This window comes from Dama dama, chromosome 23 (assembly GCF_033118175.1).
Source record: "Dama dama isolate Ldn47 chromosome 23, ASM3311817v1, whole genome shotgun sequence".
Classification (NCBI taxonomy): domain Eukaryota; kingdom Metazoa; phylum Chordata; class Mammalia; order Artiodactyla; family Cervidae; genus Dama; species Dama dama.
The window spans coordinates 33,998,645-34,287,002 of NC_083703.1; the positions used below are offsets into that span (position 1 = coordinate 33,998,645).

Consider the following 288,358-nt stretch of genomic DNA (forward strand, 5'->3'; position numbering starts at 1 on the left):
ATCTTGCACACCTTTTCCTTATAGGCCTAAAAAAGCGGAGCAAGTTATTTTACAGTGAGTCCAATCTGGCAAAAAATACTGTGAACTATTTTCTCCTATTGATTTGAAGATTCTGCCGTCAGGACACATGTTGTACTCTGATGCCAATAAGTCATGCGCTCGTTCTCAGCTTGCCAATGGTAAAATGGAAAAGCTGTGTGTGTAGTATTTCTCTGCCTTTCATTATTTTTTTTTTAAACTTACTGTGTTTGAGTTCTCCTTTTCCCAGGCTTCAAGGAAAGTTGAATTATTTCCTTGAAGAAGGTTGAATTCTTTCTTCCTTTTGGTTTCTGCCCTCCCAAGGTTGGTCCAGTGGTTTGTGTAAGCTTCACATAGGGTGAGATTTGTGTTGAGTTTTTGTTTGTTTGATTTTCCTCTAATGGGCAAGGCTGTGTGAGGTGGTAATCCTGTCTGCTGATGATTTGGTTTGTATTTTTGTTTTGTTTGTTGTTTAGATGAGGCATCCTGCACAGGGTGCTACTGGTGGTTGGGTGGTGCCAGGTCTTGTATTCAGGTGGTTTCCTTTGAGTGAGTTCTCACTATTTGATACCCCCTAGGGTTAGTTCTCTGGTAGTCTGGGGTCTTGGAGTCAGTGCTCCCACTCCAAAGGCTCAGGGCTTGATCTCTCCCTAGGATGTCCTCCAACACTGTGGTGCTCTCTGGACCTGCTGTGAGGGCAGCTCAGATTCTAATCTGGTGCTACTCCTGTGTGTTCTTGCCTCCAATGTCCCCAACTATCAGAACTAGTTGTTTTCTTTTGTGGAAGCTCTCAATGGCATTTTATATATTCCATAGACAGAGTCTGCCTACTTGATTGTGTGGATTTAATCTGCACCTTTACAGCTGGTGGGAAAGTTTTGGGTCTTCTTCCTTAGTCGCACTGTCCTTGGGTTTCAATTGTGGCTTTGTTTCCACCTCTACATGTGGGTCGTCCACTGGGGTTTGCTCCTGAGGCTGCCCTGGAGGACTTGGGTTTGCCTCTGTGAGGGCCAGGTGTGGAGGTGGTGCAGTTGCTTGGGTCCCAGGGGTTCTGGCAGCACCAGGTACTCAGGGGGGTTGGTGGATAGGGCAGCAGGAAATATGGTGCTCTAGAAGGGTATGGCAACCAGTATTAGCCAATATGCTCCAGTATTCTTGCCTGGAGAACCCCCTCCCTGACAGAGAAGCCGGGCAGACCACAGTCTATGGGGTCGCAAAGAGTCGGATATGACCAAAGCGACCCTGCATGCATAGACGCAAGACATTTTTGCCAGCTCTGCCACTGCGTGTGAATTATAGATACCCTATTACGGTTTCCATTTTGACCTGCTAAATCAGTCAAAGTGCGTTTTGTCCCATTTTATGGTAAATGTTAGTATTTACATTTTGGTGTCATCTAACATTTTTACCGGAGAAGGCAATGGCACCCCACTCCAGTACTCTTGCCTAGAAAATCCCATGGACGGAGGAGCCTGGTAGGCTGCAGTCCATGGGGTTGCTAAGAGTTGGACACGACTGAACGACTTCACTTTCACTTTTCACTTTCACGCATTGGAGAAGGAAATGGCGACCCACTCCAGTGTTCTTGCCTGGATAATCCCAGGGACGCGGGAGCCTGGTGGGCTGCCATCTATGGGGTCGCACAGAGTCGGACACGACTGAAGCGACTTAGCAGCAGCAGCAGCAACATTTTTACAAGTCTACTAAGATTTCAGAGGAATAACTCAAATAAAAGTGCTTTGTAGACATTTGATTTTTCCTTAGGTATAACATAAGTTCACATGGAAACTTGGCAACTATTCTCCATATTTGAGTATTCTATAGACCATGTGTTACACTGACAACTAATATGAAAAATGCATGCTTCCATAAAAATAGAGCCAATTTTGTCTTTGCTTAAGTCAACCAAATATATCAGCATGGTAACTCTTTGCTTTATTTTATTTTTTTCTTCTTCCCTTTAATACATACATCCAAATAACCTTTAGAGTAAAGCCAAGAAGATGAAGAGTTGCCAACAAAAAAAATGTTTAATGCCAGATTCCTCCTACCTAAAGTCTTTGTTTTTACTATTGATTTGAATGAAACACCCCATTTTCCTTCTAGTGGTTTCCTCATTCATCAATAGCTCTTTATCTACATAGCATGAGACCCACCAACTGCAAATGGGCTGAGTACAAACCACCTTTAGAAACTTTGAACAATCACATCCATTTTAATGTTGAATAAAAGGTTTGAAACCTAGTAGGTTCATCTAGCCAACAAGCCATTATACACTATTTTACTGCCAGTTTTCTTTAGTTACCACTCATACATGATATATTTACAGTTCTGGGAAATTACACCCATACATGATATATTTACAGTTCCAGGATCTTGAAAAAGACCATAACTCTTATAAAGATTGTGTTTATACAGCTTTGCCATTGTAAGGTACTTGATCACTTTGTGTATTTGTACAGCTGAATCCCAAAGGTAGGCTACTCTTGCAAAACGCTTAACTGGAATGGACATGTTACACCATGGTTAGGATAAGGATGAGAGAAAGGTCATCTTCCTGAGTTAAAGATGCTCCTACGTTAAGCCTGTCTATGAATGACATGCCTATGATAAAATATCAGATCCTTTGCATGGTAATTATCATACTTCAGGGCCTCCAAAATAAGAGAGAAAATTGCATTACCTTTCCAGATAGGCTCTGTCCTGACTTTTAGTCTTGTCGGGTGACAGTAAAGAACAGAACTGAAAGGCAGGTGGGCAGGAAGTGTCTGAACTCCATGAAGGTATTCACTGAGAATGGATTTCGAGTTGTCTACCTTGCAGTTCTGCTATTCAGAGATTTGGTTTCTGTTGTGTTTTTGATAAAAGAGGAGTGGACAGAAAGGCATAGACTGACCATTCTTACTGTATTTCTTTGCAGAAACAGACAGTATAAAGGCTTCCTAAGTGCACTGCAACATTGGTGTAGTGGATACTGTGATGCGCTATTCAAACTCCCAAGTTTCCCATTTTTGCCTGAGGCTGATGGCAGCTCACCATGTCTGTGGGAACTGCCCTCCACAGGTCAAGCTGCTTCATCTAAGATTAGGTTCTCTCCCCAGGGGCAACCAGTATCCAATGATTGGCCCTTTATCTCAGTTAGGACAACTCCCATGGATGGCTCTAGAGACTGTCATACAAGGTTCAGAAAAACAAATATCGTATATTAATGCACACATGCGGAATCTAGGAAAATGGTACATATGAACTTATTTGCAAGGCAGAAACAGAGACATAGATGTGGAGAACAAATGTATGGACACCAAGGGGGGAGGGGAGGGGGAGGTAGGGTGGATTGGGAGATTGGGATTGACATATATACGCTACCGATACTATGTACAATAAAATAGAGAACTAATGAGAACCTGCTGTAGAGCTCAGGAAACTCTACTCAGTGCTCTGTGGTGACCTAAGTGGGAAGGAAATCTAAGAGGGGATGTAAGTATATGTGTGGTTGATTCACTTTGCTGTACCGCAGAAACTTAACACAACATTGTAAAGCAACTATACGCCAATAATAAATAAATGTGCATGTGTGTGTTAGTTGCTCAGTCATATCCGACTCTTTGCGACCCCATGAATTGTAGCCCACAAGGCTTCTCTGCCCATGGAATTCTCCAGGCAAGAATACTGGAGTGAATTGCCGTTCCCTTCTCCAAAGGATCTTCCCGACCCAGGGATTGAACCCTGGTCTCCTGCATTGCAGGCAGATTCTTTACCATTTGAGCTACAGGAAAGTCCTAATAAATAAATAATTTTTTTTTTTTTTAAAAACACCAACTATGACAGGCCATCCCTGCTCCAGAGCTTTTCCATAAAATCAGTTGAGGCCACTTTTGAGCCAGCATCACAGGTCAACTCTGCTTAAGCCTGCTGTAAGCAATGCTGTTGAGAGTACTCCCCAATTAACCCCCTGCAAGTAAATTTCGCCCTCAGAGACTTTCCCCCCTCAAAGCGGACCTAAGACATAAAGCAAAATTCTTTGGCAGAATTAAAGATGACCATTTTTTATCTCATGGTAGATTATTGCCCAATTAACCTGACTTGAGTGAATGAACTAGCCACAGTTAAATTCCTGCTGGCTTTCCTGTGGATCAGTCTGTGGATCCTTTGGGGGTACAGACTTTGTTGTGTATATGTCCCTTTGAAAAGGAGTAAAAAACATTTAAGCATCATAGAATATATGCAAGTCTGATATTTAAAAAGTAGAGTTAATATTTGTCAAATCACAGTAAATATATGAATGAATAGAAGAGACTCTTTAGTTTCTACTTTCTCAATTATGTATATTTTTCTTATAACACAATACATTGTTAATATTGAGTGATTTTCTGAATAAGAATGAAACTTTGGGCATTGAAGACATGACCAAGATATACCTGGTCCTGTAGCGATGTACATGAACCTAGAGTCAGTCATACAGAGTGAAGTAAGTCAGAAAGAGAAAAACAAATACTGTATATTAACACATATATATGGAATCTAGAAAAATTTTACAGGTGAACCTATCTGCAGGGCAGGAATAGAGATGCTGACATAGAGAACGGACTTTCGGACACAGCAGGGGAAGGAGAGGGTGGGATGAATTGAGAGAGTAGCACTGACATATGTACATTACTGTGCGTAAAAGAGACAGCTAGTGGGAAGCTGCTGTCTAGCACAGGGAGCTCAGCTCAGTGCTCTGTGATGACCTGAGGAGTGAGATGGGGAGAGCAGGAGGAAGACTCAAGAGAGAGGGGACATATATATACTTACAGCTGATTAATGTTGTCATACAGCAGAAACTAATACAACATTGTAAAGCAATTATGTGCTCCGTTGCTCAGTCACGGACTGTAGCCTGCCAGGCTCCTCAGTTGGTGAAATTTTCCAGGCAAGAATACTGGAGCACGTTGCCATTTCCTCCTCTAGGGCATCTTCCCAACCCAGGGACTGACCCGCATCTCCTGTGTCTCCTGCATTGGCAGGCGGATTCTTTACCACTGTGCCACCTGGGAAGCCCAAAGCAATTATACTCCAGTTTAAAAAAAAAGAAAAAAAGAAAAGATAGATCTGGTCAAACCATGGTTTAATCCAGCCCAGTTTTCTGGAAGATTCTGTGAAAGATCTTGACAGTCATTCCTGACAATGACTTCAAAGTGTCAGGAAGTTTACCCCAAATATGTATCCTTTGTGCTGTCATGGCCCTGCTTTTACAAAACCTATTTCTGTGCTGTATACTTATTCTAAATCCCCCACTAGACTAGGACTTCCTCAGTGGGAAATTATTTACATCTGTATCCCTCCCCTCTTAAGCACAGTAATTAATAGGCCCCTATTGAATTCCAGTTTCAATCAGCACAGGATTTATTAGCACTTATGAGATCCTGGGCACCAAGCTAAACATTGTTTGAGAAAATGAGTCACAGTTAACTACCACCCAGGAACTTATTAAATACCTGGGGTTATAACACACTTAAACAGCTAGAGACCATTTGTTGTTGTTGTTTAGTCACTAAGTTGTGTTTGACTCTTTTTCAACCCCAGGGACTGTAGCCCACCAGACTCCTCTGTCCATGGAATTACCAAGGCAAGCATACTGGAGTGAGTTGTCATTTCCTTCCCCAGGGATCAAACACTTGTCTCCTGATTGGCAGGTACATTATTTACCACTGAGCCACTTGGAAGCCCTAGAGACCATTTAATGGTGGCCAGTTAAATACGGAAGGCGAAATATTCACAGTAACACAGTAACAGTACAGAAATACAAAAACCCTAAAGCCACAAATGTAGAGAAAACTTGAAAAAAGATCATCAGCAAACAGGATTTCAGTGAAACACTGGAAGTGTGTAACTGCCTAAAAAGCTGGAAGATGGCTAAAACCTAAGCTAGCAGGGCAGAAAGTCAAGAAGTCAGTCGATTCTCCACATAGAATACTACCAGGAAGCTTGCAGACACAAGGAGGGAGGGTGTAGGGTAGAGCTGAAAACAGGAAAATTTATTTGGCAGTTTATATAGGGATCTGTTAAAATGCAACTCCCCCAACCAAAGGGCCAGAAGATTGCAGCCTTCCCAGCACAACAGAGGAAAGGAAGCTGACTGTGGAGAAGTTGAACCAGAAAATCTGTGCATTCAGGGACCCCAGACTCAACTGAAAAGAGGGGTGAGTCTGACTGAAAACGGAGACAAAATAAAAGTCTACAAACTGAATGTTGACCTCCCTCAAACTTACTCACCTTGATGAAAACTGGCCACCAGACTCATGCTCACCTCATAAGAAATTGGAGAATTCCTCTCTTAGGAAACCAGTCCAAAAGAAATGTCTACATTGGACTTCCCTAGTGCAGTGGATAAGAATCCATCTGCCAATGTAGGGAACACGGGTTTGATCCCTGGTCAGAGAAGATTCCACATGCCACAGAGCAATAAAGCCCTTGCACCACAACTACTGAAGCTCATGCACCCCAACGAGAGAGCAGCCCCTTCTCTCTGCAACTAGAGAAAGACCCAGCAAAGCCGCCCCCCTACCCCCCACAAAAAAAGAAATGTCTACGTAAATGACAACTTAGAATTTTCCTAATGAAATAGGGCCTGCCCAATCCCACAGTGGTGAAACCCATCAATCTCCAAACTCTACTAATGTGTACAGAGCTTCCGAGTGTTTCTCATTCAACATATTAGGACACCAAGGGCTACCACACGTTTGAGAAAATCCTCCAACATGACTGACAGGGACCAAAACAAATCACAGAGAATATTTAGAAAACCAAAAACAAAACAGAGCTTCAGAATAAGAGAAGATACTGTTCTATAAAGCAAGAACTGATTTCACTAAAAAATCAGAAAACTATGTCTATGTACATGTATAACCAACAGAAAAGTTGAAAGTATAGTTGAGAGAATCTCTCAAAAACCAAGGAAATGGAAAATAGGAAAGAAAAGAGAAGTATAGATAAAATGGTACTAAAAACTGCCTGGAAGAAAAATGCATATCATGCGCAAATGATCAGGGCTCAGGAAGAATCAGACTTCACCACAACAAGAGCTAGAAGACAGTGGACAAATGCCTTCAAACTATCAAGAGTAGCTTTATTCTTCCAATGAAGATTTGGAATGCATCATCAGCAAAAAACTGGGGAAAAGTAAGGCAATTATTAACTCCAGGAACAACAAAAAGTTGTACAAGACAGGAAATGTAATAATGGTATACTACATGGCTAAGCTGTGCATAATGATTACTTAGAATGTAAACGTGGCCTACTAATTTTAAAATGGTGACAAATACATTGGAAAGATGAAAAGGAAGAAAATGTGTGTGTTGATTCTGATGAAGGGCAGTGTAAAGGAGTTAGAACTTAATTTAATAATGAAAAATAATAAACCAATAAACAACAGTAAAAGAATGTTATTTAGAAATATGAAGGAATTATCATACAAAGTAAGCCAAAGACAAATATCGTATGATATCGCTTATATGTGGAGTCTTAAAACAAAGATATGAATGAACTTACTTACAAAACAGGAAGAGACTCACAGATATAGAAAACAAACTTAAATTTACCAAAGGGGAAAGGGAGGGAGGAAGGTTAAATTAGGAGTTTGGAATTAACATATACACACTACTATATATAAAATAGATAACCAATAACCAACAAGCATCTACTGTAAACACAGGGTATTACTGAGTACAAAATACTCAATATTTAGCAATACTGTATAAGGGGAAAGAATCTAGTTCCCTGAGCAGGGATTGAACCCAGGCCCCTGCATTGGGAGCATGGAGTCTTAGCCACTGGACCACCAGGGAGGTCCCAGGAATAGGTATGTATTTGTTTCATTAAATATGAAACAAGTTTTCCAGTTGTTGTTCAGTCACTACATCATGTCTGACTCTTTGACACCCCATGGACTACAGCACACCAGCCTTCCCTGTCCTTCACTATCTCCCGGAGCTTGCTCAAACTCATGTCCATTGAGTCAGTGATGCCATCCAACCATCTCATCCTCTGTCGTCCCCTTCTCCTCCTGCCCTCAGTCTTTCCCAGCATCAGGGTCTTTTCCAATGAAACAGTTCTTTGCATCTGGTGGCCAAAGTATTGGAGCTCCAACTTCAGCATCAGTCCTTTCAATGAATATTCAGGACTGATTTTCTTTAGGATTGACTGATTTGATCTCCTTGCTGTCCAAGGAACTCTCAAGAGTCTTCTCCAGCATGTCATAAAGAGTGGTTATATTCTCAGACCCATCCCCCAACTATTTAAAATTAATCTACAATCTAATCCAACCTAAATGCATCTATTATACATAAGTCATATTTTATAGGACTATTTCCAGGAGATAAATTTTAGGTTCCAAGCTGTAGGTAATTACTCCAGTTATCTATTGCTATATAACAAGTCTTTGAAACTGAGTAGCTTAGGGACTTCCCTGGTAGCCAGTGGTTAAGAATCTGACTTCCAGTGCGAGAGACATGGGTTTGATCCCTGGTTACGGAGCCAAGATCTCACATACAGTGGGGCAACTGAGCCCATGTACCGCAACTACTGAGTCTGAGGGCCTCAAAGAAACATCCCACATGATGCAATGAAGATGCAGTACAGCCAAAAATAAATACTTTTTTAAAAAGAAGTTGAGTAGCTTAAACAATAACCATTTTATTACATCTCATGATTTCATGGATCAGGAATTTGGGCAGGCCTCAGTTGGGTGATTCTTCTGCTCCAAGGGTGCCAACTGGGATTACTCACTGGTACTCAACTGTTGAGTGTGTTGGTCTGGACAGTTCAAGGTTCTTCCCTTGTCTGATGCCTGGGAGGGGATGGCTGGAAGGTTGGGATCAGTTGGGTCTATTGACTTTGACATGGTACTCTCACCGTAAGTGGTCTTCTCACATGGCATGTTAAAATTCCTCAAAAGTGTTTCAAGAGACCTAAGTGGAAACTATAAGACTTCTTCTCACCTAGTTTCAGAGAGCATGCAGTATCATACTTCTACCATCTTGTACTAGTTCCAAGTGAGTAAAAAGACCTACCAAGATTCACGAAGAGAGTGGGGACTTCCCTGGTGGTCCAGTGGTTAAGAATCTGCCTTGTAATGCAGGAGACTTGGGTTCAATCCCTGGTCTAGGAACTAAGATCCTGCATGCTGCAGGGCAACTAAGCCCACATGCCGCAACTAGAGAGTCTGTTCACCACAACAAAAGATCCCCATGATGCAACGAAGATCCTGAGTGCTGCCTGTAGACCTGAGGTCCCATGGAGGAGGGCATGGCAACCCACTCCAGTGTTCTTGCCCGAAGAATCCCATGGACAGAGGAGCCTGGTGGGCTACAGTCTATAGGATTGCACAGAGTCAGACATGATGGAACAACTTAGCACACATGCACAGCCAAATGAATAAGTAAATAGATAAAAAAGATTCAAGGAAAATGGCTGCACGAGATACAAGTAGGCATGGTTCACTAGAGCACCAGCTTTGGAGGCTGCCTTCCACAATGGGGATTTAATGCTCTAGATCTGTATACGTGAAATACCAGTCACATTTTCATAAGGAAAAAAATTATTGAGTCTCAAACTGTACTCTCAAGGAAACCTACTGTCTCACTGCTCACATTGAATAATGTTGATCTTTCATATATTTGGAAGAAAAACAGACGAATCATTTTTTAAAAATCAATCTTTTGTTTCCCTATGAAAATATTACTTAAACCCTATTGTTTGATATTCCTCACTTGTGTGACAGAACAATTTTTTGAAATATTTTGTTTTTGGGAATTCCCTGGTGGTCCAGGGATTAAAACGGTGCGTTTACTGCCAAGACCCAGGTTTAGTCCCCTCGAGGAACTATTAATAAGACCCTGCAAGCCACTTGGGGTGGCCATAAAACAAGAAAAAGAAACACTTTGTTTTTCACATAGCCTTTTTCTCCTTCCTGGTTCTGTGCGGAGTTAGGCTCTTGGTGCTCACTCGCCTAGAAGAAGTGTGTGCGTCAGATTCGAAAGCAGAAAGCTCTCACAGATACTTCCCTTTCTGGATTTTGTTTTCATAAAGCTTGAGCTTCCAGAATCTGTCATGCAGCAAGAGGAAAGAGGTGAGAGTTGAAAGGCAACTAAAGGATGCTGAACAGCAGAGCTTCCCAGAGCTTCCCAGCTTAGCCCTTCCACCCACCTCCTTTCTCTCCCCAGACCTGTGAAACCTCCGGAGTCACTTCTTTGTATCCTTTACTCCATGGAGCAGTCTGAAAATCACAGTTCTAGAACAATCATTGCTCAGATCTTCTGAGTTGGGGAACAACTGGGAATGGTGGAATCGAAGTTGAGGAACTTCAGGTACACAGACTCCCATGTTTCTCTTCTGTAGATTTTTTAAAATTAACTTATTTACTTTAATTGGAGCACAGAATTGATGCTTTTGAACTGTGGTGTTGGAGAAGACTCTTGAGAGTCCCTTGGACTACAAGGAGATCCAACAAGTCCATTCTAAAGGAGATCAGTCCTGGGTCTTCATTGGAAGGACTAATGTTGAGGCTGAAACTCCAATGCTTTGGTCACCTCATGCGAAGAGCTGACTCATTGGAAAAGATTCTGATGCTGGGAAAGATTGAGGGCAGGTGGAGAAGGGGACAGAGAATGAGATGGATGGAAGGCATCACTGACTTGGTGGACATGGGTTTGGGTAGACTCCAGGAGTTGGTGATGGACAGGGAGGCCTGGGGTGCTGCGGTTCATGGGGTCGCAAAGAGTTGGAGACGACTGAGCGACTGAACTGAACTGAACTAAATTGGAGGCTAATTACAACATTGTAGTGGTTTTTGCCATACATTGACATGAATCAGCCATGGTGTACATATGTACCCCATCCTGAACCCCCCTCCCACCTCTGAGATGAAGAAAACAGTGGAGTTACAGGTGACTAGAACTGTTTAAGCCTGGAAGTATGGAAGAATGTTGATGCTGATCATCAAAAACGGAGAGCTGAGTAGTTGCACTCAGTATTGGCAGGGAGTAATTTCGTCTTTGGAATACTAATAAATCTGAGGCTAAGGGAAAGCATCCTAAACAAGGTGGCCTGCACACAGCTGGAGAGATGGGAACATCACTCAGGTGAAAAGCTCAGGGCTGTAGAGAAGAGACACCAGCAGTTGTTAAAGAAGTGAGCTCCAACAGCAAAGAGCAGAAGACTGAGGACAGAACCTTAATGAGATCCTGCTACAAGGGCTGAAAACTGGTGACCCACTGGCTACAACAACCTCCTTCTTTGACTATCGCTTTCTTACTGAAAACGTTGTTCTCTAATATCATAGACTGTCAGAAACTGCCACCCAAAGTGACATCAGTAAGAAGAGAACATCTCACTCTTACCTAAGAGTCTAAGACACAGAGAGGTAGCCTCGACTGATTCTCAAGTCAGGTGCAGAGCTGTGGAAAGGGGGGTTTCTGGAGACAATACTCCACATCTATCTTAACTTTGTAGTTCCAAGGAAACAAGCCTTTTTGTGTCCACTTGTAGTCCAGATCTGATATCACACAGCACCGCTTTGTTGGAACCAATCAAAATACAGATTCATTTAAATTTACCTAAATTCCACACTTCCCCCACAGCTCTTTAACAACTCCATCCTTTTCTGTGTTTGGTGAGATGTTCCAAGATGCCTGAGGTTTGAACTCTTCCCCCTTTGCTGTCGATCAATAAACCTGAATCTGTAGACTCCGGATTCATTTCTGCAGGCATCATGATGATCAGGGGAGGACAGAGAACAACTGGAGACTCTCATAGTACACTCCTTTAGGATTGATTAGTTTGATCTCCTTGCTGTCCAGCAGACTCTCAAGAGTCTTCTCCAGTCAATCCTAAAGGAAATCAACCCTTAATATTCATTGGAAGGACTAAAGCTGAAGCTCTAATATTTTGGCCACTTGATGTGAAGAGCTGACTCATTGGAAAAGACCCTGATGCTGGGAGAGATTGAGGGCAGAAGGAGAAGGTAGCGACAGAGGATGAGATGGTTGGACAGCATTACTGATTCATTGCACATCAATTTAAGCAAACTTCAGGAGATAGTGAAGGACAGGGAAGGCTGGTGTGCTTCAGTCTGTGGGGTTGCAAAGCGTCCCACACGACTTAACGACTGAACAACAATAGTACACGCCTCTATTTTTTTTTTTTTAATTTTTTATTTTTGGCCACACTGCAGCAGCATGTTGGGTGGGATCTTAGTTTCTCTACGTGGGATGGAACCCCTGCCCCCCTGCATTGCAAGGCGGATTCTTAACTACCGGACCACTAGGTAAATCCTACACTCTTCTATTTTACAAACAAAAATTGGGGACTAGGTTTAGCGGTCCTAGTTGTCTTTGCAGTTTTTCGGTCTTCACACTCCAGACGTGGAGACTGATGAGTTCCACAGGATTGTTACGGAGTCATTGGGACCGTCAGTTCCCCGGAAGTCTTCTCCCACCTCACCCTACTGTTCCACATTTCTTCAGCACCTTCTAGTCCGCAGACGAAACTTCCTTTTTCTTATTCCTGTCCCCCAACCCCCTCTCTTAGGAATGAGCAACCGTTTGAACCCTAAGCCACGTCCCGCCCTTCATTCAAATCTTCCTTTTTCTGGCAAAGCGCTCTAAAAAGGTGGGCTAGAAATCAATGTATCTCCTGGCAAAGCGCTCTAAAAAGGTGGGCTAGAAATCAATGTATCTCCAGACTAAACAGAAAGGAAACACGTCCTAACAGGAATATAGTTTTTTACTTAAACTACAACGTGAAGCACTTTTAAGAAGGTCCCTTGTCCTCTAGAGAAAAGAACGTTAGGGAACCGGGCAACTCCGTGGAATCCTCGGCAGGGTCGATAGCTCACTCTGCGCTTGCGCGTCCGGTAACTTGGCCCTGCAACCCCGGCGTGGAGCGGCGGCGCCGCCGCGGATTGGTCACCGGGGCGCCGGGTTCTCCGCGCGTGCGCAGTTCACCATCCGTGCCGCCCATCCCGCTGCCCGTCCGCGGCCTTAGGAGTGGTCTGGCTGCAGCCGGCGAGCCGACAGCCGGGCAGGCCGAAGGTGGGCTCGGCCTGCTGTCTTCTAGGAAGAGGGGGCTTGCGTTCTCGGTCTCCGGGATCCCTCAGCCCAGCAACCTGCCCCGCCAGTCAAGGGAGAAGCTGAGGAGCCGCCGCTGTGCCGCCGCCATGGCTGCCATGATGGGTCGGAAGTGAGCCTGTGGGTGACCGTGCCGGCCCGGGCGCTGCCGCCCAGGTCCCGGCCGCCCCGCCGGGGAAACGCGACCCCTCGGACCGCGGGCCCTCGGCCTTCGGCACGCTAGCCCCCTCGGCCCGGTCTACTTCCTCCAAGACTGAGCGGCGGGGAGTGGGTCCCAGCCTCGGGCCCCGGCAGCCGGGAAGATGGCGGACCCGGCTGAGTGCAACATCAAAGTGATGTGTCGCTTCAGACCGCTCAACGAGTCCGAAGTGAACCGCGGCGATAAGTACATCGCCAAGTTTCAGGGAGAAGACACGGTCATGATCGCGGTGAGTGCCCCTGTCCCCACCCAGGCTCCCTCCTTCGGGCCCGGCCGCCCCGGGAGTTGAGAGAAGTGGGGAGTAAGCCTAGAGCGACCTTTGGGGCGCCCCACCTCCCCAGTGGGGTCCGACGACCCAGGGGAGGGACTCGGCGCCTCGTTGGGTGCTCCGGGGTTGCCCCACCCCGGTCTGCAGCGCCGGGGACGGGAGGCACCCGCCCTGGGTCCCGGGCACTCCCCTACCTGGGGCGCGGGTGGAGCCGTTGGGGAACCAGTTGAGTGCCCGTTCGCCGGCTTTCTGTGCGCCTGCAGGTTCTGATGTAGATGCAGTCGGTGTGTCGGGCCCCCTCCCCCTCAGATTTATCATTCATAAAATATGTCAGATCAGAGTTCGGCTGAGAACTTTGGGCTCTGCCTTACCGAACCTTAAATAGTAATGATATTTAGTCTTAAAAGAAGTCTTTAACTGTGCGTTAGACTGTCTTGTTTCCTCCGTGGGAGAAGGAAAACCGTAACAGTCGCAGTTATGCTGGTACCTTCAGTGTTCACCCAACCCGCTTTTGAGTTTACAGTTAGAAATGGCGAATCCAGGGCTGTAAAAAGTAGTTTTCTTTTGAAATGGGAGCGCTCGATTTTGTCTCATCCACCAGCGGATCTCGCCGATGAACGTTGGGTTAAATAAGTGCCCAGAGAGACTCACTGGGTTTTAATGGGTAGCACTCCGGAAGAGTGTTAACTTTTCGTGTGTATATCAAAGTATTATAAAAGCAGACTTTTAAAAAATATATAAAATTTGATCAGTAAACTTGTTAGTATCAGATTCCTACTTCTAGAATTAGAATCTGCCTTGAAAAATGACTGATAATCACAAGGATGTTGAGATAATGTCTTTTGTAATGTGAAGCATAACGTGAAAGGTCTTGAAAATAATTCCCAATTCAAGGAGATTAAAATGGAGAGTAAGATAACTGCCTACAGAACAGTGAACTCTGACAAAAAATTAAATTCATCTTTCTTGCTGCCATCTTTCTACATTGCTATCACGCTCCCCAATTTTAGTGTTAACTTTTTCGTCTTTCCATTTAGCATAAGTTTGAATATCTTAATATAGAAATGGGACAAATATCACAGGAGATGGAACATTGAAGGGTAGAAGCATTGACATGGAAGACAGAACTCAAGTTCCTTAGAATTTTTATGTGAAAGTTTCCAAGTTCAGCTCTAGAAGATCAATGTCATAGCTCCACATTGCTTGGGACGGTTTTGGCAAACAAGTCATTAGGTTCTTAATAACTGCCAGCTCTTACTCTGTGAAGACTGTCAGGCTGGTTCTTTGTTAACAAGTCCACAGAAAAACCTGTGCTATAAATGACATCATGGAGAGGCCAGAAAGTTATGCACGAAACTAATCATCCTTTTCCTCCAGGATGATCTATTTTACATGATTTCAGAAGATGCTCACTAGGCCTGGTTTGTTAGTTGGCCAACACTAGTAGGCTGTTGGTTTCTCATAGAATTGTTGTGATTACTCAGCCTCTGCAGTGGTTGACATAACCAAGCTATTTTCCTTTCAGATTTGTGTTAAGGCTGTCTTATTTCTTCAGATATTTTTTGTATGTGTGGATATTTACCCAAACCTATAGTATTGTCAAGATTTATTTGTTGTAATGGTAAGATTTAGGATTCACAAAATGTTTTACGGTTAGGTTAGAAGACAGCCTTCTGTTGCAGGCCAAATATGACATAAGATAGGAGGAAAGAGTTAAAAGAAAATAAACAATTACCACAGGAAGTACACATTTATTTTAGGTTGTTTCCTTTGGATAAAGTTATTTTAAGTTCTACTTAGGTTTCCTTAGTAATTAATTTAAGTGGTGATATTAAACATCATGGACAAGTAATTGAGTCATAAATCAGTAATGTAAGTTAGTTGGCCTTTAGATAAACTGGTAAGCATTTTAGTCGTTTTGGGTTTTTTGTTTGTTTAAGTACAAGCAGAAGGATATTACAACTGAGTGTGATATAGCTTTAGAAGATGTAAAGCAACATGTTTAGTTCATTATTTTCAGAAACCAATCTTCTGCATATAGAAGTCATTAATTACTCTGAGATTTCTTTAAAAAATTTTTTTAAGTGCATTCTTTAATTTTTTTTTTAAGTTGTCTGAGAATTTAACGGCAGCTAGAAGTGGAAATAGAAAACCTCTAGGTAAAGTCATCTCTTTTTTTTCCTTCATTTTACTGGATACTGACCCTGATTCAAAGTAAATAAATTAAGAAGGAATCGCTGCAGTGCAGCATCTAAAATAATTTGAAAACATTTTGTACTCAGCCTTCTGGTTAAATCAAAATTAAAAAAATAAGTGTTTTAGTTTAGAGTGTTACCAAATTGTAACTATAATCACTGCTCACAAAGAAGATAATTTTTTAGGATTCTGATTTTCATCTAAGTTCAGTTTCCAATATATTGTCCAAACTTTTTTCCTGTTACTCACGTAGTCAGTGATTTTAATGTGGTGTGACCCCATGGCCATGTAATCTTGCAGTGTTTTTCTGTGCTTAGCAGCCTTTGTACAGTTTTTTCTTTTTTTGGTAATTAAATGCTCAGTGAAGTGCTATACGTATCACATATTGAATGAAATAGAAATGCATTATTTTTTGAAGATCTTTGACAGTGATATGGTAAAACTATTTGCTTTAGATAAGCAAACTTGTGATCCACAAAAACTGGGGCACTAAGGAAACGCCTTCTGTAGTTCAAAGGAGCCAGCTGAAAACACCAAATAAAAGAAATCAATGAGAAAAGTTATTATTTGATCTGTTTACGCATCATAAAAGTGGAACATGCATACTTGCATCAAGTATCTTTACTAACTGTCATTTCTTATATAGTATACTGTAGAGGCCGCCAGAACCCAAAACGGACTGTTGTGGTTCATTGAAATTAGACCTAATTCTAACCTCCAGCACAGCACAGTTTCCCCTTTCAAATGAATGATGATTTGGTGTTCAATCCTGATTACCTTATATATGAAAATTGAAAAAAGGAGCCATCATAATATACCTTTACAGTTGGAGAATGTTAGCCCACAGTCAGTGTCTTAACTAAGGAAAATGTAATATGATGTAATCCCATGTGATCTGAAAATCACTATTCAGAATTCCAGAGAAAGACATATTCCTGCCAGAAGTGTGTCCTTTGTAACCAAATTTGGTGTTCAGCCTGGTCTGTGCAAATTCAGATAGGAACCACTCAACTTAAGAAATCTAAGGTAAATAAACATTCCTATTTGGTTTTGTCCCCTTGAAGCCTAAGTTAGATGTGAATACATCTTGTGAGTTGGAGTATCTTTGAAGATACACATTTTTAAAGGCTGCATGATGTATATTTCAAGACCAAGGGCCAAATTTTTTAAGATATGGATATCCAGATCATGAGTGTTTAATTTATTTGAAAGATTATTAGTTATGGGATGTACCTTTGTTATAGGCCATTAGAAATAGTTTTTATGTTTCACAAGTCTCATTTTTCATCCAGGAAGCCAGGATCACGTTTGCTTTATTTAAGAAAATTATAATTCAGTTTTGAAATTAAAGTAAGGCTATTTTGTCAACTTAATACTAAGCACTTCAGGGCTTCCCTGGTGGCTCAGTGGCAAAGAATCTGCCTGCCAATGCAGGAGACACAGTTTCGTTCCCTGGTCTGGGAAGATCCCACATGCTGCAGAGCCACTAAGCCTGTGCGCCGCAACTCTGCTCTAGAGCTGGGGGACCACGACTGCTGAGCCCACGCGCTGCGGCCGGCACTCCAGAGCCTGGGCTCTGAAGTAGGAGAAGCCACCGCGCTGAGAGGCCTGGGCACCACAGCTAGAGAAAAGCCCACGCAGCAGCCAAGACCCAGCACAGCCAAAAATAAAATAAATAATTAAAAAAAAAAAAAATACTAAGCACTTCAGTTAGTTTTGTATTTAACGTATAACTTCAGACACAACTTAGCCACTAAACCACCACTACCAACTTTAAAAAGTCACTCAGCTTTATTATTTTTATGTTTGCATGCTCATATTCTTAATCTAATACAGTGGTAGTTTGCATATTTGGTGTTAGGTGTGATGCCTGAGTAAACAGCTGCATAAAGTATCAGCTTTTGAGGCAGACTTTATATTACCTGTTATTTTTGGCATATCTCTTTCTAAATGTTTATAAGCAATTTTTTTTAGTTTATGTAAAAATGAAGATAGGACTTCAGTGGTGTTTGTTCTTTTTATTGTTTAAATGTTTATGTTAATAAAATATCATTTGCCTTATTTTGGAGGGATGCCGTTGTCATACTGTTACCTAACTTCTACTGATTAACTTGTTTCTTCAAGCAAAATTAGAATTATTCGTGAATTCGCTAATGGTGGAGGCTGTCTCTGTTTAAATTCAGTTAACATTACTGATCACTTATATTCAGTCCTCGTATATAAATGCTTAGCTTAGTGTTCAAGAATTTATCCAGCCTTATCCTCTGTTATTCTTTGTAGCCTACTCTCACACTAATTAAATGTCATTTCTAAAATTGTGTTACCCATATATAATAGCTCATACCATGGCATTGTTTGGTCACTAAGTCATGTCTGACTCTTTGCAGCCCCATGGACTACAGCATGCCAGGATTCCCTGTTCTTCACTATCTGCTGGACTCTTTGCTCAGACTCTTGTCCATTGAATCAGTGATGCCATCCAGCTGTCTCATCCTCTGTTTTCTTCTGCTCCTGCCTTCAATCTTTCCCAACATCAGGGTCTTTTCCAATGAGTTGCTCTTTGCATCAGGTGGCCAGAGTATTGGAGCTTCAGCATCAGTTCTCATACCTTATAGATACTAAATAAATGTTTGCTGAGTAAATGAAGAGAGAAAAATACTTTTTTTTTTTGATAGAACAAAATATAAATATAGTTTATTTCTGTTATTTTATACTTGTGTTTTCAGAATTATCATGAATACATCTTGTGCCATCAGTGAAATAGTAGGTTGTCTTTTATTAGCCACACCTGTAGATTTGAATGTCAGTGTCTTGGAATCTTAGCAGAAGGACACTTTATGTGTGTTGTAGCCAAAGAATAATCAGACATTGAGAAGCCTACATTTAATTGATGCCAAAGTGAGGTCATCTGAGTATATCCTTCAGGAATGCTTTCAGCTGCAGAGAGAAAACAAACTAATGGTGGTTTAAATAAATAAGAGGTTATTTTTCTCACATAGGAAGTCTGCATATGGGCCTTTACTTCTTGCTGATTCTGTTACCCTCTGTCATCCTTAGTTACTGACTTTTCATCCTCATATGTGTCTTGTTTGCAAGATGGATGCTCCAGTTCCAGACATTCATCCCAGAAAGAAGAAAGGGCAGCTTTGGCTGAGGTGATTCTCGGATACCTCCCAGCAGACTGTCACTTCATAGTGTCTAGACCTGGGTCATGTGGCCAGTAGTTACAAGGAGACTTGGGTAGCAAGTGGTTAGCTTCCAGCCTGTCTGGCAGGAGGCCAGAGGGGAATTGGGAATGGCTTTGGCCTTTAGGGGCTGTTTGTGTCATTGTTAGTGTTATTCCAAGCTTTGGGGAGGGGAAATGTGGGGTATAGTTTCTAAAAACTATGATCTTTTTTAGCTAAGACCCTAGGCAGTATTCTACAAGGTTAAGGCTTTTTTCTGGGTCATGATTGTTTATTTTGGGGCCCAGCTCCCTTCCTTTACTTTAGAAGAGACTAGAGAGCTGGCACACACTTACTTTCAGTGCTGAGAACCCTCATGTTCCCTCTCTCGTCTTTAGATGCTTACTTTCTCTCTCAGATTACTAATTGTTCCTGCCAGCTTTTAAACTTGCTCAGATCTTGCCCATCATAAAGCATAGCTTTCTTTGAGCCACAGCTAGATTTCTGTTCAGTTACCTCCTGTTCTTTTTTCACCTCTTTCCAATCTGATCTTTGTCACTGGAGTCTTTTCAATTTTGCCTTGACCTCTCCACTATGTATGAGACAGTCACCTCCTCCTTGAAAATGCTTCCTTGACTTGCATGGATAGTATGCTCTTTGATTTTCATTTCATGCCTCTGGCTCCTTCCCAAGCTGTGTCACCTGTGCTCAAATTGTGTCCTCCAGGTCCTTTAAGGGACCCACAAAATCAAAACTATTAAAAATAATGTTAAACTGTTAGTTGCCTTTTTAACCATGTTGACATTTGATTTGTGCATCCTTGCACTTGAGATTGAACAACATCCTTTGGTTTCTTGATACTCCAAGTTCCTTTCAACCTCAGGATCCTTAAGCGTCTTGTTCCCAATGCCTGGAGTACTTCCCCACACTCACTCTCCCTCATGAGTAAATTGATGAGACTGACAGTTGGTGTTCTCTTTATTCTTCGGTTCGTTAACATCTCTTCTCCAGAGTGATTCTCTGCTGTTCTCCTGTCTTTCCGAGTCTCAGGTTCTCCCCTAAGTGCCGTCATAGCCCTTCTGAAGCACCCTGTTGTGCAGGATGGAATTCCAGTCACTTAATTATTTGTCTGATATCTGCCCCACTCTTATTTCCACTAAAGCAGAGAGTGAATCTGTCATGGTCATCCTTCTAGTGTGATGTCCAGCATAACTGGCATTCCATAAATACTTAAATAAATGTGGTTGAAATGCTGTTGCACTACACTGAAAAGCTGAATGGAATAATGGAAGGAAACCTGAACTGAAAGGAGACTTGAGATTGAATTTTAATTTTGTCGTTTACAACTTTTGGACCTTTCACAATTCTAATTCCTTATCTACAGGATGAGTTAGTGTTGAAAATAGAGTCTGTATCTGCCAGAAAAGATACTCATTAAGTAAAAATCACCCAACAGTATGAGTGCCCACCATAGTAACACTTAATTTCAGTGCTGGGCCTTGGAAATACAACAAGACTAAAACAGACATACTTGGTTTTGTGGAGTTTATTGTAGTGGGTTTGTTCCTGGGCCCTAAGTAAGGACTTTTCCAGAAAGGTTCTAAGTGATGTGTAGTAGGTATCCTATTTTGAAGGTTAAATATATGGTGATGTCTTTAAAGGAGCTTAGAAATGTCTGTTCACATTTAATTTGTGTAGTTGAAACTTTTGTTTCTGTTTTTTAGTCCAAGCCTTATGCATTTGACCGGGTGTTCCAGTCAAATACATCTCAAGAGCAAGTATATAATGACTGTGCAAAGAAGATCGTTAAAGGTAAATATGTTATACCTTCTAAGTCATCCCAGCAGTAAGTCCAATTTTGTTTGTGATCTCTTCCATTTGCTCAGCTTTCTTTTTTTTCATTTTACCTTCCCTTTCTTTTTAGTTAGTTGCAAAAATTCAAATAATAAAAAGGTCAAATATAGTTAAACCCTATTGCTCAAATTTCATGAAATTTATGTGCAATGCTTATTGAAGGGTGTTATGAGAATTACAATGTTGTACACATATCCTTGAAATATGCAGTTCTAGTAAATATTCCCAAGAGAGTTTCTAAGGTAGCTGTTATAGAAATACAGCAGCATGAGAATGAAGACAAAATTACTAGACAAGTTTCTATAAAGTAATAGGAAATGGCAGCCTGTCATTCTCCCGTTCCAGTGTTATTCCTTCCCCGGGGACTTGCCCTGTAGTCAAATGAGAGACCCTTGAGGAATTCACCAGAGGGGGAGAAAAATGTGTACATTCCCATTAATACCATTAACCTATGCTAAGATATTTTCTAAAAACAGAATCTTAGAGCTGAGAGGGTGTTGTGATTACCTGGATTTATTAATACTTCCAGTTAGTGCAGAAAGGTATCAAAAGAATCTGATGATTAAATAACTGTTGCTTTGTGAAGTGATTTCTTTCACGCTTTGACAGCTCTAATTGTTGAAAAATACTTCTCAGAGTGAGGCAGCATCTGTCTTGTATTGTTCACTGAGCTAGTGGGGTTGGAATTCAGTATCAAGTGGTTAGGTTAGGATTAAGTAGGAACACAGACATTTCATCTAGTAACAGGAGGAAACAGACTTTATGGGTAGAAGTAAGTCCATACCTGTCATGGAAGAAAAATGTTCGTTTCATATTAATTCCATTTTGTCTCTGATACAGTGAACAGAATTGTTAACAGAAAGGGGGGATGGGGGAGGAAGTGTGAGGAAAAGGTATGAAGTCATCTAGCAGTGTGGAAGTGAATGGATTAGGGAGATGTGGCAAGATTGCCAGGCAGCATTCAGAGCGCACTTGAGGTTAGCTGCCAGAGAGTTGAGTTTACCCCGTTGTGTTTTGCCAGAAAGTACTCAAGAAGGAGAGGAGGGCAGGAGATGTAGTCAGGAGGGTGATGCTCATGGTGAACTGTGGAATCTAAGCTGGCTGAGTGGGAGAAGGATGCAGGTTGCTAGGGAAGGGGGTGATTTATTATGGGACAGTGAAAAAAGGTGGTGAGATTACTCTGTTATAGTCTCAGAGTTGTCAAAGGTTTGTTGAAATCAGGGTAATAGAAAGAGTAAAAGGAAGTGAATAGTTGATGCTTGGAAGGCAGTGCAATTAGTAATGAAAGGAGTGTGACCATGGACTTGGTGTCTAAAGGAGAAAAGGATAAGATCGTGGAGAAAAGTAGGGTAAGGATCTGAGAGGCCAGGCTGTCATCTAGTACATGGACATCTAGTAATGGGATCACTCACTACTTGTACATGAAACCACCAAGGGTTACAGCAGGAATGGGATCTGTGTGAGATGATAGACAGGAGGGAGAATTAACTGGTGATTCTGTAAACAATTGCAAGAAAGAGGAAAGGGCAGCATCATCTTTTGTTGTAAGCATCAAATAGTTTTTCAGATGGATCTGTCAGGGACGCAGTTATGCTACGTTCTTTGATTTTGGTGTAGTTTTGTCATCAGTACAGCGTAAGATTACTTTAGTTTTTTTAATAATATAAAATTATTGATTCATGAATTCACGGGCAATTTAAATGTATGAATCGTTTTCATATCTGCTCCAGCCAGCATTAGACCCACTTGAGTATTGTAGATTTTAAAATGTGCGTGCAAGCCTTTAAAGTGCAGATTCTATTCTGTCATTTTAGCTCATAATCCTATTTTGAGTTTTGTTTTTACAGTTATCTTACTAGGGATCTAAATTGGCTATCAGCCTATTTTGATAAGTCTGTTACAGTGTCAAAGGTATTGAAGGCATTTTTTTTTTTTTAAGGTCATTAAACACACTGGAGTTTGGAAAGTATTACTGTGAATCATTTAAAAGTGCTTAATGGACCATGGTCCTTAGCTTAATCTTCTAAAAATGGAATATGGCTGTTGGCGGTTATTTAATCACACTGGGTATTTAACCAACTTAAGATTCTCTTACCTGTACATTTGTCTAGTTCTTAGCTTGGCAACATATCCTCAAGAATATGATGGAAATCTTGCATCCTTTTGTGAAATCATGGTGCGTGACTGGTTTTTCCTCATGTACTAGCTGAGTGACCAAACAGTAAGTGAGATTAGTTCAGCCATAGTTTTTCCTTAGTGAAATTTTGGTATATTTGTCTGCGGTTCCCAGAATCCATCGTTTTTCACTTTTTGAAAATGAGTTATCTTCTTTTACCTCCATTCTCTGACTTTTGTGAAATGTTTGTCCTTGGGATGTAATTCTCTTAGAAACTTGAGCTCATTTAAAACCATTCTTTGACCATCCTACCCACCTCCATCCCAAACTCCCTCTTAGAAGTGTTTTTTCTGTTCATTTTGCAGATGATGTTGTAGAAAGTGGTAATACGTCATTTATGACATAATTATCTCTTTTAGGCACTGCAGGTCTACTCATTCATTATTCTTCTGAACATTTAAAAGCTCTCTTTAGGGCCTTAGTTTTTGTTTGTTTAAAATTCGCTTATCCTGGGCTTTACCTTTCTCATATTGTTCTCGTGATTTTATCTCTTTTGTACATTCTCAGTTGTATAGTCTCTTAACAAGAGGCCCATACCTACTTTCTCAGAACTCTGTGGTCTGTTGTCCTGACATCTAGGGTACTTGTTTCTACTACTTTTTACTCTATTTCATTACTATTTACAACTCTAAGATGACTTCATTCTTTTTTTTTTTTTGACTCTGTCCTTTTCCTCAACATTCTGATCCCTTTTACTTTTTACCTTTTACAGAAGATTTCTGCTTTACTGTTTGAAACTGACCGAGTTCTGAGTGGCACTTCCCTTCTTAGCAATGTGATTAAGAGCACAGGCTTTGAAATCAGACAAACTGAGATTGAAGTCTGGGCTTTGCCACTTTTTAGCTTTTTGACTTGTGGCAAGTCACCCAAGCTTTCCAAGTCTTCATTTCCTCCATAATAAGTGTAGTGTAAGGATTTAAAAAGCTAAAGGTCTTCACTCAGGACCTGGTATGAAGTAAATAATATAACAGATAGCAACTGCTGTTCATTTCCTTTATCCTCTAAGAAAGGAAATTACTTTCTTAGTTCACTCAGCCACAACTGAACTTAGGATAATTCATAACCTATATAGATAACTTTCACTCTATAAAATTAGATTTCAAGCAACTGTTAAAATAGAAGGTTTCCGTCTCTCTCTCCCTGTGCCAGCTTTGTAATTTATAGAAAGATATCATGGGGCTGTGACATTTTCCTTTTATCTTCACCCAGAAATTCTACCACTTTGGAGGAGCCTGGTTGTAGTAGCTGGTAGGACTTGTCCTGGACAAGATACAAGTGAGGTGGAATTTCTAATAAATACATAGATTTAAGAAGAGTGACAAGGTAGGGGAGAATGATGAGGTGTGAGGACAGAAAATCAATTAAATCATGGCAGGTTGGACTTGTGACACTCACTGGCACACAGATCAAGTAGAGGGCCATGGTTAGAAACTGGTAGACAGGGATCGACACAATGATGGGTGAGCTGGTGTTTGTCCTAAGATGTGGACTCGAGGAGCAAGCTGCCAGGTGTGAGGTAAGGGCAGCTCGTGTTCTCTGGGTCCCTGAGCGTCCACCAGGGTTGCGTTGTTTCATAAATTTCTGTACCGGTATTTAGCTTACGTATAGGGCTATAACCTTTTCCTTTTTGTAGATTCATTAGATAATTTTTTTTTTCTTTTGAACATGGTTTATTCACTTGTATTCTCTTGAATTCTGAACCTGAATGATGTCTACTAATTGGTTTCCCTGGTGTAAAGTAGTCATTTATTCAGCATTTGCTGTTTGCCAGGCATCTTACCAGGTCTCCTCAGATTCCCTAGTTTCCCACCATAGCTTCCTGCCCTGGACTGTCCGCCACTGTATCCATCTTAATTTTTCCAGATGTAGCCTGCCATGTGTTTATTTTGGTTCTTCTGTTCCTTGAGAATGCAGTGTGGTAGCTAAGAGAGCATGTCTTTGGAGCCAAGACTGTCTGGGATGCCTCCCAGTGCTACCTTATTAGCTGTGGAACTATAGGCTACAGTTTCTCAGTTTTCTCATCTGTAAAATGGGAATAAAATAGTGCCTTGCATAGAGTTTTGTGAGGATTAAATACATTAATAAATGAAAGATTATTAGAGGCTCAGGGCTTCCCTAGTGGCTCAGTGGTAAAGAATCCACCTGCCAATGCAGGAGTTGCAAATTCTGTCCTTGGGGCGGGAAGATGCCCTGGAAGAAGGAAATGGCAACCCACTCCAATATTCTCGGCTGGGAAATCCCACGAACAGAAGCATAGTGGACTACAGTCCATGGGTGGCAAAGAGTTAGGCATGATTTAATGACTGAACAGCATAGAGCCTGACACATAATGCTTTCAAATGTTAGCAGTAATAATTTTATATGATGACTTCTAATTCTCATAGCCTTAGCCTGAGCAGACATTTTTGCTGATGAGAAAGCTGAAGTTCAGAGAAATTAAGTGACTTTTACGAGGTGGTAAGCTATTGCCTGACTTTCTAAGTATGTTTCTCTTGTTTACAAAGTATGAAAGTATTATTTGTCCATAGTTCCACCTCCGTCTATTTCTCATAAGAAAGGCAAAAGTATAGAGGGGCGGGACTCTTTAGAAAGATGAGAGAGATTCTGTGTTTTAGTGTTAATAATAATCATTCAACAAGTATTTGAGTTCATCCTAAGTGCCAGGCACTGTGCTAGGAGTTAAACACAGCCCTGGCCTCAAGGATTTTACAGGCTCATGAGGAAGACAGTGGTCAGTATTATGATAAAATGCAGGTGCTACGGGAACACAGAGGGTGGGACTCTTACCCATATTCGTTTGGAGGTGGCTTGTGGAATTGCATTGGAGGAAGAAGTAAAGCCTAAGCTAGTCTCAAGGGTGCACAGGAATAGGAAGGAGAGTGAGTTGTGCCCTCCAAACAGAGATGCCTGTAGGCTAAGACTGTCCACATGTGGAAAGGATCGCCTGTGTTGAGGGAAGACATCGCCTGTGTTGTGGTATGACTATGATGTTGAACCATCTGAAATTTATCAAATTCAGCCATTTTTACCAATAAAAACAGTGTGAGGGGAAGGATAATGGGAGATAGAGCTGAAAAGGCAAACAAGAGCCAGTTCCAAAGGTGCCTAATTTTATTGCTTATAGATGCATACTCTCTGGGGTTTTCAAAGAGAAGAGTATTATTTATGTTTGTTTGTTCAAGGTCTGTACTTTTAAAATATTCATTGTATGTAAATTTTACCTCTGAAGAACAAAACTGCGAAACATTGAGTTCTAGCCAGTGGTGTACGTGTGCTGGAGTATTTAGATGGAAATGTACTGAAGTCTCTGAAATGCATTTAATAAATGGGTGGATAGATACATGATTAAGACAAACAGTAAAATGATAAAATGTTACTGATAGAATCTTAGTACTGATTAGAGGGTTGTTCACTGTAAAATTCATTGTTTTTCTGTATGTTTACACTTTTTTTATGAAAAACATTGACAAATCACTCTAGAAAGCAAAAGTCAGGAATGAATTTGGAGGTAGGCAAGAAGGGATTATTTTTCTAATTGATAACACTGTTATTACTTTAATGATAGCCTGGTGCCTCTATAAATCAGCTAATCCTGGTTCTATCCCTTGCTCCCAGGACAGAGCCTAGATTATAGTTTGCAGTAAATATTTGAAGATTGACTATTCCATAATCTCTGTTATCATATAAAAATTTTAAGCTTTGCTTAAAGTCCCAAATACAAACATATTGCATAAATTTATTATCCTACAAGCCTTCATGTAATGTGTTTCACCCAACACATGTACTTTTAATATCATATAGACATACGCTGTTTATATGATCTTAGGGAAATCATTTATTCATTCATCTACCAGTATTTATTAAGTAGTTATTGTGGCAGTTGCTAGGTAATTGGATCATAGCATGGATGAACCTTCATGTATAGATCGAATAAAATTTTGGAGTTTATCTTTAGATTTTGTATGATTGATGAAAAAATCTTTTGCAGAGGGTGTGATACTGATATATGGAGATCAGTTATATATAAAAGAAGTAGATTGGAAAGGGTCTAGTGCTTCTTTTTTACCCCAGACGATTTCATCTTCAGAATTACTAACAGAAATACTGCAATCTTAATCTGTTTTAAATGTAATTCCTGAAACTATTTTGCTTCTCTTCATGAAACTGAATGAAAGTTTCAAATGTTTGAGATCTCTTAAAATCTTCCCAGAGAAGTAAGTACTAATACCTTCTTTTTCTTATAAATAAATAGCTCTATAGCAAATCTATTAATCTAGTTAGTCGTGACCAGTGTTGGCACTTTTTTTCCTTTTCTTTTTTCTTTTTATAAATAGTCAACTTAAAAAAAGACAAGAATTTTTGCTTGCTTATTACAAATTTATTTTCCACTGTTACCATCTGCTGTTTCCAGCAGAGCCCTCAGTTTGTACTTTGGCTTCCTCTAAAATAGTACATGATTTTATAGTACCTTTCTTTTTACGAAAACAAGGAAAAACAACTTTAAAAGTCCTCAACAAACTGAATCCCCAAAACTGGAAACCAAAAGTCACCTTGCTCACTCACATTCCACCACCACCCCTTAGCCTAGTAAAAGAAGCTACTTAAATGTTAATGGTAGGTCTTGGGGTACACAAAGGGCTAGAAAAAAATTTGTGTGGTGTTTTTTTTTTTTTTTAATTCCATGGAAACTCTGATAGTTGATTTTGAGATGGGACTGAGTTTGTTATACTTTGTATAAGGAGGAATATTGTGGATTTCTGCTTAACCACCAGTAGGCCACCAATCAGTCTTCCTTCTAAAAGCTAGTTCATATCTGTACATAAACTGGAAGAGCATTTTTTTTCCTTTTAGGTCATGTAAAGCTGTAGAATACTGTTGCATTGACATCTAAGATGTACATTGATTGACAGGAGAGATGATTATAAGCAATGGAATTTAAAATTTGTTTCTTACTGACAACAGACAGTAACTTGGGCTAAAGAGAAAGGAATTCCCTAGGTGAATCCTCAGTGAGAAAATTACTATTATATATTCTTACTAATTTCCTTTAATGGTCTTGCTTAAGGAAAAAAAGCCTCCTGGTGTATTAAATCTTTTATTTTCTCATAGATGTACTTGAAGGCTACAATGGAACTATATTTGCATATGGACAAACATCCTCTGGGAAGACACACACAATGGAGGTAATGTTTTTTAAACAGTATTTGGATGTAGTTTGCAGCACATACAGTGTATTCATTCATTATTTGTGACATTTTATCATGCTTAAACAGCTTTATTTACTCTTTACTGCTTTGTCTCATACAAATTATATACGAAAAACATGGTTAGAATCTAATCAGTTCCTGGCTTTGAATAGAAATTTTATATATGAAATCATATGGAGCTTTGTTTTATCCACATAACAGCAAAATTGTGAATGTCTTAGAATTAAGAATTCTCTGTCACCTTATAATGGGGAATTTTGAAATTTTTAATGTTTGTGTGTTTTCAGTTCTATTTGGAGCACTTAGATTTTTTCCTTCTCTCTTTGGTCATGTCTGTGCATCTGCCTCATTTCCCAACCCCTAGCCAGATACCTAGCCCTCTTCTCTGATAAGAAAGCTCTAAAATTATCAGAGCTGCTACTAATAATGAATGTAAACCTGCTCAAGCTTTGCTTCTAGAAAACAGCCTATAAGCTGCCTCTGCTACAGAGTGTCTGCTTTTATCATTTATCTGAGCATTCTACATATGTAAAGTAAATGACTGCTTATTTTGAAGTCACTCATGTTATTTTCATCATGTTAAAGTCAGGTAACAAAGACATTCTTAGCACTTGGATGAATTTGACTTGAAGTAGATAGAATGATGCAGATTTAAATGGTGAGCAACTCACAAACATTTTCCTGGAATGTGCTCATTCACAAATTGCATCATCTGACTCTAATGATTAAAGAAAAGGCTATGATCAGTTGGTAACTGTATGATTAGCGTACATTATTTATGTGTAACTTACCAAAATATGTAACAGTTGATTGGGGTTTTTTAGGTATTTGTACAGCCACATTTTTTCACCAAAAAAAATAGCAACAATTAGAATTCCTATCCTCTCTTGACTGTGAATTGTAAATTAAAAGTTTTGATTTTTAATTTGTTTGTTACAGTTTATTTAGGAACTCTAGTTTTGTTTTCTGTTTAGGGTAAACTTCATGATCCAGAAGGCATGGGAATTATTCCAAGAATAGTGCAAGATATTTTTAATTATATTTACTCCATGGATGAAAATTTGGAATTTCATATTAAGGTAAAATCACTGGGGAAAGGTGATATTTTATTTTATACCTAGAATAATTTTGTTCAATATTTTTCCTTTAAGAAGTATTTTAAAAATTACTGGCAGGTGTAGTTGAAAGATTGTTAGAATTAGTAAACTCAGACCCTTCCTCTGACATAGTAAAGGAGTAAGCCAAGTCTTTCTTGCCTTAGCTGCCTCCTCTTTAAGATAAAGGAGTTTGTTTTGCTACAAAGCTCAAAAGTTCTGACTAATTAGACCTAATGAGTCTAATTTTAGATGAAGATAATTAGTGGAAAATGCACTTTAGTTACATAAAGAGTTGAGTGATTTTAAGGCTTCCCATTAGAATATGAGCTGTAGCTGACTTGGCACTGGCACTGGTACCTGGCACTCAGGCTGGAATAAATATTTGATGAATAAGTAAATAAATTACTTTGTGATTTTAAGTGGTTGGTTTTATTCCCCCCTTTATTTCTTCTGCCCTTTAGGTTTCATATTTTGAAATTTATTTGGATAAGATAAGGGACCTGTTAGATGGTAAGTTAAATTCTTGCTCTTTGATGTTACTGTTTTTAGTTGTAAATGTGATACCATTTCTTAATAACCTATATGAAACTGACTTGAATTATAGGAAACATTGAAAAATGTTTCTTTCAAAGTTTAATTGAACCCCTGTTGACTTATTTAAAGCATGTATTTGTGGGCACTTCATAGGTAGTAACTAGACGATTGGACGGGAGGTCCAGAGCCTGAGTCCTGTGCTCTTGTCTTCTCTCAGCTGCCAGACACATTGTCCTTGGCAGACCACAGAACCAGTCTGACTTAGTGCTCTTCTTTTCAAAATATGAGCTGCAGAGGCTGGCCTGGAACTAAAATTCCATGTCTCTATATAAGTCTACTTCTATAGGCTTTTGCTTTTGCAGTGATATTTTCATGTTTTTTTAAGTTCATTGTTCTTAGGCTGCATGGGAAGAGAAACAAGAAACAATTGAATTAACTATTTCACAGTCAGTGTTAGCAGTTAGGAAAATGTTAATGCTATTTATTTTTCTTTCTCAGTTTCAAAGACCAATCTTTCAGTTCATGAAGATAAAAATCGAGTTCCTTATGTCAAGGTAGGTATAATTCAGAATGTTTAGAAAAGCCCTATAATATTTTTTAAAGGGTGGTGACATTCTTTAAAATTTATTTTACAGGGATGTACAGAGCGTTTTGTATGTAGTCCAGATGAAGTTATGGACACCATAGATGAAGGAAAATCTAACAGACACGTAGCAGTTACAAGTAAGTGGCATATTTAGTAATACTAGTTAAGGTATAAACTGCTTTTAAAGTTGATTTTTCTTTTTTTTTTCCATTTATTTTTATTAGTTGGAGGCTAATTACTTTACAATATTGTAGGGGTTTTTCTTAGATGAAATAATGCTTTAGAAATTATTAGTAAGGGAAAGCCTTGTTTGTTGATATTTGGTTGTGTGATTTCTTTGTAGATATGAATGAACATAGCTCTAGGAGTCACAGTATATTTCTTATTAATGTAAAACAAGAGAACACGCAAACGGAACAAAAGCTGAGTGGAAAACTTTATCTGGTGGATTTAGCTGGTAGTGAAAAGGTAAAATCTTTATATTCCGATGGAAGCATTTTTAATGAACATAGCTCAGATTTGGGCTTATGTATTTTCATTGTTAAATCTTAAAAAAGTGTATCAAACTGGGTTTGGTAGTATTTTTGAGAGATATAAGCATTTATGCCAGTGTTTCATCATTGCAAATTACTGTCATTTAGGCCATAATCCAATTCTGCCGATAAGTGTTATCCTTGACGTATATGTATGCTTTATGGATAATGTGTTGAATTTATGTCATTAAGAATTTTACTAGGTATCTGTCCTTTTCCCAATTTTTGGTGTCTATTGTATTCACACTGGCAATGGCCTCCCTCTAAAAACTGTCCAGTAGTTACTCCTTTGGATTTCGCTGTACTCCTTTGGGAGGATTGCTGCTGCTGCTAAGTCACGTCAGTCGTGTTTAATTATTGTAGTCCTATACAGTCTGATTCTGATTTTTGTCAAAATCAAAATAAGTTCAGATGTCTTAATACTGACCTGTGTGACCTTTTTTTGTTGTTTGTTCTGCTGATTTTTTTTCTGATTGAAATAACATACCTGCTCCCTTCTACACAAAAATCTTAGACACATCCTTCAAAGTCTCTCTCTAATTTTGCAAATACTGAGAAGCTGCTTCTTTAGGAATCATTGCTGACATATTTGTCTGTTATCTTTAAGTATTTTACATTTTTTTTAATAGAAGCAAGTTTGCTTATATAAAATTGATACATGTAAATTCAGTCTCTCTCTAACCATCACAACATCAACATTGTGCTTTAGTAAACTTTTTAGTTTCATTTTCCCACTGCATCAAAGGGGGTTAACAAATTAGTTAAGCTGTCAATACAAATCTACATGTAAATTGGTTGATTTCATGAGCACACCTAAAAATAAAATTTGGTATCTCCTTAATCCCATTTTTATCATGTAAAAAAGACCAAGGTCTCAGAAAACTCATACTTGATAAATACTGATAGCTTAAAGTAAATACTGGGGCTTCCCTTGTGGCTCAGCTGGTAAAGAATCTGCCTGCAATGTGGGAGACGTAGGTTCAATCCCTGGGTGGGGAAGATCCCCTGGAGAAGGAAAAGGCTACCCACTCCAGTATTCTGGCCTGGAGAATTCCATGGCCTGTATGGCCCATGGGGTTGCAAAGAGTCGGACATGGCTGAGTCACTTTCACTACTACTACTAGAGTAAATACTTGACAAACAAAGTCTTGAAGCTTTCCCTTTTCTTTTTACTAGTTATTGATGATCTCTGAACATTTTAGAAAATTAGAATCACTGAAACATAATTTTGTTTCATTCTTTTGCAATCTTATGTATAGGTTAGTAAAACTGGTGCTGAAGGTGCTGTGCTGGATGAAGCTAAGAACATCAACAAGTCCCTTTCTGCTCTTGGAAATGTCATTTCTGCTTTGGCTGAGGGCAGTGTGAGTACACTTGTTTTCTATTTCCCTGTTATCTAATGGGGAGTTAAACACAGATAACATACATATGTGTAGATGTGAGTGAGAGGGATTCACTGAATGAATAGGTGTGAATAAGTTGTCTTTTAAGGATTTATTTTATAATATTAGTGTGTATATCCTAATTCCCATTTTAATACTACTACATATTTTATTACTGAGAAACCCATTTGTCTTCTTTGGTTTTTTGTTTGTTTTTGTATGTAGACATATGTTCCATATCGCGATAGTAAAATGACGAGAATCCTTCAAGATTCCTTAGGTGGGAACTGTAGAACCACTATTGTAATTTGCTGCTCTCCTTCATCGTACAATGAATCTGAAACAAAATCTACACTCCTGTTTGGTCAGAGGTTTGTTTTTGTTAAGAAAATATAAAGTCTAAATGTAGATAGGCATTTCATTTATTAAATCTAGGAAAGTTTCAGGATAGATATATTCAAATCAGTGTGTATTATTAGTGTGCTAGAAAACATTAAGGTTAAGTGTTAACTTGAGTCAGGTTTATGTGAGAAGCTTCAGTTCAGCATTAAAGAAAACAAAACATTTGAATCAGATAATAAAGCAAAAACCTGAGGGATATGATCATATGTTAAGCCTATTGACATATGTGACCTGTTTAAATAATGGGATAACTGTATATGAGGTGGTTAGCCGAGGAAAATCAATAATGATGACTTGGACTGTCATTGATAATTGCTTTTCTTAATTCTGCCTTACAAATGAATTGGAAAAATAATGGGCCCATTTTTTTTTTCTTATCAGGTTGCTGATTTTTTTTTTTTTAATCTATTCAGAGGTGATGTAACTGACCCAAATATAATGGGTTGTGAATAAACACTATACTAAATACAGCTCCTAGAATTTAGTCAGAGATAACTAGACAAGAATAGTTAAATTACCTAGCCACATATGCTTATATTACAGAGATATAGATATCAATTGAAAATAATTAAGTCACATTCTTCCCCTCTTCCCCCAACTCCTTGTCTTAGGGCCAAAACAATTAAGAACACAGTTTGTGTTAATGTAGAGTTAACTGCAGAACAGTGGAAAAAGAAGTATGAAAGAGAAAAAGAAAAAAATAAGACCCTCCGGAACACCATTCAGTGGCTTGAAAATGAACTCAACCGATGGCGTAATGGTAATAACTTACAAATTTGTTGTTTAGGGTTTGTGGAATAGAGATTCAGAGCTATTTTATAAATTTGAGACTCTGATATAAATGAAAATAACAACATATTAGGGATCATCAAATAAAAATGAATAAAATGTTTTACTTTAAATTCTGATTTTACCTGGAATAATAAATAGAGGCATAAAAGCCAGCTAGCTGGCTATTGAAGTCTCAAGATGGCAAGATGTTTAGCTTAGAATGAAATCAATTAAAAATACAAGATTTGATGACTGGCTTTAGAAGATAAAGGGGAGCATCAAAGATAATTCCAACTTTTCAGATCTCAGGGACTGAGCAGATAAAGTTGATAAGAGCTGCTGAAATTGAATAAAATTAAAATTAATTTTAGACAGGTGGGTTTTGTTCACCATTCTGTTGTCTTTATTTTAGGTGAGACAGTGCCTATTGATGAACAGTTTGACAAAGAGAAAGCCAACTTGGAAGCTTTTGCAGTGGATAAGGATATTACTATTACCAATGATAAGCCAGCAGCCACAATTGGAGTTACTGGAAACTTTACTGATGCTGAAAGAAGAAAGTGTGAAGAAGAAATTGCTAAACTGTACAAACAACTTGATGACAAGGTAAGTATTATTTGTGTTCTCTTTTGTCTTAGAACATTATTGACATATTTGTATTTTCTAATTTCAGTGTTAATGGGTCCTCATGACCTATGTACATACTGCTTGGTTTCTGTAACTTTTTGAAGATCATTGTATTAACAAAAAATATAAAATGACAATTTCTGTTTCTATGCAGAAACTGTGTATGAGGCATACCTTTCTTCCCTTTCTCTTTAAGCTGAGAGAACTTTCAAATTTGACGTGGATTTTTGGAGAGCCTTAATGAAATGACCTTTTAGAATCAGCTCTCTGTGGCGCTAATGATAAAAATGATGCAAGAGATTAGACTGAGGGAACAGAATCAAGTGGAAATACTGTCTTCTACTTTGATGATATCAGTAGTATGAAAAATAGCACAATTATGAACCAAATAAAAGAATGGGAAAAACAACAGTAAAGAGACTAGAAAAAATTATTCTGGTGTTGTCTTTGTTTTTTTCTTAGTAAGTGATGTTTTTAATGTATTTCAAACAGGGATGGTAGGTAGGTTCGAAGTGGCTACATGGCGTTATTTTCAGTAATAGCTTTAAACATGTTTATTATTTTTAGCATTTAAAGTATTTTGTGAATAACTTTCATAACATAAGCTTTTTTTTTAATTGCATGATAAGGATGTTACAATTATTGATAATTGAAAGAAGCTCCATTTGTTTCAACATCTTTCTAAGATAAGCAATTAGAATAAGCTATGTCATATTTGGAGAAAACAACTTTGAAATACTGGAGAATGAGTAGTAATCTTATAGTTTGTGTTAGGAAACAGAACCAGCTTGTGAGCTATTCTGTTAACTTGTAACTGAAAATTCTAGGATGAAGAAATTAATCAACAGAGCCAATTGGTAGAAAAACTGAAGACACAAATGCTGGATCAGGAAGAGGTAAATTGAATACTCCTTCCAGAAAAGCTGTATAGTTTGTCATTGTCCCTTAAAAGATGAAGGCGTCTACAGCGCTCAGTACATACTCCAGTACATTAACAAAATTTTTGAATATGTCCATGCTTCACTGTGGATATCCTATGGGAGTAGTACATCATACAGACAGAAGCAAAGATTGACGACTTCACGCTTTTTGGGGTTGGGTTTTTTTGTTTTTTTTAAGTTTGAGTTAAGTCTAACTGGAGGAGAGAGGATGATTTTCTTTTTTTGCATTTATTCTTTAATATACATCTCCTGGGCATTTCAACTCTGTCTTTTGCTTTCCTTGTACAGTGCTTTGTCTTATTCTCCCCCAAACATTTCTTATTGATCCTTGGACTGGAGTAACCTTAGGTTCCCCCTCCCTTTATGAAAAGTATTTCCACATGGAAATGATGAGGGAAGGAGTATAAAAAACACCTAAACACCGATATATGTCTAAAGGGATTATTAAAGAAAATACTGATTTCTGAATCACATTGGCTTTGTTTTTAGTAATTCATACTTTAGTGTATGACTTTTATCATGGAAATGAGAATATCAGTGAATAAGGTTATTTTTTACTCCACCAATTCTACCCTCCTGTGACCTGTTTTTCATTTCTGTGATCTTCACTTTCATCTTGTTTCTTTCAAGTTCCTCCTCTCTAGTTTGTCACTTTGGACCCTCATTTTACCTTACTTGGTGGTCAGTTCAGTTCAGTAGCTCAGTCAGTTGTGTCTGACTCTGTGACCCCATGAATCGTAGCACACCAGGCCTCCCTGTCCATCACCAACTCCTGGAGTCTACCCAAACCCATGTCCATTGAGCCAGTGATGCCATCCAATCATCTCATTCTCTGTCATCCCCTTCTCCTCCTGTCCTCAATCTTTCCCAGCATCAGGGTCTTTTCCAATGAGTCAGCTCTTCGCATCAGGTGGCCAAAGTATTGGAGTTTCAGCTTCAACATCAGTCCTTCCAGTGAACATCCAGGACTGATCTTTAGGATGGACTGGTTGGATCTCCTTGCAGTCCAAGGGACTCTCAAGAGTCTTCTCCAACACCACATTTCAAAAGCATCAATTCTTCGGCGCTCAGCTTTCTTTTTGGTCCAACTCTCACATCCCTACATGACTACTGTAAAAACCATAGCCTTGACTAGACGGACTTTTGTTGACAAAGTAATGTTTCTGCTTTTTAACATGCTGTCTAGGTTGGTCATAACTTTCCTTCCAAGGAGTAAGCGTCTTTTAATTTCATGGCTGCAGTTGCCATCTGCTATGATCTTGGAGCCCCCAAAAATAAAGTAGCCACTGTTTGCACTGTTTCCCCATCTATTTCCCATGAAGTGATGGGACCAGATGCCATGATCTTAATTTTCTGAACATTGAGCTTTAAGCCAACTTTTTCACTCTCCTCTTTCACTTTCATCAAGAGGCTTTTTAGTTCCTCTTCACTTTCTGCCATAAGGGTGGTATCATCTGCATATCTGAGGTTATTGATATTTCTCCCAGCAGTCTTATTTCCAGCTTGTGCTTCCTCCAGCCCAGCGTTTCTCTTGATGTACTCTGCATATAAGTTAAATAACAGGGTGACAATATACAGCCTTGACGTACTCCTTTCCTAATTTGGAACCAGTCTGTTGTTCCATGTCCAGTTCTAACTCTTGCTTCCTGACCTGCATACAGGTTTCTCAAGAGGCAAGTCAGGTGGTCTGGTATTCCCATCTCCTTGAGAATTTTCCACAGTTTATTGTGATCCACACGGTCAAAGGTTTTGGCATAGTCAGTAAAGTAGAAGTAGATGTTTTTCTGGAACTCTCTTGCTTTTTTGATGATCCAGCGGATGTTGGCAGTTTGATCTCTGGTTCCTCTGCCTTTTCTAAAACCAGTTTGAACATCTGGAAGTTCACGGTTCACATATTCTGAAGCCTGGCTTGGAGAATTTTGAGCATTACTTTGCTAGCGTGTGAGATGAGTGTAATTGTGCGGTAGTTTGAGCATTCTTTGGGATTGCCTTTCTTTGGGATTGGAATGAAAACTGACATTTTCCAGTCCTGTGGCCATTGCTGAGTTTTCCAAATTTGCTGACATACTGAGTGCAGCACTTTCACAGCATCATCTTTTAGGATTTGAAATAGCTCAACTGGAATTCCACCACCTCCACTAGCTTTGTTCGTAGTGATGCTTCCTAAGGCCCACTTGACTTCACATTCCAGGATGTCTGGCTCTAGATGAGTGTGAGTGATCACACCATTGTGATTATCTGGGTCGTGAAGATCTTTTTTGTACAGTTCTTATGTGTATTCTTGCCACCTCTTCTTAATATCTTCTGCCTCTGTTAGATCCATACCATTTCTTTCCATTATTGAGCCCATCTTTGCATGAAATGTTCCTTTGGTATCTCTGATTTTCTTGAAGAGATCTCTAGTCTTTCCTATTCTATTGTTTTCCTCTATTTCTTTGCATTGATCACTGAGGAAGGCTTTCTTATCTCTCCTTGCTATTCTTTGGAACTCTGCATTCAAATGGGTATATCTTTCCTTTTCTCCTTTGCTTTTCGCTTCTCTTCTTTTCACAGCTATTTGTAAGGCCTCCTTAGACAGCCATTTTGCTTTTTTGCATTTCTTTTTCTTGGGGATGGTCTTGACTCCTGTCTCCTGTACAGTGTCACGACCTCCGTCCATAGTTCATCAGGCACTTTGTCTGTCAGATCTAGTCCCTTAACTCTATTTCTCACTTCCACTGTATAGTCATAAGGGATTTGATTTAGGTCATACCTGAATGGTCTAGTGGTTTTCCCTACTTTCTTCAATCCCCTTCAAAAAAGGGGATAATTGAAAAGTGGTCCTTTGAGGTTCGTTCCGGGGAATGGAGCAAAGACTGTATAACTTCAGTAAGAGGTATCTGAGAAGTGAAAGTGTAAGTCAGTCAGTTGTGTCCAACTTTGCAACCCCATGAACTATACAGTCCGTGGAATTCTTAAGGCCTGAATACTGAGGTGGGTAGCCTTTCCCTTCTCCAGGGGATCTTCCCAACCCAGGGATTGAGCCCAAGTCTCCTGCATTGCAGGTGGATTCTTTACCAGCTGAGCTACAAGGAAAGCCCAGGAGATGTCTGCCATCAGTCAGATTAATCCTGGTTGAATTATATTATTTGTTTCAACTCTAGTAACATTGTTTATCAAAGGGGCACTGGTATTATTTGCATAATTCTCCATTTATATTGTTCTGTCCACTTTACAGGACAGTTGGCGTCCCTTGCTCCCACTTCTAAGTGGCATTAACACTCTACCCCATTAGAAAACTCCTACAAATTCCAGATGCCCCTACTTCAAAGCAACTGACCTACATGATGGCAGTATCCTCCTAAGAGTTTATTGGCTTCTTGCAGTTTAGATTTTATTTGCTGATACCATGTTTTCCTCAGACATAGCTCAGATGCCACCCTCTGTTGCCAAAAGAAAACCTAAACTTTTAAAGCATCTTCTGATTTCTTTCTTTTTCTATGCACACTGTTAGGAGCCTTATGTGTCTTTTTCTTTCTGTTAGTGTGCACCTGACAATAATTTTCCTATTCTAGCCTCCTTCTCCTTGAATATCCATCCAGAAATATCTTTGTCATGTCCTGTCTCCATTATGGCTCCATTTCATTTTGTATTGCATTCGTTTGTGTATCTGTCTTCCACTAGATTTTTTCCATCTCCCACAGTGTTAAGCACAGAATGTGCACACAGTAGGTATTCAGTAAACCTGTTGAATGAATAGATGTTACCATATGTAGTAATATCTACATTTCATTCCATTTTTGGCTAGCAAGTGATAAAAGTTTTTTTTTTTTTTTTAAACTTGTTTATGTTTTAAAAACCAGTTACTCAGTGTACTTTGGATAAAATAGATATTTTTATTCCTCCCTACAGCTTCTGGCATCTACCCGAAGAGATCAAGATAATATGCAGACTGAGCTGAATCGCCTTCAGGCAGAAAATGATGCCTCTAAGGAAGAAGTAAAGGAAGTTTTACAAGCCTTGGAAGAACTTGCTGTCAACTATGATCAGAAGTCTCAGGAAGTTGAAGACAAAACTAAGGAATATGAATTACTTAGTGACGAGCTGAATCAGAAATCGGTAGGGTACAGTTTTCTTTCTTAATACTTTAGTAAAGTATTCTTAATTGAAAAGTTACCTAAGTAAATTATTTCTGTAAAAGCTCAAGACTGATAGCATAGATTCTTCCAAGAACTCAAGTGTCAACTTTATTTCCTCCCATATATGAAGCTTTAAGGTAGAGGAAGAGGGTTAGTTTTTTAGTTTCTAAAGGTCTATTAATATGTAATTAAAGTGGTATTTTAATTGGCTACATGTTGACTGCTGCTGCTGCTAAGTCACTTAAGTCATGTCCGACTGTGTGCAACCACATAGATGGCAGCTCACCAGGCTCCCCCGTCCCTAGGATTCTCCAGGCAAGAACACTGGAGTGGGTTGCCATTTCCTTCTCCAATGCATGAAAGTGAAAAGTGAAAGTGAAGACGCTCAATTGTGTCTGACTCTTAGTGACCCCATATACTGCAGCCTACCAGGCTCCTCCGTCCATGGGATTTTCCAGGCAAGAGTACTGGAGTGGGGTGCCATTGCCTTCTCCCACATATTGGCTACTCCAGATAATGTTCTATTGTTAAAAGAAAAAAAAATTGACTAGTTGCCCAGTAAAGTTATTAGCCAACTGTTCAAACTATGATTTTAAAAATGTGCACATAAAGCAAACTAGCAGGATATATGATTTCACGTAACTTATGTTTTGTTCACTGTTAAATTTCCAATACCTGGACCAGTGTCTTCTAGGACAGTGTAATAGCTTCATCATGGTTCCCCAGGGAATGAGGATTTTTGTTTTCATCACTGTAAGGCAAGAATCACTGCCCTCCGGCAGTGATGCCAGAAATCGTATACAACTGGGACTGCTTCTGCGATATTTGGAGCATCACCATGAATGAGCTCTCTTCTTAAAGTTTTGTTGTTAATGCTGGCTTCTTGTTTAGAAATCATATTTAAAGTTGGACACAGGATTAGTGCTCACTAGTTGTTTCCCTGTCATATCAAGTGTTTAAAGGAAAGCAATCAGTGCTATAAAATGACATTTTTAATAGCCTTTCTGCTCCTGGAGAAGTTCCTTTTCCCTTTTTGATCTCCCAAGTTACATTTAGCTTGAAGTTATAATTAATACCATGGAAATCAAAGTACCTTTATAACTCTTAACTGAGTTGCATCATTAGCAAACCTGATTTCTATATGGACAAATGATAGGAGTTTCCTAAAACTCTGTAAACTCTAAGTTGGTCCTTAGCCATTGATTTCAGCCTGTATGACTGTTCTGTTTGTGTTCCAGTTTATATATGAGCACTGTATTGGTAAGGAGTTAGAAACCCCTAAAGTGGTCTGCATCTTTTTATATACTTAAGAATATTGCTGTTCAGTTGTTAGAGATATTATCTGGTAATTTGGATTTGGTAGTATATTGTAGATCAAACTGAGTGAACTCACAATCTGCTAGTTTTCAGACACTTAAGGAGATGATCAGAAGATATGAGCAGCTGAAACCATGGTATCTTTACTAAAAAATACTGATTAAAAGTCAGTAACTTGCATTAAAAATGAAGTATATGATCTGTGACACAACGAACAGTTTTAAAGCAGCCAGATTCAGTTGAATTTTCAGAATTGTGGTGACTTGGTTGCTGGTAAGCCAGCTATTATTTTAAATTTATAATTATAGTAATTAAACTCATATAGTAATGCTACTTCACTGTCTCCTGGATAATTGCATGTATCATAGTACAAAAGTAGTAGTAATTACCAGGTGAATTCTTTTCAGAAACTAAATACTATATAAAAAGCAGATAAAACTTATCAGCCATCTAGAAGACTTATCAGTTCCATACTAACATATTTTCTCAGACTGTTTCCAAAGGTAATAAATGAAAATCAAATCTAGTTAATTTGAAAGTTTTCCATTTCTAGGTACATCCGATCTCAAAACATCCAATCTCAAAAATTTGTGAAGTAATACAAACTGTCTGCTTTTGATGGAGCTACAATATAGCTACTTTACATGGTCCTCTTAGGCCTAAAATACATTTTAAATTTGAGCTGAGAGCTAGCCCAGAACTCAGTAGAGAATTCAAGAAAATGAAAGCGGAAAATAATGGTTTTGTGAGTACTAAATGAAAATACCTGTCAATATTTGAGTTGCTCTTTCATTTAATAGATTTCACTTTTGTGTTTTGTTCTACTAGGCAAGTTTAGCAAGTATAGATGCTGAGCTTCAGAAACTTAAGGAAATGACCAACCACCAGAAAAAAAGAGCAGCAGAGATGATGGCATCTTTACTAAAGGACCTGGCAGAAATAGGAATTGCTGTGGGAAACAACGACGTAAAGGTAACTAACTACCTGAGAGTAAGCACGATTATCTGTATAGAGCTCATGCTTTCATTTTTCACAAAGTTCTTTTCATACCCATCATCTCCTCCTCCAAGACCCATCTGTAGTAGAGGGTATTAGCTTCATTTTAAATAGATGAGGAAGAGGGAGAAGATAAAGGGTGCTCAAGGAGACATGCTCAGCCAATAGCATTTATCTGGACCACATGTTTGGTTTTCTTCTCTATGTAAAGATTTTTGCACTTAGAAATTATTGTTAATAAATTACTACACAGAAAGTGTGTAATTGAAACAATAGCTCCAGGAGTAAACTGTAAGTTAGCTTCTGGTTGCTCTGTTTAAAAAGATAAAAGGTGAGCACTGCTAATTAATTCTTTATATTTTGAAATTTTTCAGACATACAGTAGTAAACAGGACAATATTGTGAACCTTAGAGTTAATCAGTTATCAAAATTTTGCTACATTTTTTCTTTTCTAATAATCTTTTTCAGGGTGCGGATACTCGTTATATTAGCACTAGTGTGTAGTTAAAAAAAATTGCAACCTGGTAGATTTTAAAACTTAGATAAAAAATACAAACTAGACTCTTAACTGAAAAACATGCACATAACATGAAAGGTTTGTATGTTGCAGTTAGATATTTGTATGGACTTCCTTTTTTTAAAATTAAAGTCTAATTATAGTGATAAGGAGAGCAAATTTATGCTTGAGTTTATAGTGAAAGCCAGGTAAGCAGCCCTGTTTAACAAGAGTTGGAAATGAAATAAAAGCTTTCACTGTGGAGCACACTTTCCTTGTGTTGTTATTCTGAGCTGTCGTTTGTTGATGGAGGCAAGGATTCATTCTCATAATTGTGTCCTTTCTTAATGCTGGCTCACCTTACCAGAACAGAAGAGCATTAAACGTTGAATGATGTGACTTGCTCTTCCTTCACTGTCAGTCTGAACATCCTGCCCTGTCTTGTGTGTGGTGAAGTGTGTGAGATTGATCACGCTCTGTTGGAATCTTGCGGGATAAAAAAGTAGATTTCCTTCGTATTCTGAACACTGCAAACATGTTCAAATTTTTCTTTGTAAGTTTGTGGCTTGTTTTTAGAAAAATTCATCCATTTCATTGGAGAAGAAAATGACAACCCACTTCAGTATTCTTGCCTGGAGAAGTCCATGGACAGAGGAGCCTGGCAGGCTACAGTCCTTGGCGTCACAAAAAGTCAGACACAACTCTGTTGTTTTGGACACAACAAAGAGTCAGCAACACTTTTCACTTTTTTCATCCATTTCATGTTCAAATAATTTAAAAGTGAAGAAGTGGTAAAGGTAGAGAAAATAAAGAGTGAGGCTGGCTTATGTCTTGTGGCACAGCCACTGATAACCAGACATCTAAACCACTTTTGTCACTAAACCATTGTAGTATTTTGAAAACAAGTCAGACTTGCAAATAGGTTCTTTTATTTTATTTTATTTTATTTTAAATAGGTTCTTTTAAAAGAAAAAATGGATCCTCAGTATTCTGATGTTTTGCATGTAATTCTTCTCCTGTTAAACATCATCAGTAAGCGCTGCTTGAGTTCTCCTTGTTTTGCATGTTTTGCATTATGTTTCACTCTTTGTGTTGTACAAGTTTCTGGATTTTGATGAATGCATAATATAGATCCACCATTGCAGTATCAAAATCATTTCACTGTCCTAACAACTTGCTTGTTCTTTACCTGCTCATCCCTCTCCCCTGAATCACTAGCAAACATTGATCTTTTTAACTGTCTCTAGTTGTGCGATTTCCAGAATGTCACATAAGTGGAATCATACAGTATTAGCTGTTTCAGATTGGCTTCTTTTACTTAGCAGTGTGCATTTAATGTTTTCCATGTCTTTTAGCTTGATAGCTCATTTCATTTTTGTATGTAGAAGAAAGTGAAAGTGTTAGTTGCTCAGTCGTGTCTGACTCTTTCTGACCCCATGGACTGCCTGCCAGGCTCTGTCCACGGAATTCTCCAGGCAAGAATACTGGAGTGGGTTATCATTCCCTTCTCCCGGGGATCTTCCACACCCAGGGATCGAACCCAGTGTCTGCATTGCAGACAGATTCTTTACCATTTGAGCCACCAGGGAAGCCCTTTTGTATGTAGGTAAGTACCTGTTGAAGGCCACTTTGGTTACCTCCACTTTAAAGCTGCTATAAACAGACATTCATGTGCAGGTTTTTTGAGTGCATAAGTTTTTGATTCAATGGGTTAAAATAACTAAGAGTGTGATTGCTAGATCATAAGTTAAGACTACATTAGCTTAGTAAGAAACTCCCAAACTGTGTTCAAAATTGGCTTGTAGCATTTTTTGCTCCCACCAGCAATAAAATGAAAGTTCTGTTAATTCACATCCTCACCAGGTATTTGATGTCATCATTTTTTTGGTTTGAGCCTTTTTAACAGATATGTGACATTATCACACAGTTTTGGTGTTTTTGTTTTTAATTGAAGGATAATTGGTTTACAACATTGTGTTGATGTCTGCTGTACATCAACATGAATCAGCCGCAGCACACTATTTGAATTTGCGTTTTGGACTCTTGATTTTCTTACCTTGAATTTTAAGAGTTCTGTTTGTGTGTTTTGAATAATAGTCCTTCGTTAGGTATGTGTTTTGCTGATATTTCTCCCAGTCTGGCTTATCTTTTTTTTGGGGGGGGGGGCTTATCTTTTTAATGAAGTCTAGCTTGCCATTCCTTTTCTTCATGGATTGTGGTTTTGGTGTTACACTTTAAAACCTCATCTCCAAACCCACGGTCACCTAGATTTTCTCATTTGTTATCTTCTAGAAGTTTTTTGGTTTTGAATTTACATTTATTGATCCATTGGGAGTTCATTTTTTTCTATGAGGTATTTACATGTGGGTGATTAGTTTTTCCAGCAGTTTACTGAAAAGACTGTCCATTTTCCATAATTCCCTTTGTCCTCTGTCAGAGATTAATTGACTATATTTGTGTATGCTATTCCTAGGCTTTCGATTCTTGTCTAATAACCTATTTGTTCTTTTGTCAGTAGCATGTCATCTTGATAACTGTAGCTTTAGTAAGTCTTGAAGTTGGGTGGTGTCAGTCCTCCAACTTTGTTGTTCTTCTATATTATGTTGGCTGTTTCTTTTAAGTGATAATATGAATGACATCAGAAAGAGGTTTTTAGTTTCAGATTCCCTTGTTTCCTTGTTTTGCTAGTATATTAGAAAGTGATTGACTTTTGTGTAAGTTAATCTTGTATCCTGTAATGTTGCTATAATGGCTTATTAGTTCCAGGAGTTTTTCTTTAAACAATCATGTCATCTGCACACAAAGACAGGTTTACTTCTTTCTTTTCAAGCTCCTTATTTTTAAGTTCAAGTATAGTTGATTTACAATATTGTGTTAATTTCTCCTGTAAACCCGGGTGATTCATTTATACATAGATACACATTCTTTTTCATACTCTTTTTCCATTATGATTTAGCACAGAATATTGAAGGTATATTCCTGCTATACAGTAGGACCTTGTTGTTTATCCATTCTATATATACTGTTTTGCATCTGCTAATCCCAACCTCCCACTGTGCCCCACCCCCCACTCGTTGGCAAATACTAGTTAATGCCCAGAAGTGGGACTGACTGCTGGATTATATGGTAATTCTATTTTTATTTTGAGAAACCTCCATAGTGTTCTTCATAGTGGCTGCACAAGTTTACATTCTCACCAGCAGTATAGGAGGGTTCCCTTTTCTCTACACCCTCTCCGGCATTTGTTAGTTGTAGACTTTTTTTTTTTTTTTTTTTTAATTAGTTGGAGGCTAATTACTTCACAACATTTCAGTGGATTTTGTCATACATTGATATGAATCAGCCATAGATTTACACGTATTCCCCATCCCGATCCCCCCTCCCACCTCCCTCTCCACCCGATTCCTCTGGGTCTTCCCAGTGCACCAGGCCCGAGCACTTGTCTCATGCATCCCAGTTGTAGACTTTTTTAATGTAGGCCGTTCTGACCAATGTTAGATGGTACCTCATTGTATTTTTGATTTGCATTTCTCTAATAATTAGTGGTATTAAGCATCTTTTCATGTGCCTTTTGGCCATCTGTATTTCCTCTTTGGAGAGATGTCTGTTTAAGTCTTCTGCCGCTTATGGGGGCTGGGGGTGTTTGTTTTGTTGTTGAGTTGTATGAGCTGTTTGTATATTTTGGAAATTAAGCCCTTCATGGTCTCATCATTTGCAAATATTTTCTGCCACTCTGTAGGTTGTCTTTTTGTTTTGATTATGGTTTCCTTTTCTTTGCAAAAGCTTGTAAGTTTGATTAGGTCCCATTTGTTTGCTTTTGCTTTTATTTCTGCTGCCTTGGGATACTGAACTTAAGAAAATATTGCTATGATTTATCAGAGAATATTTTGCCTATAATCTCTTCTAGTTTTATGGTGTCATGTCTAAAGTTTAAGTCTTTAAGCCCTTTTGAGTTTATTTTTGTGCATGGTATGAAGGAGTGTCTTAACTCCATTGATTCATCTGGCTGTCCAACTTTCTCAGCACCATTTGCTAAAAGACTTTTTCCTATTGTATGTTCTTGCCTTCTTTGTGAAAGGTTAATTGTCCATAGGTGTGGGTTTATTTCTGGGTTCTCTGAGCCAGTATCGTGCTTTTTTTGCTGACTGTAGCTTTGTAGTATTGTCTGAAGTCTGGGAGGGTTATACCTCCTCCTTTTTCCTTAGGATTGCTTTGGCAATCTTATGGTTCCATATAAATTTTAGGATTATTTAGTTCTGTGATGAATATCATGGGTAATTTGATAGTAATCCCATTAAATCTATAGTTTGCTCTGGGTAATATGGCCATTTTAACAGCATTCTTTCAGCTCAAGAACATGGAATATCTTTCCATTTCTTTAAATAAACATCAGTTTCCTTTATTAATGTTTTGTAGTTTTCAGCATGTAAGTCTTCAGCCTACATGGTTCAGGTTTATTCCTGTTTTATAGGTTTATTGATATGATTTTAAAGGATACTGGGGTTTTTTACATTGCCTTTCTGATACTTGATTGTTAATGTAAAGAAATGCAACCAGTTTCTATATGTTAATTTGTATTCTGCTACCTTGCTGAATTCATTTTATCAATTCTAGGTTTTGTGTGAATTCTTTAGGGTTTTCTATATATAGTATATTATCTACAGATGATAATTTTACCTATTTCCTTTCAATTTGGGTATCTTTTATTTCTTGTCGGATTGATGCGGGTTAGAACTTCCAGTACTATGTTGAATAGAACTGGTGAGGGTAAGCATCCTTGTCTTGTCCCAGATGTTAGTGGGAGGGTCAAGCTCTATTTTTGTTTTTTATTTTTATGTTTTTGGGTTTGGGGTATTTTTTTGGTCATACCGTGTGGCTTGTAGGATCTTGGTTCCCCAACCAGGGATTGAACCTGGGCTCCAGCAGTGAAAGTGAGTCCTAACCACTCAACCACTGGTTGAGCTTCTTATTTTTTGACACTGAATATTGTACTGGAATTTTGTAATGAAACTCATGAAAGTTACTAAGAAATGTGCCCTGACCACAGTTCCTCCTTAGTGAGGAAGTCATTCTTTTCTAGCCACCTAAACGTCATTATTTGTTAAGTTTTGAACTGGACTTACATATAAACCGTAAATTTACTGAGCACCTTTGAGGAAGAAATCCACAAATTGAAAGAGGTAGAGTTCATTAGTTTTGTTTGTTTATATGTTACATTTTTCTTCCCTGTAGACGTGTGTTAAAAATTAAGTTTAGAAGATAAGGCAAAAATTAAGCTCTCCTTTACTTACCCTTTAGTAAAAACAATATTTAATTAAAAAATTCCAAACTTCCTACAAATATTGAGTAATATTAAAAGTATTTAATTTTGTTTAAGATTTTAGAACCTAATTGGGTAAACACACACCAAGAAAGACTTTTTTTATCTTTCATTTCTGTTTCTCCTTTTCTCACAGCAGCCGGAGGGAACTGGCATGATAGATGAAGAATTCACTGTCGCAAGGCTCTACATTAGCAAAATGAAGTCAGAAGTAAAAACCATGGTAAAACGCTGCAAACAGTTAGAAAGCACACAAACTGAGAGCAACAAAAAAATGGAAGAAAATGAAAAGGAGTTAGCAGCATGCCAGCTTCGTATCTCTCAAGTATGTGTTACAAAACAAACCTTCCTCAATTTTTTGAACAGCCACATATAAATTTTATTTATTGTTAAAGTTCTAAGAAAAATGACCTTTTGTAGGTTATTTTGAGTAACAACATTAAGCAGTTAATTCAGCTACTTTTTCCTATTCTAGCTGCAGTGTGATAACATGAATGATTCAACTGGGTTATATTTGGTGACATGTGTATGTTAAGTATAGGAATTTACTAGAAAGCTGTGACTGATGACTATTGAAGAATCTGGAATAATTCTAGCATAAGCAAAACTGCAGGGCCAGTTAGATGGCTTTGGCAACTAAATGGATGAGATCATTTAGCAGGATAGGAATTGGAGGAGAAAGGTAGAGGTTAATGTTAGTTGGAGATAACAGAATATTACCTCAGAAATCAGCCTTCAGTTCAGTCGCTCAGTCGTGTCTGACTCTTTGCGACCCCATGAACCGCAGCACACCAGGCCTCCCTGTCCATCACCAACTCCTGGAGTCCACCCAAACCACTATCCATTGAGTCAGTGATGCCATCAAACCATCTCATCCTCTGTCGTCCACTTTTCCTCCTGCCCTCAATCTTTCCCAGCATCAGGGTCTTTTCAAATGAGTCAGCTTTTCACATCAGTGAAGTATTGGAGTTTTAGCTTCAGCATCAGTCCTTCCAATGAATGTTCAGGACTGATCTCCTTTAGGATGGACTGCTTGGATCTCCTTGCAGTCCAAGGGACTCTCAAGAGTCTTCTCCAACACCACAGTTTAAAAGAGTCAATTCTTCAGCACTCAGCTTTCTTTTTGGTCCAACTGTCACATCCATACATGACCACTGGAAAAACCATAGCCTTGGCTAGATGGACCTTTGTTAACAAAGTAATCAGCCTTTAAAGTGCCTTATTTTGTAAGTGTTAGAAATTGCACAGATGACCATTTCATTGATCAAATTCTTTTATCATTTTAAAAAACTTGCCCCTGAACATTTTGGTCTTAAGTATTTTGTTCTATAAGTTTATTTTATGTTTAATATATTGATAAATCTTGCCTACTTTCAAATACTCTGAACAACTGAGTGTGTATGAGAGGTTTTATTCCACTTCATAACAGTTTATTTTCCTCAAAAGCACGAAGCCAAAATCAAATCATTGACTGAGTATCTTCAAAATGTGGAGCAAAAAAAAAGACAGCTGGAGGAGTCTGTTGATTCCCTCAATGAGGAGCTAGTCCAGCTTCGAGCACAAGGTACCCTCTTCCAGTTATTCATGAGTTACATCTATGTTATAAACTGTTACTGACTTCAGTATGATTGTAGTAAACATATTCACACTGATGGAGAATACACTAGTAAGAATACAAACCAATTGGAATAGTAAATATTACATTCTAGTGTGGCTTTGAAACATATTTTTGAAATTGTTTTTGAATATGGAAGTGTCCAATTTCTAAGTTGTGTGTGTGTGTGCGCGCGCGTGCATGCATGTGTTGTGTGCACGTGTCCTGACACAAGGGACTTAAAGAACTCTCTTCTATTTTCTCTTCCCACCCAAACAGAGAAAGTGCATGAGATGGAAAAGGAGCACTTGAATAAGGTTCAGACGGCAAATGAAGTTAAGGTAAGTTTGGTGTAGCATTGGACTCTAATGGTTTTAATTCATCATTATTAATCATGATTAATCTGACTTAAAATCCTTTTCCTCCAATTATTTTAGCAAGCTGTTGAACAGCAGATCCAAAGCCACAGAGAAACTCATCAAAAACAAATTAGTAGTTTGAGAGATGAAGTCGAGGCAAAAGAAAAACTTATTACTGATCTTCAAGAGTAAGTGTACTTTCCTTTCTTCTGAGGTAATAGAAACTTAAGACTTAACTCTTTAGACAGGAGGACATAAAAGGTCCCTGGTGGGTAATATATCCTTATTTCTAATGTTTCTAACCTGCATTTTTCTTTGAAACAATTTTTGACTTGAAAATAAAGAATCTTCATTTGTGAGTAGAACTTCTAGTCCCAGTGGAAGTTTTTGAAAATTTTTCTTAGGTCTTTTGATATAGATATTCAGTAAAAAGAAAAATACTCCCCAACTTTAACCATTATTTCAGATACACATCACTGTTTTTTCCAGATCCTTTCCTTAACGTTTTTTAAAAATACGCTTTTTAAAAAAATTATTTATTTTAGGCTGCATTGGCTCTTGTTTGGGGCATACAGGCCTCTCTAATTGTGGTGCATGGCTCCAGGGAGTCTGGCCTCTGTAGTCTGTAGCACTCGGGCTCTCTAGTTGAGGCATGAGAGCTCAGTTGCCCCACGGCATGTGGGATCTTAGTTCCCTGACCAAGGATTTGAACCCAAGTTCCTGCATTTGCAAGGAGGATTCTTAACCACTGGACCACCAGGGAATTCCTGAGAAAAACTTTATGAAAATTGTGAGTTTTAGAAATGTTTCTTTTAATAGAAGTGGTTGTCTTAGTTTTTCTAGAACATATTTTTCTTACTTCCACAGCCATACACATATAGCATAGAATTGATAGAAATTTGAGGTCTTTGACCAAATCATGATTTGAGTAGGAGGCAAGGGAGAGTAACAAAAATTGATGACAAAGCTTGGGACATGGAACTTTTTGTTAATGAATTTAGGGAAAGAATTCAGGAGAATGAAACATACAAAATCAAGATATGGTCTCAAACCAAACTGAAAAATATCATATGGCTGAATGTAGCCATATGATATTTCTGCCTCTGTGGATGGCAGCCTAAAAGAGGAGGCCTGGTGTATGTGAATGGTGAGACTACAGAATTTAAGATTTTGAAAATTTTTGATTACAGCATTCAGAAAATGATGATGTTGATCTTGTGAGGTGTTTTTTATTTTGTCAGCCAAAACCAGAAAATGATGTTAGAGCAAGAACGCCTGAGAGTAGAACATGAAAAGTTGAAAGCTACAGATCAGGAAAAGAGCAGAAAACTACATGAACTTACGTGAGTAGACATTTTGATTCAGGTGTAAAAATAAAAAACTAAATTAGAGAATTACAGGCATTGCTCTCAGTTATATTCAGTGGATAAATGTTTCACTTTGTGTAGGCTAAGGGATGTTTTTCTTAAACCCTCTGAGTTGGTTTGATTTATACCTAAAAACATGTAGTTCATTCTTATACTTTAGTGAAAGCAAAGTCTTATATTTCACTGATAATCAAGATTCAGATTACTTCAAGATCCATCATAAAAATAAACCTAAAGCGTGACATTTAGAAGTTTAGATTTCAGGATCTGCCACAAAAACTGAATTTTTGTCAGATTTGATCTTGCATAAAAACACATTCTTTTTTGTCTTCAGTAATTTATAATCTGTAATTTTCCATTAGTCAGAGTTGTTTCTGATATGCTATATGATAATGCATATTCTAAAATTCAGAAAGAGCCATTCCTTATTCCTTAAATTCTGCCACATAGTCTTTCATCTCTCCCATTGCTATATTATGACAGTTCTTTCCTGATAACCTATAGATTTTAGAAGATTATAAGGCATATAAGAATTTCTTTGAAAGACTAAACATTGGTAAATTTTCTCAAAATAAGATCTTTTTCGTATATGAATTTAAGCATTGATCCTGTCATATAAAAATATTTGATTGAATACTTGTGCTAAATAAAACTAGAATTTATGGACTCAAAGTTGAGCCCATATTTATTGTATTTGTATATTATTCTACTCTTCAGGGTTATGCAAGATAGACGAGAACAAGCAAGACAAGACCTGAAAGGTTTGGAAGAGACAGTGGTAAGAAAAACTTGGAAATAAATAGGATTGGGGAATATTAATGGATTCTTCCCCTGGTTTTAGTAAATTTGAAGAGCAGCTTCTAAAAATACTTATTTCTTAATTCAAGGCAAAGGAACTTCAGACTCTACACAACCTGCGGAAGCTCTTTGTTCAGGACCTGGCCACCAGGGTTAAAAAGGTGATAAAATAATACCAGGGTGAATATTTATGTAATGCTGCTTACTGTTTTTGTTGTTCATCGCTAAGTCATATCTGACTCTTTGCAACACCATGGACTGCAGCATACCTCGCTCCTCTGACCTCCTGTCTCCCAGAGGTGGCTCAAATTCATGTCGATTGAGCCAGTGATGCTATCTAACCATCACATCCTCTGCCGCCCCCTCTCCTTTTGCCTTACAGCAGTGCTTTCTGTGTCTAATTGTATTCACAAGTGAAATAACTTTACATTGTCCTAACAGTTTTGGTAGTAGTTAAACTTAGACCTTTTATTTGATCCAGTAATATTTTTTCATAGCATTGATTGATCTTTTTCTAGAGTGCCGAGATTGATTCAGATGACACTGGAGGCAGTGCTGCTCAGAAGCAGAAAATCTCCTTTCTTGAAAATAATCTGGAACAACTCACCAAAGTCCACAAACAGGTAATAAAGAGTCTTCCACTGTCGCTGCAATAAAAACTGAGGAGTGACAAGCATTTGAATCTTAAGAGTCCTAAGGATTTTCATATCCTGAGCCATTCTGTTACTCTGTCATGCAATTATATAAATAAACCACTAGCAATTTTTACGTTAGTTACTGTTTTTAACAGCCTTTTATCAAGAGGCCAGTGAAAGACAGGTCGTTATTTTCCTGGTAGGGCTTCAGGTCTGTCAGTTTCCTTAATTTATTCATGCTCATTTTTAAATCTCTGGGAGACAGTCTTTAAGTTAAAATAAGGTTGGTGTTGGTTTTTTTTGGTCTTCATACATTTAATACCTCAGAGTGTGAAATATATAACAAGGCAGCTAATTTTTTTTTTTTTATAAAGTAGGGACTTCCCTGGCAGTCCAATGGTTAGGACTCTACATTTCTACTATTGGGGGTTCCAGATTTGATCCCTGGTCAGGGAACTTAAGATCCCGCAAGCTATACAGTGTGGCCCCCCAAAAAAGAGGAATACTTACTGTGGGGTTTGTTTGGTTTACTTTTTTCTTTTATTAAGGCTTGATAATGTGATTCAGTTACTTATTTTTTAAGCTCCTGGCATACTTAATTGTTGTATGCCTTTGTTCCTGTAGACCTGGTGTTTGCACTAGAGTGAGATTCAGGAAATGTCAGCCTTTCAGCTCTTATTAAGGACTTGTTAAGGTTACGTTTACTTGTGGGTCTTACTGTATCTAAAAGGATTTTCATGTCCACCAGATGAGTCTCTTAATGAAGAGACATAATGCTATGTTATAACGTATTGTCATGGGGGAAAGAACAGTCTCACCAGCCCCTCAGTATTGAATGAAATTATATTTGGGAGGAGACATGTGAGTATATTTAGAGATATATGTATTATCTGCATATTGCTGCCTAAATTAAACTAGCTGTGGGAAAACCTTAACATAAAATGTAGTGTTTTTTTGGTTTTTTCCCCCAAGAGAAGTTATGAAATGTTTATATTTTTTCAAATCATCAGTAAAGCCAGAATTCTTGCTTTCTGTGTCTACCTTTAGCTGGTACGTGATAATGCAGATCTTCGATGTGAGCTCCCTAAGCTGGAAAAGCGACTCAGAGCTACAGCTGAGAGGGTGAAAGCTTTGGAGTCTGCGCTGAAAGAAGCGAAAGAAAATGCATCTCGCGATCGCAAACGCTATCAGCAGGAAGTAGATCGTATAAAGGAAGCAGTCAGATCAAAGAATATGGCCAGAAGAGGACATTCTGCACAGATTGGTTAGTAGGACACAATAAAACTGTGAAACTTTGCTTTGGTTTGAGTATTTGTATTTACTTGAGAATGAAATCTGATTTGTCTTATGGTATTTGTTACATTTTCTAGTTTACCAGAGGGTGGCACTGTTGGGAGTGAAGAGCGTTGAGGCATAGCACCTTAGCAGGGGAAGGAGCTAAGTCAGAACTAAATGAGCAAGACTGGTCAGGTTTAGAGAAACTAAGAAGAGACTTGCAAGAAAATGTCATCCAGTATCTCGTGCTTTAATTGTAAAGCAGTGATACAGGAATAAGGTTTTTAATAGGTTAGTGAATTTAACCTTTCAACAAGATTTCTAAGGATTGTATAGGTCCTCGACAAAAGGATGTAATTGAAAAGAAAAAGAGAGATGGAAGGATTTGCTGAGAAACAAAAAGCCAAAGAAAAAACATTTGGGAATTTGTTGTAAATAAAGAGAAGAGACTTAGTAAGTCATTGTGGTTGTGTGATATTTATTCTAAAGTAAGCGTTTGCTTTTCATACTAGCTAAACCTATTCGTCCCGGGCAACATCCAGCAGCTTCTCCAACTCATCCAAGTGCGATTCGTGGAGGAGGTGCGTTTGTTCAGAACAGCCAGCCGGTGGCTGTGCGAGGTGGAGGAGGCAAGCCGGTGTAAGCTCCCCACGACACGCACGGGTTTGTGATCTCTGGTTTGTGATCTCTCTCTGGCTTTTGAATCACAACTGTCCATGGGAGGTGTTCAGCCACTGGTGGTTAAATACTTTTTTGGATTCTAACAATTAGTAGCATGATTTCATTTTATATATGGGATTCTGAAAGTAATTTAACCATGGTTTCCTTTAGAGTTTTTTCATAATTCAGATCATAATATCTGCATATTCAAATTTGTGTTCTTACTGTTTTTAACCTAATATTGGGTCATTTTTTTAAAGCTCTCACTTACTATTATCTAGTGTAAATACCATGGTTTTATGGCTATTTTACTGGATATTTAATTATGTTAATTTTTTCATACTTGGAATTTTCCAGTATTGAAATTTTCATTTATGAAATTTGAAGTAATGAAACATGTTTTTATACCTCCTTACTTTCAGATTATTTCCAGAAGATTCCCATAAGTGGAATCACAAGAAAGTGAACATTTGTAAGATTCTTGACACATACTAACACACGGCTGTTCCGAATGAATATGCTAAATTGTATTGTAGCCAAGGACACTGTCTATTTTGTTGCATCTTTGCCAGTATTAATAGTTTTTAAATGTCCAGTTTAGTAGGCTGGAATAAGCATCTCACTGATTTATGAATGAATTTGAATTTTTCATATATTTATTGGCCCATATATATACTTTTTTTTCTGTGTCCTTTGCCGTTTTACTATTGTGAGTGGTTTTTATGACTGATTTATGAGTTCTTTCTTGTTTCTTTTTAAATACAAGTAATAGCTGCACCCTATCAAAGGATAGACGATTATCACAAAGCAAGAAGATAAATATCATCTGGAAATACCACCCAATATTTATATCTTTCTGGAACTTTCTTTAAATTAGGAAGGTTAAAATGTAAATAACTATAACATACTACCAGTATACTATGCTATTCTGAATATGCTGATAGCCTGCTTTTTAAACTTGGCAATATATTGTGAACATTTTCTTAATACAACATGGCTAATTATAGCTGCCTAATATTTTATCAGATTTAATTCTTAGCAAGTCCCAAGTGTGTAGGTGGTTTGGAAACTAAGGAAACTAAAAAATACAATAAAATTATGAGGTAGTTAGCTGGTTTTGTTTCTGACAAACACTGACGTTGTTTTATTTTAATCTTGTTTTTACTTTGTCATTTTTGCACAATATTGGCTTGCAATTTGAGTAGAATATTAAGCAGCATTCTGGAGAATTCACATTTCCATAAATTTAATATAATTTTTTGTCCACATAGTAGAGGTTTCAAAAGAGAGTGATACAGTGAAAGAGTTAATGGATATTGGAGTCCCACCTAAGTTTGAATTCTGATTTTTTTACTTTTATGAACTTGAGCAAGTTACTTTTTTAACAGTTGATTTCTTTTTTGTTTTCACTCCTTTTTAAAAATCCTGAAGCATAAAAGTAAATTATGAAGTTTGTGACGCACTTAATGTATCTCTGAAATAAAACATTTTTCTATATGCCTCAACATTATCACAACTGACAAAATATTTTTAATGTTGTACAAATCTATATTTGGAATCTTCTGATTACTTACTGATTTTTAAGTCTTTTTACAGCTGGTTTGTCTAAACCAGGGAGTAGTCCAGAACCGATGCTTACATTAGGTTATTTGCCTTAAGTCTCTGTTAATCTAGAATAACACCCCACCCTCTTTTTTTTTTTTTTTTTAAATGACGTTGACTTACTAAATAGAAAAGGCCAATTTTCTGGCGCGTATGACACCTCTGGTGTGTTTGGTTGTTTCTAGATGTAGCTGCCGTGTTCCTCTGCTCCCTGTTATTAAAAGCATTTATTGAATTCTTGCACACATTTTTACAGGATTGCATTGTAGGTGGTATGTGTTTAATATTGTGTCACATCAGCAGACATTACAGTGGTTTTCCTGCCTCTGTTTTTCCCCCTTTGGATTAATAACTTGTTGAGCCTCTTTATTAATAAAATGAAAGTCATTCTTGAGAATTATACAAGTTAAGGCATCACTACTTAGTACAGAGCAGATGCTGAGGAGATGCAAGCTGCCTTTTCTGAAATCGGAGGTGGGCAAAAGAATTTTCAAAGGATAAATATAAATAAATACAGGTAAAAGCTTATCTGTTTTGGATATTGTCCTCACATTAAAATTCACATGTGAACTTTGAACTCCTGTCTCATTTGCAGAGAGCATAGTCCATGACCTTTGTTAAGTAAAGCTAGGTTTTAGCAGCAGATTGCTGATCCAGTATAATGACAGCACTTAAGTACTTGAGGGAGTTAACTAACCTACCTGACACAGGTTTTCAAGACTTGGAAGTAACTATAAATTACTATAACTGTGATTACATACAGGTTTGTTTCATTGCTAGTCCAAAGGATAATGGTTATTATTAATTATTAAGAAAGGCATTTCAAAACACTGGATTTATTTTGGGGAGAGATGGCAATGTATGAATGATAGTGATACTCATAGTACCCAGTTTTACGTGGCTGGTTGGTTCTTCTAGTTGCGTGATGCTTTGGACAGGTTGAGGTTTTCTAATAAACACAGAGGTGAATAGGCAGTGGATTACAAGGATGCCTCCAGGTAACTCCTACTGGGATTGTTTACTTTTGTTTTATTTTACTTTTTTTTTTCTTTTGGCCACACCTCACGGCTTTTGGGATTTTAGTTCCCTGACCAGGGATTGAACTCTGGGCCATAGCAGTGAAAGTGCCCAGTCCTGACACTGGACCACAGGGGAAGTCTCTGGGATTGTTTATTTCACTGTTGCTTTCCGTAGCACATGTTCTTCGTGCTTATTGGTACACCCCACCCCTTTTTGTTTTTCACAGCTACCATGTATGTAACATTGCTAGTTAATTAGTGGTCCTTGACTTAATGTCACTGACGACTGTCTACTGGCCGGCATTTTATTGACCATCTTTTTCTTTAAAAAAAAAAAAACAACTCTGTAATTTATATATCAGCTTACTCATAGGTCTTGGGGTAAGTAAAAGCAAATGCAGGGTTGACTTCCTTTCAGTATTGTACTGTCCCTAGAGAGCTCTGCTTAGGAGACAACTAAAAGGAAAAGAAATCAAATCATTCATTGTTGCAGTCTTTTCAGTTTTGGGGGAAGTGGTCAAAGCTGTTGGCTAACTGTTTTTAAACTAATTGGTATATTTTATTTCATTCTTTTCAAACATAGGTTTTGTATAAAAAATATTTTCTCTGTTTTCTTCCATCTTCAGGTGTTAAAAGTAATTGAAGTATGAAGAGGACATAATTCAATGACTGTAGCCTGTATCCCTTGGGAACTCTAGAATTAAAACATTTTTTAGTGTATAAATTGCACCTGGCCTGTACAGCTGTTTCCTACCCACTTTTCTTGTAAACTCTGCTGCTTCCCAACACAACTAGAGTGCAATTTTGGTGTCTTAGGAGGGAAAAACGACAGTTTACAACTGTGGCCCTATTTATTACACAGTTTGTCTTTCATGTCTTAAATTTAGTCTTCACTGTGCCAAGCTAACTGTATCATATAGGACTGTGCTTTTTGTACTTGTTCATGTTTATTTTTTAATCTCAGTTTAAGTTACCTAGCTGCTACTGCTTGTTTTTCTTTTCTTATTATACCTTATTTTAGGGGAAATGGAACTTTTAGATTAAATGTCTTAAATTTTACCATTTATAACACTACATGCCCACAAATTATATCAGGTCAGTACTGTACTTAAAAATCCCTTGAAATGACTTCAGAGTTAAAATTATGTGCGTCATCTCTGAAGTTTGCTTCTGAAAACTACTCTTTGTGCACTGAAACCTTTAAAACTGCCTAACTAAACACTTGAGACTGGGCAAGGCTACTTAATTATCTTGTGAAATGCCTATTGCTGAATTATCTTGAATAGAAATATTTCACACTATCAAAAGCAAATCTTTTGCTTTTGTTTAAGAAAAACAGTTTGGAAAAGAAACTCCTCTTCTTCCCAATGCTATAATACACATAGCTTGATGGAATGGGAAACACCTTGCTTTGTGAACCTGTTAGTTAATATGAGAATTGGACGGATAATAATCTGTCAATATAATGAAATGAACTAAGATATGGCTATTATAGGATTAAACATAATTTTATATTGTTAGTACTGTATTGGTTGATCTAAATTTATAGCTTTTGGAAATTGAGAAAACATGGAAGGACAGGACAAATATATGGTGAATTTATAAATATATAGGTAAATTTTGGTCTAAAAATCCCTGAGGTATCTTTAGTGTTACACTAAATCATAGACTATAACGTACGAATATTTAGTCTAGGAGTAGTAAATTATTTGCAAGTCACTAATACTCAAATTATTTTGTTGGCAGTAGCTGGTAATTTTGTAATTACGTGTATCTGTTTTTGCCACTTCTTCCTCCGATGATTAAACTAAGTCAACAGTTTATTTTATAAACTATAAAAGTAATAGGGAAAGAGATTTCAATATTTGCTTCACCAATTGGGAGTGGGTAACTGCAACTGTGTTAGCAGAAATTTGCAAAGACTGGGGGTGTAAAGTTACTCAGAGGAGAAAGCTGGAAAAGTTCTGTTAGGATCTGGGTGGCAGAATTAACTTTTTGAAAAAGTTTTATATACAGATATTTGTATTAAATTTGGAGCCATAGTCAGAAGACTCAGATCATAATTGGCTTATTTTTCTATTTCCTTAACTATTGTAATTTCCACTTTTATAATAATTTTGATTTAAAAGATAAATTTATTTATTTTTTTAACAGTCAGAAATCCTTGCTGTTCTGATCTGCAGCAACCTTTAAAATGATTGTATTGTTTTTAGGCTTGATCAAAAGAAACACTCCAAAAATTGAGAGGAAAACTTGTAGAGCGGCAAGGTTGAAGCAATGCAGTTAACCAAGAACAGTGCTACCGCCTGTTGGAGACGATAGTTTTCTAAATAAAGAAGTGTTTGGCTGCATTCACACAGACATTTGTATTTTGTTTTCAAATGAAAGCTTGCTTTTTTTGGCAATGTTCTTAAATGAAGCAGAAATTTTTTTCTCTCTTTTGTCTGAATATGGGAGTTTCTTGTAAGATGTATCACAGGTATTGGTGCTGTGTAACAAACAATGAATTGTAACTAGTGTGTGATTCAGAATACACAATGTTAGCGTTTTTAAAATATCTCAGTGGTTTTTTTCTATTTATAATTTCAGACTTTCACAAAATGTACAGAGAATTTCATAAATTTGTTTTAATTGAACTGCTTTTGCTATGGTAGGTCATTAAACACAGCATTTACTCTTATAAATGAAAATTTCTGATCATCTGGAACATTGATACTTATTTCAATTTACAGTCTTTTCTTCTTTTTGGCTGAATAAATTAATGTTCCTCTGAATGGCATTGATAAATGGTTCAGAAAAGAAACTCAGTGAAATGAAAGTAATATTTATTCATGGTGATCAGTTAAATTATTTGCCTAATTTAAGAAAACTACTGTGTGTAACTCTCAATTTGGCAGGAGATGATAGAAGAGTCTGAGTCTGCCTGTGGAATATGTTGGTTTCTTTTCAGTGCTTGAAGATACATGCAGAGATAATTGGTTTGGGAAGACGCCATATAATTTTAAGTTAACCTGCATGCTGTAAATGTCTTTTATGTTTAAATAAAGAGGAAAAAAGTCTTTGAAATGCAATGACTTCCTTAAAATGTGATTCAGTGATATATCAGGTTGATTTTACATGACCACGTGGCCTTTTTTCTTGACAGAATAGTCACTAGTGTGTCATTATATTCAGTATATTTTGTTTCCTAATGAATTGCATGTGCTTTGAATATCAAGTATTAAATAGGCTAAAGAATTAAGAGCTAGAGGTGAATCCTCAGTCTCAGTTATTTTGCTGTACTGTAGCCTGATACGTGATAAGGACATGTCACTCTTATTCTTCCCCCGAAACCATAACCCCTGTCTGATCATGAGAAAAATACCACACAATCTAAATAGAGGGACATTTAAACAAATACCTGGCCAGGACTCTTTCTTCCAAAGGATTAAGATCATGGAAAACCAGGAGAGGCATATCTGAGGAGACTCTGGAGACTTGACAGCTAGGTGCAGTGGTGCGGTGTGGTGGTCTGGGTTGAGCCCTGGAACAGTAAAAAGACATCGCTTGGGACTTCCCTTTTGGCTCTGTGGTAAAAAAAAAATCCACCTGCCAATGCAGGGGAGGGGTTCAATTCCTGATCCGGGAAGATATCACATGCCGCAGAGCAGCTAAGCCTGAGCACCACATCTGTTGATCCTGTGCTCCACATGAAGAGAAGCCACCACAGTGAGAAGCCTGTGCCCCAAAACTAGAGAGTAACCCCCATTTTCCGCAACTAGAGAAAAGCCTGCACAGCAGTGAAGACCCTGCACAGCCGAAATTAAAAAAGAAAAAAGACACCAGTGGAGAAAATGGTGAAGTCTGTTAGCAGTGATGTGCTGGCTGATTTCTTAGTTGTGATCAAAGTACAGTGGTGATGGGAGATAGCACTGTTAGGAGGAAGAGTTTGGGGGGATTCTCTGTATTATCTTTGCTACTTTGCTTTAAGTTAGTGTTAGTCGTTTAGTCGTGGCCGACTCTTTGCGACCCCATGGACTGCAGCCCATCAGGCTCCACTGTCCATGAGATTTTCCAGACAAGGATACTGGAGTACATTAAAAGGTGTATTTACTAATTTATAAAGCATAAAGCCTCACAGACCAGGAGACAGCAAGCAGTAACATTTGGAGCAGGAAAGCAACCTCAGCAGACCCCAGACACCAGACTTGACAAGCAGTGGGGAATGCCAAGAAGCAACTTAGTATTCCCCCCGCCTCCAAAAGACCCCTCAGTGGTCATGAACATGACCTTCAGTAGGTCTGGAAGTAGGGATAAAAGTAGCCTGAAGTGGGTCTACTTGAAAGTTGTCTAAACCAGAAAGCAGTTTGGCCCCTGGGTGCTGACTTCATTGTGCACAGCTTGGCAACCAGCTCTCCAACGTGTCAGTGTGATCCTGTTTGTTTACTATTTAGAGAGGGTAAAGGAGAGGGTGTCGGGATGAAGAGCCAGGAATAGTCGAGGGTAGGGTGACATACTGGAAACGAGTGTGCCAGTTAGTGATACATGTTGCCTCTCCTCTCCAAATCTACCTTTATTAAAAGACGTTTGACATGCACAGAGGGGAGGAAAAGGGAGAAGATGCTCATCTGCAAGCCAAGGAGAGGCTGAGAGAGCCCTCACAAAGAGTCAACCCTGCCCACACCCTGGATTGCAGCTTGCAGCCTCCAAAACTGAAGCCATCCATCTCTAATTGCCTTATCTTGTCTGTGGTGCTTGGTTTCAACAGCCCCAGTAGACTGATACGGTGGCCAACACCGGCAGTGAACTGGGCCCTCAGCATTTCTTTTCTCTGTTCTCAGCTTTGGCATGCTTTGGTTTCCTCTTGGGTTTGGTTTTGTTTTGTTTAATATTTGTTAATCATACCTGCATTGGGTCTTAGTTGTGGCATACGGGCTTCTAATTGTGGCATGGGCTTAGTTTCCCCAAGGCACATGGGATCTTAGTTCCCCCACCAGGGATTGAACTTGTGTCCCCTGCCTGCATTGGAAGGTGGGTTCTTAACCACTGAACCACCAGGGAAGTCTGGGGTTTGCCTCTTGTTTAATACCATCCTGTCGTCAGTGACGTGAAGGGGGTGTCAGTGTGGGGGCACCCAGGGTGCACAGTCCCTTAGCTTGTGGCACACTGGTCATGTGACCACCTTTCTGGCAGCAGGCTGGGTCTTCTGTGTGTTTGCCCTTCAGCAAACACAGGCATATCCTGTCCACCTGATCAATGGTCAGGGGTGGGAGGTAGGTGGCCTTGGACCACTTAGATCCCAGCGGAGGTGTTTCCTTCTGCCCAGTCCCAGCCAGCATCTTGACTTGGCCTACCTGCATCCCGCTTGCCTAGTGACTGGACCAGCTGTAGCCTGGGAAACCTAGCAAGCCTCTTCCCCATCCCGTGGGCAGCAACCACACCTCTGCAATGAGATCTGAATCGCAAACACTGGGAGGGGGCCCCTTTCAAGGCTGTTTCTTCCCTAGGTACTCTCCTTTAGCCCTAGCTAGTCTTGAAAATTCTCTGTACCCATTTATAGTTAATCCCTGCGGACCTGGACTGATATGGAGGGTGATATGAACGTTTGTGATAAGAATATTTAGAACCTCAACCTTTTCGCCTTGCTTGGTTACCTGAAATTAGATTACCAGCAGATTAGAAGATTCTGTGAAAAATTTGACAGCATAGAGGGAGTAACGAAAGAATTGTCGTTTCAGAATTGCCACAGTCAACACATGAACCAGTTGCTTCAGGTCAGCTTCATCATGTCCCCACCCTACATATGCACAGACAGCCAAGGATCACAAGGCATGTGAAGAAAGTCTTTAGGATGAGAGAATCAAACAAGGAAAAGAATATGGAGGGAAGTGGGACTAGGAAAGGGGAAGAAGACATTTTAAAAAACTAACTCTAAGGGCTTCTCTGGTGGTCCAGTGGTTAGCAATCTGCCTGCCAATGCCAGAGACACAGGTTTGATCCCTGATTCAAGAAGATTCCACATACCGCAGAGCAACTAAGCCTGCACTCAATAGAATCCACCAACCACAACTACAGGAAGCCCAAGTGCAGCAATGAAGACCCAGCGCAGCCAAAAAAACTTTATTGGGGAGCTATTCCTCAACCAAGTGAGGAAAGAGGAAGATGTGGGACATACGAAAGAAGGGATTATCAAGGTGAGAGCATCAAGAACAACCAGTCCAGATGAGAGCACCCCAGTCAGAAGACTGCCAGAGTTATGTTTCCAAGACAAACAGATTGATGGATGTGTTCGAAGATTTTGAGAAAAAAAAGTTTATGGCTGAAGACGAGTTTAGGGTAAAGTGATTGGCACATAGAACACTAAGGGAAAAAGAATTACTGATTCAAAGAAGAATCTTAAGTATAACCACCGCCCCCCCCCCCAAAAAAAAAGTAGACTCACAGGTATAGAGAACACACATGTGATTACCAGTAGGGGTGTGTGGGAGGCGCAAACTATTGGGTATAAGATCAGCTCAAGGATGAGTTGTGCAACACGAGAAATAGAGTCAATATCTTGTACATGGAAACTAACTTTAAAAAATTTTATTAAATTTGTTTTTAAATAAGTGCCAAAAAAATAAAGAATCCTGATAAGCAAGAAAGGAAAAGTCACCATAGTGTATTACATAACTCAGCTGTAATTGGCACATTGCATCATCATAGTAATGGAAGCATAGATTGATAGCTGAACATACAACACAACCTTATTGAGAAGAGGGGTATATGTGTGTATATGTGTTGATCATGGTGAAAGAGGGTTCAAGCTTCATCTTCCACTGGATAAGACAACTGGTATCACTCAATCATGAGTAATCAATAAGCAGGAATTTGGAGATGAAACAAAATGAAAAGTGGCTGTGTCTGCCTTATTTTTGACAAAGGAGGCAAGCGTATACAGTGGAGAAAAGACAATCTCTTTAACAAGTGGTGCTGGGAAAACTGGTCCATCACCTGTAAAAGAATGAAACTAGAACACTTTCTAACACCATACACAAAAATAAACTCAAAATGGATTAAAAATCTAAATGTAAGACCAGAAACTATAAAACTCCTAGAGGAAAATATAGACAAAACACTCTCTGACATAAATCACAGCAGGATCCTCTATGACCCACCTCCCAGAGTAATGGAAATAAAATCAGAAATAAATGGGGCCTAATTAAACTAAAAAGCTTTTGCACAATGAAGGAAACTAAGCAAGGTGAAAAGACAGCCTTTAGAATGGGAGGAAAATAACAGCAAATGAAGCAACTGACAAAGAATTAATCTCAAAAAATTACAAGCAGCTCATGCAGCTCAATACCAGAAAAATCAACGACCCAATCAAAAAATGGGCCAAAGAACTAAACAGACATTTCTCCAAAGAAGACATACAGATGGCTAACAAACACATGAAAAGATGCTCAACATCACTCATTATCAGAGAAATGCAAATCAAAACCACAATGAGGAACCATGTCATACTGGTCAGAATGGCTGCTATCAAAAAGTCTACAAACAGTAAATACTGGAGAGGATGCGGAGAAAAGGGAACCCTCTTACACTGTTGGTGGGAATGTAAACTAGTACAGCCACTATGTAGAATAGTGTGGAGATGCCTTAAAAAACTGGAAATAGAACTGCCATATGACCCAGCAATCCCACTGCTGAGGATACACAACAAGGAAACCAGAATTGAAAGAGACACGTGTACCCCAATGTTCATTTACCGCACTATTCACAATAGCTAGGTCATGGAAGCGACTAAACTGAACTGAACTGAACTGAACTGAAGGACATGGACGCAACCTAGATGTCCATTGGCAGATGAATGGATAAGAAAGTTATGGTATATATACACAATTGAAAATTACTCAGCTATTAAAAAGGACACATTTGAATCAGTTCTAATGAGGTGGATGAAACTGGAGCCTATTATACAGAGAAGTCAGAAAGAAAAACACCAATACAGTATATTAATGCATATATGTGGAATTTAGAAAGATGGTAATGATGACCCTATATGCAAGATGCAAGATACAGATATAAAGAACAGCCTTTTGGACTCTGTGGGAGAATGTGAGGGTGGGATGATTTGAGAGAATAGCATTGAAACATGTATATTACCACATGTGACATAGGTCACCAGTCCAGGTTCGATGCATGAGACAGGGCACTCAAAGCCGGTGCACTGGGACAGCCCAGAGGGATGGGAGGGGGAGGGAGGTGGGAGGGGGGTTCAGGATGGGGACACATGTGTACCCGTGGCTGATTCAAGTCAACGTATGGCAAAAACCACTACAATATTGTAACTAGCCTCCAATTAAAATTAAATTTTAAAAAATAAAATGAAAAAAGTGGAGGTAATTTAGAAAAAATTATGTTTCCTTAAAATATTAAATTCTAATTTTGTCAATTAAAAAAAAAGTGGCTGTGTCTGGAGAGTGAGAAAGAGGTGAGGTGGGGCATGGGACCCCTGTTAGATTTTCTTCGGGGTGTGGGGAATCACTGTTTATTTGTATAAAGTTTTTTAGGCACGTTTGACTTTTCAGGGTTCTACTTGTATTCCGTCATCAGGTGGTTCTCCTCCGAGGATGGCTTCAGAAGCTAGACCCAGATTCTTGACCCAACCTAGAATTCAACTTGTTCATTTGTAGAAAAACGCTTGAAAGCCTCGAGGTGATTGTTAGGCCCCTTGCTCTGTATTTCTGTGATGCCAAGTAATCTTGTCTAGAGTTATAACATCTGGTGTTTACTTCAGCAGGACATATGCTAAAAATTAGAACAAAACCGAGAAGATTAACTAACATGGCTCCTGCACAAGGGTGACGCACCAATTCATGAAGCGTTACATGTTTTTGAGTAACATGTTTCTCTGAGTTCAAAAAATATATATAGAGAGATAGATTACATCTGAAGGGCTTAATTTAAATTAAGCCTTCATAATCACTGACTTTTTGTGAAAAGAAATCCACAGGCTCTCAAACTGAAATCAGCAGTTCTTAAAAGTACTTCTTTCTTCATGAAATGCATGCTTCCAAATATCAAAGATTTGGAAGAGAAGTAGGTTTTGTTTTAATTGTGGTAAAATAAACATAAAATGTATCATCTTAAGTGTTTTTAAGTGTACAGTTCAATAGTGTTAGAAGAAAAGTTGGTTTTTTTATATTTGTGTGTGTGTGTGTGTGTGCCCAGAAGTTAGCTCAGACCTGGAAATATTTGTGTCATGATCTACATCAAATATTTATTGTTCTTCATATTAGTTTGACAGAATGATGTTAGTAACATTATACACTTTCAAATATTTCCACTGAAGGTAAAATCAGAACCGATGACAACTATTTAAAATATTCAAGAAGTTAACTCATTTTTTTCACCCACTCAGCAGCCAAAAACCATTGGAAATGAAAACTCAAAGTACTGCAACTAAATCTGAGAAATCCCAAATAATTGTCCATTGTTTCTTGAGAGACAGACAAGACATCACCAGTGTAAGCGCCAGGAAACATCCACGTTACCATCTTGGATATATTCTTTTCTCTCTGGATAAAAAGTTAGGCACCCAACTTTTGTATACAATAACTGGAATTGTGCACTGGCCTCCTCCACACTGCTCTGAAAATGAACTTTTGTTTTATGCAAATGTAGGCGAATGAGAATGAACAAAAGGCGCACATTTTAAGGCTGAGAGCATTCAATGAAAAGTGGATTTTTCTTCTGTTAGGAGACCAGCCATGTTTTGCAGTGGGCCAGTTGGGGGCAGACCTGAGGCCTCAGGAGTCCCCTTTTGCAAGTGATTGTCCACTGGCAAGGACTTTCTAAATGGCTTTTTAAAAGGTCCTGACGTGGCCCTCCTGCAGGAGTAAACAGGAAGAAGCCAAGCCGTCTCTGGTTCCTCCGGCCCCGTGTGGGTGGTGAGGGCCAGCTCCTCCCCACACAGATTTTTTTTTTTTTTTTTTTAAACATTTATGTATTTATTCTGGCTGCACTGCATCTTTTAGTTTCGGCATGTAGGATCCAGTTCCCTAGCCAGGAATCGATCCTGGGCCCATTGCACTGGAATCTCGGAGTCCTAGCCACCAGACCACCAAGAAAGGCCCTGCAGATCCTTCATTTTATTATTTAAAAAAATTTTTTTGGCCTCACTGAGAGGCATGTGGAATCTTAGTTCCCTGACCAGGGTTTGAACTCGTACCCCCTGTGCTGGAAGCACAGTCTTAACTGCTGGATTGCCAGGGAAGTCCTGGATCCTTTATTTTTTTTAAAAATGTATTTTATTTACAGTTGACTTACAATGTTGTGTTTTTTTCTGTTGTACAGCAAAGTGACTCAGTTATACATACTATATAGTCCTTTTCATATTCTTTTCCATTATGGTTTATCACAGTATATTGAATGTAATTCCCTGTTCTACACAGAGGGACCTTGTTTATCCATCCTGTATATAATAGTTTGAATAGTTTGCATACGTCAGTTCTAAACTCCCACTCAATCCCTCCCCACTCACCCTTGGCAAATACAAGTTTGTTCTCTATGTCTGTGAGTCTGTTTCTGTTTCATAAATAAGTTCATTTATGTCATTTTTAGATTCCACATATAAGTGACATCACACGATATTTGTGTTTCTGATTTACTTCACTTAGTATGATCATCTCTAGGTCCATCCATGTTGCTGCTGCAGACCCTTTAAGTGAACTTTCAGAGAGGAAGGAGTGCTAGAGATTCCTGCTTAGGAGCCCTGATGAAAAGTTGCTTGGTTATTTAGGAATGTTGGGGTCTTGATTCCTGAGCCTGGACACAGAGGCAACCATCAAAGAGCCTTCCTACTCCATCCCCCCACAACACACACACATTCTAACTCCACTCTGGTATCCAACAATCACTCCATTGAGAACGCTGCAGACGGCAGTCCAGCTCCGTGTCTTCATGGCCCCATCCCAGAGCGATGGCACCTCCGCCCTGTCCAGTTCGTGCTTTCTTCTCCACTCTTCACTCTGCCCCTTTCCCCCCAGGGACTCTTGCATCCATCCCTTGAACTTGGTTGTTCGCATTGTTCTCCCAGCAAAACATGCCTTCTGATACGTACCCTCATGATTTTAATGTAACTATTGATAAACCCCAAATCTGCTTTTTCAACCCCACCTCTCCCATAAATTTCTAACTCATATATCCAACTGCTTGCAGGCCATTTACACTTGAAGACCCCATAGGCAACTGCAATTCAACATGTCTGAAAGTGAACTGGAAAAACCCCAGATGTGATTAAAGTCCACAATAACTTACTTGAAGTCCTTGGGGACGAATGTTTTAGGGAATTTTGAGTTTTTCAGAATTTAGAAAAGATAATACGCAGTATTCAAGAAACAGCACCAGTGAGGTCTGTGCTGGTACCTTGTGATCAAACATGGTTTTTCTCTTCAGCAAAATGTACCAGTATTCACTTTCAGTGGAATATGCAAAGGCTGAAAAAACTCTTATGTCAATTGACTGTCTCCAGCACTTCCAGTTCTAAGAACTGATTCTACTAAAATACACCCATGTGCAAAAATGTATTTTGCAGAAAGATGTTCACGGCATGAGGGAGCAGAATCCTTGGCATGTTTGAAAAACAGAAACAGTCTGTTATCAAAAGAGCTGCACCAAGCTTACCAAAAAAAAAAAACTTTTAGAACTTTTTAAATATTTTTATTTGTTTGTTTTTAGTTGCAGCATGTGGGATCTAGTTCCTGACCAGGGATTGAACCCAGGCACCCTTCACTGGAACCATGGAGTCTTAACCACTGGACCTCCAGGGAAGCCCCTAACATTTTTTACATAGTAGAGAAGTAAATAAGTGATTATTGAATTTTGTCACCTATGACATTAAAGCACTAATATCCCTAATACACACAGAGCTCTTTAAAATTAACAAGAAGAAAAAAGATGAAAACCCAGAAAGAAAATAGACTGAGCACATGAATAGACATTCCAAGATAACACTTTTAAATGTTCAGCCATACTATTTGCAAATTGCAAAGCAATGCAACTTGCAATAGTAAGATTTTCTGCTTATCAGATGAGCAGAAATGAAAAACAAGTTAGTAAAGGTATAGAGAAATAGACCCATATATTAGTGAGTTAGTATTTGGAAAAACCTTAAGACATTTGCCTATTTAACATGCAGGAAACTTTATATAAGTGCCTGTTATACAGATATCTCTGTAAGTTGTTTTTATTTATTTTTGGCTGTGCTGGGTCTTCATTCCTGCCTGTGGGCTTTCTCCAGCTGCAGCAAACAGGTGTGACTCTGTAGTTGTGGTGTGAGGGCTTCTCTTGTTGCAGTGTGGGCTCAGGAGTTGTGGCTCATGGACTTAGCTGCCCCCAGACATGTGGGATCTTCCCGGACCAGAGACTGAACCTGTGTCCCCTGCTTTGGCAGGCAGATTCTTAAACCACTGGACTACCAGGAAAGCCCTGAAAGTATTTATTGGCATAAGCTTTTTTAAAGACAACTTAGTAAAAAGTCAACATCTACTAAAATGTTAAATATATATGTCCTATTCGCCAGTACTTCCAGTTCTAAGAACTGATTCTACTAAAATACTGCTGCTGCTGCTAAGTCACTTCCGTCATGTCTGACTCTGTGCGACCCCATAGACGGCAGCCCACCAGGCTCCCCCGTCCCTGGGATTCTCCAGGCAAGAACACTGGAGTGGGTTGCCATTTCCTTCTCCAGTGCATGAAAGTGAGAAGTGAAAGTGAAGTCGTTCAGTCGTGTCCGACTCTTAGCGACCCCATGGACTGCAGCCCACCAGGCTCCTCCGTCCATGGGATTTTCCAAGCAAGAATACACCCATGTGCAAAAATGTGTTTTGTAGGAAGATGTTCACAGCATGAGGGAGGAGAATCCTTGGCATGTTTGAAAAACAGAAAGGTTCTGTGCTGGAGGGTAAGGAGCCAGAGAGGAGAGATTGGAGAGGAGGGAAGGGCCTGACCCCACGTGTGCTTAGTCGCCCAGCCGTGTCTGACTCTTGCAACCCATAGACTATAGCCCGCCAGGCTCCTCTGACCATGGGATTCTCCAGGCAAGAATACTGGAGTGGGTTGCCATTTTCTTCTCCAGAGTATCTTCCCGACCCAGGGATTAAACCCAGGTCTCCTGCATTGCAGTCAGACTCTTTACCAACTAAGCTAAGAGTTGACCTCCTGTTAACCTCCCATCAAGTGATGTGGGTAATGTCTCTTGCCCTTAAACCTGGGAAAATCATTAGGATGATCCCCGCTGATAGAGTCTGGCAGAAGTGACGCTCTGTAACTTACGAGGTTAGGTCATAAACAAGCCATGCACTTCTGCCTTGTGTCATTGGGACACTTGGTATTAATAAAAGCCAGCCCCCATGCTGTAAGGAGGCCAAGCCTCCAAATGGAAGGGAAATGTGTGGGTTTCTGGTCAAGCGCCCGAGCTAGGATATCAGGCAACAGCCAGCATCAACCACCAGACTGAGTGTAAGTCTTCAAGTGATTTCGGCTCCCACTGCAGTGTCCAACTTTCCCATATAAGTAAGCGTGGGAGCAAGCTATCCCCACCCAAAGGGCAGGTTTGTGAGCAAAATAAATGATTATTCATCTAGTGGCTATTGTAGGCCTCTGTGTTTGAGATGATCTGCTGCCCAGCAACAGATAAGCAGAATACCCACTGAATGGGGTGTTTTTTTTACAAAGATCCTTCAATGATCCATATGCACATCTCAATGTGAGAAGTATTGGTTTATGTAAAATTGTGTGACATGACCCAGGGGACCCTTCTCAGTGGGGCAGCCTGGATGGGAGGGGCGACTCGGGGAGAATGGATACATGCATATGGATGGCTGGGTCCCTTCGCTGTCCACCTGAAACTATCATGACACTGTTAATTGGCCACGCTCCAATATAACATAAAAAGTTAAAAAAATTTTTTTAATTGTGTAACAAATTTTTCTGCTGCCCTCAACAGCACTGATTGCAAATTATGAAAAATTGCATAATGAGTGAAAATGCTATTTAGAGTAATTCTTCCCAGAAAGCTGGATAATGGTTTTCTGTGAAACCTGCTGTGTTCTCTAGGTGTGAGAACTTGTCCAAAGCTTGGGTCAGACTTACAGTTGGCAGGTAGTGGGTTGACATAAGAGAGAAAAAATTGGCAAAATAATTGAGGCAAGTCAACAGATTTTAGGGGTCAAGCATCCTGAAATGTAGAGATGAGCAATGAGGGTGTATGACTAATATCTAGTAAATTCACTGTATTTCAGGGCACTAATCATCTTAATAGCAGATGGCTTTGAAATCTTTCAAAAACAAATGGTGTCATGCTACCGAATTAAGTGCAGATGAATACATGCAGGTGTTTGCTATTATTAAAACATCACCACAAAGCTGTCATTCCGATCTTCCTCCTGGGGTGAAGTTTGAAAGCATGTTAGCTCCAGGTCTATGGTTTCATAATGCAGTATACAGGGGAAGCTTTCCTAACTACTAGTAAATGTGGTTAATCCGTATCATGCTTCAGGTCTTCATTCATTTTAGTTTAGTTAACTGTTCTAAATTCTAAGTCAACCCAGATTACGAAGATTGATGAATATCATCAGCCTCCCCACCACCTCAAACAACTGGATATTTGAGAGCATCTGAATTTTTCCATGAATTTTCATCTCCAAAATTCCAGACGTTTGGCATTCAGTAGGCACAGCCAGGACATGTAGCATTTCCTTCTTACTTTCTCAGCCTCACCTGCCTGTGTGCATGAGACTATTCCTGCAAAGTATGGTCCTGCAGCTGTAGTTATATTAAGCGCAGCTTGCCTAATTCATTTTCCAGTTATTAAAAATAACTTACTAATAACAGTTCTTAGTAACAACAACAAGCAACAGAAATAAATTCTGACTAACTTAGGCAGAAAAGAATTTATTGGAAGGCTAAGAGGGGCTCCTGAACACAGTAGGAGGAGGAAACCTGGGCTTGAGAAAGGGCAGGGATGAAGCTAATCCCAGCCCCACCCACTTCCCCACCCACAGTATGTCACCTCACTAAAACCATCTTCCCAAAGACCCACCCTTCATGTAGCACCACCTCTGAGGCCAAAGCCCTCTTGACTTCCATATGTGAAAGTAGATATGGGAGCCACAAACTGCCCTCCTCCTGTCACAGCGACAAAGATTATTCCCCATAAGAATACTGGGATGTTATAAGGAATTGGGGGTGATGCTGGACATCCAAGAGCTTACATATGTCTGCTATACATAATATGCAGGGTTTATTTCAGTTATAAAATAATTCATGTTCATTGTGGAAAATGCATAGTATTGTCTTTCTATTCTTTTTTTTCCTAAAATTGAAATTCTGTTGAATGTACTCTTTATAACCAACTGTTTTTCCCCTAACAATGCACTGTGATCATTTTCCATGCCACTGACTGTTCATCTGCAACTTGATTTTCAATGTTGGGTTGGTCTTTCTTCTCTAATATTACTTTTAAATCCCTTAGGCAATTTCTCTCTCTCTCCTTTTTTTTTTTTTACCAGCATAAAAATGACACTAGACTGAACATATACTCCTTTTTTTCCATCTTTGGTTTATGTATATTGAAGCCTCCCCATGTTCCAGGCACTGTGCTGAGTGCTTCTGTGCATTTTCTCATTTACTCTTCACAGCGTCCCATGCGGTGAATCCTATTATCACCATTTTACCATGAGGAACATGCTTCCTGGAGGCTATGTCACTTGCCTAAGTTCACGCAGCCTCTGACAGACACCACTTAGCTTGGAGGTCACACACATGGCAGGTGCAGAACCTGCCTGGCAGCCCCGGCTTGTCTGAGTCCAGGCTCAGGCTTCAACCACCTACCTTCCTTCTTATATAGAAATCTTTGCGTAATCCATGAATATTTCCTTAGGATAATAAACCAGAAAAAAAAAAACCAAAAACAAAGGGACTTCCCTGGTGGGTAGGGCTTCTCAATTCCACTACAGAGGGTGAGAGTTAAATCCCTGGTCGGGGAACTAAGATCCCACATATTGCATGTGGTGTGGCCAAAATAAACAAATAAATAAAAACAAATCAGAAGATTTGGCACTGGGGGAGTAAAGATTGTTGATACATACAGTCAGTTGCTGTCCTGAAAGTTTGTACCAACTCATATTGCCCCTCCCCCTCTTCTGGAACTAGATTAAACTGCTTATTTTTCCATGCCAGGTTGGCCCAAACCTGGGGAGTATCATGTTTATCAGAGAACTTTGGCCAATCTAGCTGGTGAAAACAACAGATGTCTTGGTTTTTGTGTTTTTTATTGACATATAGTTGCTGTATAACATTATATGTTGTAGGTGTACGATGTAGTCATTCACAATTTTTAAAGGTTATACTCCATTTATAGTTATTCTAAAATATTTACTATATTCCTTGTGTTGTACAATATATCCCTTTAGCTTATTTTATACATAGTAGTTAAATCCCCTACCTTTATATTGCCTCTTCCCCCTCCCCTCTACCCACTGGTAACTACTAATTTGTTCTCTATATCTGTGCATCTTCTCAATTGTTGTACTTTTAATTAATTGATTTATTTTTGGTTGTGCGGGATCTTTATTGCTACTTGCTGGCTTTCTCTAGTTGCAGTGAGCAGGGGCTACTCCTCCTTGAGGAGCGTGGGCTTCTCACTGTGTTGGCGTCTCTTGTCGTGGAGCACAGGCTCTAGGCATGTGGGCTTTAGTAGCTGTGGCTCGCACACTTAGTTGCTCCGTGACATGTGTAATCTTCCCAGACCAGGGACCGAACCCGTGTCCCCTGAATTGGCAGGCAGACTCTTATCCACTGTACCACCAGAGAAGTATGGTTGTATTTTTCAGGTCCCATGTATAAGTGATATCACACAGTATTTGTTTTCCTGTCTTATTTATTGCACTTAGAATAATGCCCTCCAAGTCCATCCATGTTGCTGCAAATGGCAGATTTTCATTCTTTTTATGACTGAATAGTATTCCATAGTGTATATAGATCACATCTTTATCCATTCTTCTGTCAGTGGACATTTAGGTTGCTGTCATATCTTGGCTATTGTGAACAGTGCTGCTATGAACGTTAGAGTTCATTTATCTTTTCCAATTCATGTTTTCACTTTCTCTGGATGTATACCCAGGAATGGGATTGCTGGGTCATATGGTATCAACAGTTCTCTTTTTAGTTTTTTGAGGAACCGCCATACTGTTTTCCATAGTGGCTGCACCCATTTACATTCCCACCAGCAATGTAGAGAGGGTTCCTATTTTGGTTTTTAAATTGTGCATCTTTTGTATTTTGTTATAACACCAGCTACGTCTTATGGTTTCTTCCTACGTGTCAGTAGAACGTAAGTGGGGAGAGGCTATCTGTTTTGTTCACTGTTGGTGTCCATTTTGTTCACTGCTGTATCCTCAGCACCCAGCAGAGTGCCTGGTATACAGCAGTCACTCAATAAAGACTTGCTGAATGAGCAAATGAACAAGCCAGAGTGAGAGGCCCTGAGGGCAACCCCCCACCTGGCTCATCTCGTCCAGTTCTGATGAGGCTCTCTCGTTTATCAGCTGTAAATACTCACAGGCGGGTGTGCCCCGCAGGGACCCCAAGAGCCTCACTCTGAACTTCAGGTTCTGCTGCCATAAGTGGGACTTCCCACCTCCCTTGGTCTTCCCAGAGTCCCCCCGGAAGGATTCCTGGAATAACACTTAGGCTATATTTAAAGTCACACTGGGGCGTTCCCTGGCGGTTCAGTGATTAGGATTCCTCACTGCCAAGAGCTAGGGTTCAGTCTCTGGTTGGGGAACTAAGATTCCACAAGCCACGCAGCCAAAAAAATAAAAAAGAATAAAAAAAAAATTAAAATCACACTGCCCCTAAAATATCCCCAGATTTGGTGAAAAATGTGCCCATTCACTTTCCCATGACTTAATTTTTTTATGAGCCTTTTGATTTTTTAAACAACTATTCAGAAAAGTCCATGTTTCGGTACTGCTGAACCTATCTGCAGGACAGGAAAAGAGATGCAGACGCAGAGAATGACCTGTGGACACAACAGGGGAAGGAGAAGATGGAACAAATGGAGAGAGTAGCACTGACATGTATATACTACCACGTGTAAAATAGCTAGTGAGAATCTGCTACATAGCACAGAGAGCTCAACCTGGTCTGTGGTCTGTGAGGACCCCAGGGCTGGAGGGAGGCTCAAGAGAGAGGGGCCCTGTGTACAGGTAGAGCTGATTCACTTTGTCCTACAGCGAAACCAACGCAACATTGTAAAGCAATTATCCTCCGATTTAAAATAAATTAAAAAAAATAATTTACACAACTTTATAGAAAAAAAAATAGCTCCATTTTTAAATTTAGCTTTCGGTGACAAACCATAATGGAAAAAAATATGAAAAAGAACATCTATGTATACATATATATTAATACATATATCTGAGTCACTTTGCTGTGCAGAAGAAATTAACCCAACATTGTAAATCAACTATACGCCAATAAAATCTAGAAGAAAAATAAGACCTTTAAATTTAGCTTCCTGAGTCTGTGCTTGTACCCTCAACACTTTCCCAATGATTTTCTGCTCCTCAGGAAGAAGAGGACACTTGATCCTGTCACGGACACACTTAACCGGGAAGGCGCCAAGGGCCCAGATGACGTGGATTTTTGTTTTCAGCGTCTAAACGGGATGCTCCGTCTCACAGCACGAACCCCTAGGACTCGACCTGGGCACAGGCCACATGTGGACTTTGGTGTCGCCCCACTCTTCTTGGTATAAAGTAAACAATTCTAATACCAGGGGTCAGGGCAGACTGATTTGATTAGAGGCTGTGTCGTAAGTCAGCCTACGATGGTGTGCCAAATGTAACCATTTTCACTGCCTCTATCCCCAGAAGAGGAAAAGAAATGGAAAATTTTATTTACAGAGATTAGAAAGAACTCTCTATGTATTAATCCTCTGCCATATACATTGCAGATACCTCCCATTATTTTCAGGTGCCTGTTTGCTTTATTTGTGGTATTTTTTTAAACTTGAAAATGTTTTTCCTTTTTTTATAGCAAAATCTAGCAAACTTCCCTGTTATGATTTTTTTCCCTTGGGAGTTATATATAGAAATCTCTTCCGCTTTAAGTAGGCTAATAATCATACATAATAACCATTTCTCTTAGGAATTCTCTGGCAGGCCAGGGGTTAAGACTCTGAACTTTTATTGCCAAGGTCCTCAGTTCAATCCCTGGTTAGGGAACTAAGATCTTACAAGTTGCGTGGTAAAAAAAAAAAAAAAAAAAAAGCCATAAAGCCATAATCATCTCTCTGTGGAATTATCTGGAGTTGGGATTTTAAAAAAAGAAAACTTAGCTTTTCAATGTAAAATCAAGGTGGTACATAGAATCCCTCCATAATTGTGGTACAAGGGCACCAACTTAGCTTGGCCATGATTCCAGGGCAAACAAACCACTCCTAGACTGGGGTGTCAAGGTTCTTGACTCTGGGAGGGAAGATGGAACTATCACCTCTGTTTCTTCTCCAGATCCTACAGACAACAAAGCATCTAGCCCTGCAGAGACTGTAATAAAAAGTGGGGCCTGGCTGCCCACTGCTTAAAAGCCAATAAAGAGGCAAGGTTGGTGGAAAGGAAAGTTTGCTTTATTTTGGATGCTGGCAACCTGGTGAGCCAGGGGGACTTAGGCCCAAAGGCTGACTTCCCCCACCTGACAGATGGAGGGAGGGGGCTACATGTAGAAACGACACAGTCAGTGGTGATGATCATCTTGAAATTGGTCATCAGTGGTCTGACCAGTTTCTTCTTGATCATTTTAAGTACAGCTCATCTTTAGTTCCTGGGTTGGATTGTTCCCATTTCTTTGAGGCCAATTCTCAAAACTGTGGCAACTTATGTCGTGGCTACAGTCTGGTCGTGGTATAGTTAACTTCTTCCACCTGGAGGAGGTTTCAGTGTCTATCAGACAGCTCACAGGATATGGCTCAGAATATTATCTATAGCCTTTAAGGAGGAAATAAAGGTCCTTGACTTTGCTTACTGGCCAAAGTATTGTTTTGTCCTATTCAACTGCTTTTCTTTGTTTTTGTGTTTTCTCACTTCTCTGATTAAACTTATTCTTTGGCTAAAGTTTTTCCACAGACAAAAGGCAGCCTGAGACATGGAGGGCAAGGACTACAGGGTTCTGCTCCGTTTCAATACTACTTCAGTTCCTTGGGGTCAATAACCTTGAATATATCCTGGCATTATTATAGGCAATAAGGGGATATCTTTGTATGAACGTGTATATTCAGAAAATTTTTCTCATTAAATTTCTAAGGACTGAAAAACAACAACAAAAATTAAATCACTTCAGGACTTCCCTGGTGGCCCAGGGAAGTTAAGAATCTGCCTTGCAATGCAGGGGACGCAGGCTCAATCCCTGGTTGGGGAACTGAGATTCCATGTGTTGCAGAGCAATGAGGATCTCAAGAGCCGACACTAAGACCTGATAGAGTCAAATAAATAGATGAATACTTTTTAAAAATTAAAAAAAAATAAATAGCTTTAAAGCAGTCCTCAACAGTAGTAGAAAATTAGATAAGGAAGAAAAAGGAAAAAAAAAACACGAAACACAATTCACCCAAATGAAATATATGTTAAAACATGGAATTTTCTATACATGTGAATGAGAATTGTTTAGGATGAAGGGATTTGCATCATAAAATTAGCTTACCAGTAACTTGTAATAAATTCTAAGTATTCACTGAATTCCTATGAATTCCAAGTAAAGGGTCCTGCTTCCAATTTCTTGGAAGAAAACCTGGATCCCATAAGAAGGTGGGAGGCATATTAGAGGCTTATTTTGAGCCACTGGTATCCCAAAATACACAAGCAAATCAACTTTGTTTTTTGGGGTTTTTTTAATTATTAATTTTGGTTGGCTAGGTCTTTGTTGCTTCACGTGGGCTTTCTATGTTGTGGCAAGCAGGGTCTCCTCTCTAGTTGTGGAGTGTGGGCTTCTCGTTGCAGTGGCTTCTCTTGTTGCAGAGCACGGGCTCTAGGGTGTGGGCTCAGTAGTTGTGGCACACGGCCTTAGTTACCACGAGACATGTGAAATCTTCCCAGACCAGGGATTGAACTCGTAGCCTCTCCATTGGCAGGCAGGTTCTTAACCACTGGACCCCTAAGGAATTCCAAATCAACTTTGTTTTGATTGAGCATTTGATTGAGCATGCTAATTGTCTGGATACAGCTACATCTTACAGAAATCACAGCAAATGCAATTTGTCCCCTGCAGAACTTGTTGGAACCTCCCTCTGTTGTGGAGCTTCCTTGGTGGCTCAGATAGTAAAGAATCCACCTGCCAAGCAGGAGACCCAGGTTCGAGCCCTGGATTGGGAAGATCCCCTGGAGAAGGAAATGGCAACCCACTCCAGTATGCTTGCCTGGGAAATCCCATGGACAGAGGAGCCTGGTGGGTGACAGTCCATGGGGTCACAAAAGAATTGGACACAACTTAGGGACAGACTTTCTGTTGTATTTGAAAAAATAAAGTTACAGCAGCAGTTGGGGTTATGTGGTGACAGGAGGAATGGTAATCAGCTGCTAATTAGAATTCAGTGAAATATTAGGGCAATCATTGCAGGAAACTCCCACTCAACACTATACATAAGTTAAAAATGCCCAAGGGTAGTAATTAACTTCTGGAAATAGTAGCAGGTATGCGTACTTGAATTGAAGTTAATCAACACATCTCTATTACCTACACAGTTTACAGAGGCTACAGCTTGATATTTTAATGGAGTGATATCAGTCTGGTGTTTATACCCAGGAGTGTGGATTTATACACTTAAAAATATCTTTTATTTTTATTGTAAAACTGCTGCTAAAGAAAATTGGCTTCAACAAAACATTCTTTTGATATTGGACTCTCCTCTTTCTCTTTTCCTTGAAGATTATATAGGCTTTTCAGCAGGGAGAGGTACTTAGGTAACCTGCAAACACAAGACATAAACAGATCTCGAAGTCATGTTGACCTTATAGGGACCTTCACTTTGTGGAGACTTGTGTCAGATCTTTTAAACGAGTCAAAGGAAACTTGGCAAAATGATTCTTTTTCGCCTTAAATTACAATTGAAAACCTTTTTTGAACCATGGAAAAATTAGAGAAACAGTCCAGAACATAGCCAAATAACATAGTCTAGACTTTACCTACCTACAGGATGCTGTAATTGCTGGATCTTGACTTAATTTGCATTTAAAAAGATGCAAGACAACTACTACACAGTCTGTCTATTTATAGATAAAAAATAATACCCAGTCATTTCATCTAGTGGAGAAAAGTTCGGTTTCTTCACATTCAACCCAGAAGATATTCAAACATATGGCAGAAATCACATATGACATTTTAACAGATTTATTTGCCTGATCCTGTATGTATTTATCTATTTGGGGGCATCTGTACATGAGAACATAAATATTACTTCACTGCACCAACCCCAGTGTATTAGTTACTTATTTCTGTTTAACAGATTGCCTCCATAGTGACTTATATAAATAAAAATGCTGCTTCTTTCAGTTTTCGTGGAGCAGGAATCTAGGCACAGTTGAGCTGAGCTCTATGAAGCTGCAAGTGAGCAGTCAGCTAGGTCTGGGTTCTCATCTAAAGACTAGACCTGGAGGGTAGAAGCCACTTCTAAGCTCGCACACCTGGTTATTATCAGTCTCAGGAAATCAACTTCCAGTCTTACTCACCTGAGCCCCTCCATAGGGGCTGACTCGCAACATGGCCGCCAGCTTCCCCAAGGGAACCAGGCAAGAGAAAGCCAGCAAAAGTTAGAGCCACCAAGAGGGAATCTGCAGTCCTTCATCACCTAATCTCAGAACTGACACCATCGCCTCCACCATATTGTCTTCTCTAGAAGTGAGTCACTAAATCCAGCCCACGTGGAAGGGAGGGGATCACAGAACAATGTAATATCAGGAGGCAGAGATCAGAGGGGGCTGATTTCAGAGGCTCTTTCCATGATCAAAATCAGTTCATGAGGATCTTATGGAGAGGAAGTAGCTGGATATGCTCTGTTATTTTTGTCTGCCTGCCATCTGTTTGGGAAATGACTCCTTGCTCCTTCTCAGCCTGGCTCTGGAAACTGAAAGCTCGCCTCACCCTGGCTCTTGGGGTTGGGCAGCCACCGTGTCCCCAGCCTGGTCAGTAACAATACTGCAACTCCGTGGCCAGAGTGACTGGTTGGGGGATGAGACACACACAGAGTCCTTTTTCAGGAATTGACACGGGTGCTGGCAGAAACCAGGCCTCCTAGGATCACAGGTGCTGTGAAACGTGGGAAACTGGAATTCTTCTGTCTCCTGTGTCTCTATATAGGACCCCTTTGGTCCATGTGAAAAAATTCTTAGAATAAAACAGAGCTGAGAGGTGCAGAGTGAGTTAAACACACCAAATCCTCATACATCTACCTCTCTGAGCCCAGCTCTGCCTAAAGCCAGGCTTACCTTTTCTTTTGCTTTTTTAATTTATTTGGCTGCACTGCATCATGCGGACTCTTTAATTGTGGCATGTGGGATCTAGTTTTCTGAGTAGTGATCAAACATGGACCCCCCTGCATTGGAAGCACAGAGCCTTAATCACTGGACCACCAGGAAGTCTTTTCTCTTAGCTTTGAGTCGGGTTTTTAATCACTTTCATCACAACAACAACAACAAAATGGTTCTAATATATCTAGATGTTATGAATGTGGTCACAAATACACTGTCTTTCCTTAATAAAACCATCATAGCAGTGGCTTTTATAAAGTTGTCTAAATACATTTAGTATATTTAAATTTTTTAACCTTATCAGTATAATGCTTAGAAAACCAAGCTCCATGTGTTTCCTATTGTTTGAACTACTTCCTTTATTCACTTTAAATTTACTTTTCTCAAGATTCAGGAAACGTCTTCTTGTTCCATTTAAGTTCCCTAAGAACAGGAACAAATGCTTTCTTAATTATTATTTCCTGCCTAACGTGCAGCACAATAGCTGGCCACATAGTAGATCCTCAGGAACTGTTAAGTGAATCTTTTAAGTATCCTTTAGATTATTGTTCCATAAGGTCAAGACTTGATTTGGAGACCTCCCTGGCAGTCCAGTGGTTAAAACTCTGTGCTCCCAATGAACGGGCATGAGTTTGATCCCCGGGAACTAAGATCCCACTTGCCAAATGGCGTGGCCAGATAAATAAACACATAAAATAAAAAACAAGACTTTATTTTTGCCCACATGAAAACCAGTTCAGTATTTTCATGTTAACTTCAGGTTATTCCTATATACTTGGGCTTTTCATAATCACTGCTCTAAACAATTCACAAAATCATTAAGTGAGACTAATCATAGAGGAATGCCAATGTTTATACTTCTTCCCCCAAGAAGTGCTCCTGAATCCTAAACCATTGTTTCTTGTCTCTAAGCAACTTCCCTCTGCTTCACCCCTAGTCTCCATCACACCATGGTGACTCAATTTCTAAAATAGCCTTTTGTGTGAAACTTTGTGAAAGGCTTTTTGAAAATCTTAATGGACGCCATTCATGAGCTTTTGTACATATGCATATGTGCCTCCTACAAGGGATTTATTAGCTCCATGAGGCTGGTTTCCTCTCAGAAGACCATACAGGCCCCTCCAGTTCCTTCCTTGTCTCCCCAGGTGCATAGGTGTGCGTGCACTCATCTTTTGGGGAGAAGGGCTCAGCTCTTCTCTGTTTTGATGGGTTTTTGATATTTGGCAGGTATTGTAGAATAATGTAGGGTGGAGACTGCCAAAGTCAAACTCTCCTAAAAGAGATGAATAACTTTGGTTCAGCTAGCATGTTGAGGTCAGAAACAGGGAAATAGGGGCTCTGGTATGGTTAATATGGGCAGAAAACAGGAAGTTAGGTTAGAAACACAGGAAGTTGGTGGTTGTCAGCCAAGGGTCAGGAATGTCACAGGTCCTTTAGGAATCTGACAGTGTCATTGGTTTCCTCTTTCTTCAGATTGCCTCCTCTCTTGGTCTCTGCACATCATGTTTCCATCCTGCCTTGGAAAATGCTCCTTCTCAGTCTTTCCTGGAGGCTCTTTTGTCTCTTTAATGTGATTGTTTTCCATCTTTGGTCTTATTATGTCTCCGTCTGCATGTTGCCATTGTCAACTTCACATCCTCCCTTGGATTTAGGGAGTCTATTTTATAGGCTGATAGAAATATAAGTCATAGTAATTATAAATGTGTAAATTTGGGTCACATAGTTCTCTGAGCTCCAGATAAGTCTATTCACCTGCCTAGAGGACACATCCATGTCAATCGCCCACAGATGTTCCAAACCTGTGTCAGAAATCAAAGAACATCTGAACATGTCCAAGATCATATGCAAGGTCTCTACATAGTTTAAGGCCTTTCCCCCCACCTTGGCAATGCTTTGGGATCTTAATTCCCCTACCAGAGACTGAACCCGTGTGCCCTGAAGTAGAAGGACAGAGTCCTAACCACCGGACTGCAGGGGAATTCCCAAAGCCTGTTTTACTATAGATGACCAAAAATAAACAAAAAACCCTACTATATTTCATGGAATCTAAGGAGAATTTGGACAGGATGGGGGTACAATTAGGTTCAGAAAGAACTGGAACCAGAACATAAGATCCTGATGATTTCTCTCCAAATTATATACTTCTCTACCTCCCATCCCCTCCCCACCCCCAGTGATCTGCTTCGTATCTCCTTTTGATGTGGGCTAACTTCTGCTTCTCGGTTTACCTGGTAGAAAACAAAGATTTTCCATTTTCTCTGCTTCAGTCATGCAAAGCAAGACTGACCTGATTCTTTCTGGGTTTTCAATTCAAAACCCTAAAGAAGAAAGTCATTGACCTGGCCATGGTCAAAGTGCCCACCCATCAACTGATCAACTTTGGCCTCACATGTATGCGTATGTAACTCGAAGTTGTCCTGTAGTTCACTGATGCTCTGGTCATTCTGCTTTCAACCTTTTTTCTCCATGTGTTTCATTTTGGAAAGTTTCTATTACTATGCATTATACTCTATTTATTTGGCTACACTGGGTCTTAGTTGTGGCCTGTGGGACCTTTTTTTTAGTTGTGGCATGCAGGCTCTTAGCTGTGGCATGTGGGATCTAGTTCCACCACCAGGGATTGACCCTGGGCCCCCTGCATTGGGAGCTTGGAGTCTCAGCCACTGGACCACCAGGGAAATCTCTGCATTACTGCTCTCTTCTTTAGTTGTGTCTTATCTGCTGCTAATCACATCCAGTATGTTTTTCACTGCAGACATTATCTTTTTGTACCTATTATTTGTTTCTTAAATTTTATTCCATTTTGTTACTTAAGGTGCTTGCTCTTTTGTTTAGATTCTTAAACACATGGAATATATAATCACATATAATTATTAACATAGCAACTATTGTAATGTCTTTGCCATTAATTTTGTCTTTGTTTAATATCCATGTCACTTCTGGATCTGTTTCTATGGATTGCTTTTTCTCCTCATGATTCATGGTATTTTTCTGCTTGTTTGCATGCCTGGTCATTTTTCATTGGATGCCAGACATTGTGAATTTTACCTTCTTAGGTGCCAGATATTTTTCTATTCCTATGAAAGTTTTCTTGAGCTTTGTTCTGAGAAGCAGTTAAATTACTTGGAAACAGTTCGATCCTTTCCATGGTTCTCCTAAGCTTTGCCAGACAGGATGAGAATGGCCTTCATTCTGGAGCACATCTTGCCACTACTCTGAGGTAATGCTCTTTTGCATCCTCTACCCGATGCCCTGGGAATTATAAGGTTCTTCATTCCAGGATGAGTCCCTCTGGTCCTACCCTTGAGTAGTTTCCCCACACTCAGGGGCTGACTAGTCCTCAACCAAAGACTCTTGGGGACCCTCCGCTGGCCTCTGGAGCTCTTTCCCTGGGTGGTACTCCCCTCGCTGCCACTGGACTGCTCATGGACACAATGTCACAGCCTCCCTGGACACCCAAGGTCCACCCGGGTTCCCACTCTCTGAGCTGTCCACACAAAACTCTCCAGGCAGTAGGCTGAGACAACCACCGTGCTCACCTCACTTTTCTCCACTCTCTCAGGGATCGTTGTCCTGGGGTGCAGTGTCTGAAAACACTCGTTTCCTGTATTTTTTCCTGTCTTTTAAAATTGCTTCAGAAAGGAGAAGGGTAAATCCAGTTGTTGCTATCATGCCATCTTGGCCAGAAGTAGAAGTCCAATCTTTTGAAACTAATTGCATTTTTTTTTTTTTTAACTTTAATCTTGTGAGATTTCCCTGGCAGTGCAGTGGTTAAGACTCCTGGCTTCCATTGCAGGTGGCACAGGTTTGATCCTTGGTGGCAAGGGGCCTAAGATCCCACACGCTGTGCATTGGGGCCAAAAAAAGTCAATAAAATAGGGACTTCCCTGGTGGTCCAGTGGTTAAGAATCCCCGTTGCAATGCCACCTTACAATGCAGGAGATGCAGGTTCAATCCCTAGTTGGGGAAAAAAGATCCCACATGCCACAGAGCAACAAAGCCCATGTACTGCAACTACCGAGCACTTTCACCACAACTAGAGAGTCTGCATGCTGCAACTAAGGCCCAAATGCAGCCAAATAAATAAATCTTTTTTAAGTGAAAAAAAAAAAAATAAAACTCTGGACTCTTGAACGTCTATGTACTTTTTGATCCGTTTGAAACGTCCTTTCTTTCCACCCCATCTGCCTGGCAGGACTCAGTTGTGGCATCAGCTCCTCCCAAACCTTCCCAGCACCGCCACACCCACACCAGCACCCTTCCTCTATGCTCTATGGCATCATTCACACACAGGGCAAGCTGGGTTCCCTCAGTGAACCCCACACCCTGTGTGCACAGATCAGAGCGTCTTCATCTTTGCATCTTGGAATTTAACACAGCAAGTGCTCAACATATGTTTAGTGAAAGGAATTGAAAACTGTATATAATTACACCCAAACAGAGACCAATCTTCACTGTTTATTCCACAGAGTTTAAGCTGTTACCTGCAAATGTGGGCTATAATTTGAACATTCCTATATTCTGGACTTGACTACATGTGTTTAAATCAAGTGTGTCATTAGCAAAATTCTCAGCCATCAAACTAAGGTGATTCTCAGCGAAAGTGGTTTAGTTAGAAGCATATCTCTGAAGCCCTCCTACTGATGAGGGTGGCAGACGGCTGGCACATGTCTCCTGTGCATTTGGTTTACTGCTTATGTTGAATATGAGATCTTCTGAGTGTGTCACAGATTTCTGAAAAAGGGCTTGTGTATTTACAGCTTATGCTGAGCAGAGTGCAACTGCAAATTCCAAGCAAACAACCTCATCATTTGCCTCCTCATGTAGTGAAACCCTTCCCTGACTGAAAAGGAAGTCAGACCACAATCTCCGACAGTGCATTCAACCCTGTGGAGGTGCAATGGTTGCTCAGCAGTAATAGATGCTAAAGTTTGATATTAGGTTTTTCAAGAGTCAGACCTCTGAGATTCTGTCATAGGTCCGTCCTGGACTACACATTTTCTCATATGATAAAGTCCATCCACAGCCCCTTCCCAAACCTCCAGGACACTTCGTGTAGTTTGAGCTTAAACCTACTTGAGGCCTCAGTGCTTTCTTTTCTAACCTAAATAAAAAATATCCCGAGAAATAAGTGACAATGAATTCCCTAAGTCCAGTGCTTAGAGCTCCGTACTTCCACTGCAGGGGGGCATGGACTCTATCCCTGATCTAGGAACTAAGATTCTACATGCCATGTGATGCAGCCAAAAAATTAATTAATTAATTTAAAAAAACCTCTTCATATGCAGTAACGTGGATGGACTTAGAGATTACCATACTAAGTGAAGTAAGTCAGACAGAAAGAGGAATACCATATGATATCTCTTATATGCGGAATCTAAAAATAGGATGCAAATGAACTTATTTACAAAATGGAAAGCAGACCCACAGACATAGAGAACAAACTTACGGTTACCAAAGGGGAAAGGTGGGGGGAGAGGGATAAATTAAGATTTCATGATTAACATACATGCACTGTGTGTGTGCTCAGTCGCTCAGTCATGTCCGACTCTGCGGTCTCGTGGACTGTAGCCCACCAGGCTCCTCTGTCCATGGGATTTTCCAGGCAAGAGTACTGGAGTGGGTTGCCATTTCCTACTCCAGGGAATATTCCCGACCCAGGGATCAAACCCGCATCTCTTGCATCTCCTGCATTGGCAGGTGGATTGCTTACCACTAGTGCCACCTGGAAAGCCATATATATACACTACTGTCCATAAGATAGACAATCAATAGTAACCTATGGTATGACACAGGGAACTCTGCTCAATACTCTGTAATAACCTAAATGGGAAAATAATTTGAAAAAGAATAGATATATGTATATGTATAATTAAATCATTTTGCTGTATACCTGTAACTAATACAACATTGTAAATCAGCTATTTCCAATTTAAAAAAACACAAATCTTGAAGACAAAATGCCCAACCCAAAGGAACACTCTCGAGTGCTAGAGTTTCAGGCATAATGGGGATAAATATTTCGAGTATTTTTTTTTTTTTTGAGTACTTTTAAGTTGCTCATTTCACCCATACATAAGGCTAGCCCTGCCAGAGTATGGATGACAATAGCTCTATTACTAAATAGGAAGAGGGGTACTAGAAGAGACCATTTAAAAAATTCCAGATGTACTGTTCCACTGCATCCTAAGAGAGAGCTGCTTTTACTAACGGCAATGATGTAAATGAAACCTTACTCCCTAAAGGAAAGGAGAAAAGAAAAATCAGTGGTTTGCTACCTTCAGCCTTTTCCAGCAACCTACTCAGGCCAACAATAACCAGTTCCATTGATTTTGTTTATTTCAATCTAATTAAATTATCCAACAGCCACTTTCCTTTCCTCTTATTATTTTGGGAAAATATGCTTTGAAGGAGTCTAATCTAGGCTGATAAAAACAATCAATGTTCAGATTTCTTTAGGAAGATATACCAAATTCCATGATGACAGAAATGATGTTTACCTTTATTCTGGTCCATTGATCCCTATGTCTCATTCTGTGCCAATGTCATGTTGTTTTGATGACTGTAGCTTTGTAGTATTGTCTGAAGTCTGGGAGGATTATGCTGTCTGCCTTGTTCTTTTTCTTCACTATTGCTTTGTCACTGCTGGGTATTTTATGATTTCATATACATTTTAAGATTATTTGTTCTAGTTCTGTGAAAAATGTCACAGGTAATTTGATAGTGTTAGTTGCCCAGTTGTGTCTGATTCTTTGTGACCTCATGGACTGTAGCTCATCAGGCTCCTCTGTCCATGGAATTCTCCAGGCAAGAATACTGGAGTGAGTATCCATTCCCTTCTCCAGGGGATTTTCCTGACCCAAGGATCAAACCTGGCTCTCCTACATTGCAGGTATCTAAGCCACCAAGGAAGCACATTAAATTTATAGATTTCTTTGGGTGGTATGGCCATCTTAACAATATTAATTTTTCCAATCCAAGAGCATGGGATATCTTTCCATTTCTTTCAATCCTCTTCAGTTGCCTTTATTAATGCTTTGTAGTTCTCAGCATATCAGTCTTTCACTCCTTGGTAAGGTTTATTCCTAAGTGTTTTATTTTTTTTGATAGAATTTTAAAAGGGATTGTTGGTACTTCCAAGGTGGTTCAGTGGCTAAGACTCTGAACTCCTAATGCTGGTGGCTTGGGTTTGATCCCTGGTCAGGGAACTAAATCCCACGTGCCACAACTAAGAGTTTGCATGCCACAGCTAAGAGTTTGCATGCTGCAACTGAGACCTGGTACAGTCAAATAAATAAGTAAATATTTTATAACATAAAAAATGAAATGCATTGTTTACATTCCCTTTCTGGTATTTCATTGTTAGTGTAAAGAAATGCAACCAATTTCTATATATTTATCTTGTGTTCTGCTAACTTGCTAAATTCTTTTATCAGTTCTAATAGTTTTTGTGTGGAGTCTTTAGGATTTTTTTATATATCAAGTTCACTAATCTTTTCTTCTGTATCCTCTGATCTGCTGTTAATCCCATCTAGTGTAATTTTCTTGTGTTTTCCATATTTAAAAGTTCAGTGTGGAAATGTGGATTACATCTTTTCTTTTTTTTGGCCATCCTGCATAGCTTGTGGGATTTTAGTTCCCAACCAAGGATCAAATCTGTATACCTTGCAATGGAAGTGTGGAGTCCTAACCACTGGACTGCCAGGTAATTTCCAGATTACATCTCCAAGTATCCCTTTGTCATGCTTCTTTAACACACGGAATATAATTATAACAACTGTCTATCATAAGTTCCATATGAAGGTCTATTTCTATTGATTGATTTTTTTTTTTCTCACTGTGGGTTGTGTTTTCCTGCTTCTTTTTGTGCAGTCATTTTGTGTAGACACTAGACTGTGAATTTTACATTGCTGGATGCAGGATTATTATTCCTATAAGTGTCTTTTCAGCTTCATCCTGATTTGCAGTTAAACAACTTGAAAACCGTTTGATCTTTTCAAGGTTCACTTTTACATTTTGTGAGGAGGAGCCCAAGCAGCCTTCAGTCTACAGCTAATCTGGCCCCTCTCCTCAGGAAATATTCTTCTTAGTATTTGACTTACTGTGTAGTAGTGAAGAGGTTTTTGCTCTGGCTAGAGGTTTGACCTGTGAGGAGTGTTCGGCCCCCTCCTTACAGGTAGTAGTCCTTTCTCTAGCCTCGGGCTCTTTCCTCACAGGAATGCTCTGATCACAGCTCAGCTGAAGACTTGAGGGAACCCTCTGAAGAGTTCTAAAGGTCTCTTTCAGAGGGTTCTTTGCTCCCCTGTACTCTGCCCTGCAAATTATAACCACTTTCACCTCAATTCTGTCATTTTCATCTGTTTCTTCAACTCAAAGATTCCCTTGGGCACCATTTGAGTTTCTCCCTCCTAGAGCCGGAGAAGACTCTTGAGAGTCCCTTGGACTGCAAGGAGATCCAACTAGTCCATCCTAAAGGAAATCAATCCTGAATATTCATTGGAAGGCCTGAGGTTGAAGCTGAAGCTCCAATACTTTGGCCACCTATGCGAAGAGCCAACTCATTGGAAAAGACCCTGATGTTAGGAAAGACTGAGGGCAAGAGGAGAAGGGGGCGACAGAGGATGAGATGGTTAGATGGCATCACCGACTCAGTGGACATGAGTTTGAGCAAACTTTGGGAGATAGTGAAGGACAGGGAAGCCTGGTGTGCTGCAGTCCATGGGGACGCAAATAGGTAGACATGAATGAGCAACTGAACAACTCCTTGAGCTATAGCCTAGAGAGTGTCGATGATGAGCTGGGACCCCTCAGGTGTTTCCTTATCTGAGGGAACACTGTCTTATTCTTTGGCTATGCCATGCGGCTTATGGGGTCTTAGTTTCCCAACCAGAGACTGAGCCCAGGCCTTTAGCAGTGAAAGCACCAAGTCCTAACCACTGAAAAGTGAAAGTGAAAGTCGCTCAGTCATGTCTGACTCTTTGCAATCCCATGGACTACAGAGTCCATGGAATTTAGGCCATAAGACTGGAGTGGATAGCCTTTCCCTTCTCCAGGGGATCTTCCACACCCAGGGATCAAACCCAGGTCTCCTGCATTGCAGGCAGATTCTTTTACCAGCTGAGTCACAAGGGAAGCCCCCTAACCACTGAACCGCCAGGGGATTCCCAGGAACACTGTCTTAAGCTTTTTGTGGGTCCATATCTGTGAACCAGTGTTTTATATTTCCAATTTCTTAATTAACGTAAGAGGGTAAATTCAGTTCCTACTACATCATGGCTGGAAGCATAAGCCACCTGATGTTTTTGATCCCACTAACTGACCTTATTCATGGTATTACATCTGGTAACAAGACTAACAGGCCCAAGGAGTTCCGAGGTGGAACAGTGGTTAGGACTTGGTACGTTCACTGCTGAGGGCCTGGGTTCAATCCCTGGTTGGAGACTAAGATTCCATAAGCCACAGGGCACAGTGAAACAAAACAAAGCAAAAAATAAAACAAACGGGCCTATAACTGGAGTGATATACTCACTCAACAGTATTTACTATTTGTCAATGACATTTGTATCATAGGCTGACAAAGAAGTTCTCTTTAAAGTTTTTTTTAAAGATTAGTTTTTTTTGTTTGTTTTTTTTGGTCCCAATTTTTTTTGGCTGCATGACACATGGTATCTTAGTTCCCTGACCAGGGATCAAAGCCACACTGCCTGCAGTGGAAGCTTTGGAGTCTTAGCAATTAGACTGCCACTGAAGTCCCCCAAGTTTTTATTAAAAAAAATTGAAGCCTGTGGAAATTTGAAAAAATTAAACAATGGAAATCCATAAGCCCTTCTGCTAGATTCACAAATTATTATTTTGCTACATATATTTCATTTCTTTATATATACTTTTCAGCCAATTAAAAGTAAGTTTTACACCTAAATATTTATTCTGCATCTTCTAAGAAAAAGACATTCTCTTACATAACAAGAGCATTATCTTCTCTAAGAAATTTAACATTCTTACAATAATATTAGCTATTATATAACCTGTATTCAAATTTCCTTTAGTTATATTTTTCTCTTTCCAGAATCACAGTCCAGTCAAGAATCACTCACTGTCTCTGGTGCTCATGTCTCATAAAGCTCTTTTTCTCTGCCACGCTTGTCTTTTATAATGTTGACAGTTTTGAGGTACTCACACCTGGTATCTTGTTGAATTTAGATTTTTATAAACTGTAATAGTGTTAGTAAATTTTATGACAACTTGGGAAAAAGAAACACCTCATTATTTTGGAATCATATTCATCCTGTCACTTTGAATACTGTTAAATTTTGACTATGAATGAATCTCATGTTAAGAACTAATATATCTGAAAATTGCTCAGTGACTCAACTGTGCTATTACAAAACTTAGAAGTAGAAGCAATCTAATACTGTATTTCTCCCTGGTGAAAGGAAAGGCAATTGAGACACGTTAACTGTTTTGTTTTGTCATTTTTCTGTCTTAGGATCATAGGGTTGCTTAAAAACATAGTGAAACTTCTTTGCAAGCACAGTTCTTGTAATCAAAATAGAAAGTCAACACTTTCATGTTGACTCTTAAGCAGCTGAACTTCCATACCCCTCCCTCCTCCAAGTGAAATGGAACAGAAGAATACTTACTCTATTTTTTTTTTAACTTTTTATTTTTATTGGAGTATGGGTTCAATCCCTGGGTTGGGAAGATCCCCTGGAGAAGGAAATGGCAACGTATTCCAGTATTCTTGCCTGGGAAATCCCAAGGACAGACGAGCTTGGTGGGCTACAGTCCATGGCGTCACAAAGAGTTGGACACAACTTAGTGACTAAATAACAACAGTTGATTTTCACTGTCGTGTTAGTTTCAGTTGTACAGCAAAGTGATTCAGTTATACATAGCCATGTATGTATTCTTTTTTTCAAATTCTTTTCCCAATTAGGTTGTTACATAATATTGAGCAGAGTTTCCTCTGCTGCATGGTAGGTGCTTGTTGGTTATCCATGTTAAATACAGCAGTGTGTACATGTCCATCATTTGTCATTTTCAGATTCCCAGGAATATGCATGAGAGAAAGAAATGCATTTTTCTCCTGATGAAAACGACTTCATTTTACTTCCAGAAATTTCAAAACTACCATCTGGTAGTCAACCTTGTTTTTCCACCAGATGGCAATAATCCATAATGGCTGAGCACAATGAATGGAATGTACACAAGGGCGTGAGCATTAAAAGGGCTGTGAGTGTTCAACATGTAATGTAGGAAAAATGATAAGTCCCAGGAGAAGAGGATAAACAGTGGGTTGCTAAGCCTGACCCTCTGGGGGCCAACAACAACCGTCATAAAAGGGATCATGTCACTCATCTTTATTATTGTGGAATTACAGAAGGAACCAATCTGTACCATTTCTTTTCTTTTTTTGTTTCCTGAATCATAGTAAAAAAAAAAAAAAAAAAAAAACAAAACCACAGAAGATAGAGTGGAGATGGTGTTGATATGTAAGTATCAGCCACATTTTTTGGCCACATTCATGGCCAAAAAGATGTTGCATGGTTCCTAACAGGAGTCACAAATTCAGGAAGGGTATTTTAAGAAAAAGGAGGAAGAAAGAAGTTGCAGAAACTGCTGATGAAACCTGAAGTTTGTTTCTCTGTCCTGCTGACACCAATTTGCTGGTCTTTCAAAATCTGTTTAGTTAGTGTATCTACTTGGTTTTGATTTTCGATGGCATCACAAATATCCAAGCCAACAGTGTACCATCTGACCCAAATGATTTCATGGTGCGCGATAGTCCAAACTCAAGGTGCAGTTCTATTCCTCGACAGGCCTTAGGTGACAGGATTTCCGCCTCCCACTGAATAGTTGTCATTTTCTCCTCCTCTGGGTTCTTTGTTTCAGAGTACTGGATATTCCTCTGATAAAGGCCAGGCTGTTCTTTTTGAAGACTAAATAATACTGACTTTTATCATTGTTTTTAGCATTTTCCTTTTTGAAAAATAACAATAGAGTCACAAAGATATTTTAAAAAGAAGCTCTAGCTTGTGAGTGAGATGAGAATTCTAGAGGTCACAGTGAACTAACTGGAAAGAATCGAAACAAAGTTGTGTTTTAGGGCATATTCATACAAAGTTTCCAAGGAAATTGTTAGGAACATTTCTTTTTGTTTTGGTTAATAGATCATGTGATCTATTTGATATAGGTGAGGATAATATAGAAGTCAAAAAGAAAAATAGCTCTGAGAGATGTGGTCCAGGGAATTCAGTTTTTCCTTCAGACATTTTTAAAGGAGGTGGTCATGTTTAGTCACTAAGTCATGTCCAATAGTCCACGTACTGTTGCCTGCCAGGCTCCTCTGTCCATGGGATTCCATGTCCACGGGATTCTCCAGGCGAGAATACTGGAGTGGGTTGCCATTTCCTTCTCCAGAGGATCTTCCCGACCCAGGAATTGAACCTGGGTCTCTTGCATTGAAGGCAAATTCTTTACCAGCTAAGCTATGAGGGAAGCCCCTTTTAAAGGAGGCTATAATGAAAAATGTTAAGTTTTTATCTTTTTTATTTCATTAAAAAATTTTAACTTGTTTTTTAGTCATGTTGTGTAGTATGCAGGGTCTTAGTTCCCTAACCAGGGGTAAAATCCATGCCCCCTGCATTGGGATCTCAGAGTCTTAACCACTGAATGTGCCAGGAAAGTCCAAGCTTTTATCTTTTTCAAAAAATATTTTTATCATTATAAAATCCTAAATGATCAATATTGAATAATGCAGAAAAATAAAAAAGAAGGGTTACCAATCCGAAGACAACTCTTATTAACATTATAGCCATTTTTTTCTTTCTTCTCGAAATGTTTTTTTTTTTCATCTTTATACAAAACCTGTTTGTTTTCATGGTTTTTCTAACCTAATTTCCACATTATATAATAACATATGTGGTTTCTTACGAGATTAGAATCACTTAATTTTAATTGTTTCACAACGTTTCGGTAAGGACGAGTCATACCTAACTAACCCATTATTGGACAGTTACTTCGTGTCTCCTTTTTGGTTTAACAAACGACCCTATGATGAACACATAAATGTATATAAAACGGTTTCCATACTTAGACTTTCTCAGAATGGATTCCCAAGAGTGGAATTACTAGTTCACTGGTGGTCCAGTGGTGAAGAATCCACCTTGCAACGCAAGCAACAGTGGTTTGATCCCAGGTCTGGGAAGATCCCTCATGCCTCAGAACAATGAAGCCCCACAACTGTGCCATAACTGCAAGTACTGAAACCTGCGTGCCCAGGGCCCATTCTCTGCAACAAGAGAAACCCCTGCACTGAGAAGCCAGAGCTCTCCAATGAAGAGAAGCCCCCACTTACAGCAAGTAGGGGCTTCCCTGATGGCTCAGCTGGTAAAGAATCTGCCTGCAATTCGGGAGAGCCCGGTTCAATCCCTGGGTTGGGAAGATCCCCTGGAGAAGGGAAAGGCTACCCACTCTAGTATTCTGGCCTGGAAAATCCCAGGTCGCAAAGAGTCGGATGCGGCTGAGCGACTTTCACTTTACTTTCATAGCAACTAGAAAAAGCAGAGTGCAGCAAGACCCACCACAGTCAAATTTTTTTTTAAATGAAAACATAAATAAATCTTTAACAAAACATGAAAACAGCATGAAATATTTTGATGCTTTAGTTTTGATTTTTATCAAATTTTCTTTTTTGCAGAGCTGCTGGTTTCCCCTAGCAATGGGCAAGAAAGCAGTTTTCACATTGATGCCAATATTATCATAAACAGCAAACAACAAACCACTTCCCTAAATGGTCTCTCATTAGTATTTTAATTTGCATGTCTTTGATTATAAGTGAGATGGAACCTTTTACCACTGTTTGTCAAAGAACTGAATTTCCTCTTTTGTGAATTGTTTACTTATGTCCTTTGTCTGTTCATCTCTTGCGGTCTTTGTTATCCCTACTTACAAAGAGAACTAACAAGCACTGTCCAGAGAAAGGCCTTCTGTCTGCAACGCTGTGAATTCCTCCTCTTTATGTCATTTCAGACTCAGCATCCGAACAGCAGAGTCAAGGGGAAACTGGGAAGAATAGGAAAGATAAGTGACACATTGCTCTCTGTTGTAGAAGGGAAATGAAAGGTCATGCTACCGAGATAAAAGGCTCTGTTCCTTCACTAAACCCTGTTCTTATTTTAATACTGCTTTCTACACATTTTCAAATATCACATTAGGTATATTATGTATCATGAGGAATATATCTCAGCATGAGCCACTATGAAGCCATAGTGGCTACACAAAGTGTCCATTCCAGGGAGATTTGTCAATGACTTAATTAGATGTTATTTAATTTAATTTGGAGTGGCATCCTTAATTTTGTAACCACTTCCGGAAAGGCTGGCACTTCAGTGTGTTTTTCTTCCCTGGATGCAATAAGAGCACGTACAAGACAGGATGGGGATATAAATACAGACTCCCTAGCTTTGCAGTGATGGGTCGGGAGCTAAATAAACTGTTCTCACCTTGAGCTGGTGACTATGGAAAAAGTGAAAGTGAAAGTCACGCAGTTGTGTCTGACTCTGTGACCCCATGGACTATACAGTCCATGGAATTCTCCAGGTCAGAATACTGGAGTGGGTAGCCTTAACCTTCTCCAGGGGATCTTCCCAACCCAGGGATTGAATCCAGGTATCCCGCATTGCGGGTGAGCCACAAGGGAAGCCCTTGTGACTATGGAGAACTAGCCTCAAAAAAGGGCAGAGCTTAAGACCAGTCACGGGAACTCAAATGCTAATAATGACTCTGCAGCTGCTCAGTCGCTCAGTCATGTCTGACTCTTTGTGACCCCATGGACTGCAGCCCACCAGGCTTCTCTGTCCATGGGGATTCTCCAGGCGAGAATACTGGAGTGGGTTGCCAATTCCTTCTCCAGGGGATCCTCCCAACCCAGGGACTGAACTCAGGTCTTCGGCATTGCAGGTGGATTCTTTATCGTCTGAGCCACCAGAGAAGTCCAATAATGACTCTGAACTCCCAAAATTTCTGCATCTGGAAAATGGGGATAGTAGTTTCTCATCTTATCCAAGGGGTATTTGAAAGATTACATTATATAAGAAAAATATTTTGTGGCTGAAAGGAAGAGCATTAAGTGTGATTACACTGCAGTGTTAGTTTTAAAAGTTAAGTCAAGGGACTTCTCTGGTGGCACGGTGGTAACGAATCTGCCCTGCAATGCAGGGGATGCGGGCTTGATCCCTGGTTCCCACGTTGAAAACATCTAGCACGACACAACGGAGCTTCTGTGTGCCGCAACTAAGACCCGATGCAGTTCAATAAATAAAGAAATAAGTTTTAAAAAAAATTAAGACCCCCAGGACGATTTCCTTTGTCAAATATCTTGAGGTAATACAGAGAATCAAGGAACATTGGGGATGAATAAGATCTCATCCCAGCCAACTCTCTCAGTTCATTGGGGGAGGACCTGAAGCTGTGAGAGGAAGTATCCAAGATGATACTTGTTTAAAATGACACTGCTAATTAATGACAGAAATGGACTGTTAATCTAGGAGTCTGAATTCCCTCCAGAGGTCTTTCTACTGCCTTCTCCTCTCCCCACACAGCCCAGTGAGTTGAAAGTTACTAAGCACCATTGAGTTAAAGAACTCAATTTGATTTTCTTACAGTCTTGTCTTTTTTTAGCAGCACTTCCCTGACCAGGGATCGAACTGGTGCCGCTGCACTGAAAGCCCAGAGTCTTCACCTCTGACCTGCCAGTGAAGTCCATTTTCCTTATCACCTTCGACAGAATCTGTTTCCAGCCCCCCTTTTATTCTATGAAAGCTAAAAATTTTTTGTATCTATTTATTTATTTGGTTGCACTGGGTCCCAGTTATGGCATGTGGGATCTAGCTCCCCGACTAGGGATCAAGCCTGGACCCCCTGTATTGGGAGCACAGAGTCCCAGCCGTGGACCACTAGGAAAGTCTCTAAATTTTTGTTCCTAGTAAAAATAATTACTTCACATAGGCTAAACTATGGGTGTAAAAATGTCCGACAACAGAATGTGAATTTATGTAAATGTAAGACGCTATACCAGAGGAGTCAACGACAACCCACTCCAGTACTCTTGCCTGGAAAATCCCATGGACGGAGGAGTCTGGTGGGTTGCAGTCCATGCGGTCGCTAAGAGTCGGACACGACTGAGCGACTTCACTTTCACTTTTCACTTTCAAGCATTGGAGAAGGAAATGGCAACCCACTCCAGTGTTCTTGCCTGGAGAATCCCAGGGACGGGGGAGCCTGGTGGGCTGCCGTCTGTGGGGTCTCACAGAGTCGGACACGACTGATGCGACTTAGCAGCAGCAGCAGCAAAATGCTGTACGTCTAAATGTTTAAGAAACAAGCGTCAAAGAGTAGATTTGAATCAAATGGACTCTTTTGGGACTCTCACATGCAAGGCACTAGTTCACTTTCTCTATTAGCCTAAGCGGGACTGCAAACACTCAGGAGAATGAAGGTCACCAAAATGAAGCAGAACCAGTTTGGCAGTGAGTGTGCAATCTCACTTCACTAGATGGACTAGGATGAAAAGAAATAAATCTGCTAGCCACTCAGAAAGAGGGCTCTGAAATCTTTTTCTTTTTTTAAAAAAATATTTACTCATTTGACTGTGCCGAGTCTTAGTTGGGGCACGCAGGATCTTCAATCTTCATTGTGGCATGTGGGATCTTTAGCTGTGGCATGTGAGATCTAGTTTCCTGACCAAGGATTGAACCTGGGGACCCTGCATTAAGAGTGTTATATCTTAGCCACTGGACTACCAGGGAAGTCCTGGCTCTGGAATCTTTATGATTTAAGAAAATATGTCTTTCTTTTCAGTTCATTGTTTAAGGAAAAGTGTGTGAACTCCAGCAATGATGTGGACTGCCTTAAGAGAACTGAATGTCAGTACATGGGAGAATCTTCTTTATCAGAGACTGAGTGAAGAAGCAACAAGTTGGTTTATTTGCTTGAAGCTATGGGAAGTTGTATTAGTAGATACATTCAAATGGTCAAGAGTTCAAACACGTGAATTACAAGTGGGGCCAGAGAAGCCACATGCTCAGATGGAGAGCTGAGATCATCTGTCAAACCAAGGGAGTTTTTCTTTTTCCTCCCCATTTCTTTAACTATTAAAGAACTATTAAATCTTATGTTTATTATTTGTTGTAGTTGATTTACAATGTTGTATTAATTTCTGCTGTACAGCCAAGTGATTCAGTTATACATGTATACATATATTTTTTTATATTCTTTTCCGTTGTGATATACAGTAGGATCTTGTTGTTTATCTGTTCTAAATGTAATAGTCTGGGGGCTTCCCCGGTAGTCTAGTGGTTAGGACTCCACGCTTTCACTGCAGAGGGAACAGGTTCAATCCCTGGTAGGGGAAATAAGATACCTCATGCTGCCTGCCCCTCAAAGGTAATAGTCTGCATCTGCTAACCCCAAACTCCCAGTCTATCCTTCCCCGCCTCTGCCCTGCCTCCTCCCTGGCAACCACACGTCTGTTCTCTGCGTCTGTGAGTCTGTTTCTGTTTTGTAGACGGGATCACTTGTACCATGTTTTAGATTCCACATATAAGTGACATTATATGATATTTGTCTTTCTGACTTCCTTTACTTAGTATGATCACCTCTAGGTCTCTCCAACTACTAAAGAACTTTGATTTTCTATCATATGCTTTCTCCGTCCTAGTTAGGATTTAATATCTTCTTAGATATACAAAATCCTCTCCTCCCTGGCTCTGTGTTGGCCCATGCACACGTGCAAAGAGTATGACCGTGTCAGTCAAATTGAAAAACAATGGTAAGAAAGTTCTATGTGGCGAGAACTTTTCTGGTGATTTTTCAAAGTAGCCATATTATTTGCCTAGTTTTATTCTGTCCGTTAAACGGAATCTTTTCAATTTTGCACTGTGGATCCTCAGTGTTTCGGATCCATTAGATGGCTCATTCAGACCTCACAGACTTTTCAGAATTCTATACAAAACACGGAGGCTTTACCACAACCCTGGATTTGAATTTGATAGCTCTAACCATTTTAGATTCTGCAGCTGTTATACCATGGAATGAAGATTAAAAAAAAAAAATACCTCATTTTAGCCATTAGTTTCAATCTTATCTTTTACTTTCAAACCAAATTGGTAAGGCAGCAAAAAGAACTGTTTTACTCTCCCACTGACCTTGCACCCAAAAGATGACAGTGAAGAATAAGTTGCAAATATGATAACATGTTTTTTTGGGTTTTGTTTTGTTTAAAAAAAGGGGGAGAGGAAGGAATTTCCTGGCAGTCCAGTGGTTAGGTCTTGGTGTTTTCACTGCTGAGGCCTGGGTTCAATCTGTGGCTGGGAAACTAAGATCCTGCAAGCCAAGAGGTGCGGCCAGAAACAAACAAATAACCACAGAAAACACACTGGCAGCATGTTATTTAAAATACATACTAATATATATGTTTGCCTAAAAGACAAAAAGGAAAGTAAAACCTGCCCATAGCACAAAGTAAAAGTTGGTCTCAAAGTCAATGAATAGATTTTACAGGACCGTGTAATGAAGCCCCTGTGGCAAGTGTTGCAGATCACAGAGTGGCTGCATTTTAGGCCTCATATAAGGTGCCCTGACAACGCTGAGTGGGAGCTTTGGTATTTTCCTGACTCATAAGGAAGGGAGCGTGCCATCGGCTGAGTCATCCTCCTGGCTTCCTGGGGTGCCTGGCTGTTCCAAGACACTAATGGAGGATTAAATTCTGGTTACCATGACAGCTACGTAAATGCTGTCATGATATTATCAACAGATGTCATACAGTGTTCCCTGCAAGTGGAATTTTTTTCCCTGTCAAAAATTCAATTTCAACATAAATTCTTCAATAACTAGGCACAGTGGATCCAAAGAATTGGTAATACCCTTCCTTTTCTTAACTTGCTATGTGAAGATAACAACTCACCTTTTACTTAAAATGTATTCCTTCTAGTAAATGGTGTTTGTCTTAGGATGTTGCTTATTGTGTTTTTAGAAATTAAAATGAATAGTATGAATAGAAATAAAAATGAAAAGTATAATCAGTTCTCTTAGACTTATAGAAACTCAAATTGGAGAAAACAAATCTGAATACCTAGAGCATTAGCTGGCATCTAGTGGCAATGGGTTGGTTTTACCTGTGATGGCGCTGATGTAAACTGTTATGTGTAAGGACCTGACGGTGGAGACCTGATGGTGTTTTTGGTAGATGTTCTGTCCTCTCCTTTCTTCATTCCAATGGTTAGAGTCATCCCTGAGAAGCAGAGAAGCAGCCATAGAGGTTCCTGAAAGTGTCAGTTGCTCAGTTGTGTCTGACTCTCTGCGACCCCATGGACTGTAGCCTACCAGGCTCTTCTGTTCAAAGAATTCTCCAGGCCTAGTGAAATCTGTATTTTTATTTCAAAAACTTTCCTTTGGGGAGGTTTACAGGTGCTTCCCGGGTGACTCAGCGGTAAAGAACCCACTTGCCAATGCAGGAGATGTGGGTTCGATCCCTGGGTTGGGAAGATCCCCTGGAGAAGGAAGTGGCAGTAATTCTGAAGGAACTCCAGTATTCTTGGCCTGGGAAATCCCCTGGATAGAGGAGCCTGGCGGGCTACAGTCCATAGGTCGCAGAAAGTTGGACACGACTGAGTGGCTAAATAACAACTTTTAGGATGATTGCCGCCAAGCTTCAAGGACTAGGAGCACTTAAAAGTCTTCCAAATCAACATCATAAAAAAAGGTCAGTGACCTCCAGAGTTCTTGAAAAGCCTTTACTAAATGTGTTCCAAACAGCTCTGAGCACTAGTTGCTTTTATTCTTTTCCCTGCTTTTTATATAGTATTTTCTCATTTCACTTGCCTTCAGATATTGGTCATTATTAATTTTGCTGAAGTATTCCTTGGAATCCTTCTAATTTCAGTGGCACAAAAAAACTGCCAAGGGCCTGTTATATTTCTTTGTTTTTTGGTCTGCTTTACATGGCTTGAGGATCCCAGTTCCCCGACTAGGGCTTGAGCCCTGGAGTGAAAGCGCAGAATCCTAACTACCAGGCCACCAGGGAACTCCCAGGCCTGTTATATTTCTAATCTGTGCCTGGTTAGGAAGTCAGTTAACCAAATGTATCAGCCAGGGTCCCATCAGGAAAAGGTCCAGCTAAGTGAATTTAATGGAAGCAGATTGAATGTTGGAACTATTCCCAGAAGTGGGGGTGGGGAAAAGGAATAGATAAAGGATTGAGGTCTGCAGCCAGAAGCCATCCTCAGGCCTGGCCTCTATGTAGAGGAGGAAAGACTGGGGTGCCAGACCCTGGGTAGAGTAGCAACCATGCAGAAGGGCCTCCTCAGGTAACTGCATTTGGGGAGGTGAGCAGCTCCCTTTCCACCAGGACTTTCAAGGCAGAGGATGGAGAGAAGTGAACACCCTGACCTTTCTCTCTGTCCACCCTCTAACCTCTGTCAGGGCCTTCCAGCCAAGAGCCACAGGGCAAGGGAGCCTGACTATGATGTAATCGCAAGGGGTTAGCCTCCAGGGTGTGAAGCAGGGCAGAGAAGGGTGGAGAATGCATCTGGGGGTGGTGGTTGGGATGGAGAATAACCAGCCTGATGAATTCAGAATTTTGGATCCAGTAAAAGTTCTGTGTATGAACTCTGTTCTGCCTCAGTGTCAACATGCCTTGCCCTTTTTCCTTTTTTCTTAGTTTTTGGTGCTCAGCTATTTGGATAGTCTATATTGCCAAGATATCTGATTTGTAGTTGATCTGACTTAGTTTTGTAGTATCATCACATTTGGATTTATGCTGGGAATTGATATGGTTATACTTCAATGTACCAATAAAGAGGACAATGTGCATTTTAATATTCTATTATTTTTAATACAATTTGGATTGTACAAAAACATGTTTCTTTTTGGAAATTTATTAAAATTTTTATGTTGGAGTATAGTTGATTTACAATGTTGTGTTATTTTCTGATGTATAGCAAAATGACTTGGTTATTCATATATATTTATTCATGTATATATTCATATATATTTATTCTTTATCAGATTTTTTTTCCTTTATAGGTTATTAAAGAGTTTTGAGTAGAGTTCCCTATGTTATACAGTAGGTCCTTGTTGATTATCTATTTTATGTATAGTAGTGTGTATATGTTAATCCCAACCTCCTAATTTACTCCTTCCCCAAAATGTGACTTTTGAAGTGTGGAACTGAGACAATTCTCCAGGATTGATTCCTCAATCAAATATTAGTCATGATTATTAGGGTGAATTGAAAGTACAAAGGCTGCAAACAATGTAAATTTCACAGGCTCAACTAAAAATGGCCTAGGCTCCTGCTATTGTGGAGCTGGAGGACTCATGGAGCATATTTGGGAAAATGCAATTGTGCTGGCCAGCCCCATCTGCACATATGTTTTGAAAATCCCACGAAATCAAGTTTGTATTTGAGCTTAGAGCCGCTCAGTTTTATTTGAAAATAAAAGAGAGGTTACTATTTCTTGGCTCTCAGAATCTCGGTAGTGGGATTAACCTCCAAGTGCCTGTAGGCTGGATTTAGCACCCTGGAGTGACTGCCTTCTTCCCCATCTCACTTCCTCACCCCTAACCCTGGTCCTTCCATCACCTTCCAATCTTCTTGCACTTTAATCCTTGCCTCAGGTTACTGGAGGAACCCAACCAAAGAAAGAGGTATACTTTCATCTTCTACCTGGGTAAATCTGTAAACTTTATAACAATTTTAAGACAAATTACTCTTTTACTAAGAGCTGAAAAAAACTCTACAGAACTTCAATTTTATCAATTACTGACCACCTGCCCAATGTTGGTAGTTTAGTCCCAAAGTCATATCCGACTCTTGCAACCCCATGGACCGTAGCCCGCCAGGCTACTCTGTCCATGGGATTTCCCAGGCAAGAATACTGGAGTGGGTTGCCATTTCCTTCTCCTGGGGATCTTCCCAATGTTAGGTGGCAGGAGAAGGGGTTAGATGCTTTTATCTCATTTACTCCTCCCACCCAGCCTGATGCACCTATCATATGAATTTTAGTAACATGATTTGTTTGGATGCCTGGTAGCTCAGCTGGTAAAGAATCCACCTGCAATGCAGGTTCGATTCCTGGGCAGGGAAGATCCCCTGGAGAAGGAAGAGCCTACTCATTTCAGTATTCAGTATTCTTGGGCTTCCCTGGTGGCTCAGCTGGTAAAGAATCTGCCTGCAATGTGGAAGACCTGGGTTCAATCCTTGGGTTTGAACCTATACAGTTTGAATCCTATACAGTCCCTGGGGGTCTCAAAGAGTCAGACAGGACTGAGCAACTTTCACTTTCATCAACGATACCAAATTACATATGTTTACATAAAGTGTTATCTGCATATTTACTTATCACCAGTTACTTGCTAAGAAGCACTGGTACAATGTTGACTAGAAGTGGTGAAAGCAGATATCCTTGCCTTGTTTCTAGTTAGGGAAGTAGCTTTATTTTTAAATCAAGAAATAGTATTTCTACCTTAACTATGTTTCACATTGAAACACTGCACTACTGTCTAGTTTTGGTAAATATTAAAAGTTGCTCATGCAGTGTAAAAGGCTTAAATAATGAATTATGGATTATTCATCTTTATTTTAGGGTCATTTCCTTACTGCCTTTTTTTAATGTTGGAGTTAAATACAAAAGTGAAATGAATGCATATTTTATTTGGAGGCTATAGGCAGAAAAATTTATCAATACAAATATATTTGATTGGCTGACAATAGTCTAAATTTTACTAATTTTCAGCAGTGGTCAGTTTTTATTCCAATCCCAAAGAAAGGCAATGCCAAAGAATGTTCATATTATTATACAATTGCACTCATTTCACATAGTAGCAAAATTATGCTCAAAATCCTTCAAGCTAGGCTTCAGCAGTAAATGAATCGAGAACTTTCAGATGTACAAGCTGGATTTAGAAAAGGTAGAAGAACCAGAGATCAAACTACCAACATACACTGGATCATAGAAAAAGCAAGAGAATTCCAAAAAACATCCACTTCTGCTTCATTGACTATGCTAAAGCCCTTTGTATGGATCACAACTATCTGTGGGATGTTCTTAAAGAGATAGGAATACCAGAACACATTACCTGCCTCCTGAGAAACTTGTATGCAGGACAAGAAGCAACAATTAGAACCGGACATGGAACAGCGGACTAGTTCAAAATTGGGAAAGGAGTACATCAAGGCTTATTTAACTTATATGAAGAATACATCATACAAAATGCTGCACTGGATGACTCACAAGCTGGAATCAAGATTTCTGGGAGAAATATCAATAACCTCAGATATGCCCATGATACCACTTTAATGGCAGAAAGTGAAGAGAAACTACAGAGCCTCTTGTTGAAGGCGAAAGAGGAGAGTGAAAAAGCTGACTTAAAAGTCAACATTCACAAAATGAAGATCATGGCGTCCAGTCTTACCACTTGATGGCAAAGAGATGGAGAAAAAGTGGAAATAGTGACAGATTTCATTTTCTTGGGCTCCAAAATCACAGTGGACTGCGACTGCAGCCATGAAATTAAAAGACACTTGCTCCTTGGAAGAAAAGCTATGACAAACCTAGACAGCATATTAAAAAGCAGACACATCTCTTTGCTGACAAAGGTCCATATAGTCAAAGCTATGGTTTTTCAGGTAGTTGTGTACAGGTATGAGAGTTAGACCATAAAGAAGGCTGAGCACTGAAGAACTGGTGTTTTCGAACTGTGGTGCTGGAGAAGACTTGTGAGAGTCCCTTGGACTGCAAGGAGATCAAACCAATCAATCCTAAAGGAAATCAACCCTGAATATTCATTGGAAGGACTGGTGTTGAAGCTGAAGCTTCAATACTTCAGCCCTGATTCGAACAGCTGACTCATTGGAAGATCCTGATTCTGGGAAAGATTGAAGGCAAGAGTAGAAGGGGAAGACAGAGGATGAGATGGCTGGATGGCATCACTGTCTCAATGGACACGAGTTTCAGCTCATGTCCTCAGGGAGATAGTGAAGGACAGGGAAGTCTGGCAGTTCATAGTGTCAAAACGAGTTGGACATGACTTAGCAACTGAACAACTAATTTTGTTCGAGAAAGCCCTACCTATATAATTTTTTTTTTTTTCCCCAAACTAGTTGGCTGGACTACATCACCTGTGGGATCTTAGTTCCTGAACCAGGGATCGAACTGGAGCCTCCTACAGTGGAAGCTCAGAGTCTTAACTGCTAGACCGCTGAGGAAGTCCCATCTGCCTATATAATTTTGAAAAGTTCCAGGTGGCAATTTTCCCTAAGTCGTAATTATTCATGCCTGCACTTGTTTTTAATGGGTGTACAAAACTGATCATGTAAATTTACATGGTGAAAATGGTGAGATTTCACAAGACAATATTAACAAAGTTTTTAAAATCCTTAAAGAGATGGTATTATGTAAATTGGAATGCCATGCCTATGATTATAATTCCCTTTGATATTTCTGGAAATTAAGTCCACAAATAAATACAATCAAATACTGAAACATATTAGGCAAAATAATTTCTAGAGCATCTGTGTAACCTGTGGAAACAGGAGGCAGCTGGCATTACAAAGTGGGCCAGTGAACAGATACATACAGAAACACATGCCTTCAGTGTTTTTTCTCAACCATAATTAGGAGATGGACAAATGGTCCATAAAATTTTTATTATCTAAAATAGAGGATCCAATTCATTAAAACTTAAGTCTCTACTTAAAGAAAAATAAAGCAATCTTGAAAATGTACCTACATTTGCTATGATTTATACTAAGCCCCAAACTAAATATTGTAACTCTTAGATTGTTAAAGATAGTTGAACTTAATGAAAATAACTCTGAATTTTTAAACCTGAGAATGTGTACTAATATACCTGATATTCTCATTCTAACCAGGTGAACTTTGGTAAAATAGATGAAACCTGAATGTTTTAATAACAAAATAAAGATACTAGAGAATATTAAATATTTTTTTGTTTGAATAGATAAATCCTTTTCATGGTTTGAATATCAAAGTTTACATAGGAATACAGTGAAAAGTCCTTTCTATATCTTCCATCCACAGATTTCTCATAACTCAACAGTTACTTTGTCCTAGTTTAATACATACACATGCTAGTACATTATTCTGTTCCATTTTTCCGCTTTTTTCATTGAACAAAAAAATCTTGGAAATCTTAATTTTTAAAAAAAATATTCATTATTTATTTTCTGGCTGTGCTGGGTCTTTATTCCTGTGTGGGCTTTTCTCTAGTTGCAGCAAGCAGGGGTTACTCCCTAGTTGTGGTGTGCAGGCTTCCCACTGCAGTGGCTTCTCTTGTTGCAGAGCATGGGCTCCAGGTCATGGGGGCTTCAGAAGTTGTGGTTCCCAGGGTCTGGAGTCCAGGCTCAATAGTTGTGGTGCATGGGCTCAGTTGCTGTAGGATCTTTCCAGAACAGGGATCAAACCCATGTCTCCTGCATTGGCAGGCAGGTTCTTTACCATGCAGCCACCAAGGAAGCCCCAGAAATCTTAATATTAAAACATGAAGAACTTAGTTTCTTTTTGTTGTTGTTGTTGTTAACAGCTACATAGAGGTCAAATGTATGGTTATATCATAATTTAGTGTCTTGTTGATGGATATATTTAAGCTGTTTCAAGGATAAGAAATACCTTGTCATTTCTCATGTGTTGAACTACATCTGTGGGCTAGATCCCTAGAGGTGAAATTGGAGGTTCAGAGTATGCATACATTTGTAATTTTGATCAGTCAGTTCAGTTCAGTCGCTCAGTTGTGTCCGACTCTTTGCGACCCCATGAATCACAGCACGCCAGGCCTCCCTGTCCATCACCAACTCCCGGAGTTTACTCAAACTCATGTCCATTGAGTCGGTGATGCCATCCAGCCATCTCATCCTCTGTCGTCCCCTTCTCCTCTTGCTCCCAATCCCTCCCAGCATCAGGGTCTTTTCCAATGAGTCAACTCTTCACATGAGGTAGCCAAAGTATTAGTGTTTCAGAGACTTCAGCATCAGTCCTTCCAATGAACACCCAGGACCGATCTCCTTTAGGATGGACTGGTTGGATCTCCTTGCTGCCAAATTCTTCTTTCTATATATTTCAGCCAAAGCAGGGGGCCAGATATAATTTTATGCCTTTTTCATTTCATTCAGAAATGCACAAAGTGGGTTACCTATTAAAGAATAAGGAAGAAAGGACAAATGTATTTGGCAATTTAGAGTACATTTTCACTCAAAAATATATTAGAAATACATAGAAATTTACTGTGCATCTACTGCATGCCAAGTGCTTTTAAGCTTCTGGACCTACCTACCTAAACAAATCAGACTCAAATCTCTGCCTCTGTGGAACTTACATTTTGGAACTCTATGCTACTTCTTAAGACACAAGTTAAATGTCAATATCCTGAAAATGATCTGTTGAGATCCTGAGCACAGGCACCAGACATATGCTACCAGTGTTATTTAAAACTAACTAGAGGCAATGTTGCATATGATTTCATAGTTTTCCATCAGGTCCTTTTAAACAACACACTTGGGCGAGAGCTCTTTTTATCTGACTCCATCTGCTGTTGGTAGTGATCAGCATACTGTGGGCATTGTGGTAGCATCTGAGATTAGGCTGTGAAATAGGAAGTGGAGTTACGTGCAGATCAGCAAGTGTGTGCAAACTGTTTAGTTCTATTTGAAGCTGAAACCACGGGTGTCCAACTCAGGCTTGGGAAACACGGAAGATAAGGTTATCTGCACATGCCCATCAGGGTAGTTTCCCTTTTGCTGTCTGTCCCTGTTTTGGTTCTATAAAGAGATCCCAGGGGTTTTATGGAAAACAGTGTCAGAAGCATACACCAGCAGTACTCTGTCTGCTGAACAAGGGCATGCAAAATGTTACTTGTTAGAAAGGAAGGGAGACAGAAAGGACAAGTGATGCCAAGGAAAGTGGGTGTATTGTCCAGTGGATTGTCTGAGAAAGTATGGCCTCAGGCTTGTGCATGTTTTCTTTCTTTTTCCTTTCTTGGCTGTGCTGCAGGCATGCGGGATCTTAGTTCCCCGATCAAGGACTGCTCCGAGTCTTAACCACTGGACCTCCAGGAAATCCTTCTTTTCCTCCTAAAAGAAAATCTTAAATCTTTAGCTCCATTAGATTTAATGTTATAAGAAGTCAGTAAACTATAGTTGTTAAAGTCTTGCCAATATCCCATTGGGTTCTTTGCAGTCACTACAGAATAACTGGGAGTTCAGCTTGTGATGGGGAAGTCAGACACAACAGCATCTTCAAGCATGATGTGAAGAATACAAAAGAGCCAGTTCCAGAGACCGGCTCTTGAATCATACCCTGATCTTTTTTCTTTTGCTTGTTTTATTAAAATTTCAGCTCTGCGCCGTAATAGACACAATCAACAATTGGTTAGTTACGAATGTTTTCTGCAGTCCGAGTACATAGCAGTGATGTTTCTGTCCTTGAATCTTAGAGCTTAGGAGGCTTTGGACTCGTCAACATGCTCCTTTCACAGCTGAGGTCGAGAAGGGCGAAGAGACAATGGCAAAAGCCAGGTCTCTCTCTCGAGTCCCAGTCCAGCAGAAATCTCGCCACAGTCTCCCCAGGGAAACCTGTTATGCCTCTGACTTCTGGATTCCGTGCTGCCATCCCGCAAGCGCTGCAAGCTGGGGTGACTTTGGACAACGACACTGTGGCCCCCACGGGGCTTGCACACGGCAGAAGCTGCCCTGGAGCCGCCCGCCCGCCCGCGGAGTGTGCGCGCTGTTTCCGCACTCGGCCGGGTGATCCCGGCGAAGGTCCGGGACCAGGTTGTGGACCAGGGTCTCCAGAGTTCCCTTCCGTCAGGTGAGGTCGCGAGGGGACTTTCTCCGATTTCTGGGCCCGGAAAGGCTGACCCTCGCCCGGCAGCGCTCCTAGCCGGACGAGAAAGGTGACAGGCGGGCCCACGCCCCCTCCTCCCTTGGGCCCCACTCCTGCCACCCCAGGGCTCGGGCCGTTTTCCTTCCGCCCTTCCCTCGTTTTCCCCACCGGCGTCTCCTCAACTTTTCCCACTTGGCGTTTAAAAGCGCCACCGCCCCCCTCCCTCGCGCGCCCGAGGCGCTCCTCGGCCCCTCCCCCCGCCTCTCCCCTCCTCCTCCCGGATCCTCGCGGCCCGCTTCCCCGGCGCCCGCCCGGCCGTCACGTGCGCCGCGCCCCGCCCCGTCACGTGGCCCCGCCCCGTCCCGCCCCCGCGCCGGCGCGCTCCGACGTGCCCTGGAACTCACCCGCCCCGGGAGAGCCGCCTGCGGGGACGCGCCGGCCGCGGCCGCCGCTGAGTGAGCGCCCTTCAGGTTCGTCTGGGCGCCCCGCTGCCGCCGAGCCGGGCCAGGAGGGAGCCGCCCCCCCCCCCCCTCCTCCACCGCGAGGCCGCCGGGCCCTCGGTGAGGTTGGTGGGGAGAGGGGAGCCGCGGGCGGAGGGCAGGTCGGGGCATCGCTGCACAAAGGCGCCCGGGGCCGGGGCTGCGGGGCCGGGGGAGGCGTGTGCGGGCGCGCGGCGACGTCGGGGTGCGCGAGGTGCGGCCGGGGGCGCGGCCGGCGGGGTCCGGGCGCCGGGCGGGCGCGGGGCGCTGGGCGGCTGCCGGCCGCTCGGCCGACGTGGGCGACGGGGTTTTAAATGGCTGGAAGTTGTGGCTCCTCTGCCCCCCGGGTTTGCTGACTTCCTGTGAGAGGGCAGTGCCCGCCGCCCCGCCCCCAGGAAGGAGGGTGGCGGGCTGTGTGTGTGTGTGTGTGTGTGTGTAAAAGGCTGGCGTTGCCGCCCTCCTTTCTGGCCTCCCGCCGGCGGCGAGCCCGCTCCTCAACTGCTGCAGGGGGTGCATCCCCCGCCCGCCCAGCAGCCCCAGGAGCCGACCTGGGGCTCCTCGAAGATTATTGATCCACCCAGACTGGGCATGGGGGCTTCTGCAGCTTCTAGAGGGGCCCCGCCCCTGCTCAGTGGGCATCTGCTTCTTTCTAGCCCTTCTGCGAGGATTCTTCTCCACGGTTTTTAATTGCAGGAACCCTCTGCGCTCTTCTCGGGTGTGTGTGAGTGTGTGTGTGTGGATTGTCTTCTAAGGATGACTGTCCTTGACGTGTGGCGTCTGAAGTTACCGCAGACCCTTTGACACGAAAAGGCCACAGGGTCATTCTCAAGGCGTGGTGATGTTTTCCTCCTGACGGCAGCCACCGTTTTCCAGGCACTTGCCAAGGCGAGCGTGTTCAAAGCGTGGTTGTATGAAAGTTCTGATGTGTCTCCAAGTGAAGTATTTGTTGTCGGGACAGGCTGTTAACATTCGTGTTGCTTTATGGTTAATTAGGACTTGGGAGGTAATTTTTAAAAAGATTTGTTTACGTTATTTTGAGCTGTGCTGTCTTTTCGTTTGTTGTGCGCAGGCTTTCTCTAGTTGCGGGAAGCAGGGGCAACCGTTTGTTGTGGTGAGTGGTCTTCTCTTTGCTGTGGCTTCTCTTGTGTTCTCTGGGCTCTACGGTGCGGGCTTCAGTAGTTGGGGCAGGCAGTTGTGTCTCAAGGGCTTAGTTGCTCCGCGCGGCCTGTGGGATCTTCCGGGACCAGGGATCCAACCCGTGTCGCCTGCATTGCAAGGCGGATTCTTATCCACCAGACCACAAGGGAAGCCCGGGAGGTAGATTTTTTTGAACATTTAGGCATGTGTTCCTAACGCGAGGTGTATACGGGGAGGAAGGAAGGAACTTTGAATGAAGAGCCCACTCGGGTTCTGATTAAGATTGTGCCACTCGACTTCTGAAGGTGAGACCTTGAAAGACTCTGAATGTTATGGTGAAAGATGGCTCAAAAACGTCCAGCTCCTGGCCACGCCTCTTTTATACCCAAATGCTGGGAAATGGTGGCCTGGAGGTGGATCTGTATCCAGTGTTCCTTACCTGATCTGCAGGAGGGTGCGTGACAGGTCGGGATGTCTTTTGTGTTATCTTTTGGTCGGAGTAGGTGGTCTGGCTGCTGGGGTCAGTATTTCTCTCTTTCTCTCTGTTTTAAAAAATGTCTTGGAAATGTTTCTGAGCACAGTTTGGCTTGACCCAGGCTCTAAAGACTTGCCGCTGAGTGGGGCAACTGGAAGAACCTGAGGAGCTGGGCATGTCGGTGTGACCCCTGGTTGCAGGAAGCTCTGCTGTTTTGGAAAGGGACTCTCTGGGGAAAAATGAGTTAAATGAAGTCTAATGTACCATATTGCATGCGCATGCCCCAGTATGGGGTGGTAGGTTTCTGTTCCTACTTTATGGAGGACAGAAGTTGGAGAAGATTGCTGAGGCACTGATTCTTAATGTGATGCCATCTGTATAGAGTGGTTGTCCATATATAGTCAATATTTTATGTATCTTTAGTTTTTTTTTTTTTTTTTACACGCTACACTAACTGTTGTGAGGCACAAGTGAAAATATATAAATGCCACAGAAAAACAGTGTATTATTTGTAGTCAGTCATTTGGTGGTTCTTTCATTAATGAGAAAGTATCTGCTGAGTGCTCTTTTTAAACTAGGTTGACAGAAAATGTGTTTTATGAATGTAAAGTACTTCAAGTGATGCAGTTGACAATTCTGAGAATAAAAGGGTAACGAACAGTTTAAGTTAATTAAGACAGTGAATATGATGCTGTGTAAAATTACTAAGGGGTAGCTTCCCTGATGGCTCAGCTGGTAAAGAATCCGCCTGCAGTGTGGGAGACCTGGGTTTGATCCCTGGGTTGGGAAGATCCCCTGGAGAAGGGAACAGCTACCCACTCCAGTATTCTGGCCTGGAGAATTCCATGGACTATATAGTCCAAAGGGTTGATAGGAGTCAGATACGACTGAGCCGACTTTCACACTCACACACTCATTTATGCGTGTATGAGAAAACCGGTGCTAGGAATAAGCAGTTTAAGGTAAATCTGCCTAAAGTGGGCATTACAGTTTTATAGTAGTGGGAAAGAAGAGTGAGATTAAACTTTTATCTCGTATAGAATAGTTTTAGTTGTACTTGCAAGTATGCATTGTTTTGTTGAATGAATCAGAAGTGAAAAGGCAGGATGGTACCACATAGCATCATTGTGCTTCAAAATCATGCTCTTTTGAGGAACCAGTTGGGCTGCTATCTTTGTGGTTTCTTTAATTGTTAACTGTTCTGATTGTGCCACATCCTCATTTTTGGATGGTTTTGCAGTGATTCAGACATTTTCCTGTTTTACTGACTTAATATTTTGCAGTTTCAGTGTGCAGTTGACCAGTCTTTTAATTGAACTGAACTACCTCTCTAAGCACCCCTTGCCTTGATAATCTGCTGCTGCTAAGTCGCATCAGTCGTGTCCGACTCTGTGTGACCCCATAGACGGTAGCCCACCAGGCTCCCCCGTCCCTGGGATTCTCCAGGCAAGAACACTGGAGTGGGTTGCCATTTCCTTCTCCAATGTGTGAAAGTGAAAAGTGAAAGTGAAGTCGCTCAGTCGTGTCCGACACTTAGTGACTCCATGGACTGCAGCCTACCAGGCTCCTCCGTCCATGGGATTTTCCAGGCAAGCGTACTGGAGTGGGGTTCCATTGCCTTCTCCCTTGATAATCTAGTGCTTCTCAAATTTTAGTGTACGTGGGAATCACCTGAACTTCTTAAGCCCCATGTAGTACCAGTGCTGCCAGGACCTCAGACTACTGCTGTCACGTGGAAATGTGATGCCTGTCACCTTTGTAATGCTCAAGTTTTTAGTACTCACATGATAAGTAAGAAAGTTACAAAGAAGCCATGAAATAAATCTTACTTTCATTTTGTCTATATGACAGCTTCAGACTCCCATGTGTGTTTTACACTTAGAGCACGCCTCAGTTTAGGTTAGCCACAAATTTCATGCTCAGTAGGCGCATTGGTTAGCAGCGGCTGCTGTGTTGAACAGCGGTGGTTCTGGAGTCTGCAGTCTAAATCACTGCTCTTCTAAGGGCGCTTTCAGATTGGCTGTATCAGCAACCCTTGGGAACCTGTTAGAAATGCACATTTTTGGGCCCCACCTCAAACCTGCTCTCATTGGAATATCTGGGATTTCATTAATCTGCAGCATATGACTACAGAATGTGTATGTGGTGTTTTGGATATGATCGCAGAACAGGAAAAGTTCATTAGGGGAAAATTAAGGAATATGATCATTATTGTCAGTATTGGTTCATGGAGTGTGATGAATATACTGTACTAACGTAAGATGTTTGCAGCCGGGGGGAACAGTGTACAGGGTATATGGGAACTCTGTACTATCTTTGCAGTAAATCTGTGAATATAAAACTCATCTAAAAGAACATGTTTTTAGTTGTTTTTTTTTTTGCCATGCTGTGTGGCAGACCCAGTGTTGAACCGGTGCCCCCTGCAATGGACGCTCAGAGTCTTAACCACTGGACCATCAGGAAAGTCCCAAGAATGTGTTTTTTTTTTTTTTTTTAAGAAGCTCTCTGGGTGATGCCGTCTTTCACTAAAAGTGAGACGCAGTGATCTGGATCACTAAATATGACCTGCAGTACTATAGTTTGGGTGGGCAGGATGGAGGTTACTATTAGGTCTCCTAGGGTAATAATAGTATTTTTGTATTAAGAGCTAACACTTACAAAGCACTTAACATGTGCTAGGGATTAAACCAAGTGCTTTATGCATATTTACTTGTTTAACTCTCCCAATATGTGATATATACTATTAATCAGCTCCCTTTCACAAATGGAAAAAACACTGAGGCTCAGAGAAGTCAGGTGCCTTGTCTGAGGTTACAGGGCTAGCCAGAGGCAGAAGAGAAACAGGGACATTTGACGAGGGGCTCATTTTATTTTATTTATTTATTTATTTTTATATTGCAGTGTTGTATCTTTATTATTATTATTATTTTTTTTATTAGTTGGAGGCTAATGACTTCACAACATTTCAGTGGGTTTTGTCATACATTGATATGAATCAGCCATAGAGTTACACGTATTCCCCATCCCGATCCCCCCTCCCGAGGGGCTCATTTTAAAAGCAGTCAGTTCAGTTGTGAGTGTTCTCTTCAAGTAAGTGATAATTAATGTGAATGTTCTGTATCATGCATTCCAGTTTACAAAGTACTTTTTCTCTTTGCATTTTCATAAGGATCTTTTGAGGTGTGTCTTGTTTCTTTTGTTTTATAGATAGTTCAGGTCAGTTCAGGCCTGTGAGCTGCTAAATGGCAAGCCCTGATTTAAATTTCAGTCCTTCAACCCTGAGTCTGTGCTTCTTCACCACTGGAGAATTCAAACTATTAATACATTTTGGAGTTAGAGCAGTATCTTTAAAAGTTATGCTGAAAATTGCCTGTATGTTGCTGTATATTACTGGTTTGTTTTAAAAAATAGTTTTATTGAGTTACAGTATACATACACTAAAAGTCAACAATAAAACGGTGTGAACAGCAACATCGCTTAGCATTATTCTAAGCAAAACAAGCCAGACATTGAAGGTTATATACTGTATATGGTTGGTGCTTTTCTGTCTCCATTTGGTTTCCTTGAGGAAGCTGTGATTAATGCAATGCTTTTTTATCATGCTTTATAGTTTACTAAGTACTTTTTCATGTTTTCTCTACCCATTCTCACAGGGATCTTCTGAAGTTTGTGTTGTTTCCTGTTTTACAGAGGATTGTACCACAGTTGGTTTAGGCATTCACCAGTTGATAGGCCTCTGGGTCATTTCCAGTTTCTGGCTGTTAGGAATAAAGCTGTTATGGATGTTCATGTAAGGCCTTTGCAAAGATTTATGCTTTCATTTTTCTTGGATAAATACCTAGAAGAGGAATTGCTAGATCATATATTAAATGTATGTTTAACTAAGAAATTGCCAAAGTGCTTTCCACAGTAGCGGTACTGCTCTGCGTTACCACCAGCAGTGAATGAGAGTTCCCAGTTGCTGGTATCCTTGCCCTGCAAAACATCCTTCATATGTATTTAAAGCCATTCTGGTAGGGGCGTAGTGATATACCTGGTGTTTTTTTTTTTTTTTTTCCCACTATTTATTTATTTTTGGCTGCCTCAGTGTTAGTTGCGGCAGGCAGGGTCTTCATTGCGTTGCGCAAGCACCACAGCCCTGGCCTCAGTAGTTGCGATGCACTGGCTCTCTAGCTGAGGCTCTCGGGCTTAGTTGTCTGGTGGCATGTGGTACCCTAGTTTTCCCACCAGGGATTGAACCCGAGTCTTCTGCACTGGAAAGCAGATTCTTAACTACTTGACCTCCAGGGAAGTCCCTGATACCTGGTGGTTTTCATTTGCCTTATTAGAGTTTTGTTTAACAGCTTTATTGAGGTATAATTGCTGTAAAATAAACTGGACTTATTTTAAGTGTGCATTTTGATGAGTTTTGACATAGGAGTAGGCCTGTAAAATCATCACCATTTTCAGGATAGCAAACATACCCATCTCTCACCTCCTAATTTCCTTAAGCCGAAAGGTAATTCATTGCTCTCGTTCCCTGTTAACCATTTCTGTGTGTTTCTGATCTGCTTTCTGTCACTATTTATTACTTAGCATTTTCTAGAATGTTATTTTTTCACTCAACAAAATTATCTTGAGATTCATCCAGTTTGTTGTGTATATCAGTAGTTTGTTCCTTTTTATTGCTGAATGATATCCCATCGTGTGGATATTACACAATTTATGTGGTCACCTGTTGGTGATCATTGGGTTGCTTCCAATTAGGGGCTGTTACAAATAAAGCCACTGTGTACATTCATGGACAGGTCTTTATATGGACATGTGTTTTTATCTTCTTTGGTAAATACCAAGGAGTAGAATCCCTGGGTCATATGGTTGATGTATATTTCAAGGTTTTAAGAATCTGCCCAGCTTTTCCCAAAGTAGTTGTACTGTTCTACAGTAGTAGAACAGTATTATGTCTACCAGCAGTATGTCAGAATTCTGGTTGCTCCACATTCTCAGAAATACTGGTATGGTCAGCCTTTTAATTTTAGTCATTCCAGTAGATGTGTGATGTTATTTGTGTTTTTAATTTGCATTTTCCTAAGGACTAAAGATTTTGGGCATCTTTTCATAGACTTCTTTACAATCTATAAATCCTCCTCCTTGGATATGAATACTTGTCCATTCTTATCTTTTGCCCCCTTTTTATTGGGTATTTGTAGTCTTATTGACTTCTACAGCTTTTGTGTATTCTGTCTATGTGTTCTTTGTTGGAGATAAGTTTGTGTCTGAGACATTTGTGACTATGTTCATAAGGGATATTGGTCTGTAGTTTTTCTCTTTTATAACTTCTTTTTCTGGTTTTGGCATGAAGACACGCTGACTTCATAGAATGAATTGGGATGTCTTTTCCCTCTGTTTCAATTTTCTGTAAGAAGTTTGTTTAGAGTTAGTATTGTTTTCCTTCCACTTTGGTAAAATTCACCACTGGAGCCATCTTGGCCAGGAGTTTTCTTTGTGGGAAGATTTTTATAGACAGATTCAATTTATTTAAAACACATAGAATGATTTAGGTTATCTGCTTCTTAAGCAAGCTTTGGTAATTTGACAAATGTATCTGGTTCATCTAAATTGATGAATTTATCAACATAAAGCTGTTCATAATATTCTCTTATCTTCGTTTTATTTTTTATTTATTTATTTATTTTTTTAAAGATTTATTTATTTGGCTGTGTAGGGTCTTGCTTGCAGGACATGGGCTCTTTTGTTGCTTCTCATAGTACATGGACTTCCTTGCCCTGGGGCATGTAGGATCTTACTTCCCCAACCAGGGATTGAACCCACATCCTCTGCATTGCAAGACAGATTCTTAACCACTGGGCCACCAGGGAAGTCCTCTTATCTTCGTTTTAATGTCTTTAAGGTGTATAGTTATATTCCTTGTTTCATACGTAATGCTGGTTATTTGTGTTTTTTCTTTTTAGTTCTTGATCAGTTTGGCTAGAGGATTGTCAGTATTACTGATCTTTTTGAAGAACCAGCTTCTGGTTTTCATTGATTTCCTCTGACATTTTTCTGTTTTCTCGTTTACTGATTTTTGCTCTGATCATTGTCATGTCCTTTCTTCTGCTTGCTTTGGGTTTAATTTGCTCTTCTTTAGTTTCTTGCAAGCTTACATCACTGATTTGAGACCTTTTTCTTTTATGATTGTTGGCATTTGGCATATAAATTTCCTCTGAGCACTGCTATAGCTGCATTCCACAAACTCCGAGATGTCACCTTTTCATTTTCATCCAATTCAAATCTCTTATTTGATTTTTCATTTGATCTATGGGTTATTTAAAAGTATGTTGTTGTGGAGTTGCCAGAGTACATTATTTATGTTATTCCAGTCCTTACAGATTTATTAAGATTTGTCTCATGGACTAGAATATAGTCAACAGAAAATGCATGTTTATAAGAAACTACTGAACCTAGCTGTACCATTTAGCATTCCCACTAGTACTGAATGTGTGTCTAGTTGTTGGTATCTTTGTCAGCCCTTGATATTGTCTTTGTTTTTAAAAGATAACTTTATTCTAATTGGTGGGTAGTAATACCTTGTTTTGATTTTAGTTTGCATAATTGGTTTTCTAATGTTTTGTAAAACAATTTAAATATGAATGAGAAGAGTCATGTTTTTTATTTTTCCTTCCATGTTTTTATGTTACAGGACAGGAACCTGTAAGATAGCAGTCCCTAACCTTTTGGGCACCAGGGGTTGGTTTCATGGAAGACAGTTTTTCCACAGACCTGAGCAGGGTGGTGGGGGCAGTGGTGTTGAGGCGGTAACGTGAGCCATGGGAAGCGGCCGGGTTCCTGTCTGCAACCTGGGCATTGGTGGCAGAAGTAGTTCATCACTGTCTGTGTGCTACAGAAGTGCTACTTTTCAGTTTTATAAAAGACTGAATGTTTATCTGCCTTTCAGTATTTACTTTTTAAGAGGATCTGTGAAAGCTGTGTGAGGATTGAAGTGATTTTTATAGTTTTGGGGTAGACTTGTATAAACCGATTTAAATTATAGTCTCCATTTTACATTCCCACCAGCAGTGCACATGAATTCCAGTTTCTCCACCTCCTCACCAACACTTGTTATTTCTGTTGTTATTTTTACAGTAGCCACTCTCATGGATGTGGCGTGGTGTCTCATTGTGGTTTGGATTTGCATTTGATTTGCTTATTGGCCATGTGTGTATATTCCTTGGAAAAATGTCTATTCAGGTCCTTTGCCTACCTGACTTTGCTAATTGCAATTTAATTTGAAGTAGATTGACATAATTTAAGCTTTATAATGAGTACTTTTTTCTTTTTTTTTAAGTAAGTTACTGATGTCTGACTAGACCTTTGCAATGACCACACCATAATAATCACTATATTTGTGCTTTTGTTTTGTGAGCTATATGTTTTTGTTTTTTTAAGCATGGAATTAGGTTGAATGTAAATAGTCATTTCAGAGATTAGGAGGGTAATGTGTATAGTTGCAGAGGAATATTTGAGTTGGTCAGGGCAGGGTGGCAGTTAAGGCTTGGGTAACCAGTGGAGTCCTGAAGTGAGTGGAGTTTTTCTACTAATGTGAATTATTAGAGGATTAGAGGTCCTATAAAACTTTGTAAAGACCAAGTTTATGATTTTCTCTTTAACATGTAACAATGATTAGTGACGTGAACTGAGACCCTGGGCAATGGGTGCTTCCCCAGAGGGAAATCAAGGTGTTACAACAAGCACAGTGGGTGGGGTGCCAGAGAGGCAAGATGAAAATTATGTGAACTGTAAAACCGATCTTTTTTTTTTTAAGCTGGTTAGTTAATTTGGCTACGCGGTGCTCATGGCTTGCAGAATCTCAGTTCCCTGACCAGATTGAACCCCGGGCCATGGCAGTGAAATCCTGGGATTGTAACCACTAGGCCACTGGGGAACTCCCATAGTTGATTATTTTAGAAAATTCTTAGTGAAAAATTAAAATGTGGGACTCAGGTGTTCAGGAACTAGGAGGAAGAATCCATAGACTGGAGTGCATGTAGACGGGAGTGAGAGCTGAAAAATGTGGAAGCCGAATGTTGATCATAGTTCAGTTCAGTTCAGTCTCTCAGTTGTGTCTGACTCTTTGCGACCCCATGAACTGCAGCACGCCAGGCCTCCCTGTCCATCACCAACTCCCAGAGTTTACTCAAACTCATGTCCACTGAGTCGGTGATGCCATCCAACCATCTCATCCTCTGTCGTCCCCTTCTCCTCCTGCCCTCAATCTTTCCCAGCATCAGGGTCTTTTCAAAAGAGTCAGCTCTTCGCACCAGGTGGCCAAACTATTGGTGTTTCAGCTTCAACATCAGTCCTTCCAATGAACACCCATGACTGTTCTCCTTTAGGATGGACTGGTTGGATCTCCTTGCAGTCCAAGGGACTCTCAAGAGTCTTCTCCAACACCACAGTTCAAAAGCATCAATTCTTCTGCACTCAGCTTTCTTTATAGTCCAACTCTCACATCCATACGTGACTACTGGAAGAAACATAGCCTTTACTAGACGGACCTTTGTTGGTAAAGTAATGTTTCTGCTTTTTAATATGCTGTCTAGGTTGGCAACCCACTCCAGTACTCTTGCCTGGAAAATCCCATGGACAGAGAAGCCTGGTAGGCTGTAGTCCATGGGGTTGCAAAGAGTTGGACACGACTGAGCGACTTCACTCACTCACTAGGTTGGTCATAGAGGAGTGGTTTTAAAGGTTAATGGGGAGCTACTATTCTATAGTTAGCGTTTGATGACACAGACTGTGAAGGAAAAGGAAGTTTAACCTGTTGCATCAAGCAAATATTCTGTTTCTTAGTCTTTTTAATGAGTTTTTTACCTTTAGACTATCCTCATGGTATCCTATGTCATCTCATTAAAATTCTTTGTGTGTGAATGAATCTGAAAGGATTAAAAGCCAGTTGAATGGTTTTTAGTATGAAAGGGCTTGATCAGAACTGTTTAGTAGAGTACTGAATTTACAAATTTTTTGGGAATACAGTAGGCTCCTCATTTTCTGCTCTGTCATTTGGGTCAGTATTTATATTTCCATGTATAAGATGAGGTCACTTTAGAATGGACCTGGAGCTGTAACAACCACTGATAATGGAGAACTCCTAGTACCTCTTAAATGTAATTTGTGTTTTGATGAGAAAAGCATTATATAAAAGTAAACAGCAGATGGATTGTAAGTTTATTTAAAGTGGGACAGCATAATGTAAGTTACGTTCATAGCAATGTCAGGTATGCATGATACCACTTTCAGTTTGAGTTACAGTTTAAGAAGACAGTTATCTAATGATAGGAAGCATTGAAGCCAAGCACATAAAAGCCAGGTTGGGAGAATGTCACTACAGGCTCCAAGCTCATCTTGTATATTTCCTGCCCCAGCCCTTGAATCAGTTATTTCTCCAAAAAGCCTTGGTCCTTTTGTTTGGAGAATGGTATCAGAGACCAAGTCTGAGCGCTGTGTGTGCTTGTTGCTGCTCAGGTGTCCTTTCTGCTGACAGCAGGGTTTGTGTGTGGTGTACTAAGCAGTGTAGACATATGTCTGTAATACATATTTGTGTAATCTGAATCTGTGGTAAACAAAGGGAGTTCACATTTCTGTTTCCAGGTCTAATCCATTATCACAGAATCATTCTAGCTTTCTCCCTTGGGTGTCTATAAATTCATATTCCAACATTGGGAAACTTGGCTCCCACCATCTATGTTCTGTATACTTAATTACTCAATTCCAGTGTGCATATGCGCATAGCAGTATCGGAATTTTTAATTCATACCCCTACAGGAAATGTTGTTTATGTGTTAGCTATATGCAGTTCCTTTGTGTTCTTACAAACCTGACTTATTTCCACAGTAAGTGACGTCAGCCTCTGCCTCCATTCCTGCTCCGTTCAGTGAGGTCATTCCATATATGTGTAATACTGTTCCACCATCGAGTCACATCTGCTTACCTGCTGGGATCCCTCTACCTCCGAAATGATTGTTTAGAATTTGCAAACATTGGAATACATGCTTGTGTTGTAAAGATGAATGGGTTTTGACAAGTGCATAACATATTGTGTACACCATTACAACATTATACAAAATAGTTTATTGACCTGAAAGAATCCACAGTGCTTCACCTGTGGAACCCTCCCTCCCTGCTTCCCACCCCTAGCAATCACCGTCTCTGTGGTTTTGACTTTTCCAGAATGCCACACGATAGAATCATTCTATATGTTGCCTGTTTGGTCTATGTATTTTTCTTTCACTTAGCAAAGTATATCTAAGACTCACCTCTGTCTTCATAGCTCAATAGCTCTTTTCTTTTTATTACTGAATAGTAATAAAAGGTCCATCTAGTCAAGGCTGTGGTTTTTCCAGTAGTCATGTATGGATGTGAGAGTTGGACTGTGAAGAAAGCTGAGTGCAGAAGAATTGATGCTTTTGAACTGTGGTGTTGGAGAAGACTCTTGAGAGTCCCTTGGACTGCAAGGAGATCCAACCAGTCCATCCTAAAGGAGATCAGTCCTGGGTGTTCATTGGAAGGACTGATGTTGAAGCTGAAACTCCAATAGTTTGGCCACCTGGTGCGAAGAGCTGACTCTTTTGAAAAGACCCTGATGCTGGGAAAGATTGAGGGCAGGAGGAGAAGGGGACAACAGAGGATGAGATGGTTGAATGGCATCACTGACTCGATGGACTTGGGTTTGGCTGAACTCTGGGAGTTGGTGATGGACAGGGAGGCCTGGCGTGCTGTGCTTTATGGGGTTGCAAAGAGTCGGACACGACTGAGCGACTGAACTGACTGACTGAAAAGTATTGTTTGTCTGGCTGTCTCACGGTTTATCCTTTCTCCTGTTGAAAGACATCTTGATTGCTTCCAGTTTTGGGCAGCTGCTCTGAACATTTGCATGCAGGACTTTCTGTAGAAATAAGATTTCAAATCATCAACCTTGATGCTAGATTGTGTGGTAAGACAACATTCATTTGTGTAGAAACTGTTAAATGACTTCGAAACTGGCTCCACCCTTTTGCATGCCCACTAGCAGTGAGTGAAAGTTCCCATTGCTCTACATCCGTATCAGCGTTTGGTAGTGTCAGTTTTTTGGATGTTAGCCATTCTAATAGTGGTACAGTGGTATCTCATTGTTTCAGTTTGCTATTCCCTAATGACACAAAGTTGAGTATTTTTTCATGTGCTTATATTCTTTCATGATGTGTCTTTTCAGCTTGTTTTCCTTTAAAAAATTTGGTTCTTTTGTTGAGTTTTAAGAGTTCTGTGTATGTTCTGGATAAAAGCCCTTCATCAGACATTTTCTCCTTGTCTGTGGTCCGTGTTTTCATTTTCTGTATCTTTCACGGAGCAGAAATTTGTAATTTTAATAAGGTCCTCTTTAATTTTCTCTTTCATGAATTATGCATTTGGAGGTACATTTAAAAATTCATCATCAAACCCAAGGTCATATTAGTTAGTTAGTTAAGTCTCTCAGTCGTGTCCAACTCTTTGCGACCCCGTGGACTGTAGCCCACCAGGCTCCTCCGTCCATGGAATTCTCCAGGCAAGAATACTGGAGTGGGTTGCCATTTCCTTTACCAGGGGATCTTCCTGATCCAGGGATCAAACCCAGGTCTTCCACATTGCAGGCAGACGCTTTAACCTCTGAGCCACCAGGGAAGCCCTAAGGTCATATTACTTCCTTTTAAAATTGGAATATTTTGGGAACTTCCCTGCTCTTCCAGTGGTTAAGAATCTGCCTTGCAATGCTGGGGTCAGGGGCTCAATTCCTGGTTGGGGATCTGTCCCAGTTAACCATAGAGCAGCTAGACCTGAGCCCTGCAATTTAGAGAGTCCATGCCCAGCAATGGCAGGGTCCTGCATGATGCATCGAAGATCTGTGTTGCAACTGAGAACCCAATCATCCAAATAAATAAATATTTAAAAAATAAATTGGAATATTTTCCCACTCTTGTAACAATCCAAGAAAAATGTCTTAGGTCCCCCTCATTTCTGACTAAGGAAGACTGCCTGGCATAGATCTTTCTGAAATACTACATGCAAGTATCACTTTTATTAAAATATGCTTGCTCTCTGAAATACTTCTTTTGTTGTTTCCTCATTTTTGTTTCATATTTAAATCTGGTTTTGAATTTCCTTTATCAGTTTCTGCTTGACTGTGTTTTCTACTGCTTTCCAGTTAACTGATTATTTCCTGTATCCTTCCTGCTGTTCCTATTTTTGCTGTTTCTTTATGACCAGAATAGTTTATGATAGCAATCAGTATATTTTGCTTGTCTTCTTTAGGCCTAAAGAAATACCTTATATCCTGTACATTTTTATTCTTAGAAAACAGGGATCGCGCATTCAGAAGAAACCTTAGGATCCCTGTCATGGCCTATGGTTTCTTGTTAAGTGAATGATTTAAAGAACTATTTGGTGAAATACTTTCTTATTCTGGAACTTATGCTGGAGTTGTTTTTAACTTTTTTGTTGTGCTCATTAAGGTTTATTTGATTTCTTTAGTAGAGGCCTATTCAGGGAGTGTTAAACAAGTACTTGTAAAGCTGCTGGAGGACTTCCATGTCAAGAATTGGTGCTTAAATTGTGGTATTTTTAAGTGGATTGATACATATGTGAGGCTGTATTAGCATTTTGTTGTTCATGGTATTAAAATTGTTAAACGTGTAGTACATATGTATCAAACTTAAATCGTAAGGTCGTTAATTATGGATACATTTATCACAGTCCTCTTGAGACTTTGTTTACTTGTTTACTTCCTGTTGTACAGGTAAGGATCTTATTCTGTGAGATGTAGTTGATTAAAGCAGATGTCCTGGGGGTGGAAGATAGCATTTGCTGAGCTATGTAATTTGTGCTGGGAAAGAAATGAGAAAAATTGTAGACAGAAAGGAGGAGGCCATGAAGAGTTTAAAATAGCATGGCAGAACTGTATCTGATTTGGTGGGGAGGGAAGTAAAAGCTCTTAACAGTTGTGTGTTTGTTCTTGTTGAAATACCAGGGGAAGGCCCTGGGTCAGAGGTGCTTCATGCCTCAAAGAGAAGCATAGGTTGTTACTGGACAGTAGACGTGCAGAACTCTATCCTAGTCGTTGGGTTCTTAGTAGTTGTGTGTGTATGTGTGTGATGAAAAAGGGTGGAGGAGTGTGGTGATGGTGTAGAGCATATTTCAGTCAGTGGAGTGTTGTGTTCAGAGGGTGGTGGTATTGAATGAGTAAGATGCTGACCAAAATACTTGAGAGGTTAAGATAGCAGGATAAACAGTAGTATGTAATAGGGCTTCCCAGGTGGCTCCATGGTAAAGAATCTGCCTGCAGTGCAGGAGGCGGGAGTTAGATCCCTGGGTCGGGAAGATCCCTTGGAGGAAGAAATGGCAGCCCACTCCAGTATTCTTGCCTGGGGGATCCCATGGACAGAGGAGCCTGGCGGCCAACAGTCCATGGGTTGCAAAGAGTTGGACCCAACTTAGGGACTAAACAACAGCAACAGATAACCTAAAGGGAAAAGAATCTGAAAAAGAATGTGTGTGTGTGTAACTGAATCTCTGTGCCGTACACCTGGAACTTGCACTATATTGTAAATCAGCTATGACTCAATAAAGAATAAAAAAGAATCCACAGTTTGGGGAATAGAGGAAGAAGCAAACCAAAATTAAAACCATAAACATCTGTTTTAATACAACTTTGAAAAATAAAAATAGTATAAGTTATCCACGTATTTGCAGATCAATTTCCCTTAGATCTCAGTTTTTAGAGTGTGTGTGTGCTGCCTGCTCAGTCACACTGTTGTTTAGTGGCAGAGTTGTGTCTGACTCTTCGTGACCCCATGAACTGTGGCCTGCTAGGTCCCTCTGTCCATGGGATTTCCCAGGCAAGAATACTGGAGTGGGTTGCCATTTCCTATTCCAGGGTAAGTATTTTAGAGCCATCCCACAATTTTATTTGTACATATAGTTTTTAATAGGGCTTTTCTCTTCATAGTTGTTATGTCCAACTTTTCTTAGACCTTGGATTGTAATACATAATTCCCGCGATATGACTTTCTAGAAGTTTATTATTTTAATCGTCTCAGGGGCTTCCCACTTCACCCCCCCACCCCCATTCCCTTCTAGCTCAGTCAGTAAAGAATCTACCTGCAGTGCAGGAGACCCGGGTTCTATCCCTGGGTTGGGAAGATCCCCTGGAGGAGGAGATGACAACCCACTCCAGTATCCTTGCCTGGAAAATCTCATGGACAGAGGAGCCTGGTGGACTGCAGTCCATGGGGTCGCAAAGAGTCCGGCACGACCATGGGGTCGCAAAGAGTCCGGCACGACTGAGCAACTAACGCTTGGTTACTTACTTACTGTCTCGGTTCCTGTTATTCCCCCCTCCTGCCCCCCGCCCCGTGGCCTCTCTGGCTCCTGTCACCTGCCTTGTATTTAACTACCTGTTCTGTCTGCAGTCTTTGAACTGTTTCTCCGTCCTTCTCCGCCCTGCAGTTCTCATTTCCTTTACAGTAATGAAAACTTTAGTCCGGGCGTCCCGTGCTGAGTGCAGTGAAACTGCCCTATCATTCTCCCTGACTCCTCCTCCTCCTTATCTGTGTGGTCAGTGGGGCAGCTGAGGTGGCAGGGACGCCTCTCACCACCCCACGCCCCTCCCCTTGCAGTTTACTCCTTACTCTTTTTACTTCCTTTGCTTCTTTCCTGCAGATCAGTGTCTGACCAGCTCTGGTTCACCTGGGCACCCCTAACCTTCTGTGTATTCCCTTATTTGTTCAGTATCTTCAGAGGTGTTTCTTAAGTTGTTACTTCCTGGAAAGTAACAAATTGCCTGAGGATAAGTATTTCAGTGTGGAATTTTGAAAAGCTGTAGTGAAAAACTTTTCTGTAGGTAAAAGGATTAACACTCCTAGTGACTAATGTCCTGGCAATGCTTGAAAGTAAAGGCTGAATGATTGGAAGCTTAGAATTTCTATTTACCGTGTCGGGAAGGACTGGGTGGATTTGGCAAGGTAGTTTCTGGCGGGGTAGATTCTGGATGTGGTGAAGTTTCGGGTGCCTGTTGGAACACCCAGTGGATCTGGCAAATGTATCCTACTTGTCTTTAATCTAGAAGACTCTCTCATTTCATGAAACTGATTGTTTAAAGTACTCAGGTGTGTTTCTCATAGAATGTCTCACATTCTGGATTTATTCCCCACCCAACAGTTTTTACAAAAGTTGTTTCTCATGTTATTAAAAATTTTAAAAAGTCATTTCTGTCAGGATAACTAAGGTGGAAATGAAATTGAAACAAAGTGTAAATAAAGTAGGAGGGTCAGTGGTAAAGTATACTTTGTGTTTTTACTTGTTTGGAGGGTGTTGCTGGACACAGCCCTAATGTGCAAAATTGTTGGTGTTCCTTATAGCTGTTGTAAAAAAAAAAAAAAGTCATGCATTGCCAGTAACATTGCCTTCCTTAGTCTTCTTTCAGCAATCCTGGTTAAAGTTAATGAAGTTTATTTTATTTTTTTATAGGTTTAAATGTAATACTGGATGTTTAGTTCTTCTAAGGTACGTTTCTTATTTTTACTATTGTTTGAAACAGCATTACTATATTAAACTCATTTTCCAAGTAGTTTGTTTCTACAAAGTAAATTTGAGTTGCAGAAACTGTGTGACTAGTTATCACCTGGGCTTTATCTGTTTCGGAGGATGTCGTCCTCAGGGCGTGGTGGTCATGGCACATACAGTGTCGGTGACGCCGTGCCCATTACTTGGGTGCTGAGGGAAATTGGTAGGCTGTTGTGGGACCTTGTGTGAACATTTCTGGTATAGTCCAGAGTCAGGTTTGCTTGAGAATTCTCGAGTATTGAGCTGAGTGTGTTTTCCTGGGGCTGCTGTATCAAAGCGCTGCGAACTGTGGCCTTAAAACTACAGAAACGTGGGTCATTTCCTAGGGGTCCAGTGGTGAGGGATCCGTGCTCCCACTGCACGGTGTGTGGGTTCAACCCCTGGTCGAGGAGCTGAGATCCTGCATGCTGTGTGGCGCGGTCAAAACCACCACCAAAAAATGGGAGTGTGTTCTCTCGTTCTGGAGCCGGAGGACTGAGTACCCCAGGGAGAACCCTTCCTCGCCTGTTCCAGCCTCTGGCACTTGCTGGCAGTCCTTGGTGTTCCTTAACTTGTAGCTGCTTCACCCCCAAGTTCTGCCTCTGTCTGCATGTGGTCATCTTCCTTTGTGTGTCTCCTCTCCTTGTCTCCCGTCTTCCCTCCTTAGAAACTCATTGGATTTTAGAAAAAAAAGTGAAGTCGCTCAGTTGTGTCCGACTCTGCGACCCCACGGACCGTAACCTACCAGGCTCCTCTGTCCATGGAATTTTCCAGGCAAGAATACTGGAGTGGGTTGCCATTTCCTTCTCCAGGGGATCTTCCCGACCCAGGGATCAAGCCCGGGTCTTCCGCATTGCAGGCAGACGCTTTACCATCTGAGCCACCAGGGAAGCCCATTGGATTTTGGGCCCACCCTAATCAGTGCAGCTCATCTGAGATCGACTGCATCTGCCAAGACCCTATGTCACATTCACAGGTCCTGTGTTATATGTATATGTATATATACATATGTTATATGTATATACATATACATATATACATATGTTATATGTATAGTCACATTCACAGGTCCTGTGTTAGGACTTAGACATACGTTCTTGGGAAACCACATTCATCCCACAGTGCTTGGGGCCTGACTTGAATTGAGCAAAATTGAGCTCCTGTGATCATTTTGAAGCTTAAATGCTGTGTTTTATGAGGTACTAAAATATTTGGAATTGGTATAGAAATAAAAGTGAATCCTAGATTTCTTAAGCCAGTTTAGGGCTGTTTCTAGTAGATTTTGAGTGGTGTGTATATAATTTATTTTTTGACATTTACAACTAAAAAGATTGGATATTTGTTGGAGTTTGTGGAATTTAGCTTACTGAGGATTGTGGTCCTCCTGGGGTGGTTGTAAGGGGAAACAAAAGTAAATTAGCAGTTTCTTTTCTCTGTTTGTGTGTGTATTTTGCCTAAAAATAACTGTTGTTTTTTCCCCATTAATACTAGGAAATTAAACTTACATATTTGGATCACTTTTTTTAAAGCTCACTTATGCCCTTGATCATTTTAGAAAATAGAGAATTTTCTAAAATTAATTGAATGGCATTCAGGATCATTGAAATTCTAGCTTCAGCTTCAGAAAGGGTTTTCGGTGAGACACACAGTGAACCTGGCTTAATGCCTGGCCTTTGGTCAGTGCCTAACATGTATTATTGTTAGTGAGCCTTTCTAAGAGAGAGAAGGAGGTGTGAGCAGTCAGGAAGAGAAGGAGAGTTCCTCTCACCTCTTATTTTTGATAGTCGTATGTCTGGTTAGCGTATTTGCCTTTCCAGTCATTGGTTTGGCTTTGGTCATAAATGATTGAAAAATGTAGATTTCCAATAGAATGAGAGCATTTTTAATGCAGGGTGGTACATACAGTATTAGGCACAGGTTTACTTTCTAGATTTGAGATTTGAAGGTATTGTTCTTTATTATGTGATGCTTGTGAATGAATATTAAAAATCCAGACCAGGTTAACTTTTTTCTTTATTCCCTTCCCCAGTTAAATAAAAGTAGCTGCATTGATCCAACAAGCCACAAAGCCACAATGTGGCAAAGCGTCCTTTCTGAGAGGTGAATATTGCTGAATGAAGATGGCTGACAGAGGCGGGAAGATTCTTCCAGGGCCGGTGTACATCGAGGTGGAGTATGATTACGAGTACGAAGCGAAGGACAGAAAGATTGTGATAAAGCAAGGGGAGCGGTACCTCCTGGTGAAGAAGACCAATGATGACTGGTGGCAGGTCAAGCCAGACGAGAGTTCCAAAGCGTTCTACGTGCCGGCCCAGTACGTGAAGGAGGTGGGCCGCCGAGCCCTGATGCCGCCGGTGAAGCAGGCCCCGGGGCTGCCGAACCACTCTGTGAAGACGGCGCAGAGTCTCCACCTCCAGCGGTCTTCGGAGAATGTGAACAGATTGCCTGAGCTGTCAAGCTTTGGAAAGACATCCTCGTCTTCTGTTCAAGGAACAGGTCTTGTTCGTGATGCCAATCAGAATTTTGGGCCCAGTTACATTCCAGGTCAGACCGTCAGCCTCAGCCTGGACCTGACCCACAATAATGGAAAACTCAACAGTGACTCACATTCTCCCAAAGTTTCTGGCCAGAATAGGACACGCTTATTTGGTCACTTTCCCGGTCCTGAGTTCTTGGAGGTAGAGAAAGCTGGCTTCTCCCAGGAGCAGTCTTGTGATTCAGCGGGAGAAGGCTCGGAACGGATCCAGCAGGACTCGGAGTCTGGCGATGAGCTGAGCAGCAGCTCCACGGAGCAGATGAGGGTAAGACCGACTGGTGGTGACAAGAAACTTGTGCTGCCTGTGGAGCCATTTGAGCATGGCTGTTATTATCTTTTTATTTTAAAAAATTTACTTTATCAAAGTATGGTTGGGTTAGTTTCTGCTCTACAGCCGAGAAACTCATGTATGCATACATACATATTTTTTTTCATATTGTTTACTACAGGATATTGAATATAGCTCCCAGTGCTATACAGTAGGACTTTGTCATTTACACATTCTTTAATACAGTCTTTGTTTTAATTAAAATCTTTGTAAGACTTAAGAATTGTTTTGCTTTATGTTTATTTTCAGAGTACATAGGGTTTTTTTTTTAACTTTATTTTCAGAGTACTTTATTTTTTTTATTTCAGAGTATTTTATTTTTTTTTAATTTTACTTTATTTTTTTATTTTACTTTATTTTCAGAGTACATAGGTTTATCCAGAGTGAGAGAGAGAACATGTGAAATAACTTTTTGGCTGATGGAGGTTCACTTTAAGGTTTCCCTAAGTATTCCTGTTCCTCTGTAGGACCAGAACTGCCTCACGTTTGGACACTTTTCTTTTACTAGAAAATTTTTGTTTTCTGACTGCACTTAATCTGTCTTGTTTTCACTAAGTCTTCAAGTAATAATGAAAGTAAGGGAAAATGTCGTAAGAATACTAACTCTTGTTATTTGAAACGTGTTTGTTAACTTGGAATATTTAAAAAATACATACATACATATATATAGAGAGAGAGAGGGAGAGAGAGCTTACAAATGTTCATCTGTTCAAGCACTTTTGTGTCTTAAGTATCTTGGAAAAAATTTTGTATCTATGATTTGATTTTTCCCATCCACCCACCGCTCTTGTGTGTGTTATTTATTTTGAGATTAGTTTGTGCCAGTTTGTCAAGTAAAGTGAAGTAATTTTAAAAACATGCATGAAATTGAAACTTGAATGTATTTAGAAAAGTTTAATATTAAGTGAATTTGATAAGTTTTGGGCCTAAAGCTCTGTTGTAAGATCTTATCAAATTAAGTCAGTGAATACTTGTGAGGCTGCTCTTCGGTGTGGTCTGATTGTAATGAAACTTGTATGTTCTTTTTCTCTTATAGGCTTTTAATTTTTCTCATGACGTCTTGAATGGAGATAGGAAAAAGGGAAGGCTCTCTAGAAAATCTTGCGATGCTTGAGGTCAAGGCAGTTACATGGAGAGTGCTGTCAGCTTATCATCACTCGTCTTCGTCTTCCTTCAGTCCTTTTGTGATACTTGGATGTAGAATATCCAGTGTGTTCTGGAGTTTTTCTGTACGTGACTCCTTATTGCACTTGGGAAAGGCCTGTGTTATCTTTTCCGTCTGGCCATCACCACTGTTTCACACTTCGACTTATGCTTGTGTGTGGGCGCACTAGCAGCCCTCTGTTCTTTTCATTGTGCTCATCTTAAATTCACTGTGTAGAAGGTCATGCCTCCTGATCTCTCCTGAACTGTTTGGAAATCCTGTTAGATTTCTCTAGCCAGACCTTGTCCTAACTCTTCATGGCAGTTGTTTCAAACCTTTTCCATTTTATTCAGTTCTCTGATTCACCTGCTTTTTCCTGCTCTCTTACCAGAGAGTCTTGCCTCCTATGTCACAGCAGAAATGTAAGCCTTGGGATGGGAACTGCTTCCGTTTGGTAATACATGCCCAGCAGTTAATCGAGCTGACTTTAGATTTGAATCTGGGTCCATATCTCTTACCAGCTGAGTGATGATTGGGGCAAATTGTTTAACTTCTGTGTGTCTCTTTCCTCCTCTTGATGTGGGGATCACAGGTTAGTTATTTTTACCCGCCCTGTGCCTGGCTCATAAGTAAGTAAGTAAGTAGGTCTCTTCTGCTGCTTGGTAACTTACTCCCAGATCACCTGGCTTAAAACAGTAAACATTTATTATCTCACAGTTTCTGTAGGCCAGTCATTTAGAAGCAGCTTAGTTGGTGGTTTTAAAGGCTTAGGGTCTCTCATGAGGTTGCTGTCTCATGAAGGCTTGGCTGGGCTGGGACAGCTGCCTCTAGGATGGTCACTCACATGGGGCTGGTTGGGCCTCTTGGCAGATACTTGGATATTGCATCTAGCTTTTCCCTCAGAAGGAGCTGCGTTGTCTTTCTATGGTCTGATGTTGGAAGTTGCACACTGTCATATCTGACCACACACCCTGTTCTTTGTGGAGGAGACCACACGGGGTGTGAGTATCAGATACTGGGCGTTGGGGGCCGGCTGTCCCAGTGTGCGGTCAGTACCGCTGAGCCGTCCTCACCGCTGTTATCGTCGTCTCTCTTGGTGTTGTTTCCACCATGAAACCTACGAGCGCATCTGAGTCAGCAGCCACCTCTCCCAGCGCAGGCAGTGCGGGCGTGGTCTCTCCTGTCAGAGGGTGGTCTCTTCATATTTGTTCCCTCTTTTTCAGAAACCTTTTGTCAAACATTGTGTAGTGGTGTGCTCATGTGGCTTTAAAGTCATTATTTACCAAGTCTGTCCCTTCAGCGTGTAAATTTGCTCATTTTTTTCTGTTTTAGTAAAGCTTTTCAGTAATACCTTCCCCTCCGAGGATCACCTTCCACTCTTTACTGGCAACTTCTGGAAAGAGTTGCACGTGTTTACTTCTCTGCGTCTGCTTGTTTCCTGCTCCTTCCCTAATCTGTTCTCACTGTAAACAGCTTCCGCTGAAAGCTACCCGTGGTCTCATTGTTGACCAGTTTACAGACAATTAGATTATTTTTATACATAATCAGTACCATGACTACAGTGAACAATATGAATAATCAAAAGGCAGTGTAAAGTGATTTTTCATTGAGGCATCTCATGTAATCAGTTGTGTGAATTGTACTAATCTTGATGGATTTGTGCTTCGGCACAGCCGTGTGAGCCCCCTCCCAGTCAGTAGCCACCCCCCATCCTCCATTTTTCTGCTAGGAGATTTCCGATTTTCTGACATACTACCATTGATCAGTCTCCTTTAATTAAACTTTGCATTCCGAGAAGGTTGTGGCTTCTTAAGCAGTTGTAGGAAGTCATGTGGAGGATCGCCCGTGCCCTCTGTCCGGTGCTGGCAGTGGGGACATCTTGGATAACACCGCAGTTGAAGGGTCGACATTGGTACAGTCAGATGCTGACCCTTTCCGTCAACTAGAGGACCCCTTATCACCACACCCACTACCCCCTACCCCCAATGCTACGTAACCCCTCGCTGCCACTAATCTGTTCTTCGTTTTTATAATATGGTCATTTCAGGAGTAGTACATGAATGGGCTCACAGCCTATTTAGCCCTTTGGGATTGACTTTCATTCAGCATAATTCTTGAGAGATTGATGCAGGTTGTTGCTGTATCAGTGTCCTTTTTGTTGATGACTAGTATTCTGTGGTACGGGTGTTCTGTGCTTCACCTCACCTGTTGAAGAGCACCTGAGTTTCCAGTTTATGGCTGTTGCCAACAAAGCTGCTACATGTAAACATTTCCTGCACAGATTTTTCTGTGAATTTACCTTTTTATTTCTCTGCCATAAATGCCCATGAGTATAATTGCTGAGTGCATGTTTAATTTTTCAAGAAACTGCCAAACTAGTTTCCAGAGTGGCCATACATTTTACTTTTATACCATTAATAGCAGTGCTTATGATCCAGGTTCTCTGCATGCTCACCAGCATTTGGTGTTGTCACTTTTTTTTTTCCTCTTTTTTTGGCTCCACTGGATTTTTGTTGTGGCACATGGACTTCTCTCTAGTTGTGGGTGGGCTTAGTTGCCCTGGGGTGTGAGGGATCTTAGTTCCCCCGGGGTGTGAGGGATCTTAGTTCCCCCATTAGGGACCAAACCTGTAACCCCTGAATTGGAAGGTGGATCCTTAACCTCTGATCCACCAGGGAAGCCCCTGTGTCTTATTTTAGCCATTCTGATAGGTATGTAGTAATAGCTTGTGATTTTAATTTGCATTTCCCTATCATTGAACCTCTTTTATATGCTTATTTGCCATCAGTAGATCCTTTTCATTCAGTGTTTCTTCATGGTTTTTGGTTTTGTTTTTTAATTGTGATGGTGTGGCTTTGTGTGTTTTTTTTGGTATTTTGATATTTGTGTGGGACATGACTGAGAAACTGACACTCTCACTTTCACTTTGGTATTTATCCTGTTTTTAGTTTAGGAAATTTCTGTTGACATATCTTCACGCTTACTGATTCTTTTCCCATCCATGTCCAGTCTACTGATCATCACTTCACAGGCATTTTCTCTGTTACAGTGCTTTAATTTGTAGCATTTCCTTTTTATTCTGTCTGAGATTTTCCACTCCTCTGCTTGAATTACTCATTTCTTCTTGTATGTTGTCTACTTTTTCTTTTACAGCCCTTAAGATATTGAAAGTAGTTATTTTAAATTCCCTGTCTGATAACTCCAACCTCTGTGCCATACCTGAGTTTGATGCTGTAGTGTGGATGGTGTTTGCAGTGTCTTTTGCCATGCTTTGTAATTTTGCTGAGAGCCAGGTGTGTGTTTTTGGGTGATAGGAGTGAAAGTAAATAGGCCTCTAGTGTGCAGTGTTAGGGTAACCTGGGTAAAAATTGTTGTTGTTGTTCAGTTGCTGAGTTGTGTTCATCTCTTGCGACTTCATGGGCTGTACCCGCCAGGCTCCTCTGTTCATGGGATTTCTCCAGGCAAGAATACTGCAGCGGGTTGCCATTTCCTTCTCCAGGGGACCTTCCTGACTCAAGGATGGAACCCGCATCTCCTACATTGGGAGGCAGATTCTTCTCTACCACTGAGTCACCTGGGAAGCCTGGCTAGGAATTGGACTGTGTTTAGTGTTTGTAGGTATCAGAGGCTTTAACTTCTTCAAGTCCCCATGTTATTGGCCTTCTCATTAGTGAGAGTTCCTCATTAGTGTCTGGTTCCCCAGTAAATCTCTGCTGCCTTGCTGTCTGGGGGTGCTGAAATGCCTCATTACTGTCCCACATGACCCCACTGACCTGCTCAGAGGAAGGCCTCCTTGCCACTCGGCAGTGGTGGAAGTTCTGATTCCTCACTCGGCCTCCTCTGTGTGCGTGTGTGGGGAGGGTTGGTGAGGGGAGGTCTTGTGACCATCCGGCAGTGACTGCCCTGGTTCCTTCCCCTGCCTTCTCTGACACCACCTTGGTGGGGCTTTGGGGTGTTTGTCACCACTGGTGGTCTGTGGGTGGAATCGTTGGTTTGTTCTGTGGCATTTGGCCGGACTAGAGTGGTAATATCCAAAGCTTTCGGTCTTGCTGGTCTTCCCCTTTTCTGGGTCTCTTGCTCCATCTGGAGCAGGGATTTGTTGGGGCTTTTTTGGTCAGTGCCTGTTGGTGTTTCTGGATTTGCTGACTTCCCTCTTCAAACTTGGGACGGATGAAGCCACAAGTAAACTCAGGGAGCTCACCAGCATGTGGTTCATTGGGTCCTGAGGTGATAGGAGGTTTATCTTCTCTCTGCCTTTGAGTCGTCTTCTGTTTATTTTATATGTTTTTATTTATGCCTAAGTGAGGAATAGGATAAAGTACCTTTCCTTCTTTCCCCCAGAACTGGAAGTGATTGGAAAGTTTTTAATGGTAGTTTTAAAGTGTTATAAGTGTTCGTTGTCTTGACCACCTAACAGTCTTGGTTAGAGGGTGGCCTCTCTGCCACTCAGCAGTGGCAGGGGGGAGGGTTCTCTCAACATAAGCTTCCATTGTGCCCTGTCCTTTTCTTTTGGCATACTCATCACACTTCTGCTTGTTTTCTTTCTTCTCATGAGTCAGTCTGTATGTAGTCTCCAAGGCCAAGCTATCTACTGTATCTTGTTCATTTCTGTATTTCCGGTGCCTAGTATAGTACTCGGGTACCCTGAAGAGGGAAATGGCAGCCCACTCCGGTATTCTTGCCTGGGAAATCCTATGGACAGAGGAGCCTGGTGGGCTACAGTCCATGGGGTTGCAAAAGATTTGGGCTCAACTTAGTGACTAAACAACAGCAACGACGCTAGTAGATGTGCCAAATGTAATGATGATCAGTGTTTAGCTACAGATACATGGAGGGGGAGGCCTGGATTAATATCCCATCAAAGATGCATGTTTCTGTTTGAAGTCATTTTCTGTTTGAAAGTCATCCAAAAGTTCTGTGACCCATGACACAGCATAGGGTTTATGAAGAATGTTATTAGAGAGGTGAAATTGGAGGTAAAAAACTGTGATGCAATATAGAGATTCCAAAATTTGAGTCAAACAAAATCATAAAATTCAATTCACCTCCCTCCCCCACCCCTCATTAAAATAGACACATCATACGCAGTGTCTTGATCAGAGCAACATTTTTTTTGTTGTGCCATGTGGCATGTGAGATCTTAGTTCCCTGGCCAGGGATGGAACCCGTGCCCCCTGCACTGGAACCGCAGAGGCCTAACCACTGGACTGCCAGGAAGTCCCCAGAGCAACAAGTTTTTAGGTCATTTCAGAGTTTATACTAACAGTTGATCTGAAGATGAAACTGAGAAATCAGTGTTAGTTCAGTGCTTCAAACCTTAGAAGAGCTTAAAAAGTGTGCACTTTGCTCCTGATGTCCTATTTTTCTCTCATGATCTCATTAATATTCCTTTAATATGTGTCTTACCAGCCTTGAGTGTCAAGTTTCCTGATTCCCTGTAGTTCGAAAATGAGGTCTAAAGCTGGAGAGTCAAGATGGTAGACTTTCATCTGTGAGGCTGACAGGATGCCAGAGGGAGAACGATGACTTTAGGAAGAAGGCCAGAATGCTGTCAAGCTTAGAATTATGTTATTTTAAAAATATAATATGAATATTTATGATGACTGTAAATCTAGTAATGTTTAAATTATGTTTATAATAGTTTCTTATGTTGGCAGATATATTTATAGAAAGAATTTCTTCATTGACAGTGCCAACCCAGTGTTTTTCTGCCCTTTGAAGTCTAATATTAATCTGGAAAATTTTATATATGGAACAGTTCATCAACATTTTAAGATGTTATCATTGTATACTGGGCTCATAAAATCACCTCTCTAATTTGTTATAGGTTTAAGCTTTGTTTCTAATTGAAAAGTATTTAAATATTTCCTTTTAGTCTTCATTCCCAAATTATGTGGACTGTTTATATCGATGTTTATTGTATTCAAAAATACAGATTTTAATTATACATGCGTACATACAGCTGTATATTTACAAAGTAAGAATCATACTGTGTGTGCAGTTGTACTCTAGGGAATATTTAAAAGATATCTATTATACAAACAGCATATTTATTAAACAAAGAAGAATGCTGAGAGATGTAATTTTTTAGGCTAATTGGATTCTTTGGTTGATTCAGGATTAGGTATAAAAGGTTTCAGTGTTTGTTAGAGATTTTCCTAAATCTGTTTCCACAAAGATGGTGCTGAATCTAAAAACAGATATAAATTAGCTTTGTATAGCGCCAGCTAATAATGTGCCCATTCATCCAAATCCTCGTTTGCCATTGGTAGATCTTTCTGTTAAGTCCTTCCCCTGCCTTCCCCTGCTGGAGCCAGGACTTAGCTGTCTTAAAATTCGCTGAAATGCTGCTTTGTCACCTGCTCAGACTCACCACAAAATTCCTGTTTAGTTTATTGCTTCACAGCAGTTCGGAAATTAGAAATTTTAGGAGATTTGGGGGCTGACGACTTCTGCTAGATAATAGCTTGACTATGTTTTGGTGACTTTGTCTGAAAACCTAATCTTCAGTATTTATATCATAATTATCTTTGGTCAAGTGTGAATGAAGTTCAGTGTCTTACTTAGAAAGCAGTTGGAATTGTCTCTTGAGTACTGTTGTTATTATTATTTTAAAATATTTTCTTGGCAGGTGGGCTCTTAGTTCCCTGACCAGGGACTGAACCCATGCCCGCTGCATTGGAAACTTGGAATCCCAACTACTGGTTTGCCAGGGAAGTACCCCCCGCCCCCACCCCTTGTTTTGGGTATTGTTTATTTTAGTTTTTAAATTTAGGGCAATGTGGTGTCTGAACTTAGAATGGATGTGGCTTTCGAGATTTGAAATCTGCTGCTGTGTAGTTGTATGTCCACAGGCAAGTTCTGAACCTCAGTTTTCTCATCTCTGAAAATGGAGCTGAGAATTGGGCTTCAGTAGTTGCAGCTTGCAGGCTCTAGGTTACAGACTCAGGAGCTTGTGGTGCATGGGTTTAGTTGCTCCATGGCATGTGGGATCTTCCCAGACCAGGGGTTGTGCCCTGCATTGGCAGGTGGGTTCTTAACCACTAGACCACCAGGAAAGTCCCCCCATTAATCTTCTTATCCTGTTAACTTATCTTAGCAAGTAGTAATGTGGTTTGATTGACATTTCCGTTCCATTCCATTTCTTTGACTGTCCCTTGCTTTGAGCATATAGTACTAATGGGTGGTAAGAAGTAAAGAAAAAGGATTTTAATAATCTGCAAAAATGATCACCACCTCCACATAGTGGAGAGTTGTTTGTATTAAAATTGAATCATCTTTCAGTAATATTTTAATTAGTGACATTCCTGAGAGTGACAGGATCATTAGTGTTTTTTTGGGTGGTATTGTTAGTTTGACTTTTTCCTCTATAATCAACCTGATCACAAGTGTAAATAGAGCCATGTTTAGGCAAAATTGTGAGGTTTTTCAACTGCAATATCCTTTTGGTTTTCCTTTCTTTATATTTTCCTTCTCTGAGTAGTGTTTGGGAAACACCATCTTCTGTTTCTGCTTCCTGGGATCATCATCTGTCAAGCTTTTCTACTAAATCAAGACAGGAAAGAGTAAAAGTTTTTTTTGTTTGGTTTTATGTGCTTGACTACATACATGTTCATACAGTCCCAGGAACCTTATTGGAATTTGATGGAAAGTGAAAACTCCTTTCTCAAGAAATGCACACACATTTACACCAAATTTTGCTCTAGTTTCATGGTATCCAGAAACCCAGATTATTAAAGTGAAGATTTTGGACAAAGTAATTATGGAGTGAAAATTGATGAATCTTCTTTAAAAAAGTTTAGGCATAAATGTCTAATTACGTGGAAATTTGGGAGAGAAACTAGATCTGTTTGAAATTACAGATGGGTCAAACCTGAAGGCAAAATTAATTGAGATCTCTTAGGATGACTGCTCCTATTCTCCTTGGCATGCCTTCTATTCTCCAGGACAAGAGCACCTGCTTCTAACTGTTGGGGGTCTTCGCTCAGAAACTGCTGATATTAGAAATTAAATGCTTTATTATCTGTCGTTAGCTTCCTGCTGGAACAGAGAGTCTGCTTAATTTAGCATTGATCTGTTTACCAGGCCCCTTTCTCTTTTTGGTTGCGTCCTTTCGGAGTGTCTAGTGAAAACCATAGGCCATCTTTCCAATAAAACGCCTGCACGAATATTAAATCATGCCCTTGGGCTCACAGTCCACATAGAACTTCTTACATTATCCTCCCTTTCACGTTTTTCCTGACCTTTTTTTTTTTTTTACCTTTTCCTTTTCTAAGACAAGTCAGTCTCTTCTTTCAGTTCAGTTCAGTTCAGTTCAGTCTCTCAGTCGTGTCCGACTCTTTGCGACCCCGTGGACTGTAGCACGCCAGGCTTCCCTGGTCTCTTTACCTTTCTTCTAACCTTTACCTGTCCTTCTACCTCATGATTCCTAGATGCATTTTACCTTTTTTTCTGCTTTAATTCTTGTCTGTTAGTCAGAGCTTAGGGGTAGAAACCCAACTGTGTCCTGTTTAGGCAAAAGTGAATTTATTGACTCATGTAACCAAATTGCAGGAAGGATTTATTCATGTAGGTGTTAAGGGTGATTCGAACTAGGGCCTTTTCACTGTCAGGATTCTTTTTTTTTTTTTAAAGTTTTGGCCGTGCTGGGTCTTTGTTACTATGTTATAGGCTTTCTAATTGTGGTGAGCAGGGGTCTTCTTTGCAGTGTGCTGGCCTCTCATTGTGGTGGCTTCTCTTGTTGCGGAGCATGGCCTCTAGGCACACGGACCCAGTAGTTTCCGCGCATGGGCTTAGTGCTCCATGTCACGTGGGATCTGCTTGGACTAGGGATCGAACCTGTGTCAGGGAATGCCTATCAGGATTCCTTTTATCCTTTCTCTCTCTCATCTCTGATTCTCTCTCCATGATGCCGTCATTCTTCCAAACAGACGTCTTCCACATGGCTGTAGACAAGTTGCTGCTGGGCACTGGGGTCACATCCTTAGTTTTTCTATCAGAGCATCTGTTTTTCCTCCCGTGATTCTAGTTCAGAAAATCTTGGAGAAGGAATTTACTTGGCTTGGGATATGGTTATGCTTATGACCTGGGCATGGTTGGACCCACCCTCCCCAAACTGCATAGATGAAATCTGAGGAAAAGCATTTCCCCTAAAGAAGTGGCAGACATGCTGTTCCCAGAATAAGGGAGAGGTGCCGGGCAAGCAGATAACAGTGGGCGACCACACCCTCCTCTGAGGTTGAGTCTCGGGTCTTCCTACTTCATGCCCATTCTGTGCCAGCTCAGTCATCAAGTGCCGCGGTGGCCAGGGGAAGAGCTGGCCACGACACAGTTTCCAGGCCGACTCGCGTTTGGCACGGGAAGAGCAACGTGATAGTCCCTTTGTGTGTGTCCTGTTCTTCAGATTGTCGTCTTTAAAGCCAAAGATTGCATCCTGCCTGTTTCTGCCAGCAAACTTCTGACAAGATAAATACAGGAAATCATCTGTATGGAGAAGGCAATATTGTTTTTTTTTATTTTGTTAAAAGAAATTTTAAAAATGTTTTGGCCATGCTGCATGGCATGCGAGATCTTAATTCCCTGACCAGAAATCTACCCCATGCCTGCTGCAGTGGAGGCACAGAGTCTCCTGGACTGCCAGGAAAGTCCCAAGGTAATACTGATTTTTTCTTTTTTTTTTATAGCAACTTAGAGGAATTCCCTGGTGGTCTAGTGGTTAGGACTCCATGCTTTCACCCCTGAGGGCATGGGCTCAATCCCTAGTCTGGGAACTAAGACTGTCAAACTGTGTCATGCAGCCAAAAAAAAAAAAAAAAAGGTGGGGGGAGCAGCTTAAAATGCTTAATACGATATGTCTGCAATTGATAATAGATGAACTTGTGATGGTTACATTTTGTGTCACTTTGGCTGGACCATGGTGCCAAGATATTTGGTCAAAAATTATTCTGGATGTTTCTGTGAAGGTAACTTTTGGGATGAGATTAACATGTAAATTGGGAGACTCTGAGTAAAGCAGATTGTCATCCATTTTGTGGGTGGGCCCCCTCCAATCAGTTGAAGGTTTTAATAGCACAGAGAACAGAACCTCCCCTTGGTAAGAAGGAATTCTACCAGCAGACTACCTTTGAACTCAACTGCTGCTCTTACCTTGGTCTCCCAGCTTGCCTCGCAGGTTTTGGACTTGACAGACCTTCACAATTTCATGAGACAGTTCCTGAAAGTAAATCTCTGGGTCTGTCTACCTACATCCATCCATCCATCCATCCATCCATCCATCCATCTATCTATCTAACATCTTGTGTTTCTTTCTGTGGAGAACTCTAATACACAGACTATAGCCATCGACTGCTCCAGGCATTTATCATCACAGTTAGATCCAGAAGAAAGGCCTGAAGTTCATATGTGAAATCCTTTGCAGGGACGTCCCCCCTTAGCTTAATTAGTCTTGTACTCATCTACAGACCAATTGCTGTGGTAGGTTGAGCTCTCTTATACATCAACCCCTTCACAAAGAAGGTGTGAGGTGTGCAGGGTGGTGTAATTGGCATTTCCATCAGAATCTCATCATTTGGTGGAGAGCAGATACTTAAAGAAAGGATGGTGCTGGTGCCTAGGACCTGCAGACTTACTCGGTAGTCAGAAGCAGTAAATGTTCATATGGTACAATTATTTGCTGTACATTGGAATATATCTATCTTTTGGAATGTGGAATGATTGCATTCTTTAGAATTCCTGGATACCATGTAAGATTGATTGGATATAAATTTCTTCACATCTGTAGACTGATTCTGATAGTCTTTAATGCATGAATTTTCCAACCTGTGATTTTAAAAAGTCTTAGACATTGTTTAAAGATTAAAATCACAATATCAGTTGACTTGAGATTTTAGAAATTTCTCTCTTTAGATATATGTATGTATGTATGTACACACACAGACATAATTTTAGTGTGACAGTAGTGAAGCAGTAGAAAAAGATGGTTGAAAAGTTGATATAATTTTAATAGTCATTAAAAAAATGGGTACATTAAAAATGTTCTATGTTTTCACCCTGTTTTCTTTCTCGGAAAGAATTTGTTAATCTAGGTGACATAGCAACAAAAACAACAGATGTGGAAACATTTTTGCTTTTTTGTTGAGAAAAACCTCATCTGTATGCATAGAATATCTTTAGCAATTGCTTCAGTAAATGCCAGACAGATGGTGTAAACTCAGAATGACTCCTCAAACAATTTTATCACAACAATTATTTTGAAACATATTATAACAACACTCAAGCTCAGATTTCTGGCAAATCATGAATGTAACTAGGTACATAAAGAGGGAAAGGACTAGGCTTCTAAACCAGAGAAATTTGTGTCTATGAGATGCTTAATTTCTAAAGCCCTCTTTTCATAACCTATGGTTGAATACTGTCTGTTTTTCTGTCTCATAGAGTGGAATTCAGTAGTGGTTGAAGGTAGGTGAGTGACAGGTTGGTTATAAAAGAGAAATAGAAAAATAAAGAGCTAGAGGGAATTCATTGATACTAATATTATAGTGAAAGAGAATGATGGAAGGAACCCAGTCATTGTTATTTGGGCATCTTTGCTGTGTCAAGTGCTAGAATAGATGGTTACATGTGTGGTTGCTTCACAGATCTCTTTGAAGAAACAATTGCCTATTTTCAGTTTATGAAGTCACGGGAGTATTTATACCCTTAAAATACTTTAAAATAATTATATCAAAATCCTGACCTTGTTTGATTGAGCTGTGTGAGTTTAACCAGTCGGTTTTTTCATGGAACATCAATTTTACTTGAAAGAATGGCTGACAAACTGCTTATTCACAGCAGGGCGTTTGTTAGAAATTTTCTCAAAAATGAACAAAGTAAGGCTTTTAGGGGAAAAAAAAGGTTTTTGTTGCAAATGATAAAAATCAAGATTTCAAATGAAAATTAGGATCTTGAGAACTTGCATCTGCTACCATGAGCTTATAGTTTTTCAGTCTTAATACTTTCCTGATGAAAGTGATAATACTAAGGATTTTGTGTTCAGTTTTTGTTTTTGTTATCATGTAATGAAATGTTTCAACATTTGGAAAATAAGATAAGCCTAACTCAGTGAATTAAAAATTTTCAAATGACCAATGCATGATGGATACAGGAATCATTCAAGGACAAGGTAGAGCAGTGGATTTTAATGTGACAGAGTACTAATAGTTAATTGGTGTGATTTTATTTAGTTATTAAAACAATTTTTTTTAATGTCTTTTTTGGCTGTCTTCATTGCTGCACAGGCATTCTCTAGTTGTGGCAAGTTGGGGCTACTCTCTAGTTCGTAGTACACGAACTTCTCATTGTGGTGATGTCTTCTGTTGAGGAGCACAGACGTGGGCTTCAGTAGTTGTGATGCTCAGGGTTAGTTGCTCTGTGGCATGTTGGCTTTTCCTGGACCAGGGATCAAACTTATGTTCCCGGCATTTGGCAAGCGTATTCTTAACCATTGGACCACCAGAGAAGTCCAAATTGATGTGATTTTAGATTCCACATTGCAATGAACCTTTAAGAAACTATTATTCATTGAGTTTTGGAGGGATGTCAGAGAATGTCCACAATTACCTGAAAAGCTTATTAAAATATTTCTGCTTTTATCATCTCCATAAGACCATTTTTTTGTTTATGTACTTCAGCTGGAACAACACACTGCAAAGATTTAATGTGGAAGCACATTTGAGAATCTGGATAATGAAGAGATTTGTAAATGTAAAATGGTGCTGTTTTCCTCACTAACATTTTTTGGGAGACCATCATTATTTTTCTAAATACATATTCACACTAGCATGTGACAGGTTTATTATTTTGAAATAAATTTAACAACTAATTAAATTTCCTTTTAGTTTTTTTTTTCTCCCAATCTTCCTTTTAGTTTTAACTTAAAATACTATACATTAGTAGATATAACCTGCATGAGCAAAAGCTCTTCTGTATCCCAAGTAATTTTTAAGAATGTAAAGGGCCTCTCAGACCAAAACGTTTGAGAATGCTGTTTTGGTGAAAGGGTATGCATGTAGCTCAGAGAAAGCGGTATTTGATGGAGGCCTTGCAGGATTCTTCTCCTTAGAATCAAATGCCTTTATGTACAGTTCAGGGTATATGTTAATGGTTCAGGACTTGATGATGATAATTTTTTGGTAAAATGTTTAACAATTAGGCTAGAGACATTTTGGCTAAACTATCTCAGTTAGACAGATGAATTATTTGTTAAAATCTATTATCAGTAAGTTTGGTAAGCCAGATAGTCAGTGATGTTTTAATCATACATAGAATTAAATTTAACTTTGTGTTGTAAATGTATATGGAGTATTATGAACTATAGTAATATTAAAATGTTGAAAATTTTCTTGCATTAGAAGTGGTTTATACTTACATAAAAAATTACTTACAGTGTACATAAAGAAAGTCCCATCTCCCCAAGGAGGGCACAATATGACAGTTCTCAGTTTCAAGATTGGAAAACCTTGAATATGCAAAAATAGAAGTGAGAAGAAGTGAAAGACTTGTGTCTCTATAAGGATGGAAAAGAGGAAGGAATGATTTCCCGTAGTCAGACTGTTGTTAAGCTTTTTTTCCCCGTGTGTGCTGAAGTTAGAAACTGGACAGCTTACCAAACGGACAGGGGGAGGGTGAGTCTGCCTGTGTGTCAGTTAGGCTTGATGCGCTGCGATCAGTGCTGGGACTGTTTTCACGTACTTTGCTATGGGATGAACTCAACATTTCTCTTCTATCTGTTTAGCTTGTTGAACTAACGTTTGAAGCAAGTTTGGGCAAGGAGGTAACTAATGTGAGTCTTAGGGAGTAAATAAATATATATTTCTCAGTGCAGTGAAACCTCAATCAGTTTTTCTGGGGAACAGAAATTTTTGCCTAATTGAATATCCAGCATCCATGTTTCATTCGTCACTGATTAAAGGCTTTCTGCGTGCTGGGATAGATGCCATGTCTAGTCTGGCTTCTGCTTTTGAGGAGCTCATAGCTTAGCATATTTCAGCTCACTCTCCAACAGAAGTAAAAGTAGCATATGAAAGGTTACCAAGCCTTTCTTTAAAGAATCAGTCTTTTGTAGGCATCATTATTATTACTGTTTGTTGAATTTATAGTAGTATATTTATTAGTTTGTAGTGTCTCCAGGACATACTCAGTGTTACTTTTGGAGGAAAAAAAAATAATTATACTATCAGGTGTCATTTGTCTAATTCTGCTAAAGTGGAAATGTTGAAAAATTCCAGGTAACAGTTTTGATTAGATAGGCTCTGATTACTGTAATTTTTTAAAAAATGTGAATGTTTATTTTTCTATGTGTCTGATTAAAAGAAATACATCTAAACCAAAAAAGCTTGTTCCTCCTACTCTGTGATCTCTTTATTTCTGTGTTCACTATTCTGATATTCACTTAAAATCTTACAGATGTGGACTTATTTTCATGACTCTACCTTTTGATTTTACTTTTTGGCCTCTTAATGAGAGCCCACAGCATATGTCTGACCTTCTTTATCTTTCTCTCTACTAACTTTTCCACAGATGAAGACCATAGTTGTGTTAGTTAGGATCTCATGAGTACCCAAGTGCATCATCGAGCAGAAGGTCCTGAGAGGAGGATGCTGGGCTTCCCTGTCTCTTTGAGAAACTAGTTGAGTGGGAGGCTGTTCCACCCCTGGCTTGGGAGAACAGACAGGTTGTAGCACTGTAGACAGAAAGAGTATGTGAAGCTCATTTTTTTTTTACAAAACTTATTTATTTATTTTTGACTGCAGCTTGAGTGGGTCTTCATTGCTGTGTGGGCTCTTCTCAAGTTGCAGTGAGCAGGGGCTCATTTCTAGTTGCAGTGTGTGGCTTTCTCATTGCAGTGACTTCTCCTGCTGCAGAGCATGAGCTCTACACAAGAGGGCTTCAGTAGTCGTGGCTCCCGCTCTAGAGCACAGGCTTAATGGTTGTGGTGCACGGGCCTAGTTGCTCCGAGGCACGTGGGAGTCTTCCCAGATTAGGGATCGAACCCATGTCTCCTGCATTGGCAGGCGAATTCTTTACCACCCAGCCAGGGAAGCCCGTGAAACTCATATTTGAAAGAAATTGGTAGGTGTGTCTTGGCAGTTATTTTATAGTTTCCAAGGGATTGTGATTTTTTTTTGTTACTTCAAAATACTGAAGAACCTTGAAAGTGAATCTTGAGAATTCTCTTTTTGCTTAAAACTACCTAGTGCCCCATATTTGTAGGTGCTCAAGTATTGAATTATGTAATCTTTCCTAGTGAAGCATACTTCCGCACTGTTAATTATCCTGCTTTTATTTTGCATCACAAAACTTAGCTGGAGAGTTACCAACATTTGGACTTGGATTTTTCATAATGTCATGGTGCAGCACCCATGATGACACATTTGTTCTGATGAGTATAAGTGAGAATATATTGATGCTTCTGGGGACGAGTGGGAGGTAATATTTGAAATCTGAAATGAGTTGAATGGTTGCCATGCTCACAGAGAGGAAAAGTATTATTTAATTAGTTAAAATATTTATTGATTGCTTTTGCTGTGTTCAGTTCAGTTTGGTCGCTCAGTTGTGTCCGACTCTTTGCGACCCCATGAACTGTAGCACGCCAGGCCTCCCTGTCCTTCACCAACTCCCGGAGCCTACCCAAACTCATGTTCTTTGAGTCGGTGATGCCATCCAACCATCTCATCCTCTATTGTCCCCTTTTCCTCCTGTGTTAGGTTATGATTTACAAAAAGTATAAAACAGTATTCTCAAATCTTTTACTAAAAGATAGGCAAAATGAAATTAAAGTGAAATAACTTAGCATTTAATATTTCTTAGTGTTTTTCTGTTTGTAACTTTAGGGAGAGAGAATGTGCCAGTTCTTAAATTTCAAAATATTTTACACTGTAGTAACAAAAGTATTCATTAAACACAGCTCTTAAGAAATTGGTTGAGACAGTACAGGTAGTGAGTAATAGCCTGGACTTTGAAATCAAACAGACCTAGTTTTAAATCTTAGTTCAGCAACTTCCTCATGAGGAGCAATTATGAAACTCCTGGGTGCTGAGAACATTAATGAGATGAGTAAGTCAAGTGCCTCAGAGTTTATGCTTAGTAAATAGTCATGTCTCTGTATTTTCTTTTTGTTGTTATTGCAAAAGGAAACTTTTATTGAAAAAAAAAAAAAGACAGTTCAAAACTCTGGATTTCTATTTGAGAATCTTCAAAAAAGATTTTCTAACTTTTAAGGAGGCATGCCAGTTTTTTAAAAAAACACATGATTGGCACATTGGTTTAGAATCTCTTTGGAATGTGCTTTGTGTATTTTGTATACTGTATTGGGCCTCTTACATGTATCTGTGGGCCCAGGACATCTATTCCTGTGAGGGATAATGTGATTGTCTTAGGCACATTTTTATTTTATTTTTTTTCTCAAGGTCAGGAACTCTTTTCTGTCCTGTCAGTCAGGGTGTATTGAACATTTCTTGAATGAATAAACAAATGAAGGCGAGCACGAAAGACCAGTTAAATCAAAAGACATTCCCTGGTGGCTCAGATGGTAAAGAATCCGCCTGCAGTGCAGGAGACCTGGGTTCGATCCCTGGGTAGTGAAGATCCCCTGGAGAAGGGAATGGCTACCCACTCCAGTGTTTTTGCCTGGAAAATTCCACGGACAGAGGAGCCTGGCAGGCTGCAGTCCATAGAGTGGCCAAGAGTCAGACCCGACTGAGCAACTAGCACTAAGGGAATGAAGGAGAGCATGAAAGATTAGTTAAATCAAAAGACATTAAGGAGGATGACTTCTCAATTCTGTTTCATAATTAACGGATGTGTTGTCAAACAGAAATCTTATTCACAGGCCAAAGTCTTATTCTTGTTTTTCTAGTTTTAGCCTGTAATATACTTCCAAAGACTAGTTTTTGTGTGCTTGTAGTACACAAGTTTTTTATAGCTTGTAACTGTTAACCTTTTCTAAAAATTCATTATTATATTTATAACTTTAATACAATTTTTACCCATCAATGAAGGATAGCGGCAGTATAGTATAAGACAGGCAAAGAGCCAGGTTGCCTGCGTTCAATGTTCAGGTTGATCACATTTTAGTTGTCTAAACCTGGACAAGTACTTGAATTTTTCTGGAACTATTTCCCCCTCTGTAAAATGGGACTTACCATAGTACCTCTGTCATGGGGTTTTTATGAAGATGAGTTGAATTTATATAAGCTCTTAGAGTACTGCCTGGTCCACAAACTATGTAAGTCCTTTCTTAGGTGAGCTCTTAGTCCTTTGATCTCAAACATGCAGATAGAACTATATATTTTTGACTTTTTAACTAAAAGTAGAAAAATAACAAAAACCTAGTTTTATTATGCAGGTTATAAAATTTATTTAGCAAGTGAATGGATGAATACAAATCTTAGAAATACAATTATCTGATCAAAATATTAAAGGTGGAACTTAATTTCTGGGGTAATTTGATGTAGATACTTACATGTGTATGTCTATATTTGATTATTTTCTATGAAGCGATGTAAGGCTATGTTTTCTAGATAAATAATTTTCTGAGAGCATAACAAGGCAGAATATTGAAAACAGAATCTGCAGTGTCTTCCCTGTAATTCAGAGAAGTTTGGGCACATCAAATTAAGCAGTAATTTTTTCTTTTCCAATTTTATCAAGATATATTTGACATACAGTACTCTGTAAGTTTGACACTTACTGTATCTTACTGTAAGATACTGTATCTTATGTAAACTTACTCTGTAAGTTTCATACTTACTCTGTAAGTATGAAATGATTACATACATAATGAAATGAGTGATCACAATAAATTTAGTGAACATCCATCATCTTATGTAGATTCAAGGTTAAAGAAAAAGAGTTTGATGAGAACTTTTAGGATTTACTCTTAACTTTCATATATAACATACAGCAGCATTAATTATATTAATTAATCATGTTGTACATTACATTCCTACTGCTTATTTATCTTATAACTGTAAATTTGTACCTTTTGACCACCTTATCCAGTTCATCTTCCCCCCAGCATTCCCCTTCTGCCTTTGGTAACCACAAACCTGGTCTCTTTCCCGTGAGTTGTGTTTTGAAGCATGATTGACCTACAGTACTGTTAGTTCCTTGTGCACAACATAGAGATACTGTACAGAATGATCACCGCTAAACCATAGTTTTTTGATACCCACTGAGAACAATTGACTTTTAATAGAACTGTTAGATTTTTTTCATACATATTTGTTTAATATTTTAATCATTTTTTTAATTTGGAAAGGAAAACACTGATGGAAAAGAATAAAACAGAAATCATGACTTTAGATTTACTGGAATAATAAAGTCATACATGCATTCCTTAAATGTTTGTTGAGCACCAGCTGTGTATCTTGTATTGTACAAGGTTGTGGGTGTTTGATGGTGAGCACAGAGCATATCTTTTAATAGAGCTCTACTTTAAATGAATACTGGAAACCTGTGTAGAATGGTAGATCATCTCTATTGCTTCCTTCTTCCCTCCCATAAGAAAATTTTAATTGGACGTTCCCTGACCTCCAGGCATTGGTAAAGAAGAGAACTGCCCGAAACCTTGCAGCAGTGTGTGGGGGCCATTACTGTAACGTGAAGGAACCATGTAGGAGACTGTAAGATGACTCTGGTAGTGTAGGTGGTAGCGATTTTAGTTGAGGAAATTATTTGTTACAAAAACTGCCAGCCTCGTGTCAGTCTCTGTTGACTTTTGTTTTAAGCCGGAGCCAAATGTAAGCATGTTAGGTGATTTGTGGGGATGCTAGTAGGATAAGGCAATGAACTGGGTGCTACAAGATAGGAGGTCAAAGGAAAAGTTTATAGGGAAGGATAAGTTAAATAAGTTAAACAATAAATAAGAAAGCTAGAGATTCTGCACTTAATTTCTGTAACTATTTGACTTAGTCTAGGTTCTAATAAAGTTAAATGTTTTAAATAAGATTTTCCTTTCTTTAAAGGAAACCACTGAAGTTCTTTGTGATAACTGTCTATTTTCATAGTTAAACAAGGGAAATTTTGTCTTTGAAATAGGTGTTAAAACTACCATGTGAATTAAAAAAATGAGTTGAAGCTCACTGTTAACAGGAAGGTAACACTTTTACATAGTTGAAGGTTGCATTTTCTCTTCATCCTTTCTGAGGTTTTTATGGAAGGAGAATGTCAACCTTGAAGGAATGTAAATTTTGTAGTTATTTGAAGTAATTACTTGGGAATAATGCAGTATGGTGCATATTCGTCTAAGTTTTGTGCACTTGGTTTTAATAAAATCTAGCTTACAGTGGGGGGAGGGTGTTGACACAGGAGTTGGCAGACTTTCTCTGAAGAGCCAGATAGCAAATATTTTGGGTTTTGTGAGCTGTATGGCCTTAGTCACAAGCATTCAGCTCTGCTGTTGTGAAATAAAGCAGCCAGAGACAGTGGGGACAAAGGAGCATGGCTGTGCGTCAGTCAAGCTTCATTTACAAAAACAAGCCGCAGACTGGATTTTTTCCGTAGTTTGCCTGTCCCCGTACTATAAGGAAATAGGGAAAAGCTGCAGTATTTTTTTTCATTTTTCATATTTCATTTTAAAAGGTATAAAATACAATAAAATATTCAAATACAAAACTGCAGATGCATTGCTATACAGATAACGTTTGAGACTTCTGAAACAGAATTGTTTATTGTTGAAAAAGTTCATCAGCTGGCATAGGACAATTGAGATTTTTATGTATTAAAGGAAACAGGATTTTCATTTTGAAATTATGGAAGTGCAGGATGTTTAAAAATTAAACATTTTTAAGCAAAAGTTCACAGCATGCACCTATTATAGTTACAACTTCATTGGGAACATCAGTTTGTTATACTTGAGGAATCAATTTTTTAGAGGTTTTTTCTTTTTAATTATTTTCTCCATTGTCCAGTTTTTTAAAAAAGGGAGGTAGATTTCTTTATAATTAAGATCTAACATTTTGTGCAGCTTATTAATATGATACTTTTCTGGCCAGCAAAGTGTGGTTTTAAAATTTTTTCAGTTATGGGACTTCTCTGACAGTCCAGTGGTTAAGACTCTGTGCTTCCACTGTAGGGAGTATGGGTTCCATTCCTGGTTGGGGAATAAGATCTTGCATGTGTGTGGTGTGACCAGAAATAAATAAATAAATAAATAAATATATTTATCAGTTATGTGCTGAATATTTCCCTTGAGTATGTTGATTTTCTTTTATCTCATTTCTGTGTCATGTGGATGTTATTGCTAAATAGTCAAGTAATGTAACATATGTAGAGATAAAAACTTTTTATAGAAAAACCATCTCTTTCATGTTTCAGTTAATTTTTCTCATTGACAATTTTGTTACTGTAATTTAAATGAGATTATGGAGAAAAATGTTTTTTCATCAATTACAGTAACTTTTAATGTGTGTGTGCTCAGTCACTCAGTCATGTCCTGACTCTTTGAGACCCCACTGACTAGCCCATGAGACTCCTTTGTCCATGGAATTTTCCAGGCAAGAATACTGGAATGGGTTGCCATTTCCTTCTCCAGCAGATTTTCCTGACCCAGGAATCAATCCCAATCGCTTGCAGCTCCTGCATTGGCAGGAGACTACACCACCTGGGAAGCCCACAATAACTTAACAACCAGCTGTTAAAGAACTCTTGATATAATCAAGTGGGGAGGAATGTGGTCTTTTTATCTTTTCAGCTACAGCTTTAAAGATTTAAGTAGGAATTAATAAATCTCAGTGTTCCTCTAAAAACAAAATGTAGGGTAATAAGAAAAATGGTATAGTTCAGTTCAGTCGCTCAGTCGTGTCTGACTCTGTGACACCATGAACCTCAGCACGCCACCTCTCTGTCCATCACCATCTCCCGGAGTCCACCCAAACCCAAGTCCATCTAGTCGGTGATACCATCCAGCCATCTCATCCTCTGTCGTCCCCTTCTCCTCCTGCCCTCAATCTTTCCCAGCATCAGGGTCTTTTCAAATGAGTCAACTCTTTGCATCAGGTGGCCAAAGTATTGGAGTTTCAGCTTCAACATCAGTCCTTCCAATGAACATTCAGGACTGATCTCCTTTAGGATGGACTGGTTGGATCTCCTTGTAGTCCAAGGGACTCTCAAGAGTCTTCTCCAACACCACAGTTGAAAAGCATCCATTCTTCCGTGGTAAGCTTTCTTTATAGTCCAACTCTCACATCCATACATGACTACTGGAAAAACCATAGCCTTGACTAGACGGACCTTTGTTGACAAAGTAATGTCTCTGCTTTTTAATATGCTGTCTAGGTTGGTCATAACTTTCCTTCCAAGGAGTAAGCCTCTTTTAATTTCATGGCTGCAGTCACCATCTGCAGTGATTTTGGAGCCCCAAAAAATAAAGTCTGACACTGTTCCCACTGTTTCCCCATCTATTTCCCATGAAGTGATGGGACCAGATGCCATGATCTTAGTTTTCTGAATGTTGAGTTTTAAGCCAACTTGTTCACTCTCCTCTTTCACTTTCATCAAGAGGCTCTTTAGTTCTTCACTTTCTGCCATACTCTTAATATAGTTACTTGTTCTGATAACATACGTGCCATAGATTTTATGTTAGTGCATTCACCAAAATAGAATAGCCTAAGAAGACTGTTCCGTCCTATGACTAGCTTTTTCTTCTATTAAAAGGAACCAAGCATCTTGATGCCACTTTCAATATGTCTCATTCTGAAGAGCCAACTGTGCCCCAAAATGACAAACTAGGCAAGAAGTTGGTAAATCTTAGCTGAATGTAGGTCTTTGTCACAAATCTTCTTATTTGTCTGCTTTTATATGGAGAGACTTCTGAATCCTGAATGGAAACCTTTTTATTTGTCCTGTGAATGTTCAGATACCTAATATAAAGGAACAGACATATAGGGAGCTGCCATGTCTCAAGTGAGCCTTCGAACAGAGGAATAGTGTGTCTTTACATGACGATTGGGGTTAAGGGAACTATGTCTTGTATTTAGGAGTCTTTTCTGAAAATTCTGAACTGAGAGCTAGTTTTGATGAAGAGAGGTCAGCAGGACCCTAAAAGGATATGAAGGATCTTGGAAAACAAGCTGCAGCTTTGAGTAGCATTAACTCTCTGTAGACCTGGAGTACATTTGTTAGGTAGATATTGTTTTCTGCACTTTGAAATATAAGTAGAATGGCTTATGTTTTTCTCCCAGGGAATGCAACTGTGTGAGGTGGTCGAGAGGAGCAAAAAGAAATTGCTTTTAAACTTAGCTGCTGACTGATTTTCCCTTTCTTTTGGATTAATGTTCTTTAGCTTGTGTATAAGATGTTGGGAAGCAGAAAACATGTGAAGCATCAGTCTTATTTTTTCATAATGCCCTCTGAAGGTAGCAGTGAGTCTAAAGGAGTTTCAAGAGAAAAGGGCTCTGAGTATAAATCTCTACCAGTCACGGTTCTCCCAAGAGACAAAACCCATAGGGTATATATAGATATATATCAGAGCAGATGTTTTATAGGAATCGGCTCATGCTGTTCTAGAGACTGAGAAGTCCCACAATCTGATCTGCTGTCTGCAAACTGGAGATCCCGGAAAGCCAGTGCGTGATTCAGTCTGAGTCAGATATGCTGAAACCTGGGTGGAGGGTGGAGGCGGTGGTCCAAGGCCCAAGAAACCACGAGAGCCAAAGTCCTTAGAACAGGAGATATGGGTATCTCAGCTCAAGCTGGGAATAAATTTGCTCTCCCTCTGCCTTTCTGTTCAGCTGAGATCCTGAACTATTGGGTGATGCTTGACCCCACTCGTGAGGACAGTCTTCTTGATGCAGTCTGCTGATGCATCCCTAATCTCTTCTGACGATGCCCTTACAGACACACACGCAAAAGTAATGTTTTACTGTCTATCTGAGTATCTCCTTAGCCCAGTCAAATGAACATATATAGTTAGTCATCACAGGACTCAAAGGAATTGAAAGCAGGGGCTACAACAGATGCTTGTGTGCCCATATTCGTGGCATTATTCCTGATAGCCAAAAGGTGGAAGCACCCTAAGTTCCATCAACAGATGCATACATAAGCAAAATGTTGGATGTGCATACATAGAATGGGATGTTATTCAGCCTTAAAAAGAAGTAAATTCTGACATATGCTACATCATGGGTGGAACTTGAGGCTGTTATGAAATAGGCCAGTCACAGAAGGACAAGTATTATATGATTCCACTTATCTGAAGCACCTAGAGTAGTCAGCTTCATAGAGACAGAAAGTAGAATGTTGGTTGCCCGGGGCTGAGGTAGAGGGGGCTGGAGGGTATTGTGTAATGGGTACAGAGTTTCAGTTTTGCAAGATGAAAAGTTCTGGAGATGGATAGTGGTGATGGTTCCTAAGAAAGAAGGACTCAGAATGATGACCTAATGTCTAGACATGCCTCAGCTTGTGCAGCTAGGATGAATGGCTCAAAGAAGTGCTAGACTTTTGACCACTGTCATTACAGGACAGTCTCATTCCACCTGCCCTGTTTTATCCATTGTGTGATGTGTGAAGTTGCTCAGTCGTGTCCAACTCTTTGCGACCCCGTGGACTGTAGCCTACCAGACTCCTCCATCCATGGGATTTTCCAGGCAAGAATACTGGAGTGGGTTGCCATTTCCTTCTCCAACTTTATCCATTAGCTACTTGTAGAACTTGCTAAAGGGAGCTGTGTTCTCATTGTGACTTACGGTGAGGATCATAATTCTAAGTTCAGTGACTACACTTTTGGTCTAGAATGAACCCAGAATACGTATAATCAAGATGAAGCACTTCCTTCCTTGCCTGCTCTAGATTTTCTGGGTAAACTTGAAGCTTTGACTGTTGACCTTCATGGATATCGTAAATGTTCTTACCTTTGTAGCTTAGGCTACAGAACTTCTTAAAGGTCATTCCAGAATGGTTTCAAAACTAATGGCCCTTTTTTCCCCACAGATTTTTAATCTTCAAAATAAATGCGCTCCTTGAAGAATAAATTAAAAAATACAGATAAAACCAGCCATAATTCCATGAAATAAATTGCAAAAGCTTACATGGTCTTTTGATCTTCTTTTGTACATGATATATGTGTGTGAGAGTATACATATTATTATATTTAGATTCATACTACTATGTATTTAAATACCTATTTTGAGTATTTTTAAGGGAATTCAGGGTTTTAGCATTTCTCGCTAGGCAATCAAAATGGTGGAAAATCATCTATTTTTTTATTTACTTTGGATACTTAAAAGGTTTTCAATATAACTTGAAGGAGGTAATGGTTCAAAACTTGAAACTAACACTCAGTTTGAAATTAATATAATAATAGATTATCCAAGGAGCTGTATTACAGTGTTCTTATGCAGACTTGTTAATGAATTAGGACGTGTGGTAAGTTAGAAACACATTTATTTAGTTGTATTTATTCAAAGTAACAGTTTATAAATTTTTTTCCTTGGATAATGAAAATTTTTCAAAATATTTTATTTCCGGAATCTTTATTTTTTGAAAAAACATCAGAGAATAGTTTGGTGGGAATGTAAATTGATAACAGCCACTGTGAAGAACAGTATGATGATTCTTTTAAAAACTAGAAATGAAACTCCCATACAACCTGGTAATCCCACTACTGGACATATACCCTGAGAAGACCAATTGAAAAAGACACATGTACCCCAGTGTTCATTGCAGCACTGTTTACAGTAGCCAGGACATGAAAGCAACCTAGATGTGCATCAATAGATGAATGGATAGAGAAAATGTGGTACATATATACAATGGAATATTACTCAGCCATAAAAGAGAATGAATTTGAGTCAGTTCTAGTGAGGTGAATGAACCTAGAACCTGTTATACAGAGTGAAGTAAATCAGGAAGAGAAAAATAATTATATATTAACGCTTATATATGGAGTCTAGAAAAATGGTACTGATGAACCTATTTGCAGAAAAGGAATGGAGACATAGAGAACAGACTTGTGGACACAGTTGGGAAAGGAGAGAGTGGGACGAATGGAGAAAGTAGCATAGACATGTGTAAAATGATAGCTGGTAAGACATTGCTATATAACACAGGGAGCCCAGCCTGGTGTTCTGTTGAGGACCTAGAGGGATAGGATTGGGGAGGGGAGGGAGGCTCAAGAGGGACAGTCAGTTGTTAGTCAGTTCAGTCGCTCAGCCGTGTCCGACTTTGCGACCCCATGAATCGCAGCACGCCAGGCCTCCCTGTCTATCACCAACTGCCAGAGTTTACCCAAACTCATGTCCATCTAGTCGGTGATGTCATCCAGCCATCTCATCCTCTGTCGTCCCCTTCTCCTCCTGCCCCCAGTCCTTCCCAGCATTAGGGTCTTTTCCAGTGAGTCAACTCTTTGCATGAGGTGGCCAAAGTATTGGAGTTTCAGCTTCAGCATCAGTCCTTCCAGTGAACATTCAGGACTGATCTCCTTTAGGATGGACTGGTTGGATCTCCTTGTAGTTCAAGGGACTCTCAAGAGTCTTCTCCAACACCACAGTTGAAAAGCATCCATTCTTCCGTGGTAAGCTTTCTTTATAGTCCAACTCTCACATCCATACATGACTACTGGAAAAACCATAGCCTTGACTAGGTGGACCTTTGTTGGCAAAGTAATGTCTCTGCTTTTTAATATGCTGTCTAGGTTGGTCATAACTCCTTCCAAGGAGTAAGCCTCTTTTAATTTCATGGCTGCAGTCACCATCTGCAGTGATTTTGGAGCCCCAAAAAATAAAGTCTGACACTGTTCCCACTGTTTCCCCATCTATTTCCCATGAAGTGATGGGACCAGATGCCATGATCTTAGTTTTCTGAATGTTGAGTTTTAAGCCAACTTTTTCACTCTCCTCTTTCACTTTCATCAAGAGGCTATTTAGTTCCTCTTCACTTCTGCCAAGAGGGACATTGTAAAGCAATTTTCCACCAATTAAATTAAAAGAAAAAAATCATCTTTTCAGAAAATGAGAGAAAAGATAGTGTGTCACCTCTTTAAATGTGTCCCATATTACTATGGATTAATTTTGTATCCTTTTGAAATTTTTATATTTTTTGTTCTTGCTGGAAACCTTGGCTTCTAAGATTACATTTGTACATGTGGTGCATACTTTCAATAATTAAACAGATGCATTTTTTTCCCCTTTGTAATTGTACCCTAAACTTTTACCCTCTGGAAATTTCAGCAACAGAGTATTCTTTGGTCATCCCCTGGATGCTGAGTGTAGAGTTACCATTCATGTCCCTGGGGAGGGAGATTTGTAATGTGAATGGCATCAGACAAGGCTGTTGGTTGCACCATGGCTTCATCAGCATAAAATAGTAACTAAGTCTCATTATCTCAGCAGAATGTCCTTCGGAGGAATTTTGTTTGCTTAGCCCACCAAAGGCAAGCATCTCTGGCTGAGTACTTTCAACACAGATTAATAATGAGATTTCATCAATAAATATTAGTTTCTAGTGGCTGTCTCCTTTACCTTTCTACCTTAAACATTCTGTGGACTGGGAAAGCAGAAATCATTAGACTGTTGAGTCGGGACTTGAGGGATCTTCAGTTCTAGACCTTGAAAGCCTGTGATAATTAAGATATGGTCTTGCTCTGAGCTCTTCAGGGGCTTACAGTTTACCAGGAGGCAGAATGACAACTAATTACTATGTGATGTGCTGGGGACAGTTAGTACATTTTGAGTATGAAGTGCTGCAGCCTGGCAGCCACTGGCCAAATGTGGTCATCGAACACTTTGAATGTGGCCAGTAAGACCAAGGAACTGAGCTTACTTTAGTTAACTACAAGTTAAAATTTTAAAACTGGTACTTGATTCATGAATTGGAAAAGCTTTTAAGATGGTTTGGAATAATTTGAATCTGTGAATCTACTTTTCAGCTGTAAATTTTATGAAATGCAAATACATATGAAGTATTTTTGATGAAAGCTTTAAGATCTGAACTGAAAAGTGCTATAAAATACATGCTGGTTTTGAAGACTTAATTAAAAAAAAGAGTTCAATTTTGACATTGATGATACAGTAGAATACTAATATTTTACATATTGGCTTAAACATACATTATTAGAATTCAGTTCACCTCTTTATTTTTACCTTTTTAATGTGGCCATTGGAAAATTTTAAATCATCTGGCTCACATGGTATTTGTGTTAGTGCTGCTGTAGACGCACAGGAAACCTGCAAATTCTGCCCCTGATGAATAGAGGAGTATCTCAAAGAGAAAATGCCCTTGAACCAGCTCTTGTTGCTTTGTATGTGGTTCCTGGATTGGGGACAGTTTATCATAGATAGAGGGATAATGTTTTAAAGTTTTTAGGAACCTTAAATTCTCTGCTGTGAAATCTGAACTTCTACAATCATTGAAATGTTTGTTAATTATATATATATGTACAAATTTATTTATCGCTGGACTGGGTCTTTGTTGCTGCGTGGGCTTTTCTCTAGTTGTGGCAAGCAGGGGCTACTCTCCAGGTGTGGTGCACAGGTTTCTGTTAGCAGTGGCTTTTCGTTGCAGAGCACGGTGTGTGGGCTTCAGTAATTGTGGCAGGTGGGCTCTGTAGTTGCAGCTCCCAGGCTCTGGAGCACAGGCTAAGAAGTTGTGGTGCACAGGTTAGTTGCTCCTTGGTATATGGGATCTTCCTGAATCAGGGCTCGAACCCATGTCTCCTGTATTGACAGGTGGATTCTTTACCCCTGAACCACCAGGGAAGCTCCTTTTTGATGTTTTTAAAGTAGGTGAGTGATAAAATCAGATTGGTTTTTGGAGAAGGACTCGTGAGACTGGAGGACCATTTGGAAAAGATGAAGAAATGGGACTTGTAGTCATTCAGCCAAATGATGGAGAGAACCCAGACTGAGTTGGTTGTCTCAGGATAAGAGGGGAAGGAATTCAAGTTAGAGTAGGAGAAAGAGTTGGTGGAAGCTCATGGAGGTAGAGAGAAGAGGTGGGGTGACTCTGAGATCTCCCCATGAGGCGCTCATGATACTGTTGTGTGGACTTGTGAAGATAGGGGGACGGTGTGTTGTGGGCAGAGGTTGCGGCCGAGGAGGTGATGAGTGTGGGTGTCTGTGGAGGAGTCATGCTGGTCTCAGACATCATGTCTGCTGTCCAGGGGAAGGACGTGGGTGTTTGAGCAAGAGTTTGGTTTTACTGAAGCATTGCTGTCAGTTAAGATGTCCCGGGGAGGCTGTAAACACAGGAGTCGGAAATTAACTTCAGTGCATGGATTTCATGACGTCTTCTTTAGTTCCGTCAAAGGGATTTCCCTTCAGGCGCATCCTGAGGGCTTGCCGCATGCGGATGCTGTGCTTGGTGCTGAAGATGAAGAGAGAAACTGGGCAGACTTTTGTGCCTGGAAGGTGATCCGGCTCCAGAGAGAAAGACACACATACCTCTGGGATGACAGTGCGGTGTTGTGAGTTCCGCAACAAGCTGCTGAGCAGTAAGGCCCAGGGAGGACGCACGTGAGGCCAACAGGAGCTGATGCTAGAGAGGGGTGGGCTTGATCTCCAAGGGGAAATTTGTTATTTGTTTCTTTTTGGCAAATCCCTTACATATGATAAACCCCCTAACTGTGCACACACCCCCTCATGACTGTGTATGTGTGGTCCTTGGGACCCCAGGCTCTTCACTGTGGTATCTGTCAGATCCTGTTCACCCCTTGGTAGGTTCAGAGTTGTGAGTCACAGTGATTTTTGTTGGCCGTGGTTTCTGCAGGTTTGGTGGCAGAGGAATGACTCCATCAGTGTGTTTGTGTGGTTCCCAGAAACCAGCATCTGTCAGGCCTCCCCGCTTTCCTGCTCGGCACCTGCCTTGTTTATGTCTATCCGGGAGGAGGTGGAGGTGACAGACCTGTGATATGTGAAAGGGGTTTCAGGGTGTTGGCACAATGATCAGAATGGGGGAGGACAGAAGCCAGGTGAAAGTGAGACCCTGCAGTAGATGAGTGTCAGGCAGCAAGTCCTAGAGAAGTTGAGCGGCCTTGAGTTGCAATAGCTGGAGAACCAGTACGAAAAAAAAATCATCTCCCATGAAAATAACATCTGCAAAAGCTTTCCACAGCACTGAACTCACTTAGCTACCAGTTACGTGTCATTGAAAGATTGCGTTTCATTTCCTTGGGTTATGTCAGTTTAAAAACATAAGACTGTGTGTGCTTGGAAGGTCCCTCCCCACTTCATGGAGTCCCCAGCTTCCTTCTGCTTTCCTTAAGGATGCAGTTAACGCCTGCTGGGAGCCTTTTCCTGACCACCATGTCTTACCCTCTTCTCTAAACAGTGCTGCGCTCACCTCCTGCCACTGGAGGCCTTTCCTGCAGGTCTCTCCTCTTCACTGAGCTGCTGGCCCTGAAAGGCTGCCTCATGTTCACCTCCTGCCTGGCTCATGTTTTTGTTTAGTCGCTAAGTCGTGCCCGACTCTTTGCGACCCCATGGACCGTGACCCGCCAGGCTCCCTAGTCCATGGGATTTCCCAAGGGAGAATACTGGAGTGGGTTGCCATTTCCTTCTACAGGGGATCTTCCTGACCCAGAGATTGAACCTGCATCTCTTGTGTCTTCTGTTTTACCAGGTAGATTCTTTATCTGCTGAGCCATCTGGCTCATTATTCATTTTTAAGTGATGGTTAAATAAGTGAGTCACAGAAAATATCAGTATACTGTTTAGAGCATGAGATCTCAATGCTAACATGCTTTCGTCTCTTCAACTTGCAAGTTTTTGTGTTAAAAATTGTTAAAGGGTAATATATTCCCCCCCCCCCCAAATTTGACTTTTAAGTGAGAAGATTGTCTCTTGAAAAGCAGATTTTTCAGTTTAAAATTGATGTGCAGTTTTCAGTTGTGAAACTAAAATTTCAGTGCTATTTTAACTCAATATTGGCTTGTTGACAATTTTTTTTCTTTTTGTTCTCATTCTGCTAACTGGCCCTAATGTTATTATAATTAGCAATTATGGTAAAGCAGAGTTTAAACAGGTAAATTACCAAAGGCAGTAAATGTCTTTTTCCACATGAATTAAACAGAATTTAAAAAGTAATTAAAATTCCATTTTGGAGTCTGATGCTTTGATAAATGTGTTTTTACCCCCATAAATCTAAATATAAAGGTATGATTATAGGTTGCAGGGACTTATACTGATTATTCAGTGATATAATTCAGCATTTATGGTAAGGTAGATATAATACTTAATACTGCAGTAGTAGTACAGAGTAGCTTAGCTCTTAATAGTTAAGAAACAAGAGGTAGAGCTAATATGTATTCTGTTGTTGTCTAAAATTTATTTTAGAAGCAATTATTGAACTAATGTCAAAATAAAGAGGACAACTCTCAGTATTTTTGGTATTAAAGTAAGGATTCAGGTACAACTGAAGTTTAAAGTTACCTTCTTTGTGTGTGGTTCCCCAATTTTTCCTTTCTGTGCATAGTGGGAAGACTGTTTTCATCTGTGTATGGATAAAAGTGGAACAGGCCAGATCTTTTTTTAAATACCAAATTGGGTCATGCGCAGAGATACTGGTCCCAGTTCAGTTGTTAATTAATGACAGGTATGACCCATAAAATTAGCTTTGTTTCTTTGTTCTCTTTTTGAAGAGGTTTTTTTTTTGTATGAAAAATCTACTTATTTTTGTTGGTGGCAATTCATGAACAGTTCATGTTTGTCCAGTTTAAGTGTATAATAAGTTATATTTGTGAAAACTGAATTTTGATTCATATATTGGAAGTACTTCTTATTGCTTATTCTTATAAGTTTTCTTCCTTCAAATTATCTGCTGAGTAAGAAGTTATTGGTGGTATAGACTTAAGAATTGTCTTTTAAGTTTTCTTTTTTTTTTTGATGGCCCAGACAGTAAAGAATCTGCCTCTAATGCGGGAGACCTGGGTTTGATCCCTGGGTTGGGAAGATCCCCTGGAGAAGGGAATGGCAACCCACTTCAGTATTCTTACCCAGAGAATTCCATGGACAGAGGATCCAGGTGGGCTACATACAGTCCATGGGGTCGCAGAGAGTTGGACACAATTGAGCGACTAACACTTTCCCTTTTTTCATAGTTCAAGCATATTGGACCAGGGAACTGGTTTGCCATAAGTCCATTTAGACAGATTGAGTATCTTTTGAACAATAGTTCACATAAAAATCACAAAGTATACTTAAAAATACAGTTTCTCCCCGCCCCCCCCCCCCCTTTTTTTTTTCTTTCCCTTCCTTCTCAGATTTTTCTTTTGCCTGTCATTACCATGTGTTTGGAGCTGATGTGATGAGTCTGTGTATAAACTCACTATAACTTTTTTTGGCCCTGCTGCTCGGCATGTGGAATTTTTAGTTCCCTAATCAGAGATGGAACCCGTGCCCCTGCATTGGAAGGATGGAGTCTTAACCCCTGGATCACCAGGGAATTCTAAAGAAAACTGATTTTTTTAAATAATAATTTTTGAATTTTTTCCTTCGATTTTATTGAGATTTTATTGACATATGGTATTGTATATGTTTAAGGGTATACATTATAGAGATTTGGTTTACATACATCATGAGGTGATTATCACAGTAAGTTTAGTGAACATCCATCTTCTCATACAGATACAAAATTAAAGAAATAGAAAAAAATTGTTTTTTTGTGATGAGAACTTAGGATTTACTCTCTTAACTTTCATATATAACATGCAGCACTATTAATTATGTTTATCATGTTGTACACTGCATTTCCAGTACTTCTTTATCTTACAGCTTTTGACCACCTGCATTCAGTTTCCTCTGCCTCTGGCAACCACAAAGCTGACCTCTTTCAGTGAGTTTGTTTGAAGTGTAATTGACCCACAACAGTTCATTAGGTCCTGTTACACAACATATTGCCTCAGTATTCCTATCTTTTCTTTCCTTGCGACTTCATGACTGTCTTTATTGCTGTGTTTGAATTCTTTTCTCTTTTCTGTGTGTACTATTGTAGATTTTTGGTTTTGTGATTACCATGAAGTTTATATCTGTCTATTTGTCTGTAAATGATTTTCAGGTTGCTGATCTCTAAACGCATTTTAACAACCCTGCATTTTTACTCCCCTCTCCCACGTTTACTGTTTTTGACATCATATTTTACACCTTTTCCTGTTTTGTATCACTTACTGTGAATATAGATGATTTTACTACTTTTGTCTTTTAACTTTCCTGCTAGCTTTATATGAGGTTGATTTACTTCCTTTCCTGTATATTTGCCTTTACCTTTCGTAATTTTCATGTTTCTAGTTGTGACCTTTTTTGCTTAAGAGAAGTCACTTTAACATTTATTGTAAAGCTGATTTGGTACTGAACTCTTACCTTTTGCTTGTCTGTAAAACTTTCTCTCTCCATTAGATCTGAGTGAAAGCCTTGTCAGGGACCCATAATGTTTATGAGCTTTTTTTCCTTCATACTTTAAAATTTTAAGTTGGAAGTGAAATGCACTTTTCTATTTTGCTTTTCTCATTCACCTCATAAAATTTTTTTATCGTGTTCAGAACCCATTAACATTTCATTGCCTTTACAGTATTGCCTCATATATTAGATCATTATTTACTTAACTATTCTTCTGTTGTTGGACATTTAGATTGTGTCTCATTTAATTTGATAAATAACGTTGGAATGAACATCTTTGTAGGAAATTTTTTTTCTGTGTATAGATTTTTTTGTCTCCCCTTTTTCCTGAAATTATTTTTAAAAGCTTTTGAAACATACTGTCAAAGTGTTTTCCAAAAGGGTTCAGCTGGCTAAAATCACCAGCAATAAACTGGAGTTGACATTCATCTTCACCAGCATTATATTCATTTAAAAACCCATAGTTTTGGTTCACCAGGAAAAAATGGTGTGTAATTATGGAACCATTGGTATTTTTTCTACCAAGAATTTAAATTTTCAAGAGTTCTTGAGGAAACTTATTAGTGATCAATGAGTGGTAGTTCCCTTGAATTTTTCTGTTGTTTAAACAGTTGGTAATAAACAGGGACAGTGTCTTTTTGCCACTATCGGAATATTAAAAATACTGAGCCCTCTTCTGTTCTCTTTCTATACACTTTGGAAATTGAAGGGTTTAAGTTGATTTTAAGTTTGTACTCAATCGTTCAGTCGTGTCCAACACTTTGCGACCCTGTGGGCCGTAGTCCACCAGGCTCCCCTGTCAGTGGGATTTTGCAGGCAAGAGTACTAGAGTGGATTGCCATTTCCTTCTTCAGATCTAAGCTTGGAGTTTGTTTGTTAGAAAAACAAAGTTCTTATTTCTGCTGAAACTATTTGTAACAGCAAATGAACAGCATTTCAAATGAACATCTGTCGAAACATTTAGTGGTAAATTAGAGTGTGAAATACTGAAGTTTTACCATTCATCCATTGTCAGTAAACCTCTTCTAATTGTGTGATCTACTTAGATTGGTTACATCTCTTGATTTCAGACATAACTCTTGTCTCTGTTTCTTGTTTTATCAGTTTTGAAGATTCTCTGATTTAAAAAAATTAGGGTCTATTCTTTTCTCCATTTCCTTTCTCCTCAGTGTTTGATATTTATGTGTTTTCTTTCTTTTTTTTTAAAAAATATTTTTGTTTAATTATTATTTATTTGGCTGTGCCGGGTCTTAATTGTGGCATGTGGAGTCTTTTAGTTGTGGCGTGTGAACTCTTCAGTTGCTGCATGTGGCATCTAGTTCCCTGACCAGTATTTGAACCCAGACCCCCTGCATTGGAAGTGCAGAGTACCACTGAACTACCAGGGGACCCCAATTTATATGTTTTCATTTCTTATATTATTTCCTTTGTTACCTTAAGTGGTAGTTGTGAGCCTGTTGTGAATCTGTATCTCTAAGGTTCCTAGACTCTGGGTTTCCCCTTGCTGCTGAGTTCTGGAAACTGCCTCCAAGCGGAAGTGCTGGGGGGTGGTTAGTGCTTGCCCTTCATTTCTTCTCTTGTAGATTGTAGTTCTGAGCTGCTTGTTTTGTGGTATAAGGCCTGAAAATACTCGTTTCCTGTATTTTATTTACTTTTCTAGTTGTTCATGGTAGGAACATGATTTTGGATCCTCCTGGCTAGAAGCTGGAGTCTTTTAATGGCTTCTTAACTCCTGAATCTAGTGATTGCTTCATGGCCCTTGTATTGAAGTCTTCAGAGGGAAGTTAGTTCCTTTTCTTTTTAAATACCATCTTTTCCTGTGAGGCTGCCTACTTCTGACTTTCTATTTCCTTTACTGGATCCTCCTACTTTGCTTGGTACCTTATTAATTGCATCAATAATTGTAATATTACCACCATAAGTCACCCTTGCCAGACCCCATGCTAACTTGATACCTGTTTTCTCATTTTAATTCTTAAAGCAACTGCTTAGTATTCTGTAGGGGTCTGTGTTACCTCTTCTTTCCTTCTGTGTATTCTCAAGTTTTGGGCCCCATCTGTTTGCTGATGACTTTTATATTTTTAGCAGTGATTTCTATACTGAGCTCTCAATCTGTCTACCTGATAGTCTGAGCTTTTCCACCCGGACTTTTAAAAGGAGTACTGACCTACTGCAGTGTAAGTGGAAACTCCTCTGTCTTTCTGTGTCCTATTCTTCATCTCAATGTTGTTTAACCCATGGTTAAACACACACCAAAAAAACAAGCTTCCCACGAACAGACATACACTCTGCATGTTAATTTGACTTTCTAATCTCTTTTTGCATCTAGCCCTGCTTCTCCATTCCTACTCTCTGTGTCTAGTTGCAGCTCTCATCTTCGGTCTGTTACTGACCTCCTAACTGATCGCTGCCTCTAGTTGTGTTCATCTGAAATCTGCAGTATTTCTAAATTTTAAATAGAATGTGCTTCCTGGCTTAACTTGTCCAGTATTTCCGTAAATGCTGCTGGGCAACATATGCTTTTGAACACGACACACAGATCTCCTTGTTCAGGCATTTGCTTCTCTTTACATCTTTCTTGTGCTGCTTCTATCACCTGCCCTCTCAGTCGGCATCCTCTCCGACCACACCATGCTTTTTTCAAATGTTTGTTCTTGTGGCTCCCTGTATCCACAGCTTTGACTTGGCTAATACTTCCATGTTCATTTTTGAGGCTTATTCCCTTGTTTCCAGGCCTCTTCATTTTTTTGTTCCCACACTCTCCCACGTGTAGGTCTAACAGTATGTCTATTATGCATTTAAAGGATCTTTGTTTCACTTTCTTTTACTATATTAGAGATCCTAGAAGACAAGACATTTTAAAACTCATATTTGTAACCTTTGCACTGCTGAATGCTTGACTGTCAGTTCACTTTTAGATAGTCCCTATCTTAAATGATGACACAATTGTCCATCCTTGTTCCCAAATAAAAATGTGGGTGTTTTCCTGGTCACCTATCTTTATCACATGTAACCAGCTCTGAGTTTTTCAGTTTTGCTTTTACTGGGGTATATGTGTTTGCATTCTTTTGTTCATTTGTTTTTTCGCTTGTTCATTCAATAAATTTCCCTCAGGGCTACTGCCTGTAAGACTGTGAACTAACTATAATGCATGCCAAACATTGCATTGAATTTGTAGAATTTATAGATTAATTTTTGGAGAAGTAACATGTAAGTATTATATAGTTTTGGGTACCTGAGGAAAGTTTTTTAAATATTCCTCTTTGTTTTTTTTAAAGCTTACTTGTAAGTGTTTTAACAGTTCTTTTAGTGTAGATGAGATTTTTAAAATTCTGTTGTATTTTCTAATTTGTCATTGCTCATCTGTTGGGAACTGAGCAAATGATCATCTTATCTGGCCAACTTATTAAACTTCTTAGTACTTTTCATAGGCTTAGGTTTTCAAATATTGGTTACATCAATGACAAATACCACGGTTGTTTTCCTTCGATTACTTAGTTCACTTATTTTTTTGTGTTTTAGTATATTTCCTATCTTAGGATATTTGTTGAATAAAAACAGTGATATTTGGCATCCTGGAATTGTTCTGGACTTTAATGAAAATGCTGCTTTCTTAGCAGTACCTTGCTGAGTATGATGTTTATTTTGAATAATTTGTAAAGTCGTTTTAAGGAAGCATCACCTATTCTCTTGCTAAGAGTTTTATCCTTAATCCATGTTGAATTTTATCTGTAACTTGGTTGGTGTCGGTGATGATCAAGTTAATATATTAATGTAAAAGATTACAGTAAGAGATTTCCTGAAGACAGATCCTCAACATTTCTGCTTTTTCCTGATTTATTTAATACAGTGCTAGATTTGAGGGCTAATGGTTTATTGCATATATTTTCATTTCCATTTGTAAGTAAGATTGGTTTATACTTTTATTTCACTTAGTTCTCTGCTTTTATTTCAGAATTATGCTAGCATTATAAACTTGTTAAAGCATTTCACATTTTTTAAATTGGAAAAACTGAATCATCTAAACAACAGAAATTAGTTAATTAGTTATTTCTTAAAGCTCTAGTAGAATGTGTCAAAATCATTTCAAAAATAGCTATTTCTTGGCCTCTTTATTTCCCCAAGTCCAGTAAAGTACCAGGGGCAAAGAGCTTCTTTAGCTCTTGTTGAATTCTCTAGATAAGTTCCTAGGAAATGATTTACTATGTAGAATTGTTTGTTATATTAACAGAGTTTGTTTTAGTCAGAGAAGCATTGTTACCCTGGCTAATTCAACAGGATATGGAATTAGTCTGAATATGAAATACATGGAAATCTGTCTTCATGGCTAGATTTTCTTTGTAGAAAGATGCTGTTTGGTGATAGTCTAAATTCAGAGCTAACCTTTATAGGGAAGTGGTCTCGTTTGTATCACTCAGTAGAGTATTTGCATAATTAACCATGTGTAAAAAGACCAAAGGTAACCATTTTATAAATGTATTCATGTCTGGGGTTATTTTACTATTTTCTTTTTTTTAAAGCTTATTCTGTGATTTAGAGTCATTATAATTAATTTATAAGTAAATGATATTTTAGAAGTTAAAGAGCTTTAATTTCAATAAAATCGATTTGGTGTATACATTCACATTTCCCCCTTTTAAAAAACTCAGTGTTTTCAGATAGTCATAAAACTCTGGTATATTGTAGAAGTAATGGGACATCTGAGTGGTTCTCAGATTAATATGGCAAAGCAGTGGTTCTCAGCCAGGGGCAGTGATGTCCCCACAGAACATTTGGCTGCATCTGGAGACTCTTTAATTGTCACAGTGGGAGGAAACCACTGCCATTGAGTAGGTGGAGGCCAGAGGTGCTAGTGGACATAATGTACTGCACAGGATAGCCCCCTATAAAAAAGGATCTGTCCCCAAATATTAGTGATGCCAAGGCTGAGAAACTGTTGTAAAAGGAAAGCACCCAACCCAACATAAAAGCACGAACACCCAACATAAAAATGTGTTCTTAGATGTGTGTTTATTCTTTCAGCAACTATAACTCTAACTTAGTACAATTTACAAGGTCCTCATGCAAAATGTGTAAAGAGTATTCTGCTCTTGACTGACATCTAGTGAGACATTAACAAATAAATGTAAAACTGAAAGTTGAAATTAAATAAGCATGTAAATCAGAGTTATAGCTAGTTGTTTTTTCTGCTCTTATGAATTTCACATATAAATAATCTAAGAAGAGAGTAAAGATTTGTTTAGGGCTACTGAGAAACAGGCTTCCCAGGTGGCTCAGTGGTAAAGAATCCGCCTGCCAATGCAGGAGACACAAGAGACGCAGGTTGGGTCCCTGAGTTGGGAACATTCGTTGGAAAAAGGAAATAGCAACCCAGTCCAGTATTTTTGCCTGAAAAATCCCATGGACAGAGGAGCCTGGCAAGCTACAATCCATAAGGTCGAAAAGAGCCGGGCATGACTGATTGACTGAGCACACACACGCACACACACACACTGAGAAATTATAACTGAGAAGGAGTAGTATGTGGTAAATTCTGAGCTGAAGTACTACTATATCTCCTTTATCTTTTACTTATATTCTTGATTTAATATTAGAGCTTAGGATATAAAATTTTTTCATAGTTTTCTGAGTGAGTGCTGACTTCTGTTGGAAGACTTTTTGTATTTTAAAAATTGCTTAAAAATTGTGGCATTTTAGAGCCAATGGAGACCTAAGTGGTTTAATCCAATTTTTTCACTTACAGAGATTAAACTGTTCTATTTAATAGAGATGAAGCGATCTAGTCTGTGGTTTTGCAGCTTGTCAGGCCAGATCTTAAACTGGAGCCCACTGTTCCCGACTTCTAGTTGAGTGTGCTCTCAGGGGGAGGGGAAGTGATTGTGTACTCTGGGTTCTTCTGAAAGCTTTTATGTTTGTTTTTCAAACTATGGATATTAAAACTGTTAAATTCTTATTTTTTCAAACTATGAACACTAAAACTGTTAAATTCTCACTTCCTTTAAAAGAATATATATACACACCTCCATATATGTTTTAAAATGAATTTGTATTTATGTTTATAAATCTCATGTTTAATTTTTATTTATAAGCGTTATGCACGTGTAAACATGGATATTTCAAATCTCTCATAGGCAACGACACCTCCAAATCAAGGGCGGCCTGATTCTCCCGTCTACGCTAACCTGCAGGAACTGAAGATATCCCAGTCGGCTCTTCCCCCGCTCCCCGGAAGCCCAGCAATTCAGATTAATGGAGAATGGGAAACTCATAAAGATAGTTCAGGGCGTTGTTATTACTATAACAGAGGTACACAGGAAAGAACTTGGAAACCCCCTCGTTGGACTCGAGATACGAACACAAGCAAAGGAGATTCCCAGAGTCCAGGGGATCAAGAGGTATGAGGAGCTAGGGGGTCAACCAGTGAGTTACAGAGCTTTTTCTCTCATCGTTCCTCGAGAAGTAAATAGGTTTGCTTCTAACCTTTGAAATCTCTAAGATACTAAATCTTGTTTCCAAGTTTTATCATATCACTGTTTGTTGCTTCCTAGTGTGTAACTAGTAGACAGCAGCTAGCCCTGTGGCATGCTTACATGTCTAGAGTTCACTGCGTTAATGTTGCCTGTTGCCCTTGGTTTCCCTCACATGCTAGAAGATACTAATCCAGTCATTATTATTGCCAAAGCAGTTACATTTTTTAGAAAAAGAAGGGAAGAAAAGATGTGATGTGATTTAGCCAAACAAAAACCCAGTTATTTGATGCTTTTCTTTATGATTTGATGGGACTGGCAAGATACTTCTCAGTTTTTGTTAGAGGTACAAGTTCACTTTTTATGTCTGTGTAGGGGAAATAAGTATAATAGAAGTCCTTTGCTACAAGCTGAACATCCTCTAAATCTGACAGTTTACTCTAAAAACATTTCTTGATTGCCTGGTTGTCTTGTTTTTTTGGCCATGCCACGTGGCTTGCAGGATCTTAGTTCTCCTGCCAGGGATCGACTCTGTGCACCTGCAGTGGAAGTGTGAATCTTAACCACTGAACTACCAGGGAAGTCCCTAAAATTAGTTTCTCTAACAAGTGTCCATACCATTTCCCCACTCACCTTGGTTTCACAGACACACACAAACAGACACACATACCCAGTGCAACACACACACACCCACCCACCCACACCCACCCAGAGGGCGGTGCAACATACACGCACATCCCTACTCCCCCCCCCACAGACACAGACACACAGACATCCCTAACCGCCCCCCCCCCCAAACACACACACAGACACACACACCCCCCTGGAGGGCGGTGCAACATACACACACCCACCCACCCCTAACCACCCCCCCCCCCCCCCCCACCTTACAGACACAGACACACAGACACACACACCCCTGGAGGGCGGTGCAACATACACACACACACACACACACCCCTACCCGCGCCCCCCCCCCCCCCCAGACACACACACCCCTACCCCCCCACCCCCCTGGGGTGCAGTGCAATGAATTGGCCAGTAGTGCTTTGAGAAGCACTCATCTCTGAGGCCTGGAGAGATTCCCTGGGACTGTGCAGATGTGCAGAGAAGCCTGGGTAGGATGGACGGAAGGAGTTACATCCTGCTGTTTGGTAGACAGCGGCCGCTGCACCCACACAGGATACCTGCTCTTAGAGCAGCTGACTTGCACAGCAGAACTCCAGCTAGGTAGGAGCTGGAGAAATCAGGTAATACATCCTGTGTTTAGCGGAGTCTAAGAGCTTTGTATGGTTAATAACCCCTCCTCTTGTCCGATTTTTCAGTTGGTTATTTATAGCTATGCTTTGATGGTAGCTTGTATTAATACTGAGAGTTGTGGAATGAGGTGGAGGGTTAGTGAGAAATTGTTCCTGTGTTACTATAATAAGAAAAGTGTTAGGGAAGCGATTTGAATTTGTGTGTCTAAAAAGATTTGAAAGTAAGTTGTCCTGTGTGTCCATGATAAAGTAAAGTCTTATCATTTGGAAGAATTAGGGAAAGGGCTAAATTATAGAATAAAGGGATTTAAAGTACGCACGGAAACTTGAATAGCCTTTCTTAGGTTTCTGTTACACTTCAGAGACTAGATGGGAGTGATCTGTAAATCGCAGTCTGAGCTCACACCTCTACTCTCTGCACATATTGTGTAAAAATAGGTGTTTCCAGAGTGGCCGGGTCACATCTTCCAGTAACTTCTTGAGAAAGGTTGCGTATGGAGGTAAAATTGAGACCATGTGTGTGAAAATGTTGACACTGTACTCTCATATTTAATTGAGAGTGTGCCTGAGTGCAGAATTCTAGGTTGGAGATCATTTTTTCTCACAATTGTGAAGCATTTTGAACTTGACTTTATGGTGATCTGGGTCAGCTGCATGTTGGATGTCTCCAGTGTTGGAACCGTGAGATCTTCCCTTTCAGACTGACCAGTCTCTGCAGACGTCAGAACGCTGGCCAGTAAGTTGGTAGCAGCATTTATTTCACACACAGCCCCTTAGTTTCCCCTCTTTCTGTTTGGTACCCATGTTCTAGTTGTGCCTGTTGTTTCCCAGCTCAGAATTCCTCTTGAGAGGGAGTCAGCCCCTCTGCTGCTGCTGCAGGAAGGGAGGGTGCACACTGGTGGCCAGGCGTGAGAAGGGAATCCTGGTGATCTCAGTCCTCAGTTTCGTACCTCGGTTCCAGGAGGAACCTGTTGCTAAGTGTACACTTGTTGGATTTCATCTTTCCTCTTCAGTGCCGCCCCAACCCCCACCGGTTTAGATTCTGCTTGCTTTGTGGATAATTTAGGTTTTTGTTCATCTGCTTCTCAGCCTCCAGAGTTCTGTGGCTCTTGTGTCTTTCTGTGTTCTCCCTGTTCTTGGGGGTTCAGATCTTTTTGAGCTTATTTCAGTACTGTTATCTTATTGGGGTTCAAGTGGGAGCAAACTTCTCTTTCATTCTAACTCAGAAGCTTGTTATTTTAGTGCTTACCCCGGAACAGTGGTTCTCGCCTAGGGCAGTTTTGTCTCCAGGGGACATTAGGCAATGTCTGGGGATGTTTTGGGTTGTTACAGCTCAGGAAGGGTTACCAGCGTCTCATGGGTAGAGACCAGACAAGCGTATCTTGTGATTCACATGACAGCTCTCACCACGAGGAATAATCTGGCCCTAACTGTCCATGATGCTGCTGCTAGGAAATGCTACCTTAGAAGTTGTAACTGGCGTATGTGTCAAAGTCTACAATGAATCAGCATCTTCTTGCTCCTTGAAACCCTCCAAGAACTCTTTAAGTGCTGTGGGGCCTTTTGTTGTTTATTTCTATTTTCTAGGCCCCCATCCCACCCCTGCGACTGTTGTACATTTGTTGTTTAGTGACTAATTCATGTCCGACTCTTTTGTGATCCCATGGACAGTAGCCCACCAAGCTCCTCTGTCCATGGTTTTTCTCTTGGCAAGAATACTGGAGTGGGTTGCCATTTCCTTCTCCAGGGGATCTTCCCAGCCCAGGGATTGAACCTGTGCCTCCTGCTTGGCAGGTGGGTTCTTCACCACTGAGCCACCAGGGAAACCCCACTGTTGTACATGGTGACTCTTAAAATTAGTCCTCATATTTACCACTTTCTTTTTCAGATTTCTTAGGCAGATTACATTAATTTTTTTACTGCCCTAAGTACATACCCATACCTTTAAATTTCCTTAGTGAGCCTCCATTAGTGATAGAGTCTTGGTTTTTATTTGCCTGGAAATTTATTTTTCATTATTTTTCAAGACTATCTTTACTTGGTACATAGTTCTAAGGTGATTGTTTGCTTTTGTTTTTTCCCAGTTCCTTGAGACTTACTCTCATGTTTTCAGGCTTCTGTTATTAATATGCACAATTCAGTCTGTAGGTCTCTTCTTGCAGGAGGCTTTGAGGACCTTGTGCCTGTAATTTCACTGTGATGTGATCAGGTGAAGTTATCTTTTTTTATTTCCTGCCCAGGCTTTGTTGGGAATCCCAAATTTGAGGAGTTTCTATCTTTGATTAGTTCTAGAAAATTCCTGTGTATCTACATACATTATCTATATACAGCTCCTGTCTCATTTTCTCTTTCCTCTCCTTTGGGACTGTGATTAGGTACATGTGTACTCTGCTTGCTCCATTAGCCGTGTTTCTTGATTCCTGTTACACTTAACACTTTATTGCTGCACCTCTCTGAGCTTTGTCCTCAGTCATTTTCAAGTTAGGCTCCCGTTTGCTGTTTCTTCATCATGTATGTTTATTTGATATTAAACCAACCCTTGAACTTAAAAAATGTGTTATTTTTAATTTGTTTGGGGGAGCCACCCATGTTAGTAGTTTGAAAAGTGTGAAACATACAGAAAAGTGGAAAGAAGAGCACATTGAGCTCCTGTATGCTAGGCACCCTTCATCTGGATGTACAAGTTGTTACCACTTCACCACATTTGCCTTGTTTCTTTATTTCTTTATTCTTCGACTGGACTGGGTCTTCGTTGCTGCACATGGGCTTTCTCTAGTTTCGGTGAGCAGGGGCTACTCTCTAGTTGCGATGCGCAGGCTTCTTACTGCTTCTCTTCTGCAGAGCGGTGGCTTCTCTTGTTGCAGAGCTCGGGCTGTCAGGCACATGGACTTCAGAAGTTGCACACATTTCTTTCTCTCTCCTGTCACCCTTCTATCTCCACTAGTTGTTTTATTCTGAATCATTTGTGCAGACAATGTAATGTTTTATTCTGTAAGTGTAAGGACTTTTTCCAGCAAAACAAATTGAAAACATATTGAAAAATGCATTTATCACATCCAAAAAATTTAATATCTGAATGTTATTTAATACAGAGTTAATATTCAGTGTTTCTCACTGGTCAGTTAATATCCTTTATGTTTTCTATTCCTGCAGTAAAGGATCCAGTGAATGATCATATGTTGCATTTATTTGTCATATTTTTCTTAGATCTTATTTTCTACTTCCTTTTTTATAATTTCTGTATATAAAGTCTTTAAGAGTCTGAATATGTTGTTTTTCTGCTGACTCGCACTCATGCTGTTTGTTTCATGTCGTGTGTGTGTGTTTTAATGTGAGATGACAGTTGTTGGAGATCATAGATAACAAATCTTTAATGCTAATGTTGAAAGTTTCTTCCTTCAGAGAGGTTTTCCTTGTTTCTCTCAGGTTCTGGGGAGACTAGTATCCTGTGGACATTTGAAACTGAATTTTCAGTCTTAGTTTCCCTAGGCCACCTAGGTAGTAGTAATGTGAATGCATAAAGACTGGCTTGTTGGATTCTCCCCTAACTTCCCCCCATTAGTCTTGTGATTTTCCTAGTATGCACTAGAGGGACAAGGTTTGTTTCTGGTTTACCGTATAACTGCAGGTATAATTCTTTGGGGTTCCCTGTCTTTATTGTGGAACTCCCTGTCTTAGGTTGTCCAGAGTCCTGATCCCCAAAACGTCTGCCTGGTCTTGAAAACTAATGTTTTAGCTCAAGGTTTGGCAAATGCCTTCTTGAAGAAAGCTGCCTTTTTATTCTCCTTACCGATCTGGATTCTTGCTTCCAGTAAGTTTTATTCCTGAGTATTTCTTAACCTCTTGCTCCTTGATGGTTTTGTAAAAAATTGTGATGTAATATGATGTGACATTTGTATATATTGCCAAAATGATCACAATAAACATAGTTAACATCTGTCACCGTACATAGTTATACAGAATATTTTTTTCTGGGAATGAGAACTTTTAAGATCTATTCTTTTAGCAAATTTTGAATGTGCAGTGTTGTATTATTAACTCTGTAACTATGCTGTAGATTCCATCCTCAGGACTTAATTTATTTTGTCACTAGGAGTTCTGTACCTTCTGACCCTCTTCACCCATTCCCTACATCTCTGTCAACCACCAGTCTGTTCTCTGTACCTATGAGCTTGTTTGTTTGGTTTGTTTTCACGTTCCACATGTGAGTGAGATCACTGGGTATTTGTCTTTCTTCTGCAAGTTATTTCATTTAGCATACTTCCCTCAAAATCTATCCATGTTGTCACAAATGACTAAATTTCGGGTTTTTTTTTTAATGGCTGAATAATATTCTCTGTACAGATTGCCATTTATTCTGTTTCTAAAAGATTCTTATTGTACCTCTCTGATATTAGCTTATGTTTTAAGTGATCTCAATTAGATTAAAATAATCCTGATTTTTCAGTTAGGCTTTCCATTTTTTTAAACCATTGCTATTACAAAACATGTACAGCTCACTCCATTCAAGACTTCTATAAAGTTGACTTTGTCAGTTTTTATGAACATGTTACTGACATTAGGATGTTTGTTACTCACACAACATTGAAAATCTACACATCTGAGTGTTTTAGACCAAATATGGTGGTAGAAAATTTGATCTATTGAGTAGATGTAATTGTAGAAACTGTTTTACCTGAACGTGACCCTGGAAGGGTCATTTGCAGAATTAGCCCAGTATATATTACACTGAATTTCTTAATCTTTCTGTATTATGCTTGAATTCATTCAATATTATTTTTTCCTTCTTTTAAAGTATAGTTTTGAATAGTTTTTAACAAGCATTTGTGTTGAGTGAGTCAGGAAAACTTGATTATCAATTAGAAAATAAAATATAGTGTTATAGAGCTAGTGTCTTTTCCTCCCCTCTCCCATCCCACACACTTTAAAAAAATTAGCTCAAGGTATATTTATTAAGCACTTTTTTGCTGGGTGTTTGGCTAGGAACTTGCGATTAATAGGTGAAATTTTCAAGAATCTCAGTCTAATGATGTGCCCTCACCTCCTACTTTGCTTAGACATAGATGTGCATACATACATTTGCCCTATCCCCATCATTTTTTAACCTGATTTCAGTTATAAGTAGCACAGCATAGAAAGTAGCATTTTTATCTCTCAGTCTGAAAACATTGTTCTCAGTTTCTTTATAGTGAATATTTCTAGGCTTGCATTAATGCAATATAATAACTTATTAATTTCCCCACACCACTTACAGTATACCATTAAAAAGACTAAACAATTTGTTATGAAAATTAAATATTTGAATATATTCAAGATCTCTTAGTATGTATAGCCAAATAAAGTCAATTGCTTTGATTTTCAACTGCTGTATATGTATATTCAAAGAAGAACAATCCTTATGTTTCTGACTATTTGTAGCTTCTTTCATCAGAAGAAAACTACCACAGCATTTGTCACAGCCAGTCAGATAGTCAGTGTGGTTCTCCTCCAAGGGGTTGGTCAGAAGAGTTGGATGAACGTGGGCATACCTTATATACCAGTGACTATACTAATGAAAAGGTACATTCTTTTTTTCTCATCTAGTTTTCTTGGCAGATTCCTCTCATAAAATCATTGTGTACGGAAGCTCTAGTAGTATTTTAAAAACTCATGGAAATATTTCCTTGTAATTCTGTAGTCATGTCAACTGACAGTTTGAAAACTCAATGTAACTACTGATTCATGGTTTTAAGCTGCTTCCAGTTATCATAATTTTTGTGGTATCAACCTGTTTAAGACAGAACCTTTTTAAGAGTAGACCCGTTGAGTGTCATTTTGTTTATGCCTCTTCAGTAAACATTTCTTTGTGTTTTTCTTGGCAAATAGTTTTCTTGGTAATAGTTTTCTCAACGTGTCATAATAATCCACCTCACATCCTACACTGCTTTTTCTTTTATAACCAAGTTATGTAAAACAAAAACCATGAATCTAGTGCTTTATGATTAATTAATTAGTGTGAGAATACTTGTTGCAATTTTATGTGTTTATCATCAGAGAAGGTAATGGTTAGTTGTGCTAGTTTAAAGAATAAAAGCCTTGGGAATAAATGGAGATAGGTTTTTTCACTCCACAGTGTTTTTTAATTATTTAACACTAGAACACGTGAAAACAATAATTTTCATTTCACAATCAAGATCACATGTTTTAGTCTTTACATCTTCATATTTCCTGTATTATATGAAGTTTTGTTGTTGGTGTTACTTAAATTGTATGAATAAGCTGTGTTGGCTACAGCAGGTAATTCCTAAGGGTTTGTATGAAGTTGGGATTAAATCGTTCAGTAGTTTCACCCTTAAAGATTGAAGAAAAATTCCCTCTTGTTAATTTGTCAACCCTGATTTCAGGGTGTGTGTGTCCTTGTGTCCACATACATACGTATATATGATGTCCATATATGTATCTTTGTATCTTTACATTGTCCATTTCTTGTTGTGTTGTTAAGTGGTGCTTGGATCACTAGCTTGACACTGGATGAAAGAGAGAAATTTGCATTTAATATTTAGTTACTTATTTTTATTGAACTTAAAATGAAAGTCTGTTAGTATAAGTTTGTTGTATTTCTTTTGGAATGTTTTTGAGCAAACAGAATAGAATTCTTAAGAATATTACCTAATACCTATGATTTTATAAGCTTAAGCTCAATTTTATTTGCATTTAAAATATAACACCTGTTTTGTTTTTATAGTGGCTCAAGCATGTTGACGATCAAGGTAGACAGTATTACTACAGTGCAGATGGATCTCGCTCAGAATGGGAGTTGCCAAAGGTAATAAACCTTAACACTGAATTTCTGTGTAAAAATAGTGGATGAAGTAAATAATACCTGAAAATGGTTACAACAGGTTTATTTTTAAATTTTTATTCAGCTCTGAAAAAGCAGCAGGACTGGTTTTTCCATAATTCATTGGAAATCCTTTGTCTAAATTATTCTGTGACATACATTATCTTATAGCTATATAATATTGATAATCCCTATTTAAAATTTCTTTGATTCAGTTTTTCATTGTTCCTGGATCCAAAATCCCCTTTAAGTGGCAGTAATGCAAAGAGTTCTCTTAAATTTGTTGAGTTTTCTGCATGAAGTTGGTGTTAAACTTATATTTTTAAAAGAAAGAAAAGCAACTCAGTATTCAAGTTTATTCTTGTATGTAGATGTGTATTATAGTTGAGTTAGTCATTAGCAGCATGTAGTAATGAGACCTTCCAGGGTCTCACTGGCTCTCTAAAGATAAATGCACGAGGGCTGAGTTTATCTAAAGCAGTAGGTTTCAAAATGGTTGTGTAGTTACCACTGTGAGTATTAAGATATAAATATATATAAATATTAATGATATCTGAGCAAACATTTAAATTTTAATCGGTACCTTATGTTAACATTTTAGAAAACACCTATAAGTAGCAGATGTATCTGTAGTGTCAATTATCAGATAGACTTTAGTTTATAAAGAAATTTTTCTTTTTCCCAAAGTAAGTCAATTTAAAGAAAAATATTACTAGTTTAGAGATACATGGATATAGAAAAAAAATCTCTAAAAAAATAGTACAATGGATAGAATAAACTATAGTCAGAGGGACAAGAAGATAACAAATATTAAAACATGGTTAAAGGAGATGGAAGATGGGTGGAAATTTTCCTGTATTCACAAATGAGGAATTCTCGAAGAAGAAAATGGAAGAACTGGTAGAGAAATAGTATTTTGGAAATATAATTTCTTGGAATTTTCTGAAACTAAAGGAAGGCATGAGTCTTCAACTGGAGCCTTCAATACTGACCAGAACACAGGAGAAAAAAATACACATATTGACAGATTTTACTGCATCTGTGGAACTTCAGTAGAGGGGGACGATCTTAAAAGCCATCAAAGGGTGAAAAGGAAGACTGCCCGTGGTGGCAGTCTGCGTCGTTCGGTCCGTCCTCACCCGCTCCCAGACCGTGCTTTTTGCTGTGTGCCTTTTAGTGGCCTCCTGCTGTTACCATGACTGAATCTAGTCTAGACATGTGACTTGCTTCCACTGATGGGATGTGAGCAAATGTGTCATAAACATGGTATTGTAAAGGGCTTGTACATCAGGGCTTGCTTTTCCACCTCTGCCTCTGCTGTGAGAGGAATGTATGGTCCTAGGTAGAGTAAATAAATACATTTTAAGAAAATGAACAGAGTCTCAGAGATCTGTGGGACCATGCAGAAGACCTAACATTCATTTCTTGAGAATTCCAGAAGGAGTGAAGAAAGAGTGTGAGGCTGAAAAATATTTGCAGAAACAATGTTTGAAAACATCTCAGATTTGATAAAAGACAAACCACCAGATTCAAGAAGCTGAGTAAATACCAAACAGTATGGACTCAAAGAAATCCACATCCAGACACATTGTAATCAAATTTCTGAAAACTAAAGACTTCCCTTCGCACCCCCCCCCCCCCGCCCCCTTCAAGAAATATCTTGAAAGCAGCTCAGTGAAACAACCCAGTACTTTGTGGGGTAATAATGATTTGGATAGCAGAGGATGTCTTATTAGAAACCATGAAGCCAGAAGGAAGTGGTGCTATACTTTACAAATGCACAGAGAAAAAACTCATGATTGTATATCCAACAAAAATATCCTTCAGTCATGAAAGTAAAATAAAGACATTTTCAGATGAAAGTAAACCCAGAGATTTATTACCAACAGTCTTGTTCTCAAAGAATTGCTATAAGAAATCCTTAAAACAGAAGAGAAATAAATGAGGAAAACTTGGAACATTAAAAATGAACAGAGTATAACGGGAAGGGTGAATATCAGAAGAGACATTTGTCTTGAGTTTTAAGGGGATATAAGAAGATATTCTATGCAAATGGAAATCAAAAGAAAGCTGCAATAACAGTATTCATATCAGACAAAATAGGCTTTAAAATAAAGACAGTTACGAGAGACAAAGGACACTATGTAAAGATCAAAGGATCAATCCAAGAAAAAGATATAACAATCGTAAATATATACATAGCCAGCATAGGAATATCTCAATAAATAAGGCAAATGTGAACAGCCATAAAAGGAGAAATCACCAGTAACATAACAGTAGTGGGGGACTTGAACATCCCACTTTGATCAACAAACAGACAGACAGACAGACAGACAGACAGACAGAAGATGAATAAGAAAACATAGGCTTTAAATGACACCTTAGGCTAGATGGACTTAATCGATATTTATAGAGCATTCCATCCAAAAGCAGCAGAGTACACACTCCTCTCAAATGCACATGGAACATTCTCCAGGATTGATCACATGCTAGGCCACAAAGTGTTGCCTCAGTAAATTCAAGAAAATTGAAATCATGTCAGGCATCTTTTCCAGTCACAGTGCTTTGAGATTAGGAATCACCTGCAAGGAAAAAAAATGTAAAAAACACAAACATGTGGAGACTAAACTATATGCTACTAGACAACCAATTGATCACTTAGGAAATCAAAGAGGAAATCAAAAAATTATGTTTGACCTTTAAAAAAATTAGAACATTTCTGAAGGTGGAGATGTTATCTAGGACAACTATGTTGTGAAGAGGGGAGAGTAGTGTGACATAATTGTTGGTAAGGTTTCTACATTTCACTTGAAATAGTAAAATGCTGATATTGATAGACTGTGAGGAATTAAATACATAATTTGTAATACCTAGAGTAAGCACTTGGAGAAGGAAGTGGCAGCCCACTCCATTGTTCTTGCCTGGAGAATCCCAGGGATGGGGGAGCCTGGTGTACTGACGTCTATGGGGTCACACAGAGCTGGACACGACTGAAGTGACTTAGCAGCAGCAGAGTAAGCACTAAAAAACTGTAATGAGAAATAGACTCAAAGAGCTATAGATAAATTAAACTACGTTAGTAAAAACTCAAGATAGTCCATAGGAAGGCAGGAAAGGAGAAACAGGCATGATAGAATATAAAACAAAGCAGCAGACTTAATCCTAACATATAAATAAATTACATTAAATGTAAATGGTTTAAACACAGCTATTGAATATTTTTGGAAATGATAAAACCCATGACCCAATTATATGTTTCTACAAAAAGATCACTTCAAATGTAATGATTTATTACTTCATGCTGAAGATTACTTATCATATAGTTTATAGTAAATCTCATACTTCATGATGCCATTGCAGAAGCTTTGCCATTAAAATTAGGTCTTAGACTATAACTTTCCTGTCAGTGCTTCTATTCAACAATTAAAAAAAAAAAGAATTAAGAGATGCAGTTGTTCCTTTTATTAGAAAATCAGGAGATTTGGCAAACTCAGAACTGTTAATAGTTCAGTAAGTTTGCTGGACATAAAATCAACCTAAAAACTACCCAATTTTCTAATAAAAAGTTAATTTGAAAATATGATAGGAATAAAATTATTTTTTATGTTAGCAACAGCAGCAACAATGCCAAGAAGAATCCTAAGATTATACCTATAGAAAGTTTGTAAGATCTTAAGAAAATTTCAGAGCAGAATTGAGGGACATAAAAGATGACCTGAAATGATGTGATATACCATTATGATCTTGGGTTGGGATGCTTAACATTGAAACAGTGTCCCCATTGATCTGTAAATTCATGGCATTTCCATTTACTATTCTTGTCTCCACCTTTTTTGTTTTTTTTGAATTGATGCTAAATTTTACATGCCAGCAAAGGTCTGTGAAGAACCAAAATATTCCTGAGTAGGGAGAATGTCTACTCAAGAATAGGAGAGGGGTGGGGTTCCTGCTCTAGTGATTAAGTTGTGGGCACATGTGCAGAGAAATAGACCAGCAGAACAGAATAGGAACCTCAGATGTAGCATCACAAATTCCTGGGTAAAGCATAGACTGTACAATAAATATTCCAAAGATTTATTGGTTATTCTCTGGGGGGGGGGGGAGATGAAATAAACATAGATCTTGACATCTCACCTAATGATTAATTCCAGGTAGATGACAGCTCTAAATGTAATAAGCAAAACTTTAAAGGCTATAGAAGGCTGGATCAGAGAATGTCTTTGACTTCAGAGTAGGAAGCGTTTTTTCAATAAGACTATGTAAGGAAAAACTATAAAGGAAAAGGTGGGCAGATGTGACTACATACAATCCAGCAGAACACCTTTTAATATTAAAGATACCATACACAAAGGGGAAGAGATGAGCTTTGGGCTCAGAAAAGCTACATTCAATTCGCAAAGCCTACAAAGGCTTAGAAGCCAAAATGTATAAAGAACTTCCTGGTTCTTTATGTACACACTAGTGAGAGAGAGAACCTAATTGAAAATAAGCAAAATATATGACTGTCAGGGGAGCGGGTAATTTCCTTGGTTCTGTCTCGTCACAAAAAAAATTTGAAGCGACGGACCTTAAAGCCCTCGGTGTATCACAGCTCTAGGGCAGTGTTACAGCTCCGTGTTACAGCTCAGTTTTATTTAGAAAATAAATAAAGGAAAATACATCCTCCAGGCATGAGGGCATGCTGACCCAAAAGAAGCAGAGAGGAGGGGGAGAGAGAGAGAGAAAGAGAGACAGAGAGAGCGTGCAGGGGAGAGAGATACCCTGGGCCCTTTGGCTCCTCTTTTTGTATGTTTTTTCCCTTCCCCTGGACCTGCCCTATGTAAATTGGGCTAGCCAGGAGTGCTGTTTGTTCTACCTGAGGTGCTCACTCTGGTCCTCGGACCTTCCTTTGTTCTATTTTCGCCGGCTTTTCCCTTCCTTGTCTTTTAGCCACTGCCATTCTGGACTCCTTTTTCCTATTACAACTACTTAACATGACTAAGCCATATGGAGGAAAGGAAATTCATGAAATAAGTATTTTAAAAGAATTTCCAAGTCACCAGGAAAATGAAAGCAGTGAAGTAACATTATACATATGTATATACATTTATTTTCTATACACAAATGTGTATAAATTCAACAGTATCAAGTATGGCAGTAGAGAGCATTATGTTCTGCTAGTTGGAGTGCTGTTAGTACCCCACCTTGGGGATGTCCACCTGAAACAGAAGGTTAAATTATATTTAGTGCTGTCTATGGAACTGCTGGAGAAGGAAATGGCAACCCACTCCAGTATTCTTGCCTGGAGAATCCCATGGACAGAGGAGCCTGGTGGGCTATAGTCCATGGGTCGCAAAGAGTCAGACACGACTGAGTGACTTCACTTCACTTTCACTATGAAACTGCTAGGTGGCGTTTCGCTGGGCTCCAGAGAGCTCTGGTCCTTTGTATCTCAGCGCAAAAAGAATTCAGCAGAGGCAAAGTAATAGATAAGATGTGACTATTAGAATAGGACAGTTGTGGGGCTTACAAGTGGGTGGGTGAGAGAGTGGCAAGTGCTGAGAACTTATTGGGTTGCAGTTTTATAATCAAAGGAAAAGTAGGGAAGGGCAAAAGACCATTTTTCTCATTCTTGAGTAGACATCACACTTTCATCATCAGCTCCTCCTCCAGGTTGGGCAGGAGAGTTTTCTTGTCCCTGCCTGGTCAAGCCAGGGCTGTCATGCCACTATGGAAAAATTATTTCAAAATGGTCTCAGTACAATGAGGGTCTTTCACTTTGAAGTGTCACCTTTCCATAAATTACTATTTTCTTTATGCATGCAGAGAGCATGTCCTAGGTATCATTAACTTACTGAGTCTCTGGGCAGGATGTGGGTCTCATGCCACCATTTTTTATTGTTTGGGGGGCATGTCTCATGCTTTGTTTGCATGGGTTTTGCTGCTCAGCAAGCCTTCTTGGTTTTGTGGTTAAGCAAGCCTGCTTTCTTCAGTGATCATTAACGTATTGTGGTCTCCCAAAGCCCTCTAAAGTTCCTCCCTATCTAAGTCCTCAAATGGTATTTCTGAGCTATTTGATTATCCTACTCTACCCCTATCATCCACATATAAGGTAGTATTATGAGGAAGTGAAATATAAATGAGTTTGAGCTGAAAACTCACCAACATGGATGTAGTTTTTTTAAATTGCTGTTTTTTAATAAAAACATTATTGAATGAAAAACCAAATTGAAGGTTGATATGTGTGATATGATTCCATTTATATAAAATTTAAAAGCCCACAGGTAATATGTAGTTATAGATACATATATATGTACTGAAGTGTAAAGTTCTGAGAATGGTGAGCACTGAGTTATATGGTACTGCCAGGCAGGGGTTAATGTGTGTGTGAGTCGCTCAGTCGTGTCCAGTACTCTGCCACCGTATGGACTGTAGCCTGTCAGGCTCCTCTGTTCGTGGAATTCTCCAGGTAGAAATACTGGAGTGGGTTGCTGTTTCCTTCTGCAGGGGATCTTCCAGACCCCGGAATCGATCCAAGGTGTCCTGTGTTGCAAGGCAGATTCTTTACTGTCTGAGCCACAAGGGAAGCCCTTGCTGGGGAGGGGAGGAGGAATGGAATCTAAAAGATGTGCTCAGAGAACCCTCATATTTTATTTCTTTAGAAATCAGAAAGTTACCTGTCTTAGGTATGTTGGAGCTCAGTGGTGGGTTTTTACTATAGTTGCTATTCTTTTGTATGTTTGAAATTATTCAAATAAAAATGCAATTAAAATTCTTAAAAGAGGTGTTTTTAAGAAGTTTTTTTAAATGTTAAGTTTTAGCCATCTTGTTCAACTAAATTGTGTTTGTGTGTGTGTATTTTAACTATGGTGTCTTCTTATTTTTTTTTCTGTAATTACGTGACACTTTATTTTTGTCTTCTGTCTACATTAGATTTTATATCACATTTTATTTATGCTTTGTTTGCTTTTATGAATATACGTTGCTGAGTAAAACTGTCAACACCTTTAAAATGGTGATTATTACCCAGTTTAATTTTACATTATTTTTGTTGCCCTGCGAAAAGGATTTCTAAACAGTTGTGGTAATTACAAAGTTCAAAAGCTAGGGTAAATATCCATTAAAGTTCATACTCAAGTTTACACACAATTGCACATTTTAATTGTTCCTGACAATGATTGTATTGAAGTGATAATACAACTCTACTGGGTCTCTGCACTTAAGAAATTTATTTCACAGAATTTTTTGGGGGGAAGCCTTTAATCTTCATCTTTATTCATTCTATAAATGATCCTTTTGTGAACTTGTGTGACAAATTTTAAGATTGCTATTTGTTAGGCAACAGTGGGTGAAAAACATACACCCATGTGACTGTCTGGCTTTGGCAAATTCTGATGTGAAAAATGAAGTAACAGCTTTGGGAAACAGTTTGGAGGGCCTGTATGGACTCATTTTGGAACGTGAAGAAATGACATACTGTGGCAAAAATGTTGGAAGGTTTTTTAAAATAATATAAACAGTATAAATAATGTATTATTGAAATTTAATAAGATAAAATAATTTAACTTCACTGAAAATACAATGAGTCATTAAAATTTAAGATTTACTGGGGTTTTTTGAGAAGTAGGTATTAGCAATACTTTGGTTTCAGGAGAAGAATGTATCCCTTAAAAATAGATGAATTTTCTTTTGTCATTTTATTATAATTTATTTATAATATATTAAAACTGCCTGTATGAAGCAGCATAACTCTTAAACTTCACATTTCTTAACTGTTTATGTCTGGTGGTCTGCTTGACATTTCAAACATTGCAAGGCTTAGTATCTTGTTAATAATGTGTTCTTAATTTTATATGTAATTTTTGTTTGGCATTTACTACTATCCTTTGTCAGGGGGGCATGACAACCCACTGCAGCAGAGAATCCCCATGGACAGAGGAGCCTGGTGGGCTTCAGTCGTGGGGTCGCCAAGTGTGGGACGCAGCTGAGCCTCTAAGCACAGCACTTATCCTCTGTACACAACTGATATGTTCACGATTGGTGTCTGAACTAGTATGGGCACTACTGTTTGACTTGGTTACATTTTACCACTTCAGAGAAATAAATAGTAGTGTGCTTGACCTATGAATGGAAAGTAAAAGTAAAAACAAAAAGCCCTTTAAATGTGAATATACTGTTGTGTATGAAAACATCATTTTAAAAACATTTAAAAACATAAGCCAATAACTGAATTCATGTGGATTTTCAAAGTAGAAGGAACTTTAAAAAATTAATTGGGATTGGGAATACATGTAAATCCATGGCTGATTCATATCAATGTATGACAAAACCCACTGGAAAAAAAAAAATAAAAGTAAAAAAAAAAAAAAAAATTAATTGGTCTGATGACCTCATGTTACAAATCATAATAACTAATATTTATTGAGACCCTATCAGGGCAACATTTGGCACTTTTTATATTCTATTTATTCCCCTATTTCTGTTGTATCTGTTTTACAGTGAGTACAGTTTAGACTTGGGGATATTAAGTGATTTGCCAAAAATAACATGAGCTCAGTCTCTCCAATACCCAAGTGTGTGAACTTGTGCCAAGTGCTGGTCAGAGATGAGTGAACTCCTACAAGTGTCACATGGCGAGCTTTGCCTGATGCCATGTGTCACTTGGAGCCAGCATGTTTAGATTCCACTTCTGTTTCTATTATTTATGAGGTGTAATTTGTTTTCTTTAGTACAATGCTTCATCTCAGCAGCAAAGAGAAATTATTAAAAGTAGGAGTCTGGACAGGCGGCTGCAAGAACCAATAGTATTGTCAAAGTGGAGACATAGCACCATTGTGCTGGATGCCAATGACAAGGTAGGACTTTCTGAGAAAATAAATCTGTTGAGAACTCGGGCAAGTTCTTTATGTTTTATTTTCTTCTTTGTTACGTCTCATACCTTGGTGGTGACTGTTTTATTGCATGCCGTATCTGTTTGTCCCAGAGTGGGGATTGGTTTTGAAGTTTTCTGGTTTTTGACCTATGGCGTAATGATGTATGTATACATGGTACATTTGGGCCTGGTGGGTGATAGGTTTTTTTTCATAATCCCATTTTAATCACAAATCATTATTGTTTGTCTTCAGTTTCTAAGAGATTTAATGGTAAAGACATTTAATTAACTTGCCCATCCCAGGGAAGATTGAAAGCCTGCTCCTCCTGTTTCCCTAACAGCTCTCTGTTCAAAGTGCTCCTGAGAAGTCATGTTCTCTGTTTGAACTAGGGAGTGGATTTTTATGCAAACAATGAGATTGGAAAAGCGGTAGAATTTTTAACTTCCTTGTGAGTTACATCTTTACCTTGTGACCTCAAGTCTGGTGATAGAATAGGAAATTACTACAGATTTGTAGACATCAGACATACTGATGTTAAAGTGGTGGTAATGATGTGAGAGTGGCAGTAACACCCTAACATTGAAATACTTGTCACTGGGGACTCTATTTCACCAACAAGATTCTCTTTCGGCATAGTTAATAGGTTTCTGCATTTGCAGGCGTGTTTGTGAAAGCAGGAGGCCCTCTCCAGAGGCATATTTCTCTGTGTTTGGATACTTTCAGTCCTAAATTCATTTTTAAATTATCTCTATCAGTCGCTCAAACAAGTACTTCTAATTTCTATTTGTAAGGATATTAGGTGGTGGAATGTAGAGGGCATATTAAAAGAATGAAATTCTGGAGTCTGTGCTATTGAAGGCTTGGAAATATATTAGCATTGAAGTTAACCTGTGTAGGTAAGAGTCCTAGAGATTTTATTAATAATAGAAAAATTCATTTAACTATAAGAACCAGATTACACTTCACTGTATACAAAAAACTCCTGTACTAAATGTGATAAACACTGTAGTGCCTAAGCTGTGGTTGAACCAAGTCTATTGCATCATCCAGTGGACTCTAGAATAAAAAGGATGTTTATTTTGCTGATGTAGACTTAAAATTTCTTACCTCTTTATTATCTTTCATGAGATTCATTTTCAGTATATTATTAGAATAACATGTGGGATTCTTATTTCATATCCTGTTTCATCTAATTGTTTCAGAATGTGATAACGTGATTTTCTTGAGACTAGAGCTTATTTTTGTAGAAATGGCTTTTTCCCCTCTACCTTTATAAATGGAATCACAGATAATTATTTCATCAGATAAATTCTTTTACTTATCATCATCTTCTAGTATATATGTTTTTAAGATTTAAGATTATAAAAGAGGGACTATACCAGAACAAAGCTGGTGGACTCATACAAGGGGTAAAACCTGTATAACTTGAAAAGTAATCACAGAAACCTAATACTGTATAGCAAATGTTGTTACAATGCTATAGGTCCTAATTCAGTTGCCAGACAACCTTGAAGGAGGTAGGTGAGGGTATGTAGTTACCACTCATTTTATTCAGTTACTTATTTTCTAGTTTATGGGTCATCAGATCTTTCCTGTTTTTCTCACACTGTTTTAATATTAGGCACTCTTTGAGAAGTCAAGAAATGGAAAAGCAAAACTTCTGAAGCTGTCGGAAAAATTACTTAAATGAGGCTAAACTGACATTTGGACATTAAATGTAATTTCTTTTTATAAAGAAATATTTGACATGATTTTAATGTTTTCTCTATTTGTATGTAGGCCTTGGATGTTTGCTTTTAAGGTTGTCCCTTCAAGAATTTTTCCTGTAAAATTTCACTGCTGCCTAGTTTCTGTATTTATAAATTGTATAGGTTATGAACCTGAAGACTTTTTTCCAAGTAAATGGATGTTAAATTAACGGTTTTGTATTGTGATTTAATAAAAATTCCCAGGCTCGTCACCAGTTTTTAATCCAGTTTCATAAGTATAGAAAAGTAGATGATACAGATGTGAAGATGAATGTCCAGAGAAATTATCTGGCTTTATAGGAAAGTTAATAATAGATGTTGGCATATGATTTTCCTAATTCTCTTTTCCTGAAATCATTCAAAGCTTCTAGGAGAACAGAGAACATTTAAATGGAACTTGGCTATTGGTACCAATAAAATGATTCTTTGGTTTTATCCTCCATGAATAGTGTTACAAGTACCTGAGGTAGAAGTCACATACCATTCTAATATTGACAAAGCAGAATTTCTTTGAAAATGCACATTATTGGCTTGCTTCTATTATATTCTTGTAGGCTTAAACTTTAAAATATTCCTTTTTTTTTTCTGGTGAGTTGTTAATCTGTAAATCTGAGGTTTTTTCTTTGCATACTAAAAAAATTCTTTGTTTCTAATAACTGAGGTTAGCTATAAATTATATTAAATACTAATAGCAATTTAATTAAATACAAGTTCTTATTCTGGCAGTTGCCTAGTAGTTCCTGTGAGTGTTCTGTGCCAAATCCTACCAGAATTCACACCAAGAGCAAATTAATATGTTGACTGTTAACATTTTTATCCACAAGTGTGCAGATTTTGCTTATTTTAAATATGGTTAATTTAAGCTGATGCAGCATCATGATTTTAAGGCAGCATGCCTCATTTCTTTTGCGTAATCCTTTATATGATATTTAAGTTTATAATAATTGGTACAAGATATGCCATATTTTATAAACTTTATGACATCTATAGTTTTCACATCTGTACCATATTAGTTTCATAGCTGAATATAGAAGGGAAGTAGGAAAAAATTTTTCTCAACCTCCCTTATTAAGCTCTCCCTTTATGAGTAGAGGGAGAAATACAATTATATGAAATAGAGTAACATTTTTCATTACTTATTTTTTGTAGGAATCTCCATCTGCCTCAAAACCCTGCTATCCTGAACATGAGTCTTCTCCCTCTTCACCAAAGCACCAAGATACAGTTAGTATGATAGCAGCAAGTAGAAAATATAGTCCAATTATTTCAATCAGTTTCAGCAAATTAATTTTCTCAAGTGTAATGTTTAAATATCTCTTGGGCTTCTATCACATTTCATCGGTCTCTCAAAAAATAATCAGATAATAGGTTTAAATTAAAAATCAGATTTTATTGATTTAAAAATTCCCCTCTTTGTGCAAAATATGGTACCTTCGTGATCAACTTGTATACCATATTTATAAGGGATGAATTTATGTTTGGCTTTTGAACATAAATGTTAAAGTCCCTGGAGAATACTATCAAGTTTACACATTACCCTTTCTTCCTCAGGCCAGCAGTCCAAAGGTAAGAAGCACCCTCCTCCTTATTAACGAGCTTAGATGCCCTTTTCCTCTCTAAACTGTCAGATGCATCACCCAGCCTATGCCAGGTGATATTGGCCGTACCTAACTCAACTTCAGGTTTCTCCTAAGCTTGGAAAACCTCCAGTGACTTCTCTTCAGCCTTAATGTTGGAGAAATTCTACTTGACCTCAATGTTTGTAGGACCCCCCTCCCCCAAGTCTTCCTGTAATTTGCTGCTCCTCTTCTTCCCCTTCAGTGGCTCCATTTCCTTTCAGAAAGGGGGACTAAACTTCGTGTTGAGGTCTTCGAGACTGTGCCTCTCCTGGGCCCTCAGCCCCACTCACTTGTTCTAACTGCCCTCTGACTCTTCAGCTCCAGGGTCTTCATGTACTGAAACCCGTGCCCCTCACATCTTTGTCCAGTCAACTTCTAGGTCATTCCTTAGAGCTCAGTTCAGACTCAGAATTTTATTCTAATCCTCTAGATTTGGTCAGATTTCCCTGTAGTGGGTTTCCCTGGTGGCTCAGTAAAGAATCTGCCTGTAATGCAGGAGACCTGGGTTCAATCCCTGGGTTGGGAAGATCTCCTGGAGAAGGGAATGGCTACCCACTCCAGTATTCTTGCCTGGGAAATTCCATGGACAGAGGAGCCTGGTGGGCAACAGTCCATGGAGTCGCAAAAAGTCAGACACAACTGAGCGACTATCATTTTCACTTTCATACTTTCCCTGTAGTCCTCTTCATAGCATTTAAGTATATGTTATTTGATTCCATAAAATAGAGCAACGCTTTTCATTTCTTATTTCTTGTAGGAGCTTCCAACCCTTAGTTAATGTCTTCCCCACTAGACAAAGGAAAGCTTCCTTAGAGCAGAACCAGAGTACTCAGTGCTGTAGAGTTTTGCTGTTCCAGGGAGTTTTGCTGAATAAAGAAATGAAATTTGTAAACTTTTTTTAAAAAACAAACTTTTATTGTTATTTCCTTAATTTTAAGGAGTAACTTTATTAGGATACTTCTAATTTCCCAAGAGCACAGATTTTCACAGATGATGCTTTCCTTTTACAGGCTCTTCCTCCCTTCCCTGAGCAAGTCTGGTCTTTTGATTCATCTAACATGTTGTCCACCTGTCCTTCTGATGTTGCTCAAAGGGTTTCACTGCCTACCCTGCTCCTTGGCTTCTCTGCACCTACAGTTAATCCTGAGCTGATTTGTAGGAGGACTCTGTAGGTCCTGCCCCCACTAACCTCAGCATAACAATATATCTTCTTTTTCTCTGAGCTCCAAGTCATTGACAGCATCTGTGGAGTGAAAGTTACCTTGTTGTTCCCCCATCTCCCTGCTGAGAGTTTAAACTCCAAAGGGACTCATAGGGGCTGCTTTCTTCTTTTTTCTTTTATATTATTTAACACAGTCCTGGGTACATAAACATCAAATAAAGATAAAAGTGAATGTGATTTTAGTGGTTTTGTTAAGAATTATTGTATGAATCTAAAGTACTGTTACTACAGTACGCTTAATTTATCCATCTATCTAGAAAAAGAAGGAAACCTTTTTAAACTTACTTTAGGTATGGGAAATATATAACTTCTAAGAAGACCTTTTATAAATTATATTTTGGTAAAAGGGAATTTCTAGGTAATCCTAGAAACATGAGTTTATAAATGTCCCACGTAGGTTACAAAGGACTGTTTGCAGATTATTCCCCCAGGCAGTTATCCTTTCTCAAGGGTTTGCCAGCACCCTGACTGTCCTGGACTCAGGGTCCCCTCTGATGGCCGTGGCAGGGAACTACCTCACCAGGATTCTGTTTCATTCTTTGTTTTCTTGCAGGTGGGAAAAAAAAAAGGAATAATTCTGTTAATTGTGCCTAAGGCTATTCTGTTTTCTCATAAGTGTAGAGTGTCCTTCCCCCCATAACCCAGTTCAGCTCCCTGCCCCCAGAGGCTTCTGTCCCCTGAATGTCTTCCTCCTCCCTCAGCCTCTGCTTCCTGTCGGCCACTTGCCCTGTTTGAACTGAGTCTTTTGCCTGTCTTTCCCACTCTTACCCAATTAAGATGAGCAAATATTTTCTTAGTACTTTGAGTTAAAATCTGGTTGGCATAAAAAAGCCTTAGTGGTAAGAAAAAGGAAGCTACAAATGTAGAAATGAAACTGACAATATAATCAGTATTAGTTACCCGATACCATCTTTAAATCTCTGCAAATTGCCCAGCTACCTCTCAAATCTCTTTTTTTTTAAAAAATTAAAACTGTATTGGCTGATTCATGTCAATGTATGACAAAAACCACTACAATAAAAAAAAAAGAAATATAACTAACATACTGTACTGTTCACCCATTTAAACTGTACAGTTTGGTGGTGGTTAGTATTAATGCAACTGTTGTTACCCTCATTTTAGAATATCTTCATCATGTCAAAAAGAAGCCCTCATCTGTCATGACCCCCTCTGCCTCCACACCCATCAAGCCCTAAGCAGCCAGTAATTACTTTCTATCTCACTGGATTTGCCTGTTCTGGTCCTTTTGTATGAGTAGAATCATATAATACATGGTCTTTTTTCACAAGCATTGTTCATTTGCATATGATGTCTTCATTCAGTCTCTTCTAATCAAAGCAGATTAAAATTTCATCCCTTAATACAAATTTTAAACATGTTCATTTTTTTCTTGTTTTCTCTCCAGTTTTCAAATACATTATTTTTCATAGTCACTTGAAGTCCTTTTTAGAAATAAGTAGTGTATACATCTTTTAAAAAATTGATAATGTTTCTCTACAGTATGACTAGAGCATGGATTCAGTAGGATTTTGTAGGCTGATCTAAGGATCTATCTCTGTTTGTCCCAATGTGCCTATGAGAATATGCATTTTAAAGTTTTCAGTTACTGAATAGTGAATACAATTTTAAATATATAATTTGGAAACTTGAGCTTTGACCTTATGTTTTCAAATAATGGTATTAAAGTGCTTTACCCACTTTGGAGCAAAGGACATTTCAACATGTTCTTTAACAAGAGTGTTTAGTGGACAAATTGTCTTGTTTTTTTCCATTGAACATGATTTAGACATTAATTTTTTTTTAATAAAACTGGTTCTTTAAACATTTTTTTAATCGAGGTGAAACTCACTTAACATAAAATTAGTCATTAACTATTTTAAAGTTTGTAATTCAGTGGCTTTAGTGTATTTACAATATGCTCCTAGTTTTAGGATGCTTTCATCAGGAGATCCCTACCCATCAAGCAGTCACTGTACATTTCCCTGCCCCTTCTCCCCTCCCCCAAGTAAGCTCTAGTTTGAAGATCTGTATGAATTTACCTGTCCTGGAAGTTTCATCACAGTGATTCTTTTTTGACATTATATTCTTCCTCTGTGTAGAAAGAATCTTTTTATTACATTATTATAAGATGATTAACTGAAGATAAAGGTTTTATTGGGAGCTATTGATTTTGATATTAACAGTTATTACCCAAAATTGGGAAATGCTTACTTTACTAAATGAATGCAAAAATCAGTTAGAAATTCTGGAGCCTGCAAAGTGGTTACGAACCTGTGGAAGTTTTCCCAGATTACTCAATGGAACAAATATTTTATTGTTTTCTTGCCTTATTAGGATAAGAAAATCTTATTACAGTCTTTTTAGTTCAACCTTAACCAATTTTGCTAGTTTTTATTAAAACATTCCTGCTTATTTTCAACTTGAAATTTCCTTTGGAGTGTCAGCATATTCAGACTAAGAAATATTCGTGTGTGAGTATGGACAGTTTTTAGAGGACTTAGCAAAGTTTTTATGAAGTTATTTTAGTAAGCTACACAAAAACATTGATGGACTTTGATCCTAAGTGGAGAAAAGTACACCAAATAGTATGAAATAAAAATCTGTCTGAATTCCTTCCCCCAAAGCTCACACCTGAATAGTCAAACCTGTATCCTCCTGCCCATCACTTTTATGTCAGATGTAGAACTTCAGTGTTTAAGAGCTAAAGCTTTCTTTTGTCCATCACTGACCTTCTCTTATATTTCTTTTTTTAATGCCTTCTTTTATTTATTTAATTTTATTTTTTGGCTGTAGCACACTGCATGCAGGATCTTAACTTCCTGACCAGGGATCAAACCCACACCCCCTGCAGTGGAAGAGGGGAATTGTTTGTTTGTTTTTAGCTGCCCTGGGTCTTTGTTGCTCTGCATGGGTTTTCTCTAGTTGCGGTGCACCGTGCACCAGCTTCCCATTGTGGTGGCTTCTCTTGTTTCGGAGCACAGGCTCTAGGTGTACTGGCTCCTACCGTCGTGGCATGTGGGATCTGCATTTCGGCATGTGGGATCTTTCCTGATTGCTCTGTGGCACGTGGGGGTCTTCCTGGACCAGGAGTCTAACCTGTATGCCCTGAGTTGGCAGGCGAATTCTTAACCACTGGACTCAGGGAAGTCCCTCTCTTACATTTCTTAGCAGTGTGATAGCACAGCTACTTTGTTGGTTAATTACTGACCTTCCATCACTGACCTTCTCTTATATTTGTTTTCTTAATGCCCTCTTTTATTAAATTTAATTTCATTTTTTGGCCGCAGCACATAGCTACTTTGTGGGTTAATTACTTCAGTAAATATATATTGAGCCCCAGGTTCCTGCTGGCCACTGTGCTGGGCGCTGTCATACAGCGCTGAGCACAGCCGATCTAGTTCCAGCGTACAGCCTGATAGAGGGTGAGGAAATTATATGTAATAGTGCTTTGCGGTAAGTGCAGCACAGTAGGCGAACTAGGGGCCGTAGTCATAGGTCGGAAGGTGGAGGAGCTCCTGCTTGAGGGGTTGGGAAAGCTCCTCTAGAGAGTGCCTGGTGGTCCAGTGGTTAAGACCCCATGCATCCAATGCAGGAGGGACAGATTCAGTCCTTGGTCAGGGAATTAAAATCCCACATGCTGCTTGTTGCTGCCAAAAAGTGAAAAAAAATACCAAAAAACAAAGAGTGTTCTTGCTGCTGAGGGGACTCCCCTCTACCTAGCTGCTCAAGCTTGGGAGATTCCCAGCTCTTCCCTCTTCCTATCCCTGTCAACTCTGTCTTCTGAATCACTCTCATATTTGGCCCCTCTTCACTCCCTCACTGGAGAAGGGAATGGCAACCCACTCCAGTATTCTTGCCTGGAGAATTCCATGGACAGAGGAGCCTGATGGGCTACAGTCCATGGGGTCGCAAAGAGTCAGACACAACTGAGCGACTTTCACTTTCACTCGCTCACAGCTACTGCCCTGGTCCAGGCCTGCAGCATCACTTACGGTAGTAACTAGGAGTGGTCCACTTGAGTCCGTTGTCACCTGCCTCTCCTCCATTCTCCCCACGGCCTTTGTTTCCTGCTGTTCTCCACCTCAGTACGTTGAGGGAACTTAAGGCTCTTGCAGCTGACGCTCCTTTGGCCTCGGTGCGCTCACCCGTCTGTCATCCCCAGCCCTTGTTTCCCTCCGGCTCCTCCTGGTCCTCAGTCTCTAGGAAGCGACTCTGACGCCCTTCCTTCCTCACAGGTGGAGTTAGATGTGCCTTTCTCACTGCACTTCTCATTGCTGTGGTCATTGCTTTGCACCTCTACGCTTTGAATGTGGCAGATTTTGTTCTTAGGTTCACGTTGGAGAGCTTGCTCCTTAGAGCGTTAGTGCTTGAGTCTTGGTCCCTGTGAGAATTTCCTGGGTACTCTGGGCCCTGCCCTTGAACGAGGTCTGTATATGCATGGTTTTGTGCAGTATCGGTCCATTCACAGCTCAGGTGAGAATCCCTGATCCAGAGTGTCTCTTCATCCCTCAGGCTCTGGCCGTCTGTCACTGCTGCTGTCCCTTCCATTTTTCTTCCCTTATTGATGCTGGCATTTCCGTCCTGTCTCTGCTTTTTCTCCCACTCTGTCCCAGCTTTGGTGTTTTTAGTAGGCTTATTCCTGCTCCTGTGCTTACACAACCAGGGCCCATCCTTTCAGATAAACGTTACTTAGTTTCTGGATCATTGAAAGGTTTTTTTCCCCCCTTCTCTGCTTTTGATAGTAAATTGGGAATGTTCTTAATGTCCTGTGCATGTTTTTAACTGTGTAATTGATGTTTTTATTGAGAGGCAACAGAGAGTTCTTAACGAAAAGAATCAGACTTGCATATCTAAGGCGAGCCAACCTTATGCTTTGTGGAAAAAATTGCAACAGTATGGATATTTCCCAAGTTCCCAGTTAACCAAAAGTGAATAATAGAAGTTTGTCAGCTTTGTCTATAGATTTGAGTTTTTCTTATTAGACCAGGCAAGCAGTATCTTTTAGACATTAGTGAGAAAATATTCAGTATTTATATCCTGTACAAGAAAAATGTGGTTGTTTTTCCTAATTAAAGTACATTGAGAACATAGCTGAGGTGTGAGTTAAATAGTTAGAAATAAATTCTGAATCGGGAGTCTTTTCCCTGCGTGTGTATATTGTGTGTGTGTTTTAGTTGAAATGAAATTGACTGCTTTGTCTTGTGCTTAACAGTGCTCACTAATGCTGATGATTGCTGTAGGCATTCACTCATTTTGGTTAAATTGATTTGAATATAGACGGCTAGAGGAGTGAGAAGCGCTTCTTCAGTCCCACCTGGAAGGATGTTAAGATAACATTTAACTTGAGCATAGCGGCTTTTGCCTTCCTAGGGTGTGATGGTAAAGCTGTGTAACTGGTTTTTACATCCGCTGACTAATAGATGTAGTTAGTCTCGAGCCTAGTTCACCGTATGTTTAATGAAGCATGTAGTGAATTCTTTATGCCACATTAAGGCCAATTCTATGCAGAGTACCAGTTACTTTAAGTAATTTATTAAATACAGTCACTGCATTTGTTCCACCTGGTTATTTTTACATTCTGACAAAGTGGGTATCTTAATTTTCAGACTATACTGTTGTACAGTGACAGCAAAATAAATAATTCCTTTTCTGTGATATTTATCCTTATAGCATTGTATCCTTTGCTTTGAACAGAAAGTCATAAATCACTTTTCCAGTGCTGACTTGTAGCGTTCATATGGAAATCTAGTTTGACTTTACCTTATGACTGCTTAACTATAAAAACAACTGAAAATAACTTTTTTAACTGGAAATAACTTTACAGAAGTGTTAGAAAATTGTATTTTTAACATATTGTACAACTAAACATATTACTACTGACTAATCTTTTCTTTTAAGCTAATATTAGAGTACCAGATCATTTTGATTCAGTTGTATGTAAGAATTTAGACCTCATTGCCTATATGAATGATGTATAAACAGTAATACCTCTGTTCCATATCATAGGGTCAAGAGAAATATGGATTATTAAATGTAACAAAAATTACTGAAAATGGAAAAAAGGTTCGGTAAGTACACAAATCATTAATGATGTTTTATCTGACTGATATAAATAAAAACTGTATATAAATTATATTCTAGTAGAAGTGATTAACAGTTTCAAAGCAATTCAAATGTATTTTCTAATTATATATATATAAAAGATTGTTAGGAAGTGTAGCAAAAATTTTCTTTATCTTGACACGTTTCTTAGGGTAAGGTTAAATTCAGAGGTGATAAGGCAGACGATTCTGAGCAACCATTAGCTTTATTAAAATTTTTTTTTCAATAAGTAATAAATGCACATGGCAAAATACAAAGATACACAGAATAGTCAAAAGCCAGTCACCAGCCATCAGTTTTCCTTTCCCAGAGGCAACCAGTTAGGTCTAGTGAGATGTACTGTTTTCCTCCATAGGAAGAAAATAAATATATTTATATATGCATAGATTACTTTTAACAGTCTTTTAACAGTTTATCTTGGAGATGGTTCTGTTTCATTGCGTGTACAATTGGTACGTTGTTCTTAACTGCTGCATGTTGATGTTTAGTTGCTCAGTTGTGTCTGACTCTTTTGCAACCCTGTGGACTGTAGCCTGCCAGGCTCCTCTGTCCATGGATTTGTCAGGCAAGAATACTGGGTTGGGTTGCCTTTTTTTCCTTCAGGGGCTCTTCCCACCCCACGGATGGAACTCCTGCATTGGCAGGCAGATTCTTTGTTTCCCCGGAGCCACCTGGAAAGCCCATAGTTATATGTTATATGGCTGTATCATAGTTTATTTAATTGTTATTTGCAAGTATGTGCCTGTCTATTGGTAAACATTTAGGACTTTTACATCTCCCATCCAAGTACTAACCAGGCCCGACCCTGCTTAGCTTCCGAGATCAGACAAGATCAGGGGCGTTCAGAGTGGTATGGCTGTAGACAGGACTTTTACATCTTTTGCTATTAAAAACAGTATTACACTCAGTGTCTTGCACAGCTCATTTTGTGAGTATGTAGATATGCCTGTAGAATAAATTTTATAAAAGTGGAGTTGCTAAGCCATATGCAGTGGTCACGATGATACAATTTCAGATTATGCCTCAAGGTCCTCAGTCAGTCCCAACTCCAGGAGCCTGGGTTTTCTCTGCACCTTTGCCAGTTCAATATGTTGTCAGACTCTTTGATCTTTGCTACTGGAGATTAGAGAGAAATTGTATTTTTATTTGCATTTCTTTTAATGGGGTAGAGTGTCACAAACCATATGTATTTCTTTGTTGTTGAATTATCAGTTTATATTCTTTGACTCTTTTTCTCTTGGGTTGTTGGGGTTTTTTTTTTTTTTTTTTAATTAATTTTGGCTGCACTGGGTCTTTGTTGCTGTGCAGGCCTTCTCTAGCTGCAGCAAGAGGGAACTACTGTCTGGTTGCAGTGAGCAAGCTTCTCATGGCAATGGCTTCTCTAATTGTGGAGCGCAGGCTCAGTAGTTGTGGCACATGAGCTTAGTTGCTCCGCTGCTGTGGAATCTTCGCAGGCCAGGGATCGAACCTGTGTCCTCTGCATTGGCAGGCAGATTTTTATCTATTGTACCACTGGGAAAGTCTGGGTTGTTGATTTTTTGGGTAATGAATTTAGGAAATTAGCTTTTTTTAAGTTACACTTTCTCCGATTAAAAAAAAAACTGTTGAAATGCTGTGGTTTTATAGCCAAAGTGTCAGTCTGTTTAAGAAAGAGTTTAAAATTCACATGTAAAAAAAAAATTGTGGTCAAGGTTTTTAGATTTGCTTTAATTGAACTGTTTTTGTCAGATTTTTGTACTTGGAAGTTTGTCTCTTCAGTACTCTGAAATAACTTTTACAAGTACTGCAGTTGTCTATTCCTTAAGCTGTTCTTTGGTGGAAGTCAGTGAATTGGATCTTTTTTCCTTTCGGAAATAAGTAGTGCAAGTAGGTCTTTGGCCACTTTCTCTGTTTTTGTTGTCATTTTTCTCATGATAGTCTTTTGGATTTTCTACTTCTTTTAGAATACTTTTCCTAAGAGTACATCTATTTCATTATATTCAAATTTATTCATATTTTGTTGTTCAGTCATTCAGTTGTGTCTTGACTCTTTGTGACCCCATGGACTGTAGCATGCCCTGTCCGTCACCAACTCCCAGAGCTTGCTCAGACTCATGTCCATTGAGTCAGTGATGCCATCCAACCATCTCATCCTCTGTCGTCCCCTTCTCCTCCTGCCTTCAATCTTTCCCAGCATCGGGGTCTTTTCCAAGGAGTCAGTTCTTCGCATCAGGTGGCCAAAGTATAAGAGTTTCTCAGCTTCAGCATTAGTCCCTCCAGTGAATATTCAGAACTGATTTCCTTTAGGACTGACTGGTTGGATCTCCTTGCAGTCCAAGGGACTCTCAAGAGTCTTCTCCAACACTGCAGTTCAAAAGCATCAATTCTTCGGTGCTCAGCTTTCCTTATAGTCCAACTCTCAGATCCGTACATGACTCCTGGAAAAACCATAGCTTTGACTAGATGAATCTTTGTCAGCAAAGTAATGTCTCTGCTTTTTAATATGTTGTCTAGGTTGCTCATAGCTTTTCTTCCAAGGAGCAAATGTCTTAATTTCATGGCTGCAGTGACCATCTGCAGTGCTTTTGTAGCCCCCCAGATTAACCTCTCTCACTGTTTCCATTGTTTCCCCATGTAATTGCCATGAAATGATGGGATTGGATGCCATGATCTTTGTTTTCTGAATGTTGAGTTTTAAGCCAGCTTTTTCACTCCTCTTTCATGTTCATCAAGAGGTTTTTTAGTTCTTCTTTGCTTTCTGCCATAAAGACTGTGTCATCAGTGTATCTGAGGTTATTGATATTTCTCTCAACAATCTTGATTCCAGCCTGTGCTTCCTCCAGCTCAGCATTCGCATGATGTACTCTGCATAGAAGTTAAATAAGCAGGGTGACAGTATACAGCCTTGACGTACTCCTTTCCCAGTTTGGAACCAGTCTGTTGTTCCATCTTCGATTTTAACTGTTGCTTCTTGACCTGCATACAGATTTCTCAGGAGGCAGGTCAGGTGGTCTGGTATTCCCATCTCTTGAAGAATCTTCCACAATTTATTGTGATCTACACAGTCAAAGGCTTTGGCATAATCAATGAAACAGAAGTAGATTTTTTTTTTTTTCCGGAAGTCTCTTGCTTTTTCTATGATCCAACGGATGTTGGCAATTTGGTCTCTGGTTCCTCTGCCTTTTCTAAATCCAACTTGAACATATGGAAGTTCACAATTCGTGTACTGTTAAAGCCTGCCTTGGAGAATTTTGAGCATTACTTTGCTAGTGTGTGAGATGAGTGCAACTGTGTGGTAGTTGAACATTCTTTGGCATTGTCTTTCTTTGGGATTGGAATGAAAACTGACCTTTTCCAGTCCTGTGGCCGCTTCTGAGTTTTCCAAATTGGCTAGCATATTGAGTGCAGCACTTTAACAGCATACTGTTTCTGTTCTTTGTTGTTCCCATCTTTGCATGAAATGTTCCCTTGGTATCTCTAATTTTCTTGAAGAGATCTCCAGTCTTTCCCATTCTACTGTTTTTCTCCATTTCTTTGCATTGATCACTGAGGAAGGCTTTCTTATCTCTCTCTGCTATTCTTTGGAACTCTGCATTTAAATGCATGTCTTTCCTTTTATCCTTTGCCTGTAGCTTCCCTTCTTTTTCCAGCTATTTGTAAGGCCTCCTCAGACAACCATTTTGCCTTTTTGCATTTTTTTTCTTAGAGATGGTTTTGATCCCTGCCTCCTGTACGGTGTCACGAACCTCCGTCCATAGTTCTTCAGGCACTCTGTCTATCAGATCTAATCTCTTGAATCTATTTGTCATTTCCACTGTATAATCGTAAGGCATTTGATTTAGGCCATATCTGAATGGTCTAATGGTTTTCCCTACTTCAATTTAAGTCTGAATTTGGGAATAAGCAGTTCATGATCTCAGCCACAGTCAGTTCCCAGTCTTTTCTTTGCTGACTGTGTAGAACTTCTCCATCTTTGGCTGCAAATATAATCAATCTGATTTCGGTATTGACCATCTGGTGATGTCCATGTGTAGAGTCTTGTGTTGTTGGAGGAGGGTGTTTGCTACCAGTGCATTCTCTTGGCAAAACTCTGTTAGCCTTTGCCCTGCTTCATTTTGTACTCCAAGGCCAAATTTACCTGTTACTCCAGGTATCTCTTGACTTCCCACTTTTTCATTTCAGTCTACTATGATGAAAAGGGCATCTTTTTTCGGAGTTAGTTCTAGAAGTTCTTATAGGTCCTCATAGAACCATTCAACTTCAGCTTCTTCAGCATTACTGGTTGGGGCATAGACTCGGATTACTGTGATATTGAATTGTTTGCCTTGGAAAAGAACAGAGGTCATTCTGTCATTCTTCAAATTGCACCTTGGTACTGCATTTTGGACCCTTTTGTTGACTTTGATGGCTTCTCCATCTCTTCTAAGGAATTCTTACCCAGAGTAATAGATATAATGGTCATCTGAATTAAATTTGTCCATTCCAGTCCATTTTTAGTTCACTGATTCCTAAAATGTCGATGTTCACTCTTGCCATCTCCTGTTTGACCACTTCTAATTTACCTTGATTCATGGACCTAACATTCCTGGTTCCTATGCAGTATTGTTCTTTACAGCTTCGTACTTTACTTCCATCACCAGTCACATCCAGAACTGGGCACTGTTTTTGCTTTGGCTGCATCTCTTATTCTTTCTGGAGTTATTTCTCCACTTTTCTCCAGTAGCATATTGGGCACCTACTGACCTGAGAAATTCATCTTTCAGTGTCGTATCCTTTTTGCCTTTCCATACTGTTCATGGGGTTCTCAAGGCAAGAATACTGAAGTGGTTGCCATTTCCTTCTCCAGTGGACCATGTTTTGTCAGAATTCTCCACCATGACCTTTCTGTCTTGGGTGGCCCTATACGGCATGGCTCATAGTTTCATTGAGTTAGATAAGGCTGTGGTCCATTTGGTCAGTTTGGTTAGTTTTCTGTGACTGTGGTTTTCATTCTGTCTGCTCTCTGATGGATAAGGATCAGAGGCTTATGGAAACTTCCTTTTGGGAGAGACTGACTTTTTCATACTCAGTTATGTTAAAATCCATGGGTCTATGTTGCATTTTGCATGAATCTTTTACCTGTGCATAATTTTGTAGCATCTTGTAGGTCATTTGGAAAATACCAGTTTATGAAGGTTGCTGATTTTTCAAATGTTGGCACATTTTATTTTATGATATCAAAGAATCACAAATCAGTATTATCATTGTCAAAGTCACTAAGTTTTGGAATATTGTCAACCTTAACGTGGCACAAGTGCTGAGTTTTCCAAAATTCTGCTTTCTGTTTGACAGCTTTAATTTGTTATTGTCAACATATACTATCATTTATTTTCCTTGAAATGACAGACTCACTTCATCCATTTTTGAGATAATGTCTACCTGCCAAATAGTCAAGTTTAAATAATCACAGTGTATCACAGAAAGTTGTTTTTTTAGGGGAAAAAAATTGGTTCCATGAAAAAAACATGACTAATTTCTGCCTGCAGTTCAGTCACACAGACCTCAAGGGAACTATCATTCACTCAGTATTCAAATATCCATTATTTATCCTGAGATATACAACCTAGATAGCATATTAAAAAGCAGAGACATTACTTTGCCAACAAAGGTCCATCTAGTCAAGGCTATGGTTTTTCCAGTGGTCATGTATGGATGTGAGAGTTGGACTGTGAAGAAAGCTGAGCGCCGAAGAATTGATGCTTTTGAACTGTGGTGTTGGAGAAGACTCTTGAGAGTCCCTTGGACTGCAAGGAGATCCAACCAGTCCATCCTAAAGGAGATCAGTCCTGGGTGTTCGTTGGAAGGACTGATGCTGAAGCTGAAACTCCAATAGTCTGGCCACCGCATGCAAAGACTTAACTCATTGAGAAAGACCCTAATGCTGGGAGGGATTGGGGGCAGGAGGAGAAGGGGACAACAGAGGACGAGATGGCTGGATGGCATCACCAACTCGATGGACATGAGCTTGGGTAAACTCCGGGAGTTTGTGATGGACAGGGAGGCCTGGCGTGCTGCTATTCATGGGGTCGCAAAGCGTCGGACACAACTGAGCGACTGAATTGAACTGAACTGATACATTCCACAGTTTGTCTGATTTTGAAAATTAACTCAAAAAGCTTATTTAAAGTAGAAGTATAGTTGAAGTGGAAATATATTTTAGCATTTTTCAGAGAGGTTAGTAGATACTATCTAAAGAAATATAAGATTGAGTATAAAATAAATTTCGAAATGAAAATAAATCCTTCCAAAATATGTTGCTCATTGAAAGAAAAACGTGCTCAGAGTGAAGCACAAAGCAAAATCCAGCGCATTCTTAAAAGAGACATCTGAGAAATGGTTTAGAAAATTAAGCACAAAAGCATATCAAAGGAATATGAGACTATCCCTTTCCATAGAGAAAGTAGATCATTTCAACTAAGGGGAATCACTAACATCTTTAAAATGATAAAGCCCTATGGATCAACTCACAGTGAAAACCTAATTAGAAATAGTCCAAGTAAGTAGCATAATGACTATTAGCAAAATAGGAAAGAAAAGGAAAAATAGAGACTCTGTGGGAGTAAACTTTATTTTACTTTTCAAGGTCAGATAGATGTAAAAAGTTGTAAAATAATAAAGTAGGTCTAATTGATAGATTCTAAATTCTACATTCTGCAAATGGAGAATAAACCTTAGGAGTGTCTATAACGTTTTCACAAAACATACCATATGTTTGGCTATAAGGCAAGCCTTAAATTCCTGTGGAAGATATATTTGATGTTCATTTTAGCCTGCCAGCAATTAAGTCGCCTAAAAGGTAAACATTTTTACCTTTAGTATAGGGATTGAAAGAGAAGAAATGAGGCCTTTCCTTTATACATTTCTGTGCTCAGAATTTTGATAGCGTATGTGTGTTGATTTTGTAATTTAGAAAAGTTTTTGAATGTCTCGCTTTAGTAACCTTAGTGATGATCATTCAGCATGGAATTTAGAATGTACCTACTGTCTAGTGCTTACCTAGTGCAGCCTCATTAGGGGAAGGATGATAACTAAGACATACAAAACAATCTACAGTGAGTCAGGTTAAGATAATCCTGTTTGTCTACTGTTTGATTGTGAATAAGAATTCTTGCCAAATGTAGCATTCCGTTCATATGATTTTGAATTAGTGTCCTTGGTCACAGATGTGCTTGCTAGATTACTGTCATGTGAACATGATTAGATGGGTAGTTATTCTGATAATCTGTATCTCTAATTTACTTCATTTGCTTTGGGGATATAAAAGGATTGTAGTTTCCATTTGAATTATATCCCCAATAAAAACAGTAAGAATGTCAGTAATGAGTATAAATTGTGGACCACATTAATATCAGTGAAGTAGATTTTAATTTTTTAGGTTTGACTGGAAAAGCAGGATATGCAGTTCTTATTGGCCATCTTTTCATTGCAGAAAGAACTGGTTGTCTTCCTGGGCCGTTTTGCAGGGTTCATCTTTACTCTTCACCAAAACCCAAGGAAGTAGCACAAGTTGGGTAAGTATTTCTTTTCTTTGGAGGCTTTACACATTTAAATTATATGGACGGTATTGCAGTTGAATTTCATAAGGTATTCCAGAGTCCTTCTAACTACCGCTCCTGTGCAAATAAAGGAGGCTTTCTTAGTTAAAGATGCATTTTGACTCATAAGAGAAAGAAAAGGGCCACTTAGAAAAGTTGACTCGTATTATTAAAATCCTGACTTTTACTCTTTCAGGTATTTATTTAGTCAGAAAATAAGCAGTCATGTGGCAAGCCCCACCTTGATTTGTGACCTGACCCTTGGATACTAGTCAGATTTCAATGTCTATATATGATATGAGCCAGCTTTCAGAAGAAAACGAAATGTCACCATTACTTGTGGGACTTTGAAGCTGTTTGTATATTTGAGTATTTACTACTGTTAATTCTCGGTTATTTATAATATAAATACCAAAAATTATAATTTGTGACATATCATAATAGGTTAACATTTTTTAAATGCTGAAAATGTATGAGATACTGTTCTAAGTATAGAGGATGGGGTGTGTGTGTGTGTTGTGTGTGTGTGTATATATGTGTGTATATATATATATACATGTATATATATATATGTATTATTCTCTTAACTCTGGGAGAGTGCTGTTTGTCATCCCCTCCCTGTTGGAGATGAGAAAATGAGGTGTGAAACAGTTCAGTGACTCGCTCAAAGTCTTAGAGCTAAAGTCTTAGAGCTAAAGTCAGTGACTCGCTCAAAGTCTTAGAATGGCAGATCTGGGTATCATTTTGGCTCCAGAGTCCATGTTCTGGGTATTTCCAGAAAGATTTAAAAATGAAATTAAGCTATTGTCTTTCGTCTGCTTTATATTCTACCTTAATGAATATTTCTTAAAATTACTGAGTTGCTTTAAAATGACTAGGACCTGTTGGCCTTACCTTTGATAAAAGAGAAATCCATTTGTAAAATCAAAGCAAATTTTAGTCACATACCTTTACAGTCATGTAACATTGTTCAGAGCCAGGAGTGTCACAGAGCATGCGAGTCCTCAAACACTGTGATGCAATAACCTCCAAAACTGTTGGATTGAGTGCAGATAGGAGCTGTCTGCAATATTTCTTCTCTTTTGCTTTGATTTGCTCTCTGGTCTGCCAGTAGAGTGAAACTGACCTGTGATTGCTTATCCACATTAAAAGATTGAAATTTTTGTTTGACTTGTCTTAAAGTAAATTGATAATTATTTTTCCTTTGTCACCTGAGGTGAAGCATGTGGTACTTTTCTGTTATATTCACGCATTTCTAGAAGATGATGTAGTTATTTATTCTTTCTGCTTGTGGCTCAACTTTTATTTGAAATTGAGTGAAGGAAGTGAATGAAAGCAATGGAGAAGCAATTAGAGATTAAAGTAATAAAAAAGTTACTGAAGAAAGTTGGATAATGATCATTTATTTGATAGTTATCAATCCTTAAAGATTGCAGGTTGTAGTATATACAAATAAAACAAGTACCTAGATCACTGGTAAGTGAGGCATCATTGAGGTAGGCAGATATGTCCGTGCTGCTAAGTTGCTTCAGTTGTGTCAGACTCTTTGCAACCCTATGGACTGTAGCCCACCAAACTCCTCTGTCCATGGGATTCTCTAGGTAAGTGTACTGGAGTGGGTCGCCATTTCCTTCTCCAGGAGATCTTCCCTACACCGGGATCGAACCCATGTCTCTTATGTCTCCTGCATTGGCAGGCAGTTTCTTTACCACTGGTGCCACTGTGACTTAAAGAAAGTGAATTTTTTTTCTAATTAGGGGATGTTAAGTGAATACGCCAGCACAGAACGGTTAGTATAGACTAATGGTTGCATTTTAAGAAGGTCTCTTGAAGACTTTACATAAATCAGAACTCATGATTAAAACTAGTGCCAGCGGAGGGCATAGGGTATTTCTGTTCATCATCTCAAGTTGGGTTACTGCATTACCATGTGGTAATAGCAGAAACATCACTTAAAATTCACTGAGCTCACCAATTTTGAAATTGTGAAATTCTTAATAGCATTTAACTTTAGAGATTCACTATTTGAGTTTTTGCCTTTAAATGAAATTTTATTAATATATTGTCAGTAATACATTATGATAATCATTTCAGATTGATATAATTTGACAAAACATAGTCATCACACTGTTTTATAGTCTTAAAAACTAAACATGTGGCATATGATAAAATGCTTGATTATGCAGTCAATTCTTAATTTTTATTGTATGGCTAACTGAAAAACCTCAAACCATCTTGCTTTTTCTTCCCATATGTAACACATAATAAGGGAATTGAAACTAATTTAAGCCTAAATAAAAGCAAATAAGATTATTCAAATAAAAAAAGTGTAAGTGTATGTAATATATTTTGGTATATATACCACTCATGAATATTAAAAATATGCAAGATGCTTTTTAATTAACTCTGTAATTAGGATTGTTCACAAAGGATTTGAAAGACTCCTAGCTTTGTTTCTCTATTCAGTCACCAGCTAGATCTATCACAAGTAAAATGTGTCCTGTTTATACAGTGAAATCATGTCTTACCTGAGGCTGGCATATAAGCCAAAAAGACAAGAATCACCTCCAGTGAAAATTTCCTTTGAGTGTAACTTAGAAAGATGCTGTCAGGAGTCAGTCTCTGGCAGAGTCAGTTTTTTCCCTTTGCTGTTGGAAGACATGATTTTTCCTTCAGTTGGCCTCAAATGGTTTGTTCCAGGGCTATGTTGGAAACGTATGATTCTTTACAGATTAGTTTCACACTAAGTGCAAAAACCTCTACTGAGATCCCCTGGAAGGAATAGCCAATTCAGATCTTACACTCACTCCTGGGCATATACGCATGGATGGGATGCTGAGCAAAACCATCCATACTATTTGAACCTCTGTTTTTAAGAAAACCTTTCATGCTTTATATTTATTTGTAATTTCATGGGTAGTTAAGATGGAGCAAATGAAATGTGCACATGCTGTCTGTAAGATAATTTTACACCAGTGCCGCATCATCCAGAATCCAGCCAGCCTCTCCTTCTCCTTTGGAATGGGTAGACGTCACTTGTTTCCTGGAAAGTATTAGTTGTCCCCGGAGTTGTTAGATCAGTAACTTAAATTATACTTGCCCTTTTCTTACCTCCTTTCACCTTATTTGTTCAGCGGGTGATGGCAACACCTCCGCCTCCAGCTCGGCTCCGGAACTCACCAGGTGTCCCTGGGTGACAGCCTTGCCTCTGGTGGAGAGCCACAGTCCCTGAGTAAGGGGAGGCGAGCTGGAGGGCAGGGCCTCTCCTCAGAGAGAGCTTAGACAGGAACCAGAGTACGTGGCCCCGCCGGCCACAGGGAGGAGGTGCAAGGCTTTGTGAGGAGGGGCTGTACGACTCCTCTCTATTACCCACTGAGTCTTCCCTTGTGAATATAAGGGAGGACAAGTCTGTTCAAAGTAAGTTGTAAAAAAGCATTCATCTCAAAGATAAGCATAAATTGATAGAATAACAAAGTCAGAAAATACCCTGAGATAAATTCTAGGGCTTTTGGAAAATATTTTGGAGATGTAGCTTTGCCTGTGTTGTGTCTGCTTGCAGAGTTGTATTTTTGTCCTGCCTGGTTCCATTATGGTTTTCTCTTGTATGTCATTTTGCCATTGTGCACTGTAATGACATCGTCATTTTCTTCCCTTTTCCCATCAAGTCATTCTGCCAGCAGGGCTCAGTGTCTGAGCTCCTGCTCTCGCTGCTTTCTTCCTGGAAAATCTCTGTCCGCCGCCGGCCTGCTGTCGCATATGTAAAATCTGATCCTGTTTCCGCTGTCACTGTATGTGTTCTTGTTGCATGTTCCTTGCCACAGTAGTTCTGTTTTCTTTGCCATGAATGCATTGGGGCGATGATTACAGTAGAGAAAAGCAGGACTGGATTTTGAGAAATAATGGATAGCAAACATAAAATTTTGCTGACCACAGTAGAGCATTTTTTTTTTCACAGTAGAGCATTTTTATAGCATTCCTTGTCATGTCATTGTATTTGGTTACTATAACTTATTTGGTTGGTTATTTATATCTTGGCTTATAACTCATTATCTAGCAAGCGTGTCATGATGACAAGTTAAACTATATTTAATTTTTATCATTTTGTTAAATGTATCCATTTAAGTTTTATAACTTTCGAAATATATCAGATTTGCTCAGAAAGTTATCTGTGCCCATCATAGCTTTGTAATTTAATTGCAGTGATTTTTAAATTACAATGTGAATTAATTTTAATGTTTCTTGAATGACAAAAGGTATGAAGAAGGCAGAGGCTCTGTGGAATTGTTAAAATTTGTTTTGTGATTTTTTTAATTGTTCCACTATTTCCATGAAATAGTGTGAATTTTGTTTTGATTCCACTAGTAAATCCCATATAATACCTTGAGTTTTGTTTAGTTATGTCACCTATAGTATTTAAGACCAACTGAAAAGACGTAGTAAAAGGGAACAGATGAAGTTGAAGCATTTATTAAAAGTGAAATTACAAATGTTGTCATTGATGTTACGAATAGTGAGTAAGTTATCACAAGATTGGTGGGTAAGATTCATTTCCAGTGACAAATAGAATTTGATAATATTTTAGCAAGTGAGAGTTTCTATAACAAATCTTTATGAACTTGAAGATTACAATTCATCAGCCTGTAAGGATTTTTTAAACCCCCAAATCCTACAGTAACATAGGAATGCTATTTTCTATTCTTAGTTAATAGATGAGACAGAAATTTAAGTTAATGATGGCAATATATAGAGTAGGTCTATATTTAACATACATTTTTCTGCTGCTTACTAACCTTTTCCTCATCTGGTTAACAAAATATAATAGCCAACTAAATGCTGCTTCTTCTCAAACCACCCATGTCCACTGTCTTCCTGATCTGTTCACCGTTCCTCTTTCAATTGCTGAGGCTTTAGAGCATCTGGCTCCAGCTTTTATTTCCAACAAAGGCTGAATAAAAGAACATGGGGCTCAGGATTTTGTCTTTACAAGTTATTGTTAGTTGTTGACAACATAAAGAGTCGATAAGGAAATAACCTTTGAAAGTACAGAATCAGGTTTAGAGAATGTTTTTTCAGTGGAAAAGAACTTGGTTATCTGCCAGATGTTATTTATATGTATATAAGAATAGACCTTTTGAACATGTCATTTTACATAATTATGGATAGTTTAGAATGAATTCCAAAAAATAGAATTGCTCAGCCACAGTATACATGAGTTTATAAATTTGAAAATATAGCATTAGCAATTTTTCCTCTCCAGGAATTCTGGTTTATAGCCCACTTGCAAATGAGGGCCTATTACTCTCTAGCCTCACCAATGTAATTTTTCATCAAACTTTTTGATGTTGTTTTTATACTAATGGGTGAAAAAAGATTTTAGCGTGGCTTTACTTTGTATTTTCCTTATAATGATGGAGGTTGAGCCATTTTGTTTCCTTTTCAGTGAACTATATGTAATCATGTCTTACAAACATTTTTCAAGTAGGAATTGTTATTTTATGATATAAAAAGAGAAGAATTTGAGGTAACCCTCTGTTTTGTTTATTGTTAATAATACAAAATTGGTCTTAATTCTTCTTGGATACATGGATGTACATGAATATAACAAAGGTTTTTCCTTTTTTTCCGAAACAAAGTTTGGGAGTAATCAGTCCAAACCAGAGTTCACGGTGGACCTTAAGGGAGCGACCATTGAGATGGCTTCAAAGGATAAATCCAGCAAAAAGAATGTATTTGAGGTAATAAATTATTGTCTAAGTATAATCCTCATTCTTAACCATAGTAATTTTATGTTCTGTTTGAGTTATTGGGGAAATTGTCTTTCAGTGTGACTAGTTAAGGCAGAGTTAGTTATTAAGTCAGTTTGTATTTGACTTTTAAGTCAAAAAAGCTGGTGTAAAGATCTAGCTTCATTTGCGTGAGTGATTAGATCTCAGACTTTATATTACAAGCCTTTGTTCCAAGTCTTGCATTTCCCCAACAACAATAAAAGGTGTGGTTCCCTTTACCCGCAAAATGCAATATTAAAAAGTAAGTTAAAGCCTTCCTAGTGTCACAAAAAGCTCCCCACAGTAACACATACTTATTGCTGCCTAACAGACCACCCCAAACTCAGTAGCCCAAGAAAAGACGCACGTTGTTTGCTCACTTTGGCCTGCACAGAGCCGAGTGATGGTTCTGATGCCCGGAGCTGAATGGTGGTGCTGACCTCAACCGGGTCTGGTCACCAGACTTCAGTCGTCCAGCAGCTTGCGTGGGGCTGAACAGCCGAGTTCCCCTGTCCGGGCTCGGTGCTCGCTGCTCGCTGCTCGCTGCTGGCCGGGCTGCTCCTCACTGGCTCTCTCCTTGTTCAGTGGAGCGACTCTGGGCTTCTTCACGTTCAGGGTTCCCAGAGGGCCAGAGTGGGAGCCCCAGGGCTTCTTGAGATCTGGATGAAGAGTCAAACACCAGTGTGTCCTGCGTCTTAAAGCGAGCCAGGCGGCTGGCCAAAACTTCAGGGTCCACCTGCTGGTGGAGGAGCCATGGTCACACTGCGTGTGTGAAGAGCAGGGGGTGTTCAGACCAGCTTTGCAAATAGCCTTTCTTTAGAGCCTCCTGTCTCAGGCCTTTCCTCCTGTTGTTCAGGGGGATTGGAAGAGTTGACATTTCCCAAGTGGAACCTAAGTTTCTGTCCTGTTGATTTTTACTCCTGATGAATCTACCTTCAGTATCAAGGGCTGCTAGTCTCTGCTTGTCAAATGTTTCCTCTCTTCCAAGACTCAGGAGAAACCACAATAGAGATGTTGCAAGTTTATGCATTTAAAATAGCACTTGTTTTCCTGTAGCTAGAGTTAACATCTTCTGTAAATTATTTCCCCACTAGATTATCCAAAAAGAAGAAAAATTTTTCAAGCAGAGACTACTTTTTTTCTTATTTTTATTTTTTTTAGCATGTATCAAAAACTTTTATTTCATTCATTTTTTAAAAAATTTAAATTATTTATTTTAATTGGAGGCTAATTACTTTACAGTAGTGGTTTTTGCCGTACATTCACATGAATCAGCCATAGGTGTGCATGTGGCCCCCATCCTGAGCCCCCCTGCCACCTCCCTCCCCATCTTATCCCTCAGGGTCGTCCCAGTGCACTGGCCCTGAGTGCCCTGTCTCAGGCATCAAACCTGGACTAGCGATCTGTTTCACATATGGTAGTTTACATGTTTCAATGCTATTCTATTTTTAAGTGAGAACCTCTAGCAGAACAGAGTATCTTACATGTGGTGAATATTCACTATTGATTGGTTGCTTGGCCTGCTCTCTAGGAAGAAATTCAGGGAAGGAAGTCACTGTTTCCTGAGGTAGCCTTGTTTCATTCCAGAATGAAGAGGGTCCCATGGCCAAATAAATTTGGGAAATAGTGTGTATTTTATTCCTCTGTTAGAAAACCAGAGTGCACCCTGGAGTAACAAAACTCCAAGAAGTCTGAAAGGATAGAGTCTTATTCAAATCTCCTCAGTCCAGTATTTTCTAAATTAACATCACATAATGAATCCTTTGCTTATTTTTTGAGGGATACCTTTTAAAACATTATTACAGGAGGAATATATCTCAGAATGTCGTTTGAGAAGCATTACCATATGTTCCTCTGGGAAAAAAGGAAATCAAACATTCACCAGCCAGAAAATAGAAGGAATGCTCTCTATGGCTAATTAAAAATCCTTCTTCAGTTGAACCAAGGATGTCATATGTAAATTTATTATCACATTCATATGGAATCATACATAGTATCCTTACTTTAGTTAGTTCATGGTATGATAGCTCAGTAATGTTTCTGTCTGAAGGGGATGTGAAAATTATTGTCTGTGCCCTCTCTCTGTACTAAGTCATTATATTTTCATACTAAGTAGGAAATATTGAAAGTCCAACCCTTCTTTATTCTCTGTCTACATTTATTTCTTTTAACCAGAGAGAAAAAATTTCTCAAGTTTATTTAAAACTATCATAGGTTTTATTTCTTTACAAATTATATTTCAATTCTCATTTAAAATGCATAGCCTAGATACTTGAACTTGTTTTTAATGATGACATATATAAGATTTCAGCAGGTTTTGTGGTGTTTGTATGATAGTTTGGTATCCTAAATTATTAGCTTTTCATTGAGAATCTATTGTGAGAAAAACATCATGTTTTGTAAAATAATTCAGTATTATTTTATACTAAAATAAAGGATAATGGCATCACTGTGGAATCTGTGATCTTACATCACCATTAATATAATATATGGCATCTCATCTTCTGCTGGTGGTTTAGTAGACTGAATTAAATCCATTTACTTGATTGAAAGCACTCATATATATATATATGTATATTTTTTCCGTCTTTAAAGCTGAAAACCCGTCAAGGAACCGAATTGCTGATTCAGTCTGACAATGACACTGTTATCAATGATTGGTTTAAAGTTCTCAGTAGTACAATCAGTAATCAGGTATGTGTTTGACTTAGGGTTTTTTGTTTTTTTTTTTTTACCTTAGAGCTGTTTAATCTTTCTTCCCTTTTTTTGGCTATTTATTGTATATCTAGTTTCCAATTTATGTGTGAAAAAATACTTTTTGAAAATGCATATTTGATAGTGATCAGTTTAGCAATTCCTACTGCCTGATGGGGCTTCCCCGTTGGCTCAGCGGTAAAGAATCCGTTTGCAGTGCAGGAGACATAAGAGATGCGGGTTCGATTGCTGGGTCAGGAAGCTCCCCTGGAGGAGGGCATGGCAACCTGCTCCAGTGTTCTTGGCGGGAAATCCTGTGGACAGAGGAACCTGACGGGCTGCAGTCCATGGGGTTGCAAAGAGTTGGACATGACTGAGCCATGAGCCCACTAGAGGCTGATGAGTGATTTAACATACGCATTTTTAGGATGTTTGCCACCAGTAGATTTCACGTAACTCTCACATGAGGCATTGGTTCAAAAAGAAATTAGCTCCAGAGGCAGGGCCAGCCATTATGCCTAGTCCACTCTGTTGTCGTCTTGTCATCAGCTGGATGTGCTGGAACTCACACCGTTTGGTGGAAACTGGTACTGAGCAAATTGGTGAGATGAATGAAGCTGTCGTCTGGTCATTCGCACTTTGTCTTTCCTAGAAACTTTTCTACTTACAGTACCCTTGTGTTCCTGGTAAATTTCTTCTCGTATGTATTATACCCAAAAGAACTTCATATTTATATTCTGAAGCTGAGTTGGTAAGAGCAGTAATAAACAACTTGAAGCTGCACTTTCTTAGACTGTATTCCTGCCCCCTCAGCATATGGGGACATGGCTCCTGATTAAGGATCATGTGTCAGTGACAGAAATGAAAGGAAAGCAGATACTTAGGAGTATAATGATTTTAAACTAAATGGAGACAGAAGAATGTTGGGGAATTACTGGCTTTAGGAGAGACTGAGATGTCTCTCAGAGACTTTGTAGGTAATGCTTCATTATTAACAAGGTTTGTGATCATATCCAAGTGTTCTCTTTCTGTGGGTCTCAGTTTTTCTACTGAAAAAAAAAAAAAAATAGATTGGACTGGATTGTCTCCAAGTATCCTTTTATGCTCCCAGATTTTGTGATTCACTTAATTTAGAACACCCAGATTTGCAACCTGAATTTTTTTTTTAACTCTTCCACCTCCAGCTTTTATTCTTCAAGTAAATTATTCACCAGTCTAGCTGTGAATTCTTCCTTTGCAGTCTGTAATACTGTATGAAATTTCTGAACCTTGTCCCTTTTCGTTTATTTCTGAAACCATGGACAGGTCTTTAAATGTTTATACTAAGAGTAACCCCCTGAACAGTTTTCGTTATTTCATCTCACACCATCCCACACCAATCCATTCTTAAAGCCACTACAGTATGAAACTTCCTAAGTCACTTTTATAATCCTCTCCTGCTCAGAAACCTGATATGATTCGTATTAAAGTTCAACAGCCTGAGCCCAGTCTATCTGTCCAGATATACCTTTTACTCTACCCAGAATGGGCTTTCAGCTCTAGTCACAGCAATCCATTCACTATCCTTTGAAAGCAAGGATGCTGCTGTTCATTTACCAGACATGTGAGTGTCTTATACCCTGGGATGTAGCCTCATGCCGCCAGACGCATAGAGCTTACAGTCAAAGGCAGAAAATTACTGAAGACAGACAGCTGAACAGTTAATATAGTGAATGTATAAAGATTCCGATTTTGTAGAGGCTAACACTAGTGGAGGGATCAAGGGAGGCCTTGCAGAGAAAGCTGTTTTTTAAATTAAGGCATCCAGGTTCAAGGAATAAGCCAGCTGAAAAGGGAGGACTATATTTTTGACTATAAAAATTTTAAATGTATACTGTTTGCAGAGTAACAAAAGATACTGAAGGCAAGAGATGGGCAAAACTTCTTCAGGGAAAAATACAAAACTTCACTGAGAGACATTGACACATCTTAATTAAATGAGAAGTATATCGTGCTCATGGATTGAAAGATTCAGTTATATAAAGATATAATATTCTTCCAAATGATCTATAAATGTTTAGGTTTGAGGTATTTGGATCTCCTTCAGAATCCCAGTAGGTTTTCTGGTAGAACTTGACAAGCTTGTTCTCAAATTCATTTAGAAATGCAAAGGGCTAAGGATATGCAAGACACCCTTGAAGAAGACTTGCTGTTTCGTTCATCAGGCCCTGATAAAGCTACCTGTCCATAACGGGACAGATACACAGACCCGCGGAACAGAATAAAGAACCTGGAGACAGACCCACATACCTTTGGACAGTGTGTCAGGACAGGGCATGTGCTGGGTCAGCTGGAGGTCCAAGGAGAAGTCGGAGATTTTGCTTATTCTGTGCACAAAAATAAATTCTTGGTGGAGTGAAAGGCAGAGCAGTGTTTTCAGCTTTGAGAATTCAGTCTGCTTTTTAACTGTAAAAGTGACATTGTGAGTGAAGTCACTCAGTCGTGTCCGACTCTTTGCGACCCCATGGACCATAACCTACCAGGCTCCTCTGTCCATGGGGTTTTCCAGGCAAGAGTACTGGAGTGGGTTGCCATTTCCTTCTCCAGGGGATCTTCCCGACCCAGCAATCAAACCCGGGTCTCCCACGTTGCAGGCAAACGCTTTACCGTCTGAGCCACCAGGGAAGCCCCGTTAGGCTTAAATCAGTTCTAGGACTTCTTTCAATTCCTGACATCCATGGGCCTGGCAGTAATGATGAACTGTTGACACAAGGTGCAGTTTTAAAAGACTGTTGCTATGAAACAGTTAAGGTGCCCCTGCAGGTCAGCTTTGTCTGTCCTGTTGTCAACAATGTAGCCTCATCCTGATTTGTCACCACAGGTTATAGCCTGACCTTCTAACAGTTATTACTGTCACTTGATCAAATGATTATTACTGTCCCTTGAGGCAAGATAGTGTCACTATTGGTACAAACCCATTATCCTTGTGAATTATCAGTAATTTTTTTCTTTATTGAAATTCAGAATTAATGCCATCAATGGAGGAGAAAAAGAGTATTTTTTATAATATTTATCAAATATCTAAATCATGGCTTCTGTATACTAATTCATTCCTTAAAGTCATTTGGAAGAATTGATCACTGGTCATTCTGAAAATTGCATCTAAAGTAATCGTAAAAGTAATACGTGTTTGGAAAATCTCTACCCAACAGACAGTAGAACCCGATGAAGCAATTGAAGAGGAGATACCAGATTCACCAGGAATAGAAAAGCACGATAAAGAAAAGGACCAGAAGGAGCCGAAGAAATTGCGTTGTAAGTTTTTCTTTCCCAGTTTTGCTAGTGGTTTGAGTGAGCTTATTATTCTCTTAGCTCTTCAAAGTTTTAAAGTAAATCTGTAAATGCTGAGTAGAATCACCACTGTTACAAGAGTTGTAAGATTCAGTAGTCACAGCCTCAGTATTTCAGTGTTCTCTGTCTTCATTTACTCACTGTAATTTTTCACCCTAATCGTATGCACCCCGATGGCACCATATATTGCATTCTTTTTAAGAGAAAAAAAAAAGGACACAACAGAATGCAGTTATGTTGAGGTCTCTAGGAAGCTGAATTTTATGAACTGAAAAATGGATAATTACTGTTTAAGATCCTTACACATTGAGAAGTCAAAAGTTAGGGGATATGTACCGTAGTTCCAAACCGAACACCAGGCAGCCGCCTCTGACTCACAGATGTCTGTGCAGGTAGCTGCATGAATTTAACCTCCAGACGACATACAGGGCCAGAGTGAGCCAGCAGTGTTAGGGATTGGATTTTCTAAAGCAGGCCTCTTGTAAATTGCATAGTTTAAATAGGCCATTAGCCATGATTCTGAACTTTGTTAAATCTATTTGAACAAATCCACATTTAACTCAGAACTTTTTGGTCTTCACAGGAACTGAAGGAGTAGAAAAATCAGTTCATTTGTTCTCTCGCATTCTAATTGTTCAGGCCTATTACTGACACTGTCACTGTGTAACAGTGTAAACACATGAAAATTTTATTGTTTTAATTCATTCCTCACATTGTTTGTGCTCTCAACTTTCTTCACATATGGTTATTTTCAAGAAATTTACTTTTCAAATTTGTGTTATGGTAATCAAAAAAGAAATCAGGACTACAAGAAATGTAGACCATTTTCCAGGTGATCCCATCCTTAGGTCAGGGTAGGGATACTTATGATGAGTCTGAGTTCAGCTTGAAGCACAAATACTGGTGATGGATATGTGTGCATATGTGTGTGTACATATGAGTACATCTTAATATATATGTATACATATACAATCCCCAGCTCCCAGTTCAGTAAGGATAGGGAAGGGTGGAGGTTTTGTTTATGTTTTATAGGATGGTTTCTTTACTTTTTGCTCTTCATTTTATGCTCTAAAACTGGGGGATAGTCTAAGATTATACATAGTATCATTTATTAAATAATGAGTATATAATAGAATAACTTACAAATGTCATGGCACACATTCTAAAGAAGGCACTGTTTGTGGTCAGTGTTTAGTGATAGAAATGGAATGTTTTGTGTGGTGTATTACTTTGAAATTGGGTCTGTGTTAATTTAATTCTTCATAAGAGTTACTCTTAAACCATATTAAAGTTAGAATAATTGATTTACTGTAATTTTTATGTATGAGATTAATATATTTTGAATGCTAGGTGGAAAAATTTTTATCAAAAAAGCCTTTATCTTATGAAATGCTTAATATCTATCTGTCTTAAGCCACAAAAATATCTAGCATAGATTCTTCAGAACAGAAGAAAACCAAGAAAAACTTGAAGAAGTTTCTTACACGACGCCCCACTTTGCAAGCTGTTCGTGAAAAAGGTTATATTAAAGGTAGGTAGAAGTGATGTTTATAGCAATGAACTTTGGCCAGAATCAGAAATAAGACATTTTACATTTATAGCTGAGTAATTTCAAAACAGTAAAAATGTTTTCATTCCTTATTCATTAAGTTATCAGTTCAGTGATTACAATAAATTTGAGTAATTAAAATTAATTTTTAAATGCATGTGAGTTTAAAGCATTGAACAGATATAAATACCAAATTCAGTTTTTAGAAACCCTGCACCAGAGGAACTACACAGATGTGATGGGTTGGGTGGCAAACTTTCAGAATGACAATAAAGATTTTTAGTTTTGAGTTGCACAGATCAGAAGAAATATTGAATAGTCACTAACAGTAGAAAAAATGAAGAAAGATAATGAACAATTTTATTCTTGATTGTTTGCCTCCAGTTCTCATTTAAGGTAATTACAAAATTAGTATAAAGTGTTTTTTCCTAAATAATTTTTATATTTTTTTCAAGTGTAAGAGTCACAATTCACTAATAAGATCTTTTAATATTCTTTAAAATTACATGTTCTGTGTATATACCTTTAATTCTTAAAAGTGTGTTTCATTTCAAAGGTAAAATTTTCTAATACACTCAAAAGACATTTGTTCATCAGTAAAAAATATAATAAAAGGTAGCATAATATGTATATTATGCCTGTCTTTTGTGAAGATTCTAACAAAGACTGTTGTTGGGACATCTGTTTGCAAAGCATCTAAACTAAAATATACAAATAAGTTTCAGTAAACACTACTGTGTGTAAAATGGATAACTAAAGAGAAACTACTGTATAGCACAGGGAACTCTACTCAATGCTCTATAGTGGCCTATAGGGGAAAATAATTTTAAAAAGAGTGAATATATGTATGTGTAACTGTGTCATTTTGCTGTACGCCTGAAATTAACACAACCTTGTAAATCAACTACAGTCCAGTGAAAATGTTTAAAAGCAAAGCATTTGCCGGGGAATAAAAGAAACTTCTATAAAGATGAGATACAGACAAGATAATTTAAAATAGTGATGAGTTCCACGAAGAATTGAACACAGTGATAAAATAGAGTGACTAGAATTGGGTTACCTTAGGTAGCACAGTCAGAGGGTTTTTTTTCCCCTAACATTTATTTATTTGGCTGCACTGGGACTTAGTGGCACACGGGATCTTCAGTTGCAATATGTGAACTCTTAGCTGCAGCATGGCAAGTTTTAGTTGCAGTATGTGTGATCTAGTTCCCCAGCCAGGGATTGAACTTGGGCCCCCTGCGTTGGAAGCATAGAGTCTTAGCCACTGGATCACCAGGAAAGTCCCAAAGAAGGTTCTTCTAAGGAGGTGACATATTAGCTGAGACCAGAAGTGATGAGAAGGAGCTCCATTTAGGAGGGAAGATTGATCCTGTCCTCCGCACAGGATGAGAAAGTAAGAAGGGAGCCAGGGACTTCCCTGATGGTCCAGTTCCTAGGACTTTGTGCTTTCAGCTGCCAAGTGCAGGGTCAGTCCCTCGTCAGGGAACCAAGATCCTGCAAGCTGCGAGGTGTGGCCACCAAAAACAAGAGCAGAGGAGCCAGGCAGGAGTGAGGGAATGTGTTCTTGGGACTTCATGAAGAAGGAAAACTGTGTTTGTGAAATACAATCGGAAGCAGTCATCAAAGTACAGATCAGACACGCATGTGTCGTGGTGAAGTGCACACTTGCAAGGATACCTCCTGTTGTGCTCACAGTGGTTTAGCCACTTTGTGAACTGTTATTTCTTAAAATCTCTTCCAGATCAGGTATTTGGAGCCAATCTTTCTAATCTGTGTCAGAGAGAGAATAGCACAGTGCCAAAATTTGTGAAGTTATGCATTGAGCATGTCGAGCAATATGGTAAGAAAAAAAATTTTTTTTAAATGTTAAGCACACCAGCCCACTGTTTTGCCATTAAAACCCCTAGGATTTTTTATTCTGAGTTTTGCAACCAGAAGTTCTTTTTAGTTGTAAGTTGTCAAGAAAAGCATCTGTTTTGCAAAAAAGAAAAAACTTACTCTTTTGTACTGTTTCAAATTAAGACCTTTGCAGTCATCTGCTGATTGTTCAGTACTTAGGGTTGATTAAGGATATGGTATTCCTTGAGGACATTTGGAGTTGACATTTGCTTAAAATGAAAGTGGTGATTGTGAAACTGTGTTTATTAAGAAATGATTGGACAGTATTGGAGTTGGTGTTTACTTACCAAGAGAAAGTTTCTTCTGTTTATAATAAAAATGAGATGACCTTCCAAAACCGCTAAGTCAACTATAAAGTGTCCAAGTAGACAAATCCTCTTTATATCATTTCTTGTAAAAGAAGACTTAAATTAATTTCTATTTTGGTCAATTTTAGCATGTTATTTATTAGTGTTATTTATACTAGCTTTTAAAATAGCAGTATCTTGACTGCAGTCACATTAACTTACATCAGTATGTCATCCAAAAAATCTTGTGTAATGAAAATGTTTGCATAAAATGTAATTACTGCTGCTTACGGATCTCTTTTCTGATCTTTATCAGCCTGACAATAGAGAAGCCATGGTCCTTACTTTACTGGAAGTTAAGTGATTAATAAGCACATTAGATAATGTTAATATGTGCATCATCATTTATTGAATATTTGAACTTCGGGGGATTTCATTGTGTGAATTTCAAATGATTCTATTCCACATAATAAAAGAAATTAATAGCTATCTCAAATTATCAGTTCTTCTTAGAGAACCATCATTTTAGTTGCTGGCTTGTATTAAGTTTATTGGGCTTCCCTGGTGGCTCAGTTGGTAAAGAATCTGCCTGCGGTGCAGGAGACCCAGGTTTGATTCCTGGGTCGGGAAGATCCCCTGGAGAAGGGAGTGGCTACCCACTCCAGTGTTCTTGCCTGGAGAATTCCATGGACAGAGGAGCCTCGTGGGTTACAGTCCATGGAAGTCACAAACAGTAGGACACGACTAAGCGAGTAACACTTTCACTTCATATTAAGTTTATTATAAACACTGACTGTTGAGAGTCCCTTGGATTGCAAGGAGGTCAAACCAGTCAGTCCTAAAGGAAATCAACCCTAAATATTCATTGGAAGGACTAATGTTGAAGCTCCAATACTTTGACCACCTGATGCGAAGAGCTACTTGTTGGAAAAGACCATAATTGCTGGGAAAGGTTGAGGGCAGTAGAAGAGGAACGCAGCAGAGGATGAGGTGGTTAGATAGCATCACCGACTCAATGGACATGAATTTGGGCAAATTCTGGGAGACAGTGAAGGACAGGGAAGGCTGGTGTGTTGCAGTCCAAGGGGTCATAAAGAGCTGGACTCGACTTAGCAACTGAAGAACAACAGTAATTTGACAAATATTTTTCAGAGGGTGCCTTAATATGTACATTTACACTATCAAATGACATACAAAGAAATGGGTAGGCTGATTTTTTCTACCAGTTTTCTTTACTGTTTGATTTATCCTCAAGTGTTTGCTGAAGTTTATCATAAATTGTTAGTATTTCAAGGTTGAGATGATTTCTGTGAGGCGATCCACAGTCTGCTTGATAAAGTAGATTTGTTGCTGTTTACCAAACAATTGAGAGTGAATCTCCACCCGTTTCCCTGCCAAGTAGCTATAAAAAGCCATTGAGAGGAAAAGAGAAATTTTATTTTAGGCTAAATGTTAATAAATAAGAATTCTAAGACGTGAAAGCATCTGTAGATGAGGCCCACAAGAACGTCAATCTTGAATTATTGTCATTTGTCTCTTAGGGCTGGATGTTGATGGGATTTACAGAGTTAGTGGCAACCTTGCAGTGATCCAGAAGCTGAGGTTTGCAGTCAATCACGGTGAGGTCGTATTCCCTGTTGTTATATACAGAAGAATCACTCATACTGTTAGAATTGGTTTAAGATAATTTCCAAGAATTTCCTATTCCTTCTGTTTTGCAGATGAGAAATTGGACTTGAAGGATAGTAAATGGGAAGATATTCATGTCATCACTGGAGCCCTCAAAATGTTTTTTCGAGAATTACCGGAACCTCTCTTTACATTTAATCATTTTAATGATTTTGTTAATGCAATTAGTAAGTAATGTAGTTGCATTCAATTCCCCGCCCCAGGTATTGAAAACCCTCTGTTCATACAGATTAAGCTACTGCAATTCCTTTTGATCTTGCTTGAAACAAGTTTTTTTCAAAGAATCGCTTCAGTCCAGAAATTTTAAATGCGACCACCAGGTGTCACTGTGTATCACCAAATACCAGCTTCCAAAACCCTGCCACCGCTTTCAGTTTCATGCAGACTCTCCATTCGTTGTCTTTTTTCAGAACAAGAACCACGACAGCGTGTCTCTGCTGTGAAGGACCTGATCAAACAGTTGCCAAAGCCAAATCAGGACACAATGCAGATTCTGTTCAGACATCTCAAAAGGTAAGAATCTCACGGCAGGAGAGAAGGAGTAACTGGGGAAAAAGGTCAGAGAAGTGCACAGGTATGATATGTGGTGTGGGACCCTCAGGGCCAGGCGACCAGACCCAGGTTCAGAGCCCAGCTGTGCTGTTCCACTGTCTTTGTAACATAAGAAAGATAATGTCTCTGAGCCCCAGTTCCTCGTAGGTAACATGGTTTGGTATAAAGAATACATTAAGGTCAATTTTATATGTGAAACTTTTATTAATATATAATGCCTAGCATATAGTAAGTGTTCAGAAATAGTTGCTCAAGTTAATTATTATGGAGATGAGACTGGTTATTAAGTGAGGAATATTCAGTTACCTTAAAGTCAGGGTAATTAGGTCTAAATTACCATATAGCTACTGTGAAACTTCTGATAGGAAGGATACCAGTTTATTAAAATAAGGGATCATAGCATGAAATTTTTTTTTTTAAATAGCATAAAATGAGTAAAATTCAAAGTTTATTCTCTGTGCTCTAATGATATTTCCCCGTCACTTTAGTGGGGGAATCATTGTTATCTGAATTATAGCAGGTGTTCAATTATACCTGTCACCTAAGTTTATCCAAAAGAAAACCTTCCATATTATTCAGACTGAATTCTGTTTGGTTAAATAGTTTGTATTTACCTTAGGGAAACGAGCATTATTTTTCTTTGCTGAGTGCAAACTGTTTATAACACTGAAGAATTTCCCTGATTTTTAAATTTTCTTTTTTAACAATTTTGTTTTCCTCTTAGAGTTATAGAAAATGGAGAAAAAAACCGAATGACGTATCAGAGCATAGCGATTGTTTTTGGTCCCACTCTGCTCAAGCCAGAGAAGGAAACTGGTAACATAGCGGTCCATACTGTCTACCAGAATCAGATCGTAGAATTAATTCTTCTCGAGATAAATTCCATCTTTGGACGCTGACACTTACTGAAGACAACCTGTGGAATAGAAGCTGAATTTCATCAGATTCCAGATCCTTATACCTGACGTATCTTATGTTTGGACCAAGCAGTGACTCTTTGATTTTGCACTTTTCTGAGGGATCAGAAGGGAACGGAAGAGTCCAGATATGTGTTAGGCCCTCATATTTGCTGCTTTGTTGCAAGTTGATAAACCTGTGTGTACCTTTGAATTAATTTTATCCTGAATGTTTGCATTTCACACTCTGAATTTCAGTTAAAAAAAAAATCAAAACTTGCGATTCTAACCAGTCATATACACTGGATAATTTGGTAAGAATACATTTTTTTTTCTCCTTAAACTGGATAACGTAGAATTTCTTCTCATGATTTGATAGGTTCATTACTTGATAGAACAACGCTTACAATCAGTTATTTTGAAAACGCTCCTGGGCATTTAAAACAAAGTGAAGTATGTCTGTTTCGAAACCTGTGTGTTTCTTTTCCAGGGTTTCTGCATGCAGTGGCAGTCTGAGTGCTGGGACTCATTACAGCCCAGACACCAGGCCTTGATGAAGGCTGGCTGTCTTCACTGTGTAACACAGCAGCACACTAATAGTACTTAAAACACTGTGATATACTAGAGTTGAATTTAGCATAAGCCAGTTCAGGGTATTTTGGGGCTGTCTATACTACACTGACTTGTAGCTAACAATCCTAATTCTCTCTAGTGCCATATTGAGTTCTTGGTATGACCCTGTGGAGAAACCAACTTTCTTTGATGTAAGTTCAGGCTGAAGACTGTCCTTTAGCTCATGTATATAATTGTGTTGTATAGTCTCAGAGTACATTCTAACCCCTTGTTTCTAATCACGATACTGGTAATTTTTCTCCATGAATATTAGGTTTCCTCCAGAAACAGGCCGTTATTTGAGGAAGTTAACTGTGTGCACTTTTAGATTTTAATTACATTTACAGCAAATCACTGTAATGCAAATGGTACTGGAAAAATGCTGAATAGACTTGCTAAATGGTAAATGCACTACAAGAGGAACCTTTTAGATTATTTAATATGTACAGAATACATTAGAAAAAAATTTATTACAGAATTCTAACTCTGCAGTATGAATAGTGGAAACCCATATGTAAATTAGATAGAGGTCAGATCAGAAATGACATTGCTAAATCTGAGAATTTCTTTTTACATTACTAATGTAGATTGGTTTGTATAATAAAACAGGGTTTGGAAGGTTTTGTTACAGAGAGCATGGTCTGCTGAAGATTTTTTTAAAATGTATTTTTCTAGATTAACTGCTGTAAATGAAATGTCTAATCCGAATAAAGAAAACTATAAGAGGTTTAGAGATTTTTTTCTGTTGGAAATGTGCATTTTGGTTTTTAATTTTGTTTTGTTTTTGCATTTACTGGCACACTTTTATAATACCTCATTTAAAAAAAAATCAAGTGAATCCGATATTTCCTGTGGCAAATATGTCTCCCTCATTTCACACCTTTTCTGCTCCGCCCCCCCCCACTAGTGCCCTCCCCACCCCACCCGCGCCCCCACCCCCCCAACTCTGTTTCTTCATCAGTATTTGAAAGTGAATGATTTGTAACCAAGACTGTTTTTCTTAGGATCACATTTACAATTCACAGATTCGTTTTCTTGGGAACAAATATTTTTTGTATGACCTGCCTAAAAACCTGTCGCCTGAGTTTTGTGGTAAAAGTATTGTTTGTGGTTGTAATCTTATTAAATTGATAACAAACTAAGCTATTTGACAGCAGTGGGAAAGCAGATTGTCTTGGGCAGGGAGAAAAATCCCCCAGATGAGAATGTTTATATTTGCCTAAAGATGTCCATAACCATATACAGTATGCCCTAGGCCTGGCCTGTGTAGTGATTGTATGCCAGGAAAACAATTAGATGCAAATCAGTGATGTTCTTTCTCTTGGTAGTTACAACATATCAAAGAATAAAATTGTCCTGTGTTTCTTGTTTCAAAGTACACGTGTATGTGAAGTCTTAAATGTTTTAATAGTCCATGGCTAATCAGCTTATTGTAATATTGTATGTACAATGAGATCAATGTCTTGTGTTTTCATCCTCTGTGAATTAAAAATTCTCACTTCTTTTGTCATAACAAAACCAGTAATTTTTCCTGTCTTGACAGCTTGATTTTTAGTAGAAAATACATTAAAGGCTGAAATAAATTGTCAGTGAAATTTCATCTACTAATAGACTTTCCTTCAGAGTGTCATTAAAAAAAATAGTTGGAAATGGAAAGAAAAAAGTTTATTCAAGTATGTTGTTCTATTTCAATACAAGAAAACACTATTTAAATTTTACTGCCGTAAGAAATTTTGCCTTTTACTTTAGAAAAAGTTAATTTTAAAAAAAAGCATTGTTACCTTTTAGGTAGAGGCAAACCGATAGATTTTTTTTTTCTTATGTGAAAAGCACAAATGGAATAATTCAGCCAAACTTTGGGCATAGACAGTTGTGTTATATACGCACACACACATATATGTGTATGTATATTGTTCAGTTGCTAAGTCCTGTCCAACTTTTTGCCACCCAGTGGACTGCATCACGCCAGGCTCCTCTGTTCATGGGATTTCCCAGGCAAGAATACTGGAGTGAGTTGCCATTTCCTTCTTTTTGGATCTTCCTGACCCAGGGATCAAACCCATGTGTCATGCATTGGCAGGTGGATCCTTTGCCATTGAGCCACCAGGGAAGCCTGAATGTGTCATTGCTTACATACAAATGAAAACTCATCAATAATAATAATAATAATAATGGTAGATACCTGGAGACCTTTGTACTATTTTAATTTTATCCCATGGTTCTTTGTAATATTAAATATTAAGATAGCAGAGAGGGCAAAAAAGGTTATTCCATAATTGTGCCCTGAGATTTTTTTTATCAGTTCATGGGAGAGGCTTCTGATTAAATGTTTAAACATGCCATTTTTCACGACACTGATTTCTCCAACATCTTTAAGCATTTAGAAGAAATACACAGAGGAACCTACAACATGTCTTTAGTGAAAAAAAAAAATAAGAATAGTCAGATGGGTGTCATCCTCTCATAAAGTCAACTACAATATTGCATCCATATAGAGTTGAAAATGGGTAGAAAATAAGATGGTATTAAGTTTCCTGGTCTCAACTCAGTCTGCACTAACGGTCCTCTTTTATAGAAAGCATGCCTAGTTTGAGACCAACGTGTTTTAATTAGCGAGTTTAGCGTGTTTGTTACAGTCCTTGAGGTGGGCATCGTTTCTGTTTTTGTTTTTAAACGGTATTCCAGTATAACTAATACAGTCATGTTACATGCAACTTCAGTTTGAAACCAAAAAAGAAAAAAAAGGCAAAGGGGCTGCAAAACAAGATCAGCAGCCTTACAATGATGGTGATTAGAATCTGTTGAAAATTCACAAGCCTGGAGCCCAGGCCCGACAAAGTCAGCCCCAGGCCTTGCAGAGAACGGGATGTCCAGAATGCTAATAAGGCCTTCTGTAGCTACGGAAGGCAGGGAGTTCTCCTGAAGAATCTCAATTAGGCTTCTCAACTGAAGTTTTGTGGACCAGGGGTGGCTGTAAGTGTATTGAGCGGGATTGAGCTTTTACAGATTAGCCTTATGTGACTGCGGCACTTAAATGAACGCTTTCATTTCCTTCATTGCTTCCCTTCTCCTACAGGAAAAAAAAAAGAAAAAACGCAAAAAGCACTTTCATGGTACTCATAAACAGAGCACATCGAGAACAAGGTACCTGTTTAACACACCACCACAATATGAATCCAGAAAAGTTTGGTTTCTTAATTTTTCTCATCAACCCGCCCTTCCCTTCATTTCACTTCTTCTCCCAATGTTTTCAGAAGAACAGCCTTTGGTAAAGATTTTAACCGGGAGCCAGATCTTCTAGGTAGTTCTTTTTGTCTTGTTTTGTTTGCTTGTTTTTGCTTTTAATATTTTTAAAAATGTATTTATTTGGCTGTGCGGGAGTCTTAGTTGCTGCATGTGGGAACTTTTAATTGAGGCATGTGGAATCTTAGTTCCCTAGCCAGGGATCGAATCCATGCTCCATGCAGTGAAAGTATGGATCTCAACCTCTGGACCGTCAGGGAATTCCCTGCTGCTGCTGCTGCGTCACTTCAGTCGTGTTTGACTCTGTGTGACCCCATAGACGGCAGCCCACCAGGCTCCCCCGTCCCTGGGATTCTCCAGGCAAGAACACTGGAATGGGTTGCCATTTCCTTCTCCAATGCATGAAAGTGAAAAGTGAAGTGAAGTCGCTCAGTCATGTCTGACTCTGAGCAACCCCATGAACTGCGGCCAACCAGATTCCTCTGTCCGTGGGATTTTCCAGGCAAGAGTACTGGAGTGGGGTGCCATTGCCTTCTCCGGGGAATTCCCTAGGTAGTTCTAATTGTGGCTCACAGTGCAAGTAGCAGTGAAACCTGCAAGTTGTTGTGAACCTGTGATGTTGATGAAATCTGTACTGACATCAGAATGAGATGTGACGCTGTGGAAACTATCAACAAGGCCTGTGCGTAAGTAGAAGTCAGAACAGCTGTCAGGTCAGGGTCATGACTAGTGGAGACTCAGCCTGGTATTAAGGGCCTCCTGGATATTCTGAGAGATTGTGTATATATTTGGTCAAGAGAAATGGGTGTCTTAACACTTAAGTAAAACTGAGTCTCATCGATGGATCAAGCAGGACAGACCTACTGGGACCTCACATTCACAGTCTTAGGTTATGGAGGCCCAGAATGTGTGTGCATGCCTACAGAGTGATGGCTGGTCAGTAGCTCAGAAGGATGAGTCTAAGGGAAGAAAAATCTTAATTAGTTATGTTATTTCTGTTTAAACTTTGTGATGCATTTAAGTAAAGCATATTCTGGCATGTTCACATATTGTTTGATGAAGAAACAGCTTGTCTACCTGTTGTAGACATCTGTTTTCAAGCTAAGTTCGTTTTTATTTATGGGACATATTGAAACTTCTCTTTTATGTGGTATGTGCATTCTGGTGACTATACACACAGCCTCTCTCAGCAGTTGCTGTTTGCCTTGGACTGTCAGATGAGTGGCTGCTCACACAGCTTGTGTTGGGGCTTCTTGAGGCCCTTGTGTCCACGGTGTCCAGATTTCCTGGAGGGGGTAGACTTGAAGAGGAATCAAGGCCCTCTGTGGAAGCCAGCACAAGTATGTGGTCCCCCTTTTATAGAGGGGGGGGTCCCAATATTTTTAGTTCTATGAGGTTCCCTGAATTCAACACTTATGTTGGAAACCAGATCAGATGTGTCATTCCTGACACCTGGCTGCACCTTACGATGCCCTCTGATTATGGCTCTGCCTCCTGACCTGTTACGTTAGCTAAGTTGATTCTGAGCATGGCCAGTACCAACAGCTGAAACTTCTTACCCGTCTAACTACTTTTGGAAGCAGCTGGAGCATATTCAGTTGGCATCAGTAGTTCCACAAAGCCAGCGTCAGATGATATGAAATTGTTTCAGATAACAGACAGCTCTGAAACATCTCCCACTGCATAGGAGGTTGGGAAGGCACTTTAATATAAACAGTCTTCTAAGATCCCATTTATTCAACAAATTCATTGACTTTGTTTAATAAATATGAATATGTTTTGATAACAGAGCTTTAACCTTTGGGGATATGGAAGTGAACAAAACGGAGTCCCTGCTTTTGTGTTTATGTTTTTGAGATTGGTATTATGACAACTGGTGTATATTTAGTTCTGACGTAAAACCCTTACTGAGTAGGTGAACTGAAATGATCAGTCTCAGTAGTTTTATTATAAATTATGAATATGCCTTCCAGTCAGCTGCTAGTGTTGTGGTCGGGCCAGCTTGCTGAGATTGAGCTGAGATTTATTGCTATGTGATTGGGTAGCTTGAGTTGAGAATGACATATGTAATTCGAGTACTTATTGAGTTGAAGTTAGGCAAGTTTGTCAGATAAATACAGGAAATATTGATGGCTTTGATGAAGCATTGTTTCAGTGGATGAGGCCTGCTTTTAAACAGCAGATGGATCATCGTGGTGGGAAGCAATAAAATGTGGAGTGGAACATTAGCTAAAGTTTCAGGAAAATCGTGGATTTAACAACATTGTTAGCAGTCACATAAGTAATCCACATCATCCCTCCTGTGTGAAGACACATGGAAAGGATTCTGGGAAGATGCTGGTTACAGCATAGTTTTTCAGTTCTCACATTAAAACAACAACATGATGACATTGACAGCAAAACTAGGTAACATACCCTCACAACCCCCAATGGACAAGCAAGTGTGGATAAAGCTCCACCAGCTCCAAGATCTGCAAGGATACGGTGTCTGTGAGAGGAGCAAGAAAGAGACCCCAGGGTAGCTAGCATCTGACAGGCCAGAGGACAGGAGAATCACAGTAAAACCACCAGGACTGGAGGGCTGAGTCACTCTCCGCTAGGAGTTCTCAAAACCAACTTGTTAGAGGTCCCTTCCAGGGCAAGGCCTCTCATTGAAGAAGGGTTGCTGGGAGTGGAATCAAAATTGGGCAGGATAGGGACAGTGGATCAAGAAGATTGTCTAGGTCAGGGTGGGCAGGGCAGCAAGTCCCAGAAATCAAACTGCCATGCTTTTTTTTTTTTCTTTAGTGAATAACTTTATTACCTAGGGTCAAAGGTGGGTGCTGGCTCAGCACTCTCCAGGACATGGATTGGTGGAGGGGGTCTGCAGCTTTTTCCTCTCTGACTCTTAGCCTCTGTGAGCTTGACGGTGGAGGAGGGAGACACGACCGTCCTGAGCTCAGCAGCTGCTGGTGTTGAACTGCAGGTAACATTGGGCTGTAGGTTGATTGGTGTAGATAACTGAACTCAGATAATTCTGCTGAGCTTTTTGCTCCTCAGCCAGCTGCTGGTTGAAGGAGCCTAGCCCGCTCCAAAGTTCAGCACACAGCTCCCTCTCCTGCTCCTCTAAGCTGCCATAATGTTTAACACAGCTCAGAAACACCTGAATGAATCTGATAAGGTAATGAACCTTTCTTGAATCCTTAGTCCAAAAGTTCAGGAAGATTACTTTTACCTTAAAATGAGCAAAATAATAGCATCAAAGCCAAATCTCATATGAAATTTGAGGAAAAAAAGAATTAGTATAGTTAACATCTCTGTGGAAGTGGGAGCATTCCAGAAACACATTGCTTAAACATGCCCATAAAGAAAACTGTAATCTTTTATTTCAAAATGAACTCAACGTTTTTAAGGAATAGTATAAGACATGAAAGAACAACATCAAATCAGAATTACAGGAACTAAGATGACAGAATTCAGGACAGAATTAAAATGTTTCAGAATTGTAAATAGAAACATAAGAGCAGATAAATAAAACATAATGCCTTAAAAGATGTAAAAAAAAATTTTTAATAAAAAGTGACAATGGAAATAGATAAAAAGGTCAAATACAGAATCAATAGGAGCTCATACGAAAACCAAGGGCAAGTAAAAGACATTAAAAATGTTCCAGGAGTACTTTCCTTAAGTTAGAAAAGAAATTAGAGCACACCAAATAACTAATATTAATATAGCTAACAAAACTAATATCAATATAACTAATAATCTAAGATAACCATCAATAAGACATTCGAATGGAATTACTGGACTATAAGGAAAAGCAAATCTTTGGGGCATCTGTTTGAAATGACATGTGACTTGTAAAGGAAATTATTAGATTATCAGAATTTTCATTATATCAGATGCAAATGGAAGCAATGTATTTAAGATTCTCAAGGAAAGAAAGTCAAGGGATTTTTCTATCCAACTTTGAAGTAGAAAAGGCACACATTGTCATCTGCATTTAAGAATTCAAGACTCTTCTCATGATCCCATCTTTTAGGATCAATTACAGTTTAGATTACAGTTTCAGGCTACCAAAATGTCTCGGAAACCTCAGCATAAGGACTAGTTGTGTATTAAATATTTAATTGCTCATAGGAATAAGACTCTCGAGGGCCAACAGGAGGGTATATGGTCCTTAATGACTACGTGCACCCTGCAAGTGAAAATTGAATGCCACTGTTACAGAGAATGAGCAGAAAGTATGCCAAAGTTGTTAATGTTTTCAGTTATCGTGTTGGTGAAGTAGTCAACAACTTTTGTCGTAACATTTGATCTCTTGTCCTCAGTTCCTAAAAGTTCTTCACAGCCATAAACATGGAATGGTGTTTCTTCCCCTCTTTCTTTTGTCTTTTGTCTCTAGTAGTTTTCAATATTTCACTTCTTTTACTATAGCTATTAGCAGTATATTCTTTTACTCTTCTTTCATGATTACCACAATCTGTTAGAGATGAAGGGCTGATCTCCTTAATATTTAAAGATCTGTTAGAAAGAAGGAAAAGACCAATAATCCAGGGTAAAAATGCATAAAGGAGTAAAGACAAGAGCAACCATGAAGTGATGTGTTTCATGTAAGAATCAATGGATGCTCAACTAGCGAGTGGAGGGCGAATGAGAAATGACACGTGTTCCTCCCTCTTGTTTCAGTCGTCCCCACAGTGCAGGTGTTGTGTTTTCTGTACACTGAAGCTCTTGCTAAGCTTTATTATTATTATTATTCCTCCCTCCCCGCCTTCTCCTATCAGCCCTCAGCATGTCTGTGGTAAACAGAGTTAGGATGGATCTTATTAAGTCTTAGAAACTGCCTTTTCCCTCTCTTGGCATTGATGCTCTTGAAATTATTATCTTTCTGCTTCTAAGAAAACATTATCTTGAAACTGAAGCTTTTCTTGGATTCTCAGCTGCTTTGTTTGGTAGCTGGTCACAAGGGCCACAATGGTAAAATTAGGAACATTGACATTACATTTGAAGAGCAAGGAATCTACCTTTTTTTTCAAAGTTGTATTCCATTCCATTGTTTTTTCAAAACAGAGCATCGGGAAGAATAATTTCCCCTTATGACAAGAATGTTTGTGTGTGAAGCTCATCTCAAACAATTCAACAATTCTTGAAAACTCAATTTCTGAAAAGTCAGATAGGCAGGGGAAGCTGCCATCATTTTTGGATGAGTTTATACCTGGGCTTAGGGCACCAGAGTAAGTGTGACATTTTTTATAAGTCACATATTGATGTCAGATTTTTAACAACTTTGTTCTTTGTTGCTTTGGGATGTGATAACCTGCACAGAGCTGTCAACTCGTTTAAAAATGATGATATTCTGCATGACATTCAAAAGGGAAAGAGAAAAGCAGCTCTCATTTAGTGGATATGGCGCATTATTTGTGTGGAGAATGTCCTGTTTCCCTTCATTTCACCTAAACAGAGTGATAAATCTGCATGGTTTTCCAGCTGTCACCGCGGTCATCAATAAAGGCACATGGACTCTCTCCAAGTAGCTGAGTTTGCTTGAAATTGTAATAGTACTATTTTATTACCCAAACTGCTTAAAGTTTTTCTCTTAGAGAATGGTTATATTTTACTGAGAATAATTGTGCTGCCAGGTAATGGAAAATAAACATTAAACACTGATACTATCAGCCTCTTGACTTGTCTAATTTTCCTGGTTCATAATGCATTGTGGCTAGACTGATGAAATCAAACCATTAATGGTAAATTACCTGTCAGCTTGATTTGTCTACGCTGTTCATTATCTTTGGTGAAAATACGGATGAGACAAGTGTCTGTGTGTGTGGTGTTTTAATTTTCCTTGAGCTTGGAGTAGGAGTTGGAAATGTCTCTTTGCAGAAAGTAAACTTAGTATGTGTATAGTTAAAATAGCTACCCACTCACAACCTGGTTAGACATTCAAAACATAATCATCAAGTTCTTACTATTTTGACCTTTTCTGGGATATTTTTTGTTTAGAGTAATTAATCTTAGGGTCCTGGTTGTCACTTAAAAAAACTTTTTTTTCAGTTTTATTTTTTTCTGGTTGTCAATTTTTTTCAATTAATATCTTATTTATTTTTGCTTGTGCTGGGTCTTCATTGCTGCGTGTGGGCTTTCTCTGTTTGTGGTGAGCTGGGGCTACTCTTCATTGCAGTGCAACTTATATGCGAGGAATGTCATGCGAAATGCCAGGCTGGATAAAGCACAAGCTGGAATCAAGATTGCCGGGGGAAATATCAGTAACCTCAGATATGCAGATGACACCACCATTATGGCAGAAAGCAAAGGGGAACTAAAGAGCCTCTTGATGAAAGTGAAAGAGGAGAGTGAAAAAGCTGGCTTAAAACTCAGCATTCAAAAAACGAAGATCATGGCATCCAGTCCCATCACTTCAGGTCAAATAGATGGGGAAACAGTGGAAACAGTGACAGACCTTCTTGGACTCCAAAATCACTTGGACAGTGACTGCAGCCATGAAATTAAAAGATATTTGCTCCTTGGAAGAAAAGCTATGACAAACCTAGACAGCATATTAAAAAGCAGAGACATCTCTTTGCCAACAAAGGTCTGTACAGTCAAAGCTGTGGGTTTTCCAGTAGTCATGTATGGATGTGAGAGTTGGACCATAAAGCTGAGCACCAAAGAATTGTTTGAACTGTGGTATTGGAGAAGACTCTTGAGAGTCCCTTGGACTGCAAAGAAATTAAATCAGTCAGTCTTAAAGGAAATCAACCCTGAATATTCATTGGAAGGACTGGTACTGAAGCTGAAACTCCAATACTTTGGCCACCTGATGCAAAGAGTTGACTCATTGGAAAAGATGCTGGTGCTGGGAAAGATAGAAGACAGGAGAATAGGATGACAGATGATGAGATAGTTGGATAGCATCACCAACACAATGGACCTGAGTTTGAACAAGCTCTGGGAGATGGTGAAGGACAGGGAAGTCTGGCATGCTGCAGTCCATGGGGTTGCAGAGAGTCTGACACGACTGAGTGACTGAACAACAAAGGGTTTCTTTACTGCCATGGTTTCTCTTATTGACGGGCTTCAGTAGTTGTGGCACACAGGCTCAGTTGTTGCAGCTCACACGCCCTTGAGCACCGGTTTACAAGCTGTAGTACATGGGTTTAGTTGCTCCGAGGCCTGTGGGATCTTCCTGGACCAGGGATTGAACCTGTGTCTCCTGCATTGGCAGGTGGCTCTTCATCCACTGAGCCACCAGGGAAGCCCCTGGCTGTCACTCTTCATCGCTACTCCCGAGAGATATTTTAAGGACATACCTGCACACACCACCACACAGTGCACTGAACACAGAGGGTCTTCCTGCTCCTTCTGTGACTGACATTGAAAACAACTTGCCATAAACACAGGAAGGCCTTCCAAAGAGCAGAATGGAAACTGTACATCTATTCCAAAGTGGACAAAGTGCGGTTCTATTCAAACACTTAGGAAACAGTACTTTTGGATCTGGAGACAGTGGCAAAAAATTCAAAGCTGGATTTTGTCTTGGGTTGAAAGATCACTTTTAAAAAACCGTTTGTAAATTAAAAGAGGGCTTCCTTTAGTGTCAACCTCTCACTGCGTGATCTTATAGACACTTGAGGGCTGTTTGAACCTCACACCAGGGAGTGGAGGGCAGGGTAAGGGAACGTGAACTGAAGCAGATCTTGGTGACATGAGGCGATGGCCCCTTCACTGGAGTCAGGGAGATGCTGGCAGAGTGGCGGAGTTGGGATGCTCTGCAGAACTGGGTTTCCCTAGGAGATCTGGGTCCTTGCTCAGCTGCCCTTATACTAGGGAATGCGGTGCTCTGCATTCCAGACTTCTAGTGAGTTTGGGAAGGACGTGGAAAGCAGAGACCCTCTACATTCCCTCCTGGATTCTAGATGGCCAGCAGCTGGTCAGTTCCAGGGCAGTGCTGGCTGAGGTGCACCCTGGGAAGACCTGGAGTCTCGGGGTCAAGAGACTATGGGCGCTGGGGTCAGAGAGACCTGAGTTCCAATCTCGTATTTCTCAACTGGAGTTGAAGCAAATTTCTTGAACTTTTAAGGACTTCAATTTCTTCAAATGTAAAATTCAGACAATTATACCTTCTTTTCAGTCCTAAGACAAGGATTAAATGAGAGAATGTCTTGGGAGCACCTTGCGTGGTACCTGGTTTATAGTAAGTACCTAATCATTTGTGTGTGTGTGTGTGTGTGTGTGTGTGTGTGTGTATGTGCATGCTAAGTCACTTCAGTTGTGTCCGACTCTGCAACTATATGGACTATAACCTGCCAGGCTCCTGTGTCCATGGGATTCTCCAGGCAAGAATACTGGAGGGGGTTGCCATGCTCTCCTCCAGGGGATCTATCTATCTATCTATCTATATGTTTGGTCACACCTCGTGGCACACAGGATCTTAGTTCCCCCACCAGCTATGGAACCCATGTCCCCTGCAGTGGAAGCATAGAGGCCTCACCACTGGACTGTCAGGGAAGTACCATATATTGATTTTATTTGGTCCTTTTAAGAGCCCTGGGAATTGTGATGTTTAACAGACATCCTTGCAGTTTCAGATGACACTTTTAAAATAAAATTCTCTCCTAATGATAGCTTGAGCCCAGCCATTCGATGGGAGAAGCAGCAGGACCTGTAGGATCTTATTTGCAATTGACACTCTCTATTGTAATTTTGTTCTTGGTTATTTTTCAGTTTTCTTTTTGTTTCACTGGAAAGGAAAGATGCTACTCAGTTTTAAATGTTAAAAGGGTACAAGTTGCTTTGTTACAAAAGCTAAATTTCAGCAAGATAAGTGGCTGACAAAGGGCACAGAACAAGGGGCAAAATTGAGACAAACCCCAAGTCTTCTAAGCTATTCGTTCAAAAACAATTTCGAGTCCTTTCAATGTATGAGATGCTGGGATTATGATGAATATTACCAGATGTGTTTCCTGCTGTCCGGGTGTTTATTGTCTAGTGAGGGATAGAGATATTATTCAAATCATCCCACTAATAAATGTATAATTCAAAACCGGTGATTTAAGTGCTCTGAAAGCCAGGAAACAGGTTTATAAAAGGGTAATTACAGAAGGGCCTGGGTTAGATTTGGGGTCAGAGCAAGCTTCCCCGAGGAAATGCCTCTGGGGTTGAGGTCAAAAGGATGAGGAGGCCTAGCTGGTCGCACAGAGAATGTCCAGGCCATGAGGGGCTGGGGCAGGAGAGCGGAAGAAATGGGAAGGAGGCAGAGCTGTGGACGGAACAGGACAGGAAGCAGGGGGGTGGAGGGAGTGATGAGGAGGGGGTCACAGCAGTGAGAGTAGCTGCCAGCATCTGTTTACCTGTGCCGAGGGGCAGGTGGGCGCGTCTGGGACCACCTGGCACCACAGTCTTGGCCTGAGTCTCCCTGGGAATCTAGGCTGCAAGTCCAGTCTGGGACCAGTGGCCAGGCTGGGCTGTGCGCCTGCCTTGCCTTGCCTGCTGCCACAGTCATTGTCACATGTGCTGTGTATGCTTCTGGGCAGAGAGGAAGTGTGGCCCCATGGGCAGGCATCCCTGCAGGCAGGGTCTCCTGTTGGGCGCCTATCGCCAGTGGTGGTTGTGGAGGCAGGCCTTTGTTCCTGTTTCTTTGCCTCAAGAGACTGTTAAAGCTAAAACCCATCAGTCTGCCCATTTTAACGACGGTTGAGCAGCTGAGATGCTCAAATGTTCTGTTACCTCTCTCTCTGGTCAGCTTGATGGTGTTTCTGTTGTCCCCAGGATGTAATTGTTCCTCCAATGGACAATGTGATCTGGAAATCTGGCGTGCCCCTGCAGGAATCAGAAGTCTACCCAATGCTCTTGCTTGCTGCTTCTCCCAGCCTGTGGCGGCCTGAGGCAAACCTGGAATGAAGTGGGTTTTTCTGCTGAGGAGTTAAGTAACTGAAGGATTGTTTTTGATTGTAGCAAAATATACATAACATGAAATTGATGGTTTTAAATATACAATTCAGTGGCACTAAGTATATTCATTCAGAAAACTAAGATCATGGCATCCGATCCCATCACTTCATGGCAAATAGATGGGGAAACGGTGGAAACAGTGGCTGACTTTATTTTGCGGGGGGCTCCAAAATCATTGCAGATGGTGATTGCAGCCATGAAATTAAAAGATGCTTACTCCTTGGAAGTAAAGTTATGACCAACCTAGACAGCATATTAAAAACCAGAGACATTACTTTGTCAACAAAGGTCCGTCTAGTCAAGGCTGTCATTTTTCCAGTGGTTATGTATGGATGTGAGAGTTGGACTATAAAGAAAGCTGAGTGTAGAAGAATTGATGCTTTTGAGCTGTGGTGTTGGAGAAGACTCTTGAGAGTCCCTTGGACTGCAAGGAGATCCAACCAGTTCCATCCTAAAGGAGATCAGTCCTGGGTGTTCATTGGAAGGACTGATGTTGAAGCTGAAACTGCAATACTTTGGCCACCTGATGCGAAGAGCTGACTCATTTGAAAAGACCCTGGTGCTGGGAAAAATTGAAGATAGGAGGAGAAGGGGACGACAGAGGATGAGATGGTTGGATGGCATCACTGACTCGATGGACATGAATTTGGGTGAACTCTGGGAGTTGGTGATGGACAGGGAGGCCTGGCGTGCTGCGATTCATGGGGTCGCAAAGAGTCGGACATGACTGAGCAACTGAACTGAACTGAAGTATATTTACAAGGTTGTGCAACCATCACCACTATTCATTTCTGGAACTTTTCATAATCCCAAATAGAAACTCTGTCTCCATGAAACACTGACTCCCTGTTACCCCTTCCCCAGTCTCTAATAACCCCTCATCTCCTTCCTGCCTCTATGAATGTCATTGCTCTCGGTGCCTCATATGAGTGGAATCATATGATGTTTGTCCTTTTGTGACTGGCTTATTTCATTTAGCATAACATCCTCAAGATTCATCCGTGTTGTGGGATGTGTCAGAATTTACTTCCTTTTTATGACTGAATAATATTCCACTGGGTATATGCCATCTGTTGTTCATTCACTCTCCCATTGATGGACACTTGAATTGTGTCCTCCTTTTGGCTGTTGTGAGTAATGCTGCAGTGAACATGAGTGTACAGGTATCTGTTTGAGTCTTCGCCTTCAATTCTTCTGTGCACATGCCTGGGAGTGGAATTCCTGGGTCATAAAGTAATTTTATGTTAACTTTTTGAGGAGCTGATTAAAAAATTAAAGTATAGTTGATTTACAATACTGTGTTAATTCCAGGTGCACAGCAGAATGACTTGGTTACACACACACACATATATTTAATATGTGTCTATATCTATAGTCTTTTAAATAATTCTCATATTAAATAATAATACAAGATACTGAATATAGTTCCCTGTGCTATACAGTAGGCCCTTATTAGTTATCTATTTTATATATGGTAGTGTGCATCTGTTAACCCCAAGCTCCCAATTTATCATTCTCTTCTCCCCTTTGGCAACCATAAGTGTGTTTTCTATACCTGTGAGTCTGTCTGTTTTGTAAATAAGTTCACTTGTACTATTCTTTTAGATTTCCATATGTAAATGATATCATGTGATATTTGTATTTCTCTGTCTGACTTACTTTACTTAGTATGATAATCTCTAGGTCTATCCATGATGCTGCAAGTGGCATTATTTTATTCTTTTTTGTGGCTGAGTAGTATTCCATTGTATATATGTACCACATCTTCTTTATTCATTCATTTGTTGATGGACATTTTGGTTGTTTCCAGGTCTTTTTTGTTTATTGTAAATCGAATCACCTATTTCTTTTTTTCTTTTTTCTTTTGGCTGCACTGCGTGACTTGTGGGATCTTGGGTCCCTGACTGTGGATTGAGCCCCGCCCTTGGCAGTGAAGGCATGGAGTCCTAACCACTGAAGCACCAGGGAATTCGGATCATGTATTTCTTGAAGTCAGTTTTTGTGACATGAACTTTATGCCCTCGGCCCCTCCCGGCACAAGTCCTCAAATCCGATCCTGTCTACGACAGCGTCCTGCCTGCGTGCTCCTGTAAGCCCTACCCCGGCACTGTGACCACACAGACAAGACTTAGGTGCGTCTCCTGGGGGATCTGGCAGGGCGAGGTCTGTGTCTACTAGTCGTGGGTTCTGGCAAGCTGAATCAGTTCTCTTTGATTGTTTCCCTTTCAGCGACTGTGACCTTGGAACATGGCTTCTGAGAACTGTTTCCCCATTAATTAGACAGTGCAGGTACAGCCTGGTCTGAATGCTCTGAGCTCAGCCCTGACCTGACTCTGGCCTCAGGGACACAGCAGCCTTGGATCTGCCCTAGCTCCTAAGGGTGCAGGTAGAGGGTGTAGCAGGGTGCCTGTGCCAGGCACCACTTGTTGCTGGGGCTGGGAGCTCGCCTGGGCCAGCCCTCTGGGCTCAATGCTGTTCCAGGCTCCTGGGCGCACAAGGGCTTGTGCCATCTCTCTAGAGGCCAGATCTGAAAACGTGGACCAGTCTTGTCTTATTCCCATTAGGAGATGTCCCCATTTAGAAAACTACGGTAAAATACATGTAACATACAATCTACGATTTTAACCCTATATATTAAATAAATGTCAGTTCAGTGGTGTTAACACACTCACAGTGTTGTGCAACTTTCCCACCCATTTTAGAAAGATTTGTGTTCAAAAGAGGTTTTGCCTTTCTAAACACAAAGGGTTTTGCCTGAGGGCGGTGGGTGCCCCCCAGCATGTGTGGTTCTTCTGAATTCGCACAGAGTTACAAACGAGTCCACACGGCCAGGCCGGCCCTGGGCTGGTGAAGAGGCCACATGGACCAAGAACGGGGCCTCTCCCCGGGCTCCTGTCACCCCATCCTGCCTCTCCTTCTCCTCCACCCCCTCTTTGTTTGCACAGTATTGGAAGTCGATGTTCACCCCCTCCCAAGGCTTCAACATCTTTGAGAGGCTGCATGAACAGTGCTGCTCTGTGAACAGTAGTGATTAATTCCCGCCTTTGTCTGCAGGAGGTGATGGGGGTGGGGGGTGGGGACACTAAAGAGCTGGAGCGGAAGGCTTTCTTATTTTTACCAATCACTATTTTAAGCTAGAAACCTGTTAGCTTTTGTTTCAGCGTCACTGTTTCCGAGCACAAGTGCCATTTCAGAAATCAAGCAGCCACAAAGCGGAGCCTTGTTGCCTCCTGCTACTGAGGAGCATGGGTCCTGCCCTCAGCTTCACCCTTAACCTTGGGCCTGTCTGTGGTATCTCTGCAGCTCGGGTCTCCTCATCTGCAAAGTGCAGGAGGTGGGCTCCATGCCTGCTGGGATCTCTCCCCGCTCAGAGGTGCTAGGACCATCTTCCTTCCCACCTTCAGTGGGAGTTTCTGCCCAGTCGTAGACTCAGAATGGGAGGAGCTGGAAGGATTAGAAGGAACTAACCCTGCACCCACTTTGCAGAAGAGATCATTGTGTTTCTGGGGGAGAGCACCTTGGAGCTGTGTAGACGCAGGAGTGGAAGCAAATCCTCCCAAGGGAACCAGCATCTCCTCAGTGACTACAGGATTGTCTGCTCTGGGTTGGGCAGCACTGACCAAGTCAGCCACCCTTGGGGTTCTGTTACAGAACCAAACATAAGTTCACTTGCCCTCAGAGCAGCAAAACCAACTTACTCACACTGGGCTGTGGTGGAGGAAGTTACAGCATTTATTGCAGATGCCAAACAAGGAGACCAGGCAACTCATGATCAAAAGACCCTGATGATTTTCAGGGGAGCATTTTAAAGGCCACATTTGTGGGGAGGGCTGAAGGATGCATGACTTTCTTCTGATTGGTTGATGATGCAGTAACAGGGTGATGTTACAGGAATCTCAATCATCAACTTCCGGTTCCAACCAGTCGGCTCTAGTGCTTGTGGTCAGCATGTGGTCAGCATCCTCCACCTGGGGGGCAGGGTGTCCTTAGTTCCTAAAGATACCCATTAGATACCCATCAGAGATGCCCATTAGATCACTCTGCCTATCCCTGAAGGAGGAACTAGGACACTGTGTTTTATTTTTGGCCACACCACACATGGCATGAAGAATCTTAGTTTCCCAACCAGGGATCAGATCTGAGCCCCCTGCAGTGGAGTGTTAAATCACTGGACTACCAGGGAATTCTGAACTAGGACTCTGTTTTATTCCTGAAACAGTGTCATTATTTTTTCTTGTTTAACTGCATTTTCTTTGTTTCTGTGTCCCCTAACTTCCCTAAATTAGCAACTGCTTAAGTCTGGTCTGGTGGCATAGTGGTAAAGAATCTGCCTGCCAATGCAGGAGACACAAGAGACTCAGGTTCAATCCCTGAGTCAGGAGGATCCTCTAGAGGAGGAAATGGCAACCACTCCAGTATTCTTGCTGGGAAAATCCTGTGGACAGAGGAGCCTGGCGGGCCACAGTCCATAGAGTCACCAAGAGTCAGACGCGACTGAGCACACACACACACAGAGACAAAGTCTGCTCTTCGGAATTCAGGCAAGACCTAGGAGACTAAAGCCTTTTTCTACAAACAGGAAACAGGGGCTTTTGTACCAGGAGGGCCCCACAGGGTCCTTCTTGGTTTCAGTCCCCTCTTTCCTTTGACATTCCTTCATCTTGAGCAGAACGGGTATAGGGCAAGAAAGGGAATAAAGTTTTGGATAGAGAGAGTAATCACAAACTCGGCAGAGGAACTGGGTTTAAGGGAATCTGGTTTTGGTTCAGAGCCCTGGGATTCTCCTGGGAGAATTACAGAGTTTAGGAATCCCTGAGGTTCTTGCCCTAACTCTGCCCTTAGGGCCCTGTTCTCAGTCATGGAGGACAGCCACTGACCCCTTCTTCATTTTTTTCTTCCTCTTTTCCCAGGCAGGAGGCTTGCAGGAGCCTTCCTGTGATGTGGGCCCACTGTTGATTTATGGGAATGGCCCCCCTGTGTGTACCAGGTGGCATCCTTTAGCGGGATCTGTCACCTTCCGTAGTTGGCCACGGGGCCGGGGCCAGGCAGCAGGCCAGAGTGGCTGCCTCCTGGCCTCTGTCTGTGCTCTCACCCACCCAGAAGCAGGGGCCCCTCTCCTCTGCTGGGATGAGGGCTGATGGCCCTGCCCCCCAAGTGCTCGCCCTGCACACAGTTTATGAGAGTGACGGTGAGCAAAGGTCCTTCATAAACACAGAGTCGTGGGTGGTAGCATTAGCTGTTAAACATCATAATCGGCTCTCCTGGTGGCCTCTTCAACTTGCCTGGGGCTTTCCTTCCCCCCCATAAAATAGGAGGAGGTCAGAGCCGGTGAGAGAGGGAGCACATGTGGGTTCTGGCGCCTCAAACTAAAGTACCTCCCCGACCCCGGCTGGTGAGAATCTGTGTCCTCCTCAACACACGCCTGGACATGTGCACACACACACATACATGCACACACATGCACACACACTGAACATGCGCCCCCACACACGTGGACATGAACTCGTGCACACATGCACGCACACACACACTGGGCATGTGCTCACACTCACACAAGCACACACGCCCTCACATGCATCTCAGTGGGCTGAGCTGGGGCCCCAGGAAGCTGGATAATCTGCCATACAGGCTCACTGCAGACTCAGCTGTAATTCCATCCAGACCTTGGCTGCCCCTCATCCCAGCCACCCTTCTGTCAGATCTCAGTTCTGTCCCCTCCACTTCTCAGAGAAGAGCTGGTACGGTTTGGGAAGGCCTGGTCCAGGGACTTTTGCGGAGCTGGGGAGTGAAGTTCCAAGGAGTGGGAGGGGCTGTCTGAGAGCTCGTGCCCACTGCTGCCTTGGGGGCCACATGCCAGCCAGCTGGTCTGCCCTGTCCTAGGTGGGAACCATAGCGGACCTTGGGACAGGGTTCACGACTGGGCTCCGACGGACCTGCTGACTGGTCAGACTGCTCAGTGCTGTCTCCAGGACGGACTGAAGGGTCCCCAGACGCACTCCCAGGCTCACAGGTCCGGCTTCCCACTTTGGGTCTGCGAGATGTCGGTCAATTTATTTATTCAACTTCTCCGAGCCTGTTTCCTCATCTGTAAGGCTGAAGATGAAGGAGCCGACCATCCCAGGGCTGTTGATGGGATTAAAGACAGCACGTGTGCAAACGGTCCGTGGTCTGGGGCTCAGTACACGGCAGGTGCAAGAAATCTCGTCTTCAACTTCTCTCTCCGGCTTGAGGCTTTGATCCGGGTACAGGAGGCACTTGACGGCCCCACACGCTGCCGCGCCCAGCGCTGGTTGAGCAGCCGAGCTGGTGGGAACCTCATCTTTCAGATGAGTGTCTGCGAGGGAGGAAGCCCAGGCCCTGCGGGGTGAAGCTGACTCAGGACCCCCAGCTCATACCCTCCGGCCAGGGACAGGCAGTCAGTCCCAGGTCACCCCAGGGATCTGCGCTGGGCTCCTGCCGGGTCTGGGCGGCTTCCCAAAGTAGTGGTCAGAACGAAGGCTGGGTGCCCCCATCAGCTGTTCCAGATCAGCCTGGGCCTTAGGCCAAAGGAACCCCCGCATTGCTGGGCGGGGGGCGTGCGAGAGGGCTGGGAGAGATGTGTGTGGGGCGTGGGGGCGAGAGGTGTGCGTGCGGGGCGGGGAGAGACGTGCGTGGGGGGCGGGGAGAGGGGGACGTGGGGGACGTGGGGACTGAGGTCCATCTGGACGTGGGGGACGTGGGGGACGTGGGGGCTGAGGCCCATCTGGAGTGGAGGCCGCGGTACCCAGACCGAAGGCCGAGCAGGCCCGGGGCAGCAGGGAGTGCGGTCTCCAGCCTCGGACCACGGGCTTCCTGTTTCTGATGCCTCATGTCTGTGTCACTTGGGAAGACTACTCTCTTCGGACCCAGGACCCAAACGTTCTTTGACACGTGAGCCCAGGACGTGAAGTATGGTAAGGACCCTTTGGAAAAATAGCGTTAGAATAATAACTGGTCATTGCTGAGACCAAGCTGACAGGCAGTCTTCTGCCAGGAACAGGGCTGGAAACTGGGAAATGGGCCGCCGCCCCTTGGTCCCCTGGCCCCAGCATCTGGGACCCGACCAGGCTTCGAGCATCTCCTGGCTCACCCTCTACTCCCATTCCGCATCGACACCTGACGCACAGAGGCTCAGCTCTGCTGCTGTGTTCATTCTCTCCTTTCCAGGAGGACGTGTGCAGCGCACACCCACTTAGCCCAAAGGGTGCGGTTCCGCACGGCTGATGACGGCATGAAGCTTTTGCCCCCTGCCGTTTATGTAATAAGTGTCACATGCATGTATACACCTTTTTCTTTTTAAATTTATTTTATTGAAGTACAGTTGATTTAGAGTGTTGTGTTTCTGGTGTACAGCAAAGTGATTTACTTATTATATTAGATTCTTTTTTATAATCTTTTTCATTATAGTTTATTACAGGTTATTGAATATAGTTCCCTGTGCTATAGGGTTAGACATTGTTATTTATCCATTCCGTATATAATAGTTTGCATCTGCTAACCCCAAATTCCCACTCTGTCCTTCTCTGCTCCCCCTCCCCCTTGGCAACCACAAGTCTGTTCTTTGTGTGAATCTCTTTCATAGATAATTTCATTGTGTCATATTTTAGATTCCACATATAAGTGATATCATATGGTATTTGACCTCCTCTTTCTGACTTACTTCACTTAGTATGATAATCTCTAGGTTCATCCATGTTGATGTAAATGGCATTATTTTATTCTTTTTAATTGCTATGTAGTATTCCATTGTATATATACACACCACATCTTCTTTATCCATTCATCAGTCATTGAACATTTAGGTTGTTTCCATGCCTTGGCTATTGTAAATACTGCTACTTTGAACATTGGGGTGCATGTAGCTTTCCAAATTAGAGTTTTCCCCTTTTCTGGATATATGCCCAGGAGTGAGATTGCTGGACCATATGATAGCTCTATTATTAGGTTTTTAAGGAACTTTGATACTGCTTTCCATAGTGCCTGCACCAGTTTACATTCCCACTAACGGTGTAGGAGGATTCCCTTTTCTCAGCACCCTCTCTGGCATTTATTGTTTGTAGACTTTTTTGCTGATGACCATTTTGACCAGTGTGAGGTGATACCTCACTGTGACTTTGATTTGCATTTCTCTGATGATTAGAAATGTTGAGCATCTTTTCATGGGTCTTTGGCCATCTCTGTGTCTTCTTTGGAGAAATGTCTATTTAGGTCTTTTGCTGGTTCTTTTGAGCGGATTGTTTGTTTTCTTGTTTTTGAGTTGTATGAGCTGTTTGTGTATTTTGAAAACTAAACCCTTGTTGGTTGTATCATTTTCTCCCAGTCAGTAGGTTGTCTTTTAGCTTTCTTTGTGGTTTCCTTGAATGTGCAAAAGCCTATAAGTTTGATTAGGTCTCATTTGTTTATTTTTGCTTTTATTTCTATTTCCTTGGCAGACTGGTCTAAGAAAACATTGGTATGATACTGTGCCATTGGTGTGATGTAAATAATTTATTTTATTTTTGGCTGTACTGGGTCTTCGTTGCTGTGCATGGGCTTTTCTCTTGTTGTGACAAGCAGGGGTTCCTCTTTAGCTGCAGTGTGCAGGCTTCTCATTGCTGTGGCTTCTCTTGTGGAGCATGGGCTCTAGGGCATGGAGGCTTCAGAAGGTGAGGCATGTGGGCTCAATAGTTGTGGTGCACAGGTTTAGTTGCCCTGGCAATACAGGATCTGGGATCCAACCCTTGTCTCCTGCATTGGCAGGTGGATTCTTTACCACTGAGCCACCTGGTTACAGCATTTGCTGAGTTCTGTTTCAAAACCAAAACGCATGAATTATGTTTTCCTAAGTCACTTCAGGAAGGATAATTGAAGGATTTATATTCTGAGTATTAAATAATGCTTTCAATAATGGTTAAAAACAGCAATAACAAGATGTAGGTATAAGAGCAGGTAGAAAATAGAAGGCATGCTTTAACCAGAAGATTCTTGAACTTCAGTAGATAGACATAGATACATAGATAGTGGTCTCCCCAGTGGGGAAGAACATTGTCCTTGCAACTGGACCATCATGGTTCAAATTCCAGTGCTTCTGTGTGACTTGAGCAAGTTACTTGACCTCTCTGGGCCTCAGGTTCCTCACCTGTAAAATGAGGATAATAGTTGTACCTGCATGAGACATACTTGCAAAAGTTAAATGAGCTAATGTGTGTAAAGTGCTTAAACTATGCCTGACCCCTAGTAAGTGTTCCACAAATAGCTGATAATTTATACCATGCTTGAAGTTTATTTATGAACAAATTATTATAGCAAGGAATTTGAAACTGGAGTGCAAAGTTCTACACTGAATATCAGGGATGTGGCTCCATTTATATGGACTTCCCTGATGGCTCAGTGGGTAAAGAATCTGCCTGCAATGCAGTGTACCCAGGAGATGTGGGTTTGATATCTGGTTCTGGAAGATCTCCTGGAACAGGAAATGGCAACCCACTCCAGTATTCTTGCCTGGTTCCATTTATAAAACAAAGCTTTAAATATATAGCAGGATCTCTACAATAATTTTTAAGAACATAGGGAATGACCAAAAAAAGTCTTTTATGTACACAAGGTTGGATGTGTATCATGCAGCAAATTACTTTAAAAAGCTAATAAATATAGGAATTTGGTGGCTTCTCATACTGTGTCACTTAACTTTCAAAACAAATACACAGGATCTTCCCTTCAGGTTTTGGTGACATTTTAACAATGAAAAGTAGTGCTTTTTGAGTGAAGTAGTGAGAACATTTTGATTTCCAAAGTTATGCTATTTCATTGCTGGAAAAGTGCAGTTATATATACACACTGTCATATTTACTCACTTTAAAATGTGGAAAAGAGTTTTCTAACTTGTTTAAAGATCTTCCCATGAAATTTTTAGTATTTTGGGTTCATTCATTAAAAATATAGAAAAATGTAGGACAGATTAATTGACATCATAGAAGTGGAAAATTTACTTAGCTCAGTTCCAGTACAAATCTTATATACTAAGCATGTATATGAGAATGAAAAATTAATTTGATTTATTGTGTGCCCAGGTATGGCTTTCTCCTATTTGTATCTGCCTTCACAAAAGATTATTTTCAATTATGGCAGTTTTCTAACCAAGCAGAGAAATATATTGAATTTTCAGCAGTTTAAGAAATAATTTGTTGTTGTTCAGTCACTCAGTCATGTTCGACTCTTCGCAAAACCCCATGGACTGCAGCGTGTCAGGCCTCCCTGTCCTTCACCATCTACTGGAGTTTGCTCAGACTCATGTCCATCGAGTCGGTGATGCCATCCAACCATCTCATCCTCTGTTGTCCCCTTCTCGTCCTGCCTTCAGTCTTTCCCAGCGTCGGGGTCTTTTCCAGGGAGTCAGCTCTTTGCATCAGGTGGCCGAAGTGTTGGAGCTTCAGCTTCAGCATCAGTCCTTCCAATGAATATTCAGCGTTAATTTCCTTCAGGAGAACCCCATGAACAGTATGAAAATGCAAAAAGAAATAACCAAGCATGTCCAAAAAGTCACATTACTCTCTTGAAGCCTAAATGTTGCTGTGCTATTAATAAAATAAAAATTAAAAAATTTAAATACTGCTTAAAATGCCCATATTATGTGTTTTTAAATGCACATAGCATGTTTAGTTCCATAGTACTTGTATACAACTTATTATAAATAAATACTCATTTATCAGAGTGTGTACTCAAATGTTACATTTGCTAGGGGTCTGTAACTGTTGTCTCAAAGTACAAGACACCATTCAGTCCCCTGTGATTGGGCACTTAGGTTGTTTGCCATTTTTTCTGTTTGCCATGTTCCTGGCTTAGCTTTAGGGGGTGGATTCTTAGGAGTGGAAATGCTTATTCAGAGAACCTGTCCATTTTAAGGGAGTGTTTTATATTTATTTATCGCAAATTGCCTACAGTGACTTAGGAAATCTGTTATTAACTATTGTGCTTACCAGCATCCTTCAGAGTGTTCTCCCCCAGCCCTGGGTCTGTCTTCATGTGAATTCATATGCCTGCTGGAGGAGAGGACCGTGGTCTGTCTGGGGCATTTCTGGAGCCCAGGGGCCCCAGGGAGGGCAGTTCTGGACAGGAAGCCTGGGTGACCTCAGACAGTGGCCCCCATTGGCATCCTTTGCCTCAGGCCCTTCCTGTTCTGCCAGGCTGACTGTCCTGGCCCCGGGTGGTTTGGGGGGCAGGTGCAGGATGGCGTGGGGATACAGTCACCTCCCTCAGAGGTGGGAGTGGAGCCAGCCAGGGAGGTTCTGTTGCTGGAAGCTGTCTATGGGATGGTAACTGTTCACGTGCCGCGGTGTCCAGGGATCAAGTGATCAAGTGCCGGGGCAAAGAAACCTCCTGTTCTTAGACCACAGGGAAAGCATTTCCTTCCCTCTGGACCCCTCGCAGGAGGACAAAAGCAGACCTTGCTGAATACTTTGGCCCTGGCATTCTCCCTGGCTCCCTCCCTCCTCTGTCTGTCTTTTTGCTAACAAAAGTAGGGCTCCCCCTCAGAATCTGGAAAGCCAGATTTCCCAAGTGGGGTGACCCCACACTAAGGTGGCGGCATTTTCTTTTGCATCTTTTGGTCCCCTAAGCCGGCACATGGAGCTTGTTTCTCTGTCCGGAGGCTCTGTGCCCAGGAAGGGGATTGGTGATCTGACACAGGATTCAGACCAAAGCATTGAAAGTGGCTGCTGGGGGAGGCAGCAGCCTCACACACTGCAGGCGTGGATGGCCTGGATTCCCTGGGCGGTGGGGGACAGTGGTGTGGTAGCACTTTGGCACCACCTGTCACCACGACGGCACCCACCAGCGTGCAGGGAGTGGTGGTTGTTCATCACTCAGTTGTGTCCGACTGTGCGACCCCATGGACTGCAGGATGGAGGGGCCTTGGGAATCCGAGGACCAGCCTTGTGGTTTGGGTAGGGGTGGATTCTGCTTCCATCTTTGTCTCTGGCCCCACAGGGAACCCTGACCTGGTGTCTCAGCCAGCCTGCACCTCCCTTCTTTCTTCCTGGGTTCTCCTAACACCGCCAGGGCTGGAGTGGAAATCTAGGGAGGTGGAAATCCTGTGGCCTAGAGTGGGGGATGCAACCGTGGGGTTTGAAGAGAAGGGGATTTTTTTGCCCTCAAGGAGTAGAGCACTTGGGGAGATTTATGACGCTTGCTTCAGGCCATTTGCTAGGTCTCCAGGCAACCAAAGAGCCAGGAAGGTAGACTGAGGGCTGAACCAGAGTAAGCGGGCGGCTGCTTAAGAGGTGAGATCAGTGTCTCCACTCTGCCCTTGGTCATCTCTTCTCCCCTTGGACCTTTCCCTGGCTCCTTCCAACATGCGCACACATGTTACTTCCATCCCACTAGCCAGCCAACCAGCCATCTACTTGGTATTTCATCGGTTCATTCAGAAAACATGACAGAGGTTTAAAGCAGAGGGTGAGGGACTTGCTTGGTGGTCCAGTGGTTGAGACTTGGAGCTCCTGATGCAGGGGCCTGGTCCTTGGTCAGAGAACTAGATCCCTCATGCTGCAACTAAGGATCCCATGTGCTGCAGCTAAGAAACAGTGCAGCCAAATAAATAAATATTAAGAAAAAAAGGCAGAGGATTGTAGGCAAGAGGCCCTTGCAGGAAGGACTTTGGACAAAATCTAGTTCATAACTTTGTATAAGAGAATGCTTTATGAACCTGGAGGCCCCTAATCAATGATGCCCCAAGCCAGACTGGATGGAATGAACAGTCTGCTCTTGGAGCAGATTGAAGTGCAGAAGGGGATGTATAGTCACGGTGGCTGCGTGGATTTCTTCTCAAACCAAGAAGACTCCTCTCTGGATAATGCTACATGAGCCCCACAGCAGCCAGAGTGGGTTTACATACGTGAATCAGATCACGCCGCTCTGGTGCTTAAACCCTGCAGAAACTTTTCATTGTACTTAAGATACAGATAAAATTCTAACTCTTGACGCTGAGTATGGTGCTCTGGGAGATCTGCCTCCCAAACCTCATCCCCTCCGAGAACTTGGCTCCAGTCACATCTCCCTCCTTTCATTCTTGCACTGTCCAACCTGAACCCTTCACGCTGTTTCTGAGCTGGGGGCCCAAGCCTGTGGGCTCTGAGGGGCCTGGACTTGTCTGGCTCATTTGCTAGTGTACCCCCAGGGCCAGGACAGAGGAGATTCTCCAAGTGTTGGTTAAACGAATGAGTGATGCAGTTAGTGATGGATAGGCTCTGCTATGAACCTGGTGATAAAAGATTTTGGACTTTGCTCTGTCGGGTAAAAAGGGATCCGTTTTATTTTATATTGGAGTGTAGTTGGTTTACAACGTTGTGTTAGTTTCAGGTGTCTAGCAAAGTGGCTCAGTTATGCATATATCCATCCTTTTCCAGATTCTTTTTGAAGGGGATATATTTCAGCCCTTTGCCTTCTTTCTTTTCTTCTTCTGTTTCTTCTCCTCCTCTTCCCCTCCTCCTCCTTGGTGACATCACCTTGCAGTTTCTGTGCAGTTGGTGAACCTGTTTGGCTGATTGCTCTTTGGCTGTCTCAGAGCAGCACTGGACAAACTTTGGAGGCAACAGAGAAGTTGGATTTTGGGAATTAGCTGGAAAACTAGGAGAAAACCATGGGAAGCCTGAAAAAGTGTTTTGAATTGGCATGCGTGATGGGAAAGCAGGAGGCCATAGCCCTGGGTGGAAGGTGGGCAGAGGCAACAGGGCAAAAATAGACCAGAAGAGAGGCTTCTGAGATTACCTCTTGTCTCATATGTGCTGAGACTATATAGAAGTTCAGGAACACGTGATGCTGGGTAAAGGAGGTTATCCAAGATGACAGGGAATGAGGTAGGTTTGGTAAAATGGAGGAATTGATTCTGGGATGGCGCCTGTAAGACTTTGCAGGTGACAAATCCAGTGGATTCTGTCTTGTGGATTTGGTTTTCAATTAGCAATAATCGCGCCTCGGATAAACCTCATTGGCTACGATACTGCCACTGCGCAAAGCTTGTCTTGTGGATTTGGGACAATCGGGAAATAAGAGGATCTGCTGTCTTTCGGACCCCCATCACTCTGCTCTTTAAGGCTTTGAAAGTTTGTGAAACCAGCTGCAAGTCCTGTAAAGCTGAAGTCTTTGTATTGCAGAATCACTAGCATTTTCAGAGCTTCAGATTGTGGACAAGTTAAAGGCAGCCCCTTCTTCCTTTTTAAAAGGAATGTGCCAGACACTCAGCTTGGTCCTGGCCTTTGAAGTTCCAGGTTGGATTGTATGTTTCCAAGTATTAGTGGGCAATGTGAGAGGAAGAAGAGGGGGCGGCACAGGAAAAGGGGGTCCCTGCGTTAAGCAAGTGGCCAGAGCTGTCCATGATGGTGTGTGGCAACAAGGGCATTGATTTGTTCCTGGCCCTGACAGCTGGGCAGCCTTGCACAAGTCCCCTAGCATTTCTGGGCCACAGACTCCTCATCTGTAAAGCCGGTGTGTGTGTGTTGGGGGGTGTTTAATGGGATTGTTTACCGGCGCTGTCAGCTCTGGCATCTGACACTTCTATCAATCCTCAGCCCAGAGCAGTCCGGCATCTCCTTGTCTTGGAAGGGAAATTCATCTCCCTTGCAGATTAGACACCTATTGATTTTTTCCCTCTGGCAAAGGGGAATGAGACAGCTCTTTCTTCTTCTGCAGACACAGGCAAAGGAGGAAAAAAAAAAAAGCAAAGTTAAACCAGCCTCCCACTCAATGCTTTCCCGTTCAAGTCTGAACGATGAACAGCTTTGGGTCCTGTGCAGTAACTTAGACTCGGCAGCTCAGAGAAATCTGGAGTTGAAAGGGTTCTGATAGACTATGCAGGCCTTCTGTCTAAACTGAGGACATCGAGGCCCCCCAGATGAGAAGTGACACCGAATCAGGAAGTGATGGAGCCTGAACTCCGGTGCAGACAGACAGACGTCCAGGAGTAGCTCAACCTGATGACTCTCCGCACAGACATGGTCCAGAGCCGGTCATTAGGAGCTGCTTTTGCTCTGGGATTGTTCCTTTATATATACGCGATTAGATCATCCTGCTTACTTTTTGCTGCTTCGATTGGAGATTACTACGTTAACCTAAATTAAGCCATCAACCTAGCTTTCATCCGAGCACGGCTTCCGGCCAGAGTCGTCTCTCCACCCTCTGTAAGGAGACGTGGCCGGTGATTGGTGGCTTCGGGGAGCGCTGGAGCGTGTGGCCAATGGGAAGCGGGTAGGCGGGGCTTCCAGGGGTGGGGCGTGGCCGCAGGGTGGGGCGTGACCGCGGGGCGGGGCGGGGCGGTCGCGGTCGCCGTGGTTACGCAGTCGCTGTAGACTGAGGTTAAGCCTAGCGCCTGGAGTCCGGCCGCGTGCTGGAGGCTGAGAACTTCTCAGCCCTGCCCGGACTTTGCTGTGGTTTTTACTTCACGTCTCTTGACCTCGAGTCTGTCCAAGCACATCTACGTCACGTGCAAGGCTTCCCGACCAGACGTCGAGGGCTGTTGCTCGAAGGAAAACTACTTTCTCCATCACAGCAAAGCCTCCTGCACAGGCCTGGTGGGCGAGCCCTGGTCCCTGATGGAGCAGAAACACCGCTTCCTGTGCAAGGGCCGTGGTCGCCCACCTGGACGCCCGGTAGGGATGCGGGGTCAGGGCCTCAGGTAGAGCCCGACTCCTCTCACCGGTGCAGGTGGGCGCTCACCACTCCCTCCCCTCCCCACTGCCCCATCCACCCCACCTGTGCGTGGGCTCTGAAGGACCTTGCACCCAGCAGTGAGCACCCATCTACTGTCTTACCAGTCCCGGGACTCCAGCAGGCTTGTTTCTAAGTCTTGGGTATTTGGTGAAATGAGTTGGTCTGCAGTCTTTGTATCCGAATTTTAGAGAATTCCGTTTTTTCCACTAGTGCCGGTGACATAGTCTGACTGATGAATTGCCCCAAGGAGAAAGTGGACCCATTCAAAATACATCAGTTTTGTAAATTTCAATTTCACTGGGGCTGGAAGGCCAGGAATTAGGTGTATGAGCCTTTCAGGGCCCTGAACGTCAGCTCGTTCACACCCCGAGAAAAAAATGTTTTTCCATCGTTACTCTGTGCAGAACACCTAAGCTGATCCCTGGTTTTCCCCTCAAGTACTAAAAACACAAACTCCTGCCTTTACCACCTGAGCCCTGGAACTACTGCTCTAATTAAACCAAACAGACAGGCTATGTTCCCACTTCTGGGCTCAGTTCTGCCAGAATCCCTTTCTCTTCTCCTCTGACTCCTCTCCACCCTCCGCATTCCCCTTCTCCATCCACATCTGGTCAGCCCCACAGTCCAACCCTTAAGGGCATTTGCCTCATTAAATACTAGCAGAAAAGGCCTTTCAAATGGGAGGGTTAGTCCAGTCCTGGGTGAGGGGCCATCTCTGCCCTCCATGTGATCCTGGGTTTATGGAGCAGTGTAGAGAGGGTCAAGGGGAAAGAATTCACTTGTCCTCAGCGAGCATGCGTGAAGATGAGATGGGGAAGTTGAGAGGTGGTAGCTCAGATCAGCATCCTTGACAGCTGAGACCCATTTGGAGTTTGTCCCAAGCTCCATAATAACCTCAAGTTTGAAGCAAGTCTGGGAGATGGTGAAGGACAGGGAAGCATTCTGCGGTCCATGGGGTTGCAGAGAGTTGGATACCACTTAACTACTGAATGGCAACAACCACATAACCCTAGACAAGACAGTAGAATAATTTGGAGAGCTCTGTTTTCCCCTGTCAACTTATGACTGGCTTCTTCTGGCTGAGAAAAAGGAGTTGGAGGAAGCAGGCCAGGAGCGATTTGCCAAAAGGCGCTGCGACTGAGTCTGAAACCCAGGCTGGCCAGAAATTGCAATTAACGTGGAAATGAAGATCTTTTCAGAAAAGAAAACAGCCCCAGTGCTGGTTCCCTATTGTCTATCCCCTCCCCTGGCGCCCACCCAGACAGCCCTGAGACAGTGCCTTGGCTCACAGACCTGCTGCCAGGACAAGGGGGAGCGTCCCCTACCCTCAGGAGCAGGTGCTCCTGGAGCTGCTGTGGGCCTGGTGGCAGGTCCCCCTTAGCAGCAGGAGGAGGGCCTGCTCCCCTAGGGTCCTGAACGTCAGCTTTTGGGCAGTGTTTGTAGTTGGCCTTCCAAGGAAACCCTGTAGCCAAATCGTGCAGAGCTTAAAAGAGTGTCCAGAAATCAGCAGGTACACTTCATGAAAAGACTGGGATGTTACCCTAAAGTCAAAGGACACAAAGTTGTTCATGGTTTTTGATGATGAAGAGGATCAGGTGTTTTTGCATTTCCATCCTCCTTTTTAAAAATTGTTATTGATTTTATTTTTGTCTGCTCTGGTTTTTGTTGCTACGTTTCTCTAGTTGCAGCGAGCAGGGGCAGCCCTTTGTTTTGGCGCACGGACTTCTCATTGCAGTGACTTCTCTTGTGGAGCACGAGCTCTAGGGCACAGGCTCAGTAGTTGTGGTTCTTGGGAGGACTGCCCCACAGTACGTGGGATCTTTCTGGGTAAGGGATTGAACCTGTGTCCCCTGCATTGGCAGGTGGACTCTTAACCACTGGGCCACATGGAAGTCCTCATCCTTATTTTGTTTGCCTCCTGTGAGTGGAAGGGGCCTCATGATGTCCATTCTGATGATGCCATCCATCACTTGATGGCTCGCCCCTGGGATACATGCCTTCCATGCCTCCCGCTCCTTCTCCTTCATTAAGTACTGGGGCAGCAAGTCATTATTTTATATATGATAGTGCATATATTTCAATCCCAAACTCCTACGTTATCCCTCTTTCCTTCCCCTTTGGTAACCATAAGCTTGTTTTTCATATCTGTGAACCTGTTTCTGTTTTGTAAATAAGTTCATTTGTATCATTTTTTTAGATTCCACATGTAAGTGATATCATATGATATTTGTTATTTGTGTTTCTCTGATTTACTTAGTATGACACTCTCTAAGTCCATCCATGTTGCTGCAAATGGCATTATTTATATTTTTTTATGACTGAGTAAACTTAGCATTAAAAAAACTAAGATCATGGCATCCAGTCCCATTCACTTCATGGCAAATAGATGGGGAAGCAATGGAAACAGTGACAGACTTTATTTTCTTGGGCTCCAAAATCACTGTAGATGGTGACTGCAGCCATGAAACTAAAAGATGCTTGCTCCTTGGAAGAAAAGCTGTGACCAACTTAGACAGCACATTAAAAAACTGAGACATTACTGTGTTAACAAAGGTCTGCCTAGTCAAAGCTATGGTTTTTCCAGTAGTCATGTATGGATGTGAGAAGTGGACTATAAAGAAAGCTGAGTGCTGAAGAATTGATGCTTTTGAACTGTGGTGTTGGAGAAGACTGTAGAGAGTCCGTTGGACTGCAAGGAGATCAAACCAGTCCATCCCAAAGGAGATCAGTCCTGAATATTCTTTGGAAGGACTGGTGCTGAAGCTTTAATACTTTGGCCAGCTGATGTGAAGAGCCGACTCATTGGAAAAGACTCCGATGCTAGGAAAGACTGAAGGCAAGAGGAGAAGGGGATGACAGAGGATGAGATGGTTGGATGGCATCACCAATTCAGTGCCCATGAGTTTGAGCAAGCTCCGGGAGTTGGTGATGGACAGGGAAGCCTGGCATGCTGCAGTTCATGGGGTCGCAAAGAGTCAGACACGACTGAGTCACTGAACTGACCTGAATATTCCATTGTGTATATGGAATATTCTTTCTTTCTCCATTCCTCTGTTGATGGACATTTAGGTCGTGTCCATGTCTTGGCTATTGTAAATAATGCCGCTGTGAACATTGGGGTGCATGTACCTTTTGAAATTATGGTTTTCTCCAGGTATATGACCAGGAGTTGGATTACACCAGTTGGTAGCTGTGTGTTTTGTTTTAGGAGTCTGCATTTTGATCAGTCTCCCCAGATGATACTGACAGCTACACGGGGACACATATCTGAGACCCCCTTTGGCACCTTGTCTGAGATACACAGGACACACTTTCCCGGATGTCTTAGCGGTGGGACAGAAATCACCCCTGCAGTGGGCGTCTTTCACTGAGAGCGTCCTGGCCTGACTGATGGGAGCACGCCGTGACCAGGCATCCTGAGTGCTTAGCAGAGTCGGCAGTGCTGTGGGACAGCACCTGGGGCCAGAAGGTCAGGTCTGTATCTGTTCCCAGGGTGACTGTTACAAAGTGTCACAGACAGGGAGCTTAAACAACAGAAATACATTTCCTCCCAGGTCTGGAGGCTGGAGGTCAGGGGTGGCGGTGTCGGCAGGTTGGTTTCTCCTGAGGCCTCCCCCCTTGGCTTCTTCTGAGCCTTTCACAGGTCTTCCCTCTGTGTGCATCCGTGCCCTAGCCTCCTCTCCTTATGAGGACACTGGCATATTGGGTTGGGGTCCGCCCCCAGGACCCTATTTGCACTTCTTGATTACTTGACCTTGATGACCTTGATTACTTGTTTAAAGATCTCAGCCACATTCTGAGGTGCTGGGGGTTAGGACGTCAACCTTTGATCTCTGTGGGGGGCACTTCAGCCTGTGGCAGGAGGGAGGAGGGGGAGGTGGGCCCACTCCCCTCCTCGGGGCCCTCCTAGCCTTTCCTGTGTTCTGGCCTCCGAGGGCTCACCTTTCCATGGAAGGGAGCATTGGGCTTGCCTGACCCTCTCCTGGTTCTGATCCCATTTGTCCTTCACAGCCATCCAATGAGGCAGGCAGGGCATGTTTATTTTGTAGGGAAACAATTTCAGAGAAGTTAAATGGTGGATCCGATTGTGCTGTGATGGGCACCCAGAGTGCTGTTCTTTCCATGGGTGCCCTGGGCCTCTGTCGTGCCTTCTGCATCCTTTATCCGGGCTCCCAGGGGCTCAGGTGCAGAGTCTGAGGACAGCTGAAAGCTGCACGGGGTGATGCAGGATGGGTTTCCTCTCTCTTTTGCTTTGATCGCCTCTCACCCTCTTGTCTCTGGAAGAACTGCTGGGTGGGTAAAGCCCATTCCGTGTCTGTGGCTAAGTATTTTCCCCCTTTTGCCCTATTAAAAGCATGGGGCTTGTCTCATTCATTAAAAATACATGTTCCATTTGCTATGGTGTGGATGCCGAGATCGCTGAAGTGTCAAGGAAACCAGGCTGGCTCACGTCGGGCTGGGCCCTTGGGGCAGGGCCTGGGGGATGGATGGCTGAGCAGGGCATTGGTGAACTCTCTGGAGGATTCTGTTCACGCCAAGTGCACCCCGTCCTCGACCACAAACAGGCACTGCCTCTGCTGTCGCTTCTCAGAGCTAGAGAGGGAAAGAGTCGAGTCCACGGATGACGTCAGTGTCAGGGCAGCATAGTGAGCAGAGTAATGAGATGTGAGCTTCAAGGCCCTCAGTGATGGCGTGCAGACAGGGCAGCGGGTGGGGAGGAAGGGGGAGTGGAGGGATAGAGGAGGAACTGGGCAGGGAGTGATGCTTGCCCCAGTGTGTGTGTGTGTATGTGTGTGTGTGTGTGCACGTACACACACAGGCTCTTGTGATGCGCTGTGATATACATACACAGGCTCTTGTGATGCATTATGATGTACACACACACACATAGGCTCTTGTGATGCATAATGATGTACACACACACAGCCTCCTGTGATGCACTGTGATGTATACCACATATTCCTGGGATGTGCTGTGATGCACACACACACACACACACACGTGTGTGCTTCTGTGATGCACTGTGATGTACATCACATAACCTGTGATGTGATGCACACACACACACACACATACACATGCGCACGTGCGCGTGCACTTCTGTGATGCACTGTGATGTCCTGGTCTGCTAGAGGACCATCCATGCCTGAGCCATGCAGAGGGAAGCTCTGTGTGATTCTCACAATTCCCTAGGCCTCCCTCCCACTCTCTACCAGGGCTGGAGCTTCTCAGAACCCAGCTGGGGGTGCACAGCTGGGCCGCGGGGAAGTGAGAGGCATGAAGTGTCACGGGACTCCCTGCCCTGTGCTCACCTAGTGCATGAGCTCCTCTGCCTAGGAGTCGTTCTGATGCATCTCTGAGTCACCAGGGGTGGGAAGGAAGGTAGAAGCATGATCTGCAAAAACCAGAAACAACTGGGCAGACATGATTCCAAGCCTCCAGCCTGGGTGGGACTTGTGAGTGGAGTGTGACCATCCCTGCTGTGGGACTTGCCCAGAGGCGTGTCCTTGTCTGCTCAGGCCCTCAGGACAGGACTTTGTACTGGACACGGGTCCCAGTGGCCCCGGGGGGATGAGGTCCCCCACAGTGACAGGGCCTGGAGGTCACGGCCGTCGCTACCTGCTGCTGAGTTCACGGATTCCTATTCTGGGCACTGCCAGCAGTTGCCTGGAGAGAAGTCAGTCTTGGGCCACAGAAGAATCTAGGCCCCTCAGCCAGTTTATAAACTGCTCTCTCTGGCAAGGCCAGGGGCAGAACTGCTTGCTTGCTTGTTTTTTACATCCCTGTGCTAATGAAGGGATGACGACAGGCTTTTTACTTGCTTCCAGCCAGGCTCATAGAAGCGGGTTGGGGTCCTTGATGTCCGTTTTCATCCCCGAACTAATTTCCCCCCGCTCCCGAGCCTGTGTCTGCTGCCCCCTGCTTCCCCGTTCGGTCGGGAGCTCTGGCCAAGGGCGAGAGGAGACCTGATCAGAGTGGGGGGCTGCTGCTTCGCCCACAGTCAGGGAGGCTCCTGGCTGGTGATGGAGTGACAGGGGCCCCCCCGCTCATCTGCCACTTGTGGTCCCAGCCGCCCCCCCCCCACCCACCCACCTATATCTGCATCAGACCAGGCTGGGCAGTACCCTGCCCTGGCCTGGCCAGGGCCCAGAGCTGCGCTGAGGGAGAGGCCTGAGGTAGGGGTGCAGGGCCCCCGGGGCCGCCTGGACGGCTGCCAGCAGACAGCTTTGTTTGTGACACTTCTCTTCCCGAGACGCCAGCTGACGGGGGTGGAGGGGGAGAGGAGCAGGCATGAAAGGCGTGGGGTGGGGACCCGCTTGGCACAGCTGCAGAGAAGGGACTGCCCCCTCCCAGCTCCTGCATCCGCCCCTCAGATCTCGGGGCCAGGGGAGCAGATGTCTTGCCAGAGAGGCTCCCCATCAAGAGCCCCCCTCTTCCCTGGGGCCCAGCGGGGCAGGCGCCGGCCTGAGGAATGGCCTGCCAGCTGTTGGCTCCCTCGGGCGTTGGCTCGGCCGGGCTTTGTGTGTGCCAGGCGGCAGGTGCCCTGCAGAGGGTGGGGGGCTGGAGTGTGCAGGGGGCTCTGAGGTGGGAGGTGGGGCTGGGGATCTGGGGCTGCTCAAGGAGCAGCAGGTTGTTGAGATGTAGGGACAGCTGGCTCTTCAGGATTCCGGCCTGGAGGGGTCCCCCGGAAGGCCCCCCACCAGCATCAGCTCTGACGTGGACTCAGTGCCAGGTATATGAGGGGATCGAGTCTTGGCCTCAACCAAAGAGACCATGTCATTCCCTTTTCACTTGAAAAAAATGCTTTCCAACCGTGTTCTCTCCTCCAGGCCTTGGACTTTCCCAGGATGACGAGACACAGTGGCGAGAGCATGTGGGTGCCCGGGGACCTTTCTCAGGCTGGCCTGGCCGCGCGTGCTCTGAAGCGGCCCCTGGATTCTGCTGGGAGCCGCGGGAAAGGCTGTGCAAGAGACCAGGGTTTCCTGAGGCTTCAGGCTTCTGAGGGGCCTGCCCTGGCCCGACTTGCAGCAGAAGCAAGCCCTTCAGACGCCTGCCCGAGGGTGGGGACTGCAGCAGCTGCCGGTTGAGAGGTCACCATGGTGATGGGCGACAGCCGGCAGCACCTGCCTGCATCTCCCCGCCAGCCTGGCAGGCCTGCCCCAGCTCCCAGCCCCAGGGATCAGCGGGGCTGCAGGGCCTGCCCACCGGCTGCCCTGGGGCCGCTTCTCAACCTCCGCTTTCCCTCTGGCGGCACTGATTCAAAAGCAGGTTCTGAGTTGAGTCAAATGCGCATAAAAGCGTCTCTTGAGGAGAACGTACAAGCTGCAAGGAGGCTGTACAAGCGTAAGCTATTGTCCCTGTTATAAATAAAATCGAACTCATTACTCAGGAGATAATAACAATTAGGATGTTAGTAAGAACCTCACCTGGTCAGAGTGGCCCAATTTTTCCTCCTGAGGGTCCTTGGGGCCTGGTGATTCATTCGTCTGTTTTCTGGGTTCCTGCTGAAATCTGTGCTTTAAGATCGTTTACTTTCATTCTGTCTGAGGTGAAGAGTAACTGATCAACTCCCTTCTCAAAATTCTTCAGCTATTTTAAGGCCAATGAAATCTCTTATGCAAGCTAAGCCATCCCAATTATTCTGACTTCTGCTTTTAACAACTGAACATCTTTTTTTCTTTCAGGATGACATTGACATATCTGCTCAATCAATTAGCACCAGCTGACTTATTTGCCTCTGCCAGGTCCTCCAGCCCATAGGAAAAAGGGAGGGGACCAGAGGATTAGAGGAAAGGGTTGGGGAGTCATCTCACCACTTATCAAGGTAGGACCAACACCCATTTTTAAATAAAAATGCATTAATTTTAACCTTTTTTGAGGGTCTGTTTCTCATGTCTTTAATCATCTCTATTGCTCTGAATCCCTTAAGGTTCTCAATGTTCTTTTGGTGAAAGGATGTTCATAAAAATTCCCCATTATTCTGATCAGGGCTCAAGGAGCTACATGAAATCACAGAAGAATCACTTTTGAATCTCTGTAAGTCATACGAGCATCCATTATTATAGCCCAGCTCTCAGGCTGGCTTGCTTTCTTTGCATCTAGTAACATAACTTGTGACTTCACATCCAGAGCTTCTGGTCAGCTGGGGCCCCTGAACGTTTTGTTTTTGTCTTCTGTCTACCACACCCAGTGCCTGACTAGCAAGGACTTTGTGTTTATATGATCTATCTCTCTGCCATTTTATTTAAAATATTTTCACTGAAGCAGAATACACAAACACAAAAGTGCTTGTGTAAGTATACAACTCTGTACATTTTCGCAAACAGAAAGAGCCCAGGTAACCAACATTTAGATTAAGTGACATTACATTGTCAACAGCCCAGAAGCCCTTCTTCCTGTGGTGTTTTCCCCCCTCCCCCACTCCCCCTGCCCCCCATCTGCCTGTGTTAACCACTGTCCTGATTTCTAAGGTCATAGATTAATTTAGCCTGTTTGTATTCTTTGTAAAATGCAGTCAGAGTGTGTACTCTTTTGTGTCTGATTCATTCACATTACTCCTGCTCTCTTTTATTAAACTCACCCTCTTTATTTGGATGGCTAGAAGGATCTAGAGACCTGAGGACCCAGACATTTCAACCTCGGATGTGTCGGTGTCAGCTGTGGCTAAGTAATCTAGTCCCTGTGACACACCAGGGTTCTAGGTAGAATTTTTCTTTACAGATTTACTGGTTATTTTGTCCCTCTTTTTCCTCAAAACCCACCATCTCCTCCCAGGTTGATTCATACTCTTATGTCAGGGCCATCTCAGAAGACATTGCCTGTGTGTGTGTGCACCATATAAAAAAACCCAGAAGGGGGGTTTTAACCTTTTGGGGAGTTGGTTATTTTTGCTGTTATGAGGGAAATGATTATGAGATGCGAGGCTGTGTTTAGGGAGATGCTTAATTCACAGATTCCATTCAGTGATCAGTCCCTAGTTGTGGTTTGTCTACTCTGCTGTAGGCCTGGCAGGTGTCGAGGCAGGGAAATTAGGGCCTCTAATATTTTAGGGCAGAGCTTCCAGCGTTTCCCACAACATAGCACCCAAGAAAATAGAACTATTTACATGGCAAACTGCAGTGCATGGAGGAGATATTTCTGTAGTTGTAAGTGATAGAAGGTAATACAATGTTTTACACCATTCACATACTTACAGCTGTTAGTTATGTATATATTTATATGTAAACAGATATAATACATTTAGTAAATATATGTAATATATGTATTTCTATTTTTATATGGGTTTATATTTAAGGAATCTTAACAGCTCCTTTTTCATGTCATGTACAATGTTGACTTGTGTCTCAGGGATGATGTGCCTAGAATTTCAAGTCCAAACTAGTTTGTTGTTGTTTGATTGCCCAGTCGTGTCCAGCTCTTTGGAACTCCATGGACCACAGCACACCAGGCCTCTCTGTCCTTCACCATCTCCTGAGGTTTGCCCAAGTTTATATCCATTGCATTGGTGATGCCATCCAGCCATCTCATCCTCTGATGTCCTCTTCTCCTTCTGCCTTCAGTCTTTCCCAGCATCAGGGACTTTTCCAATGAGTTGTCTGTTTGCATCAGATGACCGAAATACTGGAGTTTCAGCTTCAGCATCAATCTTTCCAATGAGTATTCAGGGTTGATTTCCCTTAAGATTGACTGGTTTGATCTAAATTAAACTAGTTTAGTTCCCATCAACTCTTTTTAATAAAGCAGTTTTTATTGGCAGAGTGAACATGCCTTTTTAGAGTGATGATTCCTCAGTTAGGTTAGATGGTTCAAAGGCCTGTCACCCAAAATCGCAATGAAAGTGTCCAGTGTAAGTGAAGCTGAGGTTGAGTTGAGCCTGCCCGGAGCCCCTCCCCACCCCGACGGGCCGTCTCTGGGCACATGGAACAGAAAGTCCTCCAGCAGCTCACGCGCCCCTTCTTCACGGGCAGCAGCTGCAGACTTTGTGGCCGGCTGCCCAAGCCCAGGGCCAGGTGGTGGAGCCGCAGGTGTGGGGTGTTGTTCTCATGTGTGCCTTCAGGACCATGCGCATGCCATCGGACTCTGCTCCCCCTGGCTGCCCGCCCGGGAGCCTTCAGTGAGCTGGCTCCAGCTGCTCAGGACCTGCCCAGCTGCCCTGGAGGATGGGGTCCCCTCCCATGGCCTTCCTGGAGCTCGTTTGCAGCACTCCAGTTGGCCCACCATTTGGGACATTCTTCCTAAGATGTTGCCGTGAATGAGTCCAGTGCTCCAGCACCCTTGCCTCAGGCTGTTCAGACTGGTTAACAAAGTGCCATGGACTTGGGTAAATTTATGTTCTGGAGGCCGAAGTCCAGGATCAAGATGCCAGCATGGTCAGGTTCTGGTGAGGGCCTCTTCCAGGTTACTGACCACCAACTTCTTGACGTCACCTCACGTGGTGGAAAGAGAGGATGGAACTCACAGGAGTCTTTTGATATGGGTATTAATCCCATTCATGAGGGCTTCACCCTTATGACCTCATCACTTCCCAAAGGCCCCACCTCAAACATAACATAGAGGTTAGGATTTCGAGATGTAGATTTGGGGGGGAGACATTCAGTCCATGGCACCTCTCCAGCAAGCAAGCTAGTGTTGGAACCAGTTGAGACCTCAGTAGAGCCTTGTTGGGCAACTTCCTGACTGTCTGTTCAGAGGCTGGTGAAAAGATGTCTGAACATGTGTGGGGCTGAAGACCTTAACATAGGATGCAAACAGGTGAACCATAGACTGGCGTTATTGGAATAAACCCTCTGCTGCGTTTTCTTTGCACTTAAAGAACATTTTTTCCTGGTCTTAGGCAACATGTGATCTATGGTGAATAAGGCATTCTATAGGGAATGATGGTGCTAGCAGAGTGTTATGGTCACGGAAAGCAAAAACTTATGTAGACTATTGCATCTGTTCCTGCAAGGGCAAATTGCTGCCCCTACCATGGTGGAAGGGATTCAGTGTCATCAACCTGTCCCCAGGTGACTGATGATTCAGCTCAGGGAACAGTACTGTATGGAGCGTATATCTGCATACCTCTTCCAAGCCCTCCTCATCACCAGTCTTCCAATCTCCTTCTGTTTAAGTTCTTGGCTAGTTGGCCAACCCATTAGTCTCTGCTCATGAATCACTGTAGATCCATGCTTCAGTCATTTCCCTTGTAATGGGTCAGAGCAGCATACCCAATTGTGGTGTGTTAAACCCCCAAACCCACAGGTCTACCAAATATGGTATCTCTTTCTTTGTATTAGGAAGTGCACTTTGTCACTCACTCTTGACATTTTTTGGACCTCTCAGTCAGTTCAGTCACTCAGTTGTGTCCGACTCTTTGTGACCCCATGGACTGCAGCATGCCAGGCTTCTGTGTCCATCACCAACATCCAGAGCTTGCTCAAACTCATGTCCATCGTGTCGGTGATGCCATCCAACCATCTCATTCTCTGTTGTCCCCTTCTCCTGCCTTCACTCTTTCCCAGCATCAGGGTCTTTTCCAATGAGTCAGTTCTTCAGGTGACCAAAGTATTGGAGTTTCAGCTTCAGCATCAGTCCTTCCAATGAACACCCAGGACTGATCTCCTTTAGGACGGACTGGTTGGCTCTCCTTGCAGTCCAAGGAACTCTCAAGAGTCTTCTCCAACACCACAGTTCAAAAGCATCAATTCTTTGGCACTCAGCTTTTTTTATGATCCACCTCTCACATCTATACATGACTACTGGAAAAATCATAGCTTTGACTAGACAGACCTTTGTCGGCAAAGTAATGTCTGCTTTTTAACATGCTGTCTAGGTTGATCATAGCTTTTCTTCCAAGGAGCAGGTGTCTTTTAATTTCGTGGCTGCAGTCACCATCTGCAGTGATTTTGGAGCCCCCCAAAATAGTTTCACCCTGTTTCCATTATTTCCCCATCTATTTGCTTTGAAGTGATGGGACTGGATGCCATGATTTTACTTTTCTGAATGTTGAATTTTAAGCCAGTTTTTTCACTCCTCTTTCACTTTCATCAAGAGGTTCTTTGCTTTCTGCCATAAGGTGTCATCTGCATATCTGAGGTTATTGATATTTCTCCCAGCTGTCTTGATTCCAGCTTGTGCTTCATTCAGCCTGGCATTTCCCATGATGTACTCTGCATATAAGTTAAATAAATAGGGTGACAGTATCCAGCCTTTCCTGATTTGGAACCAGTCTGTTGTTCCATGTCAAGTTCTAACTGTTGCTAATTGACCTGCATACACATTTTTCAGGAGGCAGATAAGGTGGTCTGGTATTCCCATCTCTTTTAAGAATTTTCCACAGTTTGTGGAAAAGGCTTTGGCGTAGTCAATAAAGGAGAAGTAGATGTTTTCCTGGAACCCTTTTTATGGACCCCTGGGTCCCTAGAAAATTCATAGTATGAAACACCTCCAGACTTTCATGGGGTTTATCTCCTGTCCCCTGAAATGCATGTGACTTACTAAGGCACCTAAAATATTTTCTACTTCCTGCTCACCAGGTCCAATTTGCACAGTGACACCAATGAAATATAGTGATGTTCTCCGAGAATCTAGATGATTAAGTTCTTGTGGACTGTGGTATAACAGAGAACAAGATAGTTTATACAGCCCTGACATAAAGCCTCAGGTGCAAGTATACTGGTGTCCCCACCATGTGAAGCCAATCAGCTTAGCTACTTGGAATCAAAGAAATGCATTCCCTAGGACTGGAGCTTCATATCAGGTGCCGAGTGTGTTTTTGCCTTGTTCTAGTACAGATACCCATCTGGAACTGCATTTGCACTTGGCATCACCATGTGACCACTCTCTGTAATCTACAGTCATCCTGTATGATCTGTTTGGTTTCTGCACCAGTCAAATGTGAGTTAAATATTAATGTGGTCAGAATCACCACTCCTGCATCTTTTAAGTATTTGATGGTTGCACTGAGCTGTGCAGTTCTCTAAGGGGTTTTGATATTTCTTTGGGTTCACTATCTTGGTAGCGGGGGTTGGGAGGTTCCACTTGCAAGGAGATAGTTTCTCTTTGGCCCTTACTACCATAATGGGCTTCATTCTATGAGTCAGCGAGCCACTGTGAGATTCAGGGAATAATAGTAACTTATCTATTACTAGTGCACATTCTGGGAAAATGACAACAGGATAGACCCTCAGGGATCCACGGTAAGACCTGATCTCCATGAGTTTACACTCTGTGGGACTGTTGTGGAAATTTGAGTCTCCTGTGGTTAGCATGAGATGAGAAATATTAATAGTACCTAATAGTCCCTGGAAAGTCTGGCTAGGTCCCTTTCCCTCTTCTGTTCAGTGGCACCGGGTCTCTTTTGGGGAGGATTGGGGGGAGGTTCACAATAGACCTGTGGTTGCATTGCACATGCTTGCTCACAGAGATCCCTGCCCCCACCCCCAAGTCAAGGTATCCTGGGCCTTTGGGTCCAAACACGGGGTAAGTTTTGTTTCTCCACTGTGGTTTTGCCCACTAGACCCAGAATTTTTCTGCTTATATATGTCAAGCAGCATCTTTTCTTCTTCAGTATTTATTTTTCGGGTCTTAGTTGCAGCATGTGGAATCTCTAGTTGAGGCCTGTAGGCTTAGTAGTTGCAGTGAGCAGGCTTTGGCTGCCCTGTGGCATGTGGGGGTCTTAGTTCCAGCAATTGTACCCACATCGCTTGTATCAGAAGGCAGATTCTTAACCACTGGACCACCAGGGAAGTGCCATCAAGCAGCATCTTAAGAGTCTGCACATCTCCTGCAGGCCAGGGACCCCGTGATCCTTTAGCCAGGGCCAGAGGTCCCTGGAGGCCCAAATGTTCCCATGACCGCTCCAGCCCAAGTTATTAGGACTGTGTGCATTGTGGCTTTGAAACCCCCGGCCCCTCCTCTGCTGGAATCTCACTTCTTTGCCATTAACATCAGGGAGCCTAATTCCACTTCAGCCTCTCCCACTGTCATTTCCTGCTTCCAGGAAACAGCCAAGAAGAACTTCTCAGGGAGGCCTGTGAACACTTGACAATGGAATTCTCTGGCCCCGTGGAGGGGAGCTATCGTCTGGGCCTCCCGGGGAGGGGGTAGGTGTGGCTATGATGTTGTGCAGAAGAGGTCCCGCCAACATTCCTCACGTCCTGAGCCTACATTTTCCTTTCCTTCAGAATGCTGGAGAAGTCCTCCTTCTCTGCCAGCCACTGTTGAGTCCAGCGTAGCTCAGATTCCCCTCCTGGGGGCTCACACCAGCACATGGAATTCTGACTCTTCGGTGAGCATGACTGTTTCATTAAATTCTCTCTGATCCAGTTTCATATTTTATCCATCTCCACCCAGTGCCCTTAGAACTTCCTTTGAAAGATGCTGCATGGATTCCTGCTGGTTTCCATGACCCTTTTGGCCTACAGGCCCTCTCCTCCTGTACCAGGCTGTGTCCATCTCCATCTGGGCTATCCTAGAATAGAACTCTGATCATGGACTTGGATGAAGGCCACACGAAGGGTGTGGGATGGTCCTGAGGTGACGTGGCAGCCACGTCTGTGTCTGCTCAAATGCCCCAGCCTGTGAGTTGGGTTCCCACCTTTTGCACCCAGTGGAAAGGATCAGAAATCTGGTGGAGTTAAAATGTAATTGACTGCATGTCTGTCACCTGGTGACCCTTATAATCAGTCCCTGGGAATATCTGCCCAACAGGACATCAGTGACTCCCTCAAGACTACCCTGAGGGACTCGGGGATCTCCACCCGTGTTCTGAGTTGGTCATTTGGGACCTTCAGTTTGTCCCTTCTCTGTTTCTGGTCTCCGGGGCTGTCAGAGAAGACATCCTACCCCACAGACCTGTAATCACTGTCAGCACAGCCAAGCCACTCCATCTACCGACGTCTTGCCTTCCATCTGCATTTCTCCAATGCAACTACTGGGGGTAATTTGAGCAAGTATGATGCTACTGTATTTCATAGGTGACCCGCATCCTGTTTCCCTCTGGTGAGGGGTTCATTCATGCCTGTGCATCTCCAGGATGTGAGCAAGTGCCATCCTTGAATCTCACATGAGAGTTATGTTCCTCTGGGTCCATCCTTGATAGCAGTGACTTTGTCAGTCAGGGTCTCAATGGGAAAGGGAAGGTGCCGTGAAGTGGGGTAATTGAAGAGGGTTTTACAAAGAGATATTTACAAGGTTGTGAGCAGGGTGAAAGGAAATCAACAGGGTGTGGTACAGCACCTTCGGGCTGGGGGGAAGTGGGATCCCCTGTCTTATCTGGGTCTGAATGGTTCCCAGAACCTGGAGAGAGAGCTGTAGGTGTAGGAAGAGGATCTGTCGCTTTGGGAAGAGGAATAGAGGAATGCTGTTCCTGTCGATCCTCGATCCTCTGAAAGGGCCAAAGAATATGGGAGGAGGCTTCGGTGTAGTCAGGTGGGTGCTGGGGAGGGAGAGGGGCAGCCTTTCAACTGAGTGCTTCTCTGGGCACAGAAAACCTTCTGTCAGCATGCCACCCTGGAAATCCTCAAACTCTGTCTAGACTAGTTACCTCTAAAGTCACAGTGACATTTCCTGATTAAAAAACAAAAATAGGAAGAAGTCACCTATTAAAGACATTTGGAGGGAAATTGGGGAAGTTTGAATATGAACCAGTATTAGGGAATACTGAAGACTGAAGTCGTGTTTCTTCATTAGAACATCTTTAGAAGATATTTTGTGAAGTGTGATGAGTTCTTGTGGATAGTGGGAAAATAGCTTTTATTTTCAGATGCAGTTTTTTAAAATGTCACACTGCCTATAACATAGTTTAAGATGGTTCAGGCAAAAAGGAAAGCATATGGCTGTAAATACAGACGTAGCCACGCTAGCAGTTCTTTAATCTGGGTGGTGGGTCTGTGGGTGGTCATCCATGTAGTCTTTTTCCGTATGTTTGAAATTTTTCAAAATAAAAAGTCAACATGGTAGGGCGTCTGTGGCTTCCCGTATCCTCAAAGAAGTGGAAGCAGATGGAGGCATTTGACAGCTCACAGCTGTCTGGCCACATGGGTGGGGCAGCATTTTTCACCTTGGGGTCACTCCACCAGCCTGTATGCAAATAACGAGGGAGGTGGATGAAATGCAAGTTCCTGGGCACCGCCTGCCTGAATCGGTGGTCATGTGGGTGGGGCAGTGGCATCTGCCTAGGGAAAAGACTCCCTAGATGAGAAGCCCGACTGTGGTCAACTACCCACCCAACTAAGAGTCAGGAGTGAGACAGTTTGATTCTGTTTCCCACTGACCTTGGGCAGTTGACGTTGGGCAATTTGCCTAACTTCCCAGAGCCCCCGTGATGTCATATGCAAAGTGGTGACCTTACATGATAACCACCTTCCCCACCTCACTGGTTAATTTCACTCCATGTTGTATTTTTCTTAATGCTTTCTAAGTTGTTTTCCAGGTAAAGGTGATAAGTTGGGCAGTGAGTAAGAAGTATCATTTACTAAAATATCATTATTCATCTTTGTAAGTATGGCATTTACAACATTGGGTTTGATGCTCATAACAGTGGTTAGAGACACAGTGATGACCCTCCCTTTCCAGAGGAGGAAATATGCTTGTCCAGGTTTGTGTCGGTTTTCCTGCTGCTGCTGTAATAAATGACCACAAATGTAGTGGCTTAAAACTACACAAATTTGGGACTTACCTGGAGGTCCAGTGGTTAAAATTCTGCTCTCCCAATGGCAGGGGTCATGGGTTCAATCCCTGGTTGGGGAGCTAAGATCTCACATGCCACATAACTTGGCCAAAAAAAAAAAAAAAAAAAAGAAAACTACACAAATTTATGGTTTCGGAAGTCAGATATTCTAAAATCAAATTCAACAGGGTTGTGTTCCTTCTGGAGGCCCTGGGGGAGAACTTGTTTCCTTCCCTTGTCCAGCTTCTAGAGATAGCTGGCATCTTGGTGAGGGCCCCTCCTTGCATCTTCAACCCGGCAGTGTGGCATCTTCACTCTCTCTCTCTGACCTTCCCTTCTGTTGTCACATCTCCTCCTCTGACTGTGACCCTGCTTCCCCCTTAACGGGAAGACCCTTGTGGTTACACTATTGCAAGCGTGCATGCGTGCTAAGTCACTTCAGTTGTGTCCGACTCTTTGTGACCCCATGGACTGTAGCCCGCCAGGCTCCTCTGTCCATGGGATTCTCCAGGCAAGAATAGTGGCGTGGGTTGCCATGCCCTTCTCCAGGGTATCTTCCTGACCCAGGAATCGAACCCAGGACTCCCGCATTGCAGGCAGACTGTCTCTTGACCATCTGAGCCACCAGGGAAGCCCTAATGATTATGCTCTGCCCCCTCCCAAATAATCCAGGATCATCTTGCCACCTCAGAATCCTTCATCACAACTGCAGAGTCCCTTTTGCTGGGTAAGTAGCATCATATGCTAGACTTATGTTTAAAATAAAAATGTAAAGCAAAAATAGAGTATGGGTGAAGCTAATCTTGAAGAAAAACCCTTACACTTCATTAAGGCCACTGGAAACTCAAAGCTGAGAATTAACCATTTGTAGGTCTCTCTCTCTCTTCTTTTAATCTGTGGCTTCTTTCCCTGGGGCGGCAGGGGAAATGTGGCTGACTAAGAAGGATTGATAGAATAAATGAAGGCATTTTTCCTCTTTCTGTTCCTTCCTGTTCCACCTCCTCTCCATCCCCTCTCTCCCTCTCTCAGTTAAGTAGACATCCGCTCCGTCCCCTAGAGGGATGCTCTGAGGGGTAACGCCCAGACAGTGCATGCTCTGGGGCATCAGTGGGCACACGTGAGCCTCTTCCCCTTCCTCTGATGAACACCAGCTGGTGCAGGTGCATCCTGTCAGTGCCTCCCCTTGGCCTGTAGGTCTCTGTCCTGGGGCTCTCCTAAGCCTTGGCATGGGCAGCGACTGCAGGCTGTTCACACCCCCTGGTGTGCCATCCGGAAAACAGTGCCTCAGAGGCTTCTTGGACCTGTGGCCACCAGAGCCCCTGGCGGACGGCTTCCCCTTCACGCTCGGGTGGGCACTGATAAGACTGGGCCCCACACCTTATCTTCGACAAAGGAGGCAAGGATATACAATGGAAAAAAGACAACCTCTTTAACAAGTGGTGCTGGGAAAACTGGTCAACCACTTGTAAAAGAATGAAACTAGAACACTCTCTAACACCATACACAAAAGTAAACTCAAAATGGATTAAAGATCTAAATGTAAGACCAGAAACTATAAAACTCCTAGAGGAGAACATAGGCAAAACACTCTCCCACATAAATCACAGCAGGATCCTCTATGACCCAGCTCCCAGAATATTGGAAATAAAAGCAAAAATAAACAAATGGGACCTAATTAAACTTAAAAGCTTTTGCACAACAAAGGAAACTATAGGCAAGGTGAAAAGGCAGCCCTCAGAATGGGAGAAAATAATAGCAAACGAAGCAACAGACAAAGGATTAATCTCAAAAATATACAAGCAACTCCTGCAGCTCGATTCCAGAAAAATAAATGACCCAATCAAAAAATGTGCCAAAGAACTAAACAGACATTTCTCCAAAGAAGACATACAGATGGCTAACAAACACATGAAAAGATGCTCAACATCACTCATTATCAGAGACATGCAAATCAAAACCACAATGAGGTACCATTACACGCCAGTCAGGATGGCTGCTATCCAAAAGTCTACAAGCAATACATGCTGGAGAGGGTGTGGAGAAAAGGGAACCCTCTTACACTGTTGGTGGGAATGCAAACTAGTACAGCCGCTATGGTGAACAGTGTGGAGATTTCTTAAAAAACTGGAAATAGAACTGCCATATGACCCAGCAATCCCACTTCTGGGCCTACACACCGAGGAAACCAGATCTGAAAGAGACACGTGCACCCCAGTGTTCATCGCAGCACTGTTTATAATAGCCAGGACATGGAAGCAACCTAGATGCTCATCAGCAGATGAATGGATAAGGAAGCTGTGGTACATATACACCATGGAATATTACTCAGCCATTAAAAAGAATACATTTGAATCAGTTCTAATGAGATGGATGAAACTGGAGCCCATTATACAGAGTGAAGTAAGCCAGAAAGATAAAGACCAATACAGTATACTAATGCATATATATGGAATTTAGAAAGATGGTAATGATAACCCTGTATGCAAAACAGAAAAAGAGACACAGATGTACAGAACAGACTTTTGGACTCTGTGGGAGAAGGCGAGGGTGGGATGTTTTGAGAGAACAGCATCGAAACATGTATATTATCTAGGGTGAAACAGATCACCAGCCCAGGTTGGATGCATGAGACAAGTGCTTGGGGCTGGTGCACTGGGAAGACCCAGAGGGATGGGGTGGGGAGGGAGACGGGAGAGGGGATCGGGATGGGAAATACATGTAAATCCATGGCTGATTCATGTCAATGTATGGCAAAAACCACTACAACATTGTAGAGTAATTAGCCTCCAACTAATAAAAATAAATGAAAAACAAAAACAAAAACAAAAAACAAAGCTGCTATGAAGTTTTGTGTGGGAAAAAAAAAAAAGACTAAGTCCCAGTGTCCACCTAAGGCGACTTGCTGACAAGTCCTCAGGCTGGTTCCCCTCCTCCCCTGTTTCCCACCCTGTGTTCTGCACTGCTCCTTCCTGGGGTCACTCCAAGCCCATTTCTTGGGTAAACTAGGATGAGACCTGGGCCCCAGGACCCTTTACTGCAGTGCCTGCAGCTGAACAGGCATCTCCTCCAGCAGAGAAACTATACAAGACTAAAAATAACTACACTCAGGCACAGTCAGGGCATTTATGAACAACAAGATATAGAAACGCCACAGACCAACTGCCACTTCAGAGGGGCTGGGAGCAAAAGCAGGGGATACTGTGCAATGACCCCTACACAGAGCACCACCAAGCAGGTGGGCAGTCACCTAAGCCACGCCTCCAGTGGGACCCACGGATCCACACCCACCATCACCTTATTTAAGGAGCCAGCCCGCCCTCCTTCCAAGGGAGCAAGGGCACCTGTTACTTGTTCTTGCTCTTTCCTGCTGCTGCATGAGTCCCATGCTTGATACAGTTTTAGTCTTCTTAAATGTATTAAGACTTGCTTTGAGGCCTAACATATAATTTTTTCCTGGAATATGTTCCATGTGCCCTTGAGAATAATGCATACTCTGCTGCCTTTGAATGGAAAGTTCTGTGAATGTCTGCTAAATCCATCTGGTCTAATGTGTAGTTCAAATCCATGTTTCCAGACTCACATCTGTCCATTGTTGGAAAGCAGGGTATTTAAAATTTTGTAAAATTTATTTTTGGCTGTATTGAGTCTTTGTTGCTGCTCATGGGCTTTCTCTGGTTGTGGCAAGTAGGGGCTACTCTCTAGTTGTGTGTGGGCCTTTCACTGCAGTGGCTTCTCTTGTTGCAGAGCATGGGCTCTAGACACACATGCTTCAGTGGTTGTAACACAGGGGCTCATTAGCTGTGGCTCATGGGCCCTAGGGCATGCTGGCTTCAGTAGTTGCAGCTCACAGGCTCTGTGAACTACTGAACCTGTGTTGTGGTGTGCAGGTTCAGTTGCTGTGTGGCATGTGAAATCTTTCCGGACCAGGGATCGAACTCATGTCCCTTGTATTGGGAGACAGATTGTTATCCACTGTGCCACCAGGAAAGTCCAGGACTGTTTTGATTACAACTGGTTCCCCAGCCTGATCCAGCACCTGGCAAGCATGGGGGCTGCAGAAGTGTTTGTTGCATATCAGGCGGGTGCTTGGAGTAGAGACGGGCAAGGGTGGGTTCATGTGGGATGTTAAGGAATTGGAGGAAAAAGGGAGAAAGAAGAGAAGAGAGGGCGTGGCTGTATGAGAAGGATGCTGGGTTGGGAAGAACAGGGGGAGCTAAGTTTAGTTTGCTGAGAGGAGAAGGATGTGTCAGTAGCAGAACTTGGAGGTGATGGTGGGAAAGAAAGGCTGGGTGAGAGTGGAAGAAGCCCAAGGTCCAGGACCTCCAAGGTCTAGCTCCTCCAGGAATCAAGGTTTAGAAAGGGTCCCTGTGGGTGGGAGTGTGGGTTTTCTGAGACTGCAATGACTTGAACTTTACTCTGGGTTCTACAGCCATTAAGTGTGAAATCGACAGAGGACAACAGGGCATCCCATGATTTGTGGAGGCTGTTATCTCTTGGAGATCCCCGAATGAGAGAGCTCCCTGTTGTAGACAAAAAGCCCACTCAAGGCTGCACCAGAATTCTTCTTAGGGAGAGAATTGTCTTTGTTTGGGAAAATATCTTGACTAAACTTTTTTGGGACACAAAATGACACTATGAAAGGCATGGTTTTGCGAGAGACCCAAGCAGTGAAAGATCTGTTTAAACTAGACTTCGGAAGAAAGTGAGAACTTGATCTCAGAGGTGTAGGGAGAGGACCTGTGAGTTGGTGAAAGGCCATGTGGCCACAAGAAGCAGGAGGTTTCTTAAAGTGGCTGGAACATGGGAGGGGAAACGGTCTCCCATGAGAAGGGGTCCTGAGGTCAGTGGTTCCGGAGGACCCAGGCTCTTTCCCGCTGTTCTCAGCCTGGGGACCCTCCCTTCTGGTGGTGTGACATCTGTCCAGCTCTGGGCAGACAGTCCTCTTGCCACTGCATTTGAAGGCAGGGCAGAAAGGGGAGCAGGAGAGAGTGTTTCCTTTAGTATCTTATAATTTTTACCAAGAAGGAAATTATTTTCCAGAAGCTTCTAGGAGGCTACCCCTGGCTAGCTCTGATTTCCCTGTTTTCATGTATCCCTGACCAAAGTCAATGGGATTGTCAGGCTCAGTCAGGCTCATTGTGGTTCATCCATTGGTCCTGTGGGAGGGCTCCCCTTTGGAGAGCATAGCCCCCAAGCTTGAATAAAAATGAGGTTTCGTTACGTGGAGAAAGGCAGGAGGTGGCCGTTAGGGAGACATCTCATGGTGTCTGATGTGAGTGAAAAGCCTGAGAGGTGGGGCCCTGATGGGGGTGTCGCCACAGTAACTTTCTCAGTAAGAATGATGATCTAAGATTATTTGGTATACAAATGACCTCTCCTGTCAGCGTTCAACAATTTGTAAAGTATGTGTGCCTGTGGGAACTCTCTGCCTTGCTTGCTTGTGTTCATCTGGTAGCCGTGGTGGGGTTGCCCCAGTGTGAACAGCTGGCATCTGCTCTGATGGTCAGCGCTTGCACCCTGATGGGCAGGTACCTCTAGTGCCACCCTGAGTGTGCATAAGTCAAGGATGGTGTGACCATCATGTCTTGGTCAGAAGGATGTGAGTCCAAGATTTCAAGGATAGTGGTAGAAATGATGTGACAACTGAAGCCCCTAAATGAGTGTGTGAAATCTCTAGGAATGCTCTGAATCCCTGAGAGTCATGGGAGAAGAAGTGGGGCCAACCTTATATAGATTCTAAGTGGATTGAAGATTCAGCTGACTTGCAGGTCACCACTACATTGTACAACCAACTCACCACTGATGGGGAAGTACAGGCTCAGGGCAATTTTCAGAGAAGACTCTGAAGGGTCTTTAGAGTACATCTTCGTCCTCTCTCTTTACTTGCCCTGGATTCTTCTTGCTCCTTCTCCCCAGAGTTCATCAAGACCTCGCTGGGGGAGGTGTGTGCATGTGTAGCTCCTTGCTTCCTCCCCAGACCCACCAGTCATCTTGAAGAGGAGTGGAGTCCCATTTCTCTCTCTCAGCTCTGGAAAGAAGAGTAGGAGCTTCCACCTGGACAGACCACCTGAAGGCAGGGAGGCAGGAATCAGGGGTCCAAGGCTGGGAGGATGCTCCTGAGGGTGTCAGGTGGGGTCCCTACACCAGTGTATTTCCCATGAATGGGGCTCCTTGTCTAAAAGGGATTCTCAGGCATGTTCATCCTACATAGATAACTCACACATGGGCTCCTGAAACATAGTTGCTTTTGATTCTCTTGCATGTGGAGCCAAGGAAGTGTTTGGCAGCAATTGTGAGGAGCTCTGAATAAGATCTACAAAGACAGTTATTAAACTAATTCAGGATAAAGGCAGGAAGGGGTGTTAATTGTACCCAGCTTGACACCAACCTAATTTCTCTGGCATCTTTCTACAAGCTGAAAGTGGGTAGGAAGTCGAGCTGATGCAGAGAAGAATGGCATCTGGTTATGCAGAGCAGGTGACAGCTGATGTTGCAACTTTAGGAGGTGAGCACCTCAGGCAATGCTTTGATAGGAAACTTGGCCAAGAGGAACCCAGATACCTTTCCCATCAGGCAGAGGGCAGAACCTCCTCTGAGGAGGCCAGTGCTTGTGCCTCTACCTTCCAACCTCTTCTCTTTGCTGGCCCCAGATTCACACAACCTTTGGGGAAACTGTGCTCACCCTAAGATTAGCCAGCTCCCTGGGCTGTGCTCTGTTTGACAAGTTTACCTCGTGGCCTGTGATGGCTGCTTCAGCTCTAGCACTTGTGTCTGCATTTCAGCCAGCAGGAAGGAGAAAAGGGGAAGCTATGGGCTTATCTCCTCCTTTCATGACACCTAGATATTGCACACACCATTTCTGTTAATATCCAATTGGCTGGAACCCTCATACAGTTGTGAAGGAAGCCAGTTTGCCAAATGAGGCAGAGACATCTGAGTCTCTTTACTGGAGCCTATTATACAGAGTGAAGTAAATCAGAAAGATAAACATCAATACAGTATATTAATGCATCTATATGGAATTTAGAAAGGGGGTAACGATGACCCTATATGTGAGACAGCAAAAGAGACACAGATGTAAAGAACAGACTTTTGGACTCTGGGAGAAGGCAAGGGTGGGATGATTTGAGAGAACAGCATTGAAACATGTATATTACCATATGTGAAACAGATCGCCAGTCCAGGTTCGATGCATGAGACAGGGCACTCAGGGCTGGTGCACTGGGACGACCCTGAGGGATGGGATGGGGAGGGAGGTGGGAGGGGGGTTCAGGATGGGGACACATGTGCACCCATGGCTGACTCATGTCAGTGTATGCAAGAACCTCTATAATATTGTAAAGTAATTAGCCTCCAATTAAAATAAATTTAAAAAAATTATAATGTGACAGAGGAGTTGGGAGCAGTGGGACAGAATAAGCACAGCATCTGGGGGAAGAAGGCAGCAGGGGCTCTGGGCTTAACACTAGGTTGTCCTTGGCCCATCCAGACCTGGCCCTAGGCTCTCTACAGGTCTGGGAAGCAGAAACTGAGGCATGGAAGGTATTCCCTGCCAGAGATGGATAAGGTAGGTTGGCAATACCTCTTTCTGCAGAGTTCATGATTAGAACTTTTGAGGTAATAGCATATAATAAGGATAATCATATAAAGACTGTTTTGTTCTGATAGTGTTTCATCATAAACGATCACATTACTGAGTCCAAGCTCAAACTGCTCACCTCATAAGTCAATAAATGGAGAGACAACTTGTTGGGGGAAGGAATTGTGAATTTATTCAGAAAACCAGCAGACAGAGAAGATGGTGGAGAGTGTCCCAAAGAACCATCTTACCTGAGTTAAGATTCAGGCTTCTTTCATACTACAAAGGGAGAGGGTTGTGGCTGGTTGTTGAAGACTTCCTGGTTGTGGGAATTCTCTGTTCTTGCAGATGTTCCCATAGATCTGGTCACAATGTTCCTATAAACCTCCAACCCTACAAGTGTTATTCTCTGTTCTGCAACTTTTTATCTCTATGAGTGGGAAAATGTTATGCCTTTAAAGGTCAGGGTCTTGAGAATGGGCTATCCTAGAAAAAGCACAGACTACAAAGGTTAAAGTAAGGGAAACAGATCTAATATGGAGTCAGATTTGTTCTTCCCTGTTACAATAATGCTACTGACAACCAAGTTACACCCTTCATGGTGCCTCACACTCAGGAGGCAGAAACATAAAGCGTTGTTACCAGAAATGTTTATAAAGTTTTCTGTTTCTGCTGCTTCTTGCAAACTTTGCTCTTAGCATTAGTCCATCTGTGTGTGTGTCTGTGTGTATGTGTGTGTGGGGGGGGGGGGGGCTGTTGCTAGCTAGAAGGATCTCACTTCCTTAAAGGCTTCATATCTACTCTTGGCATTATCTCCACATGATGCTTTAATAGTGTTACCTTTGTTTATATTTTTGTAAGTATTTGAAGTGTTTGTTAAATGTTATTATATTTGAAGATTTGTTTTGGCATTTCTTAATTTCTTTCTATGTGGAGAGGTTCAGAAATGGAAGTGACTCATGTCTTCCTGTGTCCACCCTGTGGGTGTATCTTGGCATTTCCTCTCCCTGCCTAGCATTGATCCCCGATCTGCATGGAGCCCTGCTCCCCCTGCACCAAAGATTCTCTGCCCTCCCCTTACCTGTTTTCTTTTCACCTTCATTAGATTTTGGTGTCAAGGTTATGTAATTTATTAAGTAAATTAAATAACTTTCCTTCCACTTTTTTTGTACTTTCTGAAAAAGTTTACATAACATAGGAGTTAATCACACATTAACAATTTAAAGAAATCCATCAGAGTTCCAGGTCTGCTTTGATGGTGGTTCCTACATAACTTTCTCAGATCTTGTTCTTTTCAGACATTCTAAATCTTATTGCATTGATTTTGTTGCAAAAGCACTGGTTATTTATATTTACTATGAGAAGCATTTTTTGGTGGTCATTTCCAAGTTTATTACCGTAAAATTGTGAATAGTTTTAATTGCCTTTGTATCTTTATCTCAGATGTTTATCACTTCCTCATATCCAATTTATTAATTTTTTTGTTAGAGCTGTTTTCTTTATTATATTTGCCAAATGTTTATCAATTTTGTTTCTTGTCAAAGAACCAGGTTTTTTATTTACTTAATTCATTTTTCTACTAACTTATTTTTTCTGCTTCTATGTTCATTTTAAGATAATTTTCTTTGTTAAATTTTTATATAAAAAGAATATTTAAGGTTATAATGGGCTTCCCTGGTGGCTCAGTTGGTAAAGAATCTGTCTGCAATGGAGGAGACCTGGATTTGATCCCTGTGTCAGGAAGATCCCTTGGAGAAGGAAATGGCTACCCATTCCAGTATTCTTGCCTGGGAAATCCCATGGACAGAGGAGCCTCCTGGTGGGCTACAGTCCATGGGTAGTGAAAGGTCAGACACAACTTAGTGATTAAACCAGCACAAGGCTATGATGTTTCCTCTGAGTTTAACTATTTTTTTTAAAGCAGACTTTATATTTTAGAGCAGTTTTATGTTCACAGTAAAATTGATTGGAAGGTATAGAGCTTCCCCTACATAAACTCCCCTACCCTACATACATTGCTACCCTTTATCAACATCCCCCACCAGAGTGGTATGTTTGTTAAAACTGTCAAGCCTACATTGACACATCACAATTACGCAAAGACCATAGTTTACATTAGGGTTCACTTTTAGTGTTATACATTCTATACATAGAATGGGTTTGGACAAATGCAAAATGACGTGTATCCATCCTTATAGTATCATAGAGTATTTTCACTGCCCTAAAATCCTCTGTGCTCCAGCAAAAGAAACGATAAGCAAGGTGAAGAGACAGCCCTCAGAATGGGAGACAATAATAGCAAATGAAACAACTGACAAATGGTTAACTTCCAAAATATACAAGTAGCTCATACAACTCAATGCCAGAAAAACAAACAACCCAATCAAAAAGTGGGAAAAAGACCTAAACAGACATTTTTCCAAAGAAGACATACAGATGCCTAACAAACACATGAAAAGATGCTCAACATTGCTCATTATTCAGTTCAGTTCAGTTGCTCAGTCGTGTCTGACTCTTTGCGACCCCATGAATCGCAGCACACCAGGCCTCCCTGTCCATCACAAACTCCCGGAGTTTACTCAGACTCATGCCCATCGAGTCGGTGATGCCATCCAGCCATCTCATCCTCTGTCGTCCCCTTCTCCTCTTGCCCGCAATCCCTCCCAGCATCAGGGTCTTTTCCAATGAGTCAACTCTTTGCATGAGGTGGCCAAAGTATTGGAGTTTCAGCTTCAGCATTTTTTAGAGAGATGCAAATCAAAACTACAATGAGATATCACCTCACACTGGTCAGAATGGCCATCATCAAAAAGTCCACAAACAATAAATGCTGGAGAGGGTGTGGAGAAAAGGGAATGCTCTTGCACTGTTGGTGGGAATGTAAATTGATACAGCCACTATGGAAGACGGAGATTCCTTTAAAAAACTGGGAATAAAACCACCATATGACCCAGCAATCCCACTCCTAGGCATATACTCTGACAAAACCAAAATTAAAAAAGACACATGTATCCCATTGTTCATTGCAGCACTATTTACAGCAGTTAGAACATGGAAGCAACCTAGATGTCCATTGACAGATGAATGGATAAAGAAGTTGTGGTTCATGTACACAATGGAGTATTAGTCAGCCATAGAAAGGAACACATTTGAGTCAGTTCTGATGAGGTGGATGAACCTAGAACCTATTATACAGAGTGAAGTGAGTCAGAAAGAGAAAGCTAAATATAGTATTCTGTTGCATATATATGGAATCTAGAAAAATGGTACTGAAAATTTTATTTACAGGGCAGCAGTGGAGAAACAGACATAGAGAATAGACTTATGGACATGGGGAGAGGGGAGGAGAGGGTGAGATGTATGATGAGAATAACATGGAAACTTACATTACCACATGTAAAATAGACAGCCAACGGGGATTTGCTGTATGGCTTAGGAAACTCAAACAGGGGCTCTGTATCAACCTAGAGGGGTGGGATGGGAAGGGAGATGGGAGGGAGATTCAAAAGGGAGGGATATATGTATACCTATGGCTGATTCATGTTGAGGTTTGACAGAAAACAACGAAGTTCTGTAAAGCAATTACCCTTCAGTAAAAAAATAAATTAAAAATCCTCTGTGCTCTACTTGTTTATCTCTCCTCCTTTTTTATCTCATCTTTGAGCAGTTGGTTTCAAAAGTGATCTCATTATTGTTTTTCTCAAAGTAGCCAGACATTATATTCTTAAATTTCTTCTGAAACCATTGCTACTTTGAAGGGTATTTTTTAAAAATATCCAGGTGATTAGGGTTTTAAAAATCATTGTTTTAGTATAAAACTTTGAATTTTGGATTTTATCATTTGAGATCACAGAAGATGGATTGAAAATTTTTCTGAGCAAAATTTTATTAGGCAATTTGTTTTTGTTAATTAGCATTTCATCAGTTTTATAAGTTTCACATAAACTCCAAAAGAATGTGCATTATGTGTTTTTTAAGAGCCATCAAATAAGTCAACATAAGAGTACAGTTAAGGTTAGAAAATACACTGTGTAATGTTTCTTGTTTTTAATTAATTTTTATTGGAGCATAGTTCATTTACAGTGTCGTGTTGGTTTCTCCTGTATAGTAAAGTGAATCAGCCATACACATATACTGGCTCTGCTGGGTCCTCGTTGCTGCAAGCGGGTTTTCTCTAGTTGGCGGTGAGTGAGGGCTCCTCTCTTGTGCTACTTAATGTTCTCATCGCAGTGGCTCCTCTTGCTGCAGAGCGTGGGCTCTAGGTGAATGGGCTTCAATAGTTGCAGCTCTCGGGCTCTAGAGCACAGGCTTAGTAGTTGGTGGTGAACAGGTTTAGTTGCTCCAAGGCATGTAGAATCTTTCTGGACCAGGAATTGAATCTGTGTCCCCTGCATAAGCAGACGGATTCTTATCCACTGTTCCACCAGAGAAGTCCCCGCTGTGTACTGTTTCAATCCTTTGATATTCGTGGAGACTTACTGCCCAGTTTATGGCCTGCTTGGTGTCCTAAAAATGTTAATTAGGTAAAGCTAATTGATCATGTTGTTCTAATCATCTGTATTATTACTGGTATTTTTTTCCTGTCAGTTATTGAAAGAAGGATGTTAAAAAATCTTCCACTATCTCTGTGGCTTTGCCTATCCTTCCTTTAGTTTCTTTGATTAAAAAATGTTTTATTTTTTTATTTGGCTGAGCTGGGTCTTAGCTGCAGGATCTTCAGTTGCAACATGTGGGAATCTAGTTCCCTGACCTGGCCCAGGGATGGAACCTGGGCCCCCTGCATTGAGAGTGGGGTGTCTTAGCCACTGGACCACCAGGGAAGTCCCTGGTTTCTTTGATTTTTTAAAAAGAATGTGTTTTGAAGATCACTTATGATTTACATGCATTTGTTTTCTTGATGAATTAATCCTTTTATTATTAGGAAGGGATCCTCTTTAGTAATAATCTTTGACTTAAAGTAATATTCTGACCTAAAGAGTCAATATTCTTTGTCTAAAAACTCTAGTAATACTCTTTTACTTAAAGCTGCTTTGTTTGATAGGTATATAGCCATACCAACCCTGGTGGCTCAGACAGGAAAGAATTTGCCTGCAATGCAGGAGACTCAGGTTTGATTCCTGAGTCAGGAAGATCCCCTGGAGAAGGGAATGGCAACCCACTCCAGTATTCTTGTCTGGAGAATCCTATGGGCAGAGGAGCCTGGTGGGCTACAGTCCATGGGGTCGCAAAGAGTTGGACATGACTGAGTGACTAACATACAACTCTGTCATGATTAAAATTTGCTTGGTATGTTCCACTCTTTTACTTTCAACCTGTGTCTTTATATTTAACAGTATATATTTCACCTTGCTTCTGTATCCAGTCTGTCACATTGACCCTTAATTGCTCTATTTAATCCATTTTCATTCACTGTCATTATTATATGATTGGATTTGTGTCTCCCAGTTGAATTGGTTGTTATCCATCTCATTAATTCTTTATTCTTTTGATTTTTTTGTCCCTAACTTAAACACTTTATTGAAATTTGACATACAAAAAACTGTGTATATCTAATGTACACACTTCAAGAATTTGGAGATAAGTGTGCGTCTATAAAATCATCACCACAGTCAGTGCCTTAGTCCTATCCATTACCTCCAAAGACTTCCTCCTACTTTCTCTTTGCTTTTATCTTTTTTCTTACAAGAACACTTAAGATTTGTACTCTTAGCAAATTTTGAAGAATACAATAGAGTATTATCAACTATAGACTCTATGCTATACAGTAGATCTTCAGGACTTGTTTATCTTAGTTGAAACTTTGTGCTGTTTGACTGATACCCCTGCTTGATACTCCCTCCATTTTCTGCCCATTTTTGGGGTGTGAGAACTGTGTAATATTTAATATTCTGTTTTATTTCTTATATTGACTTTTTATATCTTTGTTATATTTCTTGTAGTGGTTGCTCATGCCTTCTAATAATACATCCTTCATGAGCTATGTAAGAATTTCATTTGTTCCAGCCCATATTTTGTGTTCTTATGTCTTATGCTATAATACCCACAATGCATATTATTATTTTTGGTTTAAATGGTCAGTATGTTTAAAAATTATTTTAGAATATTATACACTTGCATGCATGCACATATACACATTACTACAAAGATGAAGTCTTTTACATTAACCGTTTGCACTGATATTTACCCTTCTTATTGGTCTTCATTCCTTTCTGCATATCTGGGGTTCAATCTGGTATGTTATTTCCTTTCAGAAAGATGTAACTCTTTAAGTTTGGAGAGTCTTATTAGCATTTCTTGTAGTGCAAGTGTACTGGAGACAAGTTTTTAAAGTTTTTTATGTGTCTGGAAACACCATCATTTTGACTTTAGTTTTGAAGCAACTTTGTATTGGGTATAGTATTTCAGGTTAAGTTTTTTTCTTTCAGTGTTAAAAGAAATATTATCCCATTGCCTTTTGCCCTACATTGTTTCTGGTGAAAAATAATAATGTTCTTTTTTGCTGGTTACTCTTAAAATTTGCTCTTTATTTTTGATTTTCAATAGTTTGATCATGATGTGCTCAGGTGTGGTTTTCTTTTAATCCGTGCTACTTGAGATTTGCTGGGTTTCTTGGATTTGTGGATTTGGAAGTTCACTGACCATTATCTGCCCGAATAATTTTCTGTTCTTTTCTTTTTTTCACTCTCCTTCTGGGACTCCAATTACACATATGTTAAGATACTAGATATTTGATATTGCCTCACAGACAGATCTCAAAATCTTTGTATTGTTCTTTTCACTCATTTTTACTTTGGTTTCCATTTGAAAATGTCTATTGCCTTGTCTGTAAGTGCTGATTCTTTTCTTTGCTAAATCCAGCCTGCCATTAAGGCCATCCATTGAGTCATTATTTGTAATGTGGTTTTTAATTTCCAACATTTCCATTTGCTTCTGTTACAATTTCTGTGTCTCTGGGAATTACTCATCTCATTGTGTTTTCCACCTTCTTACTAGGTCCATTGGGCTTCCCTTGTGGCTCAGCTGGTAGAGAATCCGCCTGCAATGGAGGAGACCTGGGTTCAATCCCTGGATGGGGAAGATCCCCTGGAGAAGGGGAAGGTTACCCACTCCAGCATTTTGGCCTAGAGAATTCTGTGGACTGTATACTCCATGGGGTTGCAAAGAGTCGGACACAACTGAGCGACTTGCACTTTCACTTAACTAGGTCCTTTAGCATTACTCTCATGGTTATTCTAAAATCGTTGCCTGAAAATTTTAAAATTTGGGTCAGAGCTTACTGTTTGCTTCTATTGATTATTTCTTCTTTTGATCTTAAATTATATCTTTCTGATTGTTCAGATGTTTTGTGATTTTTGTATAAAATAACAGAGAGTGAAGTAAAGAATATTTACCTCCAGGTAGGGACACTAAAATTGAGGAGCTGAGTTAAAATTTGCGTGACTGGGGCTGAGTTTTATTTCATCTTTCTTTGAGTGGCAAATAGATGAAGCTGTTCTGAGAGTATAATTAGGACTTTCCCTTCTCTAGGCCTTGAGGATCTGAGTACTGCTATGATTATGGAGAATTCTTTGTTCTTTTCATCTGGGTGACCAGTTTTCTGAGCCATAGGTGGTCCCTTCCATTGCATTATAGGTTATCAGGATTCTGAGTTATGAGGCATTTTCTTTGCTCTCTGCTTTTGCCCCAGGCTTTCTACACCTGTATAGAAAGGTATTCCTAGAACAGTTTCTCTCAGCCACGCTTCCCTGCCTCCATCTCTCTGAAGCTGGCAATCCAGTGTACCTTGTATTGATTTTTCTCAGCTTTCCTACTCTCCTGCCACTCTGCCTTCACAGATTGGCTGCCTAGAACTTGGTGGGGGACCCACATACTTCAGGCGATGTCTCTCTCAGATCTCCTTTTTGGCATCTCATCCTTTGGCATATTGCTCTGAGAACTAAGTGAAGTCTGTGGGGAGGTGGTTGTTGGGAACAGACTAAGTTTGAGGTGGGACTCCTTGGAATTCCAGTGATTCCAGTCCACACATGGTTGTTAAAAGGGCTTTTACAGTTTCAGCTGGTTTCTCTTCATCCAAAACTATGGAGGATTCTTCCTCCTCCTGACACTTTACCAGAGACCAAAAGTGAGAAAAGCTGTGGGTGTCTTATCGCCCTCAAACAGCTTGTCATGTTTGATGGCTGAGCTTACTTTGTATCCAGTGATCTCTGACAGGCTCCAAAACACTCTGGTTTTGTAGTTTTTCCAGATTGTTTTAGTTGTTAGGGTGAGAGTGAGAAGCTCTTGCAACTTTCTACATCCTACCCAGAAGCAGACTCAACACAGGATATTACCGTTAATGTGTAAATCTGTTTTTCAATTTACTTTGTCTAGTCTTTGTGCACCATGGATCTATTGGTATATCCCCTGGCAGTTGTGTTTCTGTCAGTATGTATATATAAATAGTTTTTTTTTTTACATTATGTAATTTGTTGTCATAGTTGGCAAATGAATATTTAGATTGTTTTGCTCAGAAAGCATTGGATTGAATAAATAAATCCTAGAATGATTCTTTGGCACACCCCTCAACAAACAAATGAAACCCATAAAAATAAATAATCCTGTGGCAAATTCAGTTGATTTTATCTGTGACAATATAAAATTATTTGATTTAATGATCTGTCTTAAATTCGCCTTCTATATCAATATTGTCAATTCTGTTTTCTCTGTGCTTATGTTTCTTTTTACATTTCATTACCACAATCCTATTGTATTTAGCATTTTTGGGCCATGTATTTTATATTTTACACGTAACTTTTAAATATTTTTATTTGTTTATTTGGCTGCACTAGGTCTTAGTTGTGGCACACAGGATCTTTGATTTTTATTGCAATGTGCAGGATCTTTAGTTGTGGCATGTGAACTCTTAGTTGTGAAACACAAACTTTTAATTGCATGTGAACTCTTTAGTTGTGGCAAGTGGAATCTAGTTTCCTGATCAGAGGTTAAACCCTGGCCCCCTGTATTGGGAGTGTGGAATATTAGTCACTGGACTACCAGGGAGGTCTCTAGATATAACTCTTAAAAGCAAAACAGTTTTAGATTTTTTTTTTCAATTTAATCTGAGGCTTTGAAGAAATTTTAGCCATTTATATTTATTGCCATAATTTGATAGTTAGACTTTACATATTTATCATATATTTATTGAACACCTTTCAGGAAATAAATACATGAACAAAGCAGAATCCTTGCATTTTAGGAGATCACAGTCTACTAAAAGACTGTGATAATCACCACCAACAGTAACTGTAACCAGGGAAAATGAAATACCGTTATGAGGACTGACTCTAGAGAAAAACTGATTTTAAATTCTAATCTGTTATTCAGTCCAGTTGATATGAGGATACTAAAAATATGCTTATTCCTTGTTTCTTCTTATGGTTACACAGAGGACCTTTTTCCCTATCAAGTAACATGTTGTAAAAACGAAGAAGTTTTCTTGGATCCTATACTCAGTGTATGATGTTTCTGGAAGAATAATTATTTCTTTGTAACCATTGGATCATTTCAGTGTTATTTCAGTGTAATTTTTGCCTAGAGGTTGAGTATCAGGTATGTAATAGAATACTATTTTGTAGGCCAGTGGAGTGTTTCTACCCTAGAAAAGAACAAGCTTTTTCAAATAAATGAGCAAGTTTCCATCAAACAGTTAAGACCTTTTTGATTTTGGTGGAAGTGGGGAGCAGATCTGAGGAGAGAAAAGTTAAAATATAACTACTTCAGATAATTTGCCTCTGAAGACAGAGGAAGTTGTCTTTTAAAATACTGCTGGCCTGGTGGGTTTATGGGAGACCTAGAAGCAGAGGCATTACTTTGCCAACAAAGGTCTGTCTGGTCAAGGCTATGGTTTTTCCAGTGGTCATGTATGCATGTGAGAGTTGGGCTGTGAGGAAAGCTGAGTGCCAAAAAATTGATGCTTTTGAACTGTGGTGTTGGAGAAGACTCTTGAGAGTCCCTTGGACTGCAAGGAGATCCAACCAGTCCATCCTAAAGGAGATCAGTCCTGGGTGTTCATTGGAAGGACTGATGCTGAAGCTGAAACTCCAGTACTTTGGCCACCTCATGTGAAGAGTTGACTCGTTGGAAAAGACCCTGATGCTTGGAGGGATTGGGGGCAGGAGGAGAAGGGGACGACAGAGGATGAGATGGCTGGATGGCATCATCGACTCGATGGGCATGAGTTTGAGTAAACTCCGGGAGTTTGTGATGGACAGGGAGGCCTGGCGTGCTGTGATTCATGGGGTCGCAAAGAGTCAGACACGACTGAGCTACTGAACTGAACTGAGAAGGATTTCCGGTCTGGTCCTCTAGCCTTGCTCAGGACTGGGAGCATCTAGATCAGTGGATCTGTCACTGTGTCTGTTAGAGAGGACAATGGAGAATGCCTTCACCTTGGCTCTTTGGACCAAAAGCCAAGCAATGAGTGAGTGTGTCTGTCTGCCTTGATAGATATCACAGAGGCTGGCTTGCAATTCCAACCTCAGGACTCAGGACTCTGCTGTTCTTTGCAGCTGGAGAGGATGCTGGCAGAATTCAATTACTTGGCTAAGAGCAGCTGGCAGCTCATGCAAGAAGTGACCTGGTTTTCTCCATTCCATAGCGGAGCCCACTTTTCCAGGATGAAAAAATCCCGCTACTCGTTCCCGACTCTCGCGTGGCTGTTAGTCAGGTGTGCTGGCTGACCCCTGCCTTTTGCCCTCTTCAACCCCTCCACCCATCAGCCTTAGGGTCATTTGGGTGTTGTATTAAAAAGAAACCAAATGGATGACCAACACTGGAGCCAGCACCAGTTTAGAGCTCCCAGTTCACAGGGTGACTGTACGTCCCAGGTTGCCTGGGACAGTCACCCTCTACACTTGGCGTTTCAGCATAATTATGAATAGCTTTCCTTTTCACTATCAACAGTGTCCAGATTTAGACAAGAAAGAGTATGGTTACTCTGACTTTTCATCTGTGTCAAGACCCATTCTTTGGCTTATACTGACACCTGTAGGCTTGCAAAATGGCTTTGAAGAAAATGAAAAAGTGGCAAGTTTCCCCCTAACCTCAGCCTCCAGGATTTCAGCCCACCTCCTGAGGATCTGAGAGCCTATTCAGGGGCATATTCAGAAGGGGGCCAAGGCGGGGAAAGACTTTCACCGGAAAATGCTGCTCACTGCGCTGCCGTGAGGGTCCGGGGTTGTACTGGTACTTGGAGTGACTTTTTTTTTTTTTTTTCCTGTTTCAAATTCTTTATTATGCCTCATGGTTGCACAATTTCAGGCTGTGGAGCGATGTTTTGATTGCTCCTGTTGGCAGCATGAATCACTGTCAGTTTCAGGTGAAAACGAGAGCCCAGATACCTCTCTGAGCTGTGATGGATGGTGCCTGGGTTGGGAGGTGTGGTATTCTGGGCTGGGGAATCTCAAGGCTGTGGCTTTTCATGGCTGGGGAGCCTTGGAAGGAGAATGTAGGCAGGTCAGTTTCAAGGTCCCCCAGCTCATCTGTTGGAAATTAGGTGACCCTGGGTTTCCTTGGACCAAGAAGATGCGGACAGAGGAGGGCGGATGTGAGCTGCAGTACCCTGGGGTCTCATGCTCTCATCTCCCTCAGGCCCTGTCTTGACACCTGGATTCCAATTTGAACATTGAAAACAACACAGTGCACTTAAAAAAAATTAAATTCAGAGGTCAGGATAGCTTCAGGCAGGACTAATTAGTGTGCTTGGGTGTCACAGTGATGGATTTGAGACAGATTAAACCATGGGCTCCTGAGCCTAACAGCCCCGAGGGCTCCGCCTGTCCCTGCATGAGGCTGCCTTTGAGGGGGGGCCCTGTCCCCCCAGAGGCCACCCCCTCCCCCTGCCTCACATCCCAGAGAAATGAAAATAGACTGTTGCCAAGATAAGAAAGGAAGGCTCGAAAGGGTGTTTGCCTCCTCAGAGTAGATCAGGCTGAGGAAGGGAAACACAGGATGTCTGACTTCCGGCTATTCTTGTAGGGTTTTACTGGCGTTCTTGTTTTTGTCTTCTTTTTTTTTTTTTAAAGACACTAATGTTGTAAAGTCCCTGGCAAGACAGAAACCTTGGCATTCACCAATTCCCTTGGAAAGGACTTGCACTGGGTTCTTCCAGACTGTGAGAAAACCCTGGCCATGCCCCCTGACCTGCATCTCAGGGAAAGGGGGGTGGCGAGCGGGCTGCCTTCT

At 40.7% G+C, this 288,358-nt stretch overlaps 2 protein-coding genes, 1 long non-coding RNA gene, 1 other non-coding gene and 1 pseudogene across 12 annotated transcripts; 3 read left to right on the forward strand and 2 right to left on the reverse strand.

Moving 5' to 3' along the window:
- Positions 1-13,011: 13,011 nt before the first annotated feature.
- KIF5B (kinesin family member 5B) lies at positions 13,012-59,689 on the forward strand. Of its 5 annotated transcripts, none has more exons than XM_061126330.1 (26): positions 13,012-13,552; positions 20,676-20,763; positions 28,091-28,164; positions 29,163-29,267; positions 29,747-29,795; positions 30,318-30,373; positions 30,455-30,542; positions 30,749-30,873; positions 32,198-32,302; positions 32,546-32,691; positions 33,334-33,482; positions 33,906-34,099; positions 34,948-35,016; positions 38,953-39,159; positions 41,325-41,468; positions 47,449-47,634; positions 48,756-48,873; positions 49,183-49,244; positions 49,341-49,450; positions 50,504-50,605; positions 51,347-51,407; positions 51,517-51,588; positions 51,946-52,050; positions 53,110-53,326; positions 53,850-53,976; positions 57,245-59,689. In XM_061126330.1, the coding sequence occupies exons 1-26, from the start codon at positions 13,427-13,429 to the stop codon at positions 57,249-57,251; spliced, it is 2,892 nt and encodes a 963-aa protein (XP_060982313.1). In that variant the 5' UTR covers positions 13,012-13,426; the 3' UTR covers positions 57,252-59,689. The 5 variants fall into 5 exon arrangements, with proteins under 5 accessions (XP_060982313.1, XP_060982312.1, XP_060982311.1 ...); XM_061126329.1 differs by having other exon boundaries at positions 13,013-13,552; positions 47,446-47,634; positions 53,850-54,014; XM_061126328.1 differs by having other exon boundaries at positions 13,013-13,552; positions 47,446-47,634; positions 53,850-54,000.
- A 5,679-nt stretch (positions 59,690-65,368) lies between these two features.
- On the forward strand, positions 65,369-65,478 carry LOC133045312 (U6 spliceosomal RNA). The gene has a single exon (XR_009690191.1). It is a non-coding gene; the product is annotated as a U6 spliceosomal RNA (small nuclear RNA).
- Positions 65,479-101,035: 35,557 nt separating this feature from the next.
- On the reverse strand, positions 101,036-108,554 carry LOC133044720 (uncharacterized). The gene is made up of 2 exons (XR_009690039.1): positions 108,468-108,554; positions 101,036-106,375 (listed from the first exon to the last, which is right to left on the reverse strand). It is a non-coding gene; the product is annotated as an uncharacterized LOC133044720 (long non-coding RNA).
- Positions 108,440-224,635, forward strand: ARHGAP12 (Rho GTPase activating protein 12). Of its 5 annotated transcripts, XM_061126332.1 has the most exons (19): positions 108,440-108,533; positions 125,668-125,703; positions 127,772-128,543; positions 168,245-168,508; positions 175,258-175,398; positions 176,564-176,644; positions 185,368-185,493; positions 188,409-188,483; positions 196,107-196,168; positions 203,650-203,731; positions 209,389-209,490; positions 212,116-212,214; positions 215,406-215,508; positions 216,959-217,075; positions 218,838-218,936; positions 220,824-220,901; positions 221,004-221,138; positions 221,382-221,484; positions 222,248-224,635. In XM_061126332.1, exons 3-19 carry the CDS (start codon positions 127,857-127,859, stop codon positions 222,420-222,422), a joined length of 2,529 nt encoding a protein of 842 aa, XP_060982315.1. In that variant the 5' UTR covers positions 108,440-108,533; positions 125,668-125,703; positions 127,772-127,856; the 3' UTR covers positions 222,423-224,635. The 5 variants fall into 5 exon arrangements, with proteins under 5 accessions (XP_060982315.1, XP_060982316.1, XP_060982317.1 ...); XM_061126333.1 differs by lacking the exon at positions 125,668-125,703 and having other exon boundaries at positions 108,460-108,533; XM_061126334.1 differs by lacking the exons at positions 108,440-108,533; positions 188,409-188,483.
- A 25,461-nt stretch (positions 224,636-250,096) lies between these two features.
- LOC133045380 (U4 spliceosomal RNA) lies at positions 250,097-250,218 on the reverse strand (annotated as a pseudogene).
- Positions 250,219-288,358: the final 38,140 nt, after the last annotated feature.

Coding starts and splice junctions, on each gene's coding strand:
- KIF5B (XM_061126327.1), top strand. CDS start 13,427: ATGGCGGACCCGGCTGAGTGCAACATCAAAGTGATGTGTCGCTTCAGA. Junction 32,692..33,333: donor ACACTCCTGTTTGGTCAGAG/GTTTGTTTTTGT, acceptor TCCTTGTCTTAG/GGCCAAAACAATTAAGAACA. Junction 53,327..53,849: donor AGGACATTCTGCACAGATTG/GTTAGTAGGACA, acceptor TTTTCATACTAG/CTAAACCTATTCGTCCCGGG.
- ARHGAP12 (XM_061126332.1), top strand. CDS start 127,857: ATGAAGATGGCTGACAGAGGCGGGAAGATTCTTCCAGGGCCGGTGTAC. Junction 218,937..220,823: donor TGAGCATGTCGAGCAATATG/GTAAGAAAAAAA, acceptor TTTGTCTCTTAG/GGCTGGATGTTGATGGGATT. Junction 220,902..221,003: donor GAGGTTTGCAGTCAATCACG/GTGAGGTCGTAT, acceptor TCTGTTTTGCAG/ATGAGAAATTGGACTTGAAG.